Source organism: Lates calcarifer, linkage group LG10 (genome assembly GCF_001640805.2).
Source record: "Lates calcarifer isolate ASB-BC8 linkage group LG10, TLL_Latcal_v3, whole genome shotgun sequence".
NCBI classification, from domain to species: Eukaryota; Metazoa; Chordata; class Actinopteri; family Centropomidae; genus Lates; species Lates calcarifer.
This window is the reverse complement of record NC_066842.1, coordinates 27,645,403-27,933,760: the sequence shown is the minus strand read 5'-3', so window position 1 is coordinate 27,933,760 and position 288,358 is coordinate 27,645,403. Positions and strand designations below refer to the sequence as shown.

Below are 288,358 nucleotides of genomic sequence, written 5' to 3'. Positions count from 1 at the left end.
GCACTGTATGCAATCTGTGTGTGTGAATAAGCGCTTTTCCCAGCGTTTTGAGGCTTATTCAGCTCAGAATGGCTTAATACTGCACTATCTGACCAGGACAAGACAAACTAAGAACTCAGCCACACGGACATGAAAGTATCTTAATTGACAATATTAGTAAACAAGCATTATGGTTGAAACCCATAATTTGCTGTCTTGAGAGCCTTTCCCCTCTTTTGTGCACTGTATGCAATCTGTGTGTGTGAATAAGCGCTTTTCCCAGCGTTTTGAGGCTTATTCAGCTCAGAATGGCTTAATACTGCACTATCTGACCAGGACAAGACAAACTAAGAACTCAGCCACACGGACATGAAAGTATCTTAATTGACAATATTAGTAAACAAGCATTATGGTTGAAACCCATAATTTGCTGTCGGGAGAGCCTTTCCCTCTTTTCCTCTTTTGTGCACTGTATGCAATCTGTGTGTGTGAATAAAGCGCTTTTCCCAGCGTTTTGAGGCTTATTCAGCTCAGAATGGCTTAATACTGCACTATCTGACCAGGACAAGACAAACTAAGAACTCAGCCACACGGACATGAAAGTATCTTAATTGACAATATTAGTAAACAAGCATTATGGTTGAAACCCATAATTTGCTGTCGGGAGAGCCTTTCCCTCTTTTCCTCTTTTGTGCACTGTATGCAATCTGTGTGTGTGAATAAAGCGCTTTTCCCAGCGTTTTGAGGCTTATTCAGCTCAGAATGGCTTAATACTGCACTATCTGACCAGGACAAGACAAACTAAGAACTCAGCCACACGGACATGAAAGTATCTTAATTGACAATATTAGTAAACAAGCATTATGGTTGAAACCCATAATTTGCTGTCGGGAGAGCCTTTCCCTCTTTTCCTCTTTTGTGCACTGTATGCAATCTGTGTGTGTGAATAAGCGCTTTTCCCAGCGTTTTGAGGCTTATTCAGCTCAGAATGGCTTAATACTGCACTATCTGACCAGGACAAGACAAACTAAGAACTCAGCCACACGGACATGAAAGTATCTTAATTGACAATATTAGTAAACAAGCATTATGGTTGAAACCCATAATTTGCTGTCGGGAGAGCCTTTCCCTCTTTCCTCTTTTGTGCACTGTATGCAATCTGTGTGTGTGAATAAGCGCTTTTCCCAGCGTTTTGAGGCTTATTCAGCTCAGAATGGCTTAATACTGCACTATCTGACCAGGACAAGACAAAACTAAGAACTCAGCCACACGGACATGAAAGTATCTTAATTGACAATATTAGTAAACAAGCATTATGGTTGAAACCCATAATTTGCTGTCGGGAGAGCCTTTCCTCTTTTCCTCTTTTGTGCACTGTATGCAATCTGTGTGTGTGAATAAGCGCTTTTCCCAGCGTTTTGAGGCTTATTCAGCTCAGAATGGCTTAATACTGCACTATCTGACCAGGACAAGACAAACTAAGAACTCAGCCACACGGACATGAAAGTATCTTAATTGACAATATTAGTAAACAAGCATTATGGTTGAAACCCATAATTTGCTGTCTGGAGAGCCTTTCCCTCTTTTTGTGCACTGTATGCAATCTGTGTGTGTGAATAAGCGCTTTTCCCAGCGTTTTGAGGCTTATTCAGCTCAGAATGGCTTAATACTGCACTATCTGACCAGGACAAGACAAACTAAGAACTCAGCCACACGGACATGAAAGTATCTTAATTGACAATATTAGTAAACAAGCATTATGGTTGAAACCCATAATTTGCTGTCGGGAGAGCCTTTCCTCTTTTCTCTTTTGTGCACTGTATGCAATCTGTGTGTGTGAATAAGCGCTTTTCCCAGCGTTTTGAGGCTTATTCAGCTCAGAATGGCTTAATACTGCACTATCTGACCAGGACAAGACAAACTAAGAACTCAGCCACACGGACATGAAAGTATCTTAATTGACAATATTAGTAAACAAGCATTATGGTTGAAACCCATAATTTGCTGTCTGGAGAGCCTTTCCCTCTTTTCCTCTTTTGTGCACTGTATGCAATCTGTGTGTGTGAATAAGCGCTTTTCCCAGCGTTTTGAGGCTTATTCAGCTCAGAATGGCTTAATACTGCACTATCTGACCAGGACAAGACAAACTAAGAACTCAGCCACACGGACATGAAAGTATCTTAATTGACAATATTAGTAAACAAGCATTATGGTTGAAACCCATAATTTGCTGTCGGAGAGCCTTTTCCCTCTTTTGTGCACTGTATGCAATCTGTGTGTGTGAATAAGCGCTTTTCCCAGCGTTTTGAGGCTTATTCAGCTCAGAATGGCTTAATACTGCACTATCTGACCAGGACAAGACAAACTAAGAACTCAGCCACACGGACATGAAAGTATCTTAATTGACAATATTAGTAAACAAGCATTATGGTTGAAACCCATAATTTGCTGTCTGGAGAGCCTTTCCTCTTTCTTTTGTGCACTGTATGCAATCTGTGTGTGTGAATAAGCGCTTTTCCCAGCGTTTTGAGGCTTATTCAGCTCAGAATGGCTTAATACTGCACTATCTGACCAGGACAAGACAAACTAAGAACTCAGCCACACGGACATGAAAGTATCTTAATTGACAATATTAGTAAACAAGCATTATGGTTGAAACCCATAATTTGCTGTCTTGGAGAGCCTTTCCCTCTTTTCCTCTTTTGTGCACTGTATGCAATCTGTGTGTGTGAATAAGCGCTTTTCCCAGCGTTTTGAGGCTTATTCAGCTCAGAATGGCTTAATACTGCACTATCTGACCAGGACAAGACAAACTAAGAACTCAGCCACACGGACATGAAAGTATCTTAATTGACAATATTAGTAAACAAGCATTATGGTTGAAACCCATAATTTGCTGTCTGGAGAGCCTTTCCCTCTTTTCCTCTTTTGTGCACTGTATGCAATCTGTGTGTGTGAATAAGCGCTTTTCCCAGCGTTTTGAGGCTTATTCAGCTCAGAATGGCTTAATACTGCACTATCTGACCAGGACAAGACAAACTAAGAACTCAGCCACACGGACATGAAAGTATCTTAATTGACAATATTAGTAAACAAGCATTATGGTTGAAACCCATAATTTGCTGTCTTGGAGAGCCTTTCCCTCTTTTCCTCTTTTGTGCACTGTATGCAATCTGTGTGTGTGAATAAGCGCTTTTCCCAGCGTTTTGAGGCTTATTCAGCTCAGAATGGCTTAATACTGCACTATCTGACCAGGACAAGACAAACTAAGAACTCAGCCACACGGACATGAAAGTATCTTAATTGACAATATTAGTAAACAAGCATTATGGTTGAAACCCATAATTTGCTGTCTGGAGAGCCTTTCCTCTTTTCCTCTTTTGTGCACTGTATGCAATCTGTGTGTGTGAATAAGCGCTTTTCCCAGCGTTTTGAGGCTTATTCAGCTCAGAATGGCTTAATACTGCACTATCTGACCAGGACAAGACAAACTAAGAACTCAGCCACACGGACATGAAAGTATCTTAATTTACAATATTAGTAAACAAGCATTATGGTTGAAACCCATAATTTGCTGTCTTGGAGAGCCTTTCCCTCTTTTCCTCTTTTGTGCACTGTATGCAATCTGTGTGTGTGAATAAACGCTTTTCCCAGCGTTTTGAGGCTTATTCAGCTCAGAATGGCTTAATACTGCACTATCTGACCAGGACAAGACAAACTAAGAACTCAGCCACACGGACATGAAAGTATCTTAATTGACAATATTAGTAAACAAGCATTATGGTTGAAACCCATAATTTGCTGTCTGGAGAGCCTTTCCCTCTTTCCTCTTTTGTGCACTGTATGCAATCTGTGTGTGTGAATAAGCGCTTTTCCCAGCGTTTTGAGGCTTATTCAGCTCAGAATGGCTTAATACTGCACTATCTGACCAGGACAAGACAAACTAAGAACTCAGCCACACGGACATGAAAGTATCTTAATTGACAATATTAGTAAACAAGCATTATGGTTGAAACCCATAATTTGCTGTCTGGAGAGCCTTTCCCTCTTTTCTTTTGTGCACTGTATGCAATCTGTGTGTGTGAATAAGCGCTTTTCCCAGCGTTTTGAGGCTTATTCAGCTCAGAATGGCTTAATACTGCACTATCTGACCAGGACAAGACAAACTAAGAACTCAGCCACACGGACATGAAAGTATCTTAATTGACAATATTAGTAAACAAGCATTATGGTTGAAACCCATAATTTGCTGTCTGGAGAGCCTTTCCTCTTTTCCTCTTTTGTGCACTGTATGCAATCTGTGTGTGTGAATAAACGCGTTTTCCCAGCGTTTTGAGGCTTATTCAGCTCAGAATGGCTTAATACTGCACTATCTGACCAGGACAAGACAAACTAAGAACTCAGCCACACGGACATGAAAGTATCTTAATTTACAATATTAGTAAACAAGCATTATGGTTGAAACCCATAATTTGCTGTCTTGGAGAGCCTTTCCTCTTTTCCTCTTTTGTGCACTGTATGCAATCTGTGTGTGTGAATAAGCGCTTTTCCCAGCGTTTTGAGGCTTATTCAGCTCAGAATGGCTTAATACTGCACTATCTGACCAGGACAAGACAAACTAAGAACTCAGCCACACGGACATGAAAGTATCTTAATTGACAATATTAGTAAACAAGCATTATGGTTGAAACCCATAATTTGCTGTCTTGAGAGCCTTTCCCTCTTTTCCTCTTTTGTGCACTGTATGCAATCTGTGTGTGTGAATAAGCGCTTTTCCCAGCGTTTTGAGGCTTATTCAGCTCAGAATGGCTTAATACTGCACTATCTGACCAGGACAAGACAAACTAAGAACTCAGCCACACGGACATGAAAGTATCTTAATTGACAATATTAGTAAACAAGCATTATGGTTGAAACCCATAATTTGCTGTCTGGAGAGCCTTTCCTCTTTCCTCTTTTGTGCACTGTATGCAATCTGTGTGTGTGAATAAGCGCTTTTCCCAGCGTTTTGAGGCTTATTCAGCTCAGAATGGCTTAATACTGCACTATCTGACCAGGACAAGACAAACTAAGAACTCAGCCACACGGACATGAAAGTATCTTAATTGACAATATTAGTAAACAAGCATTATGGTTGAAACCCATAATTTGCTGTCTGGAGAGCCTTTCCCTCTTTTGTGCACTGTATGCAATCTGTGTGTGTGAATAAGCGCTTTTCCCAGCGTTTTGAGGCTTATTCAGCTCAGAATGGCTTAATACTGCACTATCTGACCAGGACAAGACAAACTAAGAACTCAGCCACACGGACATGAAAGTATCTTAATTTACAATATTAGTAAACAAGCATTATGGTTGAAACCCATAATTTGCTGTCGGAGAGCCTTTCCCTCTTTTCCTCTTTTGTGCACTGTATGCAATCTGTGTGTGTGAATAAAGCGCTTTTCCCAGCGTTTTGAGGCTTATTCAGCTCAGAATGGCTTAATACTGCACTATCTGACCAGGACAAGACAAACTAAGAACTCAGCCACACGGACATGAAAGTATCTTAATTTACAATATTAGTAAACAAGCATTATGGTTGAAACCCATAATTTGCTGTCGGAGAGCCTTTCCCTCTCTTTTGTGCACTGTATGCAATCTGTGTGTGTGAATAAGCGGTTTTCCCAGCGTTTTGAGGCTTATTCAGCTCAGAATGGCTTAATACTGCACTATCTGACCAGGACAAGACAAACTAAGAACTCAGCCACACGGACATGAAAGTATCTTAATTGACAATATTAGTAAACAAGCATTATGGTTGAAACCCATAATTTGCTGTCTGGAGAGCCTTTCCCTCTTTTCCTCTTTTGTGCACTGTATGCAATCTGTGTGTGTGAATAAGCGCTTTTCCCAGCGTTTTGAGGCTTATTCAGCTCAGAATGGCTTAATACTGCACTATCTGACCAGGACAAGACAAACTAAGAACTCAGCCACACGGACATGAAAGTATCTTAATTTGACAATATTAGTAAACAAGCATTATGGTTGAAACCCATAATTTGCTGTCTGGAGAGCCTTTCCCTCTTTTCCTCTTTGTGCACTGTATGCAATCTGTGTGTGTGAATAAGCGCTTTTCCCAGCGTTTTGAGGCTTATTCAGCTCAGAATGGCTTAATACTGCACTATCTGACCAGGACAAGACAAACTAAGAACTCAGCCACACGGACATGAAAGTATCTTAATTTACAATATTAGTAAACAAGCATTATGGTTGAAACCCATAATTTGCTGTCTTGAGAGCCTTTCCCTCTTTTCCTCTTTTGTGCACTGTATGCAATCTGTGTGTGTGAATAAACGGTTTTCCCAGCGTTTTGAGGCTTATTCAGCTCAGAATGGCTTAATACTGCACTATCTGACCAGGACAAGACAAACTAAGAACTCAGCCACACGGACATGAAAGTATCTTAATTGACAATATTAGTAAACAAGCATTATGGTTGAAACCCATAATTTGCTGTCAGGAGAGCCTTTCCCTCCTCTTTTGTGCACTGTATGCAATCTGTGTGTGTGAATAAGCGCTTTTCCCAGCATTTTGAGGCTTATTCAGCTCAGAATGGCTTAATACTGCACTATCTGACCAGGACAAGACAAACTAAGAACTCAGCCACACGGACATGAAAGTATCTTAATTGACAATATTAGTAAACAAGCATTATGGTTGAAACCCATAATTTGCTGTCGGGAGAGCCTTTCCCTCTTTTCCTCTTTTGTGCACTGTATGCAATCTGTGTGTGTGAATAAGCGCTTTTCCCAGCGTTTTGAGGCTTATTCAGCTCAGAATGGCTTAATACTGCACTATCTGACCAGGACAAGACAAACTAAGAACTCAGCCACACGGACATGAAAGTATCTTAATTGACAATATTAGTAAACAAGCATTATGGTTGAAACCCATAATTTGCTGTCGGGAGAGCCTTTCCTCTTTTGTGCACTGTATGCAATCTGTGTGTGTGAATAAGCGCTTTTCCCAGCGTTTTGAGGCTTATTCAGCTCAGAATGGCTTAATACTGCACTATCTGACCAGGACAAGACAAACTAAGAACTCAGCCACACGGACATGAAAGTATCTTAATTGACAATATTAGTAAACAAGCATTATGGTTGAAACCCATAATTTGCTGTCAGGAGAGCCTTTCCCTCTTTTGTGCACTGTATGCAATCTGTGTGTGTGAATAAGCGGTTTTCCCAGCGTTTTGAGGCTTATTCAGCTCAGAATGGCTTTATACTGCACTATCTGACCAGGACAAGACAAACTAAGAACTCAGCCACACGGACATGAAAGTATCTTAATTGACAATATTAGTAAACAAGCATTATGGTTGAAACCCATAATTTGCTGTCTTGAGAGCCTTTCCCTCTTTTCCTCTTTTGTGCACTGTATGCAATCTGTGTGTGTGAATAAGCGCTTTTCCCAGCGTTTTGAGGCTTATTCAGCTCAGAATGGCTTAATACTGCACTATCTGACCAGGACAAGACAAACTAAGAACTCAGCCACACGGACATGAAAGTATCTTAATTGACAATATTAGTAAACAAGCATTATGGTTGAAACCCATAATTTGCTGTCAGGAGAGCCTTTCCCTCTTTTGTGCACTGTATGCAATCTGTGTGTGTGAATAAGCGCTTTTCCCAGCATTTTGAGGCTTATTCAGCTCGGAATGGCCAAATAAATACTGCATTCTCTGACCATGAGATGACAAACTAAGAACTCAGCCACATGGACATGAAAGTTTCCACATACTCTGCTCATATATAATATTGACATATTCAACACTGCTGGTGCCTTTCACTTTGGCTTCTTTAGATTTTATACTCTTAACTTTACTTTATTTATTGTGTTCTTTTAGTTATCCTCTTCTTAACTTAATGTCTTACTCCTCCTGAATATATGCAAATAGTCTGTGAACTGATCTGTTTAGTATATTATCTGTTGTATGTGTGCACATACTGAGGTAATAAGGTAATTCTGATTCTGATATTGTCAGAATCATAGCTACAGGCAGCCTCAATCAAGGCAGCAGCCAGTTATAATCTATCAACACAGTGTTGAGAGCCAGTTAAAGAACCCCAAAAATTGCATTTGTGCAGTAAAACTGTGAAAACAGACAAAATGAAAAAACACAATACTGTAATCACTATTGGGAAAATTTTACATGTCACAGCAACAATAATATATGATAATTATATAATGACAATAAGTATAAACAATGTTTATCAATCTTTTCTGATAAAATAATTCATAGTGTATGTTGAGGGTGTCATGTTATCAAATACAGCAATAGTACAATATAATTATATGATTTTGTCAGTCACAAAAATTCTACAATTTTATAGAAATAACCTTCAGAGAACGCTCCTCGATGCTTTTCTAAAGATTTCACAAAAATAACCTTAGTTCTATGAAGGTTACCTGTTTGCTGTGTACCTTTTCACCTTTTTACCTCTTACTTAAAAGTTACACAGGTCTGAAAATAACCCAGCAATCCATGCGAAACTTAACACTACATGGTGGAAAATATGGAGTAAACATTTTACATTTGGTTTTTATACACTAGGGGGCGATCTTGACTTATGTTTTGAAGAGAAAATAAAGGATAAAAAGGAAATACAGGCGTTGACTGACTTTTTTTTTTCACCAACAAAAGAATGATTTATACGTAAGTAACGTAAGTAAGGCAGACTCTTTGCCTCTCACATTTTATTTGAAGATTAGATAGTCTGATGCTCTGATCGTTTTATTATCATTATTATTATTATGTAAAGTTTGTATCGGTTATCGTTGGCGTTTATTTCAGCTAAGTCACAAGACTCTGTCAGTGAAATACTACTACTACTACTACTACTACTACTAATAATAATAATAATAATAATAATAATAACAACAACAACAACAAATGCCAACGTGCTATTGTTTTGCTACCGCTGTTAATGCCAACACCCCTCTATAGCTGATTGGTTAATACAAGAGTCAAATTTGCGTTTACGTGTTTCATTGGTCCCGGCTGTACTTTTGCTATAAAATGATACACGATGATTGGTAAAGGAAATGTCAGTCGCGTTTGGCAAAACGGTTGCAATCCCGCATACTCTCACTTCTATTGGCTGAGAGGCCGATCCGCCTCAGGCCGCCACTGGGGATTGGTAAAGTAGACATCAGTCACAATTAAATCAAACGTCATTGGCTGTCGCTACCTGTGCCGTTTCCAGGGGTTGTCTTCCAAAAAGCAGTGAGGCGGACAGGAACGGTCAGGCGGACTGAAACTATTGTTAGAGGAATATGACGTTTTTACCCACGGAACCGAGGTTACGGGTTCTTTGGATGTAATTCCACACGTGGGCGCGTTGCAGTGTGAGTAAAACATCTTTTTTTTTATGTTGGTATGTGTCTAGCGGATGGTCGGACGCATCTCAAAACACACATGTGTACACATACACAGACAGGCAGACAGACAGACAGACAGACACACACACACACACACAATATGTATACTGCTGTTGTCAGAGGAATAGTTTATGGACTCAGCACAACATTACGAACTCTGTTTTACTCGTTCATTAACAAATCTGTGTCTGTATGGTGGATATGGAACAGTGTGTGAGGTTTACAGACGGTAAGGACAAGTCAGTTGATGTGGTTCAGTGTGGTTGTCCGCAACAGTGAAGTTGGTGCATAGCAGAGCTAGCACAGCCCCGTTCCCGGTGTGTGGTTAGGTCTCAAATTGTTTAAAATACGAGCACATCTATTGGAATACACACACCGCGAGGGCTCGTTTACCGACAGTTTAGTCAGTCACACACACTCTCTAACCAGAAACAGACGCTGGTGCTGCTGGGTTAAGGCAGTCACATCAACTTATTCAGTGATTAGCCGGAGAGCTAACTGCTGCTAGCTCATTTCCACTGGCCAGGGTGGTGGGTGGTTCGGGGGTGAATAGTCTGCAGCGACATGTCCAATTAAAACCTGCCCACAGACTCTTAAGTGGAAGGTGTGACTTTGATTTTCACCCATTTCAGTCATGGTATGCTGTCAGTCAGAGCTGGTCAGCGCTGGTTTTACCCTATTCGCCACATTTTCGTGTTTTTGTAACGTTGCTCCCTCATTATTCAACCCATTATCTCATTATGGTGCATTATTAACATCGGATATTTAAATAATAAATTAGTTAATCGACAGATCAACTGTTTCGAAAACCGAATAATTGTTCAAGTATTTTTCAAGAAAATATTCAAATTCCAGGCTCTCAGACGTGTTTTTTTTAAATTTCTTTTTTATGTTATTGTTTTTTGTTCTTACATTACTATAAATGTAATATTCTGGGGATTTGGACCAACTGATTAATTAGTTAATTGTGCCGATTACACGATTTAAAAAATTATTAATTTGTGAAAAAGCCTGTTGCGGCCCTGTTGGATTTACATGTATGCAAATGATTGAAGCACACTATACATAGCTGCACACTTAAAGTGTGTCAGCTGTTGGGTTTTTGAGGCACAAACACAAACCTAAACACACACACACACACACACTCACACACACACAGAGAGAGAGAGAGAGAGAGAGAGAGAGAGAGAGAGAGGACTATATTTGATTTTGCTTGAAATGTTAAGAGCCATAATGAAGCCTATAATAACGCTTCCTTTCATCCTTTAAGGTTGATGACAGAAAATGCTGGCATTAATAATGTGAATGAACAAATTTCATTTGGTGTTTGATTTCACATGTAATGTTTGATGTGCTCTGTCTGGGTGCATCTTCATTTTACTCGTATGAGTTGCTTTGATGAACAGTGTTATTGTTGTTTTACAGAGTGTTTACAGAGCTCACAATGTCAGCTCATTGACATTTCACAGATAAGTTGTCAGTGAGCTGAACAAACCGTACAGTACAGGAAACAATTGGCAGCAGGGGTTGCCATTATCTTGCTGTAAAATTAACTGTTTTTGCTGTCACTAAAATGTACAGTTTTGTACTGGTAATATTATACAGTATGAACTTGTTTTATAATTTTAGTATGCCTCTTAAACCTAAATTAATACTTAATTAGCGCAGCACAGAACACAAATCATAACAAAATGAGCGTGAGTGAAAAACAGAGCTATATCACAGATTTTTCAATCATGTAATTAAAATGTGAGAAAGAATCCATAGCTGCTTACCACAATTTTTTTTCATATAAAGTTGGAAACTGCACACAGAGAAATTGCATGTTAAACTAGTGCTAAAAAATCTGAGAGAACCTTCTCTCTCAAAATGCCTTTGGCTTTTAGCTGAAAATAGTGCAAGGCTCAGAAAATATTGACATGATGAAATATATCCCCTTTTGTTGACTTGCAATGTAAAAATGGAAAAATATGAAACGGTGTTTAGAAAACTACACCAGGTAACCAGACCATATCAATTCACTTGAAGAAATGGCATAATTTGCTGTTTTGCAGCTTTTTACCAGGGGACTGTGTCACAAAGCAGAATTATTTAGCCAGATAAATGTGAAAAGTTAACATTGCTGTGATAGTGTTTTGAACGTGTAACACAACAGCAATTAGCTGAATATGATTTAGTTACTATTCACAATTCATCTCATGATAACAAATGTACCCAGTTACACACAGGATAGCTACATCATAAAATAACAACAAAACTCTCAAAAGTGAATACATTGCCCAGCCTTAACGCATATCAGTTGTGCAAATAAAAAATGAGCATTCAATTAAATCTGTTTAGTCAGCATAATGCTGTTTGTCAAAAACATTAAAATTTTAAGTTAAAATATAATGAACACCACATGTTAGATCAAATATAAACTGCCTGTTCAGGCTCTAATAAGGCATGTGAATAAGTGCAGAAGTCCAAGTAGTGGGCAATGGCCAGTTCCAAAATAACTTTAATTGCAACTTCTCACATACAAAAATAGTGTGTACCCCACATTTCCTCTCATCATAATGTGGACTTTAAGAAAAAATACCCCAAACCCTGATCTAACCCCTCAGCCAGCCAAAACATCCCAGCCCAGAACATTCAAACAGTTGAATGTGTAGTTTCAGAAACACAACAGGTATAACACAGAATGAATGGGAGGAAGAACACAAGGTGTGAGAATAAGAGCTGTCATGAGTAAAAGAATGGGTGAGAGAATAAAAAATAATAGAATGAGAGATTAGAAAACTTTTTACTCTGTAAGTCCCACTCAAAGTCAACGTGTCTCCTCAGCAGAGTGATTGACTGTTGTTGTCATTTTGTTGGTGACTTTGCAGTTTTCTTCAGTAAGACATTGCCCTATTCAGCCTTGGTCCCTCTCTCAAAAGCAACTCCTTTTGCTGCTCAAACTTAAATTAGCTTTTGAGTTAATGTTCCTGCCACAACAGAAAGCGACTACGCTGCTAGACACTGACCAGGACTCGTGGTCTACTACCAAGGTCACTCAAATCAGTTTCATATCTTTAAGCAATTTTGAGAAGCCGACCTTTGGTGCACTGGTCTAAAGACCTCTCACATGGAGCAGCAACAAAGTCTTCTATACCATAATTGGCTAGGTTTTAAGACCCAGCAAAGAAAAAAGAAAAAGCCAAAAACAGAACCAACAACCAGTGCTGCCCAGGTCAACTAGTGCACTACAGAGATACTGATAGTGTTCCCTAACTTGATGTGGAAGTCCCCCTTCTACCTAACCTAAAAGCTAGTCTCTCTCACTTATGCCTAGTCTTCATGCATATTAGTGGTGGGCTATTTAAACACTCAAACCAGTAACCAGGTTAAGCCCCCAGCAAGCTGGTTACCCAATCATAAGCTCTGGATGTGTCCCAGAGACAACTGCTCTGACTGCACACCACACACACACACACACACAAAACCAAACCAAAAAAACAAACCTACAGGCCCAACTGGACCACCTTTCTAAACTCCACAAAAACCACAGCTTAGCACACTAGCGCCCCATGCAGTCACTGCACCAGCTCACCCCTGACCTACCTGCTGAACCAAACACTCCACTTAATTGAAAAAAAACAAAAAAACAATCAAAATAAACATCCCTAGCCAAACTGCATCTCCCACACACACAGGGTGCAGGGAATGGGCATGACCATATGCCTAAGCCAAAACCCATGCACCTGCAATTCAAACTCTGTATTAGACAGGACAAAGAACAGCCACAAACACACTCAGATTAAGAACACAATAAAAGGCAGCAAATGTATAGATAGCATAGTGTTGAAAAGAAAAATAAAGGTTTTACTTAAAGTATCTCAGTGAGTGTAGAAATTATAAAATGATGCAACAAACCCTGTTAAGAAGGTGGGGTGGATCTGCTCACATATGATGTGGCCCTTGTGGCTGATCATCAGGCACTGAATACAACTTCCTGCTGTCTCACCTGAAACAAAATAAGTTTCCTCTGTTAAATTTTTTAGTTTTTAGTCCATTTTTGAAATTATTTTTGTTCAGTGGTGAAAAGGAATTTTGCTATGTACAGTGCTAGACTTGAGCATTCAGCAGTAAGTTACAATGTCTGTATGACATCACTGAGCCTGCAGACACAGATGAATTATCAGAAGGGTAAAGCATCAAGTCCTGTTTTTAACCTCATTTGGCTGCACTACTTTAAAACTATTGTAAATTATAATTAGATTAGGAGTGGATGGATAGGAGTGATGTGTATCCACTTTTCTATCCATTTGACTTTTGTCAACTTATCAGCAACTGTTTGAGTATTGGTGAACAATGTTTTAGCAAACTGTTACGCACTGTGAACGTGTTAGATTTGCCTCATAATTCCTCATCTGATCTGCTACTACTCTCAACATCTGTAAGTAAGTAAGTAAGCAATAATACTCATTTGGATACATTCATAAGGTTTTGCTGTTGAATAACTGGTATAGTAAAACTGAAATGTTCTGTTTCACATACTTGAGGTCCTCTGTTGAATCTAAAGGAGAGCTCAATATCTTGTCCATCACAAGCTGCAGAACAGCTTTAGAAGTAAGTAGTAAGTGAAATAGTAGTAAGTGAAATAGTGATGCAGTAACAGTAAGCAATAATACTCATTTGGATACATTCATAAGGTTTTGCTGTTGAATAACTGGTATAGTAAAACTGAAATGTTCTGTTTCACATACTTGAGGTCCTCTGTTGAGTCTAAAGGAGAGCTCAATATCTTGTCCATCACAAGCTGCAGAACAGCTTTAGAAGTAAGTAGTAAGTGAAATAGTAGTAAGTGAAATAGTGATGCAGTAACAGTAAGCAATAATACTCATTTGGATACATTCATAAGGTTTTGCTGTTGAATAACTGGTATAGTAAAACTGAAATGTTCTGTTTCACATACTTGAGGTCCTCTGTTGAGTCTAAAGGAGAGCTCAATATCTTGTCCATCACAAGCTGAAGAACAGCTTTAGAAGTAAGTAGCAAGGCTCTAGTGATAATTTACTACCACAGCAAATAATCAGACCCTTAGTAACAGCAACAGAAATGATTTTCCAATGGCAGATGAGTGAACTCTGAGCTGACGTTAATGCTTTATTGAGATCTCAGACTTTACCAAACTAAACCAATAGCCTACTGCACAAATAAATGCTTACTTTTATCAACCACGTTATAACAAAGATGCTGCATTTTTTACTCACACAGATGTAGCTTCTGCAACCGCAAACTTTGCGTGAACTTTAAGTTATAGCACCGTGTCACCGACACAGCTGATGGAGAAAGCCAAACATTTAGATTAATCCAGATTATTAAAAAGCCCAAAAGTTGCAAAAGAGGGAGAGAGAGAGGAGAGAGAGAGAGAGAGAGAGATAGAGAGAGAGAGAGAAATAGAGATAATCACTTCTGTTTTATCTAACAAAATATGCAGCTTCAGACCATATTTTTAAAAATATTTTCACCGGGATCTGGTTTGTTTTATATGTGTTTGTTTTTTTGTTTTTTTTGTTTTTTTCATGATTATTTGTGAGGTGGTTTACTCCTGACAGCCAGATTTTATTACTTTTAGGGATGCAACGATACCACTTTTTTTCAAACCGATATGATACTGAGTACTTGCCGATACCGAGTACCGATAAGAGTACTTATTAATGCCATTACACTTCGTACATTTACTTGAAAACATGTTTTATTTTCATCAGATATTGTTTCATTCTCTGGCTGTAAGAAATTGCTGTGACTGACATTTGAACATTCCATTATATATGACATTGCCACACATATTACTCAAATACAAGTACTGTTAAAGTACTGTTATTGACATTTTAGCTTCAACTGCATCTTTTTTTAACAGAATATCTTCGGGCTCGGGAGTCCAGTGTCACTCATGGCTTTGATCATGTTTTCGCATTATCACGTAGCACAATATGAACAGAACAGGGACCCCCCATGTCTGAAGCATGTCATCAAACACACCTGCGGTGGCTTGGCTGGTGTGCGAACCCCTAAATTGTTTTGCATGCAGGACGACTCTTCGCGGAGTAAAATCCTCATCAATCTGCTGTGCAGTTAAACTGATGAGGGACACCAGGCTAACGCTGCTCGTCCAAATATCAGTGGTGAAGCTGAGGGCCGAAATGTCTTGCAACAGGCTGCGGATGTGCCTCTTCACAAAGTCGTTGATAAAATGGCTGATGCCTGCCCTCAACCCGGCATAGCTGCTGATGAAGTAGTGCTGACCTTGGCTGTTTCATGCTGACCTGATCCTGTTTAGCTCTTCTTTTGTCACAGTTACAAAATCCACATCTTGCTTAGTAGCCCAGTAGCTGACAGCCCAAGACATTGATTGGGACGTACTCTGTTCATTCCTCGACAATTCAAGTTGATTGAGCTCTTCATTTGACATTGGCAAATCTCTCTTTTTTTTTTTTTTTGTTTCGTTCCTTTCATCATCCTCCAACCATTCATCAAATAAATTCAAAATTAACTATAAACCGATCCATTTTGTTCCCCTTTTCCTGCTCCAGCTCTGGCATGGAGATGGATACAATTTTGCAACAGATAGAGTAATATTTTTTAGCATATGGCGGAGTAAAATATTACTTCGCCATATACATTTTACTTTGTTGGTAATAGTTGTGTGATCGCAAGATTACACTTGAGGGTGTCCTTTAACATCATTTGAGCAAAGTGCCTCAGCTTTCTCCATCAGCTGTGCCGGTGACATGGTGCTATAACTTAAAATTCATGTAAAATTTTGCGGTTGCAGAAGCTACATCTGTGTGACCCCATGTATTTCCATGGAAATGGGAAAAACACTCGCCATAACCATTTAATTTTGAGAGCAAATTGCTCCTCAACATGAACAGATTTTGATTATACATTTTACTTTGTTGGTAATAGTTGTGTGATCGCAAGATTACACTCGAGGGTGTCCTTTAATGTCATTTGAGCAAAGCGCCTCGGCTTTCTCCATCAGCTGTGCCAGCGACACGGCGCTATAACTTAAAATTCATGTAAAAATTTGAGGTTGCAGAAGCTACATCTGTGTGAGTAAATAAATGCAGTGTCTTTGTTATTACGTGGTTGATAAAAGTAAGCATTCATTTGTGCAGTAGGCTGTTGGTTTAGTTTGGTAATGTCCGAGATCTCAATAAAGCATTAACGTCAGCTCAGAGTTCACTCATCTGGGACTAGAAAATCATTTCTGTTGCTAGGTCGTTACTAAGGGTCTGATTATTTGCCGTAATGATAAACTCAGTTCCATTACACGTAGGAGTCCACTGACGTGACTGATTGCGTTCCAGTTAATAGTCAGACCCCATGTATTTCTATGGAAACGGGAAAAACACTCACTAAAACCTTTTAATTTTGAGAGCAAATTGCTCCTCAATGTGAACAGATTTTGATTATACATTTTGCTTTGTTGGTAATAATTGTATAATCGCAATATTAACCAAGCGCCTCGGTCCTGACCGCATCACTGTTGTGCTCAAATAACGTTAAAGCACACCCTCTCGGTTAATATTGCTTAAATAGTACACTAGGTCATTCTGTTTATCACAACAGTAGCATGTCTGAATTGGTGTGAAGTAGGGATTAGCTTTTTCAAAAAATCTAAATCGAACAAATTCAAAATAACACGCAATTTATTCAGATTAATTTGAAAGTTGTTGCCTTCTACAGAGTTGACAAATAGCCTTATTTTTATTCATAACTTAGCTTCATAGCTTGATACCAGTTCCCTGATGCTGTCATTGTAGTCCCCAAGAAAAAACTCAGCTGCCATTCCCACAAGTGTGCTTGTGTAAGTGTGCCATAGTGGATTATGAGCTCTGGATAGTGGACTGACATAATGATGCTTTGGCTTTAGTTGTTGATCAGGCAAAGCTTCCTTTCTGAAATACAAATATTCATCAGTATGCACTCTCAAATATACCAGTTGAATTTGGCCAGTTGAAATGGCTTGGTCACAAGTAAGAGAAATCATTTCTCTTAATTGTAAAAACAGCCACCAAGGTTGATTTTCACCTCGAGTTTCAGTTTTCTCTCCAATCAACACTGGTAGTAACCTCAGCAAGCACCAGTATTGGACAACATTCTGGTCAGCTTATCACTTCTTAAACAATATTTAAACTGGCTTATCCTTTGGTTCAGTCCAAGATAGATAAACTGTTTCTCTACCTTAAGCAGATACTGGATGCACTCTGCAAGATCATGGGTTACGGTGCCTTCAAATGAGTTGTGGCTAATACATGGAGCCAGTCCAGGCTGAAATACACAGAAGATGACAGCTTATTGAACAAGGAGTCGAAATTGATACTTTCACTATGAGCTGAACCCCTTCAATTCTCTTAAGATGTTCTCAGTTTGATTGCACTGTGCAGGTATTTGCTCTGCAGGGAGGATCTGCCTGAAATGGGTTTCTGTCTATCTGCAGAAATAAGCACTTCACAACATATTTTTGGGCATTTAAAAATCAATAAGACATCATCTTGCATATGATGCAAGATTTGAATTGTGGCTTATCTGAATTGCCAGCATACAGACTAATGTTGGGCTGCAATATGGATCAATCAGAATAAAGAGACAGACGGCACAAATATATTTCTCTTTAAATTAAGCTCTTATGGGCTTCTTTAAGTCTCACTTCAGACAAACAGCCTGTTAATCAACAAATGAAACCGTTTAAAATAAATTCACGGCATTGTCCGCTATGAAAACTGACATCTCTCCTCCAACAGGATACGTCTACTAATGAATAAATCTCAACAGTATTAAATAAACAAATGGAGTTACTTAAGACTGGGATTATTTTTTGATTAGAATAAAAACTGGATGCCTGAAAGTTTAAGATAATATCATTGTCTGCTTTGAAATAATAATTCATCATCTTCAACAGGACAGGCTTATTAGGCTACATGTCGTAAACAAATAAATCTTAAGTAAGTAAACAAATAAATGAATAAATTAAACATTTGAGATTTGAAATCTTGTCTCAGTCTGTTTCTCCTGCACAACAAGCTTAGCTTATAGGCCTATAATGAATGATTGGATCTGTATTAATCACAAGGCAGATGAGTGGCCTTACTTTCTCCTACGTTATACAGTGTTCTTATTCAGCCTTGGCATGTTGTTGGAGTGGAAAACTAGTTTGTCTACATTGCTTGGGAGAAGCTTCAGATCTTATTAACAATGAAGCTGGCCTTTGACAATAAACACTCCGATGGTGTGGACAAGCAGGGGATGCAAAGTGCACAATTTGCATGCTTAGTACAGTTTTGAATTGTGGTCCTCATTTGGGCCCTGCACACTGTTTTCTGACAAACTCATAAACTTTGCCATGTTGAACATCCTCTAAGAACGTCCCACCTCCTGTCAAGTGCATTAGTGGCTGCACTGTCATCCTGGTGCGTTTGCAGGTTTTTTTTGTGTTCGTATTGATGATCATGGGCAGCGTGGCAGATAGTGAAACATTTATGTCCTGTGACAGTAACTCTGTCAGAGTGACTATGGGCCTCAGCAGCTCCTCTGCAGTTCTCCACTTGGTCATTGTTAAGTCTAAATCTCAGTTGGCCCTCTTGTTGGTACCATCTCTATTCCACAACATGTTCAAGCATGTACAATGTTGACGTCTAGTGAGTTGGCAAATCTTGGGTCAGTTTGTATTTAGTCATTTTCTGTAGGAGTTACTTTTGTGCTGCTTTGGCTTTACCACATTTTTTGAAGAGACCAACCAGATGCCTCGCAGGTGCCTCGCAGGTGCTGTGGTGTGGCAGACCTGGGCCTCTTTTAGGGCTTCGTTAACGCATAGTTGCAATGTGTGCCCCACACAACGAATCCCTTGTGAAGCTTTGCTCCATAACCACCTCTCCTCCACCACTCCTTGGCCATGTTTCGATGTTGTTGAATGATAAGCAAATTCTTGCATACAGAGTTTGAATTTAATTTTGTCAGGGTTGTCCTTCAAATGATCAAAATGAAGCCATATTTTGGACTTTTTTCGAGACATAGCTAACCTAGTTAACATAACGTGCTCACCTCCAGTCAGTTTCTCCCATCATCATTTGTGAGCTTGTCTTTTTTTTTAGTACTGTGCAAACTAAAAAAAGTAAAACAAAAAAACAAAACAAAACAAAACAAAAAAAACACTGCTGCTCGATTTGAAATATCTCACTCAAATCAGTTGTCTCTGACAAATGGTTAGACTAGTCGACCTTCAGGGGGCAGCCATAAAATCTGCTAATTTTGTCTGGTGAACCATCTGGAGATAACACTTCTAATCTACACATGCACTTAACTGAAAAACGCCCCTATAAGAAGGAGACAGGGCATATCTCTCTTCCCAATATATATAAACACACCCCAACCTGAGGGACAGTCAAAAACCTAAACATACATATACTGTATAATATACTATATGTAAGTAACAAAATATACATATATATAAATTCACTACAGATTTTTTTGTTATTGTGTTTTTGGGTAAATTGTAGGGGTATAAAGATCCATCAGTCTGCATCGATCCAAAATGAAAATGTCAGACATCAGACATATTGGAACATCACTTCTAAGCAAGCATGGAAATGTCAACTTGACAGACAGACGTCTAAGCTAGCAACATGTTCAATAATCCTGCAATAACAGTACTTCAATTTAACACTCTGAACATCGTTTCTTCACTAACCAATACTAACATACGTATAACGTCACAGTCCGTCACAATCTAATCATTTGTAAGACGCTTTATTTTGAAAATCCTTTTCTCCACTGAGCGTGCACACTGCTCAACAAAAGTGGTGATCTGATGAGGAAAAATGTTTTTGATTTTAAATAGGAGTCATGTTTATGCAATAATCTGGTTTTGTAGCAATTAAATGTTTTCAGTTTTATTTTATAGAGAAAAATGTAAAGCTCAAAATATCAGAATGTGATACTTTATAATGAACAGATCTATTTTATTAAAAGAGAGGATTGTTTTTCATTTAAATGTCTGGTTGAGCTCAGGAATAAAAATGTTAAATGATATTTTAGTTTCTTTCTGTGATTTGATGTGAATGGAAGTGATTGTGTTAAATCAGCACGATATCATCCCGATCACTGGCTCCTGAATTTAATTGAATCAAAATCATATTGTAGCAGACTGTGTGATATAAGCCCCTTTAAACTGAACAGAGATAAAACTGCTGCCTGTGTATGTAGATGTGATCCCTGTGAGCAAAAAGTACTGGTTTGTTTATGGTGCTCCGGAATCAGAGGAAGCTTCCAGAAGCTTCTGGAAGCTCACCAATCAGTACAGAGTGGGATCATTGGGAACTTAAACGGCCAAGACAGAGCTGAACTGAAAGGCTGCATAAAGCGTCCAAGGATTTTTTTTTTTTTTTTTTACTGATTCATGCAAAGTTCCATAGTGCTGGAAAATTAGCATAATAAGTAAAAAGTAATTCAGTGTTTCCCCTTGGTTGAGTTGGTTGTAAAGTTTAGAGCCTGCCCGCTGTTGCTCCTGTGTTGCTGTGTGTGAATGATGAGGTAACTAAAAAAAGGAGTCACTGACTGACATTTTCTGAGTTGAATTGGGGTCTTCCCAACAGATGCATCATATCATTGACTTTTAACGGGCTGCCCTAGCAGCTACTTGTCCAGATCTGAAAATGGAATATAGTAGAACTCTAACAAACTAGAGCTTAAAGACCTCTTGGCTTCAAACTGTCTATTCAGTCACGCGCACACACACACACACACACACACACACACACACACACATACACACACACACACACACACACAAACAACTACCCTGCATTGCAATAGCTGCCCAGTAGAATATCAACAGAGCAACTGAATAGACTGAAGCCTTGTAAAGAAGTGGGTAGTCAGTAGGCTTGAGCTTGTTTACCCACAGCTAGCATAGCTACACCACTGGACCTGTTGCCCAGGGTCACTTGGGGTGTGTGTGTGTGTGTGTGTGTGTGTGTGTTTGAATGTGCGTGTCTGGGGATAGGTGTCAGGCTGACTGGTCTAACTGAGCCTCTCTCAGACAGAGGCTGAACTGGGAGGCTGCATAAAAGACAAGTATAAGATTTTTGGGTCCCATTTAAACTTTCTATTAAACAAAATTAGAGGAGAAAAACATTTTCCACATTGTTTGTCAATGTTATACTGTATGTTCTGTATTTGTCTGTTTCAAGGCTTCATTCCATATGCAGCTCTTAAGCCCCTGTGCAGTGGCTCCCTATAGCTTTGCCAAAAAAATAACATGGAACTAAATAACATTATTTTTTTAGCATTTATTTAATAGCGATTTATTTTTGCACAGTGAAGAAAGAGAAGAGCACTTATTTTGGAGTACAGAGCGGGGCAGGGCAGAGTGACACGTTTCTGTTGTCTGCTGTGATACTTTCAATAAAAAAAATGTGTTGCCACTGCAGTGTTATGAAGTGGAGCAGTGATACCCAGTTAAGAGAGAGGGAAGGAGAGAGAGAAAGAAGAGAAAGATAGAGTTAATAAACTAAGGATATGTTAGAACTCTCCTGGCACAAATCCAAAATCAAGTTGTTATTGGCTGTGTCTGTCTCTACCGGGCTTTCTCGCAATGGTGCACACTTTGGAGCCGAGATACATTGTCCTATTTCGAAGATATTTGACACAGCGGTCCCAACACTCTAACGAGACCAAAATCGAGGTCATGGAATCACTGAAGAAAGCATATTAACATTATTATGGATCTTTACCTTTACTTTGAAAGTACCAAGTAGTCACACAGTGAGTGTCTGAATTGTGATCAGGTCTGCTACAGTGGTGGAAAAAAGTTTTCGGACACCCTTAAAATGTTACACAATCTCAAATATTATCATAAAATATTTTGGGAAAAATCTTTTTTTGTGTTTCAAAAGGTGTGGCTGCATTAGACAGACACAAACAATTACAAATGATATTTTTTTGTTCATTGTTTACAAGAAAAACTAACAAAACTAAATTCTTGACAGTTTCAATATGTCAGTTCTCAACATTGTCATCAAACAAAGTCCATAAATGACAGAGAATGTGTTCAAAACTGAACAAAAAATAAATAAACCATCACATCATCAAATTAATATTCAGTCATTTCTTGCTGAAGAAACCCTTGGACACCCAGACCTTGGTTTGCCTTCCAAGCTGTTGGTTCATCTGTATTCAGGTGTTTTTCCTGCGTTAGGTTCCTTGTTTTAGTCATTTTTCTCTTTCAGATGTGCTGGCTTTATATAGACCCGAAGCACGGCAACAAAAAGTGTGTCTTTTAATAAAAAGTACGACCTTCATTAGTGGTACCAAAATGACCCAATACTCAAAATTTCTTATGTATTTTTATGGAACCAATCAATTTTGAGTTTGCTCCGTATTTTGGCTGTCACTGTACTAAAAGAAATTGCACTTGAGGACCTAAGAGTGATTCTTAATGCAATATTTCACAAATGCATGGGGTGTCCAAAAACTTTTTTCCCACCACTGTATGTACTGAAACTGTTGTATTCATGTCAAGATATAGCAATCAGAGCTTACGTTAGCTAGGTTTTAGCTGGTATGTGTGAAAATTATGAAAATGTTAACTGCCAAAATGTCTGGTGGAAAATATGCCAAATAAATAGTCTAATATTATGTGACCTGTAAAACATGTTGCCAGGATAACTGAGAAAGAGAGCTCTGGTATTTTTAATAACAATCTGAGCCTGCCAGTGGCAAAAACAAGCACTGTAATGGATGGACTTGGGATGTACTTTGGATGTACAGCTGCTTGTGGTGGTCTGGAATATTGTTTTTGCTCAATACTTCACCAATTCCAGCAATTATTGTCCTCATCAATCATTTACACCCAAAACCATGGGGAAATAAGTTTAAATATATAACACAGAAGTTTGGTTTTTCCTCTGATGTTTCCTCTGATGAGTGTTTGGTCATGTGACAAGGCTTAACTTTGAATATTAACATTTAGCATGCCAGGGCAGACATCCCTCAAGAAGTCCAGTTTTGCTCAACACTTCAATTAAATGCTTTTGTTGGATCATAACATTTCTGTTTTCCTGTTGTAAAAATGTTGGCTATTACATGGCTATATGTCTAGTAGTTGTTTTATATAGTCAGAATATTAATGGCTGCAAAAGAAATAGTCTAGCCTAAAGAAATGCACATCACTGTCCTCACCGTCTCCTGACCAAGTATCATACCCTTAATGTGTTTATGTTCATAAGTTCTGTGTAGCAGTGCAGGGATGCAGAGCCCCCCTCACCTCCTGACAGTCAGTGCCTGTGCCTGGGTCAGCAGTCTCTGTCACCGTAAGTTAGCTTGCACGTGGAATGAGGCCTTGACACCTTTTTAATGTTCTTTTTGCTTTGTTTTTGGTTTTGTTTTGCCTGACATCTCTGCCTGCTAGTCATCCCTGCCTGCCCCCCATTTATGCATTGGTCTATTTGTGAAGCAAAGACAACATATACATATATACACACATAATGCCCCCAAAAGTCAGTGATTCAATGCATCTGTCAGAGAGACCCTGATTCGACTCACAAACTCTCTGTTGATGTAGCTGCCCCACCATTCACACAGACCACTGCAGGAGCAACAGTGTGTGAGGCTGTTCACTTTACAACCAAGTCTCATCTTAAAATATCAGAACTACAAACTTGGTTGCTGCAATACTCTCAGTTCCAGTGTTATAATTATATAATTCAGCAAGGGCTTGGAATTTAATAACATAACATAATGGTTACAGACAGAGGTGACACCTGGTTGAGGTGAGAGGGAGAGAGAGAAGCAAAAAAGAAAGAGAGGAGATCAGTGTTTCCCTTGCGATGACTGTATTGGGGGGGGCGGTTTACAGAGACTTATAATGCTTGTGGGAGCTTTTACTGTCCATAACATAAGGAGTTGTCAACTTGTCTCCTCTGCACCTCTGCACTTTCTGTGCGTGTAGATATGCCTGCCAAGACAATGGTAGGATAAAGCAGCTAACACTATATTAACATTATGTTAGATTTTTAGTTATTAATCATATTTACTCAATTTTTCTTTAATGGCCGCATCTATGTCTTTACCAGCTCTCCCTGTGTGCCATATTGTGCATTCTGCTCACCACAGTTGTAATGAATGGTTATCTGTCAGTTTGGAACCAGTCTGGCCATTTTTCTCTGACCTTTCTCATCAACAGTCCCTAGAACTGCCGCCCACTGCTTGTCTTTTTGATTTTTGGCACCATTCTGAGTAAATTCTAGAGACTGTTGTGTGTGAAAATCCCAGGAGATCAGCAGTTTCAGAAATACTCAGACCAGGCCATTTGGCACCAACAATCATGCCATGGTCAAAGTCACTGAGAACGTATTTCTTCACTATTCAGATTTTTTTATATGAACATTTACTCAAGCGCCTGACCTCTGTCTACAGAATTTTGTACACTGCAGTGCTGCCACATGATGATTCGATAATTACAAGAATAAAGAACTGTTGTTTTTGTTATGACTACTTTCACACACAATGCAAATATTGCATGGGGAGAAAGAGATGTCAATTTTTTTTGAAAGGAGGTAGATTTTTCTGAGCTTTGACACAAATAAAGGCATCACAATCACACAGACTGTCAGAGGCTGCTCTGGGTCAAAGGATCCCAGTAGTCCTCTGCTTCCTCAAATGCGGTGGTCGCATCCCACCAGTTTGAGGTCCTGCTCAAACTGTCCCACTGACATCCTTGAAATACAGCAGTGGTGGGGCTACAGCTGCTGTATATTTGTGGGTGTGATCTTCACACGTTCGTATTCTCTAATTGTGTTGCGCTGTATGTGAAAAGGCCTTAAGCAGGTGTATGGATCTTCCTTTGCTTGAATAGTGTACATAAGGTATGTGTTAGAAAACTCAATTTTAACACCCACAGAGTGCTGACTGTCAAGTTCATCCAACAAATCCCTGTTCTGATTGGACTGCTGCCATCACTTTCTCAAGATATTTGTTTCCCTCTGTGTCAGAATCATAATGTGTGTTCTCACATCAGACAGAATCCAGTAAAGTGGTTGCAGCAGAGTCTCAAGTTCGTTCACAGTTTGTTTATGTAATATTTAGGTCCCAAAGCTAAGGCCTGACAACATATTTTTGTTTAGTTCTAATGTTTGACCTTATCTGATTTGACATGGAAAGACCCATGCTACTATCCTCTGACACCAGTGATAACATGAGGGAAAACTACAAAACTGAAGAAATTACTGCTAAGTCTGTGCTATTACAGAAGAAAAAGTAAATGGCTTGAAATATATTTGCACTCCTCACGAAGATGGGACAAATGTGTCTGCATATGCACTCACACACACACACACACACACACACTCACACATGCATGTGCTCATGCTTCACATCTTTTGCTGCTCATTCGCAACACAGTCCAGCCAAATAACCTGTGACTGATCTGTTGTGGCTCTGGTCTAAAAGTGCATGTCAGCAAGTGTGTGTGCATGTGTGTGTGTGTGCATACATCACACATGGACACACAGACAACACAAAAGCAATGTTGCTGCTGAAACTGCATGTCCTCTTCTCTGTGGTGTGTTCTTAGTCTGTATCCGTTCATTTTCCTGTTAATGTGTCTTAACATGTCACTGTAACAATGCCATTGCAGGGCTCCAGATTGCAAATATTTAGTCACATTTTGAAACCAGTTTTTGGACACAGTTTAAAAACATTGCTAATAAAATATAGCCCCATCTGGCTCCCTCAACATTACCAGAATCATCAAAAGTGAAGAAACTGGTCTCCAAACTCCAACAAAGTAAAGTTTTTGAATTGTAGGAGAGGTGCACCGATGTGCTGTACCACAGACCTAATTGATACGTTGGTTACTGTGTCAAATGAATAGTATTATCCAAAACAAAAGGAACTATCGCAGTGACATGCTGCCTCAGGAGTTGAAAAAAATTACTCTGTATACATTTATCATGTAACTGCTGGGCATCAGTCCAGACTTTGGATGTTAGAGTGGTCAGTTTTTTGTTTTGGTCTAGAACAGTAACCTATAACAAAAAATTACCTTTCAATTACCGGTTGTAATGCTTATAAGCAGTGGCATCTGATGAAACATTTTGTAGGTGGGACTTTGTAACATCCCATACAGATGGTTTACTATATATATTATTATTATCTTGAATCTGTGTGTAGCACTCTTTCTCTTTGCTTTTGGCCTGACCCTGGCTGTGAGCCATCTAAGAAAGTAAATTATACATTATTAATAATGTAGGAAACTAGCACTCAGCCAGATGAGTTGTTTTGAGGAGTGTTCACAGGAACATCCTGTCTTGCTGTAGAACAGTGTCCAGACAAGAACAAAAATTAAATTACCATTTCTTATTTAAGTTTTTTATTTCGTAGTAATATAGGAAGTTCACATCAATGTCTGTGTCCATCACATCACCCAGCGCATGTTGTGTCTGTTTACAAGAAAGAAGAGGTGTATTATGGCCACCAAGTGGACTGGAGTTGCTGCCTCTCAGTCATGGCTCTCTCAGTTTTATTATTTTGCTGTTCTCCAATCTGCTCTCCCAGACTCTCCTTTAAAAAGCAGGGAGTAAATGTTACTTTAACATAGTTCAGTTACATGCATCAGCACTCCAGTGCAGCAATAGTAATCACCAAGTCCAGATTAGCAAGTCAGTACACTTGGCCTTAATTTTTAACTATAGAGAGAGCTGATTGATTAAATGACCTAGCCTTGCCAACTCAGAATCACTGCTGCCCATTCTCTAAAACCCTTTTCTCAGGAAAGACAGCAACAGATATTTTTGCATCCCAGTCAAAAAACATAAGCCTGGACTCGTGGTTTCAAATAAAATACCAATATAGGAGTGAAAAATATGACAAATATATTACGAACGCACACTGTACCAATTTGACCCACATTGCAATCAAGCATCCTACAACAGAATTGCACCTATTGAGCTTCAGTCAGTCCTGTGCTCTTTGTCATTGTGTGGCATAGGGCTGTCACTTTTCCAAAAAATATCAAGATTGAACAAATTCAAAATGACCCACAATTTGTTTGAATTACGATGAATGTGCCCCGATACCCCACACACTCACACTCGCTCCCCCAAAACAGCACAACACATTATTATTGTTGTTATTCTGTTAACTTTACAGCCTGACATTATGGTAAGATAGAAGAAGATAAAAGATAGAGTCCTCAGATTTGTTGTTGTTGAAGAGTAAGGCAGCTGCCTTTTACAAAGCCGTCAAATAGCCTTATCTTTATTTGTGACTTTGCCATCCGCATTGTAGAACCCTAAGTACCTCCACACGCTGCTTCTCAGATACTTTGGTGACGTGTTTGTTCACTCAGGACGGCTCTGCTCACTGTTGTCCTCCATTCTTTTAACAAAACACTTACCATTATTATAGTTTACTGATATGTCAATAGGTTATGCAAAAGGTCAAGCTGATGCGTTACTGGATCACAAGGCAAACTCCCCCGGATTGTCTGATTGGCTTATAGAGACTCTATTTCAGACAGGTCATTACAGTTCAAATATGAACTTTTCACCTCACAATCAAACAACTGTGAACAATTTTGAATAACAATTGACAACCCTAGTGGATCTCTCGGATTAGAGGAGTTAAAAAGGTGGAAAGAAAAGACAAGAAATGTCATAATTCTAGATGAAAATACTGTATGTGGGTAAAAAGACAATCTGAAAAGCAATGGTATAGAAAAAAGCAGAGGACAGACAGAGAGCTGCAACTTTTTATCTTCTTGTCTGTGATCCATCACTCCACTGTGTTTTAGACTCCAGGGTGAATCTTACAGAAGAGTACAAGATGGCCTTTGGTCTCACTTTCTTTGCTGTTTATGTTTTGCAGCATAGTCGGATTATGCGCTCTTATACCAGGTTTACTTATGCAAGTTAGTCTGGTGTGCTTGTTGACCTCATCTAAAGTGATACATAAATACATGTATAACAGCTGCTGATGCAGTAAAATGACTTTTTCCATCCTTGTTGTTGAACAGGAAAAGAGATTATTCAGAGTGACTCCCTGGTGGTACCAAACGAAGGCGCTATGTCGGTGACCGTTCATGAGCATCGTAAATCCCGCACCAGCACGGGCTCCATGAACATCTCACTGTTCCACAAGCCTTCACATCCTGACAGTGTCCTGACTCATCTGAACACCATGAGGAAACAATGCATGTTCACTGATGTCACTCTGTGGGCCGGGGATCGATCCTTCCCATGCCACAGGTAAAGTTATGCTGTCAATATTTGCGCATTTTACTGGTAACATTGAACAGATGCTACCATCAAACCACCACAACACACACTAACAACAGCTAACTTTAGTAGAGAGCGTTTTCTTTTTTGTTGTTTTTGTGCCTGTGTGCCAGCTGTGGCCAAAGGCATTATGTTTTCAGTTTGTCCATCTGTCTGTATGTTTGACATTTTTTGATTAAACACACAAAATGTTGTGTTTGTGTCTTGCAGGGCAGTCTTGGCAGCATGCAGCCGTTATTTTGAAGCCATGTTCAGCGGAGGGCTAAGAGAAAGTCTGGACAGTGATGTCAATTTCAGAGACAGTATACACCCTGAGGTAATGTCGCTGCTACTGAGGACAGGTCACTTTGGATAAATGCAAGAGTTGTGTTTCCAGCCATTTTTCTAAAGTCAACCTGGAGCCTGTGTCCTCTTTCCCCAGCAGCTGGTGGAAATCTGTCAGATTTGGTCAACAAAGTCTGTCCTGTTTATGTCGGTCCACCCACACTCTCCACTGTGTCAACAATCACTTGTCTGCTAGTAGTAATGGGGTCCAGTGCTGTTGGATTTTCTTTATGGCTTTATTAGGCAGTTGACAAGGAATGAGGGGAGGAGAGAGCGACGTAAGGAAAGACAAATACAAAGAAAGGTCCTCAGTTGGATGTGAATTGGGGATGTTATGGTTAATCCCTTCATATCAGGGCCAACAGGTTGCCACTCCATGCTGGATTTTTGAGGCTGGTATTGATATCTAAAAATGTTTCATAATGATGTAGAGACTTTTTTCCATTACAGTGTTTAATGGTTTATTGTTTTTAAAATTAATAAATATCTGTCCCTTATTCTAATATTAATACTTGTGATATGAGCAAGGATTGTTTTTACACTTGGAGGTAAACTAAATCTTACAGGAGGTAAATTCAGTCCCAGGTTCCCCTGATTTAAACACAGCTTAGGTTCAGATGAAAGGAGAAACCAACATAAAGAGTGTTATTGAAGTGTTGTTCCACCATGAGCCTCCAGAACAGCTACAGTCACTCTGAAGTCTCCCGCAGGTGCTCAAGCCAGCCTGCTCAACATTTTTGTACATGTCACAGAACAGGATAATATAACATAACATGCATAATTTTATCATACAGTACACCTGTTTGGAAATTCATTGTGTTTCTCTACTCATTTATTCATGTTTTTCATTGAATTAGTCACTCATCTCTACCTATGATAATCTAAAATCAGCTGATAGTTGCCATGCTGAAATATTAATTGAGCTCTTGTAAGCAGCACTATGTGTTGATTGTACATCATGAGAAAAGATGACAACTGTTACACCCCACTCATACCTTTTTTTTTTTTTTTTTGAATGTATGAGGTAACTCAGCCAGGTGACGAGGTCAGATAATTCCTCATATGTACTAAGTTGTTTGAGGCATACAGAAGAATTAGACATTGTGTCACACAGCTGTACATACTATTATGTTGGTGGTTAATGCTCTTATTTCTCTACCCTTCCAGGTCTTGGAGCTTCTGCTGGACTTTGCCTATTCCTCTCGACTCATCATAAATGAGGAGAACGCTGAGTCGTTGTTAGAAGCAGGCGACATGTTGCAGTTTCATGACATCCGGGATGCAGCTGCTGAGTTTTTAGAAAAAAACCTGCACTCCTCCAACTGCCTCGGGATGATGCTGTTGTCAGATGCCCATCAGTGTAAAAGACTGTACGAGCTGTCGTGGAGGATGTGTCTGTTACACTATGAGACAGTAAAGACGACCTCTATTCTTCTCTCACTTTGTGGTATCCATCAGTGTACACCTGCTTCATTCTGAAGTTCTTGCAGTTGTGACATGGGGGGGGACTGTACAGACATACAAGTATTGTTGCTTTTGTAATAACCATGGATTAATTTGCAGTTTCTATGTGCCAGCATATTCCTACAAAACTTAACAAAAAAACATAACAACTATTGGTTTGGATGAACCATTTGATGTTGAAAAAAACAGACTTCAGGGACAAAATAATCACCTGTTAATTTACAGGAACTGAAGCTCTACCACAGCAGGTTCCAGACATATTAGGGATGTCGGTGGGACAGTTTGAGGTCCTGCTGGGGAAGGTGGTGTCATGTCTGAGGAGGCAGAGGACCAACTTCTGGGATCCATTGACCCACAGCAGCAGTCTGCGTGATTGGTTGATGCCTTATTTGTGTTGTGAAAGCTCAGAAAAAACATGTGAACTAATCACAGACACTTGGCTGTCCTGCTGTTAGTATTAATATTACAAGTTGACAATGAAAGTGAAACAAACTTAGTGTGTGTATGGATCTGAAGCATGAGAGGGGTTACTTTGTTCCTATCTTTTTCTAGTCTGATTTAATTGATTTGGCTGATTGTGCTTTTCCTGTGAGTAAAACTGAGTGACATGCTGTTTTTAATTAATTGTATCTGTAATATACAGTATGTCGTTTCAAAGATGACATCATACAGCGCAAGCAAAAAGGCTGAATAGGCAGTTTATTTTGTGCTGAGGAGCTGCCCCGTCACAGAGGCCACTAATTTACTAATTGGTTTTGTTGGATGCAGCAGCTCTAAACTTCAACTGTTTTATTTATTTTTTTTTTTTTGTTTGTTTTTTGACAATATGTAGACCTCTTTATCCCGTCAGTGAAGTTTATAGGTGGTACTCCTGTCACCTTCATCAGCTGAAGTATAGATATACTGCAGATGCAGTACTACACATTCCATGTTTAGCAGAAACTATGCAGCCTTACTCTACAATATCTGCAATCTAAGTGTTTGTCTGTCTCATAGGTTAGAGAATCAGAGGATTTCTACAGTCTGTCTAAAGATAAACTGTTGGAGCTGATTCTCAGTGATGAGCTGGAGATAGAGGATGAACAAGTGAGTAATCCTCTCCTTTATTACCACATTCTTTCCATTTTCACGCTGTCTTTAAGTTGTATTCCTATTTAAGTTGCTTATGCTAAGGCCTCTTGTTGACCATCTCTAATAATCAAATTATTGACCACTAAAATCTAGTAATGGTTTCAATAATCAATTTTAGTTTTTCCAAATGGATCTTAGTTCTTACCATAATAAAACAGCAGGGAGATTTAAGAAAAAAACAACAGAGTACCAGGCCAGCTAAATGTTTCTTTATGAATATTTGATGTTTGATTGTAAATGCATCTTTTGGCAGATTGTGTTTAATTCTGTGATGCGGTGGGTTCGATACGACTTGGAAGGTCGACGTCATCATTTACCAGAGCTGCTGAGGGGCATCAGGTTGGCTCTGCTGCCATCTGAATGTCTACTGGAGGCTGTAGCCTGTGAAGAGTTGGTTATGGCTGACAAGAGGAGCAGGTAAGCTGTGTCCAGGATCTAACGAATCAATATAACACTGGCTTGTCTTTATGCCACTTTGTTTGTGTTGTCAAAGATTAGATAGTACAATGCAACAACACTGCAATTGCAATGCTTAATGTGACTGTATCTAGATACTTGGGAATCCACACAAATATAACAAATCTCAGTGTAGTTAGAGTGTGTGTGTGTAAATATATATAGAATTAAAGCTGCGAGCAGCGTCGAACGGGCCCTTGCACCTGGCATCCGTGGAGTTAACGCAGATCGTACAGCATACGTAGGCGTAACAATGCACCGCGGCATGATGCATTGCCATACATCAGTATGCATTGTGAAGCTAAAAAATGCAAGAAACATGCATTTAGGCGGGCTTAAAGAATACATCTTAGTAAAGGATAAATAAACAGAGAGATGCACGCTAACTTTTCACTGTGTGATGTCACTTACAATATAACCAACCCGGGAGGTGGCTCACCCTGGTAAGATAAACACATAAATGGAACAGATGGAGCAAATAATTAAAGGCACATCAATGGCACGGAATACTGTTAAAACTAAATTAACTGGTGACTTTGGGGCCTTTTCTACAGACACTGCCCACCAATACAGCATGCATTTTTGCTCTGTAGTGTGCAGAATAAGAGAATATCTGCAAAAGAAGATTTTATTGATACATACATACATGCGGGGAAGTGGAGTGGAATTTAGCTTTCAATAAGGAAAACACTGTAAGAAACTGGAATTCGCGGCAACAAGAGATTTAAAATAAGAGCTTTTATGCTCTTGCATAATTATTTTCTATGACACAATATTTTTCAGAGCTCATCATCTGTGACAGCTGTAAGTCTTGGCTCAAAACATGTTACAACAGCTTCACAAACTCCTACAGGTTAACCAGTAGTTTTAAGGCTGATCAACTCAGAAAAATTCACTCTATGCCGGCCATAAACATTTGCTAGCTTTGTAACATAATATGGCTACAACAGCCCACAACACAACACCCTGAGTTAGACAGTAGTCTGTGCACTTATAATCCCCCCCACTCCCCCACTAAATACAAACACATACACACACAAACAAATACAAATGCCTCCCCTCCCAAAAACCCCACCAGAGAGAAATGGCTCCATCTGCTGGATAAAGTAGCAAACTACTTGAAATGATGATTCAATTCATAAGACTGCCAGTCATTGAACTTTGACGGGCCAGAACAGGCACACACTTCCAACAAAAACTCACAATTTTCGCAGTAAGTCATCATGAAGGCCTTAAGGCTGTCCTGACAACATTTAAATTGTCACCCTGCTAGTAACAGCATGTCACACTACGAAATAAGTCATTTCCTGTTCTCAATAGGTGGCGCTACAACATTTGTATGAATATTGACGTATGGATGTATGCAGTTAGGGACCATTAACAATACTGTAAAGTTTGATGCAGTTTGGACAAAGTATGGCTGAATTACAGCAAGTTTAATGCAACTTCCTGTTTCATGGCAAGTCATCGAACTTTGAGGGGCCAGGATGGGCATGCCCTTCAATGAAAACTCAAAAGTGTCAAGAAGGGTTGTAAAAATTCCAAACCCCTGGAAATGGCCAATTTTCAATCTTCCAATCAAAATAACAGACTTCCTGTTGGGTTTAGAATATGGCTCCAAGAGACATTTTTGTGCATCTTGGGATGTTACATATGTGTGCAAATTTTCAAATTTTTAGTGCAACAGGCTTCAGGGGCCTTTTTTTTGACCCACTGGAGGCGTCTGGAAATTTTCATGAGTTTTGGGGCATGAAGCCGACTAATGACACGGAAAAAGAAGAAGAAAAAATAAATAAATAAACTGACCGAAAACAATGGGGTCCTTGCAAGTTCGTTGCTCGGACCCTAATAACCAACATAAAGTATCTTAGTAAAGTTGTGTCCTGTTGGGACACTACCTGCCACCAGAACAGCTTCAGTGTGCCTTGACATTGATTCTACAAGTCTCTTGAACTCTACTCGAGTCATGGAACACCATTCTTTCCAAAAGATATTCCCTCATTTTGTGTTTTCATGATGATGGTAGAGACAGCTGTCTGACACATCAGTCCAGAGTCTCCTTTAGGTGTTCAAGAGATCTGATAACTGCAAAGGCCAAAGCATATGATTCACATCATATTCATACTCATCAAACCATTCAGTGACCCCTCTTGCCCTATGAATGAGGGTAATGTCATCCTGGAAGAGCCCACTCCCATTCGGATAGAAAGTTTCATCAGGGTCACGCCTACACTCTTTGGCAATGTTAAAAAGAGTCAGATTGGACTGAGCTTTTTTGTTCCAGGACTCTTGCTTAAGGGAGACTGGCTGTCCCTGTACAAGCCAATCCTTCAGTGGGTGACCTCCATTGGATAAATTTGCATGAGGCAATAACTACAAACAGACCTAGAGCACTCCAGGATCCAAGCAGTTGTCCCTTTTGTTCACAGGCTGGGACCCTGGTTTATTTATATGTTTGAGGAGATACTAAAGGAGATGTTCAGAGTGCTGTAGGGCTACTGCTCTGTACACTTTTGGCCCCAAGATAAATGTCAGGGGAAAAGAAAATCTGTTCATGTTTTAATCAGAATCAGAGTCAGACTTTATTGCCAAGTAAGTTTGCACATACAAGGAATTGTCTTGGTATATTGGTGCTAAAGGACAGTTATAGTAAAAGAAAAGAGCAAAGAGCAAGAATATATTTACAAGGAACATCAATATACATAATTAAAAAGTAAAGTGTAATAAAAAAAAAGCTGTGTTCTTCTGAAGTCTACAACTATCTCCACTGTCTCACAGCCTTGAGCTCCAGGTTGTTTCACTGCACCACGTAACCAGCAGGTCAATCTCCTCCTGTAGCAGACTCACCCCACCAGAGATGAGCCAACGAGGGTGGTGTCGTCAGCAACTCAGGAGTTGACAGATTGGTTACTGGAGGTGCAACTGTTGTGTACAGGGAGAGAGTAGAGGGGAGAGAACAGCTGAGGGAGCAGTGCTGATGGTCGAGAGGTGGAGATGTTTCCAGCTCACATGCTGCTCCTGTCTGACAGGAAGTCTGTGATCACTGCAGATGGAGTCAGGCACGTCGGGGAAAGCTTGTCCTGTAGCAGTGCTGGAATCATGGTGTTAGAGGCGGAGCTGAAGTCCATAAACAGGATCCTGGTGTAGGTTCCTGGGGAGTCCAGGTGCTGCAGGATGAAGTGGAGGGCCATGTTGACTGCATCGTCTACAGACCTGTTGGCTCTGTAGGTGAACTGCAGGGGATCCAGGAGTGGGTCGGTGATGGATTTGAGGTGGGACAGCACAAGGCGCTCAAATGACTTCATTACCACAGACGTCAGGGCGATGGTCTATAGTCATTAAGTCCTGTGATCCTTGACTTTTTGGGGACAGGGATGATGGTGGAGGCCTTGAAGCAGGCTGGCATATGGCATGTCTCCAGTGAGGTGTTAAAGATGTCCGTGAACACTGGAGATAGCTGATCGCTTCAGAGTGGATGGAGAAACAGAGTCTGGCCCAGCTGCCTTGCAGGGTTTCTGTCTCTTAAAGAGTCTGTTGACGTCTCTCTCCAGGATGGAGAGAGTCGTCGTAGTGGTGGGGTAGGAGGGGGCCTCTAAGGTGTGCAGCTTTGGAGAGGTCCTGACCCCTGCTGTGCTGGGGGAGGGTGAGAGGCTGGTGTGGTGGGGCTGGGAGATGGTGTCACGGGGGATGGTGTCAGGACTGTCAAACTGTCTTTCTTGCAGTTAGTGATCTGCCTGAGCCAGACAGAAGCAGAGTCACCTACTGAGAACTGGTGTTGTAGTTTCTCAGAGTACAGGCGTTTGGCTTCTTTCACTGCCTTGCTGAACCTATACTGACTCCCTCAACCTGTCTCTGTCCCCACTCCTGAACGCCTCCTCCTTCTCCAGCCTCAGCTGTCTGAGTTTGGCTGTGAACCAGGGTTTGTCATTGTTGTAACTCACCCTGGTGTGTGTTGGTATACAACATACAACAGAGGCTGATGTATGAGGTCACAGCCTCTGTATACTCATCCAGACTGTTGGGGGCAGTCCTGAATACATCCCAGTCTGTACGGTTCAAGCACGCCTGGAGATCCTCCACAGCCCCACTGGTCCACTTCTTTGATGTCCTCACAACAGGTTTAGAGAGTTTTAATTTCTGCCTGTATGCAGGAATCAGGTGGACCATGGCATGGTCAGAGTGACCCAGTGCAGCTTGGGGGATGGCGTGATAAGCATTGCTTACTGTGGTGTAACAGTGATCCAGAATGTTCTCCTCTCTGGTCGGGCATTTAATTAACTGTCTGTATTTGGGGAGTTCGTGGGTGAGGTTGCCTTTGTTAAAGTCACCAAGGACAATAACTAAGGAGTCCGGGTTTGTCCGCTCCACACATAGAATCTGGTCGCCTCCTGCACGTTGGCCTGTGGTGGGATGTAAACACCGACCAGTATGAATGAAGCAAACTCATGGGGGCAGTAGAAGGGCTTACAGTTGATGAAAAAAGACTCCAGATCAGTAGAACAGTGTTGTTGAATCCATATCACATCAGTACACCAGCCACTGTTAGTGTAAAAACCTCCGCCTTTCGTCTTGCCTGAAAGTTCTGCGTCGTGATCCACTCCGAAGAGTTGAAAGCCTGCTAGCTGCAGTGCAGAGTCCGGTATCACTCCACACAGCCAAGTTTCAGTGAAGCACAAAATGGAAGATGAAGAAAAGTCTATGGGAGTTCATCCACTTTATTGCTGAGTGACCGCATGTTGGAGAGAAATATTCCAGGTAACGGTGTGCGATGTCCGTGTTGGCGGAGCCGCACAAGCATACCGGAGCGTTTCCCTCTCCTCCGGCGGTTCACTGTGTGTGCAAAAGTGAGAGCACCTTTGACCAGAATGTCCAGTAATTCCACAGATGTAGCAATGAAAGTGGGTATTAATTCCACAGGGGTAGTGGCCCTGATGTCCATGAGCTCTTCTCACTGAATTAACAAACAAAATAACAAAACACACCGCGCACCAACACACCGAGGCAGCCATCCGCAGCGCCATCTTGGAATTTGATTTTGTTAGCAACCACAAAACTTGCCATTTGGATAACCAGGAAAATCCTTATATTGAGGCAGGGGAGGATGGATTTATTAAGCATGAATGGGCTGATGACTGCTCAGCTCAGAGTAGAACATGCTGATTGTAAACTGAATGGTAAGCTAAGTTTAGCACTGAGTGGATAATTGCAGTACTGATTGGCATATTTATTGTTTGTTACATTTTTTGTTTTTAATATTGTGTTCTGTCTCTCTCTCTCAAAATTCTTTTTCAAATTAAGTCATTTATAAATTGAAATTCTCTCTTCCCCTCTCCTTTTCTCCCTTGCCCTCCCCTCCCTTCCTCTCAGTTTGATCTGAGGAGATGTTCCATCTGGACAGCTGGTCCTCTTGATGAGCATCCAAATCCTTTTTAAATTGAACTAGCCTTTAAAGGAGACTTGTGGGAATGAAGACTTGTTAGGACTCTTGCCTGCTGATAGAGAATTAGGCCAAACCTTTAGTAAGGACATTAAAAAAACGTGTCTTCATCTCTCATTATATGTTTTAACTCTCCTCCGCAGATCAATAGTTGAAGAAGCCATGCAGTGTAAGAAGAAAATCCTTCAGAATGACGGAGTAGTGACTAGTCCCTGTGCTCGACCTCGTAAGGCAGGACACACTTTGCTTATTCTGGGAGGCCAGACCTTCATGTGTGACAAGATATACCAGGTAAAAGACCCAGTCCTTTGTACTTAATAGACCTGTTTTCATGTATGACAACACCTCATGTACTGTGTGAAGTATAAGGTATCCTGTTGATCATAAAATGCACTGTGTATTGAAAATACCATAATGGGTCCTTCATACACCATAGCAGGCTGTCCAAATGGGAAATATCAAAATTGTATCAGGACAGCCTACATCGTGCATTGTGGTTCACTGTGGATAGTTCAATCGATCTGGCTGATGTTGTTTTGTATTTGCTTTGCTTGAAGCAACAGGAAACTACACTTAAAGAAAATAAAATCTGAGGTCAGACCAGTGCAGCTCCAGGAAAGACTGTTGGTTTACTGGAATTAAACGGTGTTCCACTGACAAATTAATTTATCACTATGCTTGATCCGTTTTTAGGTTGACCATAAAGCCAAGGAGATTATACCTAAGGCAGACCTCCCGAGCCCCAGGAAGGAGTTCAGTGCGTGTGCCATTGGCTGTAAGGTTTACGTGACAGGAGGAAGAGGATCAGAGAATGGAGTGTCTAAGGATGTCTGGATCTATGACACTGTCCATGAAGAGTGGTCTAAAGGAGCGCCTATGCTAATAGCCAGGTGAGCCATATGTTACATTATAGTGAACAGACAGTCATTTAGAATAGTACACATTTCATGTAGAGTGAACATTCATGCAGAAGTTAAAGTCTGTTCATGGACATTTTTGTTTTTTAGTTATTCCATGGCCATTTGCTTTTGCTAATTTTTTTCTATTTGGTTAAAATTTGTGTGTTTGGATGGACAGCCTGGCTCAGGTTGACCACCGACTTTGAGTGTTGAGGAAGCATAAGTACCATCCTTCTTAGACAGTGCTGACTTATAATTTTCAATTACCCAGAACAGAAATAATCACTCTATGAGTTAAACTGCGTGTGCCTCTAACAAGAGCTGTTTAATTTGTCTCCCTCTACCTTAGGCCACATTCACATTCATATTTTCATTAATAATTTAATTAATTAATTATTTTCCCTATTATTGATGAATAATTTAGTCTGTAAAATGTCTAATGAAAATGCAGGCAGATGAAATAATGTAGGAGCACCCACAGTGCACCCACAGCTTTTTCCAATTCCCAAAAGTCTTTCATATTAGAGTGATTAGAATTTAAAAAACATAAGTGAATTTTAGAAACTGAGAAGCAAATATTTTGTTTTTTACTTATACATATAATACAGGATTAAGCGATCTAGTTGATTAATTTTCTGTAGAGTTATTGATCAGTCACCTCCTTCATTTCAGCCATAGTATTAAGTGAACTTGGATTATAATAGATTTTTGTGAGTGCTGCTCTGGTATTGCATTGTTTCCCTTTGGTGAATGTATATGGAATACGCGCAGCATGATCATGTTATATTAAAATACTGATTCTTGAATGATGATTCTACATCACAAATAGTATAGATGAGTCATTCCAGCCCTTCCTGCAAACATTATTAAAAAAAAAAAAAAAAAAAAAAATATATATATATATATATATATATATATATATATATATATATATATAAGCAGCAGCAGCTATGTCACTATATGTTCAGACTCCATTGTATTTTAATTTTATCTCATCTCTATTTTTTATTTATTTATTTTTGACTATTTTTTTTATTTTATCTGTGTAGTCATTCCAAGAGCTGCTAAATGGTGTTTCATTGTTTTGGAAACAGTGACAGTAAAGATCTATTCTAGACTGTAAGATTAAGAAGCAACCAAAGCAGCTGGCAGTGACTCATTTTCACTGAGAGGAGAATATGAGCAGCAGATCTGACAGTGACCATCAACACTGATTGTATCCTAAGTTGCTACTGTGCAGTAACATTTTGCTGTGTACCTGACCATAATGCAGTTGTCACATACTGACCAGCGACACAAAACTAGTTGTTCCTGTCTTTTGTTTCTCAAAGTTCCTTAATGAACTGTTGTGTGTGTGTGTTGTGTGATCACACATGCCACAGTGCATGGGTGGCCTGCTAAGGATTACTGCTGTAAAATGAAATGAAACTGGGTACAACCAAACCAGAGTGATACCTCAGTCATATCAGAGGTAGACCACATTATATCATGTTTTATGATAAGCCTATTTTCTAACACACATACATTATGTGGTTCTTCTCTCCTCCAGGTTTGGCCATGGTTCAGCTGAGTTGGAGAATAGTCTTTATGTTGTTGGAGGTCACACAGCCATAGCTGGAGTTTTTCCTGCCTCTCCATCTGTCTCCCTGAAACAGGTCAGAGGTGCATCTACTTCTCTATGAGAATAAATACATTTGCAGTTTCTATCCCTGTTCACAAACATAATACTTGTACAACAGTACATACAGCATGTAATCAGATTTTTAGTATGTGAAATCTCTTCCACTGGTCTGACTGTGACTAAGCTTGGACAAATTTTGCATCTTTGTACTCTTTCATGGTTTAAGATTAGCACTGACTTTAAATCTCAACTGCTAAGCCACATGTGTTAAAGTGCTACGGTGTAACATGTTCCCAGGTCGAGCGGTATGACCCTCTCAGTAATAAATGGACCATGATGGCTCCTTTAAGAGATGGAGTCAGTAATGCAGCTGTGGTCAGTGCCAAACTCAAGCTCTTTGTTTTTGGAGGAACCACCATACACAGAGACAAGGCCTCCAAGGTTGGTGGATTTGTATATTTACCTTTCTTACAATTCTGGCATTCTACTGCATAGTTGTCTCACATCTTCCTGCCACAATAAACCAACACTGCCATCAGGTGCACAGCCTAACACTGCCCTGTGCCCTCTGCATTTAGGTCCAGTGCTACGACCCTGTGGGTAACCGCTGGAATATTGCAGCTGAATGCCCCCAGCCATGGCGATATACAGCAGCTGCTGTCTTAGGGAGCCAGATCTTCATCATGGGTGGTGACACTGAATTCACTGCTGCCTCTGCTTATCGCTTTGACTGTGAAAACAATCAGTGGACCCGAGTGGGTGACATGACGTCCAAACGGATGAGCTGTCACGCTGTGGCCTCAGGAAATAAGCTGTATGTGGTTGGAGGGTATTTTGGGACGCAGCGGTGTAAAACACTGGACTGTTACGACCCCACATCAGACAGTTGGAATTCCATCACCACTGTGCCTTATTCACTGATTCCCACTGCCTTTGTCAGCACCTGGAAACACCTACCTGCCTAACGGGAGACACCACAACTCAGTAATTACAGGTACATTATGAGTCTCTTTGAAAGTGTGTCCATGACCACAATGCAATTTTTAAAAATTTTATTTTTTGGCCTTGCATTATTTGAGATGAATTCCCGTTTTTGCAGTCAGTGTCCATTGGCCTCATATAGTCAATGTACACACCATGCTGCCCTCTGCAGGCAGAGTGCAGCTATTATAGAGGAAGTAAAGTACTGTAATTTCCAGACTATAAGCCGCTACTTTTTTCTCATGCTTTGAAACTTGCAGCTTAAACAATGATGCGGCTAATTTATAGATTTTTACGGGCTAACAAGCTTCATGCCACAAAAACATTTAGACACATGCGGCTTATAGACAAGTGCGGCCTGTATATGTACTTTTTTTTTCTTTTTAAATTTAGTGGGTGCGGCTTATAGTCAGGTGCGCTCAATAGTCCGGAAATTACGGTAGTAGGCAGGATGGCAAACTGAAAAAGGTTGTTTTCATTTTATGTCTTTTTAGGCTGATTATTTTAGCCAACAGTCGCTGCTGCATAACTCACATGGTACCTAGAAAACTGTAGCTACTCGTCCTGCCTCTGTATAATCCTATGAAGTTTTTTACCAGAAAACTGTTCCCTCAGGTGCTGAGCCATTTTAACTTTAGTTTGTTTAAGGAAATGAAAGAAATCAGACAAATCCAGTTTTTCTGTGTCTGACTGAGCTTATCTGCATTAAAGCCAGCTTTACCACCAAAATATGTCAGATTCAGTTGCGTCAAAAAATGAGATAGCATTTACTGAAATTAAGTTAAGCAGCTGTTAAATAGGGCTGAACAATTAGTTGAAATATTATTGAAATGGCAATATGGCCAAGTGCAATATCCAAATTGTACAAGCTGCAGCATTATACTGCCCAGTGTCAATAAAACCAAGGAGCTGATTGTTGATTTTATAAAAAGGGAGATGTACACCCCTGCCTACATCAGTCATGAACCTGTCATGGTCATCTCCACCTTGGTAAAGAAAACTCCTGAAAACTAAATCTCAAATGAATGTATAAAAGCATGAACGATTGTGTGAATGGGTGAATGTTGCATGTAGTGTAACATGCTCTGAGTGGTCATTAGGACAAGAGAAAGCTCCATATAAGTGCAGTATATTTGCTATTCCTTGGGTTATGGTGTGTTCGTTCTCTCTAAGTGCAGAGCTAACCTGTGCAGTGGGACAGCAGACATTCACCCCGTGTGACTACTTATTGTCTACCTGTATGTATGTAATATGTTTTGTCCCTTGTTTTGTTTTAGCTATGGCCTAATGCATGATGCTGGATCATACTTTAGACTAGTACCTCTTCCAGCCCTCAGAGCAGCAGAAACAGCCACCTCTCCTGTGGTTTCCACTGAAATGGGCTAATTGAGAATTGACTGCTCAGTGTAAGCAGTGTTTGTTTGGAGAATAAGTGTGTCATGTGACTATCTAGATTGTGGAGCAATGTTTTTGAGACTAGAATTCTGAACTGCTCTTGATAACACATATTTATCTCAATAAAGACATGATAGGCATCAAGATATAGCCACAACCCTCCTGTTTCTCATAATGCAAGCATCTAACTCCACTGAGGTTTCATATGTGAGGTGCTTTATTTTAAAAGGAGTATAGTATTACATAAGTTAAAGTGCCACACTTTAAACAAACACAAACCATGGTTGACCAGCAACTCTCCCATCTTCTGCGACTTAAAATTCCTGTTTTCTCCAATGAGTCTGGTAGCAATATATAGCTACATCTAATGAAAAAGTCTGTCTTTGAGAAATCCTATCCACAGTGTTGTCAGACACAATTTGAGCCTCTCTGTGGCAAAAATGAGCCCTTTAGTGGACACACTTAGTGCTGTCAGTAGCCCCATACAATTACATTGCAGCAGTTGTTCGTGGGCGCTGGTTACGATGTCCTTGCTTAATACTGCACCAAGATTTTTGTCTCAATCAGTTGTTTAGATAGATAGATATTATGATTCACAGTTTACACCTAAACACATGAGTAAGTAAAAGGAATTATCACCTTGTCACCTTTTCAGCAAAGACTTTTTGGAAGCAAGTCACATACAGGTCATTATAACAATATTGTTAAATATTCTACTGCATGTGGTAATCATACTTTGTTACTCTGACATTTTGTCAAAAAAGGAGTTCATAGTGTTATTAATCCCCCTATTTCTGTATATTTAGTGCTAGCTTACATCACTGAAGAGAGTAAACATTGTATTGTAAAATCATAAGTAAGCATAACTAGACTCTTTACAGATGGTGTACAACACCAGATTGTTACATTCAATTCAATTCAATTTATATAGCGCCATATCACAACAAAAGTCATCTCAAGGCACTTTTCATATAGAGCAGGTCTAGACCATACTCTTTAAAATGGGTATTTACAGAGAGACCCAACAAATCCCACCATGAGCAAACACTAGGCATAAAATCAGTTTCTGTAATAACTCACATCTGCTCTCACATGTAGAGAAAAACACACACAGTAGCCATGTTGAATGTGAAACAGTAGTATTAATCTGTTACTTTCATTTCATTGTGCATTTATTGCTCTGGTTCATAGAAAACAAACTGAGCTGGTAAAAATGATTTAATATTGGCCTCACTGTGTTAATTTGAACCTTATATGATGTGGACAGGCAAAAGGGAACTTTCCAAGATTCTGAAGTGACCAATGATTGAGCTCTCATTGTCATGTAGTGTCTCTTTCATAGACACGTCTAGACACAACTCACAGACAGTTTTTGCCTCTGAATCTAGAAAGGATAGCTGTAGATAATGTAACTGTGGACATTAAAATACTTGAAGGAAATAAATAAGATTAGGAAGCAGATTTCTGAACACTGTAGATGGAGATATTTCAGGTAGTCAGTCCACCATATTTTTCCAGTCTGAAGTGTCTCAACAACTATCGAATGGACTGTGATGAACTTTTATTCAGATGTACATGTTGGCCTCAGGATGACCTTAATAGCCTTGGCAATCCTGTTGTCTGATACAGTCATCAGGGGCACATTTGAACATTTCCAGCAGTTTGGTTTCTGATCAGACACACTCCCATCAGCCTCAGTTGGACACTGTGTAACTGCTAAGTAGCTAATGTTAGCATGCTAACACACTAAACTAAGACGCTGAACATGTTTAACACTACACCTGCTAAATATCAGTGTTAGCACTGTTACTACGAGTGTGCTCAAAACCCTGCTGTGCCTCATTACAGCCTCACAGTGCTGCTAACAACTAGCTATTCTCTGTTGTAGACCTGTCACCATATAATATCTAACAAACACAACACAGAGAGTTGTAGCACACACCTGCAAGTTTGCTCATTTTTGCTGATGCGGTTTCTTTGTGACGAGCATCTGTTGCAAACAAGGCTTAGATCTGATTTCAGTATGAAGTTGTAAATATATGCAATAAATGTGGAAATATTTACTAAGCCTGTCACAAATGACCCGATGCTTCTGTCTGTGTTTATTGTTTGCCAGAGCTCAGTGCTGGTCATTGCATTCATGTATGATCAGACAGTACATGGAACATGTTTCTGTGCCCATCTGCATGACTGCAAGGCATCATAGATGTCAGTGGGACTGGCTTTTCACTCTTGCAGGTGGGACTCCTGCAAGAGTGAAAAGCTGGTCCACTGTTCTGCGGCCAGGACAAAATCTGCATTGTTCCTCCGGAATCCGAGGTTCGACAATCAGTCTGAGCCTCCTTTCCAGCACCCTGGAGTAAACTTTCCCAGGGAGGCTGAGTAGTGTGATAATTGGAGCACACCCTCCGGTCCCCCTTTTTAAAAATGGGGACCACCACCCAGGTCTGCCACTCCCCAGGTACTGTCCCCGACCTCCATGCGACACTGAAAAGGCGTGTCAGCCATGACAGCCCCACAATGTCCAGAACCCTTAGCATCTCAGGGTGAATCTCGTCCACACTTGGAGCCTTGCTGCTGGGCAGCCTCTTAACTACCTCAGTGACCTCTGCCATATGACAGAGGCTTCCCCTGATTCTTCAGGCTCTGCCTCCTCCACAGAAGACATATTGGTCGGGTTCAGGAGTTCCTCAAAGTGCTCTTTCCACTGCTCAACGACATCCCATCAACAGTCCCCCCCCCCTGGCTGAACACAGCCTGAGGCAGGCCCTGCTTTCCCTTCCTGAGCCGCAACCGCTGAAGTTGCAGCCCTTCTAGCCTCCCCATACCTGCCTGCTGCTTCAGAAGACCCCTGGGCCAACCAAGCCCAATAGGCCTGCTTTTTCAGCCTGACGGCTTCCCTCAGCAGGTTCTTGGGTTGCTGCCCCAACAGGTGCTGACCACCTTCTGACCGGAGAAGGAGAGAGTCCAGCCCCTTCAGGATTTTGGTTCCAGAGCCCATGCTGTGTGTAGAGGTGAGCCCAACTATATCTAGTTGGTACCGCTCCACCTCCTGCACCTGCCCAGGCTCCTTCCCCGCCAGAGAGGTGACATTCCATGTCCCTGGAGCTAGTCTGCGCCACCAGGCGTTAGCACGCCTGGGGCCCTGCCTTTGCCTGCCACCCTGGTCAACTTTAAATTATGTTCATCATTTTCTCATAATTAACAAATTAGGCCTTATTAATATGCAGTGACAAGTCAGTGTGATCAACACTCTGGATGTTGGTGTTAGTGGATAAACTGAGTAATCCTGCTTCTAGAAATAACCCACTGACACATCACCATCGACAGTGCGTGTGTGCGTGGGGGGGATTAAGATATTTCCTTGTGAAGAGAAAAGAATCGTCAGTAGGAAATGTCTCTGTAACATCATGTATGAGATGACTGTACAGTATTAAAAGGACCAACGCTCCGTCACACACACAGGCTCCGTCAGATCTTGTAGACTGCTGTTTCCTGTGGTAACTGTTGTGAAACTGATTTCTTATGAACGTATTTTAGATCATATATCTGCACAGATCAACCATGATGTCTGCTCATTTCCAGTGTGTGAACAGCCTCTGATGTTTTCTTTGAACGTGGTGTCCTGTACCTGAATTCCCCCACCTGGCCTCGTATGCCCAGCTGTAGTTTGTAAGACAGGAGTCACCACATCCATCTGCTGCAGCAGACACAGGAACAAAGGACAGATTGCCTGAAATACATTCAAGTGCTAATCATAGTGGTTCAACTTCACATTTCATGCACTAGTCAGATAAATTCCCTATCGATCAGAGTGTTTTTTTTTTTTAGTGTATAAGGCAGAGACTGACCAGAGCATCAGCATGGCTGATATTATTGGCTGACTTTTATCTTATCTCAGAAATGTTAGTGTCAGCATATCTGACAGTTAATAAGTAACAATACATGTTTGAGGTTATTGATTGTAGAGTTTCTCTACCAGAGACACTAACACACTACAGGGTATTCTTTAAGAGCCATGTTTTGTTTGTTATGGATTTATTGAAAAAAAAATGAAATAATATAATTGGCCTAAGAAATCCAGCATCATTGGAGCTCTAGTGTGAAGCTGAAGATATTAAATGGTTTAATGTGAGCACAACATTTCACCTGCAGCTCTTATCTCCTCTTTATATCTTTCACCTCTCCTCTGAAGTCTATTTGGAGAGAAATCAGGAGAGAAAGCTGATGGATTTTGTGGAGTGAACAGCTGCTGTGGCAGCTCCAGCATTGATTTAGGATAAACACACTCACAGATATGACAACCAGAGGAGTGACTAAGATATGCTAACCTTTGTCTCATCTTCCTCCTGTCCTGTCTTTTTCAGGAGGTGGTGCCCACTGAGAGAGGAAGTCCTGACTGGAGAAGAATCTCTGAGGCTGCACCCTGCAGCTGCACATAGGACCAATCCTTACAAGAACAAGCTGCACCTCATTGACTCTGAATTAGTCCTGAGTGGTGAAGCGAACAAGCCAACAGCACACCACCCAGGTCTTAACACACAGAGAGGATTTGTCTAAATATCATGCTTCCTAAATAATGTGATACTACTCAAACTGACACGTTGATGAACTGGACTGACAGCTGGATGGAGTGCTCATACAAACCAATGAGTGGCTTGTTTGTTTGTGTGTGTGTGTGTGTTTTCTGAGGCCATGTTTCTTTAATGTCTTATTAGTCCTGAAATTCTCTACTAAACCATTCCAGTGTAAAGACAGAAGCTGCCAGATGACAACTTTTACTTCAGTGACTTCCCTCAGAATACGAGACAACAGAATGAAAGCAGGACCTCGGTTTTCTCTTCAGGTGCACTGCACACACTGACTATATTTACTGGTACTACTATTTACACCATGGAAACGAAGGGAGTGAGACTGAGAATTGAAACTGCTGTAGATTTTCAGGAAGTGGAGCATTTGAGTGCATCAGGTAACCATCAGTGTACACCAAGAGAATATGTGACTCATCAGCATTTTATAAGAAACATTGGTTTTTAATGTGGGACTTAACACTCTGCTCTTAGTGCTGCTTGGGGTTTTCAGTTGTATGAATCATTATTTGTCTGATGTTTGTTTTATCAGGCTCCTCACGTGGATCGACATGGTATAGAAAATTTTTGACAAAAAAAGATCAGTTACTGTATAGTCATTACTCCGCTAAACCTGAACTGTATTTCCCTCTGTTCGTTTCTGAAGGTCAGAACAGTCCTTAAATTTCATTGCTGTTTTTTTCAGAGTGATTGAACATGACCAGCAGGTCATGCATTTCCACTGGTTTTAATCACTCTCATTCAGCATTCAGGGCGGCATGGTGGTGCAGTGGTTAGCACTGTTGCCTCACAAGAAGGTTCCAGGTTCGAGCCCAGGGCTTTTCTGTGTGGAGTTTGCATGTTCTCCCTGTGCCTGCTCTCCAGGTACTCCAGCTTCCTCCCACAGTTCAAAGACATGCAGCTTAGGTGATGAACTGGTGATCTTTACAAGGATAAGCGGTACAGATAATGAATGGATGGATGGATTAAACATTCAGACAACACACTGTATAGTAGTACTGTTAACATCACTGTGTCTACTATACTTAATGAACTGTTCAGTGATCCAGAGCCAGCCGTACTGTTTTTTTAAACATTTCACAGACACCACACAGCTCAAAACTTTTCAAACATACAGTACTGTGCAAACGTTTTAGACACTTCAGATGTTTTTACTCTTATCCTTCACCAGTACCATCAGGGAGGTGTCTGATCAGTCCCAGATTTTATCTGCAGCAGGACAATGAGTCCAATCACACAGTTGGCATCTTAAAGAACAAGGAATCCTGCAGTAGATGGTCTGACCCCCACAGAGCCTGATCTCAACATCACAGAGTCAGTCTGAGATTACATGAAGAGACAGAAGACACTGAGACAGCCTGAATCCACAAAGGAACTGAGGTAACTTCTCCAACGTGCTGGAAGAAACTACCTAAGTACAGGTGTACTGGGGAGAACTGGAACTGTTTTAAAGGCAAATGGAGGAGGGGGGAACGGTATAATAGGAAATACTGATCTGATTTAGGTTGCTGCACTGTGCATGAGGTTAATTGATGAATAAAAGAAAATCATTGGATTATTTTTGATAGCACTTCACTTCATCATCACTTTACCTTTAGTGCCTAAAACTTTTGCACAGTACTGTAGGTAAAATAATGATTGTTCCTCAGCACTGATCAAAGTCATTAATGGTTAAACTGATCCAATCCACAGTTTGACTTGTCAGACCACCAACAACTAAAAACACTGGAGGTTTGAATGAAGGTCAGTTCTTTATTATAAATTCAGCCATGACCATAAGATGACGTGCTGATTGGTTCCACTGACTTCACTGTCAACTGAAAGTATTGGATATTGATTGTGACATACTCAAACTACAGTGTCACCACAGTGTTTGAACTTAATGTCCCTTTGCTGATGAGGGTGGATCCAGTGTTGTAACACAATAACAGATCGCTGCTGGAGCATCAGATGACTTCTGCCCACAAACAGCTGAAATTACAGTATTTATCTACTTTTTACTTTTGCCTTTCTTGAGTGCCAAAGTGTTGCGAGACCTTTGCCAAGCTGTAAAACATTTTTTTACATAAGTTACAGTGTGAAAGCATGAGAAAACACATTCAGGAGCACAATCTGTGGATGCTCTTGTGCCAGTTGAACACCTCGAGCTGTACATGCACTCCTTTGTGTTTCCAGTGGCATGTTTAAGTTTTGAAGGTAGGGTGCAGCTGAAACAGTAAGACCAGAGTCCCGGCTGATGATGTCACGTCAGTTGTAGACAGTTATTTATTTCAGACAACATGCTTACTGTCAGGTTTTTATAGGACATGTATGAGAAGCACAGAACAGCCCTGTAGACAGTGTCCTGTAGAAACCATCACTGCCAAAGTGCTGCTAAACAACAAGCTGAATTCTTGTTGCTTTTTTAACTCTCTAACACCCATGCACTATTGATCATATGCATTCATTATGGTGTGTCTCTGTCCAACAGGTGTAGAATATTTTCTCCATACTGGAGATGACACCAGCTGTCACATTATCACAAAGTAGCACAGAGCAGATGAAGAAGGTTTCTGCAGGACACAGGCGCATCACCGCTGATACATTGTATTGTCTCTGTGGTAATGTACAGTATTTGCTAATGTTTTAATCCTTTACACTTGTCCCCTGTCCAGCTGTTCACAGCTGCCGTGAGGTGGAGTGTAAACATATGAGTTGATTCACTGTGTGGTTGGATTTTAGCTACTGCACAGAAGAGAAGTAGTGAGGTGTTTTGAAATGACTACAGAAACTACAGGAATTTCTTTAAAGGGAAAAAAATGTTAGATACAGAATGTTTGTACTGGTGAAAATAAACAGAACATTCACTTTTTACACTGCGTAGCTCTTGTATGTGAAGAAGAGGACGGAGATATCCAACTCCTGTTGCATGTGCACTTCCTGCTGTAGTGATCATAAGCATCCACCAGTGCTGACTTGCTGTTAAAGAGTTTCACAGTAATCTAATTTGTTTGCCACCTGCATGTGACCATGCAAAATGTAAGGGGACCGGACAGGGCATGATCAGGGATAAGAGCTGGTTTGGAATTGGGTGTGGGAGTACTGGGCTCAGGTGCTCCCAGTCAGCCCATCAAGAAAGCCCCATCCACCTTTTACCTGTACCTCCATAAAAAGAAGAAACAGGACACGGGCAAATGGGCCAGAGGGCATCGCAGAAAAAAATAAAGCTGCAGAATGATCAAAATAGGGAGTTTCATTCAACATGAATGTGCTCAGTAAAAAACAAGTCTAATGTTTCTTGTATATAAGTTTGGCCACATCAGCAGAAGATAAGCTACAAGGTCAGTTATCAGGATTCATCCACTGAGAAGTTGTATTATTCAAACCGCATCAATGACTGACAGTCAGCACTGACATTTGCAACAGTATGTTGATGCTCGTAGTGATGAAACAGTTAAATCCTTATGCGTGATCTGTTGGATGTACAGGTTCGGCTGGTGGTGCAGACTCCTCAGAGATAGCACAACAGAACCCAGCAGTCAGAAACAATTAACATATCAATACAGATGGTGCACAGGGCGAGAAATACTGTCACAAGAGCATGATTCATTCACCACTACACTACGAGTCCAACACAAACACAGAAACCAGACATTTATGTGTCAGGACACCAGAGGATATCTACTCTGTGGTGCAGAGCAGATGAAATGATGTGTTCACAGTTGACATGTCAGAGTATCAGCCTGACTCAGCTCAGGAAGTCTGGTCCGGTTACAAATACTCTTGTGGTGTGATTCATCAGTTTCATAACTCTGACATTTGATCTGGAACCTGCTGCGGGGATTTGCTCCCATCCAAGTGACGAGCATCAGTGAGGTCCAACACTGACGGTGGGTGGTGAGGTCTGGCTCACAGTCAGAGTTCCAGTCCATATCAGAGCTGTTGGATAGGGCTGAGGGCAGGGCTCTGTGCAGGCTGCCACACCAAAATGATTTCTTTATGGAACTGGTTTTGACATGTTGCAATGGGAAAGGGATAAACTCAGACTGTTACCACAAAGTTGGAAGAACATTATTGTGAAGAACAAATAACTAGCAGCTCAAGCTCAACTCAAACAGATCACAACTGTGTTCTATATGTAAAACTGCTTTCTTGGTTTTTGTTGCTGCAGTGTGTGTGTGACGGGATAATGGCTGTGCCTGTTCTCTCCCTGGCAAGTGTAGCATTGTTTGCTTCTCTTTCTCTCTCTCTCTCTCACACACACACATAAACACCTCATGCATTTTTAAAGTTGTACATTATGATGTCCTTGGGTAAAAAGGATTGTTTACATGTGTCTATCTGAAAGAGAGAGACAGTGTGTGTGTGTGTGTGTGTGTGTGTGTCTTCACCTCTCACAGGGAAGCCAGATGTTAATATGCACCATTATGGAATGATATGTCTTTTCCAGTCACAGACCTCATCTATCGCCATGACATCCAGGTCTTCACCCACAGAGGTAGCTTCAGGGTGACCATAACACCACATTTAAAGACACAGTGGAAGCCAAACTGAGGATATGTTATTGTTCACTCTGTAAGCCAGACTCATTTAAACTACTCTTTGGTTTGCTCAAATTCTTACTGAAAAATGTAGCTGAATAGCCAGAGGCAGGGACATCTGTCATGACTTTGACTTTCTTCAGTCAAAATCTCAGTTTGGAAGGGAGGCAACACAGAAGGTGCAAAAATGGGTGTACCAAAATAAATGAAATGAAAGAAGAAGAAAGAGAATGAGAGGAGGGTGGAGGAATGGCCATTTGTAGGTTGATCTGGTGCACCTCTGATTGACAGGCACAAGTCACTGGTCTTAACAAATACCCCATTTACACCTGGTATTAAAATGTGATCTGTATCTCGATCAGGGAAAAACACAAGTGTAAATGCAGAACATTTTCCCTGCAAATTTGTACTTACATGTAGAACAAGTGCTGTATGAATGTGTGTGAGTGTGTGTATGAGTGGTTGAATGTTAAGCGCTTTGAGTGGTTGATATGACTAGAAGAGTACTATATAAATGCAGTCCATTTACGATAAACCATCTGGGCATGAGTACTGATGTCATAATAAAGTAATAACTTATGACTTGGAATGTTACCATGAAAATAACCACATAACATGCATTACATGACAAACAGCATAGTTATTAGTTATTTATTGAGGAGAGAAAATTACTGTACAGGTTGAGGACAGATAAATAAAGCTTTATTATTTATTAAAAAAACAAATCAATCATCCAACTAAATAAAATCCACAGTCATCAATACTTTGGAAGTTCAAATTTGTACATACAACATATTTACAACATTTGTTGCTTTGCCCTTTTTTTTCTTTGTACATATAATGAGAAAAATAAACTTTGTAACTTTGTACCTTCTGTTTTTAGTACAAATACATTTCAGAAAGCTCTGACATACAGTGCAAAACTGTAAGGTCTAATGTGACTTTGTAAAATTCCTTATGAATGGTTTTAATAAAACTCTAGTGCACACTGAATGAAACAACAGGGGAGAAGAAAAGAGATGGGCCTTCCAGCATGCTGAGCAAAAGTCAAGATTTCAGGTTTTACTTCCTCTTCAGATAATTTGCTTCCGTGATTTAGCTTATTTTGTTTCATGGATCCAAATGCTGCAGACTGTGCGCTAAACTGCATAACTGTAAAGGGAAAAAATATGGCGAAACCACCCTGCATATAAAGTCTCTAACTGGACTCATTTCCACTGATTCAAAGACACACTGAAACCCACAGAAACCCAATGACCGCCTGTTCAAGAGACAGCTGCTGTTTTTTCCTCTCCATTGCCTCCAAGTGCTTGCTCATGATGGGAACTGTTAGGTGTCTCTGTATGGTAATGTAAGGTCTTCACCTTACTCTGTAAAGTGCCTTAAGACAAGAAGAGATGTAACTGAACTGAACTGAACTGAAGCCCACTGACAGACATGAAAACCCACATTTCTCTTGGGTTCTTCATCCACTGCTCATAGATTGAAAATCTATTAAAAATCTATATTTCAGCCCCACTGAGATCACGGTTAGGGTTTTTTTTTTGCATATTATGTGATTTTTACATTGAATTGCTAATGACACTGAAATTTAAACATTAACAAATATCTGACAGAAATGTTCCTTTAGCCTCCTAATGACAGTGTCCTGTGAACCGGAGACTGATGCTGCTATATGTAGTTTAAGAGCTGAGGACAGCTAGTGTTGCGTTGAAGGATAAGAACTACATGAATTAACAATCATCAACAATCATCAGTTCTGCCCTTTCTGATGTTTTTCTTTAATTCAAAAGAAAGCACAGGTGTTTTATTTACAGAACAGACTTTAAGGCACAGTGAAGGTATATGGTAATAACTAATGTCTCTCATTTCAGTCCTGTTAAGACTGTGCGATACTGAACTACTGCTGTTGCAGAAAGTGGCTATGAATGTTCTTAAATGTGAGTGAGTGTCCAGAGGAAGCAGCTTCTGTGTGTTTGCTTCTGAATCCTGGAGGACTGAGGAGGACTAAACATCCCTGGTGATCACAGACTACAGTCAAGAGTGAGAGCAGGGGAAGAAGGCGCCTTAGCGAATTAGAGATGAGCTCCTGTGCTTAGACTTTCAGCACAAATCTGCTCCTCTCAGCAGAAAAGAGGGAAATGACACAGTGGGCTGAAATATTATTCCTCGGATTACAGCTTCTGATGAATGACTCCTCTGCAGGGAACAGGAGGAGAAAATCAATGTGGTGCAAATCTGAAGCTATGACTTATTACTGTGGCTGGATGAGAGGGGAGGAATATGAGCCTTGGGGCACCCACTGTGTGTTGGTGTGTTATGAGTAGCAGCAGGGCTGCAGAGGAGACAAGGACAAGAGAACACACAATATTTGGTTTGGTATTTGGTATTACTGTACAGTCTCCACTTCAGTTGTCCTTCCAAAGCACGACAGGTCTGACTCTAGATGAAACCTGGCTGTGGTACATACTGTAAAATCTTCTAAAAAACAGCTGGGTGTGAAATAATAGCCAGGGGAGACATGGGATAAAAAAAACTATAACTGTAATTGTGCTATACTGACAAACATAGTAAATTCAATACAATGTGTATTTCTTCAGTACTCCGTGGTTATCTTTTTAACAGTGATACTCTTTTCTCTTAGATAGATTCTAATTTGTTTAAAAATAAAAATCCCTCAGGAGAAGGGAGGAGGATTTTGCTCACTGGACTGCTGAAGGATTTTCATATGAAAGAGATGGAGGAAGTGTTGAGTAACAGAAAAGTAACAGGACAACTGGAAATGGATCAGAGAACAAGAGGATGTTTTACTTAAGTACTATAATCAAATATACTCATGAGAATAAGGGCAAATTCTGCTTGTCTCTTTCACTGAGATAAGGCACCAGGCACCATCTGACAACTGACAGTATTACAAACTGTCACTGAATGTCTTCCTGTCTATAATGAATGAATTCATCACAATATTAATAAAAACACTTTTTTCCAACATCAACATTTATCTGAATGAGGCAACTGCAGGTAAAATTACAGTAAAACTAGGTGCTTGGGATCATAGCACGTCCAAACATCTACAGTTCCACGGTGACTGAGTAAACTCAATCTGCTGATGAGAACTGTATGGTGTGGTTGAAAGCTCCAGAATGGACCTGGAAATTTGATTGTTGTAGCTGATGTTTCTAAGGCCGAGACGAGAACTGCTGAGCTCAGTCAGACTGATGCACAGAGCAGTGAAGAGAAAGGCTCTCAGCTGCATAAAACAAAAATAAATACAAACATATTTTGTACAACAACATGATACGATCATATCATCTCAATATAAACCCAGTAAAAGTCTATATTCAGTAATATTGAATTCTGACGAAGCCCTACTAACACAATGCTTTATTTTACACTTCTGTGATTTCAAGTCATTTACTGGGACTTTTCCTCTAAATAACTACATCATCTGATACTAATTATAGGAAAACAGTTGCTGCTGTGTTCAATTTGATAGACATGCAAAAATCATGAAAATAGTTCAACCGTAGCTACAAGCAAACATATAGCATATGTATAGACCCCACAAAGTCCTGACAGATGAATACATATTTGAGCACAAGATAAAAAATATGACCTTTCAGGACACAGGGGCTCTATACATACAGATGCTTCAATGAGAATAAAGTTTGCAGGATTAAATGAATATTCACTTGGGTTTAAAAAGAGCTTATCTTTCAGGACATTCATATTTTCTCTATAATTAGTACCAAATTACTGAAGAGAAGAAAGAAATTATTATTAAATTCTCAGGAAATGACAGAGCTTTAAAATAAAGCATCACTTTCTCATGTCTATAAAGTGCATGTTAAAACCTTTGCCTTCCTGATCCTGTTGTGCTGCAGTACAGTTGCACTGTGATGATTGTCACACTGAATGATGATTTATCTTGTTTTACATACTGACTGGTACATTTCATGATTGAAGGAGATGACCACAAAGTTTCTATGGACTAGATGATTATCTTAACTATAGCCAGTATTAAAACATCTGTTTTGAGCACACGCTGTCATTACATTCACCAGACAGGAACTATATAAGATACTTAAGGCACGATTAAGGTATTAGGTGAACATTCCCACTCTTGTCTGGTGTCCTGAGCACTCAGTGGACCATGATGACAAGTCTGTCTCTGTGGACTCATCCATCTCTCTCTGGTGAATGATGTGTCATTGACTGATTGTGTTTCTGTGGCCTTGTTGCACACACTGACCACACACACTGACCTCAGGGCAGTGTGGACAGAAAGAAATAGTGGGGGTGTCTAACTGTAAGAACCACTGGGCCCAGGGGCTTTTTTCCTCCATCCTGTGTCTTGTTTGTCAGGTTGATTGATAAAGCTAGAGTTAAAGTGGATGAAGGGACACAAAACACTCACTAGATTAACGGTTCCTCCAGATGAACAGCCTGTGGCTGTGGAAGCGAAAGGAGTCACCAGCACCTCAACAACTTCTTGCTGATTCATTAACATGAATAGCTAAAGCTAAAGTTTACAACAGGTTAAAGGCTAGAGAAGATTTGACTTGAAGCACCATGTGACGTGGTCTAACACATGATCTCTGACTGACAGCTGGGAAAAAAGTTTGCAGTAATGAGGAAATCACACTGCTCTTCTTTGATCCTCCTTGGCTTCCCATCACATCTCCAGCTGATGGAAAGTGGTGTGTGTGAGTGGGGCAAGTATTCTTTGCTCGCTCACCATGACCTCACCTGGTGCCTCTGGGAGGAGATCATCATTTGTTTTCCTGGGATATATGCAGGTCAGTGAGTCTGTCATCCTGAGAATCTGGCTGGCTCCTACTATGATGGTCCAGCCATGGTCCGGTCTGTCTGACAGACTGGGTCAGACTGGGACGATGTCAGTGTTTTCTGCACTGGCCAGTAGTGTGGTTCCTCAGGGAGGTCAGAAGTTCACATGTGCCTCATTCAGATTCTCAGCACAAGAAGATGTCGCCATCGTTTTGAGGATCTGACATCACTGTAACTTTGGAGACAGAAAGACGCATGTAACAATCTGACCCACACTCTGCTACATAACTTCCTGTAAAACAGCAGAACGTCATTTTTAACCTTCAGTTTTTGTACCAACTTAACAAACCAGATCTAACAGAGGTGCTGAAGGGGTGGATTTAAAGCGAGCGAGTAGAGATAAGAGATGACTCAAACATTTTCTGCTATTTTTAAGGGAAACTGTCACATACAACAAATTTTGCATTCAACCTGTTCATCACATGTTGATTATACCTGTCTGCGTCTGCTCCCCTCCTTTCCCCTTCTTCTTCTTGTCTTTCTTCTCCTTAGGTTTGGCCAGCTGCAGCAGTCTGGTGGGGAGCTGGGACTCCTGCTGGCTTCTCTGCTCCCTGAGGCTTAGAGGATGAGGAGAAAGGGTTGAAGTTTTTGCCCATCCTCTTGGATCCGATGCGGAGGAATGGTTCTTTGGTTGGTGCTGAGGATGAGAGCTCCACCTGTAGAACAGATAGGAGACTTTTGTAGTTGTTGTCAGACTCATTAGAAGCCCACCAAAATGCAGCTGTAAAAACACACCACCTCCCTGTTCTCCTTCTGCGCTTGTCATTTTTACCTCTTTTGGCTGTTCTGCTGCTTCTTTTGAATCCAGATCCAGAGACCCAGAGCTGTGGAACCTTACAGAGTCATCAGAGGTGGTGGAGGGAGTTCGGTTGTACCTCTCAAGATGCTCCAACTGAAAAAAATGAGATATGACGGACATTAAGTCACAGCATAATCGATCAATCAGTCAATCACCTGGAGGTTTGTTTCCAGCCTGTCTGTCTTATGTTGTGTCAGTGTGTTGCCACATCTCAGAGATGAACTTGGTGATTACAATGTCAGTATTACAAAATAATTTCTCCATTAACTGGATTGTGGAGTCACCATCTTAAGGTAATTATCTCTATCCCACATGGTTTGATTTATTGCTCTACATAAACACATTTGGTGTATTTTTTCAGCATCAGTTTATCTTGTGTTTATGCAAAGTTCACTTGTACACCCTCATGGCTGTTTTTGGCTGCTTAGACATCTTCTCATACCAGTGTGGGTGAGCACACACTGACTCCTGCTAGCTGTTTCTGTGACACAGATTACAGCTGAGACTCTTTGTACTACACAGTGTTTGCAGAGCTCAGCCAGACCTGAGCAAAACTCCACACAGTGTCAGCCAGAAAGCGGGGGGGTGGGGTGGTGAGAGGAGCTGCATCTCTGCTCTCACTGCTGCTAAATAATATAGTGAACAGCATTGGACTAACGTTCCCCCATGTTTTGAGCCTGGTTTAAAAGTGTTTGGGTTTTAAAAGTTTCATCAGACTGTTTGCATGTGGACTCCGCATGAGGAGGAAATCCCCCCACAACCTGACCTCATCTCTCCTCGTGGCCTCCAGTCTCTCAGTGTCTCTCCTCAGGGCCTCCTTGTCTCTTTCCAGCCTCCTCTGTGCTTCCCTCAGCCTCTCAAGCTCTCTCTGGTAATCCTCTTTCTTCCTCTGCAGCATCTCTCTCTCTTCCAGCAGCTCCTGCTGCCTCCTCCTGGTCTCTTCCTCCGCCTGCCTCAGCCTTTCCTCTCGCTCTGCCAGACCTTTCTCCTTCAGCTCCCATTCCTTCTCTCTCCTCCTCTTTTCTTCTTGGTGTGCAGCCTGCTGTTTCTGAGAACAATCACAGAGGTGTGTAGATATTACACTGTGTAAGATATATTTTGTATTTGTATAACACAAATGTAATGAACGAGGCTCTGTGCAGCCATGAATGATAGCGTGAAAAGAAGGCAGAGAGAGTGTACCTGCAGGCTGGCTGCCTCCTGTCGCTGTCTCTCCAAACTCCTGTGTTTCTCCTGCTCAATGAGGGAGGAGGGGCGGGAGGAGGACGAGGATGAGAGTGAGGAAGAGGATGAGTGTCTGGAGGAGTTGGCTGTGAGCCGGTCGTTCAGGGCCTGCCGCTGGTCCTCGACGAATGAGTCCTGCTGGACCACCACAGCCTGAAGGCAAGGAAAAGATGGTTTGAGCTGAGCTGTAATAAAGGAAAAGTGGAAACATAACATCTGCTGAACTGTACATGTATTTCTGGTACCTGCAGTGAAATCAGCAGGTCGTGAAGATGTGTCACACTGTGCTGGACCTGCTGGAGAAACACAGCATTAAATGACACTGAGCTTTCAGTAGAGACTCCACAACTACCCAGCAGCCAAGTTTAACCTCACTGTGGATGAATATATTTCATGACAACATTATGTCACAGACTGATCTCTTGGTAAAAACAAAGATGTTTCTGCCCTAATTTCTATAAATAAAGAAAAAAGAAAGAAGCAGCTCACACACTAACCTCATTGTTCCTCTTCAGCAACATCTGCAGGCTGGCAGTGGCTCCCTGAGGCACAAACACACACACACAATGTGTATCAACATTTCAAGCCCATTTGACATCCAGCTGTTATAATGTAATGTAATTCTGGCAAAGAGTGTGTTCATGGTTAAAGCTGATGTGTGAAGAGCTGCGTGAAAAACTTGATTTTCCTATATTGAATTTTCTGATGAACCAGAAACCAAATTTCAAAATGCTGCAAAAGATTAGTTCTTTCAAAACTACAGTGGACACCCTTCAAATATTATCATGAAATATTTGGAAAAATCTTTTTTGTTTTTCAAAAGGTGTGGCTACATTAGACAGACAAACAAATACAAATTATATTTTTTTTGTTTATTATTTACAAGAAAAACTAACTAACTAACTAAACTTCTTGACAGTTTCAATATGTCAGTTCTCAACACTGTCGGTATCAAATTCAACAAATAACAGAGAATGTGTTCAAAACTCCAAACAAAAAATAAATAAACCATCACATCATCAAATTAATATGTAGTAGTCCTGCCATTAGCACACAGGATTAGAGCTCTATCTAATCCTGGCTGGCATGTTCCCCACAAGCCTTTCACACTGTTGAGGGGTAAACTTGTCCATTCTTCTTGAATTACTGCTTTTAATTCTTCAAAATTCTTTGGTTTACGCTTTGAAACAGACATTTTGATAATCCACCACAGATTTTCAATGGGACTCATGTCCGGGGATTGAGCTGGCCACTCTAAGACCTGGATACAGTGCTCCTGCAGCCAAGTTCTACTGGCCCTGGATGTGTGGCAAGAGGCATTATCTTGTTGAAACATCCAGTTTTGACCTCAACAGAACAGTGCACATGCAGAAGGGAGCATATGGGTTTCGAGAATGGCACAATACTTGGCAGAATTCAGTGTGCCATCACAGACAGTGAGATGACCAACACAAGCAGTACTCATGCATCCCCAAACCATGATACTGCCTCAACCATGCTTGACAGTAGGTACTGTGCATGCTGGAGATAATGCTTCGCCTGGCCTTCTGTGTACCCTCACATTATCAGGAGGAGGATAAAGCTGGTAACTGGACTCATCTGACCACAGAATCTTCTTCCAATTCCTGGCTGTCCAGTTCTTGTGTGCTTGGGCCCAATACCCTTCCTGGCTGAGAATCTGTATCTTCAGGTGTGTTTCCTGCATTAGGTTCTTGTTTTAGCCATTTTTGTCTCTGAAGAACTTTCAAATGGGCTGGCTTTATATACACACAAAGCACAACAACAAAAAATGTGTCTTTTAATAAAAAGCATGACCTTCATTAGTGGATCACTGGTACCAAAATGACCCAATACTGAAAATTTCTTATGTATTTTTTATGGGACCAATCAATTTTAAGTTTTTAATGGCTTTTTTAGGATTTGTTTAGTATTTTGGCTGTGACTGTACTAAAAGAAATTGCACTTGAAGACCTTAGGGTGATTCTTAATGCAATATTTCACAAATGCATGGGGTGTCCAAAAACTTTTTTCCACCACTGTAGTCTTATCACTGGATATGTATTTCATCTGTCTACATTGTAGAAATCCACGCCACATCTTCCAGATAACAATACTGGTAACATGAGTCATTTTGGTCATATTATATAAAGGGGATGTTAGTTTGAGTTGTCACAGTTAACCAGATATTACACAGGTGTGACATTCAAGGCCTAACCACGGACTCTGAGACATTTCTGCTTTTGTCAGCAGCTGCACTCAGTGCCACTGAGATTCATAAAGAGATATGGGAACAAAATGTTTTCATAAATAATGCATTGTGGAGACTGTACATAAACACACAGACCTTCTTCAACACGCTGTCTGACTCAGTCCTGCGGAGGTCCAGTGATTCATCCCCCTCTTCCTTCTCTCCATCTGAGGACACAGACGAAGAGGAAGGAGTGAAGGAGTCAAGAGTCAGGTGATTATCAGCCAACATGTGGGATAAACCTACTATCATGCTGTAAAAGGAAACCAAACAGCAGCGATGACTCTGTTTTACTCCTGCTGTCAGATGGAGCCACAGAATAAAATAATACTTATGTAACTGCTGACCAAAACACACTGCAGTCTTTTATATTTACTTTAATAACCTACGTGTGTGCGTGTGTCTTACTCTTGCTGCTGTTCATCTGATGACTGTCGAAGCCTCCGAATGTCTCAGCTCTCCGGGGCAGACAGACTGGTCCCACACTGCCCCCTGCCAGGCCAGCTGGAACACTGCAGCCTGCTCCACCAACACCACTGCTCACTAAAGCATGCAGGCTCTCCACTGAAGACAGACATTATACACAGTATTAACATTTCATATCTTACACTCACACACGTGCTATATGGTACAATTCCTACTAACCTTCCCTCAGGGCATCCTTTATGATTGGCTCCCCCTTTGTGACATCATCAGGTGTGGCCCTGAATAACATCCGCTCCCTGACTGGTGGGTTTGTATCCTCGGGGGCAGGGTTACAGTCGCTCAGCTCTCTGAAGATGTGGACCTTTTCCTCCAATAAAGAGATGATCTGTTCATCTTTCCTCCGTAGGAGCTCTGGAATAAAACACAAATGGATTCATGACCTGTCCAATACAACAGAACTGAATACAACAAGATACAACAGAATACGATGTGTGGGTGGTCACCTCGGATCTCCTTTGCTCTGTTCTCCTGCTGCCTCCTGTCCTCTTCAGTCTCACTGGGAACTCCCTCGTCCTCATCTTTCTCCCTGTCAACACACAAACACACCCCCAGTGTGATGTTCAAACATCATCCCACAAGTCTTCAGCTCCATCCAAAGACCTCTTTGAAAAACAGCCCTTCAACTGCAATATTCAGACAACTTTTATATTGAATCATGTCAGAGCTGTAAATCTGTTGGGACAATCTGTCTTTAAATATGAAAATAACATGTTAAAAGTTTGAATTGCTCCTTTAAAAGCCCAATAAGTAATTTCTTTTCACAATTGCATACACCAACCATCCATTAACATTAAAACCAATGACAGCTGAAATGAATAACATTCATCATCTTGTTATAACACAATGTTCTGCTGAGGAACCATGGGTCCTTCATTCATCTGGATGTTACTTTGACACGTACCACCCACCTAAACATTGTTTTAGACCAAGCGCACACCCCCAATGGCAACAGCATTCCCCAATGTCAGGGGACTCCTTGTTGTGTTCCTCGAGACATTTCTGAGCAGTTTTTGTGGTGTGGTGGGAGCATTATCCTGCTGGGGGAGGCCCCTGTCACTGGGGAGTGTTGTTGCCATTGGAAGGGTGTGTGCTTGGTTTGTGACAATATTTAAGTGGGTGGTATGTAACATCCAAATAAATGTCAGGACCAAAGGTTCCTCAGCAGAACATTGTGTTATAACGAGATGACTGATGTTATTCACTTCATCCACCAGTGGTCATAATGTTATGGCTGATCGGTGTATATTCACATAGAATACATACCTTTGAGAGAGTCTGAGTTATAAATGAACAGATCATAAAGCTTTAACAGCATCAATAGGAACTTGGATTTCCACACTTTCAGTGTTTGTCTACACAGAGAAACAAGTACTATATACAACTCAAGTAGTGTGTGGTTCTTCTACGATGAGAACTCTGATGTAATTTGTGTGTGTGTGTCCTCACATGCAGTGCATAGCATCCTGTATGATGGCCCTCCATGTGTTGCGCTCCTCCTTGCTGCTGGCCAACACCTCCACCATCTCTGGTCTCTCTGTACCAGCTGTGATCAGAAAGAGACCTGACAAGAAACAAAACCTAAATCAGTGTCTCAAGCCAACACAGTCTTCATTCATCCAGTTCACTGATTCACGTCAGTACCATCGCACTCAGAGTGTACATATCGTACCGGCCGGAAATTTAGCCTGGACAACAAAGCTGCTTCAAGCTTATGACATGGATATTGATGAATGCCGTGTGTGGAAAAAGGATGAAATCACAAAACAGCAACAAAAGAGATTAAACAAAATGGCTGACCTCGCTCCTCATTAGCCACTTCTCTAACAATCAGGTTCTGTAAAGAGATGACTGTAGAGCGCTGGTCCTGAGGACAAAGAGATCCAAATCAAACTCTATGCTCATGAGAATATGCAGTATGTGGATGGACTGTACATAAAGTGTATATTTAAATGATTTTACAATGTGCTGTTTACCAAAGACGCAAAGACATATTTCTGGTCCTTTTCCTGAAGAAAGACCAACACGTCAGACAGAAGCATGGCATGGACATCTACAACAAGGAGAAACAAAGATCATAGCAACACCCTGTCTGCTGTCTGTGTGAAGTATAAATACAGTGCAACACATCGTTTACACAACCTGTTCATTTTCTGCGCTAAACAAAACAATGACTGTCTGTGTGTAGACTGGAAAGACTGTGAACCTTTGAGTCGTCCAGCAGCATTTTTCAGCTGCAGCGCTCCATCATGTAGCAGCTTCCTCCCTCTGATCAGGTCTTCTTTAGCGAACATCTGACCACTCTTCATCCTCATGATGGACTTACTGTCAGTGCGACTGGAGATCAGAGAAAAGTTGGGATTACATTTAAGTATAGAGAAGAACACTTTGGACTGTGAATGAGGTATCCCCTGAACTGCTGTACCTGCTGTATATGCTGTAGAGTATATCTTCACAACTACAAGGGCTGTATGTATAATCTTGGTCTCAAAAGAAAGCTAAGATGTGAGATTAATACAGAAGTTAGAATCAAGATGTGTTACTGGGTCAGAGTGAATTCACCTGGATCCAGAAGGAAGTAAAGCCAAAGATAGTATATGGTAGGAAGAGTGCATACTACACTCTAAAAACCCCTTTGTATTTATGTAAACAACCAGGACCTTCGTGGTTCATTTCATACTAACACAGAGTCATAGGAGTAGACATTAGCAGCGTTTTTTCAAGCTGGAATATAACTTTTCACCACAAAACAGCAAAGGTAAGACATACTTTATGATTTTGTGAAGTTTTTTTTGCTACTCTTTGGCTGCTAGCTTGCCTAGTTTTCATCGCAGAGTGATGTAACAGACTTCTTTGTAATCAGCAGAGTCTCTGCTTTCACGTGATACCTGTTTGTGTGGTTTGATTGAAGTGGTGAAATTAGCTGAAGCACTAAAGTGGACATGTGCTGTTTTTGTGTTTTTGTTACATGGCCATATAATTGCTTGGGGTTTGAATTGTGTTTTGTTTGCGTGCCAATGCTTGGTAGAGGTTTTTAGCTGAGTTTCTCCCCATCATTTTGGTATGCTACATGCTAGGATTGGTGCTTCCTAGCGTGCGCAGAGATTGTCTGTACTGCACGCATCTCATGCAGGCTCATGTGTGACAGCTATTATCACGTATTCATTATCTTATTTTTAATTTGAGCTAAACTGAAGCATCTTGTCCCATATGGACATGACTCCGCAGGTATTTTACGAAACAATGATGAATAATGAAACAATGTCTATGTGATTTCTCTAACATACAACACTGATCTGTAAAGACTTAATCCTGATTTACTGTAGGAGTCGATACATTAGTCTAGATTACAGTTATGATTGAGGTTCACTTGGGCCCAGCACAGTTAACACACAGTGTGTAGTTGTGTATACCTGTGGACTTCTCTTAGTCTGCGTTTCTTCTCCTGCTCGTTGACTTTACTGTCCACTGCCGCAATCAGCTCCTTCACACAGCGCAGAGATTCACAGACGCTGCTATGGTCTTCATCTGACTCTGTTGGAGCGCAGAGGTTCCCCATAAAACATATCCAACAGCATTATGCCTTTATTCCTTTCATTATATACTGAATCATTAAGCTGGTAGTTAGAACAACATTTAACAGTTACAGTGACCTTGAATTGTACCTTTTCATAATCTAACTCTGTAACATTAATTTAATCACACATACTGTCACTGCACACTTTTTACATGGATTCCAAACTAACTAATCAAAGATTGATTCTTTCTGTGCAGTACTGAGCCTTTCAGGGAAATGTTACAGGATGCATCTTTGACCCCACCTTTGGTGTGCTGGAGTATCCTCTGGATCAGAACGGGATATTTGGTGATCCTCTGAGTGACCAACAAAATGCACTCTGGAATACTGAGCCTCCGCACAATGCTGCTGCTCATTGTCCTCTGCACAGACACAAAGACACCCAAAGGTAATCTCAGATTAAAATGACAGATGATCTGAATGGCAGATGATCAGTAGCAGAGATCCCACATGTATAAATATAAAGAGAGGAGCTGGTGTGAGATGAGAGCTGACCTTAATGAAAGCCTGGAAGCGTTTGTCTTTGGCATGCAGATCTTTGTAGAGATTAACGGCCTCATTGTGGCGACTGCAGAACTTCCCATAAACTTTCTTCATACGATCAGCGCTGCAGTCTGAAAACTGAAAGTAAAACAAACATTCAAACAAGGGGAAGAAAAAAAACATTTAAGTTGTTGGATCTCAGTTGAATATAGTTCACCTTTCCTCTGTGCCACCAAACTCAAACAAACATGGCCATGACATTTACAGAGCACAGTCCTGCTCCACAGAGGAGGGACTCTCCTCACTTCTGTGTTAGTGTCAGGTTTAGTTTTTTCAGTTGCCTTTAACCTTTTACCACCATCTGACCACATCAGAACTTTCACAGACTGTACTATGAAATATAAACATGAAAAGCTTTGTATGTAGTTTTGAAAAGAACATCCAGAAAAATAATAAAGCAGGTACAGATGACACCAGAGACAGCTGATCTAGTCAGATCAGTCTAGTCAACCTGTGTGTCTAAATATCGAACACTGTCACTGGGCACCTGGTGTTTTCAGCCCTGCAACCACTTTTCTTCTTCTTGCTCACCTGGTTGACCAGAACATCCCCAATGCAGCAGATGAGGAAGCTGTTGTTGTTTTGTCCTTGAGCTGATGAAGCTCTCTTTGTCTCCAGGAGCTGGGTGAGGAACTCTGTGTGTGTGTGCAACAAGTCGTCTAAAACAGGAAAAATCTACAGAAAATGATCCAGAGACAAGACTTTAATGTGTGTACTTTGATGATCATTTTTTTTTTTATAATGTTGCCCATGAACACCGATCAGCCACGACATTAAAACCACTGACAGTTGAAGTGAATAATATTAGTCATCTCTTTACAATACAAAGTTCTGGTGGGAAACCTTGGGGCCTGATATTCATCTAGATGTTACTTTGATACATGCCACCCAATTTAACACTGTTGTAGACCAAATACACCTCCCAAAGGCAAACACACTCCCCAATGGCAGGGGCCTCCCCCAGCAGGATGGCACCCCCACCACACCACAAAAACTGCTCAGAAATGGCTCAAGTAACACGACAAAGAGCCCAAGGTGTTGACCTGGCCTCCAAACTCCCCAGATCCACATCTGATTGAACATCTGTGGGATGCACCAGAACAAGCCAGATGTTTTGTAGGCCCCACTCTGCAACCCACAGGACCAAAAGGATCCGCTGCCAACATCCCAGTGCCAGACACCACAGAGGTCCTGTTTCCATGCCCTGATAGGTCAGAGCTGTTTTAGCAGCACAAGGGGGACCTGCGCAATATTATGCAAGTGGTTTTAATGTTGTGGCTGTGCTCCTCAGCTCATTGGTCACCTTATCCAGGGTGTCGGTCTCAAGTTGAACCTCCCTCTGCAAGCCTTTGTAGTACACTTCAGACATGATTTTCAGTGTCCTCACATGGTGGAACTCTGTCTGGTACAACTCTGTAGAGAGAAAAGACTCTTATCTCCACATGCGAGGATGTGACGGGAGCTTTTACACCTACAGCTGGTCTGCCTCCCAAAATGAATCACAACAGATTTATACCATAGATGACATCTTGTCTCTTGATTTCATCTTTCTTCAGAGTTTTCAAGAACTTCTTATCCACTGTGCTGCTCCAAGAATCAGCCTCCAGATCTTTAATGTCACACTCAAACTCTCCCATCAGCTGACTGTCCATCATCTCAGTGCCTTCACACACACACACACACACACACATACAAAGGACACACACAGGCACACTTATGAATGCTTAGAGCAGCACATTAAACATCAGCTTGGTCAGCTTGGTCAAACAAATTCACTCTCCCAAGGTAAGAGTTTTATAAAGATAAGTTTGTGTGTGTGTGTGTATATGTGTTGATGCTACCTTCATCAGTGAGTGACTCAGTCGAGGCATTGACTTTGCTCCCCTGATGGAGAGAGTCGGTGGACTGAGACAGAAACTTCAGGCCTTTCAGTGGAACGTCATCTAACCTACAAGGAACAACAACATCATCAGTGTGTTCAAAGGAAACAAAAAGAAATATAAAGCAGAACACTGGTACAGATGGTACAAGTTAATTCTACACTTACTGCAGAAATGTCAGAGTATAAAAATGAACTGTAGTTGTGATTTCAATGAAGTCACTGACACAGACTGAATTTCTGAATGTTTTACAGCAAATATAAACACACTCAGATAATCTGTTCTTTTCATTTCAATAGCAGTCTAGAGCGTAGAGCTTGACTAATACTGGATGTTTGAGGCTGACACCAAATTAGTTTCACAGACTTCTTAAAAAAGAGCTTTTTTTTTTTTTTTTTTTTTTTTTTTTAGAGTTGTGGCCAGTACTGAACAGTACTGAACCAGTACGGAGAGCTCTGGGGAACAAAGCTGAAAAATATCTTTGAGTTGCCTCTATTTGCGAGGAGCTGATAACACCAGCCAAGCTGATGTTAGGCCACTCTGCTTAAGTATTCATTAATATTTAAACTTGCATGAATCAATATCTTGTTATAAACCCAGATATCTGCCCTTTAATTTTCTCATCAACTGTTCATCAGATTAACTTCAAACTTGGTCTATTGCTAAGGACCCAATGAATTCGCCTGAGGAAATACTGATGTCAGATAGCAGTTATATGTATTGTTAGAGGCATATTTACACCATTCAGCTGATGTCAAGAGTGAAGTGAATCAGTATGATGCTCAAATATACCTGAACACAGGTGGACACTGAGGGTCTCTAACACTCAGCCACAGATCACACAGTTGTTAACTGGACTTGAAACTACAGCACTGAGTGCACAGTTGTCTGTGCTGCTGCTGGTGTGTGTGTGTGTTCTCTCCTCACCCTGCTATGTTGCTGGTAGAGATGCTTTTGGCCAGGTTACTGTGTGTGTTGAAGATGCTGGGGTGTCTTCTTGGAAACAACACGGGAAGCTGGTCGTCAGGGGTGGTCACTGTGGACCAGCGTTCCCGTGACGATGAGGAGGATGTGGATGATACAGAGGATGCTGAAGATGTAGCTAGACATAAACATCAAAGAGCACATTTAGTACTTCCTGTAGCAGCAGGAATGATGCCTAATTGAGGCGTGTAGATCTTGGACAGATCAAACTAGTACTGTGGCCAATTCTTTATTCTTATCCTCCCTCCTAAAGTAATGAGATATCACAGATGTCTTCTAATGCAGAAACACAAAAAACTAAAATTCAACAACAAATATAAATGTTATGTTATTACAAACTTCTAAAATGTGTAAAATACCATTACTTCAAAATAACTGAGGATATACCACATTATTACTGATGAACAGGTATACAGTCTGACACACACTCTTGCTAATGTTGGGACCTGGTAACAACATAACAGTCCATTCCACCTCCTGACTGTTAATAGAGAATATAAAAATATAAATGTCACCACAGTTCTGTGTCCAGCACAAACACATTTAACACATCTCATTACATGGGCTGGTATAAAAAGCTTTAATAGGTCACTGGACTATTTTTGGTTGGCCACATGATGGAGTACTGTTATATTTTAATGGGCCTGACTCTCACAGTGACACACTAAAAATAGTTAGGCTTAAACATGACACTGTTCATTTATCTCTACGGCTTATTTACTGTTTGATCTGCTGTTTGGCAACACACATGTGGCCAGCTTGCCATCGTTGAGGGTAAGATGAATTCCCAAGTGTATCAAAAAATTCTTCAGGATAAGTGAGAATGTCTGTACGTCAGCTGAAACTCTGTAGAAGTTGGGTGATGCAACAGGACAATGATCCAAAACACTGGAGCAAGTCCACAACAGAATGGCTTCAGAAAAACAAACTCTGCCTTTTGGAGTGGCCAAGTCAGAGCCCAGACCTCAATCCAATAGAGATGCTATGGAATGACTTGAAGAGAGCCATAAACATAAGACGTCCAAAGAATATGACAGAGCTAAGGCAGTTCTGCCAGGAAGAATGGGCTAAAATTCCTCCTGAACGATGTGCAGATCTGATCCACAGCTATAGGAAGTGCCTGGTTGAGGTTATTGCTGCTGGGGGGGGGGGGGGTCAACCAGCTATTAATTCCAAGGGTTCACTTTTTTACTTTACTTTACTTTTACTTTACTTTACTTTTTCCACTACCATTTTGAATGTTGAATGAATGTGTTCAATAAAGACATAAAATATAAAAAAAAAAATGTGTTTTTATCTTAGGCATATATTTGTCAATACCCTTGACTTAGATGAAGATCAGATCACATTTTATGACAAATGCAGAAAACCATGAAATTCCAAAAGGTTCACATACTTTTTCTTGCCACTGTATATAGCTCTTTTCTATTCTCAATGACCCCTCAAAGCACTTGACACTACAAATCACATTCACCCATTCATGTAGAGTGCTTCCATATACTGACAGGTGGCACATTAAGGGAAAAACCTTTGGGGAATAAAGGTATATAGGCTCTATAGTCTGTGTGACAGAAAAAAACAGAAACAAGCAAAATTCTGATGATAATGCTAGAGCTAGGGCTGATGTCTTTCAACCATCTAATCTATAACTGATCAGCAATAATATGTCTGGTCAGAGGTTCCCAGCTGCTCAGTCAGTTCAGCTCCTGCTTGGTGTCTGTTAGTTTGTATGTGTTCTTACATTTACTCCTCATGTTAAGAGCTGATCCAGGAGTTGCTTCTATCATCAGTGACTGCTGCTGAAGACAAACACAGGACATCATTAATCTCATTAAGCACCTAAACAGAGCAGGTTGTAGATTAAAGTAGAGGAAAAGGTTAGCAATATGACATATTATTACATCAAGTTTAGGTTGACTGATATCATTAATGTTGCTTATTGTCCCAGAGCAGATAACCAGACACTGATGTTTCTTTCCATGGATCTGTCTGTTCTCTGCAGGTGTAGAGGTGAATCTTTCAGTGAACTCAAATACAATTAAATCAGGTGATACATAGCTGTACTTCCACTTCCACTGAAAGCGGCTTAACTGGACTGTCTGGCCTGCAGATGTTTTTTTTTTAAACCTTTAAAACCTTTTATTTCACTGTCAAGTGACTGAAAAGTGATAAAAGCAAAGAAATGTTTGGGGAAACAGTGAGCTGTCATTGTGCCTGTGACCTACCTTTGTTTTGCTCTTTGTACAGACAGACACGCTTTCCCTGCAGCTCTTATGGACATGAACTCCACAGTCTGCAAACAGCACATGATGATCGTCATTACAAACAAGCACTTTCATGTGCTCGTCTCAAGTGCACACTGACCTCTCAGTGCTGGAGCATTCTCAAGTAATATGAATTAGAAAAGCAACACATAAACCTACTGTGACAGATCACCTGTGCAGAAAAGCTACAGCTACACACACACACACACACACACACACAAAATGATCTCATCCTCCATTTCCTGCACACACATACTGCACCGCACAATAACACTGATCTAGTTGCTAAGACATTGAAAACACACACACACACACACACACAGAGAGAGAGAGAGGGAGAGAGAGATGCAGTAGTGCAACAGGCTGTAAGCATCAGCAAAAAAAAAAAAAAAAAAAAAAACTGCCATCATCTATACAGGGGTGGTGACAGAATATATGTCTTTCTGCCTCTTGAAACCTACAACTTCCTGTTGGTTTGACTCCTCTCTTCTACATTCTCACAGTGTGTCCAAACATACAGGAACTTAATGGCTGTTCTCATACTAGTATAGAAATATGAGTTACACTCTGCATTCACATTTTCTACATCAGTGACACAGGATAAATCTTGAAGTGATGCAGAATGACACACTGAGCTCAGAGGGTCGGTGGTCTGATGTTCGGCTCCACCAGTCTGCATGATGAAGTGTACTTGGGCAAAATGCTGAACCCCATATTGCCCCCCCGTGTTAAAGAGGAACAGTATAGAAGTGCTGTATGAATGTGTGTGTGGACAGATAAATGTGACTCACTACATGAATGAGGTACATTTTCCATTTAGCTCTGCTCTGTAACTCACACATCTAATCAGTCTTCAATTATTATCATTAAATTATGATTAGTAAAAATGAATAGCTGCTTGAAGATTAGAAAATTGTCTCTAAACCTCATTGTGACTGGATGATGTTTGTAGCATGACATCTTACTATTTCAGGAAGTGTAAAAGACACAAAGCATATAAAAACTGACTTGTCCTCCCGTACTATTATACTGAGGAATATGAGGATGGACAGATGACAGGGCTTCAGTAACTGCTGCTGTATAAACATTTTGCTTCACGAGGATTCGTCACCAGGTTCTGCTTTTATTTCTACTGCTTGAAATGATAGAAAAAGATCTCTACACATTTAAATCCATGCAGTGTTTTCACTACTGACCCTGTGAACTCATTGATAAAACACTTAGCATCATTATTAAATCCATTGTCTGTCTGTGTGTGACAAATGGAGGGAAATAAGACAGATACATCAAAGTGATACAACTAAAGGAAAGGAGAAAGAAGCGGCCGCAGAGGAGGAGCAGGAATAAAAAGAGGAAGAAAGGAAAGAGAGATGGGGGAAGTTAGGATGAGACAAATGAAAACTTATCTCTCAGAAAATAGATAATGGAGGGACAAATAAAAGGAAGGACATAGTGTGGGAGGAACAAAAAGGAGTGAGAGAGTCTTACTGTTGCAGAGGAAATTGTCCTTATTGTGCAGAGGTTTGTTGCAGTGCTGACAGGCTGTGGAGGGAGATGGGCTGACTGGGATGAAGAGATGACTATTTGAACTCTTCTTTTCTCTCTCTCGTTCCTTCTCTCCTCTTTTATCCTTCTCTTTCTCCTGGAAGCCAGCAAAGGGAGACACAGATAATCAACATCATCAAAAAAGTTCAGGAAATTCTGTTGTTTATAGATGAAATAACCTGTAGTGAATATCCATACAGAAATCCTGTAAACTGTCAGAAAGCAGATTTATTGTCTGGATAGTGCGGAGCAGCACGACCTGAGCACACAGTGACACAAATCTGCAGCCAGGGGCTTTTAGATCACTACAGTGACGTTAGAAATAAATAGAAATGTTGACATAGGTCAGAGGTTACCAGTGCTGATGCGAGTGGCAGCCATTTCAGCAGCACTGTGTGTGCCTTGCTCTTGTTTCGCTGTTTTATCTATCTAATCATCTAATCTAATCAAAGCCTTTTGTGAAGGTATCAATCTTGAAATGTGACAAAGCAGCATTTGCACCGTAACGCATTTCAAGTGGAAAACATGAAATGCTACTTTTACCAAAAATGGAGTAGAAACAGAATAATGGACTAGTCTAATGTGTGTAGTATTGTATAGGGTCACTTTGTAGCAGCCTGTGTTGTGTGAACCATGAAGGTAAACACACTGGAGGTTTGTGGATAATGGTACTGTGCTGTGACATGACACTTCTCCAATCAGAGGGCACAAATTTCTCAACGTGTGTCCTGCTGCCTTCAGATGGCTGCAGACTTAATGAGCTGAGTTTAAAGCAGCTGTGGACAACAGACACTGCAGGAATCAGGCAGATTTATTTATAGATCACTGCAGACTGATTTTATATACATTCCTGCATTAATATAAACGTATACATTTATTTTTTAGATGCAGAAATGCCTCTACTGAAGAAAAGTTGATGACTTAATGATTCCTGTTATAACAATGCAGTGAATTACTTTAATCATATGGGTATTTTGACTTCATGAGATAATTTTATTTAAAAATTACTAAATTTAATTATGACCTGCTACACAACAGCATTAGCATCACAACAGTTTGACCTCCAGGGATGTTTTACATACAATAGATACAACAGAAAACAGACAGTATATCTTTCCATTAGTCACACTACTGTATCATTCTGTTCTGCTCATTTGGTCTGATTTGGTGTAAACCTGAGTATGATGGTTTGGTTGCTCAGATGTAGTCAGAGCATCAACATATAGCGAAACTCTCCATCTTTATCTCTCTGTCTGATCTCTGATCAGTTTTGTTGTGTACACATTGTAATCAGCAGTAAAGATAACAGTGATGTGAAAAAAGACTCACAGACTCACACTCACACACCACACTTTGACTCATAGCTCTCTGCAGCCCACACTGTCGGGGCTGTGCTGACATCAGCACAGTGATGCTAATTCAATGTAACCTTAAGAATGCCTTCAATAATTTAATGTCTCAAATTGACATCAGCTGTTGTGAGAGTCTTTGTGCTTCCAAGCAAAACTTGCCATCTTCACCTGCAGAAAACTAGTGTGTCAGGAGCTTGATGTGTTTGCACTCACATACTGCGTGATCATGTATGTTCCAGACATGAATACTGGTGTCTGCTCAGGACAGGCTGTTCAGGCCTGTCTGCTCTACAGAGTAGCTGCTTCCAGAGGTATCTTTCCACACTCAAAAGACTGTAATAGAAAGTTATCTTTGAAAGATCTCCTCAATATCCCTCAACACAGAAAGACCTGACTTATTATTTTATATTTGAGTTTTCGACTTTCAATTGAACAAAAAACATTTGATGGCCTGTCACAACTTGGTTCTTTTGACATGTCAGAGACTTAAAGATTAATAAAATAATTATAAGTGTTATCTGCAGCTCTACCAGAATGATGTAACCACTACAAACAGACTCACACGCTGGATACAGTTATTTGCTGTTTTCACAAAAGTGAATGTGAACACTGTTTACAGGCAGATCATCTCTTGTTTTCACACTGTCACTCAGAGACTGCAGATTATTGTATTCCTCCAGGGCTAATCATCACTACAGTGTTTGTAGTGTAGTAGTGTAGTGGAGCTGATATCATCAGTCCCTAAAACACTTGTTTATGATGTTGAGTCATGTTTTCTCTCTGGTTACCAACAAACAAACCACCTCTGCATGCTTCATTAAAAACACTGTATCCTAACACATGATGGGAACACCTTCACCACCATCACAGTATCATCCTCATCATCATCATCATCATCACACACACACATCATCCTCTTCTTACCTCATCCGATTCCAGTTTCTCCTCTCCACCTCATAGACCGACTGAACCTCTTACTCAGCATGGCTGTAACAGTGCTCCTGTCTCCCTCTCTACAACTACGTCTGTCTCCACACACTCTGTCTCACACCATCACTAGTCCTCAGTGTGAATCCTGTCTGGCTGCATTTGTTTCTCTGTCTGATCACTCTGCTGTCGCCTTCTTGATTTTGTCATTGTGTTCACGCTGCGGCTGCTCCCTCGTCTGATTTCAAATCAGGAAGTGAGCTAGCAAACATCTGCACAAACAAACACACACATGCGCGCGCGCGCGCACACACACACACACACACACACACACACACACACACACACACACACACGCAGTTCCTCTTTCACTGTGTCTGTCTACAGTGTTTTGCAGAGTTCTGGTTATCTTCACAAAGCCACCATTTCAGCGTAATGCAGTTATGAAAATTTCCCCACTGTGGGACTAATAAAGGATTATCTTACCTTATCTTATAACCCCCAAACTGCATGTTGGTATTAGATGACAAAAAAATAACATTTCAAATATTTCATAATGTACTGTTTGTTTGTTTGCCTTACATTTGATTTGTTATTTTGATCTTTTATTTGATATATTTTATTGGTTTTAATTAATTTTAGTTCTGTTAGTTTTAAAGTGTTTTATCTAAATACATATTCTCATCTATTTCACTCCTTTAAGTCATTTATTTGAATAGTTGCTTTCATTCCAGTTTTATTTAGTTTCACTTGTATTTTTAGCTTGCTGCACAGTCTTCTAAGTTGTAATGATGAACAACCTGGTCTCAGTTGTATTTGGGATGCATTCATGAAAGCATCAGCTCAAGTGAAACTCTCTAATTAATAAGTTATAACTAATAAACTCTGAATGATCCCAATGGACCCTTCATTCCCCGTGACTACAATACACAATGACGTGTACTATGAGAACATGCTGTTTGACAGGACAGCACCCACAGTGGAATTCATGTCAGAAAATACCAATAAATATTCTGCAGAATTCTTTCTTTTGTACTTTGACATTTTGCTTAGCACAAAATTTGTCGCATGCAGCTCTCTTTACATCTGGAGTTCAGAAATTACAGAAAATTACAGAAAATAATCAAACACTGTTACTCTTAAGTCTGTTGGCGACTTTTTGAAAACAAAGAAGTGCACACAAAAAAGTCACACGGACTAAGAGGTAATTGGTATTGGTAATGGTATTGTGTATGTGACTAATCAGTCACACTGATTGTGACTAATGTGTCCACACAGCTTCAGCTCATCATACTCGTTCTTGCTGAGTTGTTCTTGCTGTTGGGTATTATACACTACTGCACTAATTTGGTTACTGACCAAAGAGTAGCTGCTGATTCAGACCGAGTCTTCTGAAAATGCTGTTTTTCCCTGAGGCAGAAGGCTTTTAAGGTACAGAATTGAAATACATGTTTCTAGGAGTGTTCACTTCATGCTCTGCATTAAAATAATAATACAGTAAAATATAGTAACAAAAGAAAAAATGTTAGGACTAAGAAATGCAGAGAGCGACACCATGGTATACTAACTACAAAAACAACATCGATAGAAGTCCCATGGACTGAGTGGTTGACTGTGGTGAAATAATCTGGAAGGAGAGAATGAAACTACAGAGGCGTTTAAACTTCCTATTGTGTGAGAGTATTTCAAGAGAGACTGTATCAATGACGACGCTAAGGACCCTGCTGTGAGGATTATGTGGCTCAGTGATCCTCCTATTATGACACTAATACTAATAATTATGATGCGCTACCTTCACTGCACAGTTATATTCATTCATGGGTCCACAGCACAGCCTTACAAATCCAGGTGATGATCTGATGTAGTGTTTCCCCTTCCTGCCCTGCCAACGTGACCCCCCGTCCTCCCAAGAAAAGCAAAGAAAAAAACATAAAAATCAAAAGATCATGTTTGTGTTCTCTCCCCACCTCCTGTTTCAAGTGTGTCTCTGAACGACAGAGGAGACAGGCTGACAACTCGCCACATTAGGGGAAAGAAAAGCTCTGACATGCATTGCAAGTCTCTACTCGAGTCCCTAGTCCCCAACTAGCTACAGCTTCCTAGTTTCCTAGTTACCTTGTTCAACAATGACAACAGTTACAGGAAGGGTTAGGAACAATCTAATGCACTTCTATTCAAATTCAGGGTAATTAGCTGCCCCTTGCAGCTAACTGCCCCTTGCTGAAAAAATCTGGTGTTTCTACACAGCCCTGGCTCTAGAGTTGGGATATAAATGAAATGGATTGGTGCATTCAATGCCATGAGAAAATAACAACCACAGCTCTTGCTTTAGTCAAACACCTGTGGTTTGTAGATAAAAATGGTTTGAGATGTCAACAATGCCGCTAAAAACACCAGTGTCATGTCAGAGAGAATACCCAACATTTCCTAGCACATCAGTTCTTCTATAGTGGGCTATAGTGAAATGAGTCCACATAACATGAAGGCTTATTTGAGTTGTTTTAGTAATCTGCATGACTTCTGGGATGTGCTGCAGGAGGTATACACTTTTTACAGATCACTGTAACTTTAGCTGTGTACTGTTGCACTTTTGCATGTACACTGAACTAACTTGTTACAGGAGTTCGATTCAATTCAAATTTATTTATATAGCGGCAAATCACAACAAAAGTTATCTCAAGGCACTTTTCATATAGAGCAGGTCTAGACCATACTCTTTAAATAGGTATTTACAGAGAGAAACCCAACAGATCCCACCATGAGCAGCACTAGGCGACAGTGGCAAAACTTCCTTTTAAGAGGCAGAAACCTCGAGCAGAACCAGACTCAGGGTGGGCAGCCATCTGCCTCGACCGCTTGGGTTGAGAAAGAATTCTCACCTTGCCTTTCTTGCTCATCTTACTGCGGAGGTAGCTGAACGTCCGGCTAATTTTAGGTCCTCCTTTCACCTCGGTGTCGCTCCGCAGAGGGCCCGGCTCCTCCTCTGAAATACTGACAAACATACAGAGCCATTATGAAACCAGCCTGCTGATTTTAATCTAACTAGATGCTTTTTGCCAGAGGGTGAGATCAACAACAGAGTGGCAGTGTTACACCATACATTTTGATTTAAAATCATTGTGTCAAAAATAAAATCTCAGCAGAATTATAGCACCATGCATTGGATTAAAGCTTGTGTCAACATGTATTCTGGAAAGTTACTTTGTTTGAAGATTGAAACACCATCCACAAATGGACCGGGAAATCAATCCTTTGTCTAACACCACAGTAAAATAACATTATATTGATCAGTTTTCCCTTACCTGTACTCCAGTGAGCCGGAGTTACCGGAGAACGAGCTGACCCCTGTGGAAAACAGAGAGGACAACCATCATCTAATCAAAGCACCCTGTTGTTACACTGCATAACCACAGTCTTTTTATGATTTAGCAGCTGAAATCTGCTCAAGCTAAATGTTGAGTTGACGAGACAAGGGCTCGAATTCAGGAGTAAAGAGGTTAACACCAAACAAAGAGGGGAAAACCTGTGAGTTCACGGTCATTGCCAGCTATCACAAAAATACAGCAGACATCTTGTACAAGAGTACGGCACCTTTCAATGTAGCAAGTAGAAAAAAATAAACATCAAACTGGTTTTGGTCCTGTACAGCTACATTCAATAGACAGAGAAAAGCAGAAGTTCCTCCAACAATTAACAGCAATGTCATGTAGACAATGCTCACAGAAATGTAATGGTCCGTATACTCTTCATATAACGTATGCATTTCCAATTTATTGCCTACACTACACAAGTGACATCTGTCCTATTCTGTATACTGAATCTTAGACTGTTTTAGACCAATTTTTTATGCCACTGAGGTTTGTGTGCAGCTCTGGGAGGTTTTCACAGAGATAATGATTTTAATATTATTATTATCACAGCAATCATAATATAACATAAGAGTAGAAATACTGCTGTTATGTTACGAAATAATCACCAGCAATGTGAGCTTGTTTGTACGACATCTTGCTAAATGACCTAACACGTGACTGCAAATACACCCCTGGTTTTCTCTTATCTCCTAATCTCTAGGTAATGAAAGGTTTGAGTGCGGTTAATGTACTAAAGAAGCAACTTGATTTCAGTAAAAGAACCAACATAAAGCACTGTTGCAACAGGCTGGGCAGAGGTCAGTTAGCTGGTATAGCTGCTTATGACAGGGGAGATTAAACGGACAGAGGAGACACTCCTGTCAAATCAATAACCCACTGGACTCCTCCTCTGTGCTGTAATTAGCTGATGGCATCAGAGGACGAATAAATGGACTGTACTTATATAGCGCTTTTCTAGTCGTATCGACCACTTAAAGCACTTTACACTACGTGTCACATTCACCTTGCACTACTATAAAGTGCTCTAGCACATTCACACATCGATGTTACAAACATCGGGCGCAACGTGGGGTTCAGTATCTTGGATACCAAGGATACTTCGGCATGGACTGGAGGAGCCGGGAATCGAAACGCTGACCTTCCGATTAGTAGTGGGCAACCCGCTCTACCTCCTGAGCCACAGCCACCCCGGAATAAAGCAGGGTGTGTCTTTTCTCTCGGTCGGATTCTGCATCTCCAGGAGGAGGTGAGCACATTTTGTTAGGACTTGTTGTTTTGTTGGGCAGCGTTACAGTATGCCACACTGGACAGGGGGAAACACTCACCATACTTACTCTCTCCCTCCTCCTCATCACTGGAGGAAGAGCCAATAGAAAAGAAGCGTCTATTTTTGGGGAGGAGCAGGGAGATACTGGGGGAGAAGCTGATTCGTCGCTTTGACCAAGGAAATCCTCTAGCTAAAAGGTATGGATGGGGCGCAACAAGATGAACAGATGAAGAAGCAAAAGTAAGTTCAACAATACATCTAACTTCAAAAGTACAGGAGGAGGACAGGAGAGGAGGATGAAGAGGAACAAAACAACGAGGGACTATCATTCAAAAAAGGACTAACTCACCATCTATATCGCGTTGACTGATGGTAACCATGGACATGGATTTTGTGAGGGTTTGGTGATGGAACATGGCAGGACAGCTTGTTGTCATTGACAGTACATGATGTGATGTCTAGAAACACCCAAGAACACATAAATAATGAAACACACACCGATTCAATTGTTCAGTTGGTTGTTCACAACTGCTGTTTGTGGCGTGATACACTGTAGATATGGTTTTTACCATAAATAAATGCTGATGTTTAACAGAACAAGAAAGAGCTGTTCCTACGATCATTTGATTTCTTTCAGAATAAAATCTCTGAACATTTAATTAAACATTAGATCAGCAGATCAATCACAGCTGAATGTCTATATACTGATGACTTCTGGATCCTTTGTATTCAGAGCTTTCTTCTTAATCTACAAGTGGTCATGATACTCCTCTCACCTTTTAGGTGAGGTAAGGAAAGCTCAGTACCTTCACCAAGAGGGTAGAAGCTGCAGCTCTCTGCATAGGCCCACAGACCCTCAGTCTTGGTAAAAGATATGGTCTTTGTTGTATGTTGGAGCACAGCATGTCAACATAAGCTGCCAGCTGAGCATGTTATCTAAATACAGTATATACAAACACACACACCTGGCTGTCGATGCTGCTACCATCTCCTTCCTGCTCTTCCTCAGTGAGGGAGACCAGTGAGCCTCTCTCCTGGCTGTCCAGGCGTAGACTCCTGCCTGCGGTCCTCTCCTCCTGATCAATCAGTCTGGGACACTGAGTCTGGACCCCTCCCCTCTGCACCTCCAGACCCTCCAGACTGTAACTGTGTGCAAAAATACAACACAAAGATAGAATTCACTGTCTCTAATCACACTGTGGCGCTGTGCAGCGGGACTACTGCACATGTCTGAACATGCTTATATTACATTACAGTTAAAGGTGACGCTGTGTGGCCCTGAATGGAAACATTCCAGCTAGAATCAGAACCAGTTCATTGTCATTGACCTACACTCTTTACCTTCTGTTGTCTATTTGCTCCTGATCAGGACGATGCAGGTTGGATGGACACCAGCTCATACTAGAGACAGAGTACAGACAGAGGGGTGAAGGATGGATGATGGACAGAGAGAGATGATTAGATGCTTGACAGAGGAGATGGATTAATAATGATGATGATATCACAATGACAGAGACGCGTATTATATTTACAGTGGCAAGAAAAAGTATGTGAACCTTTTGGAATTTCATGGTTTTCTGCATTAATTTGTCATAAAATGTGATCTGATCTTTATCTAAGTCAAGGGAACAGACAAATATAAAATAATAACACAAAACAAATTCTGACCTTTTATGTTTTTATTGAGAGCAACCATAAAAACCTCATAGTGCTAGTAGAAAAAGTATGTGAACCCTTGAATTAATGACCTCAAAAAAGCTAATTGGAGTCAGGTGTTAGCATACCTGGAGTCTTGTTAAGTTTGGAGGTGTGGACTAGAGCTACCTTGCCAAAAAGAGCTTTCAGAGGATCTACGATCAAGAATTGTTGATTTACATAAAGCTGGAAAGGGTTATAAAGTAATTTCAAAGACTTTAGAAATTCACCAGTCTACAGTTAGGTTAACAATCTACAAATGGAGACACTTTGGGACTGTGGCTACTCTACCAGGAAGTGGGCACACAGTCAAAATGACCCCAATTGACAGCCAAAGATTTGAAGGCGTCATTGGAACTGGCTAACATCTGTGTTCATGAGTCTACAGTACATAAAACATTGAACAAGCAGGGTGTCTATGGCAGGACACCACGAAGGAAGCCGCTGCTTGCTAAAAAAAACATTGCTGCATGCCTGAAGTTTGCGAAAGGGCACAGTGACACTCCACAGTAGTATTGGCAAAATGTTTTGTGGACTGATGAAACTAAAATTGAACTATTTGGAAAGAACACGCAACACTACATCTGGTGTAAAAAGGGCACTGCATATCATCATGAAAACACCATCCCAACCGTAAAGTATGGTGGAGGAAACATCATGATTTGGGCCTGCTTTGCTGCATCAGGGCCTGGTCAGCTTGCAATCATTAAGCGTAAGATGAATTCCCAAGTGTATCAAAAAATTCTTCAGGATAATGTGAGAATGTCTGTACGTCAGCTGAAACTCTGTAGAAGTTGGGTGATGCAACAGGACAATGACCCAAAACACCAGAGCCAGTCAACAAACAGAATGGCTTCAGAAAAACAAAATGAGCCTTTTGGAGTGGCCAAGTCAGAGCCCAGACCTCAATCTAATAGAGATGCTATGGAATGACTTGAAGAGAGCCATACACATAAGACGTCCAAAGAATATGACAGAGTTAAAGCAGTTCTGCCAGGAAGGATGGGCTGAAATTCCTCCTGAACGATGTGCAGCTATTAAAACCAGCTATTAAAAGGGTTCACTTACTTTTTCCACTACCATTTTGAATGTTGAATGAATGTGTTCAATAAAGACACGAAAGATCCAAAAAAAATTGTGTTATTATTTTAGGCACATTATATTTGTCAATACCCTTGACTTAGATGAAGATCAGATCACATTTTATGAAAAATTAATCCAGAAAACCATGAAATTCCAAAAGGTTCACATACTTTTTCTTGCCACTGTAGTGAGGCCTTGTATCTGTTGAAATGATGGGTGGACAGCACAGATGGCAGAGTGGTATTGTGGAGGGTTGTGTCTAAGCTTGTTGAGGTTTTTATTTCATCTGACATCACAGAACCTGGAAAATTAGTCTGTAATTGCTGTGATGCTAAATGCTAGAACTCTGCTCAGCTGTATCAGCACACATTGGTGGTGACTCCAGTGTCTCTGAGATGATGATGGATGCCACAGTCTGCCTCCTCACTTCTCTGGGTTAACCACATCTCTCACTCTAACAAACACACACAACACGCTTTCTGTGTCTGTTGCTATAAACCGAAGCTAAAGATCTACCCACAAGCTGTTTGAAGCTCTCAACCACATTTCAGTTTTTCAATGAATTTAGCTTGTTTAGTCGTCGTTATGTGATGCTGTAGTGTGGACATATCAGATGTGAACGTCTTCTTGGTGTTGCTGGGTAAAATGAGAGGGGGGAGCAGCATGTTCAGGGTGCACTGGCAGGCAGAGGGAGTGGAGGATGAGAAAGATAAATGACATTCATGTCACTAGACCTGAGATGGGGTGTTGATGTAAACTTCATCTGTGGGACACCACACATGTACAGTATGCTGACAGGACACGCTGCAGTTTTCTTTTTCTTTTTGGCAACTGAGAATCTACCAGACTATGTGGAGCCACTTCTTTCATCAAATTAATGACTTTTCCATTGGATACCAAGCACTGGGGGTACATGTGTGTCAGTGTGTGTGCGTGTCTAGACTATCATGTGAGCAGACTGAGGCTGGAAAGATGACGGCATCACTGCACTCCAGTAAGAAAACACAAGAATGACAAACTATACCCTAATGATGTGACTGCTATGAAGGAGAGGGCCATTCTGTGTGGACGGGCCTGAACACTGACTCACTGACAGATCAATTACAAACTTTTTAACTGCTAAAACAGACAATCCACAACTCTAAAAAGAAGAACATGGATGTGTGGGTGAAGCAGGTGTACCTTCTTCTGTGTAGGGGGGGCCTGGCTCTCTTCACCTCTCCTGTCAGGCTCTTCAATGAGCTGGAAGAAGGGACATATGGACTGTTAGTGGGAAGAAAGGAGGGACGGATGTGAGAAGTGAGGTGGATTTGTCTTTTTAAGTCAGTGTCAGTGACAATCGGCTAAGCCTGCCCTCTTCCACCGCCCCAGTACATTCATGGATGTGATGATGTGATGGTTAATATAGGCATGGAGGTGACAGGATGCACAGTGAAGCTTACACTCTTTACAATAAGCACAAAAATGTCAAGAAGAAAAACCCTCCTGAATCATCTGCGGTACTTGTATGAATTGAGGACACCTGCTGGTCTACAGCCGCCTACAGTCCTGATCTCGTACTCTTGGGTCACTATGTGTAGAATGTCTACAGAGGTAAATTGGCCGTTTCATGTGACTGATACCAAGAAGAAAAAGCGGCTAAGGTGAGACAGAAACAGAATGCCATTCATAAACTGCCAGCCTACACCATAATGTTACTCTGGCAGGCAGAGAAACATTACAACTGAAAACTAATGCTGTCCTGCTCACACATCTGTTACTGCACGAAGTGTTTGCCTCTGACTTATCCTGACTGGTGAAGAATGTTCTGCTGCTCTCCCATGATGATCAGTCTGATCAGAACTGAGCTGATTCTGCTGACAGCATCTCATCTTTTACGGTCACTTAAACAACTAGGTGTCTCATTAATCTGCTCTGTGAACAACTGTCTTAGGAATTAATGACTCCTAAAGTTATCCTGCTTGTGGAGGCAGTCATCATTTTTACAATTAAGAGTTGTGAGGAAACCTCTGTGAATGTCCTGTTCACAAACACATAACCTTTACTCCCCATACCCTCTGTGATTGGTCTTGAAAATATTCAAATATTCTGCCGGTTTATGATCACACAGTTTCTGTTTTACTGCACTTACTGATTTCTGTGCTGTAGAAAGTATATATGCTCTACAACCTTAGTATAGTGTATATACTTGGAATATATATGGCTGTATAAATATATAAAGTTGTGCAGGAAGAAAAAAAAATCCCTTACGAAGTATGTGAACATCAACCAGACTTAACATATTTCCTCCTTCAAAAGCAGATGCATAAGGCAGAGAGGTACAGACATATGGGAGGCGGAAAGGGTCACCAAGGATAAGATGCATGAAAACATGTCACGCATGTAACTTTTTAAATACAAGTCCCACATGATTGTATGTATGTGTGTCAGTGTGTGATTAGTACAACTCAGCCATGAAGATACACCTCTGTCTACACGCATGACTCCAAACAGACAGGTGTGTGTATGTAGGTATATCTGTGTGTGAATCCTGCAACTGTGCACAGAGGGGTAGTTTATCAGGAGCCTGTGTTTCAAACTAAATACTTGCTGCAGAAGTGCTGCAACAAGGATTACACACACAGCCCAGCTCAGATGTCTGGTTATCTGGTCTGATAACTGACACCCTCAGGCTTCAGGACATAATATTGAAGAAGATAACCCATTTGAAGTGTGATGTGGACTAGATATTTTACAATCCTAACTCAGAAAGCCTTTCATCATGCTGAGAGCCAAGTTTTTTGTTTGTTTTTTAGGAACCCAGTACCTGCGGTGTGTGATGTCAATATCTGCAGCTGTGTTGCTCCTGCCTGGCTCCCAGCTGTGACGACGAAATGGAGACAAGGATCGGATGGAGGCTCGCAAGATGGCAGAGGAGACAGGGTTTTCTAGAAGCTGGTCTTTTTTTTCTTCTTCTTCTCCTCCTCCTTCTGTCTCTCCTCCTCCTAACATTTAGAATAGAAAATGACAATCTTGTGACTTTTTCATAACATCATGTTTCATTCACAACATCAGCAACTCGCTTTTTCAGAAGTAGCGAAAGGGGAATGAATTGTGTGGATATGTACTGATTTTATCATTCTAATGTCTAGTCTAATTTTGTTTTCTGTTGTCAGATCCCCTAGTGGCAGGGAAAACTTAATGTAATTTCACAGACATAAAGAGGAGAGGATTATTGTAGAGTGCTGTAACTTGTATCAGAAACAGACAGCAATCAAACTAGATATTGACCAACCCACAACATAGTGTGATAAGTGTGATAAATTGTGTGCTTTACCTCTGTCCTCGGTTTCTGACTTCCAGGACAGTCTGGAACTCTGAGAGACTGCATCGTCAGGTGAGCCCACTGACCAAGCCCTCTCACTGGGGCTGTGGGCTCCCTGCAGCAATGATTCATCTGTGGACAAGAGGGAAACACGAACCCCTCTGTCCCTGTGTCCAACACTGGGGGGAGGATCAGGCTAGAGAGGAAAAGAAAATAAGAGAAAAAGTTCTAATTAATCTAATTAAAAACTAAATTTCTCTTATAAAAGCTTGAACAAACATTTTGTGAGTCTGAAGACAAACACCCTGACGTCATCATAAAAACTCCTGCTCATATTACTGAGGACTTCCTAGCTACTCAAAGTCCTCATCCTAGACTGGATGAGAGAGATCTTTTCACTAACCCTGTGGGGACCATGTGGTTTTCGTAAAAATGAAATACTCCACAGTAAAACTTGTACACACACTGCCACTGTCGTCCAAACCCCATTTGCAGTCCATGTTTCAAAAGTTGAGTATTGGAGTCAGACTGGAAAGTGATTTAAAAGGATCCCGGAAGACAAGGTTCTGGGGAAACTGCAGCCAAATGTAGCCCAGCCACATGTTATCTCTGGAGTTGCAGGATTATGAGGAAACCCAGTGGAAACGACCTCGTCCAGAACAAGTGAGTCACACTGAGCTGCGCTGAACACACTTGAGCAAACACAGCAACTGTTTCTCTGTACAACAGGAGGAACCGTTATGTTTCTGTAAAATGTTCTCTGTTTGAAAACACTTTAAAGACACTTTGTGGCACCATGAAGAATCATTCACAAAGGTAAAAATTTTCCATATTAATACTAATCCTTTCTACGGACTACGTGGTCCACAGCTACACTCTATGGTTCCACATATCCTCCTTGTTATTCAGAGTTTATGACCCTGTGTACATGCACAGTGTGGAACAGCCGGTTAGTTGGTTTTCCTCTGGTCCCTGCCAAGCTGTAAAGGGGAGAGTGTTTCCCAGTCTGTTACTTAACACTCGTTTCAGCAGATGTTTTCCCATTCTGGTTAATTTTAGAAAAGTGCAGAGGTAGACACCTGCAGCAGCACATAAAACCATCTGACACCAGTGTTCATTTATGTATGTCATATCATTGTATATGTGTATACTGTGTGTGTGTGTGTGTGTTTCAGGGGGTTTCATACCTTTTTAAAGACACTGTCATCCAGCTCAGCACTGACATTCAGACTGTCACTGTCTCTGCGCAACACACACACAGAAACACACTCCTCTTTATCTGGATGCACATCTGGAAGAAAATGAGGAAGAGAGCAGAGAGGGGAAGAGGACACACTTAGGTCAGTGATCAAGGTAAGAAAGTGAATGATTATTTCAAGGGAAAGGTGCAACATCTTGTTCTTGCCATGTCTGAGCTTTTGGCATAATGCAGCACTGGTTGCAATCCACCAAGACAGGAAGCTGACCTCATATCAACCAAACCACAGAGAACCAGCCTGTATCTGTCTGTGTGTGTGCGTGTACGTATGTGTGAAACAGTCAGCGGCCCTGCTGAACATAATGTCATCCATTACTCACTACTGTAAGCTGAACCGACGTGAATATTTAACGACATTACATAAAACCACAGAAGCTTAAAAAACATTTTTGTTTCAGGAGTTCAGACTGTAGAAGGTGGCTGATCTGTATGTCTGAGGCTATGTAGGTTAGGTTTATTGATAACTGGTGCCTGAAATTGACTTTCTATCATTTCATTAATTGCAAATGTCCCCTTTTTGTTGCAACAAAGACAAACAGAAAAATATTCACCATTTCACAAAAAAACACAGAGGGTGTTCAAACATAACCTCTGTCAACATTTTAATATGGTTCTAAATCAGTGATGAAGATTCAGACAAAGCTGTGATTTTCCCTGTGACATGGCAAAAATATAATAATAACTCCCCTGCATCCTCTCCATTATTCTCTTAAATTGGGACACCTCTATCCTACATTGATGCTAACAATTCATATCAACCACGTTGTCCAATTATTTAAAGAACTTAATGTATACCAGAATATCTCCCACTGCATCTAATGGCCTGACTGAAGAAGCAGCTAGAGGAGCTATGTCAGCTGTCTGACTTTCAGGGACTTTGACTGTTCCATATGATGTGTGTCACAGAGCAAGCAGTGGAGCATGAGGGGGTAATTCAGTGACACACTGTAAGTTTAGCATACAGACTGACTATATTTTGTGCTGTCTGTCACCTCCCTGCGGGGCTGGTGGACAGTTCTGTGAAGTGGTGAGGAGAGAACCACCTGTAGTGGCCAAGTGCTGGTGAGGAGGCATCACAGCAAAGAATGCCAACAGACTGAATAAAGTCATAAAGAAAGCTAAGTCTGCCACTGGATCCAAGTTGGTCAAACTGGACAAGGTGTTTGAGGACTGGATGCTGGCAAAACTGCTGGCAACCCTGGGCCAGGCCTCCTACCATCTACACAACAAGTTAGCCATACTGAAGAGCACTTTTAGGAATAGACTAACCATGGTGCGTAAAGGAGCTATCCAGGAGGTCATTCCTTTCAGCTGCTATCAGACTGTGAGGCATGTTGACACTGAACTGCTTATTTACTCTCAACACCCAGCTCATTGCATATCTCTAGCACCCTCTGTTAAAAAAAGAGTGCAGAGGGGACAAAGACAAATGCACATTCCTTCATGTCACATGCAGTGACATGAAGGAATTAATTCATTATTTTTTGGTAACTCTGTCCCCAAACCAATCATATAATACCACCAACAGTCTCTCACTGATAGAAGCAGACAAAGCAACCTGTTACTTCAGTTTCTACTGTGTCAATTGACTGTGTCAATAAGGATTTCCAACATTTGAAGGAGGTGTCTGAAGAGGTCAGAACTGCAGCAACACCTGTAGTAAAATATAACTAGAAAATGCATTAGCTGTGGAAAATGCGTGTGAATGCTGAGAGCTGAATGAATTGCTGAAACAATGCTGGAAATGGCTGAAATCATTGTTGAAATGAAGAAGAAAAACACAGAAGTTGGAAGTCAGTTGGAAATCAAAAGTAATTTCTGGAGCAATGATTAAAGTGGTGGAAATTAGCAGAGAGAGGGGGTAGATGCAGAAGCTGAAAGTTAAAACCAACAACTGAACTATTCAGTTGAATAGCAAAATTGCAATAGCAAAATTGAACAGTTTAAAAAGTGTAAAGAGTTGAAGAAAGTTGAATAAGCACAAATGTAAAAAGGGTAATAGTTTAAGCCTCTTGATAATTGAATGGTTTCTATAGCAGAAAGTATGCAGGATGTGTGTGTGCGCGAGTGAGAGTGAGAGAGACAGAGAGAGAAAGAGCAAGAGAGAGAGAAAGAGCAAGAGGAGGTGAGGGACAAACAGTTAAAAGGAGAGGTGTGAGTTAGGGTAAATCACCAATCAAAATGACTAATGTGTTAATGTGCAGATGTCAGTTGTGTGTACATGTGTGTAGGTGTATATGTGTGTGTTAAAACAGGTTAAAGTTGATATGTGTGTGGGGGAAGTCCACCAATGAGAATGACCCATGTGTAAATGTGCAGGTCTCAGTTGTGTGTGTGTGTGTGTGTGTGTGTGTGTGTGTGTGTGTGTGTAAACAGCACAGAGAGCAGAGGAGGTCTTAATGACCAAATGTCCATCACCTGCTGGCCCTCATTCACAGTCACACAGTACTGAGAGGTGGCTCAACCTCTGGAATTTGTGTTATTGATTAAAAAAACATAGCTGCTATCAATGAAATGAGGTGACTACCAGCACCAGGAGACTTTACTGAACACAGACGTGTCATTTGTCTAGATAAAGTAAAAAATGACCACAGGATGGCAGTTTAAAAACTGGCCTGGTTTGACTGTTTTATGAACAGAGAGAGAGAGCCAGATAATATGGAGATGAATGGAGCAGTTGAGGGCTCCTCTTGGTGATCAGAGGCTGCTACCTCAAAAACCGTGAATCCTATGGCTTAGGGAATCACACTGTGTGACAGAGCACAAAAATATCTACAATCTGAGGAGAAGAGGTGAAGCACAGAAATTTCAGAAAAAGTTGAAGGACTGAATGGCTAGAGTGGGTGATGTCACCCACTCCCCACTCCCACCCACTCTAGCCAGCGCAATACACACCCATTATGAACTCAGAAATTGCCAGAAATGAGCATGAAATATAAACTATTCACTCACAACTAGTCATTCAAAAGCTGTACAAGATATCAACAGGTTGAATGGAGGCTTAAGAACTGAACTTCTTGAGTCCAGTTTAAAGTTTAAATGAAGTTTCTAGGTAAAAGTATGCTGAAGTAGTAAAGGTTTAAAGAGACATTCATTTGAATAAGAAGAATTTTGCAGAAAAAGCTAAATGTTACAAAAATATAAATAGTACAAAAAAGTTGTATACAAGCAGGAATGTCCCGAATGAGCTGAACATTTGATACCTGAATGGTTTTAATAGCACAAAGTATGCGGGACTAGTTAGATGCCAAAAAACATATGGAAAAATAACAATAAAGGATTTGAAGAACAATAGTGTGAATGCTCTCAGCAACATGTGACACCAACACGTTTCTGATCACACTGCAACTGTGGACATTCTGAATGAAGCACCTGGATTCAACAGTCCTTATTTTTGATTTTAGACAGATACAGGAACATACTTTGGAATGAACCCATTTGCCTGTTCAACAATGTTCATGTCACCAATATCTTTAACGCTGTGATGTGTAATTCTTGTAATTCTCATGCATGATTCACTCAGCTGAGTCATTTGTATGTAACTCCTGTTCTTGGCTCAGATTTATTCAAAAACTAACTGTGGTGCCTACTTTAGTTTCAATGAGAACACTGATAGAATTTGTGGTGTTCATTCCCAGACTAATCATGTTGTCCTTATCTGAGCAAATATTTAACTATGTTCATGTTCTTTGCTTGTTTACGCTGACAAAGCCGGTGCAATGGTCGGCTGCTGTCTGTTTCCACTGCGCCAGCTCCTCCTTTTACACAGACATCAATTCAGCTCTGTAACTACCTCCACTGTCGACTTTAAAGGTGGGATAACAATTCCCCCCCTTTGCGCCTCCATAGCTTCTATACATGACGGTGAGGTGGAATAACAGCATGATATTCCCATCTTGGACAGGCTACATAAAAGGGGCTCCAGTAAGTACGTATCCTCTGTAGTACTCAAACCCTCTTGAATAAAGCTCCCACATCAGCCCCACAATACTTACTGCAGGTATCTAAACCCACAAAGATGGCTCATTCCAAGAATGCCAAAATGCAACAGGTTCAGCTGAGACTAATTTAAACATGCAAAATATAATTATTTTCAGTCTGCCAGCTGAGACGACTGACATCAGCATGAGATGTAAAGATCACTTAGCTTCATATCAACAATTTCCCTCACACACTCAGACATCAATCACCTTACTGATTCAACTTTGTTGTCTGTGTTTCAAAGTAAATAACTTCTCCTCTTGTTTTCTTCTCACCCTGGTGGATTAATCATTTAACAGACTTACCTGCACATGAAGTTACTGTGCTGGACTGAGGGCAGTGCTGGATGGGGTAGAAAACATCCCTCTCTCTCTGGATCTAAGAGAGGAAGAAAAAAGAACTGTTTGATGAGCATTATCAAAATGGTCATCTCACTGTTTGGAGGACTTGACATGTTTTTAAAGGAATCTTTGTAGTACCATTAGGTTCTTTATAGAGCAAGTTTTCTGCTGTGGTATGAACTTCTATGCAGAACTCGTGTGTATGTGAATGTTCTCATATATCATATTAAAACATGATGTCGTCAAACAGTGCCACACACTGGATCCACATGTGACTGCTGAAAATACACCCACCCACATGAGCACTGTATGTGTGTCTCTCTGTGTGTGTCTCACATGTTCGGAGCTATAGTGTGAGCATATCAGTATTATCAGCATGTACCAGAGGAACCACACACACACTGATACACACACCCATACATACTCACAAGTCACAAACATATGATTGTTCCACCCCTGCAACCGGACACAGCTAGTCCAGTGTGAAGCGCTAGATGTAGGAGATCCCTACAAGGCTATGAGTCTCTCGCAGACACACACCCAGGCTTTCTTCTCTAGTTTTATCCAGCCACAATATTCTGCTCTATTCCAGCACTGAGGGCCATATCTATATCTATACCTCTATACCCATACCTATCTATCATATAGTATACTTCACAGAGTTTATTATACACTTTCATGGTCTGTGGCACTACTATGGAGGAGGGTCTGGTTATTCCACAGTGCCCTGGGTTTAGTTTACTGTCTGATTTCTCAAATCTACCTGGACTGAATCAAATACAGGTATATAATATCATGTTTGGGTTTTGTGTCAGTGATTAGTCCTTTGAGCATAAATGTGTCATCAGTTAAACACTGGCTGGATTCATTACTGTATCATCATATGTTACTGCTCTAACCTGTTAACATGGGCACAAAATATAAATCAAGACATTCCAACTGTCACACACACACGATGCAGGCAGTGACTCTCCGGCAAGGCAGCTGGACCAAAAGAACACTATTTATGCTGCTTAGATATATAGGAATATTGGCCAGCAGTTACAAGTCAAAATCTCTAATATCTTAAGTCCAGTATTTTGGGACACTTCCCATAACATCATGCAAAGAGCTTGAGAAAAAAAGCGAGGGAACATAAAATTGATGTGATCTGCTGTTGTACAGCAAAAGAAGATGTAAAGAACAACATGTCATTCCACTCTCTTCTTCTTCTGCTGGTCTTTATAAGTAGCCTCTTTGCTACTGCTGGCCTCTGCTCCTACGTACAAGTCACTAATTACATCCTGCTCCATGTGGAGTTACTGTCACACTTGTTCAATGTTTTACGTGCTGTAGACTCATGAACACAGATGTTAGCCAGCTCCAATGACACCTTCAAATCTTTGGCTGTCACTCAGAGTTTTTTCTTTACCTCATTGATGCGTCTTGATTGTGCTCTTGGGGTCATTTTGACTGGGTTTTTATGGTTGCTCTCAATAAAAACATGAAAGGTCAGAAATTTTTTTGTGTTATTATTTTAGGCACATTATATTTGTCAATACCCTTGACTTAGATGAAGATCAGATCACATTTTATGACAAGTTAATGCAGAAAACCATGAAATTCCAAAAGGTTCCCATACTTTTTCTTGCCACTGTATGCAAGTGTTGGTTATTAACAACCTGACACATGTCTAAAGCAACCAGTTTTAAAGTCACCCCACTGGTCTGTTGTGTAACTCCTGTAGGCCGAGCAATCAGAGTGACCTCATATTTAGTAGTGTGACTGTTAATCAGTGAAGCCAATGGCCCCTTTGTCCCCTCATCCACTTGTCTCAATGGATCTGTTGTCCTGGCTCCATGTTGTCCTGCTCTGTCTATTATCAACATCCTGCAGACAAGAGATCTGCTCAAACGAGCGACTCTCTAACAAACAGGAGACAACAGGCAGCATTTATCAGCCTGCAGCTGACCTGCACATGCTGGATATCTGTGTGAACACTCGGCCAGCTCTCATTTTAATCCTTCATATGAACATGAATGGAAATGTTTCTGTTCTTTCCTGTCTCTCGTGCAAACATAAAAACAATAGAACATGTTATATTTATCTTGCATCAAGACGCTCTTAAAAGATTTTCAGTGGAGTGTTTAGAGTTGACAATGTTTGATTTTTGATTGAGTGCTAAGTGGATCTTTGGTGTCTTTTAGCTTCAGATCCAGTCAGAACTAAACACATGTACACAAGGACAGTGTTGAATTAGGGGGGAGAGACAGAGACATACCCACAACATCATATCAGCTTTCTTATGGTCTCACTCACAGATGTGTGTGTGAAAAGATGAAAGGCCCACAGACAGTAACCAGGTAAAGACAGATATATCTTCAGCAGCTAACACTGGCTGGGAGCAGCCAGTGAGACAGACAGCTCAAATATTTCATCTGATGTACACTGGAACATATATGTCATCATTAGCTCAGCATCAAAGGGCATCTTCCAGCATGGCTAACTGAGAGGATTCCAGGATTATTATGTAATCATTTACTAACTCATTATAGTCATGTTTGCTGGTCTAAACCAACTTCAGGCACTGTATTTACATTAATGTTCTTCAACACTGCTTAAACATGCCTGGACTGGTATTCAGCTGTGAACAGAACAGACTGAATGTGCAGAATGAGCAAGAGAAAAGAAAAGTATCTACTCTTAATTACTCTTAATTCTTCTTCTTGTCAAAGCCCAAACTAACACCTGTGTCCAGTGTTTCTCTAACAAGCCTATTGTGTGTATCCAAAGCTTTGATATATTTAACTCTTCTGTGCCATAGATTTCCATTATTGTAGTTAAAAAAAAATCCCCCATCATTCTACACTCAATTCCATATAATCACAAAGTTCTAGATTTTATTTATTTATTTTATTTTACAAATTTACTTAGAAGGAAAACTGAAATATTACACTGACATAAGTATTCAGACCCTTTGCTATAACATTTGAAATTTAGCTCAAGTGCCTCCCATTTCTCTTCTTCTTCTCCATCTGTGTTAAATTGACTTGATTGGACATGACCTGTAAAGGCAAGGTCTACATAAGGTCTCACAGCTGACAATGCATATCAGAGCAAACACCATTAGGTCAAAGGGACTATCTGCAGAGCTCAGACACAGAACTTGAGTTGAGACAGATCTGAGGAAAGCTACAAAACTTTTTCGGATGCACTGAAGGTTCCTAAGAGTACAGTGGCCTCCATAATCCTTCAATGGAAGAAGCATGGAATAAGCAGGACTGTATGTATCTGTCTGTATATCTGTCTGCATATATTGGTCTGTATGTATGTGTCTCTATATACAGTACATGTGTCTGTATTTCTCTGTCTGTGTATCTATATATTCAGTACTTCTCTACTATCCCATGAGCTAGAATGCTGTGACATGACTTTTTCCAGAAAAGAGATCTCCTATGAATCAAGTGAGGAAGAGGATGTCTGTTGAGTGAATATATGTCCTCCGTTCTCACCTCCCCTCCTCATATCTCTCTCTCATCCCTGCTGGGAGGAGCTGATAGTGGGAGTTGGTGAGGGACGCAAGGAGCAAAATGGAAAGCTCCCACTGTCTCCATGGCAACACTGTACTTCCTATTGCATCACACAAAGCATGATGGAAACCCACAATAGAAAAAGAGCGACAACAAACCCAAACTTCCATTAGATTTCATAAAACTTTTTTCCCCACAAAACTCTTCAGTAAATTCTACAGCTCCACAAGTACCACTGACATACTGATTACACCTCTGAAAATATAATATATGACATGGACTCTCTCTGCTGAAAGCCTACATATAAAAGGAATGGAAAAAGTTCCAAAGGGCTAATGGATGCCTCCTCATGTTAGGGAAAGCACTGATTTAAAATGACCAATCTGCTATCAAATCTGACCTGTGAGGCTGCAGATAAAATGAAGGTTTTCATGACTTTTTAAATCTTTGGTTTTCAAAATCCAAAAGCAGCAGATCAAATGGGTTCACCACAGCAAAGTTGCAAACATGTCAAATGTTTTTTTTATCTGATAGACTCAGATCAGCAATATTTTCAAAGTGACACAGGCAGCACTGATTTGTAGACATGTATTCAAATCAATATTGTTTTTATAGTTTTTTCTCTCACTGTGCGCGCATGTGCGCACACACACACACACACACACACACACACACACACACACACACACACACAGTTATGTCTCCATGACTTCTGGAGACATTACACTGATTTACATTTATTTCCCGGAGACTTACCTAACCTAACCCAAACCTAACTGTACCCTGACTTGCTTTTTGTCCCCATGAGGAAGTCAAGTCCCCATATGCGACTGTGTAGCACACGCACATGTGCGCACACGCACGCACACACACCCACACACCACACACACCACACACCACACACACACACACACACACACACACACACACAACACAGACACACAGACACACACCCACACACACACAAACACACCCTCCTACCTTAATCAACACCACATCCACAGTGGTCTCCCCTTTGGCACAGAAGCTGTACCTCCGCCTGTGTCTCTCATACATGCTGCATCGATGTGCTAACAAACATACTCCATATGAAGCCGCCAAGTTAAAACCTCCACTTTTACAACTCTCTCTACTGTCCTTTCTCTCTTCACTCTGTCAGAAAAACAAATAATGTGAACGGCTCAGGGTGGAGTACCCAGAAGAAGAAGAAAAAAAGAGGTCCAGCTGGCAGTTTGCAGAGCTGCAGGCTGCTGATTTTCCTGTGACCAAAGGAGAAAAAAAATGCACAAATGCAATCCACACATCAGATGAACCTCAACATTTTTGTACCACAAACAGGAGGAGAAGGGAGAAACGTGCCGAAACAACACTTAATTTGACTTTGGTCCAAACTAAAGCATGCTGAAAAACTCAATGGTTGATTCTACCATTAAAGCAAAAACAAGTCCCACAAGTCCACATTCTGATGTGTAATCCAGTAAATTATATGGATCTGCTGCTCCTTCTCAGTGCAGTTTGGGCTGGAAAATGAGCCTCACTACTCACATCTGTTCAGCAAAGCAGCCCCTCCCTCTATCCCTCCTTCCCACTCTCTCCTCCTTTTTCCTTCAGGCCTTCCATTCTTCTCTCTCTCTCTCTCTCTCTCTCTCTCTCCCTCTCCCTCTCCCTCTCCCTCTCCCTCTCAGACTCACACACACTCCACCCATCACATCTGTCCCTCACTTTGAAACAAACTCCCTCTCATCCATTTGCTCCCTCACAGCTCAGGAACAATGGAGCTCTATCTGATAAATACTTCTGCACTCTGACAGACAGAAGACCTTCTATCTGCTGGAGAAGAAAAAAGATGCTGCTACAGCCACGTTTCTACATGGAGGTCTTTATGATGTTTCTCTAATGGTGGTATGGTAATTATATATGTTTCATTTCTAATCTACTGTTACACCCACTTGCACGATCAAAGCAAACTCAACCCTCTGATTCATCTGTGCTAGATTCTGTTTACTGTTCTGTTCACATTACTAGAGCAAGTAGAAAATGTGAAGTAAACTATAATTTCAGGATGAGTTACTGTCCCCTCTGACATGGGAATGGTAATGAATGGTACTGCACTGTTTATGACAGGGAGAAAACAGTTGATTAATTTTGAAAGATTGTGGTCTGTCAGAATGCATTTAGTATTAAAACAATGAAAAGTGGTCCACAGTTTAGTCCCCCTGACTGCTGCTGTGCTGTGTAAGGAGATGCGAAAAGTGAACTCAGTATAAAAAAAAAACTGTAACAGTTTGTTTTAATTGTCGTTAAGTCTTAGTTGTATTCTATGTAAATTATGAATGGTGCTGTACAAATAATCAGTTAAGTCTATGGTAACTAGTAAACCTGTACTATATTCAGCACAGTACACTCTGTGTGTGTAGGTGTTGTCAATCAGCTCCATCTGTAACTAATCAGCAGCTCACAAACACTGCAATAACCATGGCAACAGCAGTACATCAGCCAGCTGTGACACACAGAAAGGAGAGAGAGAGAGAGAGAGAGAGAGAGAGGAGAGAGAGAGAGAGAGAGAGAGGAAAACATCTGGAAGTAGTTACAGCTGTTCTAACCACAAGGGGGCAGAAAAGGACACACTGACATATCACAACAGTGCTGCTTGTTATGCACTTTATCACTCCATTCACATACACACTGTTCAGAGTTGATTTTCATGTTTTAATGGCCACCAATGTAACCACGTAACTAGGCTTTGTTAGTGTTCTGCCAAACCTGAATCTGTTTGAATCCCTTATCAAATCTGATCAGGTTTATCAATATTTACTAGTAACAAAAGTTAAATATGACTAGAACCAAAAAAGTCAATAACTGATGAATGTTCACAACCTGAAAATGTCTTTCTTTAACTAGATAGCATATTAACCAGATTATAGACAAGTTACTGAAAACGTTAGTTCAGTAGTTCACTACAGCTAATATCTCTACTGTCTATCATTTCAACCAATGAAAGGCTCTCTTTTCTTGCTCACTGCCTTTACACTACATGTTTTACACACATACACACAATGACAAACAGTCTTTACACAGTGTAAATTACTTCACACTTCATCTGATATATCTATTCTGACATTTACTGATCAAGCCTCATTTACACTGACATCCAAATGGGTGACAAATTAAAGGAAAAAACTATATAAAGTGTCATTAGTAAAGTGATGGGCCACCACAAGCTGCAAGAACAGCTTCAGTGTGCCTTGGCATTGATTTACAAGTCTCTTGAACTCTACTGGAGGGATGAAACACAATTTTTCCATGGCGATGGTGAGCATCAACACGTTGATGATCCCATAGGTGATCAGTGGGGTTGAGATTTAGTGACTGCGGAGTCGCATTATTTTCATATTCATTAAACTATTCAGTGACCTAACTCCTCATGCCCAGCGAATGGGGGCAATGTCAACCTGTTTCTCTTTCTTATTCCTTTAATTTGTTACCCATCTGTATCTGCAATATGATGATATCTGCCAGGCTGATTTATTGGTCTTTCTTTATCCTCTATATTTCTTTACTAATAAGAAGAGAGAGGCAAGGTTCATAAGAAGATTGATAGAGTAAGAAAATGTGTTCATTTTGACCCTGATACTGTGAAAATATCATACTATTTCTTAATTTCTTAATTGGTAATGCCATTTTGGAATACTGTGGTAAACAGTTCAGTGACATTTAATTGAAGTCGTATTACAAATAAAAGTCTTTGTATGAAAGATAATTAGAGAATAAAACAATCTTTTACTTTGCTTCTGTCATCTCTACTGCAGTTTCCTTCTTCCTTCCTCTGTCTGCTGTCTGACATCACATCTCACAACTCAACCACAACAAGAAACACACACAGTAAGGTCCAGGGCTGAAGGTTCCCATATCTCCTTTTGTGACCTGCTGTTCCAGGAGACCAACTACTGCGTCATTTGGAGACACTGGACAAGGATTTATATGGTTTCATAGGGGACCTTGGCCTGGTCTGATCTGGTCTGGTCTAACTTCAAAAGACTTAGAAAGTAGGGATGTGCGTACAGCTAACTCATGTCCGTATGATCAGTAGGAAGGAGTAAGCAGGCAGAACCATGGGACCTATGAACTCCTACTTGGAGTCTTATCTTCAGGCCAGTTTCCACAGCTTGCATTTGGTTTGTTTGCACTGAAGCCTGGTTTGTTAGCCACCCTCTCTGCTCTGTGAGAAATATTTTAATATTTTCCAAACACAGATGATGGGGAAAACCAGTAAATTCTGTGAGAGAGTGAGTTAATGCCTTAGTGTGCTTCAAAGGAAGCCCTTGTCAGATCATTTTACAGTGTTTAGCCACTTTTCAAACTTCACATTCACACCTGACCGGCTGCTTCATACAGTGATTGGTTAGCTATGTGTAGGTGAGAAAGTAGACAGGGCTTCAACTTCACTCTCAGGTCTCTCTTGTCATTCTGAATAGCTCCGAGGTGTGTTTCCTCATCCTTCCCTTCCCTACAGTGAGTATTTATGTTGTACTGTGTCAGTATAGGGCCTGACACATTGAGTGTATAAACTCACCTGCAGAGTGTGTGTGTGGTCTGGGTCTCTCCTGGTCTGTTCAGACTCTTCTTGTGCTGCTGGGAACAGTTCTGTTTCTGTAGAGAAAAGAAAACATGATTTCATCATTACAGTACTTATGACAATTGATTTGTGATTTACTTTATTATCCATGAAGTATACAAATCATTGGTAAGAGGAAATATTCTACAGTGCAACCAGAAAGTATTCAGACCCTCAGACCTTCACTTTTTCATTTTGTTGTGTTGCAGCATTATGCTAAAATCATTTCCATTCATTTCTCCCTCAGCAATCCACACTGAATACCCCATAATGGCAATTTACACAATTTTGAATTTTTTGCAAATTCATTAAAAAACAAAAAACTCCATATCAATCACATCGACATAAGTATTCAGACCCTTTGCTGTGACACTTGAAATTTCCCATTTCTCTTTATCATTTTTGAGATGTTTGTATGCCTCAATTGGACTACACTGCAGTAGGTAAACTCCCCAACCCTACTAGAAGACCAGTTCAATTCAATTTTGTTTATATAGCACTGAATCACAACAAAAGTCATCACAAGGCACTTTTCATATAGAGCAGATCTAGACCATACTCTTTAAAATAGGTATTTACAGAGAGAGACCCAACAGTTCCCACTATGAGCAGCACTAGGCGACAGTGGCAAGGAAAAACTTCCTTTTAAGAGGCAGAAACCTGGAGCAGAACCAGACTCAGGTGGGCGGCCATCTGCCTCGACCAGTTGGGTTGAGAAAGAGAGAGAGAAGAGGGAAGGGGTAGAGGGAGGGAAGTAGTCAAAATGTAAAGTGATACCAGTAATACAGTAGTAATGATAGTAGCGATAGTTAAAGTAGTAATTGCAAAAGTAGCAATAAAACTAGTAGCAGTACTAGTAATCTCTAATAATAACAGCAGGTGTGAGTGGGGTTGTAGGAGTGGGGTTTTTACTTCTCCTATTCCTAACATAAAAGTCAATCCTTTAAAATAATCTTGGTGATTACAAGCAGCACCTGAATGTGTGTGTTTTATGGAAGCAGGAGATATAAGAGTCAGACTGATAACTTGCTTATTAGAAGTCCGGTGACACTGGGCGTCTGCTCTGTGCTGCTTTGGAGCTTCAGGTGCTATCTGCAACAGTTATACCATACTATATGTGCTGTTAGCTGTGTTTTTCTTGATAACACAGTAGTTATTGTTACACTGTTGATTGTGTTTTCTGTGTGTGAGTGCTGTCAAAACACTTCCATGTGTACAGCAGTGCTGTGGATGGCAGATGTAGTGCAGATACTACAGTATAGTATCTGTTGTTGGCCTGCTGAGTCCACCATGCCGCCACTGTAGACCAAACCTAAGAGCTGATGACTTTCCTCCTCTCATGCTGAGCCAGGAGGAAAGCTTGTCCCTAAACCAGTCATCCAGCCTGGAATACATTCAAACATTACATACACATACATACAGAGCTGCCATGCTGGCTGACTGCTGTAGGTCATTTATGGTAAACGGAACCTATTTTTAGCCTGAAGCTTTGTCTGTTCTCTGCCCACTGCTTTGGCATTCATTACAAGGAGCATCTGATTCATTCTGGTGATTTTGGCTTGTCTGTTAAAAAGCTTTGTCATTTTTACAGTACTCCCTCCAGTTCTTTTGCTCTATCTCCATCAGCAGTCACACAAATAAGTTTTTCCTTGCCACTCTCGCCTAGTGCTGCTCATGGTGGGAATTGTTGAGTCTGTTTCTGCAAATATAATAAAAAGAGTACATTCTAGACCTGCTCTATATGTACAGTGCCTTGAGATAATACCTGTTATGATTTGGTGCTATACAAATACAAATTGACTTGACTTAAATTGACTTGAGAATGTTAAAGCTTTGCTGTAAGAGCACACATGTCTGGACAGCAGAAGAGTTTGGTATGATGGACAGGTTGGATGGCCTAGAGATTCTGTTACATCAATGTTTGTCTGTGACTGAAACATGTCACATTTTTCTTAAGTCATTTGAAAAACCAACCTAAAACAAATCTTCCTTGAAGACCTTTCAAAGAAATTCCCACCAACCTCATCTAAATGAATATCAACACTGAGTGTCTTTGGATGGGTCCAGCCTTTCCTCCTTCACTCCAGTTCACTGGGACATCAGCATCTTAGTGGAACTGAAGAATGAAAATGTGGATCTCTGATCTCTTCTAAGAAGGCAGTGGTTCAGTTCGATGGCGTCCAAGTAAATTCCCCACTAACTACACACACCACTGCTCTGGCATTCCTGAGCTTAAAGGAAAGTTTTGGTTTATTTTGATGGACCTTCTCCCAGGCTTGTCATAGTGGGAAAATAATATTAATGATGACTGTTCAGGTGCTCCGGTGAAACATAACACTGTGATGCAGCATGGACATCGCCTGAAGCAATCATTAATTAATTAATTATCATTAATCATTAATTATTTACACACATTAATATGTCTGCAGGGAAAAGGGAAAATCACTTCTATCAGTTGTAGTTACATTACTCGCTAAATTAACTGCAGAGACCTGGGAACACGGTGGCATCGCCACAGTGAAGTCTCACAGGTCAAGACTCACGAGCAGTGAGTTTATCCAGATTTTCTAAACCACTTTATCCACAGGTCAAACCTGAAAAGTAGGTAATAATCCCTTAGTGCATCAAATAAGATCTATCTGTTCACTCATTGATGTCTATAATTAAACTGTTTACTTTTGTTTTCTCTTCCAGATGCATTGTCCTAGCCTGGTTTGTTAACTTGGTTTCTTCTCAACCTGACTGCTCATGTAAGTTTTAGTGATGTCACTGTGCTCCCACATCTCAACAAGTAACTTGGTGAGTACAGAGTTATTAATATAAGACTAAGATACACATATGATATGTGTGAATATGAATGGGCCTATTCTTTCAGCCTAGTAAGACCAAATGATGCTGCATTTTTGAGGTTCCTCTTTGAGGTCTGGGAATTGCAGTTTGTCTAAGGTAGTGATGGGATGACAGTGCTGTATAACTATAAATGTTACAGTTGCAATGAACACAGGCCACACAGGTTAGACTGAACCACAGGCCATTGCAGTGTCAACCACTACAGCCTCCCTACACACTGCTTCAAACACACACTGCAGATCAGTCACTCAGTCACAGCTGTTACAAGATGATGTGGCACTGCATCACTGTGCATGGACACACACAAACACACACACATATCCCTATACCCCTGTTCCTTTCATTTTCTTTCACTTCTTAGTTCTATTGACACACACTCTCTACAGACACATGGGCTGAGTCACAAAACACACATACTCACACATACTTGTAGACTGCACATGCTCATACACAACAGCCCGCTCACACCCTGGCATACACACACACACACATGCACGCACGCACACATGCCACAACCATTTCTCAGCCCACTATTTCACTGTCCACTGTTAAAGTCTTGATGACATCATCAAGTTGCCTGGATACAATGCTCCATACAAACAGTAAAGTCGGATCAACAACTGTCTTACTCACATTCACACTCACACTCACACTCACACACACATACACACACCACAAAGTCCCTGCCCTGTTACTGACATTATTCCTCTGTGTCTCTTGGCTTCCCTCTATTCACTCTGAAGACAAAGCAACTAAAATATCCAGCACTGTTAAAAAATGGAAGGTGAAAAAAAGGCTAAGTAACTCACACACATATGGACAAAGGTTTTACCGTGCTACTTCTCCACGAGACTTCTGAACAATTTATTGTTTCTATATCAGTCACTGTTTGAATCAATGTCATATTCTGTATCTGAAAGCCTAAGTCACTGACCTCTGATAGGACAACTGCCGCTGCTCTGATGAGCCAAAGATGTTTTTTTTTTTTTTTCGGGCTTTTTGCCTTTATCACTGTACTTTATTTTAGTACAGTGAGAGAGAGATAGGAAACAGGGAGAGGATGACTGCAGTAAAGGTCTGGCTGGATTGGGAGTTGAACCAGGGTCCGCCTGCTCAGACCACTAGGGCCCACATGATACGCACCCTAACCATTCGGCTATGAGGGCGCCCCCAAGCCAAAGATGGTTTTAATGTGTGGAAAGACCACACTGACTGTGTTTGTTGTTCATGACAAGCCACTGAGTGATGAGATAAGATATGTAGCTGATGATGTCACATCATTTACAGACAGACAGCTTGTTGAGTGAATGACAAGACACCTCTTAGATAGTGAACTATAGTCAGAAGCTTCATGTGGTTTTAAACGTATCACCTTAAAATTTGAGGCTGTGAAGTAATCCATCCTGTCAGTCCTCCATATATCAGTACAGTGTCACCATAAGAGAACAATTATGCAGCTTTTATTGCTAACTATAACATCACTTAGAAGTCCTAATGAATGGAAGAAATGAATGTTTGATAAGTTAGTTTACAATTTGGTAAATTTACTTGTGAGTTTATCACATCAAGTGTCTGCTTTTAGTGAAGCATCCTGGCAGGACCTCAACAACCAGCAACTGCATTTCCTTCATGTAGAAACACATATGTGATCATGCTTGGTAAAAACGTATCTAGCGTCATGATACGTAAACCAGCAATACAGGCTTTGTGTCTATATAACCCCAAATTATCACATTTGTCAAGAAACTGTAATTAGACATGACTTGTACTTGAATGGATGGGAGGAAGATGGATGGTGATGAATAGGAAAGTTACATAAACAGGCCAGGAAATACTGCTGTGCTGTACTGAAGGGAGTTGCACTGTGATGTGTTTGAAGACAGACAGACAAACAAACAGATGTACTGTAGGCTGCTGTGCAGTTCTTTACCTGTGTGGGATGTGTCCTCCACTGTGACCACCTTTTTCCTCGCCTCCTCCTCTCTTTCCATGTTAGCCCTTTCTCTCTGCTTCCATCCATCCACAGAGCCTGAGCCTTTGTCAGACGCACAATCTTCATCAGCCACAGCCACAGCCACAGCCACAGACTCAGACTCAGACTCATCTTTGCTGTGGAGCATGGCAGCAACAAGCTCCATGCCCGGAAGTGACTGGGAGGACCGGATTTCGCCTGTTCCCGCATTTACGGGGGCAGTCAGTGCATCTGGACTAGGATCAGCCACAGGAGTTGAGTCACAGGGGGTAAAAGGAAGTGTTGAAGTGAGACTCTCCCCTTCACATGGTGTTTTAAGCAGCTGTGGATGCCCTTCAGTTTGACAGTCTGAGCCTAACACATTTGTGACACCTTCATGGCTGCTCTCACTTTCCTCTTTCTTACTGTCTGACTTTTCTGGACTGCCCTGCTCATGTGCTTGCCCTTTTCCTGTGCCCTCTGCAGTTGGAGATTCTACACAGAGGCTTCCATCTCTATCCTGCATCTCTTTGTTTTGAAACTGTGAACCTAACAACTGTCCAGAAATCTCTTTCTGACAGACGTCTAGGGGAGTGTTCTCAGACTCTGAATCATAGCACAACATATCAGGAGTCTCTAGATCTTGTCCTGTGTCCCTAACAGGACAGGACAGTTGGCTTTCTGTCTGCATGTCACTTTGGCTGTCTACCTCATCAGTAGTGGTTTCATTTGCCTCTGGCAAAGGTGTCATATAAACTTGCAGTAGGCTGCCTTCTTTAGGCAGTGGACATGTTAAGAATTTGTTTTGTGTGTTTGCTGTTTGAATTTCCTCTTTGTGGAGTTGAGGTAGACTGGGAGTGTCTGCAAATGCTGACAGGTGGAGGTTATCCTGATTTCTGGGACCTAGCTGTGCTGCTAGCACCTTTTCTGTCTCAGTTTCACACTCTAACTCTACAAAACAGGACTCCTCTGACATTTGAACATTCTCCATCATCTGTTCAGAGGAGAACGGATCAGTAGGCTCAGTGTGTGGATGTTGTATGGGCTTGTTTTCAGCCTCTAATGTGTCAGTGGGAACATTAGCACATTGTGCTAATGGCAGATTTTTGCTAGCAGACTGCTGACTCTCTGACTGACTGCCTGCTGGCCGCTGGCTCAGCTCTATGCTTGCCATGGCTGATGCTATTGCTACAGTTACAACTGCTACTGCTGTGACAACCAGGTCTTCACCAAAGCTCTGCTCTTTTTCTTTGTCTAAGGAAGGAAAGTCCTCGTCCTGCACTTTCTCCCCTTTAGCTATCAAAGGCGACTCCTTGCCATGCACCATCCCAACATCCTTTTCTTCACTCCTCCTCTCCCAACTTATCTCCTCACCCTCTTCACCCACCCAGAGCTCATGTCTCTTTTCCTCCTTGTGCTGTTGATCTCCCAGCATCTTAGAAGCCAAACAATGCTCTACATGTTCCTTCGTAGTTGTCTCAATGCTCCCTTCCTGTATCTGAAGTGGCAAAATATCCGCTGTACCCTCATATGGCAGACCCACAGCTTCTGTCGGATGCACAAATTCCAGAAATGGTTGTACTGGTTTGTTTGAGTCCACAGATTGTGCATGTTGTGTATCCTCTTCAGGAAATACCACAAGAAACGAGTCCTCTGTGAGTTCCATGGGAGCTGAATGTCTGACAGGAACTTCCTTTGGACACGTAGATTCCACCAAACCTGTCTGGTCCACAGATGCTAGAGCTTCACCAGCAACTGTCAGAAGCTCATTTTCTGACAAAGCCATGGAGTCCACATTATCCACTGTTGTTGACTAGACTGGAAGCTTCTTTGCTTCCAGCTCCATGAGGTCAGGTACTTCCTTTCTTGCTGGTTGCAGAGTTATAATTTCCTCTCCATCAGCCTTTCTGATATCCATTTCACTGAGGTTTGAAGGAGTGACGACAGAATCAGGGTTAGAGTCATCAGGTCCAGGAAGGCTCTCTTTCACATCCTCTGATGATTCCTTTGTTTCTAGTGCCTGTGAAGCTGTGGCCTCGGTTGGATCTGTTCTCCCATCATCTGTGGGAGTAGTATAGCTAGACTCTGAGGCTGTAACATCACAGTCGGGTCGGTGAGCGTCCCTGGTCTGGCTCTCTGTCTGGCTGGGTAGATGCATGGCGTCCTTGTCCGTTTCCTCTTCCCAGGCTGGCTCAGAAGCAGTGGGAGACTGGACATGTGCCCTTCCTGTTTTATGTTTAGCTTCTGACTCGGTCTCTGACTGAGGGCTCAGGCTTGTCACTTGTTCTCTCTGTGTCTGTGTCTCACTCTGACTCTGAGACTCAATACTGGAGCTGGAGCTAAGCTTGGCTTCACTGCCTCCTCTCCTCCCTCTCTTCCTCCTCTTTTTCCTGCCCTTTGCTCCTTTCTCTTCGCTCCCTGGTTTTTCTTCTCCTTTCTCTTCGATGTCTGCTGTCTCACAGCTCTTTCTGCTGTAAGTGGTCTCTGTGTTACTGACCTCCTCTCTGCCTCCCTCCACTCCTCCCTCCCTCCAATCTGGCCCCACTTCCTCCTCTCGCTGCGCTCCGCGTACTTCCCGTCTTTGTGTAGCAAGCCCATGTGATGGTGCTGGCTGTGCTCCAGCAGCATGTGGCTGACTCAGAGCTGCACACATTTGATGAGAACTAAAACCCTGTTCTAACAGCTGCGGAGGACTAAGACCAGAAGCTTGGGGTGTGCTTAGATCATGCTCTGCCTGCTCCAGCTGTTTGTCACTGTCGTACCAAACTGACTGGGAGCTCACCTTCTTCCTGTTGGAATCTTCGCTGTCACCTTGATCTAGGTTTTCACCCTGATACCAGACAGTTTTTGCTAATCTTTCTGGTCCATGAGGGGGTGATCCCATTCTTGTTCCAATCCATCCTCCATCCCACCACAGTTGACGCCTGGGTTTTTGTTCTGTATCTGGGGACATGGGGTCACTCCTGTTGCTAGACTGAGGGCTCTTGTTCATGGACTCGGGTTGGCTTGGCTCCTCTGGATCTGACTGGCTTTCCTGGGGATCCTGGGATTGTTCCTGACCCATGGTTACTGAAAGCAGACAGGATTAGATTAAGGCCCAAAAAGGAAACCCTTATTTTCATGGTACTGATTATCATTTCTACCAGTTATTCACCAAGTTCATTACTCAAGACTGCTACAAGAAAGCAGCCTGTAAACAAATGAACACTACATTAACAATCCCTCACTGGACAGGAGAACTACGTGAACAGTAACATAAGTCATAGCTGACACTTCATACTGTGACAGTGTCTAACAAACCCTAAACTTTTTTTTTCTCTTCTAAATTAGTTTGTCTAACATGGAGAGTTGTTTCTAACCCATCTATTGTCTGACTGTTCATGTTTCTCCTGTTTTTTTCCCCAGATTATTAATTTTTTGGCATTTTTGCCTTCATTGGACAGAGACAGTGTGACCACTAGAGTCAGATTTCTGTTTAGAAGTTGATGTTGCAGTATTTCCAGACTTCAATAAGTAACTCAGTGAGTACTTTATTATTACAGTTAGGACCTATATATAAAAATACATTTTAGTTAACCATATAATGCTGCACTAATCAATATTTTCATATTAGCAATTGGTCAAAGAACAATGTGTAATAGGAAAGGAGTTGCTCATTGTGATGAACCCACAGAGAGGTGTTTGGGTTCCCCTCTGCTCAGAGTGTTTTAGCATCTTTCAACTGTCCTGGTTCTCTCTCACCACTCTCATAGCGGCATCTTTGGCAACAGCAGCTGTTTTCAGAGAAAAGGTACTAAAAAGGCACTGTGCTCTAACTTGCTCAGCAGCAAACAGCAGACACAATTAGAGACTAGCTGGTGAACATAGTGGAGCATTTAGCAGCAAAGAGCCAGCTATTTTGCTCAGGAGTTGACCAAAAACAGAGCCAAAAGAGAGACAATACTGGACTCATTAGGTGGGCGCAAACACCACTCCAAATGATCATGCTTCTCTGAAGCAGGCGTATGTGTAAATAAACAAGTGTTACTGCTTATTATAGCAAATCTAAAAGATGACACACTGTCAGCTATCTCCACTGCCCCCAACTGGCCCAACACTATCCATTAAAAAAGCTTTAAGTTTGAATTTGGTTTGGTATAAATAACTAACCTGCTACTGTTTCCATATGTTAGTCTGACGCTCATTCTAAAATATCTCTAACTATAGATAAACATCATGTCTGTGTATCAAAATGACACAGTAGAACAGCTATAATTGTGAGTAAGTGTTAAATTGTATTAAAACCATGACACAGTCAACAAAACCTCTGATATGCTTGTAATTTGTGTTGGGTTGTCCCCACACTACAAACCATTCAGTTAATCAACAACCAACAGAGACAACCAGAAGCTTTGTCTTCTGTCTGCCCAGCCAGACAGAGTGCCTGAATGATATAGGTTAAAAGGGCGCCACCTCTGTTTGAAAGTATCATGTGACAGAATTTAAAAAAAACAAAAGAATCTTGTCATTTGATAAAAAATGTTGTGACCACTGTGAATTTTTGAGCAGTCTGAGAAACTCACCTGTCTTGTGTGTAGCTGTTTCCAAAGCTGAGGTAAACAATTCTTGTCTTGCTGGGGGACTCACTGGCACTGTCTCTGTCTCTGTCGGCTGCTCACACATCAGCATGTCCACTTCCCACTCCTCTGCTTCCTGTTTTTCTATGATGGTGGTGGTAGGCAAGGCAACTGCCTTCCTGCCACCACACGTCCCATCACCACCTGTCTTTATGGGTAATGCAGTCTCCTCTGTTCCAGGACTACACCAAGTTCTTGTGGCTCCTCCATCACTGACCACAGATGCTACCGCGGGTTCTGACACAGTTCCTTCTGTCTTAGGTCCACTTCCTGTTGTCTTGGTGGGCCTCTGTGCAGTTCCTCTACTGGCCTCTGGGGTGCTTTGATTTCCTGCAGATTCTGTTACGCGTCTTGTGGTTTTTCTAGTTCTCTTTTTGTTTTTCCTGTTCCGGCCAGCAGGAGGGTTGGCAGCTGGTGTAGACCTCTGTTCACCAGGTTCCTGGCTCTGAGAAAAACGTCCACTGGTACAGGATGTGTGAGTGACAACAGCAGGATACTCCCCTTGTGTTCTCTCCTCCAATGACAGAAGATTTCCCCGTCCCTCTGTTGTTGTGCTACAGTTCTCTGTGGTTACCACAGACAGGCCTGTATCCTGCCTGCTCTCTTGTTGTCCATTTGAGGAGAGCTGCAGCCCATAGGCAGGGCTGACAGGTGTCGCTGTGATGGTACCAGAAAAATAAGATCCTCCCTGCAACAAGGAAGACAAATCTGAAGTAAGTGTTGATGGAAAAGTGTCACTACACAATCGGCCTAACTAGCACTTCAATAATCGTGTATACACATGCATATCTCAGTTTGTGTGAAAGCTGTCACCAAACCCTAGCACAGACCAAACAACCAGACTGCGACCACCTGAAAAGGTGGTTCAGGAAAACCACAGATGCAACCACAGACAGAGAGACAGCTGATACGTCACTTCAACATGAACTGAAAAGCTTAACGATTCGGTAAATTCACCTCAAACAGAAGTGTGTTGTGCATTTCAGCAGTTCCTCATTAAAAAGTAAATAAATTACCAAACAGTAACTATAACACTGTAATATTACAGTATTACCACATCAAGTATAAATCTGGCATATTAATGCATAATAACACAACTGTGCACACACAAAACTCAGGTTGATACATATACATATGAAGGATTAAAAAATAACTTCACTATTCCCTTGATTTCACTTCTACATACGTGCTTTATATTATGTGGGTTAACAGAGGACTTCACTGTGCATGTGAGCAATGCAGCATGAGTGAACTGCTCTAACTAGACAAAACCAAAACTGTACCAACTGGAACCACAACTTTATATGCACACCTGAATCTGTGTTTTCTAATGTGGTTTGTTCAAATATAAATAATATTTATTTAAGTGCATGATGTAATCCACAGGCCTGACAGCAGCAAAAAAAAAAAAAAAAAAACCCTGCAGGATGTGTCTGTCTCTCAGTTACTTGGTAAGCATTCAGAGCAACTCTCTCTCTGTGAGTGTGCTGAGTGGTGTGAGCATCGCAACACCAAGCTTGAAAACTCATCACATTCAGAAGCTGCCAGCTCACCTTTGTGTCTCGGTGAAGCTGAATCAGTTTCCTCAGCTCCTTCACCTCCTCCTGTGAGCAGCAGCTTCCTCCGCTGTCCGTCTCTGCCCCGCACTCCCTCTGCTGCTGGCTGAAGAACGTTAGGGTATAGGTACCAAGATTCGCATGGTGCTGAAACACTTGGCCTTCTGGGTAAAAGTGCAGCTGTTCCTTTGGTTCCACCTGGATATCTGAGAATGCCTCATACCTGCAATGACACCAGAGTATACATCTATCTGAAAAACACACGGACGTCCATGTAATTCACTCTCCTGTCCCTCCACTCATGTAGAGAAAAGACTCAGTCACCAGTGACTGTCAAGAAATACATCTCTGGGATTCTCACCCGTCCAGTCTGTGAGTCAATTACCATTGGCTGTGAGTTTGACAAAGATGCAGTACTGTGTACTGTGGGGCAGGCACGCGGGCAGGCACATGCGCGCGCGCACACATACACACACACACACACACACACACACAGAGTGAGTATTGTGTGTAGTAATGTAGTATTGTCTCTTCATAGTGACAATATTAATGCTGCAAGTTTCAGTCAGTCACCTCAGCCCTTAATTGATTACAACATAGAGATCATTTGTCACCAGAGGCTTTTCACATGGCAGCTCTTCAGCATACACTCTGACAGCTGTTTTTGTTTTTTATTTTATATTATATATGCAACCATTTCCTTCACCAGAAGAAACCACACAAAACTCCCATGTTTCAAATATTATTGCTGCAATAACCTGGTTGTTTGTTTTATATTATTTTTATTAATGTATATATAACTGTGAGGCTGACAAGAACTGCAGAGAGAAATATGAGACTAAGCTCCTGGACTGTCTAATCCCCCGGCCCACCGTGACATCGCACTGATAAAAATGGTTACATTAACAATGGATCAGATGTTTATGTGTAATGTGAAGGCAGTCACTTGTACTGACCTACACACAAAGAAATGTCACTTCCTCAGCAGTTCCCCTCAGCTCTGTGGAACTCCATAGCCTCTTTAGCTTGCTGTTTTATGGTTCAGTTTTCAGCAGCAGCAGCAGTGCACACAACACACAGGAGTGGTGTTTCAGCTCTAAATTGACTCTCTTACAGCTCTGTTATGAAGCTGTAAGCCCCAAGGGGCTGCAGTGTCTGGTCTGATCTGAAGTTTGATACACTGTAGAGCCTCTTTAATCCATCTGCTGTGACTGGGATTATTGCTGTTATAAAGCAGTTACTAGATATACTTGGTTTCACAAAACGAACACACAGCAACAACAACAAAAAAACAAACACAATATTGTCTTGATAACATACTGTCATTCTTCTGCTAAGTCCCTCAGCGACATTTAGCAACAAGCAGCACACAGACATAGTGGAAAGCATGCTTAAAGACTGCAGTGATTACTAACTTTTATCTGGGTATCAGCATTAATTGTGCATTTGTTGAAGTAGGGTTCAATTATGCTAGCGCAGTGTGATTCGACACTATACATTTTGAAATTATTTATTTGGTGCAGTAATACTGACGTAATGTGGTTTGTGGAGTATTTCATAACTTCAAAGGTGTCTCAGCCAATCATAATCAAGCACTTGAGCTATATGTTTTCTAAATAATGTTTTACAGTTATGGCCAAAACTAATGAGTCAATACATGGGAAAAATACAAAACCTGGTGTGCAGCCTGCACTCAGAGGTAAGACTTTTAGTTTTTGCATGTAAATTTCAGGTTTGCAATGCTTGTGTGAAAGCAGCTAATGAAAAGCTGGATCACAGCTATTCACAGCTAATGGGCAAAATGCAGGAAAAACAGAATAATATTCATCAGTTTTCCTTATTTCTCTTCAGAAGCAGTGTTCTGTTGGTTCAGGCCTCTGACTCTGCAGTCCACATAACAGTCATCTCTTCACTCTATTCATCTGCCCTTACACTCCTCCACCCTTTTTTCTCTTTTCCTTCCTCGGCGAGGGGACTGACTCAATTACTGTGATGTCATTAGCATGAGACCTTCCCAGTGCAGGGAAGGATGAGGAGGGAGAGGCCTCCAACACACAGAGTGTATGAATGCATGTTGTACAGATCATTCTGTGAGGAGAATCTAAACAAATATATAGTGCAGTTTATGGTGTGGTGGATTTTTAATCAAACAATGACTGTGAGTTTGACTTTTAGGTTTGTGCCAATACTGGGTCACAAAGTACAGTCCTTTTTATCCTCAGGGGGGTGGGGATGTAGAAAAAGTACTGGATTACAGGTGATAGTGTGCCAGCTGAGAGATATGTTGTAATAGAGTCTGGCATAGAGTACAGTTGTTTTTGTCCTGACAGTTGAGTCAGAGCAAAGTCTGCGCACAGTGAACTTTCTGGTCCAACTCAGTCTGACTCAGTAATTTTCATGGTGATCTGTCTGAGACAGCCTTTATTTTACCACTCTCACATCAGTTCTGTTGTTAGGTCTGGTATTTCATTTCATAAAATTGACTCTAAAAGTTGCACCATGCTTTGTTACTGGACTAAAGGAACAAAGACCAGAAACATAACTGTAAATGTCTACCTACAACACGTTAGTCTCAAGTATTATCGTAGAAAAACAGGAGTTGAACACTTAAAGTCTCCCTGTGGGGTTAACGTTCAGTATTTTTCAGTGTATCATTTAGCTCTAAAGCCTCATTATACTATCTGCGGCCACCACACACACATAGTTGTGTGTTAATCAACATGTCAGTGAACTGAGCTTGTTGCTCATTAGTTCATATAACTGTGTCCATACATCTGTAAATATTAGGTTATAATGATCATTTTCTAAAATTGTTCTTTTATAAATGGTTAAAATGTGAGCATGTCTGCCTCTGATGTGATGAAGCATCCTTCATCTGAACAGCTAAAATATGTTTTTCATTGTCATTTCATTATGTTTTTAATGCCCAGCAGTTTATTTCAGCTGGATTTTCTGTAGTTGGAGTGATAAACAAAGCTGAATCTGAACTCATAATAGCACCGGTTCACTACAGCTTTAACACAAACTTTCTCAGTGATCCTATGTGTCTACAGAAGTGATGGTCCAGTGATTTTGCAAATGTTAATTCACAGCCTCTTTCACAGCTAAACTAATAACACTCTGAAAATACAGTCAGATTTTCTTCTAGAAACTAAAGAAAAAGCATTAAAATACAGCGACAATCCCTGAGCAGCACATCTTGATGAAGATACAGTATGAGGTACTCACTGTGTGAACAGCTCTACCAGCTGCTGATGTCCTCTGCGCTCTGCCACATGTGCTGCAGTTTGTCCCTGAGCGTCAGTTCTCCTCAGAGCCTCCCTGACTCCTGGCTGCTGCAGGAGGAACGATGCAACCGTCCTCAGACCATGACTAGCAGCCAAGTGCAGCAGAGTGGAGAGCTGCTGGCACTGAGACACAGCTGAAGGGGTAGAAAAAAAGAGAACATGAGGGGGGTGGACTCAGCTGATAAGACTCTCCTGGTGGAGAGAGAGACGTCAGAAAACTCAGTGTGATAACGCCACCCTCTCAGTTTCCCGGTACTGCGTTTAAAACTGATAGTAGGCTTTGTTTAACCCTGGGTGTCAGTCATGGAACTTGGTTTCATTCAATTATCTTTTCTTATTTGCTCATCCAATTATTTATCTTTAGTTCCACAAATTACTTTGTATTCAAAGCCCATGTTGTCCTGTTATCACATTAACTTCTATTGTTTGTTTCTTCCCACCGCACCATATATGATTTGCTTTCATGTAAAATATGAGCCCATAGGTCATCTGTGCAGCAGCTTCTTGGCTAATGACATAGCGTTATGGTTTTTTGTTTTGTATTATGTATTAATTATAAGTCTTACATGGACTCAATTCTAATAATATAATAAAATCCATGTAAGGCGAGGTCGGAGTGGATGGATGGGTCGACAAAACACATGATCTTCACCCTGGGGACCACTGTTTCCTGTATGAGACTGATACCCAGTGTTGTTTCATGACCATTGCACAACCTTAACTATGTGTGTATTACCGTTACCATGACAACTAAATTGCTGTATGGGACAAACAACCTATATTAAGGTTAGAGGACTGTTGTTTGGATTGGATATCACCCAACTAGACCTCCAAAACAGTTTGGATACATTTCTGGGTGAATGTTTGATCTTAATCAGTTCAGAGTGAAATAATGTATGCAGTCATCTCAGAATCAAAGGTTTCAAATGATCAAATGCAGACATTTGATGTATTGATGACTCACTGCTGCAGCTGTCCAGTTGGGTGGACATGTCCATCCAGATGTCCTTGTGTGTCTCTGTGTTGTGTCCGTCTGAGTCACTGTGCGTACGTATGTCTGTCGCTGTGTTGGTGTGTGTTTGGTGATCCATCTGTCTGTCCACATCAGTCTGTGTGCATGAGTGTGCACTCCAGTGGTGTGGCAGACTTAGGTGTTTCAGGGCCAGAGCGAGGCTCTGATCCAACTTCTCACACTCTTTTAGAGGAATCTGACACACACACACACACACACACACAGAAAATGACATAGGTCAAAAGTGAAACTTGGGCCTCACCTATAAAAATAACATTTTATTCAATGAAAGTGAGTCTTTTTCACACCCAACATTTGTGACCTCTCTCACTTACCTGCTCATCATCCAATAGTAATGCCTCCCGAGGAGCTGTGTTGTCAAGCAAGAAGTGGGCCATGTCGAGGGCCAAGTCCTACATACAACACACATTGATTCTCTCATCATTATTCAAAAAAACTCAGAAAAGCCCTTTCAGGGGCAACCCAAAAGCCGAATGGTTGGGGCGTGTACTACATGGGCCTTAGTGCCCTGCACACTTGGTCCCTGGTTCGACTCCCGATCCGGCCGGACCTTTACTACATGTCATTCCCCTACTCTCTCTCCTGTCTTCTCTTTACTGTCCTTTCAATAAAGGCATAAAAGCCCTTTCAAATGTCAAGCCAAGTCAAGTGGTGACTTCAGTGCAGAATATTTTAATGGCATTTTCATATTCATATTCATGACTTTACATGTGTGCACAGATCAGAGTTTGGACTAACACTGATTTTTTTTTTAAATGTCACACAGCATAAATGTTGTAGTAAAAAATTGTTGAATATTTTTTTTCTATCAAATGCTATGTCACTTTCTAAATGACCTCAAACACATAATCAGAAGAAACTAAATGGTACAGAGACTACACACTCAAAACATGATCAAGGATTAGCCATGGCATACAGTGTGCAGTAAAAACAAAAGCAGAACTAATAAAAATAAGTATAAGATGTATTGGATACAAAAAGAGGCTCTGAGGCCTGTAGCACATGCTTTGTACAAAGTCAACGCAAGAACATTTGTGATAAGCTGAAATTAGCTGATATATCCACCTGTCAATGACTTCAGTATGCCAGGCTTCTTTGAAATAGAAGTGGTTATGGTTTTGAAGGGGATGAGTTAAACAGCTTTCGTTACATGCACATGCAGTTCAACTCTGAGTGATTATGCAGAAAGTTTGACGTTCATAACTTTTGTGGTATTTCTGTTTCAGGTAATTGAAAACTGCAAGTCAGCCCTCTCTGGTTCACATCTGTGATGATGTCATCATCACTGACAAAATGGCACCCACTGAGCCTCTTCTCATTTGGGGTAAGAGGTAGTAGTCTGAGGGCCCAAATCAGGTGATCAGGTGAACAAGTTCAAAACCAAATTTCGGTGGATGACTGAACGAAGGCCGATGTTGTTGATGCTGATGTTGACAGTGCTGACTTGCAAGTTTCAATTAGACTCAAAATGTTGAACTGCATGTGCGTGTAACAAGAGCTTTTTATCACATATTCTTCACTCCTCATATGAAGACATGCATGTTCTAAATCAGGCTGTTTTCATCCACTGAGGACAACGTCAAGTAGGATCCATAATGCAATAAAAACTCATAACCATCTATTTCTCTGGTTGACTCGGTCTGAGAACAACTTGTGGTGCAAACAAGACAGACCTGCAACAGAGAGTATCCACTTTAAAGCAATGAAAGGACAGTGCTGTTACCTGAACAAAGCTGAAGGTCTCCTGTGAGTGTGTGTCCACTGGTCCACCAGGCCGAGCCCAACATAATGTAACCAAGACCTGCTCACACACATTATGGGCTGCACACACACACACACACACACACACACACACACACCACACATATCTGCAAAACATAATACAAAAAAAACACACTCACACACTAAGCAATAATAAAAAAAAAACAACGAACAGAATAATAATAATCAACAGGCAAAACACCACCATACATAAGTTTATATCATGCCTTGGAAAAAACCAACAGAGAAGTAACATGCTGTTAGGGCCTGTCCCCGATGAATCAGCTCATGCTTTTCATCATTAGTGGATGTGTAGCTGTGATGTCAGTTGTGTGTGTGTGTGTGTGGTGTGTGTGTGTGTGTATGTGATACCTGGACACACAGCCTGCAGAGTGACATGGCTGACTCGCAGGGTGCTGCTCACATGTCTCTGGGTGGACCCTGAGAATAGAAGATAAAATTCCACCTCGTCCTCTTCCTCCTCTTCTCCCTCAGTGAGATACACATCATCATTGTTGTCGAGCTGAACAGTCAACACACACCCTCCCTGTGAGGAGACACAGATTTACATAAGAACATACACACATGTACAAAAAAAACATCCATTCACTAATGAAGCCTGAAGAGCTTCATGGACAGACAGATGTGAGTCAGGACTAGACCATGAACCTCGATCCAGCAGCGCACAGCCACCAGCAAGACCACCAGTAAATGTTTTCTGCTGCTCTGTACAAACAGGAAATCAGCTGCAGCTGATTATAGATGCTTTTCTACTACACCTGTTGTGTAATTAATCTATTTTATTACATATACTAATAATTTCTATTTCTGTGTGCATTAGTCACCGGTTGTTTCACTCTGTCTTATTATCAGCTGGTCAGTCACCTGTGAAGCACTGTGAAGCACACTAACTTGCATGAAAGGTACTAAAATATGAATACAGCAGCTCAGATAAACCGATAGGAGCAGATTATGTCTCTGATTAAGATGAATTCTGAGCATTTTGCCAATCCTACAGTCATCATGTTTTCACTGTGTAATAGTGCCCGATTTTATTTGTCATACAGTGATCCCTCCAATAAACTTCTGCAGTTAACTATCACCACATGTTGGCATCACAGAATCAGCAGTGTGGCGTGTAACACAGCAGCCTCAGGGTCGGGTGGTGTCTGTTCCATCATGCCAGCTTCCACCATTACACAGGTGCCAATTCGGCTTAATGACAACAATGACCCCACCCCCCAGTTCCATCTATGTACCTTTTATACAGAATGAAGGGGGAATAATATCCCAATGTGTAAAAGGGGCTTTAGAAACTAGTATTCCTCAACATGTGTCTGAAATAACATGAAATAACTGTGAAAGTATTCTGTAACCCAGTTAATGTTACTAAGCATATTTTATGAGTCTCATTCCCATGTTTGTGTCAGTTTCTATGTTTCCATACTTAATAGCTGGATGTATGACATGACTGAATGATAAACAGAACAGCCAGTGAGCCTAAAGAGTGTGTGTCAGTCAGATGCTGCTGTCGACCACAGGACATTCTACACGTTCTCTGCTGGAGGCAGACACAAAGAATACGATCCAGCCTCAGCAGACATGAACAGAGCCTTCAGAGTGTATACTGTGTATGCTCTAATTAATGCCCGTCCCCTCTGTGAAACATGACACAACACACACACACACTTTTTGTTGCTGAACATGCAGTTTAAAACCTGTTAACGACCACACCCACTCAGACCCAGGCTAACAATAGCACACAGGAATGTATCAGATCACTCTCCCTCACACACACACACACACACACACATTACTGCTGTCTCAGTCAGGCACAGTGATGCAGATGGGACAGATAGAGGTACAGTTCCAGATGGTTTAGCTGTATAAATATGTGAATATGTTACCCAGCCGGGAGGGGGAGGTTGGGGTTTAAGACACTTTACTCGTGCACATAGAGTACCATGATAAAGAGAGATAGGCCTGAGCATCCTGAAATGCAACCTTTTCCAAACCCTATTTACACAGAGTCACTTCATGTGTCTTGTGTGGATGAGGTATCTACATTTATGATCTGTAACTAGCTCAGTATAAATGCATCAAGAAGCATGACAGACAGACTGATATCTGATTGTTTAAACCACTGGAGGTGGTTTAAACCACTGGAGGTGGTTTAAACAATCAGATAGGTGTAAATGCATCCATCTCTCCAACACACAAACAAAATCTTTCATCTTCCCATGGTATAACTGTGTGAGTAAGCAGTGCATGGAAATATCCACTCCCTGTCAGATTTTCTTCATGGTCTGTCTCCTCTGTCCTTGTGATAATGGCGGCTAATGTTACACTGAAAAGACACTGAAATGAGCCGTTGTTTCGGTCTCATTAAATCAAGAAGAAGAAACGGCTCCAGACATTTCTCCCCACACCATCAAATACAGGGACAGTTTATCTGATCCCTGATCAGTTCCACTGAATGACCTGTGTGGGTGACAGAGTCATGTAAGTAAAAGCCGTGATGCCAATCAAACCTCAGTCTTGCATCAGCCTCAGTTTATAAATAGGATTCATTCATGTGTTTGTGTTAGCTTAGCTGTCAGCTGAGGCCAGTTGAACTGTTACTGCTGTAACCATGACACACAGAGAAGTCAATAAGTTATTTAAGGTCCAATTTATACTTATCACCTGAATAAAATCCACATGTTCATTTACTCTCTGAATACATCGATGGTTGTCACTGAACTGCTAAAGCAGATGTTCTTCCTCTGGTGTTTTTATCAGTTAGCAAGCAGCTTCAAGTGTATTACTGCTGCCTCCTGGACTGGAGGAGGAGGACTGACCCTGACTTACATGTAGTGGTTTTTAGCCAGTATCATGTGCTGTTGTACAGTAGATTAAAATATCAGTGGAAAATATACCAAGTCAATTGTCTTCTGTGACGTACAAAATATGTTGACAACAGAAAGGATAACTCTGGTATTTTTGAAGGTAGACAGTATTTTCCCATGTTTCTAGGTGTAAATAATTTACATATAGCGATTAATGTTCTTCAGTCTGATTTTTGTTTTGAGCACGTTTGCCAGTGTGACACAGAGGGATGGACATCTAAAGTGGACATTAACTTGTATTTAATCTGTTGTTTGGAGTTAAGTGAATCATTTATTATGTGTTATTATGTTGGAGTTGGACCAGCCATCACTGAGGTACACAGAGTTAGAGAGGTAAAAAAGTTGATTTTTTGTGTCTCTCTGTGTTTGTGAGTGTGACAGAGAAACTAGATAAATGTGGTGGATTCATGTTCCACTGATTTTAGTGTAAGGGATAAATAGGCATTATAGCTGATGTTACTGTCATCAACTGTTGTTGACCGTGAGGATGGTATTGTTGTTGTTGTCATTTGACAGTTTACTTTGTGGATTACTGCCTTACATGGCTTATGGTTATTTAGTGATAAACTGCTAGTAAAGACCAGTAACGAGGGCTGTACATGGTGATCCTAATATGGTTGAATTCACAGGTGAATTCAGGTTCACCTGTGAATGAAATAGCTCTTTCCCACTATCTGGAGACTGGCCTGGACACACAGACTGAGAATCCCTATATAATTTTACACAGATATTATAGGAGAAAAACACCAGAAAATTGTTATTGAGTACGTACGTCATTATATGATATAATAATATTAAGATAACTAATACACAGAAGAGAATCATAAAGAACAATATTCATATCTTAAAGAGATATTAAAAATTACAGACCTGTGTTATTGCAAGTAGTACAGTAAGTCCTGCCAGAGATATTATACTGTAATATTACAGAGCTTATAAATAATAAACTGCGAGCTACACAGCAAGTATACTTTTGGCAATTTCTATACTGTATTTATGGACCATAATAGTGACCATATTACGATGGGGGAAGAGGGTCTCCATGCCTCTGACATGATTCAGCATGCAGAGTTGGCCAAAATATGAGATCTAATGGTGGAGACAAACCAGCCTGTAGTTCCTAATCTGCTGAGCTCACAGACTTCATCTGTGGGTTCATATTATTCTTATGACGCCACAACTCAATCATTCTGCGTGTAGGCTTCATTTACATGATGGCAGAGCAGAATACCATCTTTGCTCATTATCATGGTATTTCAGAGTACAGAGCAGTGAATATATATTTTTTTAAAAACAGTGATAACGCTTTCTCAGGTTCCATGTTTGAGCTGTGTCTGTGTGGTAAACAGTCCACCAAGGCGCTCCTGTGACCAAAACATATCTTTTAATGAACGGGTGAACACAACCACAAATATGTTGTTGTCTCCTTCTCAACCAAGAGCGCGCACACACACACACACACACACACACACACACACACACACACACACACACACACACACACAGAGTGTACTGGTAGATAGAGAAACATCTCATATCTGAGGTCCTGCACTGACAAAAAACTAAACAGAGTAAACATGTAGTACTTGTGATATTTTACAGCACATATACAGTGTATGTGTACAGGTTATTAAATATCACCAGCTACAACTGCACTGGGGTAACATACATGATGCAGTATTTGACTATGAGACTGTGATAATGATGGGTACTTACATAGAGAGGAGCCTGTTGGGGATTCAGTTTCATGGTGCTGGACTCTAGAAGGAAACACACAGGGGGACAGAGATGTGAGCCTTAATTCTACAGTACTCATTTTTACATTAAGTACATTAAGCAGTGTTGACCGGTAGAGACTGAATGTTTCCAATGCTGGAACAGAAGAAAGGCAATACTAAACAGGACCCCAATACAATACAATGAATTAAATAACCCAGTCAATTCCATTAATATCTACACTTTCAAAAACTTACACAAAAAAGTGCACAAAATGTCAGTTTGGGAAATAGGACCAACAGACAGTTTACATCTGCAGCAGCAACATTTGTCAGGTGCTGTAACAAAAGGAGTCTGTCCAAACCACAGTTACTACTACTGACACTCCTCTTTCTACAGAAACACTGAACATGGGAAACCATAGGAGCCTGAATTACAGGTTAGTCCTAATAGACCTAATGAAGGGCCATTCAACTGTCAAATATATCTACTTGTTTAACTGGTGTCAGAGTAGCCAAAGCTTTTAAGCTAGGTGTGTGCTGTGCTCTCATACTCAGACTGCATGCCCAAAGCACGCAGTCTAATTCTGAAAACGTGTGACATCCAGGTTTCCAGACCATTTTCAAGTCTCAGTCTCACTTTAATCTGTTCTCCTTTGCCCTCTTTTCGGTCAGCAAACAACCAAACTATATCACAGCCAACATGCAGTGAGGAGTGGGACAGACAGTGTGTCTGTCCTGTATTTAGTCTCCTCTGTGCTTCAATGCAGCTGATCACTATCAACAACTAAGCAAGAATGAAACATCCCAGCTCATAAATACTACGTTAACCAATAATCATTACCAAGCTGCTGCTACAAAAGTTGTCCCTGTCCCTGACTGGACAGGTTACGTCATTGTTACTGTCTTAAGGTGAAAAAAGTTTCACTTTGTATGGACTGAATCTGAAAGAAAAACTGAGCACCTCATCTGGACATGTTCTCAATATTAGTAAAGAGATCTGGAGAACAACAACTGCACAAAATACTGATTTGAAGTCCCTACACACCCACACAGGTGTTTCATGTCTTCTCTGCACAGGGTGAAGTATAGGCTGACATGCAGGGATAGGTGATGTCAAAGTCTGTGTGCTGAGAAGAATGATAAAGATAGGAGTTCTCCACAGACTCTCTGACCCCACAGGAAAGTGAGAAAGAAGTCTGTCTGTAGACGGCCACGCAGTCCTGAGCAGTCTAAACATTAAATCACCTGTGTGGGAGAACCATGGGTGTGCAGACGCTTTATCATCCTGACTAAACGTAAGTAAATGGAACAAGGGTCTGTCATGAAGGTGAAGACTGGAACCACTGTAACAGCTGTAACTACCATCCATGACAGTCGGTGTCTGTGGGAAGGCTGTCAACTCATGGTCCAGCTGTGAGGATGGGAGATGACTAGGACCTAAAGGAGAACTGACTGAGGGTCAGATTTACTTCAACTTTGCTGTTAGATGAAGATGTGATACAGGCTGCAGTGTGTGAGTGTGTCAGTTGTGTGAGTGTTGTGTGAGGATCACACAACAGGAAGGCGACATGTTAAAGGGGACCCATTATGTTCATTTCCAGATCTATATTTTTATTCTGGCACTTCATGGGAGTAGCTCTGCATGATTCAATAACATGTTCTAGCCCAAACCCAATCTGGAATATTAGAGTGGACAGCACACAGGTTTTAAGAGAAACAAATATACTATGATATATATACCGTCACTGTCCACGCCTCAAATTACACTGTGATATAAAGTTTAGGCTATACTGCTCAGTGGTGTGTTCAGGTGTCAGTAGTATGTTCATTCAGCTGTTTGTGTTCAGGACGCTGCAGTCCAAGCAGGATGAGCCACAGCATCTCGTGTACATGCAGACAGCAGAGAGCTGACTGGCTCTCCTTTCTAATTACAGACATGTCATAAAGACACAGAGCCAGGGTCAGAAGCAGCTCGTCTGCATGCACTGATGTGGTTGGTCCATTCATGGCCAGGAAACAGGAAGTCAGAGGAAAACAGAGGAGCCTTACAAGTCGTCCTCACACAGTCACAGGAGAAAACAAGCCTTCCTCACAGCACAAACACACACACAGACACATACATTTTTTTCCACTATTCCCAGGACACTTGTTCACAACGCATTGCCTAGCCCCTAGGTCTAGTCTTAACCATCACAACTAAATGAATAATCTTTACTTTTACCCTTACCCTAACCATGCATTCAGGCTAAAATCTGAGTGGGGAAAATGAATGTCACAAACAAAATCATAACAATCCATCCAATAGTAGTTAAAATATTTCATTTAAAACCATATGTCAACCTCACGATGGTGCTAAAGGAAGAGTCAGGCAGCTTGACAATATGGCGCAGGTAAACAGGTGGTCATCAGGCCATTAAGCACTTTAAGATGACTTAAGTTTACAGCATCAGATCCTCTTATCCTTCTGTCTGTGTGGCTGTAGGGATGAGCCCCACCCCCTCCCCCATGTATGTATGTGGGTGTGTATTTAGCCCACCCACTCTCTCATTCAACAGCAGGGGTTCATTTGAGATCAGTCTGGTTTCAAAGGCCACTGACTGACCCCATCAAATATCATGAAATTAATTACTGTGTCATCAAAAAACCAGACGGAGATAGAAACAACTGACATACCAAAGATAAGAGCAGAATAAAAGAGTGTATAAACCTACTGTCTCCAGAGACTTCCACACAGCTCATAGTGCTCCCTGAAAGCTCTGATGAGGGCGAACATGATGTGAATCAGATGTTGAGGCCTTCACAGTCAGATACTGTAGACAGCATAAATAACTTTATCACTTCTGCCTCTATATCCAGAGCTGGCAGTAAAGAGACCCTTCTGAACTTTGTGCTCAAGTCAGAAATATTTCATCATGGCTTTTTATAAATCAGGCTTCAGCTGGGCTAAATATAGGCTGGAGAGGTTCAAACCAGAACAATCAGGGGAGAGGTGGAAACTACAGCTGTCAAATATTTACAAGAGAAATGTATCAGTCCAGACATACAGACGCAACTCACTTTAAACTTTTCCATAGATGCTGGCATCTGCTTTCTGTTCTGAAAAATGCCAGGGATCCTGTACTCTGCCAAAACACCTTCATAATTACTTTCCTGACTTTCCAGCCTCTTGGAATTTGGATTTTTCCAAAAAATGCACACACACACTTAGAATAAGAAAAGTCAGAGAAAGAAAGGAAATGGGACAAAGAGGAATCGGTTTTAGAGTCAAACAGAAGGTAGTGTAAAGCCACATACGATGAGGAAAAGGACTGAGATGATGTAAATAAGATCAAAAGTAAGAGAAAAGAAATGAATGGAGATCATTTCTGTTTAGCTTCTCTTTGGCTGTCATCTAGACTTTTCTTTGCAACCTTTGTTACTGTTTTTTCACCAGCATACAATGGATTCTGTTCCAGCTTGTGCACCTTATTTTGAACCATTCAGAGCATTTTGGCCCAAAGTAAATTGGTTTGGAACCAGAGAAGTTGGTTCCCAGCTGGAGCCAAAAAAATTGCAGGTTTTCAAGTGTGAACTACAACAACATCAGTAGGCATGTTACATTCTGCAGGTCTGAAAGAGTTCAGCTGCGGACTGTGCAATGCCCTCTGTTGATGATGCATCCTTGATTACAATGGTTCTGCTCAAAACTTGTGGAAACGTGTTCTTGTTCACTAGATAGCACCACGGTTCCAAGAATCCTGAGTGGAGCCAGTTCAAGAACCGGAGCTCATTTGCTAGAAAATAGCTATTTGGGGGTTGTAGCTTTTCTTTCAAAATAGAAACCAAGTGATTCAGCAGCTTGTCACTAATCAGCCAGCAGGTGACCACAGATAATCTCACAGATAATCAGCACATATGCTGGCAGATATACAGAAAGATATAGCAGTGATTAATGTTTAATTAGTTGTAATTTCTGTGTATTTGACTTCTATTTTCCTCAATTCAAGTTTAACAGAGCAGTATGATGATATTCTTTTTTTATCATCAAATCCCATATGCAGACCCAAACCAACACTGACTGTCTGCTACTAACAAGTATTATGATATATCTTACTCCTCTGTGCCATAAAGCTCCATTAAAAACATATCAATGAGCCATACTGTTGATGTCCATTACCATGAACACACACTGTAGGTTATTTTGCCTGTTTGTACAGAGACATTCTACATACAAGCATTAAACTGGGTCTGGATGTTACAAATAGGTCTCAACTGTTCCATTATGAAAGGCAGGACTTCAACTTAAACCAACTAAACTCTGCCCTGTTACAAGAAGCTGCTGCAAGAATTACCACACATGGACACAGAGCACAGGGCTTTCTGAGCTGAGAGTATGTGGGTGTGTGTGTATGTGTGTGTGCGCCACTGCTACTGTGTGTGCTGGCATCTGCAATGGGAGGCTGAGCAGACTGTAGGGCACTGTAGAGTGTCTTGATAACAGGCTGACCACTTAAGATGGCAGCATCAATCACAGGAGCTCAAGATAGTCTGAAGAGACCTGACCTGAGGAAGAGAGAGAGAGGTGGAGTGGGATGAGGAGGAGGCAGGGGAGAAGGAGGGGGATGAGTGGGAGGAGAAGGAAGAGTAGGGGCCTTTCTCAAAAGTCTTGTAAGAGATGATGCTTCTGACCAAAACATTTTCTTCACTCTAACCGATCTCAAAGAAATGGGAGAACATCAAAAAGAAATATAAGATAAAACTGGTGCCACAGAATGAACATACTACTGTCTTAGAGGCTGCGGTCAAAGTTCTGCCACGTCACTGTTTGTTCAAGGAACTAGGAGGGCAAAACAACAAAACTTCTTTTGTAGTGATTTGGGTTACACAGAAGTAGTAAGTTGACCTATGGTGATTACACTTTTGTTATGGAGTGAAGTACCCCTCCTGACATGCATGTTACACAGGATATTGTGACTTCATGGTCTGACATTTAGAGGAAAAACCATATTGTAGGAAAACAGATTTGCGGCGACAAAAAGAGAAAAAACACAGGTTTATAAGGCCAGTTTGTGCGCTTTTTGGGGGGCAATTGGGGAAATGAACAAAATCAGGACCGCTTCACCTTTCAGTGAAATGATAAATTGCACAACTGAAAGACAAACAGCGTAAATGTGCACAAAATTCAGAAATAATCATGCTCAAATTCTGTGGAAAATGGACAGGCGCAGAGAGGTAGACAGCAATTCGCTCCCTTATGTGATGTCCAGGACTTTCCTGTTCACTTGCACCAATCAGGGGAACATTCTGGGGATCTTCATTAGGGAGGAGATTGTGTCCTCCAGATCATCATTCATACTGAGACAATTATTGTGTAGGAATGTGCAGTAAGCAATGATGTCTGATGTGAAACTTGAATGGACCTCCAGGCCCTTTGATAGTGTGTCTCAACAGCATGTTTCCATCACTCTGAAAGCTCATTCAAAAACACGAGCCATGGGGTAACACAAGTAAGGTGGTCCTTGGACAGGCATCGTCCCCAAGGAGGTAACAGCCAGCTGGAGGGTATAGGGCCTGGCAGAAGATGGGACTGTTTCACAGAGTCCTGACATCATGCACTGCACCTGAACAGCCCACAAACACATCTAGAAATCACGGATGGCCTGCTTGGAGAGCTTGGCCTTTATCTCCTTGCTAACCTTGTGCATCATTCTGAGAATCTAAAGAAAGATTAGATATAAATATTCAACAAAAACAGGCAGCCATACCTTTCACAGGTGCATCAACACCAAAAATCCTGGTGGATTGTAGCAACAACCAGCACTACTAAAACTGAACTGTTGATATGAAACCACTTTCAAAGTGATGTTTTTCATTTGGAAACATATTTTTTGAATGAGTGAAGCACTACATTCATTAGTAGCCGCAGAGTCCCGTCTGTGGTTAGGTTTAGGCATCAAAAGTGTGTAGTCACTACAAGTAGACATTTTACCATCACAAAAAATTCATATCTATGTACATCCATCCATTATCTATACTGCTTATCCAGTAAGGGTCACAGGTATCTATGTGCATGAATAAATAAATTACATTTTGTGACTATTTCATGAAGGTTGTGGCTCAATTTGAAACATTTTCAACTTGCACTGATGCATTGCACAGTGTGCATTTGTGGTTGCCTGCATCTCTGCATCAGCCTGTGCTGTGAAAAAAATTCACTTTGCGTTTGTTCTGAACACACTGCAATGAGTGGCAGAGGATTCGGGGGGTGGGGGGTTGTGGGGGTGGTGACTACAGACATTTCTAAATGTGATGAGTGAGATTTATAAAACAGACCCCTGTGTACACACAGCTTCATATCATATCATGTATTAATCTGCCAAAAAGAATGCAAATGCTTATTGTGCATCTTGGCTTTACTCTTCAAGAATAAATTTTAATACTTTCTAATAAGTGTTTGTACCGAAGTATCTGTTTGTAGATGTGGTGTGAGATACTGTACATGTACTGCTGCCCAACTGAGACAGAACATACACCACCACTCTGAGTCAGACATACACAAAAGCTTTGTTCAAACTGCAGGCAAAAGTGATTTGTTTCTCAAATCACATTTTATGGACACACTGTCTACACTGTTATTTGGAAGTGGTCTGATTGGATTTGCATATCCATACATCACTAACTTATTTGCATGGGTTGCTGTGGTAACAACGTAGGCATAGCGATGCTAGTGCTCACTCTGTCACTCTGGATTTGACGTCTTCATTGTGTGTCGTGTTGCAAATGACGCAAAAGACACTTTGAAATCTGACAGGGTGTCTGAACTGAGACGAATCTGTAAAAATCTGATCAGAATCAAATTTCAAACCACCTCCAAATGTGGTTTGGATCTGATCACATTTCATGTGTTTTTTGTTTTTTTTTTGCTATTTTTCTAAAGTCAATCAGGAGATGATCTAGATATGCCAAAACATAGATTTGGGCTGGAGCTCTGGACAAAGCCAAAGACTGTTGAGCTACATTTGTGCATGCAAAAATGCACATACACACATGCACACATACACGGTTGTGGTAAGAGGAGCAGAGAGGGGACTGTGCTTCCACAACTTGTTGTAATTATGTGTTATACAACCAAATGCTGACTGACTGGCTGTTCTTTTACAGAGAAGTACAACGAGAAGCTGGAGACTAACTCAGCTGGCCAGAAGTTATGTCTGGTATGGAAGGAATGAGCCGGAGAAGGGGAAGGAGACAGAAAGAGAAAGAGAGAAAGAAAAGGAGAAGAGGGAACAGTAGGGAGACAGACAGGCGGAGCAGCTGCTAATCCTGCTTTCAGCTGCGCTGCACAGCAGCCGTTGTACTCTGCTGCACACAGAGCTGCAGTGTCACTCACTTCCACCGGCTGCACACATGAAGTGGCAGGAGGCTCTGGTTTTATCACAACAAGTCTCTGCAGCTCCAGCTGCTGCTGCTGCTCTACAGAGCTGCTCACAGTGAAGAGCAGCACTGAACCTGCATTCGCAAAAAAGTTAATCCTAACTCTTAAAACTGACTTCATTACAATAACCTATTTATGCTGTTTTCATGTGTAATCTTTGTTCTAATTGTGTAGAAAGAAGTCTGAAAATAGACAAAGTAACATCCTACAGACCCATTTCCTGTGCAACAAAATAGTTCAACAAAACAAAAACATCTCAGCTATGCTAATGAAAATATCAAGGGAGAAACATCACGTTTGGCAGCTCAGGATTACACACAGTGGGATTCATCATGTCTCAAATCACCAACAGTATCATTAAAAGATCAGTAACAAGAATAAAACCTGCCATCCAGACACAGCTTTACGGCAACCACAGTGTCATTAATTCATAACACATGTACCTGTAAACCATCATCACCTCTGATGTTCTGTATTATTAATGCAGGAGTACCGAAAGGGCTAAAGAGTCAGTTGGCCAATGTAGAGCAGGTTAAAGATCATCAAACAGGTGATCCACAATGAACAGGACTCACATCAAATCGTAATTTACAAAATGCAACACAGAAAAAGAATGATGAAATAAGGAAGACTACAAGACTCTTTCAAGTCTTTCATCATACAACATATCTGTATCCAGAAGGACATTTCAGTCACGTTTCAGTCAGTCATGTTTCGGCAATCTTTCAACACACAGCACCTTTATTTCTCAGTCTTAAACAACAACCACCATTTCATCTGCACAATCAGAAAGTCAATAAACCTTGCTTCAGAGACATAAAAGAGACATTTAAGAGTTCAAGTGGGGTATATTCAGTTTGTTTATGGACGCAAAGGATCTACCTCTTCTCTTTCTTACACTACATTTAATTACCTGCCAGTGACTAGGTAGAAGCCAAGATGTGAGTTTTAATCATTAAATTTCATTCATAGTCATACAACACATAGCCTAAACTCATTCTCTTCCACCATCACTTAGTTTTATCAGTTGGATTACTAAGATCCAGACTAATCTTTGATCTGACTTCTTTTGTAAAAGTTGCAATCTCATCTTTATGATTACACCAGACTTAAAAGTTGTCCTATAATAATCTGCCACCAGCAGCCAGACGTGAACACTGTCAGGACAGACAAGCTTTTCTTAGAACGTCTCAGAGGAACTGAGTGCAAAATTTAACTTGATGATTTAATGACTGATTACAGCTGTGTCTCATGTACCGTAGGTGTAATGCAGCATTAAAAAGAGTCCAAACACTCCCTGCCAATGTGAAACAGCGGCTGCCTTTGTGATTTCAGAGCTGTCAGAATGGGTTTGTTACCAGACAAAGGAGACATAATCTCTCTCACTCACTTTCACTGGACCCACATGGTTTTTGTCCAACACAGTATTAAGAACAGTCACATTGGGGTGGAACTGATCACACTGCTAATTACTGCATTGCATCACAACAGCAGCAGAATAGAGCCATCATTAATGCCATTAGGTTCACCTGCTGTGAAAAATCAAAAATCTGCTGTGAAAAAAGTCTGTTACTGGAACAAAACAAGCCTTGTGAGGTAAAGTTAACAGCACAGTGGTCACAGACATTGGTACCTTTATCTTGTCTGAATTACTTTCAATTTTACTAACAAAAGCAGGGCTGAAATCACTGATGAGCCTAATGTAAGACTGTGTTCATGCCCCGTTTTACACACATTTCCCACATGCCTCATGCTCAGGTAAACTCTGTCCCACCAATCCATCCTCAGGTCATTATCATCATTATAATCATTATCATCATCTGATAAACCATGATAACTGCTCAAAAGATAAGTCTGTTACTAATTCACAAAAAACAAAAATTTACTTACAATATTTCAGCAAATTAGTAAAAATATCCATCCATTCATTGATTTTCTTCCGCTTATTCAGAGCTGGGTTGTGGTGGCAGCAGGTAGATTTAAGATGTTCCTCACCTATCAATGCTTCAAGGCATTCCCAGACCAGATGGAATATATAATCCCTCCAGAAAGTTCTGGGTCTACCTCAGGGTCTCCTCCCAGTTGGACATGCCCAGCTTTCTCCTGTTTAGCTCCCTCTTCACCACAATGGTCCAGTACAATGCCTGCATTACTGTTAATGCTGCACCAATCTGCTTGTCAATCTCCCACTCTATCCTACCTCATTTGTGAGCAAGACCCCAAGATACTACACTTGAGGCAGCAACTCTCCCCAAACCCAGAGAAGACAAGTCACCATTTTCCTGGCCTCAAACTTGGAGGTGCTCACTCTTAGCCCAACTGCTTTACACTCGGCTGCAAACTGCCCCAGTGTGCGCTGGATGTCTTGCTCTGATAAAGCCAACAGAAACACATCATCTGCAAAGAGCAGCGACACAATTCTGACGTTCCCAAACTGGACACTCTCCCAGTCTCCATATTGGAACTAAACTACTACTACATCATCAGAAACGTGCAGGCAGGCCCAGAGTGGGGCCCTCAGTCAAAGCTGGCCTTTGATTTGTTAGAAACAAAAATGTAATCAACACTGATAGGATGCAAAATAATACATCATCAGTTCAAATAAAATTTAATACAGCTGAACCCTAAACATGACATGGGTCTGGACATTCACAGTGCCTCCAGATTTGTTGTCATGGTTACGATACTGTATGGCAGCTGTATTTTTAATAGGCAGCAAATAGTCTTTATCAACGACTTTTCTGTTAGTGGTGTCAAAGCCAAAATGGTTCCACACATTCCTTCTCACATAGTTTGGTGCTATGATTATTTACAGTGACCCTGGAAGACATGAGGGCTCCTCTGGTGTAGTGTGCTAGACAGGATTTGAAGTCTGACATTTTGTAATATCAGTACATTAAGATTAAATAATCAATTCATGATAATGTGTAAAGTGAAGCCAAAAATCCCAACTACTGCATCCCTGATTGAAGGCGATGGTAGTGGTGGTGGTTACACTAGTTTAAATGTGTGGATCTGCATGACTGCTTGTCACCTAATGAAGACCATTGATGAGGAAAGGCCTTTATCATGTATGGGAAACTGATTATGAGTGGTGCTGCCTCATTCTGACATGCTCTTTATACAGCTGACACTGGACTCAAGCTTTATCAGCACTTTTCGACAAGGTGGATGGAATAAGATTAGTACCAATAACACCTTTACAATGGACCATATGACTGTCTGACTGACTGAGACTGATGGAGCTCAGCCTCAGACCTTCTCTCACAGGCACTGCACAATGGATTACTGCATCACTGATTTAAGTGCTATGTCCACTTACATTTATCTTTCCAACAGTTATGCTCAAGCCCCAGAGGGTCACAACTGGTCTCACATCTGGCATGTTGCTGTAGGGATCTGTAGCTGCATTGTGCCATCACAACCTTAACCTGAATTCATGCTGGTCAGAGAGGAGGCTTCTCTGTGTTGTAAAGAGCAACAGCCATAGCCACACTTTTTGCTAGAAAATCATCACACTCAGCAGGGCTGTGGCTCTGTCTGCAGCCAGTAGAGCTGGTCTCTGATGACTGATGACTTATGTTGGATATACAGCACATCAGTGTGATGACTTTCACAGATACGCAGGCAGACCTGAACTTACCTGCCCTGTCCTAAGGGAATGCCACTGCAGTATGTTATGTATATGAACATGGACTATAGCTCCACACTCAGCTAGAAATATGAGCCTAATGTCACATTTTAGATTTTCAGTGAAATTAACTCCAAACCACAAAATTGCAAATTTTATATTCATCAATTTGCATTAGTACTGAAATGGTTATTTGATTACTCAATTTAGTTTAAACACATAAAACTAACCACTATTAAGATAATTAAGTCATCATTGTAGCAATGTTTGAAGAAAAATGGTTCCAGCTACTCAAATGTCAGAATATCCTGCTTTTCTCTGTTATATAATGAAAGTGGATTTAGCAAAAAAGGGCTAATTTAAAGATGTTTCCTTGCATTTATCAAATATTTTCAGACATTTAATATATGAAAAAATATATTTACTGGTAATAAATATAACAGTTTGTAATATGCATTTTTATTTGTAAGCTACATTGGTCTACTTCTGTGGGAGTTTTCAATGACTCCAGACGTCAGACTGAGTAAATAATTACTCTACACTCTATTTGAGTGTACTGCTCCTTTAAGCTCTGAAGTATGTGATTTTTAAAGGCCAATATAATGACAATATTTTGGACCAGGAAGACGTGGCCTGTATTTGGGGAAAATGCAAAAACATTATATAATTCAGCAAACACAACTCAAGCAGCACTACCAAGAAACTACCATAGTCTTATTTAAAAATTTAATTATCCCAATATCACTAACATTAGTCAGAGTTTGAGTTATCATGCATGACATGCTTCTCTTCTAAAGCAGCCTGCCCGGGTACTTTTTCATACGCCATTTTTAATCAACCATTTTTTTGTCACTCTGAATTCATTCATTACCAAGCGAAAATCCTGAATTGCGATTTAATGGATTACACTGATGCTAACAGAACATCCTGAGGTGCGATTGGGTGGATTACATTGTTGCAACACTTATAATGGGCAGTGCACTGTTCTGCACCGGCCAGGATTATGCATGCTGCATGTCCCATTACATTGTTAAACGCCACTCTGACAAATATTTATTATATATAAAGTGTGCAATTTAATTTCATCAATGGATAGTTGGGTGGCTGGAATATTTGGAAGCGAGAATGCCAAACTGGTGAGTAAAGAAACAGTTGAATAGTTTCTTTTCTTCCCCATCTGCATGTATTGTGAGCTGACAATGTTGAGCTATGTATTCAAGAGATAACTTTTGTAGGGAGAAGAAATGACATGAATCCTGAAGGTTTTATCATGGAGTGGAGAATTGCTCTCTGAAAAAAATTATCTCTGGTGTAGTCTGAAAAATGTAATTTAAAGTCTGTTGTGCATTATGGCAGCACACTGACTGAGTGCCTACTTCCACTACCACCACCTCCTTCCACCAGTCTCAAAAAGCACAATTTCTTAGTGCCATTTTATGGGGTCTTTAACAGTTGTCTAAATTATTGTCAGGAGTTAATCACATGCACACTGATATTTTGAGCCAAAGTGGTCCTCAAATGATCAGATATGGTCATTGGCCCTTAGTTCTGTCTTTCTCTGATGGCTAACCAACCATGCTTGCTAGCAAAACAGCGAGAGTATGCTTTTGGTGGAGCAGCAGTAATCTTCAGTGTAATACCTTTATAATGTGATATTACAGCCAATAACCTTGTCATGCTCATAATTTCTGAATAAAACTTATATGAAGTTAACTTCCATTTAAATAAAAATTATCTCAGGTACACAATGACATTACCTTGACATTATGAACCGAGTCTCCATGCAAAACAGTGATCAAGCCCCGGGTGACTGGTGGCCATCGACCAAAGTTCCGCTCATTAATCAGCCAAACCAATTAATTGGTCAACCTCTTGTTACCTTTCATAAACTGGATTGCCAGGGGTGTGTATTTTCAGGGATTATTCGGGATGAACGCATGGGAGCCACAGCTGGTGGACAAAGTCACGCTGGGCTGACACATAAACCCCACTGTCAGTCTGTCACTGCCACTCAGCCAGAGCTGCCTTTATACTGACAGAAAGACTGTTGAGAGCAGATACACTGATATGCCAAACAATTACTGCTGTACACACAATTACACACACACACAAAATTCCACAGGGATGTGATTGGTGGCGTCCCTCTGGAAATGACACATACGATCTCCCAGCAGCCCTGAGGGGCCATGTAATTATCAGTGTGATTAAAGATAGTTGCTGATGGTGCCAACTCTCCTCACAGAGAAAACTTTTAACAGTCAGACACTAGGAAAAAAGATCTTTTATTTACCTACTTACGCACTCTGCTAACGTCATGGAGCCGAAGCTTGTCAAACAAAGTCCCTTTTCTCAGCAGAATGAATGAAACATGAGCAGAGAGCTGGGATTAACTTTTACCATCTAATAATTATCATTCCACTCCCTTTGCACTGTGGATTTTTGCATGACGTGTTCATCCTCGGTGGATTTTCTCTCTCTCTCTCTCTCTCTCTCTCTCTCCTCTCTCTCCTCTCTCTCTCTCTCTCTCTCTCTCTCTGTGAGTGGAGTCTATGGGTCAGTTTAAGGATTCTCAGAACTAGTTCTTAAGATGACCACACTGGGAATCAAGAGTGTTTATAGCTGCTGTGAACAAAAGCCAGTCATCCCATAGAAAAAAACAGGATACCAGTTCACATTTTCAGATAGGGAAGATATTCATACTGTTGCATTCAGTTGTTCACATTGTTCAAATGTGTAACAAATGAACACAGAGAACTGAGTGTGAAGTACAATGCCTGGCTCCTCTCTCACCTGCACATAGCTGACCAATCACTGAGTGAGATGTCCCCATCCTGCATCAGAGAGGTGTGGGGGCAGGGAGTTTCTGAAGCTCTCCCACTCACTGAAAACACAATCCCACTCACAACGACAAGGAGAAAATGCTTGTAGGTTACCAGATAATACAAACTTTAGTCTTTATAATATCAGTTAAATATCCCTTACAATGAGCTATAATAACCTGCCCTCACATTGACTCACAGTATATTTCTCACTGCTCCTCTCCACACCTCATATAAAGATTCACTGGCTTTCTCTGGGTGGAAATACATTATTGACTCAATTTACTTTACTTGATTCACATTACAAACTTAGAATGTTCATGGGTTCTGTAACAAAAACAGTTTGTCAGTTGCACTGAACAATATTTTACAATATTTTTTTATTACCTGGACAAGTTGACATCTCTGTGCTGGGTGCTGAGGCATGTTGTGAAAGAAGTTTGAACACTGCTCAGTGAGTTACAGTTAAAGGGGCAATGACACATGTATGCAGCATTTTAAGCCCAAGTCTTCACTGCAGAAACAAGAATAGGAACTGATAAGGACAGCTACAATTTTTTAAGGTAGATATTAATACAGATGTTTTTGGCCTGAAGCTGCTCAGTATTTTTTGCCAAATAACATGTTTTAACCTTGCAAGACACACAGCTGTAAAATTACACACATCAGTTTTAGCTGTCTTCTGAAAATGTTTTTCTTTTAAAGACCACATTTACATAGTCAGTGGGTCCTATTGTTTAACTTTAAAATGCTATTGGATAGTAAATGTGTATCCACTCAACCTGGCTATAAACTTTGCTTCAAGCTCATATCTTTATTTTATATATCTCAAGACTGAAATAGTCAAAATAGTCCTGTGCACCTTACACATGGCATGGGGACCATGCACCTCTCTGATACTGACACATGGAAAAAAATAGTAATAGAAATATAATGTCTTTGATGATTCACTACAATAAGTTATAAATGTGTTTTCTTTGTTAAAGTTTTTAGTTTAGACCAGAATTGAATTTGCAACTCATTCAGTATGTTGTCAGTTTAAAAAAATACATGTAATTGATCTGTTTGTTTTTGTTTTTTTGTTTTTTTTTTTTATCAAACAGCTGCATTGGGCAGAGACAGGTTCTAAATGCTCTGGAATGTTTTGGGGGGTGTCAATTACTTTGTAACAATAATGCAGTATTGTTAACCTTATGATCGTCATGAGCAAAAACTTTCTGCTGGTAAATCATGTCTATTACAAACCTCTGTGCGGTGTTTTGGCATCTAATAAGCCTTTACTCACATTAATTAGTCACTCCAACTGGACTTCCTGGATCAGACTTCTGAAACACCCTGCTATTCAAAAGTCACAGTGGGTGATGTCCCATGTAACACTTAACGTATGGTTACATTTGCTGCCTCAAATCACAAAATGAAGGGATTTCTTGCAAAAGCATTGCACAATGAAAACGTGGCTATAGCACATCCTGTTTACTGTACCTAAAGTACAAGCCTGACAAATCACACATCTCAGTTGTAGCTGTCTGCCTCTTGGAAATGACTTAATTAATTAGGATCAGTAGAACGCTTTTCTACCCCAGTCTCATCCAACTGTCTGTTCCAGATGTCTGTCTACATCTGTAGACACCTGCAGAACATACGGTTACACCTGCTATCACTGCAGCACTAGTTCAATCTCTGTGTTGGACTACACACTTGTTCCATTGAAGTGACTGTGTTGACATTTTTGACTTTGGAGAGGAGAAAGAATGAAAATGTATCTAATGTTACTGAACAGAGGATACTGAGCCATTCTTCAACCTGCCACGTCACTGTGAGACACAACTGGAACAGAACACGAGGGACAAAGCACAAGCACACACTAATCTCTGTACCTGTGGTTTTCACGTAGACCCCATATCCATCAAGAGCATGTCAGCTCCATCAGGGTTGTCTAACATGTTTTACCCCAGCAGCAGTTGATGGGGCTGGTTTGAATGGGACCAGAAGTAAGACTGATTTTGCACAAAAAGCTATCGCTGTAGAAATCTCCTTCTCTTTATCTCCTTACCATTATGCTCCCACTTAAACAGGAGCAAGTGGAGTAAATGTTCCAGTCTATATCTCTTATCTTACAGAGACCTGGATCTGATTATTCATGCTTTCATCTCCTCATGACCTCTGTAATTCGTTCTATTCCTGCTGCAGCCACAAACCAACGTCCAAGCTCCATGAGACGTTCTTACATAACACTGCTGCTATTGTTGCTAGGCTCTTGACAGGAACATGTGCGATCACATTACTGTTTTATCTTATTTACATTAGCTTCCACTGAGCTGTAGTATGCATTTCAGCTTTTTCTGACCACTTTTAAGATACAGTGTGGCTCCTGATTGTTTCATATCTCACATGGCCCTCTAAGCTGAAAGGCCTGTCTGAGACCCCAAGCTAACAACCACCTGACTGAAGAATAAAGGAAACTGGGCCCCCACCAATATTGCCCTTTGACTTTGGAATGGTCTATTCATAAAGATTAGACAAGAAAAGTCAGTTATTTCCTTCGAATACCCTTTACACTACTAATCAGGAGATTTACTGCATATTAGCAGTCTTTTAGCTGCTTTGGTACTTAAGGTATATTATCTCAGTTAGTGGTTTTCATACCTTCATTTGTATTCCTTGTTTTTACAAGTAAATCAATTAATTCTCATTTTACATATGAGGTGGATAATTACAAGACACAGCAGCAAATATTCAGACTAAATAATCCAGTTCCTTTTTATAACTGGTAGAAGTGACAGTACTGTAATGTGACCACCCAGAACTGCTCCTTAGCGTCTCTCTTTGCAGAGCACTTGGCAAGCAGTACAACCTAACAACAGAGCACAACAGTGTAACACAGTGTCAAGACTCAAATGAATCACATCTGCATGAAAGTCTGCACAGGTCTGTATGCTCTTTGAGTTTCAATGACACCAGAACATCCAGCAGTTCCAGAGGGAAGAAAACAGATTCACACACTGACATCTGTCAAAACACTAATTATTGAAAACTTGGTTATGGAACTCAGCCTTGATGAACAGTTGAATGTGCAGTTCGCTACATTTGACTGGACACTGATGTTAAACAGAAAATATCTCAGATTAAAAGTCACCATCTTAGCAACAGCAGACATTTGTAACTTTTATAAAAGGAATATTTCAACATTTTGAGAAATCTCATGTCAATCTCATGTCTGTGTGTTAGGTGCAGAGTGTTAGTCAGGATGTGGTTAGCCTAGCTTAGCATAAAAAATGAAAGGACACAGCTGTTGTGGGAGGAAAAAACCTACCAACACCTCGAGAGTTCACCAGTTAACATCCTGTATCTTGCTTGTTTCATCTGTACACAAACTGCAATGTAAAAATGACAATCTGTCATTTAAGGGGAAGTTACACACTAAAACTGTGATGGTGAGTGCAGCTTCTTGTCGTCACAGTCAGGTTGTTTTGTAATGTCATGCCTGTGCAGAGACCAAAATCAAAACCTGGACTCAGCAACTGGATCTGGCAACTGTACTATAGTCCAACCCTGCACGCAAGTTCTGCCTGTAGGTCTGGGCCATGGGGCCAAAAACTAGCATCTCCACTTTTATCGGGGTTGGGGATAATTCACTACTTTTTATTTTTGCTTTAAAATGTTACAAGACTAAAACATGATTGAAAATGTGATTTTGCTGAAAGACAGTTGAGCACTACAACATTACAACAGGTTATTCCATAGTACTAGTCAGCTGGGCCAATGGGATTACTAGAAGAGGTGAAGTCATGAAACAATTCCAGCGGGTAATGTCCCCAAAAACCACAAACACCATGGATGTACTATACCAGCCAATCCCATAGACTTAACACTGGCAGTAATTTTTTATGATGTTTTAAAGTGGCCCTACAGAAATCAATTATAATGACAAGTGTGTTTGTCAAGCTTCCATAGCTCTGAGGCCAGTTATGATATTGCACACATTATACACATGTGGAAACTAAACTTGCGCATTAGAAAATAACTACTTCTTTTCTTCCTAAGCATTAAGAGGTAGCAGTAGCAAATGAGCAAACAAATTACACTGTGATTTATCATCTCTGTGCAAGATCTGCAGTAAGTTTGAGAGGACTGAGACAGCATATTGTTACACAAAAAGCACAGTTCAGTTCAGGAATAGTTTAGCACATAGGTTGTGTGTGTAGTGGGCTAGAGAGAGAGAGTAGTGAAGCCCAGGTTAGTTATAAGTTAGCAGTACAGCTGTGAGCACAGCAGTGCAATGTATGTGCAGTTTAGACTATTTGTCAGTTAATAAATGCTACAACTTCTCAAGACCCAAGCCACGCTTCCGCATTTCCCATGTACTTCCCAATTAAGGTCCAGACAATGAGTTTAAACTGGGGGTCAGGGATGAATGTGCTGGCACATACCGGCAGACACACTTAGATAGTGATGTAAGCAAAATCCTGCTGTGCATCACAGCTTTAATCCCCAATCATCAAGACGTTACAAGGAAATACAGAGAGCTGAAGACCTGGCAGCAGAGTGAGAGATGGAGCATGACTCAACAGTAAAGCATCCAACACTGGTTAGCCCCCGCATACCACAGCTTACTGCTCACACAGCAGTGACAGAGAGAAAGACACACTGAGACACAGATGGGAGAAATCAGGCTGTGTGTACTCTTAGTGCTGTGTGTATTTTTGCCTTTTAAAGAGTCTGAGAGATGTGTGATAACAGAGAGCTATAAATAAAGGCGTACTTGACAGCCAACTTTTTCTCAGTGTTTTATCCCTTGTCCTAGAAAAAGGAAAAATATCTTCTCCGTCTAAATGTTTGGCACTCCTTATGTTATTGTTCAGAGTATTCTGTACAGGAAATGTCTTCTGTCTTCACCACATCTCTCTCTCTCTCTCTACACTGTAGGTCTTCTCACATTCCCAGATTTCCACACTTCTATAATAAAATCCAAAAAACTATAAAATCCAGCTTCTGAGAAACTGTGTGTGTCAGCAGAGTTAAATCTGAACAATGTAGAAGCCTAGGAAACATTCACTGTTCCTTCTCTTCTCTCAGTGGAAACTCTGAATTCCATAATGATATTGAAAAATGCATTTCGTGCTGATTCATGTCACATTGTTGCCAATGCCTCATCCACTTGATGAGGTCACAATTGACGCTGATATTGATGTTATGTTAAAAGTTATTACAAAAACTTTTTTTCATGTCTGTATAAAACAGTACGTAGGTGGCAACATTTTGACTTACATCAGCAACTACTGGGTAAATAAATATGTAAACAAGACTAATAACCAGGCATTCAGTGCTATTTTTTGGTAATGTGAGGTGAGGATCACCTCTGCACTAACCCCTCTTAATTACAAAAACTACAACACATTTCTTTGCCTTCCAAAGATCAATAATAATGTCTGCAAGTATCTACATGACATATTTCATTCAGTTCATTTCACTTTAAATATAACATTCAGTGTTTTTTCAGGCACTCCTGCCTTTATTAAATACTATGCAGTACAGCACAGACAGGAAATGAAGGGGGAGAGAGAAGAGGGGGATGACATGCCACAAAGGTCTCCATCACAAGTCCGTGTCTAACAGCCCTGGCACACCAGCACACCCCCATCCATCCAAGTGAAGATGAGTTACACTGTGTGTGTGTGTGTATGTGTGTGTGTGTGTGTGTGTGTGTGTGTGTGTGTGTGTGTGTGTGTCTGTGCCTCAGTCTGTCTGTCTGTCTCAGACTCACAGACACATAAATTTATCTCTCACATAAATCTGACATGACTGTAAGTCAATGTAATGTCCTCTGAAGTGATGGAAACATGACTGGGTGTGTGTATGTATCTCGAGGACATGTCTGCTGGTTGTTTTGTGTGAATAGAAACTATCTTCATTCCTTCCTGAGTCTTTTTGTACAGGAAAAGCTCATATGAATGGAACTGTGAACATGCTGACCAAGCAGCTAAACTGTACAGAGAGAAAAGGAAACAGCTGGAGAGAGAATGAAGAGATCAGCAGCCTCTCTCTCATCAGGACTTTCACCGTCTGTGTACAGCCTAAAATAACATATGCTCCAGACCATAGGTATTTGGATATCAGACATTTATTGTTCTTCAGGCTCTGTGCTTCAGCACATTCACTCTGGAATAAAATAATGGATACTACATTAACATGCTCATGTCTTAGCTTTATATTGAACAATATGAGAGATATGGCCCTTTGAACACCCAGCACCCAAATTGCAAGGGTTCAGAAGTAACTGGACACTTGGCTACTAACTGTTTCTTGAGCAGCTGTGAGTCGTTTCAATGTTAGTCATGCACAAAAGAGCTCACTCGTGGCTCAGAGTTAACCAAGAGTCGAGAGGTTCCACTTAGATTGAGGTTGAGTTGACTGTCAGTATAAGGAGTAAAGGGGTGACCATGCAAGTAAAGATAATGAGACTTTTTCTTTTTTTTTTTAAAAAAAAAAAATCAAATTAAGTCAATTAATCAAGTGTAGACAGTTTGCCAAAATCAACATCTGGTGTACATATTCAGTAAGATGCAAACCCTTGTTAAGCCTCAAAAACAGAAAGACTACACTGCAGTTCACTAAAACATACAAAAGGAAACTGGTTAAATTCTGGAAGATGGTTACAATTGTCTGATGAAACAAAAATCTCTACCAATATGATAGAGAAAAGAAAGTGTGGAGAGAAAAAGGAACAGCTCATGACCCAAAGCCACCACCTCATATTTTCTAAACAGGAGCATTCTGTGTGCTCATATTCAATCAAATGCATCAAAACTGATTGGACAACTTCACCATTCAGCAGGACAACAGTCCTAAAAAGCCAAAGTGGTGAAATATCCTTTACTAGTTGGATCACCTAATCTTAACCCTCGTGTTGTCCCCTGGGTTAAAGTGACCCGGTGGCCGACAATGTGCCTTCGCGTGTGTGTGTGTAGTAGGATTTGTTGTTGTGCATGACAGTTGTGATTCTGAAGCAGTTATTTTTTGTTTTTGAATAATAGTAAGAAGAAAAAAGTATACAGAATGCGAAGGGCAATACAAAGGGCAATGGGAGGGTTAATCCCAAGGACCAGACTAAAGGCAGAGAGACTCCAGAACAAGCAAGACCATAAGATGGCTGCATTAGATGGGAGAGCATCACCAGGGAAGGTACCCAGTGTCTGCTGTCGTCTATGGTTAAAGCACATTAATGTACAGTATCCACCTTCTGTAGATACTGGTTAGGTGCATCATAAAGAGCAGATCACCATAATCCAAGGTAAAGGTAAAAAAGTTACCGAATTCAAGTGTACTTGGAGAGATAAACAGAAGTTATTCCTAAAAAAAAAGAAAAAGAAATAAGAAATTCAATTTGATATCACAAGTAACATGAAACTTGCTGGTGGTACTGCCACCAAGCAAGTTCATTTCACTCTGTCCCATCTGAAAATATAGTGCCATAAAGATAAAGTGAGTCAAAAATAAATTCTTATGAAAGATTCTACCTCAGTGTACAGTACCTAACCTTTTTCTTACTGTAGGGGACATGCTGATATACTGAGTCAACCTGTATATTTGATTTTGACACAATCAGTCTGATTTGCATCTGTTGTTATGGACAGAATTTCAGTCCTGTTAAACTTTACTGGAGGGCTCTGGGTGACTGGGACACTCCAAAAGGTGGATTTTCTTTGTTTAATGTCATTCCCTGATACATTTTTTAAGGGTCACTGTCTTGTTGCATCACCCAGCTTCTACTGAGCTTCAACTGGCGACAGCCATCTTGACAATATCCTGTAAGATACCAAGAGTATAATTTAATTTGTAATTTTAGAGAACCTTCCCAACTCCCAACTCACATTTTTTGGCTTGCAAAATTCCATAAGTCATTACTTTTAAACTATTCATGCAACATGCTTTAAGTTTTCAGGGATTGTGCTACACTATTGAATGGTTGGCAAACAGCTGCATATTTGCCCATTTATGATCTGCTGATAGCTGTTCTTAAAAACGTTATTTCATGCTTTAGAACCCACAATATCTTGACAATGAATCACAACAGATACACATTTTTTAAAATATAATACTCATGTTACAGTACTTTCTTAGCAACTAAGTGCATATCTGAAAGAAGTCAAAATCTGTGATTTATCAGGCATTAAAAAATGATTTCAAACCTATATTCAAGTGCACATTGCCCGTGTGTGACAAATCCTATCCTAAAAACAATCGCACTACTGGAAAAAGCACGTTTTAAGTAGGAATGGGGTGGACAACCCCTGGCACCACGGGATAGTGCCCTGCCATATATATTAGTTCATGTCGCTAAAATAACAGCTGTATGCAACCACAAACACACACCAACTCCCTATGGGAAACTATGTGGGAAAGACAAAATAGTTATAAAACTACCTTAACTAGAGCTAGTAACTTTTCCAGGATATATCATACGGACTGCATCGAACGATAACTTACACCAAAACAAGAGTAAAAACAGCTTCCTCTGACCAGAGGTTCGTTGTTTGAAGCTGCAGCGTTGCAAACGCAGCTGCACAAAGTTGCATAAACCAGTAGTAGGAAAAAACAGAGATGGGTTCGGTGTTTATACTTGGTAGTTGGACAAAATTCCCAAACAGATACAAAGTTTACATCAGACAGGGGTGGAGAGTTTGTTCCAGCTTTTGGCCAGGCTATCTTCTTACCTCGTTGCAGTGTTGACCTGAGGCGCTGAGATCACTCCCTTCTCTTCTCTTTCACACCTGTTGCGCCTGAATATCTCACGGAGAATCTTTAAAGCATCTCGGCCCTTTCTCAGAATGATAAGATGATGAATGATACCATTTCTTCTACGTACAAATCCTTTTACCAGTTGGACGTTGGAGGGGAAGGTACTCGATCCATGCTGAGAGTCAGCTCGCGACGTCAAGCTCGACAACAGGGAAACTTGACATTTCTCGTGATACTTTTCAAAACAAATGTCAGCTCGGTGTCAGACTTGTTGGCATACTGACAAGGACCAAATTAAAACCACTGTGGATTTGCTTCCATTTAAGAACATTAAATAACAGTATTTAAGGAGTCACGATGCCTTACGTTTTCAAGTTAAGCCACAAGTTTACGGCTTTATTTTGAAGGTGAAAGAAGCTCGCTTCTGGTGTTATCCTGTGTAACTTTCTCACAGCACACTGCGAGTTATTTTTCTCATGACTTGTGAGAGGTCTGAATTGTTCTCGAACACAGACCATTCAAGTGACATATTGTAAAGTGGTTTTACATTAGGTGAGTTTAGTTTCAGTTATTATCTCAACCCTATGGGTATGTTTAAGATACAATCTTTGAAAAAAAAAATACTCAACCATATGGTACAAAGAAGTCACTGAAGTACGTGGATTTTCTGATCACACTCTTTCATTTGATCATATGTTCCAGCAAGCTATCACAATGTTCTGTTCTCTCCAACTGGATTTAGTGCTTACTGTAGGAAAGGATGACCTCTCCTGGTGCAAGAGGAAAAGTACATCTTAAGGCAGTTTGTGTTCAAATCCATACAGAGAAAACAGTGATGCACATGCTTCCTCCTTTTTTACATTCTCTGCCAGTTTTAGGACAAGGCAGGTCCATGACAAACTTGAAGATACAGCAGATGCACCTAGTGAGTTTTGTTATAAATTAGGGTTGGGCTTTTAATGTTGTGTTAACTGAACTCTATGGGATGCTCTATGTCTCATAAACGCCCTTGTATTCATCATGACCTGTTTTTTTAAGTCAACTTTTTGTGGCATTGCTTTAGACTTAGACAGACTTTATTGATCCCTTTGGGATGACTCCCTCGGGGAAATTACGTTTTGACTGATCCATTGTCTTTATTTTTCTACAAGACTGACTCAGCAAAAGTTGTAACTATACATAATCCACTGAAGTCCTTGACTACATATGCACTCTTTATTTAACCGATGTGACTTCTAAAATGAACTGGCTGCACCAGTAATGATTTAGGTGTGTTCTGTTAAAATAGGTGAACACTATGCAAATTTCTAATACATACAGGAATAACCTAAACAGAACCTTAAAGTAATCTAGTCTATTAACCTAACCTAAAACAATAACATAACTACATTCAGTGACAGCTGATTAGTAACAAGAAATGTATGAAAACAGAAATGCCAGATTCAGTTGTATGAAAACTTTTTTCAACACTGTGCAAATGACATATTTTGTTGATTTCTGAAATGAAAAGAAGTAAATACAACCCCTGCAGCAAACAGACATTAAAAATGACTCTCTCTTCAAATGTTAATGCACTGTTTCTTTTTATTTCATTAACTTAAAAAATTGAAGAAAAAAATGTAATTATGGTATGGAAAAAAGTTTGGGCACCTTAGTACTTATAAAACACTCAGAACTTCATGACCTTAAATGACTTGTTAGTCATCAGAAATTCTGACCTTGTGGTAAAAACTCAACAACCATGAAAATGTTCCCCAAGGTATTTATCATTTATTTTTTGTACTTATTTTATTTTGTTTGGATTAAAAATGCTGAATTTTTGTTTATCACTTTAACCAAACAATCAACCTAATTATAATTATTTACACCACAAAATACATACATACATACAGAAATGTTTACAGTTGCCAGTATATGTGCAAATGTGCACATGCATGGGGGAAATGAAAGAATATCCCTCAATAAATCAGTTACATTAGGTTATAGGTTATAGTTTTAATGGACTCACAGAGGCATTAGGCTCTGTGCAAGCATAATATGTCTGACTGAGTCTTGTTCATTCATAACAGTATATAGCGGGTGACGCCTCCTCCTCGTAGCTCCCGCAGGCGCTGGCAGTGTCGAAGCATGTTCAAAATCCCCTGAAATCGTTTGTCCACCTTCATCTGAGTAAATTCCCGAATGTCATCCTCCACCACAAAATACTGACCTGCAATACATTTCAACACAACAGTGAGATTGGTGTTGTAGCAGTTTGTATGTACCTATGATGTCTGTCACCAAAGGTCTTTTCCATGAGACTGATATACGGATATCGGGTCCTTCTACACCACTTTATACTCCATGTTCCAGATTTAAAGGTGTCCCCTGAAAACTTGTGTTGCAGCTCAGTTTTGCTTTGTTGTGTACCACTAGTAGAGTTTCTGTATTTGCCTGTGTCTTCCTTATTTTATACCATTTTCTTGTGTTTTCTTGTGTTGCAGAATGGAGCTGTGTCTGCTGCTGAAAATAATGAATGAATGAATAATGAATGTTTACACTAAAGAACATTAAATTCACCATTCCTAATATAATAAAAAATGGTAATAACTAAGCACACTAGTATATTAATGTATGGCATGATATCTCATAAGAATTCATTCAGGTCAGAACTTGAGTTCAAGCAATGATCAGACAATATACAGTAGCCTATATGGAGTGTTTCATTTAATTGTACTACCAAATGAGATGCAAAATCCATCAGTCACAAACAGTGACAGCCTCTGTCAATGTACCTTTTGTATCTTTCGTCTCCTGGTCCTTAAAGCGCTGGTGCAGCTTGCGTGCATGATTGTTCTGAGTTTTCACTGACTGATGGAGGATCTTGTACTTGGCTGTTACTGCCGCGTTAATGCTCTGTACAGCAGCATTAAGTTGATCATATGATACACGTCCTTTCATGTACCTGAGTGGGACACAGTGGTCACACACACACACACACACACAAGTTAATCTAAGTCTAGAGAGAGAGTAGAGCAGAGATGAATCTAAAGAGTCCACAGTACAGAAGATAACAGACCATCTGAATCAACCGAACAACAGGGCCTTTCCTCTGGCGGCAAGCTCAAGACAAACTGCAGGGATCCATGGAAGTTTGGATATGAGTGCTTTAAAGCTCACAGCAGAAGTGTTTGAAACACCATTGATTCAAGTGTTTTGGAATGATAATGAGTTTCTATTGCCCTAGTTTCTCTCTCTAGACAGATCTCAAAACAGTTTTGTAGACATTGTATATGTAAGCTTTGACAGTTCCACAATGACTTCATAAAAACAAATTACTCCAGGCATCCCACATAATGATTTGGGCCCGTATTGATCAACCTTGTAAGAATGACACTACAGAAGTCTCTGCAGACACATTTATTTAACAAGTGACTCACTGCCTCCTAGGGCAATAAATTGTCTTTACACAACTATCAAGCAATATTAAGCCTACAATGCTCATAGTTCATGCTATCTGGCTCCAGTGTTAGGTCAGCTAATTTGACTGCTGTGCAGGCTGACCTGATTTTAAGTAGTCCTTAATGAGATCATATTTCTCTCTGTTTTGTCCTCCAATGTTCAAAGTATCAAATGTACCCAGGGACAGGTTGTAGTTAGAGCTAGATGCTACTGGTTGATGGGGAAGAGCAAGGAGCCCCACACACTTGCCTGCTGCAGTTTCATTTTTTGCTGTGGTTAAAGCACTTTGGAAATGTTCTATTTCTTCACTTAAGTTTAACATCCTCGGTTAAGTACAATGATGAAAAAAATACAATCAGAATAACTTAGGCCTGAGCACCAAGTGGTGCAAAGGCCCTCCTGCTCTGTTTGTTATTCTTATCCAGAATGAACTGCATTTTTAATGAAACCTTGCACATGCGTCAGACCTGATGAAAATGGACGTTTTACTGGTTTTACTGGTCTTGCACGTGTACGTAGCAAAATGGGCCCAAAGGGGCGGTCTTGTTTCACCCACGTGAATCAAATTTAGTGGGCACATACCAACATCCCAAGACTTACAAAATAGCCTTCTTGAAATCATACCCTGATTCTAACAGGAAGTTAACCATTTTTGAATTTACTGTGCAATTTTTTCCAAATGATGTACTTGAAAATACTCCTCCTGGAAACGGTACCAAATTGACTTCAGATTTGGTTGATACGATCTCAAAATATAGATGAAGCAAAATTGCAAAGCCTTTGTCAATCCCCTTTTTGTCAAACGGGATGTCCAGGACGACACAGCTAACTGACACAGGTGGACTGAAACGAGGCCAGCAAAAGGCCCCCCACAGCATCTCCTCACTCACCTCACTTCTCCTGTCCCTACTCTCTACCCCCTGTCTCACCCCCTTTCGCCCTCTCTCTGTGTGCCTGTCAATCCTCAGTCATTCCCCCTCAGTGTATCAGCATTTGAAAAATCACCACAGGTAGCAGTATGACCAATGTAAAGTTATTTTTGTCTGCCTCACAAATAGTTGAGTCACAGTACACAACAGGAGTTCAGTTGACTGACAACATTCTTAGTCAGGTACAGCCCTAAATATCATGTTGGATGTCAGTGAGGGATACTTACTGAGGGATGTTCTCAAATTCTGGCAAAGTGATGGACTCCATCTCTCTGATGCAGCTCTTGTTGGTCTTTTTGACATTTTCTGGCTGGGCAAGTTGAACATCTGCTGCTTCATTCTTGTTCATTACAGTTTCATTTCCACTGAGAGATGAGAGGAACATCACACAGCAGTCATTTAGGGCAGACGTTTGTTTTCTATAAGCACCATAATGCATGCTCAGATACCAGGATATTCCAAGAAGAAAGTAAATAGAAGAATAAAGTGGCTGGGGAGGAAGACAGCTTGTTCTCTGTTTTAGGAATAAGCTTTACAAGCTTTACAAGAAAACCTCTCGCTGATTAGGTCCTAGTTTATGTCTTTAAGTGCTGACAGACAGATGCACTGGCTACTTCTCTTGTAAATAAACTGTGCATGAATCTGCAAAGGTCAGCTCTCTGTGTGTGATGTTGACTTTTAAACTTCAATATTGTTTCAAATGGCATGATGGTGAGTGCACAGGTTAAAATTCATTTGGGTGAATTATTTCTTCAATTTAATCCAAAATGTTTTCTCACTAAACTATTATTTTATCTGTTCATGTTCTGATGAACTATTCTAGGATGTTTTCATCCTGGAAATTGCTTGGTATCTTATTTTTGATCCACTATCTTTACTGTTAAAACCTTAAAACTAACTCATTACACATATTTTCTTCATAATTATACTGTATGTCAATTACTTAAGCCTGACACTCTATCTCTCTATACTGTGGTTTCAGTGGTCCTCTGTGCATACAATATCTCTTCTGTCATTCTTCATGGGGTTTAATAGTTTTTGTGTTTTTTTCTTATTTGAATTAAGGGTATAAACATAGAACACCCTCTTCTTGTTCAGATTGCAAAAATAACAAAGGGATTTTGTGATTTTTGGGCTGCATAAATCAAACTGTCTTTGTTTTGTTAACCTATTCTAGAAGCATCCTGGCAAATATAGAAACCAGGTTATACTGTATCTCTATAGCATATGATATACTGTCAGTTTTTTTTATTTCAGTCTTTAGCATGGTTGCAACTCATTATTGTTTTCATTATCAATTAATCAAATTGTTTCAGAAAAAAATAAACATATGGTGTCCTCACTTTACTGGGACTTTCTTCCTAGGCATGTGCACAGGTATGTTGTCCTTCATGTGATGGACATCCTCCACATTCTTCTGGAATAACTCCTCGAGTTCCTGAAACACAAACATTTTGTGCTTGATTGTGCTTCTTTATTAAGTATAGTCCAGACCATAAGCGCACAGTTTCACATTTCACATTCACATTTTTGATCATTAGGCTCTGTTTGTTGGCACATTCAATTTGAAAATATCAACAGCAACAAATCAAGCAGCAACAAACAGGTTTCAGGCAAGGAATGAGAACAGTCACAAACTTTTCATTATCACAGCGTATGGGGAAAAAAAAATCTAAATTCAGCAAGGTGTCTACGCACAGTGCATTCAGATCCCTTCATTTTTTTCAGATTTTCTTATGTTGAAGCCTTATGCAAGACTAAGATTAAAATATTTTATCAGTCTACACTCACTACTCCATAACGCCAAAGTGAAAACTGACCCATCTCTACTCAGGATCTCTGGAGCTCAGCCAGAGTGACATTTGGGTTCTTGGTCACCTGTTATCAAGGCCCACCCTTAAGGGTTGTGAAGGGCTGGAGCCAATCCCAGCCAACACCAGGCTAGAGGCAGGGTACACCCTGGACAGATCATTAGCCCATCACAGGGCATGTGATATTTTCCTCTTTAATAAATTTGCATGTGATATTGAGTGTGGACTGATGAGGGATTTTTTTTTTTATTTTAGCAAGAGACTGCAACATAACAAAACATGTAAAAAGTGAAGGGGTCTGAATACACTGATTTTACACTAACACTGGCTGAATAAACTGCAGGCCTCTGGTTTACCTTCAGATGTTTTAGTTGCTCCCTCTGTTGGCCAACACATTTTTCAAACTCCTCCAATAGCCTCTCCAGTGCAAAGAGTTCTTGTCCCAAGTTTCTTAATCTTATTTTGAGGCAATTCTAAATGTATATAGAGAAAAAAGACTACAGTGACCCATTTTATGAAAGACCACTTTAGGTTTACATGGTAATGAAACTAAAGAAAACCCTAAGTCTTGTCTCATATAAAGACTGTGTCATACCAACAACTGAGAGATCCAACATGCGTTGTAATGATGTTATCCTGCCATGGATGTGGTGGCTGATATCCTCCAGCTCACTCATTCTCCTGAAAAAGGGATACAGTACAGTACTTGATAATATGTTAATATTATCAACTGATAGATAGATAGATAGATAGATAGATAGATAGATAGATAGATAGATAGATAGATAGATAGATTTGGGTCTACTTGGGCCTACTGGTGGAGTTGCTCTACAACAGCTAACGTTAGCTAATATTATCAGCTCGTAACAGACAGCATTAAGGGTCCTAGCTTTATCGGACATAACAATAAAACAGACCTGCATTGTGTGCGTCCATAAACCTAAAACTTTTGACAGAAAATTTCATTAACAAACCACATACTGTATAAACTTACAGACGTTACTTTCCCGGTTCAATCTGAATTCGAAACGTCACTCGTCACGGCGCATGCTCTGTCTCACTGTTCCCTTCACAGACTGTAGGAAATACTAGCATTATATATATATTTTTTAACATAGACCAAGAGAAGAAAGCCTGGTGATGAAAAGCAGACAATTTTACAGGGATTTTATCAATATCATAGTTACACACAAGAAAAAAGTTTAACCCACCGATCCTAGACAATATATGGAGAGGTATTATATGGAGGTGGGATTTATGACAAATTGCTTTAGCCAATTTATCTTAAATGTGTTATTTAATGAATGAAAATCGCATAATTAAGCCCACTATTTTCAAAACAATTCAAAAGAATTGTTTTTTTTAAGTGTCCTATTTTTCCATGTGAAATTGAAGAGCATTTTGTCTATCTTTAGTGGTTTATTATCAAGATGCAGAGCCAGAATTGCAAAAGTCAGGCCTCAGTTATTAATATTCTGCCTCTTAGCAAGATATCCCTTAGGAGCCAATGGTGCAAGGCCCTGTAAAAACTGTCATGTTTATTATTATTATTTTCCACAAAAATTAATTGCGTTTTTGAGGGCTTTAACATGTTTGAAAATTGATGAAAATTTGCACATGCGTCAAACCTGGTGAAAAGGTATGTTTTATTGGTCTTGTGCACAGTTGCAGCCAAACGGCCCCATATGGCCCCTGGAAAAATAAAGGGGCCCGAAGTAAACTGCATGTACAAAATTCATTAGGCATATGTAACATCCCCAAGACTTACAAAAAAAGCCATTTGAACCCTAAACCCAACAGAAAGTGAACCATTTTGAATTTCCTGATAATGTTTAATAATATTTCAAAGCGTTTGGGTTTTCGTTGAAGCGTCCATGGTGGCATGGTGAATTTTGTGGTCACTTAATGTAAATTTAAATGAGGCTCTTTAGTGTGGCTGATTGATCAGTAATGGGCTGATGACAGATGAAGTGTTATGGTCTATTCATAAACAGCTGATGGATACAGTGGATTAAAAGAAAGGTTATGCCGTCTATTTTGGCTTACATGCGTAAAAGAATACACACACACACACACAGACACACACACTCACAACATTGCATGAACTAAACTTTCCATGCCTTTCTCAAACCTCAGAGACACAGTAGCCAGCAGCTCACTTCCATGAATCATCCTCTAAATCCTGTGGCCGACTTTGTATCAACCCACCTGTCTCAGTCTGTTGATCCACTGAGACCTGCACCTTTAATGCCAGAGACCTATGAAACACATGTTTAGGGCGTCTTAGCTGTGTTATATCTAAAGTGAGACACATTCAAAGATAGAAGTCGCCTAATGCATACCATGTCCAACAGCAAACACTGGTATGCATGTGTTAGAGAGCACTAAAGCAACCTGTCACTAGTATTTCCCCTCTGAAGTTGTTTCCTCGTGCTGCATGGTGATACTGTTAAAGACGTAAGATTAGCCTGGTGTGCAGTGGGTGCCCTCACATTTTTGCTACTGCCTGCTCCATAGATGAGGCACTATTTGAAGCTTCAGCATCTACATGCACCCTGTGAGTATGTGAACCCAGAGGGTGCTGGTGAACTGCAAATGGCTTGTTATCTGAGCAGGCAACTTTCTCCTCTCTTTCATTCAACCTAAAATGCATCATTCACTCTAGGTCATGCAGGCCACATGAGGTATGCATTCATCCAACATGGGCCCTCTATTTCTTTCCAGGATAACCCTCCATTGGTGGTGAGAATGGCTGCAGTGGAGGGTAAAAGCATGTCAACCCCATTTACCCACCTGACAAGTAAATAGTGGTTTGGTTTACACACATAGTGAGTGATTACAAGGGCTCTGACTGTGAAATCCCTATCAAGGAAATAATGACATTTCCATGTAGTAGTAAACCTTAACCTTAACTAAAGGTTAAATTAACGTCTTACTTATCTTAAAGAACAATGTGTGTTTCAGTGTTTTCTGATGTGAAATATGGAGAATCTCAGGGCTCTGTTCTTGGCCCTCTGCTTTTCTTTCATATATTTAATCTCTTGGCTAAATGATACACAGATATGGAATTAATTTCTACTGCCCTGCTGATATATACTGTCCAGCCACAACATGATTATAACTGTAGAACTACTCTGTTGTTCTATTCTCAACACAACATCTAATGTATGTCTGTCCATCCTGGAGGAGGGATCCCTCTGGAGTTTCTTTCACTTTTTTCTTTAAAAGTTCCTTTTTGTCCATAATGCAGTACAGAAGATGCCACTAGAGCCAAATTTGTGATTTGTGGGTATATATATAAAATCTGACTTGACTTGAATTTGATAGACATCTGTCTTCTAACATGACACATTTTCCAGCGAGACGTGGCAGCAAGTAAATGAGGATATACACAAAGTTAGCTCCACTGAATATATGCTAAATGTGCTACATTAAAGCAAAGGCTCATATTAGAAATAATTGCAGTGTAGACAGGCTGTGCTTCACTCTTGACAAACTGTGTCAATAGCAGGTTTAATCAGTATTGTTGATCAGCCACAAAGGATCATGAAGAGAGACTCTCTATACCTGTGTAGCAGCAGTTTATACCTGCAGGTTCAGTTTAAAACATCCTCAGCTTCATAAAATCCAGAGTTCTGACCAGGTCATTAGAGCTAACAACAAATTTCTGGTCCATTGTCTGTCACAGAAAGCCATGCTGTTTACCAGAGAATGGCTGATAGTTTGCTAGTGTGTGTATTGGAGATGGGCAGTATGTCTGGAGAGCAGCTTCGGTTTCAGGCCCTTTGGAAAATGCTATTTCAGCCATGTACGGCATGACAAGTGCAGAGACTATCAATGCAAGCTCACGTTACACACTCAGTGTTGATGGATAGTGGCATACGTCAGAAGACCTGCTCTCCAGCCAACATGGATCGGGACTCACTTTCAGCCTGGGAGTTAAGTTGTTTTTAAGTTTTAACAACTTGTGGAGCAGTGAGAGTGCAGTTAAAACAAGGGGAATGGCAAAGTCTCTTCTATTGGGCAACAAAAGGGCTGAGGCTGGCCCTGACTAATGGAAATAGTCAGTAACCATATATTTGATACATCTCCAAACCAATACACTGAAACATGCCTCTGAAAAAGTAACTTTGTCATTAAATTGTGATTTGTACTAGGGAAAAAGATCTAACCATGGAATTGTGTACACAGCACTCTTATACCTGTTGTGCTGCAATGACCTCATAGAGATGATTATTATTATTATTAACATTACTAGTCTCTTACTGCTACTGTCAATATGTATATATTACTGTGTATATAATTTAGGGATGGCACAACCTCATTCTTGCCTCCCTTAAACCAAAAAGTTAGGCAGCTTAGGTTTTTGGAGTCAGGTTTGGATGATTGGTTTGAATGATTGTTTTGTTATATTATGTATTTTACTGTTTTGCATCTAAAACTTAAGTTTGTAGCTTAGCACTTGGCTTTGCATTCATTAAATCAAAAGCAGCACCCAGTTGTATAATGTGTGTATTACAACAGCATCACAGTACAGTCTCTGAGTGTTACAACACACAAGGTCATGGTCAGCGCCATGAAAAAAATGTCATTTTTACTATTTGACATCAGGTTGTGCCATTTTCTCATGTTTAGCCTGAGGAGCATATATGCTATCTTTCATGTTTTGATCTCTGCTGTATAATGGAGCACTGTAGGCTAATGGAATAAATGTATGCAACTAAAATGGTGTGATGTGTATGTGTGTATTGAGAAATTATGGTGTGTGTGTGTGTGTGTGTGTGTGTGTGTGTATGCGTGTATATAAACGTGTGTGTATATGTACAGTTAGAGAAATTATATTGTACTGAGGATTGCAATTTGTATATGAGTTATACAAATACTCAGTTCACACAGGGCTTTTCTGTGTGGAGTTTGCATGTTGTCCCTGTGGGTTCTCTCTGGGAACTTCAGCTTCCTCCCACAGTCCAAAGACAAGCACATTAGGTTAACTGGTGACTCTAAATTGCCCATAGGTGTGAATTTGTTTGTCAATATATGTCAGCCCTGTGCTGGACTGGCGATCTGTTCAGGGTGTACCCTGCCTCTCGCCCAATGTTGGCTAAAACTGACTCCAGCACATACTTGGTAGTTATGATTAGGGCTAATATTGGTTAAAAAATCTAACTGAAAAATTATATTAATATATAACATTTTTATATAATATTTTATTACAGTTTGTTCAAGGGTACCAAGCATGATTTTTGTTCTAAAATCTGACACAACATAGAAAATAACAGTCTAAATGCATGTTGTTGTTTATCATTGACATATCCTAGACTATAGTTATCAAGAAAATCAATCAATAAAAAAAAATTCTCTTTCATTATAAGGAAAATAATTATTTTTTGTGTGTTTTTTCATAAAAAACAACAATGGCATCACATAAACAAACTGGTATTTAATGGGGTAAAATCATGAAAAGAAATGAATATGTTGTATTTATGATTTCAGTTAAAGTGGAAAATAATAATATTAATATCATAAAATTATTATTAATAATATTAATATATAATATTTTATGGCAGGTTTGGATGCATTTTTGTCCTCATGACAACATCAAGTATACACAAGGATAAGGGGAAAGGGTAAGGTCAGTCCTAATACCAGGCTAAAAGGTTCAGTATGCGTGAAACAACCTAGTTCATATAACATTTTGTCCAAACATGTCCAAAGGCAGAAGTGTTCATACATGCTGCCAATGGCAACACTTGACAGCATCACGTCTGTATCAGTCCCCCCTAACCAACCTCTCTAGAGTTAGTTATGTAAAGAATAAAAAAAAACAGGCTTAGATAAAACTTAAAACCCTGCCTTTCTGTTTTCTACATCTCTACTCACCTGACCATTCACTGTGCACGTTGTTTTAAGCATTTAAAGCCCTTAATCTAAATAAGGCCCAACTTCAACCAGTGCAACTGCAAAGCAACTCTTTACTGGATTTATCATTTCAACTTTATCACCACAGTATATTGCAAGTGAATCAGGAGTCAAAAAAATATTACTCTATATTATTCTAACTGACACACAAACACACACACACACACACACACACCACCACGCACCACGCACACACACACACACACCACACACACACACACACCACACACACACACACATATCATGTCTATCCTTTTCCATGGAAAAAAGGACTCAAAGCCAGAACAGATAGCAACAACAGGGAGACATGAAAAGTGTATGCACATGACAGCTGCAGCTGTGAGGAGAGTGGTCCATGTTTGTTTGGAAGAAAATAATCTCTTTGGAAGTTCACTGTTCCCAGTACTTGGGCCTAAAACATGACGTAAGATTTAGAGTTTTAGAGCTGATACTTAATTATCAAATATGTCTGATGCTATTATATCATTACCACTGATGGCTATATCTCAGCAGCATGTCATTTTTAGAACAAAAAAAAAAATCAGTTCTCAGCAAATGTTTGTAATGAATGCTTTTACAAGCTGCTACTAGCAGCTTACTAAACTGTGCGTGAGACCTGTCCATGCTCATTAGCTGTCTATAAAAGTCACAGATTATCTGAGGACCATTACATTAAGGATTAAACTGTACATTTAAATCTAAGTTATCTAAATATCCCCCAACAGTCATGTTTATACTGCTGCCTACACTCTGCCATGCATGTGCCAGCTATAGATACACACCAACACGACAGAGTTGGTGGACACACCATTTTATCTGATCCACTTGAAAAGGATCCAATTCAAGTGATGAAGCAAGGGTATTTTCACTCTGACTGAGTTACACCAAAGGCTATTTCAGGCAGTATCAACGGTGTCCTCCTGGCAATGGACTGTGCAAAAGAAAGAGGGAAATGAGAACACTGAAGTTTAATGAGTGAGTAACTTTCCAGTCCTCTGCTCAGTTTATTAGTTTATCATCTCACCTGCACATCTTATATTCTAATTGTTCACAGACACTCTTATTTAGTAAGCATCTTATATAATGAAGAGAAGTGATCTTACATAAATAAAGCATTAAATGAGAAGATCTCCAGCATCATAAAAACCTACTGTCTACTGAGTGAGAAGCACTGTTGCTCAGCAAAGATGTTGACCTGAACTGGGTTCAGTGGAAGAAATTATTTTTACTGCTGGTAACTATAGCCTACTCAGAGGTGTCCAAGAAGAACTGTAAACAAGGAAGACTCAAGACGTTTTACTTTAAAATTATTCTAAAAAATGCCTGTGACTTCTAGTATCATGTCCTACTATAAAATAAACTTAACTGTATAAGACAAATATCATTCTGATATTGTTGCATGACCAGAAAGATATTTAATTGTTAATGATTTTGGCAATATCCTGAGAAATCTGTTTAGCTCTGTTGTTACCAGTGGATACCAGAAATGTTATAAGGCCTAAAGGGATTTATACTTTGTGCTAACAGTCCTTTTAACTCTGCATTAATAACCACTATTAATCTTAATTTCAGACTGAAACTTCAGCTCCAGACCTGTACCTGTTGAGTCAAACTGTGAGTTGAGGGCAACATGAGACAGTACCAGGGCATGGTTCACATGCCAAGATGATGTTCTGTTAAGCCTCGGAGATGACAAGTATGTCTCAGTAAGATTCCCTCTACCTCTGGAGTTTGGACAACTGAAACTCCATACACCACCACATACAGATATGGTAAAGGTAGATACAAACTCAACAAACTCAGCAAACCATGGCACCAAAAGCTTTCTTTTTTCCCTTTGATTCAGGGCACCACAAAAACTGAAATCATCCAAACCATCCTCCTCATCCAGGTAGCAAAACCATTTGGACTAATAACCACCCAACCATTTGGGTTTTGCTACCTGGAAACATGTGTTTAGCAGTGAAACATGTGTTTTTGAATAACAGGTGCAGAAGATGAGATTGAATTTCTGATATAGACGAAGTAAGGTGGAGGAAGACCAGACTAAAGCTAAGCCAGAGATTCAGCCCCAAGATGAAAATGCTTTGGACAACTGTATCAGATACTGTACTGCGAGGACCTCACAGTCCCCTGTATCAGCTATCATTAGCCCCCTTGCTATCATTCTGATATTGATAGCTGCTTATGCAATGCTTCTTAGGCTCCAGGAATCCAGGGGAGGAGAAAACATATCTCAGGGAAACTCTCCCTGTAGTTCTCCAGTGTCCATATGTCAGTGGAGGGCAGGAAATAAACTTGGATGCTGCATCTGGTTGCACTGACACAGGGAACACTGGCACAGGAAACACATCAAGATTAAAGTATTTAGATCCTTTACTTATACAAACCGCCAACTGGCTGCCAACTACACATCAATGATTCATCAGCTGATAAGCCCCTGAGTCCGTTGCATTTTGTCAGTTGAATTACTGCACTTATTTTAGCTGTGTAATTCTACATAGAGTAATGGACAGCAACAGCATGTCAGGATGTAAACTTTACAAACCAAAAGAGTCTTGTCTCAAATTGACCAAACAAAACTGTGGAAACAGTGTCTGTTCTCTACACCTTTGCTTTCAGTTCTGCTGCTGAATGTTTGTGAGCTCTCCTAACTGGTATGACCTCCTCTACAGCTATCCTGCTGACAGAGTCATCAGAAACCAATCAGGAGAGATGATTTTATAACTGAGCTACCTATGAGCAGGACACACACTTATACTTTCTCTGACTGGAAATCTGATGTATTCATGTCATAGATGATGAATGAAGACGTTAAAACCAGAGTCTCACAGGTAAAACACTAGACTAGCTGTTAGAGGAGAATACTTATGTAGAAGCAGTGAATAACATATTCCTCATAGTCATAGGTGAGAAGTATTAAAGAAAAAAACATCACATGCTGAGAAAAATATATATACTCAAGAAAAAGCAGAAACCACAAGCATATGCCAAATTGAAATCCTGTAAACAATTAAACTATATGATGAGATGATAATAAGTTTTGTGCATAAGATCTGCAGAAGAACTAGCAACTATGGTTGTCATACAAATGTAGTTAGTGTGGTAAATGTAGTAAGTACATGTGCCTGAAAACTATGGTTAAGTGCTGTACCTGAGTTACTGTATTTAATTAACTTATCAGTTTCTCAGTTGTTATATTTTCCATTAATTAGCCTGTCACACTGTAGTCATATCTGTGATTTTCTGTCAACAGTAGACTCAGCAGCCTCAGTTTTGGTTGGTAATCCTTGAAAAGCACACAAAAAAGGGTTCTTATCATTGTAGTGCTATGCTTTCTGTTTTCTCACACATACAGTACATACATGTTTTGCACACTGATAAGAGCAGCAAGCCAGTCATCAGATAAATTAATGAAGAGGTCGAAAGGAAGAGCAGGTAAGGTCATGGTTTTGTAAATAGAAATCAGAATACATTGCCTTGGCTTTATTTGACCACCATCCCACCCCTAGTTGGCCATCATGATCCCTGTCTCCAACAACCAACCATCAAAATCAACTTAACAATTACCAACTGGCTGCACTCACAGTCCACAGAAGACACCATGGCTATAGCTCATCAAGGACTTCCTCACTAAGCATGTATAGACTATTAAACTGAATGCACTCACTACTCTGTATCTCAGTGTGGTACACTAGTTGCTCATCAGCAGACAGGATAGATCATCAGCACTGCACAGAAAACCACTGGCTCCCCTCTGCCCTCCTTGGAAGACATCTCTAGCTCTTGCTGCTTCTGCAGAGCCAAAAACATTCTATAAGACTCTTCACACTGTGGATAGGTTTGTGAAGTTTGTTACTGATTTACACAACATTTCTGTTGCACTCCAGCCTGTAGCCATCTCACAATGCATTTGTTCAAACAGCAATTTCATTCTTGAAGTTCCCTGTAGTTTGTGTTTTTTTTTAGTCTCAGCGTGATGACATGATTTAATTCATCATATCTATCATCTATATCATCTATCATCTATATTATACTCCAGTATGTTCTCCTCATATTCATTCGTATTATATTTAACAGCAGTCATTTGCTATGTCAGCATCATTGTGAGGAGATGGAGTAGTGCTGAACCTTGGCTGATCTGCAGACATGTCAGTGCCACAGCATTGTCTGGATGTGTCTTCTCACAATGACTTGAGTTCTTTACATTGTTACTGTGATGTGTGGCAGCCCAGGACTCACTGGCACATGTGTGTGTAAAAGAAAGAGAGAGTGTGTGTGTACATTACAAATACATTGCTGCTTGTCTGCTCAGACAGAAAGGCAGCAGACACAAACAGTTCACTGGGAGATTCCTGTTAATACTATTATCAGTTGGGTCAATAGTGAAATGTAACAGTTAAAACTGAGTCAGAGTGGCAGCAGACCGTGTCTTATAATGGACAAGGGCCACTCCTCCTGGGAAGCACTTTTCAGCACTTTATTGCAAGGCACTATACATGGCAACAACATGATATCCCTGCAACTGTAGAGAAACAAAGCAACCAATAACTGAAAAAATGTTCCACCTACAAAATCCTCTTCACTGTGCAGTTGTTAATGTAGTTGGTCACTGATGCAGTGAATTCCACCAAGCTGTTGGAGGTGCCGTCACTCACAGCCACCCTGAACATGTGCCAGTTAGTGTGCTCAAAACAGTACTGAGGAGAAGAGATGATTCAGGTTTTCACCTGCTTCAGAACCAGTTTGGAGTGCCTGAGGAGCGGTCTGTATGCTGGAATTAGCATCATTAAGATGTGGTCTGAGTAGCCAAGGGGGGCAGAGTTTTTGTAAACAATATCCAGTGTGTTTTTCCCTCTTGTTGCCCACATACTGTCCACATGCTGATAAAATTCAGGGAGCCTTGACTTGGGACTTTGAAATCTCTGGCAACTGTAAACAGTTCATTGGGGTGTATGTTCTGCCACTTACAAATTGCAGATTGCAAATTACAGTCCACAGAGTCCTCTTTAGCATTAGCTCTAGGGGACATGTACACTCCAATTATAGTGGTGAATTACAGTGGATAAATAAAATGATCTGCATTTGACAGCCACAAACTTCACCAGCAACAAACAATTGCTAGCACTGAGTTCTTGCACCATTCTGTGTTGATGTATACACATAAGCCATCACTGCAAGCCTTGCCATGCTGCATATCCATCAGCATGAAATGAGACGAATCTGTCTAGCTAAATGGTGACACCCTGAACTCACTGAGCCCTGACTCTGCAAAACCAAAAACAGAGCAGTCTCTGAACTCAAGTTATGTGGTTTGTTGGAGGCGGATGTAGTAATATATTATACAAGTGGCATACACTGACAGCCATGCTTCCACTTCCTTGCACACCACTTTTGACATCCCTTCCTCCAGCCACCATATATATATATTTATGTATATATATATATATATATATATATATATATATATATATATATATATATATATATATATAGGTGTTGGTAGACACACTGAAACACTGATTGCTCAGATATACATGTGCCTGGCATACAAACAAAAAAGGGGGTACCATTTGTATCTGCTTATCTAAATAGATGAAACAATATTATTCGAACCTTGGCAACACACAACAACACCACTGATGAGTTTTTTCCCTCCCGGCTGATCAGGGGATGGCAGTTGTTTCAGTTTAGATCCCCATGCCTTCATGAGGTATTGTGTGCTTCAAGGCAACAGTGTGTAGATATCAGTGGAAACTGTTCATGAATGCAGGCTTTTCTCAAAAATAGCATTAGTTGCTTATTTTATTGTTATGTATGTTGTTCTGGGTGGGGCTGGGGGTGGGGAGTAACACTAGACCCCTAGAATCCCCTCAAAGACAAATGAACACTACAAATGCAATCCCTTTACTCTCTCCTGTGACCTCTCTCTGCTATCCTCTCTCTCTGACCCCCCACCCCCCACAGGAGGAAACTGTGGAACCTCTGACTCAAACTGTTGACAGGGGTGATTTACATGCACACACCGTGTTCACCTAATACCACTCAGACACACACACAGACACACACTCACACAGGACCTATATGTTCATCCCATCTACCCCCCTGCACACACGCACACACACACACCACACACACACACACACACACACACACACACAGCAGTTCTGTCTGACATTTGGGCCTCTGACCAATGGGCAGGCAAAAGGCACAAGAGCATTTTTAAAGCTCAGCCAGGTGCTTAAAAGTGCTGCTCGCACACTCTCCCCACAGTCATACACACTAGGCTGGGGTTCCCTTACATTTGCTCCCAGTGAGAGGAGAAGAGACAGAAGGCAGAGAAGGAATCTGTCTATCCATTCAATCCTAAACCACACAGATCAGACAGATAAATAAGGTGATAGACACATCTGCAGAGAAACAAGTGGAAACAGTTATAATGTTTGGTTACGGCTGTAATAATTTTACCTGGAATGGAACTCTAAGGGAGCTGGGGAGCAGCTACCCAGCCTTTTGCACAGGTAGGCACAGACTGAGAGTATGTATGTGTTCATGTGTGCTTGTTATATGTATTTGTATTTAGTGAATGAGAGAGAGCTGCAGAATTGATCTGGCAGCCTGTGTGAAGTTGTCATGCATCACTGGGTGCTTCCACACATCAGAGCAGAGCAGAGCAGAGCAGAGCTTTGACTCGGCCAGAGCCTCTTCAACATGAGCATTTACATGCAGTTATGGGATCAAATTATGTATTACCCGATATTTGAGAAAAAGTTAGACCTTTAATTGTGTTTTTGTAATATAAATCTTCCCTGTTTGGAGTCATACACCTTTGAAGATGATAGTGGTAATCCCAAAGCCATCTTCATCAGAGTCATTATCTTCACTGAAATAAGTAGCCAAGCTGACAAATAGTTGCTGTGAGTGACAAGATGCAAAGAATGACAAACAGTTATGGAAAGCAGCTTTTGTCTGCTTTGTCATAGACGTGCTGCCTACACACCAGAGCTCATGTCGCCAGTGTCGGTCAAACTGCACTGCTATCTGTGCTATGTGGCTCTGTTATGTCTTGAATGTGAATGTGCATTCTGGGTCTCGGCTCTCTAGAGTTGGATGGAATGTCAGATCAGAGGCATAGCAGAGAGGAGCGAAGTAGCATCAAATTGTCTCACCAAGAGGCTTGATTATGCTAAAGGGAAATTAGGGTTTTACAATTAACAGTGAATCAAACTCAACAAAACAACAACTTGATAGCCAACTTGATAGAGATGAAAGTTTGAGCTTTAGTAACAGTCTAAGACTGTGTGTGAAATCATTCAGTCTTTACTATCTATTACACTTCATTTATTGTCCACCATTTTATTTGAGTAACTAAGTGTGAAATTCAAGCTCTATGTATCCTCAAAAATGATGTCCAAGATATGTACACTACTTTATGCTAACAATGCCATGCACAACATTTTATGGATTAAATTACAGACAGTAATGATGCAGAAATGAGGGTGATGAGTGAATCATGGGGCTTTCACATCAGCAACCCGGCAAGGGTCTGAGGGCACTTGACCCCAAAGTCCAGTTCATTTGATTTGTGTGAACACTGTGTACCATACCCAGGCACAGAACAACAAACCTTCAAAAGGTCATGGTTTTGTACTTGTGCGCAGTTCGTATCAGGTGAGAAAACAACTGTGCCAAAACATGGATGCAGACTGCAGTTGAACATGTACAGAACATGTAGTGTTGCGTACTTGTCTTCTTCTTTGTGTTTATTGCCAGATTCCAAACCAGCTGGGTGCATACTGCCTCCTATTTTATGGGAATGTGTAGATGCATTAAGTGGCTACAGAAGAATCACTAGTGTGAAAACTAGTCGGTGGCAGAGTGGAGGAGAAGGCCAGTTGTATTGAGACACAGTATGAAACAACTGTACCTAATATGAAAAAACCCTCAGGGAGTGATGTGAGACATAGCCTAGCACCTGTGGAACTGTGATAACTGTTGTGGGCACACAGCTGTAGCCAGTTTGTTATGTAACAGTAACATTTGTTTGGACATTAAATGTCGAACTGAATTTTTAATGTTTCTGACTAACCTGCCTTAAACATTAAATGTAATGAAGGAAGAAAGCTGACAGGTGGCAGTTAAGAGTCACCATCCTCAGCAGTTGATATAAAGACATAGGAATGAGAGGAGAAGCTTTGTCTTTGTGTTCCAGGGTGTAGCCATTTGTATGATTAGTGTGGCATTATAAGTAAAAGTGTAATATGAGATTTTATCATTGATTCTAACATAACCTCATTCATGATGGTGTATGCATGTAAAAAATGAAGAAAAAAAAAGAAGAACGACAGAAAATTCACAGGGGCAAAATGTCACTATTCGTTTTAAGCTACATGCCCCCTGTGCTGCTTTGTCAGGCCTGTGCACAGTATTAATAGTGTTAGTGTTATTTAAGTAATACTATTAGACATGCACAGACAAGTGTCACCATTGGTGCCATCTCAAATACTCTAGCAATGCAATGTTTCCTTGCTCTACTTTCATCAGCTCTTTCTTGTATTTAGAGTGCTACAGACACAGGATAGTATGAGCAGCACTTATGATATTTAACGGTAACATTTGTCTTGAACAATGAAGTGACTGCTTTTATTAACACATCCATTATTCACTCCATCCAGTATTTTCTATCACAATTGGACATTTGAACTGAGAATATTTACTGAACTGGAGCTAGTTAGATGTTTATGAGTGTGAGAATTTATTGTCTTGTGCACTTGTGAGCATATGAGTAAGTATATACTGTAGGTGTGCACAAATCCATGCATCATATACAGTCCAATGTGTGTGTGTGTGTGCTGGGAGGGGGCAGGCTGGGATCATTGCTTAACTGCTATATCATGTTAAGTTGCTATAAGCAGTCCTCTGAGAAGTTAAAGCTCAGATACTGTTTCCTGCTTTATTTCCACTTCAGCCCTCACATACACATTTCAAAAACTAGATGCAGTTATACTATACACCCACGACTTGTTTTTTCCCCTTTTTTGTCATATTCTCTGTTAATCAGCCTGTTGTAGCATTTTATTCAAAGTTTATTTAAACAAGCACTCATAACAGGGTGCCAGCTCTAAAGTGGAAAAAAATAACAATGTAGTGAATGCAGTCAACCAGTCTCATACCAGAGGCTGTGACTTCCTAACTGCCCAAATATATGGCAAAATAACTATTATCTACTAACACAGGTCAAATGCAATAACGGATAATCAGGCTGAAATGAAACAGTGGAGCAAATGAACAATGTTAACCATAATTGAAGAAACTGGAAATTTGGTGAAGTGGGCAATGGTGGGAGGGAATATGTTTAGGTTATGTATTGCATGGCTATTCTACTAGTGGATACTGAGATGTCTGAACCTCAAGCAAAATATATTATTTCAGCATCAACCCAGTCATGAGTAGAAAATAAGATGATCTGCAATCTATCAATAAACGAATGGGAATGCATGACGGATAAATATTGATAAAGCAAAATTATGAATGTTTGATACCTAGTAGAGGCAGCATGGTGGTGCAGAGTCAGCACTGTCACCTCACAGCCAGAAGGTTCTGGGTTTGAGCCCCAGTTTGAGCGTGGGGCTTTTCTCTGTGGACTCTCCCTGTGCATACGTGGGTCCTTTCCGGGTACTCCGGCTTCCTCCCACTGTCAAGACATGCCAAGACATGCGCGTTAGGTTAATTGGTAACTTGGTGAATGTGAGTGTGAGTGATCGTTTGTCTGTATATGTTGGCCTTGCGATGGACTGGCGATCCGTACAGGGTGCACCCTGCCTCTCGCACAATGACAGCTGGGATAGGCTCCAGCCCCCCCGCGACCCTTAACGGATAAGTGGTATAGATAATGGATGGATGGATGGATGATACCTACAATGTTAGTTTCCATTATAGATACATGGTAGATATTGAATTAAACCTAACATTTTGTAGTTTCACTATGTTAAAGGATACATGGGACATGGGAATTTTCACTGTACATCAGTCAGTGGGAGTCTGCACCATCAAAAAGATACATTTCAGTCATATGTTTCTTGTCCTCTTGATAGTTTACTGTGGAAGAGCAGGAGGGGAGACCTTTTAGGTCTGTAGATGACCTGAGTGCCCTTACTTTGAACTCTTTAATAGTTTGTGGCTGATGCCAGGCCAGAGGTGGGAGGTGGCAGTAGCAGGGTCTGAAATGACAGGAGTAAATTAACGATGATAAAGCGGCAGAGAATGACTAAAATAATAAATGAAGCTGATAAAAACCAGTACTTGCACAGATATTTAGTATGTTACTTTTAGGCATAGACAGGAGCAGGGGTAAACTAAGTGTTTACTGAAAGCGTCACAGTTACTCATGATTAAAATATCCAATTTAAGACCCTGTCAACTCACACTGGTGTTTTCACTCATTCACAAAAAGAGGAAAATATTTTCCAATAACTTTTTCTCTGGAGCTGCTGCTTCCAACTGCTTTCTATTCCAGAAGTTCAATACAACATAAACTGAGATATTCTCACAGGTTATACTTTTAATTCTCTTTAATGACTACTTACAGGCCACTGACTCAGTAACAGAACCTCATCACTCTAAAAAGGTTTTGGTCAGCCTTGCACAGCATCCACCTGACCTATGCATTTACAATATGAACTAATACTGAATAATCACCTTATTCACATCTGGTTTATGTCTATGAATAAACCCTTACAGTCTGATAATGTTAGAGGGTGATGGAACAGTTGTACAATCAAAGTTACTGTGGCTATATGAGATGGTAATTTTCTCCACCTCAGTAAGAGATGGTTTAAAGACAAGCTTCTATGTTTGGGATAGAGCTGTTTATGTTCACAGCCACTGGATCAGTGGTACATGATCACAGGAATAGTCAAAGGGGAGGTGTGTTACAGGGATTTTTTGCTGTTCAAGCATTCCTATGCCACAGGAATGAAAAGTGGTTTGACCCTAACTTTAGCAGTTACTACCATGACACTGCTGATCACACATGTGCACTCCTCGAACACCACACTACAGCAATGTCACAGAGGAGTTACACAAGAGCTTGTGAGAGAGGCACTGAGTGAAAAAGGGAGTTTGAGGGCAAGGACGCACAATTATCATGGTTGTGTGAGTGTGTGTGTGTATGTGTGTATGTGTATGTGTGTGTGAAAAAGAGAAAGAGAGACACAGGTAAATCAGCTGATCTGTTACCTTCTGATTGCACACAGTAACCTGCTACCTTCCCTGACTGACTGGCTGCTTGAGGGCACTGAGCTCTCATAAAATCTCCCCTTTGTATTAATAGTACCCAAAAGGCTTTGAAGGTCAGTTCAGATTTGAACGTCCTGTCAGCTACTATTTAAATTTAACAGTGAAATTCCGATTACTCATTATAATGCTCCAAGCTACTTGAATCAATCTAGGAATGCGACTAATCATCGTCTAATCATCCTATGTACTTAAAAATGTGAAATGCTGCATTAATTATTCCTGCATCTGGTGTACTGAAAATGACATACAGCATTGCTTTCCAGAAGTAACACTAAAGATAGATAACTTTGTATTTGAAACTTTAATTAAAACACACATAGCATATAAAGAGGTAAATCACAGGCTATGATATATTCTTTTCTTTTACCATGGCCCAGGTTACTATCTTGGCTTCTATTTGTGTTCAGATTGAGTACTTTTATAGGAACATACTGTGATTACTCACCATCACCTGTAAATCTGAATATACAAGAAATTATATTTTTAATGTGCAGAGGAGAGAGAGTTCTTTTTCTGTCATAAGAAAATGCACTTTTCTGGAAAATCTGTACAATAGTTGGTGATACATATATGTAAATTTGTTTGTGATCAGCACAATTCTGAATTGTAATTACTTTGCATACCTGTTTTGAAGTTTTCAGGTATGTGTCAAACTACAGGAACTAATGGAAAGAAAATGCTTTAGTCCCAGTTAAACTGGCAATACACCAGCATTTGCACCTCAAATGACCTCACACCAGCACCAAAACAGATTTCTGGATTTGGAAGTCTTGCCATAGAGCACTGAAGGAAAGATAATGGCCACTCACATGAAGGCAGGCAGTGTGATGGTCTGTATCAGCACTCACACTCACTCTATCAGAGGCTTTGAAACCAACGAGCCAGATCCTCCTTTGGTGTAATGGGATCCAAATTATACACACTGAGTAAGATGACCAAGAAAGAGGAGGAATGTTTCTGAGAAAATTTAATTTGTCAATTCCTCCACACGGTTCAGTACAACATTGTGCTAAAGCTGAGAGGTCTCAGATTTTCTGGAAGTAGCTTCCAAATCTGTGTGGCTAAGAAGCTAAAAGCAGCCTTATCATGTTTGGACTGAATTCTGAGAGTAATAAGCAGAGCAGTGCTGACCTAAGTAGGTCCAGTGGGTTGATATTGTAGAAGAAGATCACAGATGTAATATAGTCCGAAACTATTTAGTGGTTTATAAATTAGAAGCAATCATTTATAAACTGGCTTTGGGTCAAATCAGTTGACCCAGAGCCAGTGCAACGATGTGAGAACTGGAGTGACATATTCAGTGTTGTGGTCTTTGTTAGGACTCACTCAGCAGCTCTCTGAATGAGCTGCAGTTTTCTAAATCGTGTTTAAACATGATTTTCATATCCTTGTGATGTCTCTGAGGTGGTAATAAGTTGACTTTTTTAGGTCTGGCAAATAGAACTGGAGGCTAACAGACTGCTTGCACCACACTTGCTGCCTTTCTCTGCATAACATCAGTTCTGCATCTTGCATTTTTGTAATCATACAATACTACTGTGGTAAATTACATGTATAACAATAATAATTGAGTGATACTTGCACTTACACTGGCAAGGGGCAACATGATAATGTATGTGTGTTAAAGAAAAATACAACTTAAACTACCACATTACTGCTGAGAGTGCACCTTCAACTGGAATACAGAGTTGTTTGAGTGATAGGGTTATACAGTGTGTGGTGTATCAGCCCCCCAGAGAGAACAGAGCAACTGGCTTGATAATGATGCACTCAATAGCTCTATATTTATCATAGGATGAGCAATGTTGAATGAAGTCCTCATACTGACAGAGTAAAATGAATGAGTTGTGACTTCATTCCAGAATTACCCCTTTTTATGTTTTCTTATCTACTTTCATATGCTTGAGGTCTGATTAAATCAAGCTCTGATACAGGATCCTCACCCTGTGTATCATGGTCATCAGCTGCTACACAGTGAAGCATCACTGCCTACTGTGGCCATTTATGAGCTCTGAGCACTGTAAGTGAATGCTTCATTTGAGTGGCCATCCAGAACCATGATACAGAATGATAGTGGTGTTATGTTTAGACAGTTACAGCTAAGACTGTGGTCTGTCTTTTGTTTACACTGTATAGGAACAACATCTCATTACTTCTTAAGTCTAGACTGAACAAATCATAGGTTAGGTTTGTTGCTGATTAAACAAAGGTTTAATGCTGCTTTTTTGTGGAGAGGACAGTCTTCATTTACCAAACGAATATTCCCATGGCAGCAACTCTGTCTCCAAGAAATTACATTAATAAACCAACTAATGTGCAACAGCAAACATGCTCTGAATGAGATGTAATGCTCAGCAGATAATGTTTTCCACTAAAATAATGAGGAAATGTTGTTAATTAACATATCTGAAATGCTCACTGATTTATTTAAATTCAAATTTATCATTTGATTCCCCTCATAATATCCTTCCACTGACTCATCTATAAACTCTCATAATTTCACTATAAGCCCCCTTTGCTGTTTGCTGTTAAGTTTTATTCCTTGGGCTGAGAGCACATGATGAATCAGTTTGATTGAATTCATTACATTGTTTGGAGAATAAATGAAGAATAGGTTTTAAAGGCAACACTTAAATTTGTGGTCTGCTGGTGACCTAGTCATAGTTTAATGGAGGAAAACCCAGTCTTGCTGTGTGAGATAGGGATTATCTCAGTAATGACGATGATGAAATGTATCCAACACTAATAAATTACAGATTATTATGCTGTATTAGAAATTCAGAGCCTTTAATAAGGCTGATATATAATTAATTTATTAACCTAAATGTTGCGAGGAAGTGTATCTGTCTGTCGGTGTCTGTCAGTTTGGATCATTTGGCCTGTATGACAGAGGGTGGTGTCTTTCATCACCTGATTTTCTCTGTTTATTCACTTCATCTGATTTATGGGTACATTTTATCGTATCGTATTGTACATAAAGTTTCAATTGCAGCATGATTTATATGTGAGGTGGCATCACTTTTAAAGCAGAAATGGTTCAGGATCACTGCCATGGAGCCGCTGCACCATAAATAAACAAGAAAGGCCTTAAGCCCCTCTGTCAGCCTCTAAAGGCTGAAATTTTTATAGACAACAATATGTATGAACTGGACAGAGGAAACAACCTACAGGTCATCTTTCTATTATTAGAGTACTTTCCCATATGAGGGCTACAAATGTAACATTTGTCCTTCAGGTTACACTAGAGGAAAGGTCATGGAAGCATTAAAACCAAAAGGACTGGGGGAATAAGAATTGGATCCACTCAAGATATGAGTGGTTGTGAGATGATTAAATAACTCATCTTAATTAAATGATGCTACAGACACATGAAGTTATGTTTATTTTTCTCTTTTCCTGTTCTTGTGAATTATTGAATACCTTTGCTTCTTCTTTGTTAACTTTAGGTCCAGTTAACAAAAGAATTGTCTTTTCATGATTTATCAGTTCCATTTTTAACCTGTATCTTGACATACAGTTGTATGATTGGTTGATCATGTGAGGATTAAAAAAACGGTATATTGATCAAGAATCAGCAGCAGATGCTCAATCGGACTGGGATTTGGGGACTTTGGAAGCCAGGTCAACACCTTGGTCTCTTTGTTGTGTTCCTTGAACCATTTCTGAGCAGTCTTTAAAATATGACAGGCAAAACTGTAATGAACTGATCAATGTTATTCACTTCATGTCTCTGTGATTTTAATGTTGTGGCTGATCAGTGTAGAGCGTTGCTACCTGGACTTTATTTAGTAGACTGTAGCTTGTCAAGTAAAAATGTTTTAATTGTGTACCAGTGCCATTTCCATGTTTATATTATTTTGATTTTAAAGCATTAAGTGTTTTTTTCTTAAATTTCCAGAAAAAAAAAAAAAATATATATATATCAGCTGTGATCAAGTCGTGATCCAGCTGTGTGACTATCAACTGATGTTGTTTCAGATGACTTTTGATGACTTGACTTTGGACTATGTCTTTTCCCACACTCATCATTTTCAGCAAAAGCATCATTATTAACTAACAAAATTACAAGAATGTAAAGAATAAAATTAAATAAAATGCTTTCTACTCACTGAAACTGCTGATTATTTGTAGACAAATTAAAAAAAACTGGGACTGGGCAGACTCGACTTTCAGCATTAGCCTCCATGGTGATAGAAAAGGACTTATTGTTGGAACTGAGACTCACAGATAACCTCTACAACAGAGTCACTGAACTCTTCCTCCTCCTTCAGCCATTGTGGGTTGAAAAAACAGCTATCAAATCTGTACTAACATGTTTTAGCTTGTGCTAGTAGCTATAGATGTGGTTTGCTAGCCCTGACCCGCTCTCTGACCATCCAATCAAATGACATCAAAATGCTTACATTACCATAGGCCTGCTAGATGACCCCTGGTCTTGCCAACTTGAAATCTGGTTAAAGTAACCGGCAATAGTTTCAGTGCCTTTCATTTTAAATTAAAGGGGTCCTGCATGGTTGATTGTGAAGGCCATAAGACAGATTTCTTTTGACTTGGCAACACAGGGCTGAAATCTGATTGGATAAAAGCTCTAACTTAAACAGTCTGTATTGGAAGCAGCACTATCAAGAGGAATGCTACGAGATGAAGAGAATAGACTATTGAGAACAATTTAATACATATAGTGTTAATGGAAAAAACATATATAAAAATTTGTCAGTGTCAGTGATTGTGATTTAGGTTTAAGGCCAGCAGAGAAGGCCCACCACTGTTATATACATATCAGAATTATTCTACATATAATATTATAACAGTAAAAAATAAAAAAAATAAATCTAATGGGTAAAATAATATTATATTAAATGATTAAAAATTATGTAAAATTATTTAAATCTAAAAATAAACACACACACACACACACACACACACACATTATTTGAATATATATATATGTATATATATATATATATATATATATGTATATATAGTATTCAAATGCTAAAGTGTATATTATGACAATATAAACAATACAGCTCCCTGACAGAAGAAGCTTACAACATCAATTATTTATAAAATAAGCAAATGGTGGCTGGTGAGCCAGCTGCTAAGTTTATGCTGCTCTGCTCACAGAGTAATGTGAGCAGAGTTATAGATGGAAAGCCCAGAGATGCATATCACTGTGACAGCTTGTTGTGTGTAGGCATGAGTGAAATAGATTAACTAGACAGCTGAAGCAACACACAGCAACACACAGGGTCTTCCCTTATTATAGAGGAAATGTATGTGTGCGTATATATATATGTGTGCATGTGGGTTTGTCTGAGTGTGTGTAAAGCTGGGGGAATCCTGTGTGGTGCACAAGTGTGTGTATGATTTCACCTGGGGCCATTCTGTCCCTGATGGGAATGATGAGGTCTATTTGAGAGTTTCCATGTGTCTGAAAGTGTGCGTGTTTGATGCCATGTTGGGATTACCCATGTGTATGTGTGTGTGTGTGAGTCTGCATGCTCTAGAGTTCATGTGGGCTAGAAGCTGGCTGTGAGCTCAGTGGCTGAAAGTTAGGATTAAGGATGGGTATTCACAGTCAATGTGTCCTTCAGCTTGACTTCAGCTTGTCTGTCTCTATTATTCACACACAGACACACACACACACACACACACACACACACACACACACACACACACACACACACACAAAGGCATTCCCTCTTGTTTCACAAATGAGGAAAGAGAGCAGGAGTAAAAATAGATATATAGATACACATATTAAAATAAATGAAAGCTTATATCAAAATCTGAAAACAAGTTGTCAAAAATGTGAGAAAACATATGTCTTAAAAAGAGATAATTATTTAAATTATTTCAGTCACAGTCTTCGTGTTGCCCTCTGGCGGCCAATTGTTGGGACTGCAGTATAATACAGTCCATCCAACATTACAGTATAGCCCCAATAATTAACAGTGATTAAAAGTGAATTAACACATCTCAGTCTCAGTTCAGATCTCAGAGGTCCCAAACTGCGCATAGTGTGGGGAAAAAGGGTCTAAAATGCAACAAAAAGTTTGTTGAGGAGCAACACATGCAAGTATCATTCAAGAACAAATGTACAAGCACAACATTTATGCACACAACACTCTCATAAATCCCACTTTTTAGGTTGCTAACTGGGTGTGGGAGTTGTATGCAGAAGGAACAAACCATTGCTCTGACCTCTGGTTTACTGGTTAAAGTATGTATCCTGATGTTGTTAGTTTCATTTAGGTTGGCTGTTGTTTTAAACTGAAACAGGTGTAGGGAAAGCTTTGGATGCTGCTGCAAAGGAGAGGCAGAGTGAGGACCTCAAAATGTGGAGGCTGGACATGATGAACCATTATGAACTGTGATCCAGATGTGCTGGTGGGCAATCATGTTCAGGACATTCATGGACACAGTGCTCCAACATACCTTGAACAGTATGTGGCTGAAAATATGAAAATATTAGTGGTCCAGTCTTTAGTGTGTTGGTTGGTGCTTGGTGTATTTTAGTTGCAACCCTTTATTTCAGCCCTAATGGCAGTGGGTTGTGTGCACCAATGATGTTGGGGTATGTTATGTGGTTTGTGACCTGAGGTTCTGTAAAGGTGGCTGTGTAGTCTTCCCTGTCAAGCAGATGCTATCATATGATTAGCAGTTTCAGTAGTGATGTGAAATTATACCATATTATCTATACTATCACTGAATTCAATCCTAAAATGTTTTGTACTTCCCCAGCATTATGCACTGACTCTCATGAGTCTGTGAGAGAGGGCTACTCTTGTCACCAAAGGCTTTATGTTTGAGTGGTGCTGTCTCATTCTCCTCTGCTCCCTCTTCACCAGTGCCTGGTGATCACCAAGGATGAGGCCATTGGCTTTTATCTTGCATGGCATCCCAGTTTAATACAGGACACCAGCTCAGGTTTTAAATGGGTGGAGTGTTTTTTTTAATTTATTTTTTATTTTGACCACAAACATTTAGTACATCCACATACATACTCATCTCAGTCTTGTGTTTTTAGTTTTGATGGTTGTGCTAACTCTTTACATCTGTATTGCGGAATGTGCCTTATTGTCTTATTTGTCGTATATTTGTAATTAGTCTATTATTATGATGTTATCAGAGGCTGCTGCTTCACACAGGGCCAACCATTAATGCAATGTCTGTTTGATATTATGTTTGATCTTCACTGCATAAATGTATTTATACATATACATATTTCTATACATATATTGTGTATGTGATTTATTGTACTGATTGTCTATTGATTGATTAGGACCTTTCTGAACCTTTGTGAACTCTGTGAACTCCTGGAAGGCAGACACAATAAATGGTAAGGGCTTCCTATTCTGTGTAGTGCTGTTGCCTCAGGATAGGAACACAACATCAAAGTTAAACTTGAAATGTGATGTGGTTATATAAGCATAGGTAATTTGTGTGTAACAGAAAATGACTCAGTCCCTTTTAATATCACCTCAAATTTACAGTTTTATCTACATATAAAGACTATGAATGAATCAAGTTCAAACTATTAAACTTGATTTGTCATACTAGTCATCATCCAGGTAACTGGGTGCCACATGTAACTAAAGCCTAATGAACATTTCTTACGTTTCTTAAGATGTTATAAAAGTTTATTCAGTGCTTTCAGAAGCCGTGGCTTTCTTTGTTTTAACAGAAATGACTGGAGTCGTTTTACTGCGTTAGGGTTCGGTGACTGCCATTAAAATGGGCTAATTCCAAAGTTAATTTCATACGAGCCATCAAAACCCCTTCATCGTTGAGGTTTACCTCTGACTATATTGTGTATCCTGCAGCTGCCCAGCTGGTTTTGTCGAAGCCTTTTTATAGTGGCAGCCTTCTCAACACCAGCGCGCAAATGTTTTCTGGAGCGCTTTATCCCGGAGGGGTAGGGTTACACATGCACAGGCACGTGCATGCGCTTGAACACATCAACACACACATTAAACCACTTTTATTTATGTTCATGTATCTGATAGTGTTCTTCATCATCGACACAGACCCGTGCTTGTGTGCTTCAAAAGAAAACACATAAACAATAGAATTTTCTGTCATATTTGTAGTGTAACGTGGTAGGACACACACACACACACACACACACACATTCACGCGAGTGAGTATTCCCAGTCAATTTAAGCCAGGAGGGTCTGTGCCGCTTCTCTCTCCCTGGACACAGCAGCCGTGCTGCATGTGGACGTCTGTGTTGCTGTCAGAGAGAAAACGAGAGAGACAGATGCTTTAAGTCTCGTGTGTGTGTGTGACGTATACACGGGACGCACTTCGGGTTTCTTCTGCCTGTCTTCCTTTGATTGACGATCTCCGTCTGCCCGAGTGCTTCTCTGCTGTCTTCTTTCCATCCGCCTGTTTTTCTTTCCGCCAATTTAACAGTGTGTTTACCTTTTAATTTTTCTTTCATTTGTCTGTCTGTCTGTCTGTCTGTCTCTCTGATCGACTGACTGATCGGCACAGAGCAAAGGCGACTAAGAATGACAGCCACCCCGAGCTCCTCCAGCGGCTTAGAGGTCCTCCTTACCGCTTTGCAGGTAGGGATCTACAGAGACAGTGTGTATTTTTTTGCTCCTGAGTATTGTTCATCCTATTTTACACAATACAATGTTGAAAGATTAACCACGTGGCTGAGCTGTTACATTTGGAAGTTTTTACTTCTGAGGCAATAGTTAGCATCTTGTTGAACAGATTAGTATAGTTTTACATTAAATCTATATAACTGTTGCAGTTTTTAACAAAAAGTTTCATCTTAAACATTAATGTCATAAAACGTCTTTGTTGTATTAGACTTAACTAAATGCACAGTATGAGAGACTGTCATACGAGCCACTGAGGGCATTAAGTGATGAGACCATAGACACCAGAATTAGTCATGTATCCCCTGTAGATTTGAGGATCTGTTGGTCTATGCTGACGTTTCAAAGTACAGAATGCTCACTGATACTTGACCTTTAGCATTATCAAAAGCAGGAACCTTCTCAAGTGGAGGTTAAAGTACTGAAGCAGGACTATTATGAATAACAGTACTTCCATACAGTTACTGTGAAAGACACAATGTGGCATCCTGACTGCAGCTATTTCACTGTGAACATCTCCAACCAACCATGTCAGGGATGCTCTTCAAAGTGGAGTCCCTTTTTTCTTTTCTTTTTTAAAGCAAATGTTTCTCACAGACTGACCTATGATGGAGAACAGGCTCAATCTGACATATAATGACACACAATGCAGCCGTAATACTTGCCGTTTGAAATGAAATGTAGTGCTGTGCAGGTTTTGAGATAGCTGAAGTCTGTCTGAAGTACTGTAAAACCAAAACTACCAAAACTGAGTTACACACCTCTTTAGTAGTGAACATACTGATATCAGCTTTAAATCTTCCAGTTTGGCCTGATAAACAATGTTAGCTGCTAACCTTTTCCCTTTTTTAAGCTATAACCTGCTCAATTTAACTACATGATGAGTAGGTGGATAGTAGCAAACCGTAGCCTCTGTTACAGTGTTTCAATGTCCAACACAAAGAGGCTGACCAGAATCTGATAATAATACTGCTTCTTGCGTATGAAGTTTAACTCAGCACTAATCCCAGCTAAAGGCAGAGGCAAATGACATAAACACCCGCTTCCAGATTGTCTTTAATGTAAACCAAGACTGACAGAAAAGAGAGAGAGAGAGAAAAAAATAAAGGAAAAAGAAGAAAAGGAAAGAAAAGGAAGAAAATGAAGTAAATTGAAGGACACCTCTAAAATTACCCTAAAATTATTAAATAATTGTATGTGAAAAACTGGCCCTGTCCATAATCTGCAAGAGACAACACTGTCTAAGGGAAGTGTCTGTTACTCTTTGAAGTGACATGTTCTTTTAGATTGCAGGTCTGCTTTGGGTTATTGCTGTATCAAACATATCAAATGTGCATCAAACCTGATCCACATTGCGTACGTTGTATATCAGGTTCTCATAATTTGGTTTGTGGTTGACACTGGAGCCTTGGGAAGTGGGGTGACATAAAAATAATGATAACACTGTACATATTCTCTGGTCTCTCATCAACGTTAAATGGACCAGAAGGAAGCTTTAAGCTTTAAATGCAGGAAATGTGACCAAGGGCCTGGGCACATGCCTTAAACATGGATGGATGGTAGTATGGCTCTGGTCATACCTGGCATGAATATGCATCTTGGATGATCTAATCACATGTGGACAGCCCTAAGTACAGGTATGAGTGTACCCAAGACACACTGAGAACGCATTATGATCTGTTGGCTCAGACCACATTCAGTGGGGTGGGCTTGCATGCACAGTTGGTATGTAGACAAAACAATAAATTGGTGGGTATGCAGATGTCACAGAGGCTTGTGTCCACCAATGATATTATTTATGTTTATGTCATGCAGACCCAGAGTATAACTCTGCTTAAGTGGAAGTATGTGCTGATTCATATTAATTAAGTTGATTTTCAATTTGCATAAGCTGTCTTTGTCCATTGCATCTGAACATTTCAAAAAGCCCATAGAGATATTTTATAAGTGTGTCAAACACAGTCTGCCAGAGTAGGCATGGGAAGTGCATTGTAGAGCAGGGAAATGAGATCACAAGTGTTCATGTATGTAGAAAAGGCCTTTTAAGGCCTTCTCACACTGAGGGTGTTGTTTTCATGCAATTAATTAGTGTCAATTTATTTGTTTGAGCTGTTTAAAACGTGTTGAAAAAGTGAGATTTTTTTCAGAATGAGGTTGATTTTTCTGAGCTTTTGCACCGTGAATAAAGGCATCACAATCACACTTGACTGTCAGAGGCTGCTCTGGTCAAGGATCCAATAGTTGGCCCTCTTCCTCCTCAAATATGATGGTTGCATCACTAGCAGGACCTCAAACTGTCCCACAAACATCCTAAAAATATGACATGGTTTCTTGTAACCATGACCATGATTGTTCCATACCGGGTGGTTATTGTAGTGACCATAAGAAGAAAGATCTCATAACCTGAACACCTAAACCCCCATAATTCTCAGACAAGCTACACAAGGTTCCTAGAGCTTTCCAAAAAATCATGATTTTTACATAGCTCTATGTCTTTGATAGCTCTATGTCTTTGATAGCTCTATGTATAGACAGACAGCTCATGAATGGAGACGGAGACATGATTGAAAGCATATCACTGTATGTCATCATATTGTATTACACTGATAAGCATTTAGCTGTTACTGTGGGTACACTACCACCAAGTGGGCAACTGACACAGGAAAGATAGACACGGCACATACTGTACATACAGTAAGCCTTTGTGACACTAAATGACACTATGAACGAAGGTGTGGTGTAGTGGATTATCTCCATGTGTGAACATAATTTTTAAAATGTAAAGAGAACCAGCAATTGAGAGAGAATAAGAAAGGAAGGGAGATGAGCATCTTTTGCAATGAATAAAAATCAGTTTTGCTAACTGTAATCACCCGTTTATTTCAGCTGGTTACCTCTTTTACTGCATCTTGGCTCTCAGATCGCACCTGGTGGGGCACTGTGGTATTTTCTCAAGCAGCAAGCTTTGTCAGTGCATCTAAGTCTAATGTTTCCTTCAGGTCAAGATCAGGTCAAGTTTATAACTTCATCTATACATTTCCTGACTCTGCTTCATTTGGAGCATTATTGTTGTGTTGATGAGATCAGATTAGGAACTGATGCCCACCCTCTGAGTACTGCATCATATTCTAATTTAATGATGCATTTGTCTTATTTAGCCCCACACTGTCAAAGGGGGGGTCTTTATTTTGGCTGTTGTCACTAGTTTGATGGCAAATAAACTGGTACAGTCTCTCAATCACACAGCAGGTTTATGCTTTCAGTCAGGCGATGACACATTCTCCTATTGGCACCAGTGTTAATATTAGCACCAGATTTTGTTTTTGGTAAGTCTAAACTATGACAGCAAATATGTTTTGTAAGAAACATAATTGCTGGCTGGATTACGTTCAGACATTATATTTTTAAAATGGATTGTGCCACATTTATTAACAGTACTAGAGTCACCAAGAGGTGGCTGGGTGGTTGGTATGAAGCTGAAGTTTATCTGCCATAGACTAGACTGTAATTTTCCCTAAGTGGATATTGTGCTGCAAGATCAGACATTTTGGTGAAAAAGATCAACATGAACACCACTGAAAGTGAATGACCACTTCATTACAATACATTAATCTGGACATTACTTGCACATTGAACCCAGGCCTTTTGTTGTTGTAAACACCAGGGATTCTTTAGCTAAATCATCTTAAAATTACTTCAGTTGATTTCCTATGGTGGATCGACAAACAACACCAGCTAGCTTTTCACAGTGTTGTGGACATTAACAACTGGTGCATAATTTCTTATGGACTTTCATTTATTTACAGTTACAGCATTAATGCAGGTTTGATTAACTTTTTTTGTTTTCATGGTGTGCATAAATTAGCTTTAGATCCTTACATGTCATTGAGTCAACAATAATTCAAATGTACAGCAATAAAGAATGTGTATGGAGAAATACGAAAAACACTTGTTATTACTACACCTGTGGCATTAGGTGAACCGCAGCCTGCATCCTGTTGCTTGTGAGGGCACACATACTCACACTCTGCGAGTAGGCAAAGTTCTTACCCACCGTGTCAGTCTCACCACCAGCCCTCACTGTGTGCTTGCTGGAGGTGCACAACTCCCTCTCTGACAATGGTGGTAACATTACCGATCAAACAAGCAAGGATTAGTCTGGTAGCTGTAACTTAGCTACACTGCAGGGATCTAGTTGGTAATTATCAAACGGTGCAGATCTACCAGCCAGATCAGCACCGGGAGTTTGGATAAATTAGCAAATATCCTCCACTCAACACATCAGTTTTCTACCTCTTTGTCTATGTTAGGCAAGCGAACATCAAATAGTATTAGCCAACTAAAGCTACAGTATCACAATAAATTTCACAGGCCTTGCAGTAATGTTAGCTCACCTGTCCAATAGGAGAGCCGGCTCAGGGTTGGTTTTGATCCCTAAAGCCTAGTGAAGATTCCACCATGAATCACATGCCCTGCTGATGTTGACCCTAGTTTTCCCTCATTACTCATTCACATTTGACCAAGCGCACCTCATGAGATAAGTCTTTCTGCTTTAAGTTCTTGAGTGGAGTTTGTGTTGGAATATTTAATGTGTGTAAACTAACAATAATACACATCCAGTGCTGGTAGTGTGCAGAAGAGAGACTTCTATTGTGCAAAGGCCTGAAAGGCCAACCTGAGTTCTTTACATAGAAATCAGTCTACATGGTGTTGTAGGCAATGGAGGAAGTTGGGTAATGGTTAATGTTTTATGTCACGTTACAATCTTTTCACATATGGGCAATAACAAAGCAATTATTACTTACTAAATTACTAAATTTCTTCAAATCCTTTTATACAGTACCTTTATGTATGTTTAAAAATAAATTAGTATTTAATACATTACCTATACTAGTTTACTGCTGAGTTATACTCATGAGACGATTTCTGAAGCACTGCAAGAATTACAATGATTGAACATCTGAACGATGTAAAGTTGACATGAACACGTTTGAAGCATTTCTTCAGTTGTTTCACATTCAGTGTTCAATATCAGGGCAAACAACTATGAAAGGGTACAGTCAAGTCAAGTCAATTTTATTTAGGGAACTTTTCACATAGAGCAGGTCTAGACTTTACTCTTTATAATATTATTTACAGAGACCCAACAATTCCCACGAGAACAAGCACTACTAGACAGTGACATGGAAAAACTTTTAAGAGGTAGATATCTTGACCAGAACTGGTCTCAGGGTGGGGCCATTTGCCTCAACTGGCTGGGTTGAGAGAGAGAGAGAGAGAAGGAGAGAGTCACAAAAATAATTTGTGCCCATCAAATTTACTTGGCCGTGTTACCAGCTATAAAACACATTATCATCTCATAAGGAAGTTTACAATACAGCTACAGTAACTTAGACGACCACTCTTGACAACTATGTTAAAAGATAAAAAAAAAAAAAACACCTTCTGCATAACACATTGAATCTTGAGTTAGTTGGGTTGCAACAGCAGAAGGCTACATTGGGTCCCTCTTCTGTCAGCTGAGACCAGATATCTTAAGGATGCAGTGGGCAAAAGCTCACCAAAACTGGACAGTTGAAGACCAAAAAAGTGTAGCCCGGTCAGCATTAATCCATGGACCCAACCTGCCTTGTGTCAACAATCCAGGTTGCAGGTGGTATATAATGATGTGGGGAATGTTTTCTTGGCACACTTTGGGGCCCTTAATACCCATAACTCATTTGAATGCTGTGTAATGCTGACCAGGGCTTCTTCCAACATGATAATGTAGACCAGGGGTGTCAAACTCAATTTGATCCCAGAACACATCAGCGTTGTGGTTGACCTCTCTGTCTCTCTCTCGCTCTCTCATCACAAAAAGAAGGCTCTACCCAGTATACTGTTCCTAATAAAGTGCTTGGTCAGAGTCTTTTCTGGGTAGTGCAGATAGTTTGCCATTTGGCCCAGCATTTGAAAAAGAGCACACTGAGTATTGCTTATCTAAGGTGTGTGTCATTTTCTTGAATGTGTTGGCTTCAATCTACAGTTTTGGAGGTGATATGTGTAAGCCTCTAAATCTTCTAGTATGGATTTATGAATATTAGGGTATTCAGACTACACAGAGTTTCTGATTAAGTCTATTTGGCTTTGATAGTTTTGTATTTGTATTCTGCTGTGACATTTCAGGTTTTTGTACAGAGCCATGGTGTTACTCTGCCATTTATGGCAATATGTCAATATATGGCTTGCACATTATGTGGTTTTGAATCAGAAACTTAATTAACCAAGATCACTCATTCAAACAGTTAGTGCAGGTTACAGATTTTCAAGTTACTAATATAATTATAATATAATACTAATATGATACATATGTACAGTTTACTTAAAATATATTTGGTCACTGTAATTGTTCCTTCTGTTCATTACTGGCTGTGAAGAGATTCCCTCCTCCAACTGTTTTAAAGTATGAGGTGGGGGTTAAAATCCACAGTCCTCACTTTGTGTAAAAATGAAGTGATATGAATATATCATAAAATTCTGTACTAAAAAGATTTGCAAGGTTTGTCCGACTCACTTTGTTCTTGTCTCTGACAAGACCTTTTCTTTCACTATGTTAATGGCAGCGTTCAGACAGAAAGTAGCCCTGCTCAGGTATATTAATGTTAACTGCAACTCCTTATGACATCATCTTTAATGTTACTCCATTCTATATTTTTTGTAGTTTTCACAAGCATATGTAGACCATGTATGTTTTTCAGACTCAGCTGAGTACAAATTGTCCTCTCTCTGAGCACAGAGTTCTGTCCTCCTCCAGCTCTGCTGCAGCTGCTGGTTTGTTTCTTTTGTTCCATTCTCACACACATTATTGGGAACCTTTAAAAAAAAAATCAGTTACAGATTTAAGAACTAAAGTATAATGTATGAGATTAAAAATACTTAAGTAAAATAAAAGTAAAAATAAAGTACAAAAACCAGCTTTGTTTTAGTAATGAGAATGTATGTATTTTGTTACTTCTACCCCTGCTCACCAGAACCTTAACCTTCCACACCACCACCTCTACTTACTGTTTTAACATTAATTGATGCATTTGACATAACTTCCCATAACTGTCCCATAATCAGAGATGGTGTTACCTCTGTGTTTAGCAACAGTCTCTCATTACAGTAGCTCAACACAACTCTGCACTGTTTGTCTCTATTTAAACAGGCAGATTGTTGGCCACCTAAACAGGCCATCTGCATGCAACACATTATGCTATTTATATCGGGCAGATAGTTGGGCACTGCAGGACGTCTCTTCATACAACCCGCGTTTTAATGAGGGAGATGTTTGGCTACACCAAAACATTTCTGTTGAAACTGCAGAATTTAATCAGCTATATAGTGTTGTTGTCTCTACCAAGAAACCTTCAACCACGCTGGGACTATTTTGAACACTAGGGATGAGAGATTCTTCTGGGAAGATTGGTATTACATCAATATTTAGAGAAAATGAAACATCAGATAGGCCTCTGTAAACCTATATCTCTCCACGTTCTAATAAATACAGTACATTTGCTGTGGGGAATGGCTGAGCAGCTAATTTTTTCTCTCTCACACTCATACTGGCCCTAGGGGCCGGTAGGCCCCACCATGGTAGGTTGCTGCTGGTGGCCCCATTTATTTCTTAAATATGTGCTAAGTACAAACAAAATAGAACCAAAAAAAGTTGTTTTATCACATGTAATAACAATCAAAGGGAGTGGTAATAGTTCAGTACATTAATGTGGGTTATACCATGACCACAGAGAATGCAAATTCTGGCTGACTGATGACTATTTTCAGACAAGATAACCCTTTGCATTTATAGCATATCTTCTGTCTTTCTTTGTTTTTTCTTTTATCTCTGCAGAATGAAGGGGATGTGGAGAGCACCTTAAATATCCTCAATGTCCTGGATGAACTTCTGTCAGCAGGTAAGCTAATATCAACTCTTGTATTGATTTGACAATATCAAGTAGAAGACCAACTATTTTATCAAGGAATAAACAGACACAGAGTAAATGTAGTGCAGAAGAGCCCAACAAGCCAGTAGTGACATAAAGAAGAGAAGAGAGGAGCCGCATAATGCAAGAAAAGAAGAAATCTGTTAAATATGTGGACAAATGCAGACATCAACAAAACACATTAACAGACTTGAAATATCAGCCATCTTGGTTGCAATGAGTTTTAAACTGATCATGCATCAGAAAGCTCCCACCCAAAATAATAATTGAAAATATTGTTATAGAAAAAGTCTATGAGCAAAATAAATGTTTACCTTGTTTGCAAATTGCCATTTCCCCAAATACAATATTTATCTATAACTACCACAAAACCCCACTTTTAAAATTTCTCTGTTTTACATCCTGGTAACCTGGTGTGTGAGAGTGATCAGTGTCATCCATTCCTGTTGTGTAAATCAGTTGATGAGGTAAACAGCTTGTTGAGCTAATTGTCCAGTTGGTGCCATTAAACCACTGCGTAAGAGGACACGATGAGACGAGGTCATTACAAGAGCCCCACTTAGTGTGACATTTTTGTTTGTTTCATGTATTAATCTGAGGAAGGTTCCAGTCTCCTTCCAGTTTTATACACATATATATATATATATATATATATATATATATATATATATTTCGCTTTGACCATTCCAGGGCTCCTTATAATAAACCATGAGGTTGAAGGAACATCTAGGACTGGTCTTAGAGCTGGTGACCTGGCCAGACTGAGCAATCGGAGGAGAAGGGCCTTGACCAAGAACCTGATGATCACTCTGGCTGAGCTCCAGAGATCCTGTGTGGTTGGAGAACTTTCCAGAGGGGAAACCTATTCTAAGCGTCATCTCTGGTTTCCTCCAGACATGATTCTTAGAATTGAAGCCAAACGGTTAAATCTTGGTTTTGTCAGACCAGAGAAACTTGTTTCTCACAGTCTGAGGAGTCCTTAGTTTCTTTAGTTCTTTAGGTATTTGTCTGCAAACTCCAAGTGGGCTTTCATGTGTTTTTCACTGAGGAGAGGCTTCTGTCTGGTCACTCTGCCATTAAGCCCAGATCGGTGGAGTGTTGCAGTGATTGTTGTCCTTGTGGAGGTTTCTCACATCTCCATAGGATCTCTGGAGCTCAGCCAGAGAGACTATTGGGTTCTGGGTTACTTCTGTTACCAAGGCTGTCTCCCCTGATTGCTCAGTTTGGCTGTGCGGCCAGCTCTAGGGAAAGTCCTGGTTGCTACACACTTCCTCCTTGTAAGAATTATAGAGGCCACTGTGCTCTTACGAATCTTTAATGCAGCAAGTTTTTTCTTGCGTTACCCAGATCTGGCACAGATCATGGTTTTTGGTTTTTGCTCTGATATACATTATCAGCTGTGAAACCTTATGTAGACAGGTGTGTGCCTTTCCAAATCATTTCCAATCAATTGAATTTAGCACAGGTGGATTCCAGTCAAGGTGTAGAAACATCTCAAAGACGATGAAGAGAAATGGGAGGGACCTTCAAGTATTATAGTAAAGGTTCTGAATACTTATGTCAATGTGATATTTCAGTTTTTCCCTTTTTAATAAATTTACAGAATATTCTAAAATTCTGTTCCTGTTCTGTTCATTATGGAGTATTGAGTGCAGACTGATGAGGGGGAAAAAATATTTTAACATGATGCTGCAACATAATAAAATGTGAAAAGTTAAGGGGCCTGAATACTTTCTGAATGCACTGTATAACCGCGACTTGTCTCTGTTCAGGTACAGATCGTCGTATCCACCATATGATCAGTAAAGGTGGCAGCGAGGCCTTGCTGACTGCACTGGTCAACGCTGGCCGCAGTTTTTGTCCCAATTACACTATCCTGCTGCCACTGCTGCACCTGCTGGCTAAGGTTGGACACAGAGGTGAGAATTATGATTGATAAAGTAACTATATGATGGTGATGGGTAAAAAAGCCCAAATCTTTGACTTTTGAACACAACCTTCAGGTACATCTATACTCACTGAGCACTTCTTTAGGAACACCACACTCTTAATGGCATGCATTCCTCAAGATTTTGGAAACACTGGTTCTAGTCCCCGTTGACATGATTGCATTACATTATTTCCGCAGATCATGAAAGTTCTCTGGTTCATGAAACCAGTTTGCAATGACTTTTGAATGACTTCTGAATTTATCATTCATATTTGAATTGCTTAACTTGAATAATTGCATTAAACCTGAATTTGAATCACATTACTTTAATTTGTATGGTTTAACTTAAATAATTGTGTTGAAAAAGGAAATGAATTCTGGAACTGTTTTCCATGCATAATTGAATGTCTTTTTATCTAGTGGCTATTGCCAAAGCATTGCATATAAGTTCTTCCTGTGTAGAATAGACGAAGAGTGTTAGAAAGGAAGTCCCATTTCCATAACAGAGCAAAAGCAGAGAAGATAATCTTTAGATAAATAATTAATAGATTATAAACAATTTCCGATACATTTTCTGTCAATCAGTTAATTGCTTACTCGTTGCAACTACATGACTATAACAGTAATGGATGTCAAAAACAAGCTAGTGTCCAATACAAGCTATGATGAGGGTCTTCAGGTAGCTGTGTTCTGCGTGGGACCTGGGTTTCGGAGGAGATGGTAAAGTTCTGCATTGGCAAACACTGTTTTACTAACTGGAAGAAAGTGCCTCAGATGAACTGATGGCTTTATATTAAATGACATGGTCCCTTATCCATTGTAACATAAACTCTGTTTTCTATACTGTGTATCCCTGTGCACACGTATGTGTGTGTGGTGGATCTGTTTTCAGAAACATGATGAAAAAACAGAACTAAATCTTAAACACAGAGGAGGCAGAGCAGAAATATGGGCCATTTTGGAAGCCAGCAATAGACAGCTTACATTCTTGTTTTTAGGATTGTGTTTGCAGTTATCATTCAAGTATTGCAGAGGGGATGTTACCATCTTCATCTTGGCCTTGCTCTGTCTATACATTCATGAACGTGTGTGTATCTGTGTTTGTGCAGACCGTCGTATTGGTATGAAGGCAGAAGAGGCTGGAGCTGTGCTGCTCATTCTGAATCTTCTCAAACACAATGTCAAATATCCCAAGAGGGCTGCAGCCTGCCTCTGGGTCATCCAAGTCTTCGCTTCATCAGGTACCAACACACACACTGACTTGCTTTAGTGCAGTTTCATCACTTCCAGCTTCACACAGTTTTGGAATTTTCCTTGTTATTGTCCTGTTATTCTCATTGCTGATATGATACAGGGAAAATCATGAAAAAAATACTTGTGCTGATGCATCAGCAGCTCATCACTGTGTGCAGTAAGCTTCCAAAGACATTAGTCTGAGCAGTGCTCATCCACTAGATGTCTCTGGTGTGACAATAGTGCAGATTGTAAATGTAGTGCTTCACTCTTTCCAAACATAATGTTTGAATGAATAATTGAACATAATTTCTAAGAGACAAGGTTGCACCTGGAATGATTATGTCATTTACCAAACAGAATCAGCAGCTGTGAAGCACAGTTTGCTTCAGACAGGGCAGGTTTAGGTTATTCTAGGATAAGAGAGCAACAATGTCAAGGAGCAATGTCACTGAAACACCCACAGTAATGATATTGCAGCCTGTATTGCTGCACTGGATTTTGAAGGTACACTGTAAGAGCAGAGACTTACTATGTATGAAAACCAAAAACACAAAAAGGAAAAATATTCAAATCTGTTTTTTTTAAGCAAAAGTGGACAAGAGCAGTACAGCACCAAACCGTTATGATATATGAAGTCAGTGTGATTTTAATCTGTCACATATGAGGTAATTAAAGTGCTTATTGCCACTACAATGTGTGTAATGTTACATATTAAGTAGTGAGAGTGACAGAGGGGCTGGGCGTGTCTTCTGGGCCTGACTGCAGGCACTTTAATGGTTGATGTTTATATGAGGCTATAAAAGCTGTCCTGCTGGCCCACATATATGAATAGAGAGGACACTAGAGGACACTCTAAAACACATGCCAGCTTCATGTCAACCTTCTGCAGAAGTAGCATAAACTATATTCTTGATAACTGAGATTCAAAACCAATTTCAATTTAATTAAAATAATAAAATATACTTTTATATTGCACTTCACTTTTGACCTTTAAGTTATAACAATGAACAAGAACAAAACCTCAATGTCAGACTAAGAAATGACTGAGACATAGTGAAAGAGGTGATTAAACATAGATTAAACATGATTGAATCCATTGGTGAAATAAAAGAAAGGAACAGCAGATGTTAACAAAAGATGATTTGGAAAAATTGGGTTACGGCGAAATTCAAAAACAAAAACTGGCAGAAGAGAGATGATTTTCTGGAGGACAAAATATCCATCACCCCTTTGTTTCCAACTAAAAGGTTTCGCTGGCAAAAACTGAAGAAGCCTGTTGAGGCAGTATAGGATCACTGATGTGAGCTAGAGCCAGTAAAGCCCTGGATGTGATTAATTAATATTTTAAAACAATCTGGCAACCAGTGCAAAGGAGGTAAAACAGGCATGAGAGGAGAAAGAGAGTAAGTCTTCCCCCAAATGACTTCCACCTTCACTTAAAATGAAGTATTTTGTAGCTAAAGCTACAGAGGAGTCATCCCTATGTTCCCAAGGTTCTATGTTCCACAGTTCTGCATTTGTGCTCTCCTAGGGTCCTATGTTCCCATTGCCCTATGTTCCCCAGATATATAGCACATAATGGGAACCTGCTCCAAAGCTCTGTATTTGCTTAATATAACATGGACTATTGTGGGAACTTGTCAAAGTTTTGTGGCACTGCTGTACGGCTGTCACTATAAAAGGCCTACAATTGGGGGAAATTATCAAATGGATTAGGATTAGGGGTTGTTGTGTTTGTCACTTGGGTTTAGGTCAGGTGATTGTGGAGGCCAGGTCATCTGATGCCTCACTTTCCTTCTTGGTCAAATAGCCCTTAAATAGCTTGGAGGTGTGTTGTTTGGGGTCATTGTCCTTTTGAAAAACAAATGATGGTCTCACTAAGCGCAAACCAGATGGGATGTCACTGCAGAATGCTGTGGTAGCCATGCTGGTTAAGTGTGCCTTGAATTTTGAATAAATCACCAACAGTGTCACCAGCACCCCAGCACCAGTACCCCACTCCATCACACCTCCTCCTCCATGCTTCATGGTGGGAACCACAAATGTAGAAACCATCTGCTGACCTTTTCTATGTCTCACAAAGACATGGCGGGTGGAACGAAAATCTCACATTTGGACTCATCAGACCTAAGTAAAGATTTCTACTGGTATAATCTTCATTCCTTGTGTTTCTTAGCCCAAGCAATTGTTGTTCTTCCTCAGTGGTGGTTTCTTTGCAGCAAATCGACCATGAAGGCCTGATTCACATAGTCTACTCTGAACAGCTGATGTAGAGATGTGCCTGCTACTTGAACTCTGTGAAGCATTTATTTTGGCTCTAATCTGAGGTGCTGTTAATTTGCTGTTTCTGAGCCTGGTAACTCTAATGAACTTGTCCTCTGCAGCAGAGGTAACTCTTGGCCTTGTGAGAGCCAGTTTGATGGTTTTCGTGACTGCACTTGAGGACACATTCAAAGTTCTTGAAATTTTACAGGCTGACTCACCTTCGTGTCTTAAAATAATGATGGACTGACTGTTCTCTTTACTTAGTTGAGTGGTTCTTGTCATAATATGGATTGGAACACTGTGTACCAATCCTACCTCTGTACAATACAAATGATGATCTCAAACACATTAGAAGCCAAGAAATTCTACAAATTAACTCCTGACAACTCTTTACTTTGACCCAAACACATTAGGAGGGTTAAAGTGTGTTAAAAGAAAAATGAACTGGGTAATGTTGGATCCTGGGAACATAGATATGCTCCCTTTTCAGATCTCTCTACTTGCCCATGCCAGAGAACTTGTTTTTAAACTCATTTGTAGGTTAATAACATTTCTTTGTCATAGAATTCATGTTTACAGTTCATTGTGTGTTCTGCTTACAGTTTCCACAGCAAACCTAATAGGAGAAAACCATGGACTGGATGTCATCTTCCATCTCATCCCTCAGTATGCCACAAAACATCTACACACCATCAAGTATGTATACCCAGGATTTCTGCAGGTTACACTGACCACTTACATCCTCAGATTTGGAGAAAAGTATCAGTGGTCATGAACTGCCAACCTTAAGAACAGTGTAGTCCAAGATTACCTCTCAGTCAACACCTCCAAGCTAGCCTCCTAGCTTTAGCCAGCAAGTGTCAGCTAATGTGCAAATAAATGATAGGTGATGGAGCTTATGGCCCCTGGCTGACCCACGCCATGAAATTAAATCCTTTTCTCAGAACCCAGGACCAGACCACAAAGATGGGTCACTGACTTCAATGACTTGTTTATTTATACTTTGGCAGTTTGTGGAGATAGAATTACCTTCAGTTGGCTAGGCAAGGCCTCCTTCACTTTTTTATTTTGAAATGGAGTTTGTGATGGTTTCAGATGCAAATGACTGTCCTGGCTTGTTGCAGGTGGGGTGTGGAAGGTTTAGTTCACTTAAGAGTGTAACCTACACGGACTGCAGCACTGGCTCATTGGGTTCATCATGTATCTACGTGACCATAAAGGTTGTCATTCTCATAAAACTCCACAACACAAAGTATATTTTGAGGAATGTATAATTTTTTCCCTTGAAATACCAACAAAAAATAAGTCCATGAGCACAGCAGGATTTTGTATGTATTATCGGGTGGATTTATCCTGTAATGACCAATTAGAGGAAAAGGATTAGACTCCTGTTGGAGCAGCACCCAATGGGATAATTGCATTTGTGCCACAAAAACACACAAACAAAAAACAAAAAACAAATACACTGTTCTTCCCACATTGCATTATTTTGTCAGGAGGGGATTTTGAAATTAAAATATTTAATATGATATTCCATTTATAATACCAAGTATAATATCATAGATAGATGATACAGACCTCATGGTCCCCAGAGGAAGTGTCCTAATGATTTTGCAGCATTTTCCCATAGAGGGCATCTCAAAAGCCTATGTGGTTAATTTCTCTGATATTTGCTGACTACATTTGTGGTACCCAGAGTGCAAACATCAAAATATGTAAAAATCTGTTGGGGTCAAGAGAAATTTTCTGGTTCATTTTTATCAATTGCACCATCCAGAGGACAAACATTACATTTTTAGCTTCACTACAGGTAAGGCTCAAAGATAAAACTCATCTGCTATTTTCATGTGTGTGTGACTATCATGGAGGGGCTGCACCATCTCCATGCACAAACATATTATATTGACATATTTTCGGTCTCAACACATCTAGAGTCTAGCTCTTGCGTAAACCACCATCCTCCTCCTCTTGGATTGTATGTCCTCTTCCTATCGGTCTCTGTCAGACCCGATGGCATTTGTCTCAAATAGCCAGCATCCTCCAGTATACCCAGTGTAGCACGCCAAGAGCACCAGGAGTGCTGGCCTCTTTGCCTGGCGCCATGCCAGGCATACCAGCCCCTGATCAGCCACTAGTGAACATGAAACTCCCCGGTGGTGTGAAGGAATCAGATGCTGTGACATCACAAATTTATAGCCTTTGGGTGAGTCTTCTGGATCATTTTCATGCAGACGCTAGTGGTTAATTGTTATAACACAAGTAGACGACTCTGGGATTCCAGATTTCAAAGACAGCTGCTCCTTTGGAGAATTTGTTAGAATTGGCAGCTGTGAAATTTTATGATTTAATGAGAGCAACAAGGCAGGACATACACTATTTCCCTTAAGTGTGAGAGGCAGTTAGACATGTCTGTCACACTGATTTATCCAATTATAGCTGTGATATGGTGACCGTTAGATATGCGGGTTGGCTGCTGTCCACATTTTTAAAGCAGTAAAGTCAGTCTGACTGTCTAAAAGCTGCACAACTAAATCTATCCATCTATTCTCAACTGTCAGTATCACTTAATCCCTCACTCTCGTCTGTTAGAATGCTAGGCACTGCTGTACTTCTTATTATCCTCTTTAGATTGCTGCAGGTGTGAGCTGCTGTAGAATGCAAAAGGGATGTTTTACTTTGATTGACATTCCTGACAGGGTTTGAGATTTCAACTATAGCTTATTATGCAAGTATAGTCAAACTCCTAATTTTTCTTGTACTGACATGTAATAAACCACCAGTTATGCAATCTAGATGCAAATGTTCCTACCAAAAAGTGATTTTAAGTAATTAAAGTATTAAAGTGATTTTAATTTACCCTGTAGTTCCCCAGTTACCCTTCCATTTGCTGATGGTATTATCATTTACAGCTCAGGACAAAAAGCTGCTGAGCATGTTCACACTCACTTTCACAAATTGTCATCTTTAAATATTGTCTTCCTTAATCAAGTATGTTATGCTGTTGATCCTAGGGAGTAGAGGCCAGTCAGTCTGACCTGGGAGGGACAATGACCTCTGTGAGGGGACTCAGCCACTGAAACATAGTCCTTCAGCCACGTGGCTGTCTGCCAACCACAATCCAACACCATGTTCAGATGTCGCTGCATCCGACAGTAATCTTTTCTTTTACAGCATGTCTCGTCATGTATCCCACATCTCCAGTTTTGTGATATGCTGGAATGTTTCGCCTGTTTACCTAAAAAGCACCACAGGAGCCACATTTTTTAAAACAAACTAGTTGATTAGTTACTACTGGTGTGGAAGACAATTGCTGTTGTAACTATTGTTTTAATCTACTACCTGGTCGTGGCAAGCGGTGACTTTGGTGCTGAAAATATCATGTGACACCCTGACCTGTTCTGACATCAACACAGAGCTTCCCTCCACAAATTAAGAGTGAAATAGCATTAGTGTTTGGCTGCATTTTTCTCAAATGGTTAAAAATTGAATAGCTGGATAGCCTAATGATGAGATGTCAGTTATTGGGGTATGTGCCGTCCTGTCAGTCTAGACATTAGAAGGCCCAGGATGGAGCCTTGAGTAGCTTTTGCTGTCAGGCTGCGTGACTTGATGTGTTGCAGGAAATATTCTAACCACTTATAGTGACAAATATGTTAAACTTGTTCTGAGTACACACTTGTGCACATCATCCCAGTAGCTGTCAATGGAACCAAAGAGTATTTAATGTGGAGGTTAGAATTTCCACACGGTTACCTGAGGTACTGCTCTGTAGAAAAGGTAAATAGTCCATACAATACTTTTATTGTTGTTTTGGCTGAACCCAGGAGTCTTTATACTCAATATATGACTTGCACTTTGAAAAACCTCCTCTTTAGTACTTGTTTACACCAAAGAAATTATTTTGTGAATTAATTGAACTTATTTCCATATTTACAATTCCTTGAGAACGAAAACTATATCTTTTGGTATGTGTATGGTATGCGTTATATTGCTTGAAAATTCGACAGCACAATTTATTTTTGTAGTTATCTCTTCCACAATTGTGAAATGCACACAAATGATGGAAGTAACACAGCTTTGTTTTGTCCCTTTGAAGATGTGTGAAGATATGTATAAAAATGAAACATCCTTTTAAAGGGTGTCATATGTCCCATCCTTAGTAAACACAGCATGAATTCTCTTGGCTGCTAATGGCCACTGAAGTCATGACCTCTTGTCACCCTGTTAGTGACACTCCGATTTACTTGCTGCTTGTAATGCTACACTGTTACATTCTCCATCTTACTACCCTGTGGGACCGACTGACTGGAAGGGTCTCGGTGGGATCCACCTGTCCACCCTGAGTGGTCTAGAGACATAATTTTAACTTCTAAATTCCTAATAAATTTTTGCTAAAACGAAAATCACATGAAACATCAAATACTCAAACCTAAATTGTAAACCTGAATTTTAGACCAACCCCCCCCCCCCGTTCCAATTTCTGAATTGAATTTTAGCTTTTTCTTTTGCTGCTTCTTTTGCTTTATGTTCTACTTGTTGCTACTCTTTTAGTTCATGACTGTATGCATGTTGTAAATGAAATCATTAAAAATTAGACACTGGTTAGCCAATTGATATCCTGGAAAATACAAAAAAATATGAACTGCTTTAAAGAGGAGCATCAGACTGTGTTGTTGCTGTGACAGTTGTTGGGGGAACCCAGATCAACTGTTTAAAAAATATAGACAGGTTAAACTTATGTATTTCAAAATATCAGTTGCATTTATTTAATATATAAAACTACTGCAATTACTGGATTCACAGTTGGCCCATTCATGTGTTCCCTCCGCAGTACAGTGCATTAGTGAGTTGACTCACAAACTGGTTTTCTGGTGGTGACACAACCAACAAGGTAACACTGGACCAAACATTACACAGAGGAGCGTCCCAGAGGTTGACAGAAGCAGGAAAAACGTTTTTCTCTAAACAAAACTGACAAAACTTCAAAGAACAGCGTCTCTCATGCATCCCAAGTTCTATCTTAGTATATGTTACTTGACAATACAAGTATTACTTTATGAACATCCACCATACTATTCATGAGTAACTCATGAGTAACCATAGCAGTCACTTCACAATGAGAGCTCCCACTTGCTCATACATGACAGGTATGCTCTTGTACAGGTGTCTTTAAGGTATACAGAACTTAAAATATCAACACATGTATCCTCAACACATGCACAATAAGTACAAGAAGTGCAAATGGAAAGAACAGGTGCAGTGTTCTTTAGTAAATTCTTCTTGCACTTTAAGTTTGTGTTTTTCAGTGCTTCAGGTGAGGCCTTAACGCAGGCAGCACACTCAGGTTTGCCAGGTACTTTACCAGGTTCAGTGACAGCTTTCAGGGTCTTTTCTATAGCATGAACTTCCCCACCTGACCAGCTCCTCCTCTTTGAGGTCTCTAAAAGACAAGGGGAAAAAAGAAAATCAGGGGTGGAGACCAGCAATTCAATTACCTATAATTAACTGTGCAGTAATGAGACTTACTTATTCACAATGTTGGTCAGTCTGTTCATAAACTCTGGCAGAAAATGACTCTTGTGACAGCATTTATAAATATGGAAACATCGCATTGACTTGACTTGACTTATTACCATCTATGGTAAGTGAGAAAGGGAGCGACGTCAGATGTTTTTAACAGCTTCAAGTAAGATCAGGCTTTTGGAGTTTCAGTGAAAGATAACACCTCTCATTGATTAATGTAGCCAATGGTCAAGGCCAATTTAATACCAATAAAGCCAGAACCATAACAATGTATGACAATAACGCAATCTTTTTTAGATTAAATTAACTATTAGTAATAGCAATGGATGTAGTGTTTGAAATATCTGTTATATGGTCAGTAGGTCAGTGCCTTCTTACATCTTGAAGATCCTGTTAAAATAATGAATGATAATGATTAATAATTATTATTATTTCCATACAAGAAAATGACTGCTGCCTGGTAGTCTATTTCCATCATTACTATGTCCATCATATTTGTGTCATATAGTAACAATGAGTAACAAAAAGATGTTCAAAACAAATTCAGGTAATTGTAAACTGATGAAGAGTTATGCTAACAGTAAGACACGTGACATTATCAAGCAGTGACTCTCATAACTTGTTCCTGAAAGGTAATACCTGAAATGATGCATGTAATAACCATTAATATGAATTCTATCAACTATGAACTTCTTTGTAACCATTATTTGCATATTTATTAGTTAAAGTCCAAAGACTGGTGGTGTATTTATTGTCACTGAGAATGATAGTCACCCAAAACACATATTTATGAAGTTACAGTGAACTATTGACATATTTCAACACTGACACCATTATCACAAAAGCAAGTTAAACTAATGTGCACATATTCCAGTGCGTGTAGTCTACTACAGCTAACTGATGACACACATTCACTGTCTGAATGTAAGCCATCTAGATAGACTTCCGTACATTATCTAATGTTCTAAACAGTGCACTGCATTACAGTTTGTTTCACTGGTGGTACTGAGAGAGAAAACATTTAATTGCTTAGTTTCGAAGTTTGTCTTAACATTGCTAAAATGTGAGCTGAGCACGAAAATTCTGCACTGTATTATCTTTTAATTCCACTTTTGTTTTTATAAAGACACTTAAGACATCTAGTATCTTTTGTGTGTGAACTACCTGTTTTAAGATGATCACTGTAAGACTCAACAGGTTGCAGCATTTCCTTTGATCTTGAGGATCTTGTTCAAATAAGGAATTATGAGTATATTAATAGAAGATAATGTCAGTTGGTAGGCAACACAGCACACTATCCGCCTCATAATTAATAGTGCAGATAAAGAAAGCACTGTGTACAATGTTTTTCTTAAACTAGCTAAAGAGTGATCATAAAATTCTGTACTTTGTCTTGGCCACAAACAGAGAGAGTATCTTTCTCAGCTGTTACAGTAATACTTACAATTTATGTCTACCACATCATTTTTATTCTGTCTTCACAAGAGCTTCTTCTTTTCCAAAGGTGTGTTTGCGCCATATAATCCAGTGTGAATCAGCAAGCAAATTAAATATTTCATCTGTTGTAAAGCCCTGTTTAAAATAGTCTTCAGTGCGCTCACAATCCATTTCGTTGTCAAGTTGAATAGGAGAACTCATGCCAAAGAACTGCTACTTTGCTAATTTCAACATTATCTCATAATTATGGCTGTTTATCTCATAATTTCAATTTATAATGTCATAATTTTGATTTATCTCATAATTATGATTTATCTCATAATTCCGTCGTATTATCTCGTAATTTTGACATTATCTCATAATTTTTACATCATGTCATTTTTTTTTTTAAATCTCACAATTTCGACATTATCTCATAATTTCTATTTATTCTCGTAATTTTGACATTATCTCATACTTTCAACTTACTATCTTGTGATTTCAATTCATCTCAGAACTTTAATTATGACTTTTTATCTCATAATTTCGACATTATCTCATAAATTTGACATCATGTCATATTTTTTTTTTAAATCTCACAATTTCGACATTATCTCATAATTTCTATTTATTCTCGTAATTTTGACATTATCTCATACTTTCAACTTACTATCTTGTGATTTCAATTCATCTCAGAACTTTAATTATGACTTTTTATCTCATAATTTCGACATTATCTCATAATTCTGACTTATTATCTCACAATTTATGACTTTTATCTCATGATTTTGATTTAACATAGACAGGTTTTTTTCTTATACTGGCAGAAATGGGCTTCCATATCAGCCTGAGGTGCTCGGCTGTGGTGAGAAAGCTGCCAGTCAGCCTGTTGTCTTTTGGTGTTCTGCGTAGAAAAGGTAATAGAAAGGTTTGTGTCATCAGAGTTTTTACCGTCCTGTCGTCCTCCTCTGAAGAAACTCTGGGCCATGTCCCTTCTTCGACAGCGGATCAGTTATCAAGATCAATATTGCAAAAGGCCATTGTACAGCCAGTATTAGCTGTTTGATGAAGAGATGCAGGACACAGACTCACACTGTGATCTCTGACAAACCCAGTCTCATGTCAACTCGTGAAATAGTCAGGTAATGTAATTATTGATTCGTGCCCACCACATATTTTTTCTGTCACTCGGGACTCCACAGCACAGAAACTGTTTTGTTTTTTTCTCATATCTCATTTACGTTTTCTAATGTATGTTTACATTTGTAGATTCTATTACCGTTCCCTATCTTACATTTCTGTGATTTATATCAGTTTTGTTTTAGGCTCAACAATACCCTTAATCCTCAACTAATTTGCTTTGGAGAAGAAGCTCGTCCATTTCGATGATTTTATATTAATTAGGCCTATGCTACAAAACTGCTAAATTTCCATCAGCCACTTCACATGTTGCAGTCACAGCCTATAAAATGGCCGGACTACGGCAGACAGGGGCAATTTGAAATGGAATGTAGCCCATCTACGGTGGATAACCCAAAGCGATATGGAACGCACCACGTCTACCTACAACACAATGGCCGTTCTACCTACCTGCTTTTATGCTAATTTACAGCAAATCTAGTAACATCAGATGAGATGGCGCCGGTCACGTCGGCTGCTAGTTACAGTAGCTCATGTGCTTCACTGAATCGTGGCTGAATGAACTCGCTCCAGATTTGCACGTTTCACTGGACAGGTTTCAGCTCGTGAGAGCAGACAGGAAAGCCAAGGAGAGCTGTAAGAAGAGAGGAGGGAGCATTGTGATGTTTGTTAACGACAGATGGAGCAACCCAGGTCACATCAGAGTAAAGGAGCAGTTCTGCAACAGGGACATTGAACTGTTAGCAGTTAGCATGCAGCCATACTACATCCTGAGGGAGTCACATGTTATAGCTATAACTGCGTACGTCCCCCCCTTAGCCGATGCCACTACGGCCTGCGAACTCCTGCACACTGTTGTATCACAACTCCAGACATTACACCCCCAGGCCCTGCTACTGATCTCTGGTGACTTCAACCATGCTTCCCTGTCCTCCACTCTCCCCACTTTCACTCAGTATGTGAAATGCAACACCAGGGACAACAGGACATTGGACTTGCTGTATGCAAACATCAAAGATGCATACAGCTCTTCATCCCTCCCCCCAATGGACTGATCTAACCACAACCTGAATCTGGTCCCTGCCTACATACCCTTGGTAAATAAACAACCACCTACCAAAAGGTATGTGAGGAGATGGACTGAGGAGGCCAGTATGGCTCTGAGGGACTGCTTTGACACCACGGATTGGGAGGTGATGAGTGGTCCACATGGGGTCCGCACTGACAGTTTGACAACCTGCATAACGGACTACATAAACTTCTGCGTGGAGAACACTGTGCCTACAAAGAAGATGCAGTGTTTCTCCAACAACAAACCCTGGGTGACCCCAGAATTAAAAACCCTGTTGAATGAGAGGAAGTGGATTTTAAAACTGGGAATAAGGAGGAGATGAAGAGGGTGCAGAAGGAGCTGAGGAGGAAGATAAGAAGGGACAAGGACAGCTACAGGAGGAAGCTGGAGGAGCGCCTTCAAGGGAACAACACTAGAGAGGTCTGGAGAGGCCTAAAAACCATCTCTGGACACAGCAAGGACAGTTGACGAACTGAACCTGTTTTTCAACAGATTCAACTGTCCCTGTCCCTGTCCCCTCCCCCACCCACACGATCCCAGACCTTATGGCACCTCAAATTCATACCCCCCTGTCACCTGCAACACCCCACTCCACCCCCCCTTCATACTTCGCCAGGGTGATCCACACACCACTCACAGCAGGGGTCACTCCCCCTCCCTGCCTCTCCATCACATCTGACCAGGCATCAGTACCAGACTGTTCAAGGACTGTTCAGATCAGCTCTGTGGGGTTTTTCTGCACATCTTTAACTTGAGCCTCCGTCTGGAGAGAGTTCAGTTCCTGTGAAAAACATCCTGCGTGGTCCCTGTTCCAAAGACTGCACATCCCAGTGAGCCAAAACACTTCAGGCCAGTAATCCTAACCTCACCTGATGAAGACAATTGAGAAGATCGTCCTGAGCCACCTCCGTCACCTAGTGAGTGATGTGATGGATCCCCTGCAGTTTGCCTGCAGACCTGGCATTGGTGTGGAAGACACTGACATCTACCCGCTGCACAGATGCCTTTCACACCTGGAGAACAGTGTGGTGAGGGTCTGTGAGGGTCACCTTCTTCGACTTCTCCAATGTTTTCAACACCATCCAACCATCTCTGCTCAGGGGGAAGCTGGAGGGAGCTGGAGTGGACTGTAACCTGGCTGCTTGGACCACCGATTACCTCACCAACAGACCGCAGTATGTGAGGCTTCGTGACTGTGTGTCTGATGTGGTGGTCTGCAGCACGGGGGCCCCGCAGGGTACAGTACTGTCCCCCTTCCTCTTCACCCTGTACATATCGGACTTCTTCTCCAGAAGTTCTCAGATGACACAGCCATTGTTGGGTGTGTCTCTCAGGCGAATGATCTTGATTACAGGGAGGTCATCACTAACTTTGTCGACTGGTGTGGCAAGAACAATCTGCACATCAACCCCAGCAAGACGAAGGAGGTGGTGATCGACTTCAGTAGGAAGTCATTTCCCACTGCACCGGTGAACATCCAGGGTTTGGACATTGAGATCGTGGAGGAGTACAAATACCTGGGTGTTTACCTCAACAATAAACTGGACTGGTCACCAATGCCCTGTACAAGAAGGGCCAGAGTCGTCTCCACCTGCTGAGAAGACTGAGCTCCTTCTGCTAAAGACCTTTTATGACTCTGTGGTGGCCTCTGCCATCTTTTATGCAGTGCTCTGCTGGAACTGGATCCTCAGAGAGAGACAGGAAGAGACTGAATAAGCTGGTCAGACAGGCCGGACTCTGTTCTGGACTGCTCTCTGGACTCCATTGAGGAGGTGGGTGAGAGGAGGATGTTGGCCAAGTTGACGTCTAGAATGGACAACCTCCCATCCCCTGCATGAGACTTTGGGAGACCTGAGCAGCTCCTTAAGCATTGCTGCATCTGCGGTGCAAGAAGGAGCGCTACTGCAATTCATTCATTCAAACAGCCATCAGGCTGTACAACACCAGACTGACCCAACAATAAACCTGAAACTTTGGACTCCACTTTTCTGGTCACTTTATTTTGCAGATAATTTCATCTACCTCAATGATTATCACCATTTCTCCTATATTACGACTGCACATTTCACAACTGCACATTTCTATTATTACAGAGACTTTTTCTAATGCTGATTCCTGCACTTTAACTTTGTTACTTCTGTGCCTTTCTTATATTTTTTATTTTTATTTTTCTATTTTGGTCACCCTTGTTTCTTCCAGCTGTAACGTGAATTTCCCACAAGTGGGATAAATAAAGTCTATCTTATCTTATCTAACATGGCCGCATGAACTGCACAAATACAGAATGACACTAGTCATGTCCCTCATTTAATCCCTGCAGCCATCACTTTTATTTAGGTTATTTCATAAAAATGAACTTTTCAATGCTACACTACATTTGACCTGATTATTTATTTATTTGTTCATTCATTCATGCATTCATTCATTCAGTCTATGCCCTCTGCCCAGGACTTCTCCATCCTCATTGATGATCATACTGTCACTCCCTCCCCCTCAATGTGTAACTCCTTCAAATCCCACATCAGCAACATCATCAGGACATCATCCTTCAACCTCTGGAATATTCACGCATTCACGCCTTCATAACCACCAGAGTCGACTACTGCAATAGCCTGGTTACTCACCTGCACTTGCTCCCAAGACCACATTTCCCCTGTCCTTCAACAGCTCCACTGGCTCCCTGTACAATGCCACATCCAGTACAAACTAATCCTCATCACCTGCAAAGCCCTCAATAACCTTCCCCCCTCTTATCTCTCTGACCTCCCGATCTGTTGATTCAAACCTCCTGACCCCCATCACCAGAACCAAGCACCGGACCTCGGGGGACCGAGCCTTCACTGCCGCTGCCCCTACCCTCTGAAATTCCCTTCCACTACACATCAGGAACTTGGACTTTTTACAGACCTTCAAATCACTAATCAAGACCCACCTGTTCAACCTGGCATTTACATAACTACAACTTTATTTAATTTATTCATTTCTTTTTACTGTTTCTCTTTTCTTTTGTTATATTGTTAAGCATCTTTGAGTGTTGAAAAGCGCTATAGAAATTTTATGTATTATTATTGTTAATATTATTATTATCAATAATAATAATGATACAATTATTATTATTATTATTACTACATGATTATTTTTTCTGAGATGAGAAGTGATTTTGAGCAGTTGGTGACAGGCCTATGTGTTTCCGTCCCCATCTCCTCCATTTCACTGATAACTAAAAATAATAAAATATAGGCTGATGACAAGTGGAGCCAGTTATGCAAATAGGCAGGGAGAAATGTCTTTACACATCTGATGGGTAGCAAGAGCAAGGCGAGTCAAGGAAGGAATATGACCAGGGAACAGTGATCTGAGGCTGGAGACAGGGGCTCAAGGAAACAGGGTCAGATTGTGACTGTATCCCACCCTTGAGGGATGGATTCCAGACATCCCTATGCAAGAAAGAAGCAAGTCCAGCAGGAGGGGGTCTGGAGATTAAAAGAGCAGGGGCCCTCTGGTGTATAATATGAGGGCAGGATAAAGACAGTAGGGTGGACATTTCTGATGGACAGCTAAGAGACTGGATAGACAGGTGAAGCTGGTTGGGAGAACAGCCTGGAGGCCAGAAAGCCACAGAAAATGTCATCACTTCATCATTTTATCCTATTAGACATTTGTGTAACATTTTGTCAAAATTACTAATATTAGTATTGAGTTATGGCCAAAAACGTGTTTTGTGAGGTCACATTGATCTTGACCTTTGACCATCAAAATCTAACCAGGTCACCTTTGGAGATTTCCTTTAAGACAGATCACGTTCACATGAATGGGACTAACCTTTGACCTTTTCACTTAATAATTTCATCCTGTTAGACTTTTGTGTCTAACAGATGAGTTATAACACAAATGTGAAGAATTTTCCCCGACAATGTTCCTGAGATAAAATACAATATAAAATAGACATTTTTAGAAAAAATGTTAATGATTGATTGTATTTACAGACATTAATGCATATTTTTATATACTTATGGCAATCAAAATTTTTATCATTCGTTTTCAAAGAATAACACTGCTTTGAAAGGAGGTTACAGTGATTAAATTGATTCCCCTGATGTTTTCAGGTCAAATTATTCAATAAAATTAAAGTCTGATCACATAAAAGTGTACCAATCTATATAAAATATGAAGCATACTGATATATGCAGTTACACACCGGGGAAATTCACACACCATACAATACAATCAATTCAATTCAATTCAATTCAATTTTATTTATATAGCACCATATCACAACAAAAGTCATCTCAAGGCACTTTTCATATAGAGCAGGTCTAGACCTTTAAAATAGGTATTTACAGAGAGAGACCCAACAAATCCCACCATGAGCAAGCACTAGGCGACAGTGGCAAGGAAAAACTTCCTTTTAAGAGGCAAAAACCTCGAGCAGAACTGGACTCAGGGTGGGCAGCCATCTGCCTCTACCTGTTGGGTTAAGAAGGGGGTGGTGGGGTGGTGGAGGGGCAGTAGTAATGATAGTAGTGATAATTAAAGTATTAACTGCTAACATAGCAATACAACTAATAGCAGTATAAATAATTTCTAATTCTAGCAGCAGGTGTTGAGTGAAGTTGTAGGAGCAGCAGGAGACTTGACCACTTGAATCAGTGACCACTAGTGGCGCAGTCCTAAACACACCATGTCATGAAACCCTACTTGGTGGGGACCATTTTTTTTTTTTTTTTCAAGAAAACCGCACTAGGCATATCAGCAAGCTGTTCCATTGGTTGCAATGCTCGTGCCTGTGGGGACCAAGATTTGGACCCCATAGTTTCCCTATGGGGTGAGTGGTATCTCAGGTTAAGGTCCCCACCAGAATAGAAAAACAAATACACACACACACACACACACACACACACACACACATATGATCTGCTGTCAGACAGAGTCAATCTATATTCTCTCTCTGATCAGTACCAAGGGTAAGACTAGTACAGCTCCTCTATCTCCCAAAGTGCTACCACAGAATAAGTAAGTATGCAAGGCAAACATTTACAACAGGCCAACAATGACTTGTTCCACATCTCCACCCATGTGAAGATGAATGAAGGTGTGGAATCACGGGAGGAGATACATATTGGAGGGAAGAAAGAAATGAATATGGGATAGGAGAAGGAGAAGACTGAATACCAGGCAGAAAATAAAATGAAGGAAAGAAGGACAAAAGAAGGGAATGTTGAAAGAATCACTTCTTTCAATAAATACACGATCACCTCAACTTAAATTTTAGCTGCTCTATATACTAAATGGCCAAACGAAAATGGAGTGGCCAGTTTATGGTGTTATTACAGACAGTACAGTTTAATTCATTCAGTCACTGACTGTTTAAGGTAGGTACTTAAATTAACAGAGTCAAGATTTTGACCTATTGGAGACTGACACACAGTGATCATGGTGGAGTATACCAGCTAAGAGCCCTAGGACAAAAAGAGCTTCTTGGCCCCCTTTAACCTCCCACTCCTTCCACTCTGCACATTGTGTGTGGCTCTTGGTCTGTGTTGCATGGTATTTAATTTAGGAATACTGTATATAATATGTAAACACAATATCGGATGAAATAATCAAGGCCTGAAAATATGATTTTGACACAGGGGCCTTTAACAAGACAGTGTGTCTATTATTGAACAAAGCAGGGCCCATATAAAGAACCTCATCATACCACATTATACAGTAAATCATATTACCACAAACTTAAAAACTGTATCAGTTTCACTAACAGCATCCAAGTTTAAAGAACTTCACTGCCGATTAATGGTGACACTGTAAGTAAGATAGAAAAAGAATAGTACAGCATAATACACAACATCATCATTAAGGCACTGGCTGCTTTTCCACTATACACTAAATACTCCTCAAAAATATCTATGAAAGGAAATACTCATATGGAACAAACTTTACAGATTATGCCCTGCACAACTGAAGCTTCAAACAAAAGCTCCTCCACATTATGAGGCTCATACGCCACTAAGAGACATTGTTCAGTGAATTAACCACTAGGGCCTGAATAGGGCCACTGGGTGTTGTGAAGATCTGACATGTTGGCTAGGATGAATTCCTTATGAAATAGATGACCATCTTTGATTTTTATGGCATTTAATTTCTCTTTATGACATTTAGCTTAGGGGCTCTCAGGAGGAGAGAGGGACTAACTTTGGTTCTGATTTATAAACTTTGATTTCTGGACTGCAGTAAATAAATGAGGCTGTCATTTTTAAAATCCAGCATTAAAGCACATTGATAATCACACCAAGTACCGTGTTTCTGAACTATGTCAAATAATGTTTGATTTTTGTCATTTAAAACTTGGAAAAGAGCAGTGTTGTCCTTCAGTTTTAATAACTTTATTGTATGTCATCATATCAGAACACTCAGAGACATACACACACATTCATTTGTGTGTACAGTCACACTAATGTATCATGTGCATTGTTTGCAAGTGTGTTTATTAGTATGTCTGAGCCACTAACTGCTCCCTGTATTTCCTTTCCAGGGCAGCCATTAATGCCTTTGGGGCTCTGCTATGCACAAGTAAGTTTTTCTTGTCCTTCTTCATTCACCAGTTTATGGTTTCCAACGTAGTTGATGCACAGTACATCATCATCATTACCATCAGCATCACTATATATAACAGTATTTAAAACTTCTGTCCACTGGCAATGCTTGTGTCTCTAGGGCCATTTTCGAATTTAATTGTGTATTTCTCTTAGTTCATGGATAATTGGTCATGCTGTGATAGTGTGACATCTCAGTGTGTTACAGTATACTGTATCCAGTGTAGCTAGAATGACTCTGAATGGAAGAAACATTTTCCTCTATGTTTAACAAGCAAACAAGCATTTTTGGGACTCAGCAGGTACGTTGTCTTTGTAAATATACAACATATACATGCTGGGAAATATACACTCACCTGCCACTTCATTAGGTATACCTGTTCAACTGCTTATTAACACAAATATCTAATCAGTCAATTACATGGCAGCAACTCAATGCATTAGGTATGTAGACATGGTCAAGACAATCTGCTTAAGTTTAAACTGAGTAAAATAGTTTTAGAACTTAGTAATAACAACCAAGGTACTACAGTCCTAATGTATGCGCTCAGGTGGAGAAAGACATACCAGGAAATTTCAAAATAAATGTGCGTCTTACAAATGATTATATTGTGATGAACTATGATGTTATACATTATGTTAATATTGGGTTAGCAAAGAAACACTGTTCAGACTGTTAAACTGATGTCCTGTTATTCCAGGGTTAATGAACATGTTGCTAGCTTAGATGCAGTGAAGTCTGTCTGTCATGTCAGCTGCCTGTGATTGGCGCTGGGCGCTGGGTATGGAGACTATCTTTCCACAGAAAAAGGAGCTGAAAGTGAGTCAATGTTGATCGTGGCTAACACAAAGAAAATGTTTGGGGTTTTTGTTATTTTTGTCAGTGTTGGCAATGGCCTGCAGCAGGCTGTTTTATTGTGCTTAATCAGAGTTGTTATGAAACCAGCTGACGTTTCTGCGCTTGTCTGATATCTGATCGATGTTTTCATTTTGGATTGATGGTATGGGCTCATCGAATCGATGTAGATTGATGGATCTTTACACCCCTCACTGTAACCATGATGAGGATGGTCCTGTAGCCTTAAGGAAGTACTTTTTGAACTCAAACTAAATCTTTTCCAAACCTAATCAAGTAGGTTTTGTACCTAAAGGTACAGGGTTTTTTTTTGTCATGGATACTTTTATACATAAGGTGAATTTTTTTCCAAAGGAGGTGGATTTTTCTGAGCTGTTCTTTTTTTTAAATATATTTATTTAGTTTTAAACCACAAATACAGGCATGTTAGAGGCTGTTCTGGGTCAAAGTATCCTGGTAGTTGGCCCTCTGTCTCCTCAGATGTGGTGTTAGCATCCACAGCAGGACCTCAAACAAACACAAACATCCTAAAATATGTTATTCTTTGATCATTGCTAGATTAGGTTACCATCAGTGAAACTTGTCCTGCTTTTACACTTTAGTCCACCAAGAGCCCACAAGAATTGGAGTCCAAAGGGAGGGTGGCAGTGAGGTTGTAAGTAACATTTAATGTGAAATGAGTTTACATGACCTGGGGAACAGGGACAATGACAGAATTATTGAGAAGGATTCCATTGATTTTCAGTTGAAGTTCAGAGTGTGGGACAGACAGGATTGTCTAATGTGCAGAGGCATTTTCAGGTTGTTCAGAACATTCTGTATAATGCAGGTTTGAGAGCAACATCTTTCCCACTGCAATAACACTTCACCAGAGCAGAGATATCTTCATTTGTGTGTCTGTGTTCTATAAGCAGAAGATGATGGTAGGATTGTAAATGTAGGATGGTAAATTGGAGCATTTTCTGATAACACTGTCTCTCATTCAGCTTCAGAGAACATTCTGTAAATAATCTGAACCTGTCTCTCTACCCTAAAGGGTAAAATAACAGTATAATCACAGAAAGAACCACAAATACAGTATATGAAGATTTCTATGTTCATGAATAAATAAATGCAGGTTAGCTTATTTGAAAATAATATAGATGACTCTAATACAGTAAATGATAGTGATTGTTGATCTTCATTAGGAGTTCAGTTGTTTTTATCATTAACACACATTTGATCATCATCAAAAGACTGAGTTGTGGATTGAAGTGAGTCAAAATCATGAAAAGTTCTATCAATTACAATTTCAGGATTGTTAAGCTGACAATAAGTGTTTTTGTTTTTGTTTGTTTTGTTTTGCTAAATTTGGAGGGACATTACAATGTCTGTACAGCATACTGTTGCCCATACTGTAGGAGGAACTGTAGAGTAAGAGGGTTCAGCTGATGACAGATTTTTAAACTAGATGTAATGTTACATGTAAATACTGTAATCCTTCAAATACATGTTTTTATGTTAAAACAGAAGAAAAAAAACAGTGTTGTATTGAACAGCTGTCACCATCTAGTGGAAGCTAGATAGGCTTGGTACATATTGCTTTGCAATCAATACAAAACTTGAGTGGGTGGTTTGCCATATCACACTGATGTTATGTACAAAATTTGTTCATGTTGACCACAAAACTGAAAAATTTGTGAGGCCAACCTTTCAAACATTTCAACCTTGGTGGAAAGTTTTCCGGTGTCTATGTTGCTCTAAACCTGAGACTTGCACCATGCCCGTAGACCTGCAGGTTCCATTCTATACCTCCACTTCAATTTTCAATTTTCAGTGGAGGTATAGAATGGTGCACACATCATAAACAATAAAATGATGCATGTCTACCAGCGGGTAGCACTATAACCAAGGTAAGGGTGTGATCTGATCTGCCAAAACTTGGCACAAGGTATGTATGGAGTCTCATGATCAAAATTTATCAACAGAATTTGGATAATCCAAAAAATGCTCAAGTTACAAAGGAACAATGTCTTGTAGGTTCCAGTTAAACAGGCACAGGAATAATCACTCCCACTGAAACAAAACTTGTTCCAATAGAGGCTCTGTGCAAAATTTGGTGCCAGTCAGCCACTAGGTAGTACTTTTGGTGCAAAATACTGAAATATGCTGAAATTATTTTTCCAAACTAGGCTTTTATCAATTTATTAATAGAGTTTTGATAATACAAAAATGCAAAGGTAATAAAGGAAAAACAGAAAGTGATGTTAAATCTTTACAAATCGTTACTTTCCGATCAACACAAAACTTGAGAGAGTGGTTTGGTGCAAAATGGCGCTTTTACACAAAGTTGAAAAACATGGGAAACCTACCTTTTCGGACGGAAAGATTACAACCTTGGTGGATTGTTGACCTGCTGGTCTGACTTGCCTCACCTCAACAGATTGCCACATGCAAATTACACAGGAGGCTTGGACTCTGTTAATACTTGCCTGGAGGGGGGTTTGTGTGTGTGTGTTTGTGTGTCTTTGAGCCCCTGGTACTGGGAAGAGCTCTTGGCTGTCAAAAAGAGTTTCCTTTCAAGGTGAGGCAGATTGATATTTATTAGCAAGACTAACAGCTCAAAGTCTGTTAGTGAGCCTCAGAGGCTGCAGTGTTAATTACACCACGCAGCATGTAGGTGTTGGACAGGAAAAGAAACATACCAACAAATCAGATGTTTTATATCTCTCTCAGTGGAGCAGACAATTTTATCCCAATGGTGGAGGAGTGGAGTTTCTAAAATAAAAATGGTTAATTATCTGGTGAGCATGAAAATAAATTTCACTCATTCTCCCATTTAGATTCTGAAATTTGTCAGCATGGATGGTGTTGAACTCATTGAAAAATTTCTGATTTGAAATTATGTTTTCAGTCACTTTAAAATGAGGCTGTTGCTCAGGAGCACCTTGTGCCCACTACGCATGTTTGGCATAATGGTACTAGAGGAAATGAAGGAAGTCACACAAAGCATTTGGAGTTACTGGGGATCCTGAGTATTTACCAGCTTCAACAGTGGGGCTCGTATTGTTTTCACCTGTGTTTGTGTGTGTGTGTACGTGCGCGTGTGTCATCATGGCAAAATATGGTCCCACAGACACCCACTGTAGTGGGAACTACTACAGAGGTAGTTTTGAGTACTTAGGCGCTTATATATCCATGGAGAGATATTGTCACAGTGAGAGCATCACAATACAGTACTCAAAGGTTAGAATGTCAACATGATGATGGGCCTCGCTGCTGGTGTGATCCCTTCAAAAGATGGTCTCTATTGGTCTTGATTATTGACACAGCAGGGTGTCATTTTACTGCATTCAGCACAAGCTGTTAAGATCTAGAGGCAAGAAAAGGTAGAAAAAGGTCTATTACTGTGGGCCAGACTGTTCACTGGGTGACAGGCAATATAAACAGATACACTGAATAACACTGTCCTGGAGCTAGCAGGACTAAAATTGTAATTTTTAAAATAATTTTATCTGTTTGCTGTGACAACTTATATAGCTCATGCATGAAAGAGCTAATCAGGATCACCTGCTGTCTATAGGAAACACTGATCCTGACATCCTGATAGTTTCAACAGAGTTATTGTATGTGGACACTGCAGACGTGTTCTTATTCTGCTATTATTGTATATTATTCTGTTGTTGACAACAAATCAAGACTCAAAACAATGTGTTACTTTGTGTAGGGACTCAATAAAATCAGCACACAGAGGTGCTCCCCTCCTCTCTCCCTCTGTCTCGACCTTTTCCTTTTGTTGTGCACAGTTTATCCCTCTAATACTCTTGTCAAACTCATGGACACATTTTGTGGTGATAGAGTTGCTACTCCAGAGTCAGGCAGAGATTTGGAGGGCTCTGAGCTTTTTCATGATTTATGCAATGTTGTGCTGCACTGCATGTCAAAGTGCCAATTTGCACGGAACATCAAGGGGACTACATTCACTCAAAAAGTAGAACATCGAGATGAGCTTGCTCTCAGTGTTTCACTTTGATCTATAATGCAATGTTTGGAGTGAACATAAAGGCAGCAATTATACTAATATCAAGTCATATTTGTAGATTTGAAGTATTTCACTTCCTGGCGACCAATATTATGAATAGTGTTTCCCTCCTGATCCTAAACTGTTCTTGGAGCATATTTAATCGAACAACACTTTGTGTGATTGGCTTCTCATAAACTACACTGCAGTGTTTGTCTCTCAAATGTAGACATCTACATTACAACAGCTGAATACATACATTTTTAAAAACATTAAAAGATGTAAGAAGCAGTATTTTTTTACTCTATTCTTAATAGTGTGAACACTGTAAATACTATGTAATTGGCACTATTTAAATTTAGAATTATTTTAACATAATCACCATTTCAGCACATAAACCCCCATCCACCCCTACTTTCCAAGCATCCAGTAATAAGAAACAGATATAGAGGAGCCTCTCTCTCTAACTCCAAATCAGCCATTAACACACAGAAGGAGATGTCTGAGAAACAAAAAAAGAACAAATGGCCAGTTCAGAAGATCAACTCTAATGGACACAAGGTCATATTATCTGTAGGACTGAGTTCATTCTATCCAACAAGACTTAATCTCTATGTTGGACATTTGACTGTTACTTTTATCAAGAGAAGTAATATAAAAAGAACTACGCTCACTGGACTCTTTAGAAACCTCAAGACCGTAACTAGGGTTCTTCCATGTTTATCTTAACTGAGATATGCGATTAATTATCTGAGGATTCATTCTAAATATCTGTTATGGAAGCACACGGCCATCTCGCAAACTCAGAGCATCACCCATGCACCTGACTTATTCATTAGTCACAGTACTATTCTATATCACCACTCATTTATTAATGGTACTAGAAACAAGTCTCTGACAAGGGGCCTGGCTTGTTTAAAGAATAAAATCATTTTTGCCTTGCCTTCTGTGGCTCAGAAGGTCAGTGGTCCGATCCCCCGCTCCTCCAGTGCCGAAGTATCTTTGGGCAAGATACTGTATTCCATATTACCCCAGATGTGCCATCGGCATATGAATGTGTATGTATGTATTAGAGAACACCTTATATGTGTAGAGCAAGTGCTATGTCAATATGTGTGTGAATGGGTGAATGTGACCTGTAGTGTGAAGCGCTTTGAGTGGTTTATATGACTAGAAAAGTGCTATGTAATGCAGTCCTCTTACACAAATACAGCAATATTCACAAAACCACTTGGCAATGAGCTTAACAAAATCTTAGAATCACAAAATAAGTTCAGAGGCTGAGGACTTAGTATACTTTATGAGACTGATTTAGTGAATAGGCTATCTGCTCCTGTTTTCCAGGATGGTACCACTGTGGTGGATTTAATGTAAATTAAGTACTATTATTTTATGCAATATTAATTACATGATATGAATATTCTCATTTTTTATATAAATTTCTGATATCTACCAATGAATAAACTACATCTAGAAATTATATTAGATTATTTTAGACTTTATCTGTGCTAAGTAATTCAGATCAAAGAGAATTCAGATTCTAAGTAAAGGGCAGATAGGGTAGATGATAAGTAGTACAACTGTTTTTTGCATTTTCCAGCTTGGGTGTGAAAGACTAACAGTTTCAAATGAGTTACAACTAACTTTAAGTCTAAGGTTGATAAATAGGCTGGGGAGAAAAAACGCTGCAAACCCTACTCCTCGGCCTGTGCTTCAAGGAATGTGAAAATTTATGTAAGGGTGTTGACCTATCACAGGCTACACTCACACAAGGCAGCAGAGATTCTGTATGTGTAACTGCATGTGTCATGATCCCACCACACTTAGAGTGCCACCTGGATTCCGTGTGGGGCTACATAGGGCTATTTGTTAAACATCATGTCATTAGAGGTAGGTTAGCAATTAGGCCACTTTTATTCAAATTCAGTGAATATCTCCTCATAGCCCTCTGCTTGTGTGCTGAAAAAATCCAGTGTTTCTACAGAGCCCCGCCTCTAGAATTGAGATATAAATAAAGTGGAGCAGCTTAATCCATTCCTGCCAATCATGGTGCTCGCATTTGTGCACAGGAGGTAAGAGTGTATAAAGGGGGCAGTAGGCACGAGAGAGACGGGAATTCCAGTGCATGCTGACGCTACAGAGCAGTGTCAGGGTAATGGCAGACAAACAGCCTAAGAGGAAATGGACATAGAGATATAAATTTAAAAGGAAAGGCTAAAATCAAGCCAGAGGGAAGATCAATATTAGCATGGGTTTCCAGTGGTGGAGTGACCAGTTGGGGATGAGAGACCTGAAAAGAGACTCTGTCGTTGCTCTGTTTCTGCTTGACAGGTTAGTAACATTAGTTTTGCTGTGTTTCACAGAGCCAATAGGGCAGTATTGTTTGTCCTTTTTGTTCTTGGTGTAATTATTTAGACTAGGGGAGAGTTGTGAATATTGCTGTCTGCAGAAACTGTCTTGTCGGCTCTGCATGTTAGCTTCACTGCAGCTAATGTAACACAACGTATGTTCTCTGTTGCTCACTCTGTATTATGATATTTGTCCTTATAACATTTGCAAAGGCTTTTACAAACAAAAAGACCTGAAAACAAACGTTTGCAAGCACAGTGGGGTTGATGTATAATTTGGAATGCTACGCCAAGTGAAGTTACCTTCCTTGGTAGCTAAGCTACAAATCTATAGGCCACTTCTCAGTTGTATTGTGGATGCTGTGTGTCTTTCCCTTTACATTTCCTCCATGGTCAGTTATCAGTGCGGGTTTCTTTGGTTATGCGTGTCCGCAAGTTTGGGAGGTACAGTTTCTGAACGAGCACTGAAGGGGAGGATGTGTTTGTTTTGCTGCTGAGTTTGAATATCAGCAATCCTTCTCCAGGATGCCTTACTCTGCCCTCAACCTAAACAAGGAATGCAGTGGTATATTGTCTGGTTTGGTTGTTTACCACCTTGGCTGCCTTTGTGCCTCCAAATTGTGGCTGCTAAGAGATGAGATAAAAGATATCTAAGACACAGCAGCAAAAGACTTAAGGGATATGTTACAATTCTTACTAAGCTGGAAGCTGTTTTTTCTCTTTTTTTGTAAGGTGTGTTTGTGTGTGTGTTGATTCAGCCCCTTTGGGTGGAATAGAGTGGATGCAGAGCAGCTGATAGACACCATGTGGCCAGACATAGTTTCACATCTTTCTTTAGTCTTGAGTACATAGATTGCTGGATTTTGTGTGGATTTGCTCAATCCTCATTGTGGCCAACCATGACTGCAGCAGATGTCAACAGCAGGTGAACAGGTACATACATACTGATGTCCTCTCCCTCTCTTTGTTTGTCTGTGTGTCTCCCTCACAGAAGCTAACGTTTACTCAGTGGTATCTAAGGGTTACATCTCAGGCCTCTTGCGGCTTTATGAGGACTGGCACATCAAGGATACCCAACATAATGCCATAGCAATCCGCCACTCGTTGCTGTGCTGCCTCCATAAGGTCACCCACTGTACTGCAGGCAGAAAGGCTTTGATATCGCAGGGAGGCATCAGCCTTCTGTATCAGACTACACAGGTACAGTCCAAATCATCATCCCTTTCAGTTTGTTTTTTCTCCTCCTTTTTGTTGGGGTAGACTAAGTTGTAAATTAATCATATTTCTCTTTCATGTATCCTATCTCTTGTCTTAACCTTTCACTCTCTATCTTCCTTTTTTTTCTTGGATGTTTCTTTGTAGAAAGCACTGCACTTTATTTACTGCAGTTATTACCACTCAGGCAACAAGGTCTACTATTTCCACTATCCTTGCCCTCTCCTCACTACACTCTGATCCATTCACGGAGCCTTCTTTGGGTTCTCTTTGATTCAGTTCGTAGAGAAAAGTGCTTGTCCAGTGAGTTGACATTTATGACGCATTGGAGAGGAAAATAGACTTTTAACTGCATCAGCCCTACAGTTTCTTTAAATGTGTAGGACTCGAAAGTCCCTTTGTTTAGCACCATCTGACTGTAGTATCAGCATGACAGGCAGATTATTATTATTATGTCATAAGAGTCATTTGACAAACACTATAATCACATGAAAAATTCTACACATAGTAACTTTAACTGGTGTGTGTATTATACCCAGTTTGGTCCAGTTAGTTTAATGAGCCTGAAATAAATCTCAATACTTTTCCACATGTCAGTGATTTTGTTCTTACAGACCTGAGGCCAGATGGATAAACTATAGATTCACAACTATAACAGCGAATGTTCTATCTTCTACATTTCTGTCAGTACAACACAGCACAGCCCATTAATTAGATAGATAGGTCTATTAACATATTACTTCCATGTTCTTTATGTTCGTTTCTTCGCAGATATGTTTGTTGAGTAAAGGTCTGGTGTCTCTGGTGGAGGCCTCTGTGCAGCTGATGAGAAAGTGTCTTCCCAAAACTCCTCTACCACTGACATCAGATCAGTCTGTTTACAGTTTCCCCCTACCTGGGATGTCCCATGATGTCTGTTATGCAAATGTAGCGCCAGGTACAGTGTTCATTTTCACTTTGTGTCAAGACTGAGAAGAAGTGCCTTTGATTGTGTGGATTTGTGAATTATGAAAAATGAACTTTTAATGAAATAATTTGTAATACAAGGCACTTGTTACTGGAATATTGGAGGGTAAAAAGACCAAACAAAGCATTGTGCACTTTACACTACAAGACACATTCACCTATTCACACAGTGCTTCTATATGTCCTGCACTTCTCTAATTCACACATACATGTACACACACCTGTGTGTACATGTATGGGGGCAATTTGGGGTTCAGTATCTTGTCCAAGGTTACTTCGACGTGTGTGTTGATTAGTGGAAAAAACATTCTACCTCCTGAGCCACAGCCGCCTGGTTGTGTATTAATATTTCTTATTATACTGTTAAATGTATGTGAGTGTAGTGTATCCTTGTATTTTTCTAAAAGTTGTCTTTCCATTGCTCAGGTTAGAGTCCATAGTACCAGTGCATATCTCGTATCACAAAAATAAATGAACCTGCATTTTCAAGACATCCTTAGTCTTCAGTGGGCCCAGTTTGGACTAATTTCCTTTCTCTGCCCCAGGGTTCTTCCTGTTAGTTTGAAATCACCTTTTATTAGTTGGTCCTGTTGTTTTTAACAGTGTAGAGTATGACCATTTTGATATTTGTATATTTCCCCCCAGTGAGAGCAGAAACAAATTTCATGCACAGGTCAAAGGGATTTACAGTTCTGCCGTGTCAGCTTTACTGAAAGTCATGATGGACTTAGCAGACTCACATACAGAACACTGACATTTTCACGTGTGTTTCCTTGGTTGTGTCCAGATGAGAACAGTGATGAGAGTGATGATGAAGAAGCTGAAGAGAATGAAGAGGCAGAGAGCAGAGACTATGTAAGTGTGTACGTGGCTGTAATGTTTATGATAATGTTTATGTGTCATTTCAGTTGTCTTATCATATGACGTCCAGTGTTGATCTAGTTAGTGGATAAAAAAACATGTTAATGTTCTTCATTGCTTTTTTAAATGAATTACTTTTAAATAGTTCAGGTTCGTCTTTCTAGTGACTTATATTACCACTCATTGCATATGTTTTGCATCACAAAGGTTGCTCTCTGAATCAATATATATTGTTGAAAAATTTCTAGGAGAAATATTCTAAATTACAAATATAAAACTTAATAAAAATATAAAACCACTACTACTCAGTTTTATATCTAAACGAATATGCATTTTTGTTTCCCCCAAAAACGACCAGTACATTTTTCTCTGAAGGATCAACTCAGTTTAAAATAACCCTCACTCAGATTTTATGACTTCACATATGTGAAATGTGTTTGGTTAACTCCTGCAAGAAATTATACCTCTGCATTTAACAGTAACAAAACCATCAAAGACCAGTCTCTGCCTCCTGTTAACATGCTAATGAGGTGAGGGAAAATACGAGTTGGAAAGGTTATAGTTACACAGCTACCAGAGCTATAACACCTCCACCATGAGAACATATCTTTACCATATCACAGTTTCCACTGCATTAACCAAACAGCGACAGACAGGATGGAAAGTCCCTCAAAGATAGCCTACTTATTTAAGAGGTTTTATCTAAAGTTCAGAGCCTAAGCTGTGGGTTAGAGTCATAATAATAATAAAGTTATAAATAAAGTTTTAACACATAACTAGTTTTTTTTTTTTTTTTTGTCCAGAGAAACAATGAAATAGACACAACTCCCTTCATTTTCCTCTGGGTATGATGTGAGTCTAAGTCTGCATTTTAAATGGTTCAGTCTAGGTGTGAGGTCTTCTGCCACAGGTGCAGACAACCCGCAAGCAATAATATATGGCACCATAATTTCAATTAGTTTGGAAGAATGTAATTAATATGCTTAACATTTCACTTATTGGGTTGCTCTGCTTTCAGGCATTTAGACAAAATTTCAAACAGTGCTGTGTACAGATTGGTGGAGGCATCTATCAGCCAGTCTCTCCTATAGATGTTGCAGCCACCTGTGCTGCTGTCATATTTTGTACATAATATCCAAGCACATGCAGGTCAGCTTGAAATAAAGTGAGCACTTGACATTCCCAGAAGACGTGAATATGACTGGATGAATGGATTTATCTGTCTACATCTGTACGTAAACCAGCATCACTGGCATCTCACTTATATGTCTGAGCCTGTTTCATGGAAATGACATTTATAAATTAGTACTTTACATAAGCAGTTATTGTATGTTTGACAGAAACGTAAGAAAAAGTTGCTTAGAGCAGAGACTAAGCTAAGCTAATCATTTAGGCTCTCAGAGTCAGTGGAGGATTGGGGACTTGTTCTCCCAGGAGAACAGAAATTCCTTCATTCATTGTTTCTGATATGTGTCTTTGATAAATGTTCACCAGAATAGATACACAACATTATTGTTTGTGTTGACTGAAACAAGACAGTTTTTGACATAACTAAGTGAAACCATGACCAAAACCTGTTCCTAGACTTGCCAAAAGAATTTACTCTAACTCCAATGATTTTTTCTGTGTTTACCCATAAAAAACAAAAACCTAATATGGGTCACAGTAATGTTGTAGCCATTGATCACAATGTGTTAAATACTATTGGAAATAACAGTGCTGTCACCTCTCTTTGGATATAATTAGTACAATTTATACTGTTAAGTGGACACCATTCCAGTTGCCAAAATGCATTGATTTGAGGAGAGGAGGCTGAAGAGAACCAGGGAGGAGAGGATACAGATAATATTTTGGAGGTGATGGGGGAAAGGCAGAAAGGGGGGAGGTAGAAAAAGATTAAAAACAAGACTGGATAACAGAGGCTAATGAAAGGGAAAATACAGCGTAGGCGGTCCCAGTATGGAGAGAGTGTCTTGGGAGGAATGAAGGGAGAGAAGCTGTGTGGGCAGTGGATGAAAGACAAGGTGCGGAAGATGAAAAAGCTGAGAGAACAGAAGAGGATTTACAATGAGAAAGCTGAATCTGAAGAGGCTTAGGAGGGAGCAACAGACACTATAAAAGCTGAGATAGAGAGATGAGGAGAGGACAAATGGAAGCTGGAATGATGGGAACAGTGGAGCCACAAGAGAGATGGAGAGAACAAAGGAGGAGAGGAAAGTGAAGAAAAATCAGAGGAGGTACAGGAGGACTACAATCTTACATGTTGGGAAAATGAAAGGGAGGAAGAAATATTCCACATTGTTCCTCCACATAATTATTTCCTTTTCAGGATCCTGTCCTCATACCTCATGTTCTCCTGGATTTGAAGGGCCTGCCTGTCATAATGTCAGCAAAAATCCTCTACTATAGTTTTCTTCTGTGTAAGCAGACAAGACAAATCCAAACGGACTAGCAAGCTTGTTACTCTCTGTGAAATTTACTGTTTTATGTGAAAAATATGGATGAGGTTGTCTGATTGCATGAATGTGCCAGATGAGCCTTAGTTATGTTTTACGATAAAATACGTTACAGCAAAACAACAGAGGTGATGGGTTTTTCCTTTTCTCATTCAAGTTTATTTGTATAGCACAATATCATACAAAGTGCTTTGCATATATAAATAAATGTAAATAAAAAATATATATAATAAAGATAGACAAAATGCATGTATGAACACCCACACACACAAAAACCCATGCACACAAAAGCAAAATGAAAACTAATTAAAAGCTATTCAATTAAATAATATGTGTGTGAACCCCAAAGCAAGTGATGTATACAATTATCTGTACGGCTCCTGAAGGTGTCACCAAAGTCATCATGTCATACAGTTTGAATGTGAGTAGCATCAGGCAAATAATGTATTATAAACTTTGGAATATTAGTGCAACTTGTTTTATATTAAATTGTAAGGTCAAACTACAACAGTAATTCTCATGATAGACATTGTGATTTGCAATGCACTAGTTTGGTACAGATTTTCAGGAGTAGTGAGGGCCAACCCTGTCACAGAGGGCTGATGAGGCTGATATTATTTCACTTGAGTCTGTGACACAAATGTGCTGCAAATTAAACAAAAAGATATAAGCTGTTTAAGCAGAAAATAATTGTCATTTGTTCTTTATCATGAAACAATAGAAGGCTCCAAACCAGAACAGGCTTCCCAGTGCACCTATTTAATTCAAGATTGACTGAATAAAACTAAATGAGGCTTAATATGAATGAAAACAAGATAAATTCACTCCATAAACTTGCTGTAGAGAGGTAAAAGTGATCAGGTGATCAGGAGGCTAAAATTCATGGGCATGAAGAGAGGAGAAAAGAAGAGGAGATGGAAGAAGTGAACAGAGGAGAAAAAGGTGCAGGGGAATGGGTGTCATGAAAAGAGTGACTGACAGAGAAAATATAACTTGACTGAGGCCAGTCTCTTGCCGATAGCTTAAAGGAACAATCTGTAAAATCTGACTGAATTGCCTTCACACGTCAGAAGTCTGTTGTTGCCCCTTTCAACAGCTTTGTACATTCTTTGGTCCTTGTCTAAACTATGTGAGTATATTCCCCTCCATCTGTTCTGATTCCCTGACCACCCCATTGAAAGTTCCAGCAATAAAAAACTTGTTGTAATGAGAGCTGATGTGAAAATATTGATCCGATAATGGCTGGTGTGAAGAGATTTTCTCACATGCACATCTGTATCCAGTTTTTCCTGGAACTAGTTTGTCATTAATCTACTTTGTATGTGTGTGTGTGTGTGTGTGTGTGTGTTTGTGTGTGTGTGTGTGTGTGTGTGTGCACATGTTCCTCTGTCCAGGATGATGACCTAGAGACTGACCTGAACAAACTTCGTCTTCGTCCGGACCCAGACAGACCTAGAGAGCTGCTACTACAGTACAGTCGCCTCTGTCCTGAACTCTACCATGACTTCGAGGTACACCCACATTTGTGTGTGTGTGTGTGTGTGTGTGTGTGTGCGTGTGAGTATGTGAACTTTGGAACCTTGTCTCTGAGCATAATCCAACCAGTGATTACATTTCCTACAAAGCATATTTGCTATTGCCGTTTACTTGTACAGAAACATAATGTTCAGGAGACAGGGTTAGTTTGACTCTTTTTTTTTTTTTAACAAAAACTATTTGATCACATGATCATTGATCGTGGATGTGATGAGTGTCATTTCTTGGTTTCTTCATTTCATGGTGACATGTATTGTTACTTTAACAGATGTTAAGTCTCTTTACTAGATCAATGTAAGGGAGATAGTGATTGAAGATACTGGAAAACATCAGCTCATCTGATTTTGGCAAAGACCAAATGAAGATTTACTATTATTATGTATATTTTGACTTTTGAATTATTATAAGTACTACTGGCTCACACAAACACACACACACACACACACACACACACACACACACACATACATATATATACATATACATATACATTTACCGTATCAGTAACTTTCAGAATATTTACATTGACTTGCATCAATTTCCTGGGAACTTATCCTAACCATAATCAGTACTTGCCTGACCCTAACACTTACACTAACTAACTTACACTTAACCAAAGTCATAATGTGTACTGTAGCTGCAGTATTATTATAGTTTATATATTCTCATTTCTAACTTCTGTTCAGCATACAGGTGACACAGCTATATGATGTGTCAACTGTATGTTTCCTGAGTGCCCTCTTGTGGTTGTGAAAGTAATTACTGTCCTCTGGGAGGAAAAATACTATAAAAATACCAGCACAGGAATAATGACTCAACAATATGTCTCAGTATGCCGATTACCATCACAACTTACATGGTTGTTACTGTGGGAGGACATGATTGGGGGGGGTCAGAAAATGACACAATGTGTGTATGTGTGTGTGTGTGTGTGCGGGGGGGGCTTTTAGTCCAATGTGGACGTTAACCTGATTGTTGTGACTTTCTTACTAGTTTATTTGAAGGCTTCTCTCCAAATCCAGTGCAAAAACTAAACACAGTATCGAAATACAGAGACAAAAAACATTTGAGTAAAATACAGACAAACAAAATAAAATACTAATAGTACTGATAATACTGGAATAGTATTATTACTTAAAATAATAAATACAGGGGCGCCCTCGTAGCCGAATACTAGTACTATGTGGGCCATAGTGGTCTGAGCAGGCGGATGCTGGCTCGACTCCCGATCCGGCCGGATCTTTACTGTATGTCATTCCCCCACTCTCTCCCTGTTTTCTGTCTCTCTCTCACTATCCTACAAAATAAAGGCAAAAAAGCCCCCAAAAATACTACTACTACTAATAATAATAATAAAATAACAAATACAACATTAAAACTTAAATAAATTATCAATTATGAAATTGGTATAAGAAAAAGTAAACTAATCATATAAATTATGTAAACAGTATAATGACAACAGTTACAGGCTGAGTTTTCTGTTCAGGTTCAGTGGGTATTGGAACAAGTTGAGAAAGAGACAGAAATAGATTTTGTCACAGACAGATGGGGGATAATGGAGTGTCTCAGTCCATGATAATGTCTCATGACATAAAACTCAGGATACCACCTGACTTGACTCATGATAGATTAGCTAATATCTGACTAATAGGAAGCACATTCATGATAATATGTCAGAATATATTATGGGAATTAAAGCAGGCAAGATAAAAGCTTTTAATGTTGAAATTTTTGAGAGACTTTTCTGCATTATAAAGCATACTGATTTTGAGCAAGACACAAGTTCTCATAATGGGACAACATGATCCCTGCAGTAAATAAAAAACAACTTATCTGGTTTGTTCAAATAAATGTGATTGGTCAGATTCAGTAAATTCCCCTTAACTGTACAAACCTGTGATAATAAAATGAAGGCATTAAGGTTGTTATTGAGGGTTCTTTTCATGAATAGAAAAATTGACTTTGAGACATGCTGCTGTCTCCTTTGCACCCACTTGATCTCAGATTCCAATCATCACACATTTTCAATTTTTACAGTATCTGCATGTGGAGAGGCAGACTGACTGTACATGACTCATGCAGCTAGCCTGGATCACATGAGAGTTTGATTTATACCTCAGAGATTTTAATGAATTAGTGGAGTTCTTTGGTGGCGCCTCCGATACAAGTGGTTATCAGAAATCACTCATATATAAATTGCTATCAGTGTTAGACAGCTTGCAGAACCAACTGCCCACCTCACCCTTCTCTCTGAGGGCACAAAGGACTTCCAACCTGGGAGTATTCACTCTGTCTCCATTCACTTCAACTGGAGCCCACACAGTGGATGAATGCATGTGTCTCCTAATGTGGTGTGATATTTCAGCATAGCAAGTTCACCTTTGGTCAACTATGACTTGTGATGCATGTGTTTGGAAAAGGAGACGTCATAATGCTAGTGATGTGCTGTTATTAATCCACTGTTTACAGTTTATGATCACTCTGCCCAGTGTTTATTTATTACCCAAATCAGAAACATGATATCATTTTGTTCCTAATGCATGTCAACATGTTTTGAGAAAGTCATGTGACTTAACAACACCTCATCCACCACAGATATCAGATGAAAAAAGACCATCTTTGGAGCAAGATACGTTCAGCGTTATCTCAGTTTACAACTATTTTACCCCACTATGTAATATACATTTTATTGATTATATGATGTGGCAGGTTACACAATAATAATCCCATGTAACACGGGAATTAACTAAAACTAGATAGGCTCCACTGTAACTGTATTTTGGATTAAAGAATATTGTATTAACACATTTTGAAAGACCACTCTGACAACTTGGTATTTTGATATAACCATATAATAAAACAAAAATCCACAAATTCTGACCAGTCACCATGACCTTTGCTTGTTTTTTATTATTTAGATAAAAACCATGGTATGTTGGTATGTTTTCACAATGTTTTTAGTTCGCAAGTTGGTTCCCAACAGAATTCCCACAAACGTATAAATACAAATAATACAAATAACATATATAACAAACTCAATTCTTGTAACTTACTCTAACTTATGTCACTTAGTGCCTTGTAGTGTGTGTGTGTGTGTGTGTGTGTGTGTGTGTGTAGGGTGGAGTGGGGTGGGGGGGCTTCATGCAACCCTTTTACATATGATGAAACATCTGTTGTGATTGTTCACATGTTTACAATAAACTAACTGAAGCATGAAACTGCTGTTTTGGCAGGCAATGAAGACATGTTGGCTTCTGAGCAAATCACACTCTAAACTAGAATGTGTGTCTCCTAGGAACTGGATCTCATTTCAGAGCCAGAGGAGAGTTCATCATCATCATCAGATGAGGAAGATATGCTACTCAACAGTTTTGCTCCTCGCTACTCCAGGAGGGACAGAAGGAGTAAAGAATCATCCACCCCCTCTTCAGAATCTCGCCTTAGAGAAAGAAACATCCACAGAGAGACACACACCAAGTCAGAGCCAAATTAAATGTAAATGGTACACACAACATCTAACAGCCATTCTAACACTGAGACCCAAACAGGATAGCTTACTGTGGTGTCAAAAGAAAGAAATCTCCTCACAAAGGATGGATTGGAAAGCTCTCTCCATCAATATCACATCTTGAAGAGCAAAACAAATCCTATATTCAGCTTCTCCATTCCACATGTAAACACATTCAGTCTTAACTTTGGATTAAAGCATGTTTTATTACTGCTCTGTATTTAAAGATGCATTCAGAGATATTTTGGGGGACATCCAAACAATCTGGAGACACAATATCTGAACATATTGTCACCTTATGAAGTGCTTCACATTTGTCAAGCATGGATCAACACGATCAGTCATTTGGAGTGGCTGTCTACCTAATGCATTGAAGCCTAGTATTCACTCTCTTCTTTTAGCTTTGTTTTTGGTCTCCACCAACTCCTTAGATAATCTTTAAGTGCGCCACTATGTTCACCAGTTCGTCTCTTACAATGTGTGTCCGCTGTTTGCTGCATTTTACAAATGTGATGTCTGCTCTCATCAATGTCAATGAATTCTGATATTCCAGACAAAAATGATATCAAAATGTCATATAGTCACAGTTTTATATACAGCTCTGGAAAAAATTAAGAGACCACTTCACATTTTTCTGAAATCAGCATCTCTACATGTTTGACAGCCATTCCATTCTAGTGTCTGTTGAATTCCAACACAAGCACACCTCATTCTACTTAATGAGGTATTGATTAAATGATCACCTGGACCAAATCTTGTTTAACAAGGAAAAGTATAAAGACCACTGCTGTGGTCATCACTATCCTCTTACAATAGGACCAGCTGGATGGCAAAAACAGTGCTAGTAGTACCTCAAAAGTAATTGAAATAAAAAAAATAACTACTGACCATGCCAAAAGAGTTGAAAAGAAAAGTTTTGAGTGAGGAAAAGAAGGGTTCAATTCTGGCTTTACTGACAGAGGGATACAGTGAGCGTCAGGTTGCTCCGTAAAATTTGTAAGATGGCGGTTCATAAGAACAAGCAGCAGCAGACTTTGGGGACAACAAAGCTACAAGCTGGCAGAAGGCGAAAACGACTCTCCACTGACCGGGATGACCATCAACTCATTCGAATGTCACTCAGCAACAGCAGGATGACATCAAGTGACCTACAAAAAGAATGGCAAATGGCAGCTGGGGTGAAGTGAATGGCGAGAACGGTTTGAAACAGGCTCCTAAGGGCAGGGCTCAAGTTGTGTAAAGCTAGAAAAAAGCCCTTCATCAATGAGAAGCAAAGAAGAGCCAGGCTGAGGTTTGCAAAAGATCATAAGGATTGGACCATAGAGGACTGGAATAAGGTCATCTTCTCTGATGAGTCCAATTTTCAGCTTTGCCCAACACCTGGTCGTCTAATGGTTAGACGGAGACCTGGAGAGGCCTACAAGCCACAGTGTCTCGCACCCACTGTGAAATTTGGTGGAGGATCGGTGATGATCTGGGGGTGTTTCAGCAAGGCTGGAATCGGGCAGATTCGTCTTTGGGAAGGACACATGAATCAAGCCACGTGCAAGTTTATCCTTGAAGAAAACTTTGTTCCCTCTGCTCTGACAATGTTCCCCAATTCTGAGGACTGGTTTTTCCAGCAGGACAATGCTCCATGCCACACAGCTAGGTCAGTCAAGGTGTGGATGAAGGACCACCAGATCAAGACTCTGTCATGGCCAGCCCAATCTCCAGACCTGAACCCCATTGAAAACCTCTGGAATGTGATCAAGAGGAAGATGGATGGTCAAAAGCCATCAAACATAGCTGAGCTGCTTAAATTTTTTGCGCCAGGAGTGGCATAAGGTCACCCAACAGCAATGTGAAAGACTGGTGGAGAGCATGCCAAGATGCATGAAAGCTGTGATTAAAAATCAGGGTTATTCCACCAAATATTGATTTCCGAACTCTTCCTAAGTTAAAACATTAGTATTGTGATGTCTCAAAATAAATATGAACTTGTTTTCTTTGCGTTATTTGAGGTCTGAAAACACTGCATCTTTTTTGTTATTTTGACCATTTGTCATTTTCTGCAAATAAATGCTATAAATGACAATATTTTTATTTGGAATTTGGGAGAAATGTTGTCATTAGTTTAAAGAATGAAACAAAAATGTTTATTTTACTCAAACACATACCTATAAATAGTAAAATCAAAAAAACTGATAATTTTGCAGTGGTCTCTTAATTTTTTCCAGAGCTGTATATTCTATATGTTCATTTATTCATTCAACATAATTCACAGAACACTGACAGTCATAAACCTGCTTCATACCATTTATGAAACCACAGATATTTATTACAAATTTAAAGGCTATGTGTTTGTGGTATATATGTGGTAGATTATGTTAAAGATATTGCAAGTACATTGGCAGTCACAGCACACACTGTCAAATACACAGTGGGTGAGCAACTGTCATTCAGTATGAGATGAGTGGAAAACTGTTCATCATCATATAATTTTACTTGAAAGAATATTCTGTTGTTCTTGTGTGAAGGTAATTCATTTTTTACTATTTTTTTTCACATGTCCACTGCATATTAAAAAATTACATGGTCCTGTTTTTTTATCAGGACTAGTCAATTTCAAATCTTTTAAAATCACAGCATTATTATTTTGCTTTTATTGTGTGGAGATTCAAATGAACTATTTGCTCTATCTTTTTCTACAGTTAATGCCCAGTTAAAGGCATATGATTTCCACAGCCACAGCAGCATCCTCAGCACCAGCTCCAACTCTCAGCCTATGGTTAGAGAGGCAAGGTACGCTTAAAGTCTTCGTTTTCCATGCATATGTGTTTGGAGAAAGCTTTACAGTATGCTATTTTAGTAATTCTTATATACAAGTCACCAAATATAGAAATACAGAGAAAAAAGAATATTGTATGTACACCTCCTTGTGTGGTGTGTCCTTTATTCTGGGGTCACATGACAGTCAGTCTATTGTTAAAGAGTGTTTATCTCACATAACAAACACTGCTGCCTGTCTTTCTCTCTGTCTTTTAGCTCTCCATTCTAGCAGTGGTGTTGCACTATTTCCACCAATCTGACTCTGGCTTGTTTTCTGATACAAGGTGTCCGACCCTATTATTGTTTTTTGTTCATAGGGGACACCCCCCCTCAGGTCTGAGAGGGGATGAGGAGGTTAATGAGGAAGAGGAAGAATCCCACCATCATACCATGATAGACAGGTTATTGGAGAAACATGGAGCCTGTATACCCCACCACGATCCCAAACTGTACCACTCTGCAGCTGCCAAAACCAAGTCTATCCCAGGGTTCAGCATCCTGGCTTTCCCTGATTTCTGGGGTCACCTCCCTCCACCAGGACATGAGCCCATGGTCGCTCGCAAACCCAACATACAGAGGTACTCTCTGCTCATTACAATACTTAACTGTAAATTGTACAGAAGATATGGGAATCTGTATGGAGTCTGACAGTGAAAGCATATTGACTGGTTGGCTGCTAAGTTCATGTCACTTGTGCCTCTAGCTTAATTGCTATCTGCAATTGCATAGAGGGACATTGTAGCTGGATTGCAGTGTATAAACTGCTGACTACAAAGATCAATGCACATTTGAGAGTTCACTGGTGCAAAAACCATAAGCATTGGTCTACAGAGGTGTGGAATAAAGTTACATCCTTCATCATAATCTCAACAAGTGGGTGAGTGCATGTGTAGACCAGGAGAACGGCACAGGACTGAATGTTTGACCCCTATAGCAAGGGGATCTGTTACAATTGTGGGAGGCATTTTTCTGGCATGGTTTGGGTCAACTTGTCACTGCAAATAACTACAAAGATGTTCTGAGTGATCAGCTTTATCCTGTGGTGAAACATTTCTGTCCTGATTGGATGACAGTGCCCTCATCTATAGGGAACAGGGGGTCACTGAATGGTTTGATGAGTATGAAAACGATGTGAATCATATGCTATGGCCTTCACAGTAACCAAATCTCAACCCAGTCGAACACCTATAGGAGACTGATAAGATAGACAACGCTTTCCACAACAACAAATGAGGGAGTATCTTTTGAAAAAATTGTGTTCTATTCCTCCAGTAGAGTTGATGAGACTTGTAGAATCACTGCTAAGGCACACTGAAGCTGTTGTGGAGACCCAACACTTTTGTTGGTGGCACGGTATAATTTTTTATAGCAGTTTTGACTTAATATGAAATTGTACCTGAATCAAATTGTAACAAATTTGGTGAGCTGCACTGTATCTCATTGTTACAAATCTCTATCGTCTTTGTGGACCATGTTTCTGGATGCTGATGTATTTGTCTGAGGGGAATAGGTCCCCCCTAGTCATGGGGGTGACTCCCTGAGGTGATCAAAAGCAGGGACTGCAGTCAGGACCGATCATACAAAATATGGAGAAACAAATTATATGCCACTTCTGAAAATCTTTTCTGAAAGGCACCCTCTCAGATAAAACACTTGTGGAACAGTCAACAGCTTTATATCTTAATAAATATATCTCACATGTTTTTTTGGGAACTTTAGGCAAGATGTTGTTTTATTTTGCTGTTACAAAAATGCGTTTTTTTGTCTAACATATGTTCCTACTGAAATGTCCATTTTTGATGTCAAACTAAATAACAAAGTCTATGCTTTACACCAGATGGAGAAGTTAGATTAGGAAGTAAAACCATTTAGTCACAATCACATAAAATGGTGTGAACTGAATACAGCCACTGAGCATGAATTGTTAATGTAAAAATTGCATATAAAATGAAGAAAGTAATTAGACCGTAAAGTAATTGAAGTGTGGCCAGAAAAATGTGTCCCCTTATATAAATATGTATGTGTGTACCTGAACAGTTACTGTTACTCAGTGAAGAGCGATTTGTCATTTTTTGTGGCCTGAGCTGGTTTGGATTCTTGGTGACTCACCGTACCCTACAGTGGCAGCAGAAGCTCAGCAGGGACATTGTTACTGCCAATCCAGTGGCAATCTTCCTCTCCTGAGCCTGTACGAAGACTGAAGTTGAGGATCAGTCACCCTGTCATCCTCACATTTGATCTCTCCCTCCACACACTTGTTTCTTTAGCTCCCCTGCTCTGTTTCTTATCTAACCACCCACCTTTTTGTTAGATTTTCCTCTCTCTCATTACTGTCTTCCCACACTCCTGCAGTCTTTCTCAGTCTCCCTGTCACATTCCATTATTTCCCCATCTGTTCTTTTATTATACCATCTTCCCCCTCTTCAACAGATGTGACAGCCATGATAGCCTTATTCTGTAACTGAGGCTTGGGTCAAATTGGTTTCTGTGAGTTTATTTCTCTCTTTATTTCTTCCCACCTTCCTTTTCTGTGTCCTCTCTCTTTTGTCCATTACACCCCTTCTTCAAGCCCCCCGTCTCTCTTTAGTGTTTAGTTATCTGCCTTCATGTAACCATACATGGCAGCACTGAGAGCGGTAGAGCTTTCTGACAGTAATGAGAAAAGAAAGATAAATCAGATGAATAAATGCTGTTGTTCTGATACATGTTTAAGTGTCACTGTTTATTTGGACTGTGAGTTCACACATATCATGTATACAACATCCAGTTACTGTATGTGATGCATATAAGGAGAATTTGTCCTTTGTGTAGGTGTATAAACAAACTGAATGAGCTGATGATGGCACAGACGAGAAGCTACAGACAGAGCTATGAGCAGAGACTAATGTTTGGTTGAAACTCTCCACTCTGTGCCTTGCATTTCAATGTGGTACTCTTCATTTCTATGCTGATTACTGCTGATAGCGCCCGCATTTCTTTTTTTTTTTTTAGCATCAGACTCAACTTCAAATTGTGCATTTCACTCTGAGCGTACCAGCAGGTCCTTGTAAACAAGAGCAGGTTATTCAGAGTTATTCATCAACATAACATCAGTTCTCTAAGAGTACACTTAACCTGGTTTTATTAGATTTGCACAGAATTGGCATTTTGATATGATTGTACATACACATGTAAACACAATTTAACTGAGATGTTGCTTCAGAGGATTAAATTTACCTCGCTGTTGGTAGGCATAGTTAGCTACAACAAACATCAAGTATGGGAGCATTTGCTGAAACAGCTTATGCTGTCTTTGTTCTTGGGAGGACAGTATCCACATTGTTATGCCTTCTGTTTTGGATATTACTAGATGTCAATTTCTCATAATACAGATGAGCCCCTGACCTCTCCTCTATAGCATGACAGTTACGTCACATTTACCATGGAACAAATATTGAAAAGGAAATGGCTGAATTTTCCATGAATTTTGCTGTGAATATATATGGCTTCATTATTACAGCTGAGAAAATCAATTCCAGTGCTAACATTTCAAAATTTTGGTGGTAGTTAAGATGCATACAACAGCAACATTCACAATTCAGTTCCAGCTGAGGACCTGTCATTTTTCAGTGTAAGAAAACAAGAAGATGATTTTTCCTGACAGTCCAGTCTAGCACATCATTATCAAAGTAGCAATTACATTTACAATTACATATGATTATTTGTTGTGTTATAGTGTGACATATAATTTATTTAACCCTGATCTGCCTTTCATAAATGCAGAAAGGCTTTTTATTCAATCATTGGTGTTTTCTCTTCACAGAGAAGCCTTCCGTCTGACTGCAGCTACACATTATATTTTTCCTCTAATATTCCCAAGTTACTCACCAGGGTATAAAGTTATTTAAACTAGGTCCACCTCCACTTGCTGCATCTTTAAAGTGATGGCAATGAACACATCAATGAATCAGTAGTCTAATTATCATTATGAAAAGTAAAAATGTTTATTCAGCAGCATTTCAGAATAACAAATATGATATCACAGTGATATCATATTCGTTATTCTGAAATGCTGCTGAATAAACATTTTTACTTTTCATAATACTATACTGAGTGTCAGGTCATGTCACCTCACAGCAAGAAGGTTGTGGGTTTGAAGCTGTTTGCTTGATTTGTATGTTCCGTTCCTTTGTGGTCTCTAGGTGTGACTGTGAGTGTGAATGGTTATTTGTCTATATATGTTGGCCCACTGGTGATCTGAGGATGGTGTGTGTGGAACTGAGTCATAATAAAGTACAGTGTAACTCACGTTAATAAGAGAACCTCTCAAAAAATGGAGCTCTATGGCATAGAGGAGAAAGATATGTCAGGCTTTACACAATTACTCATCAGTAAGAAACATTAATAGTAACATTAATAATAAATAGTTAGTTTTGGTCTGTAAATGAGATTTATTATAGGATATCACCACACCTTTAATTGAACAGTAGCTGTTCACCCCACTCCTTAAAGGATACTCCTCTGACAGTAATGTGGGGTTCACTCAGTCACTCCACCCTGCTGTCTGGTTTTAGAGTGTGTTGTTCAATGTATAAATAATATTGAAAATCAGGGCAGGTTATTGCCCATCTTCACCTTTTATTTATTTTGTGTATTTTTTTCTTGCATCAGGACATATTTATATTATCATATGCATGTATAATGTGAATCTGCATTTTGATCATTACAGTAATATGTTTATATATATCTAGAGGTGTGTGTGTGTGTGTGTGCACTTTCAAGAGGCCAACAGACACTGACATTTAAAAATGTTAAAGATGCAATTTCACTCTGAACTTAATCTAATAATGTTGCCAGTCTGTTGGTGCTCATCTGAAAACGGAACATTTTTTGAGTCTGCAGTCCCTTAACAGAACTAATGTTAATGACGTTTTTGTTGGGCTGCTTTATGAGTAAATTGTCTTGGGTGTAGAATAAGATTAGGCCTAATGCAAGGGACCTTTAAAGCCCTGTCTCATTTCAAACCCAAATGTTCTCATCCAGTCCACTCTGCCTCTGTCTGGGACTACTTTTGGTTTCATAAAATTCTTTTACAAAGTATTTAAAGAACAGAACAGGCTGCTCATCATGGAGTGCATTTGTTCATATGTTTTGCTCTGGGTAGATAAAACAGAATCCCCCGAGGACAGATGAGAGCTATCACAGCTCCCTGTTAAGCAAGTTGTCAGTTTCAAAAATCAAATAAACAGCTGAGTCATGCCTTGTTTTGTCCACAGCATATTCATGAGGCCAGTAGTCTTGTGCCTAAACCCACCGAAACCTTTGCCATAGAGGTGGCAGATCAGAGAATGGTCATATAATTAATTTAATTTAACAGCCATATGCATTTTGAAAAGACTGACAAATTATGTATTTTATCATTTACACTTTGGAGGCCTTGTTTTGGGATATTTTCTCACTGTCCAAGCAGCCACCTAGTTAACATTCCTTTTATCATTTTTAAAAGATCAGCTTTCTGGTTGAGGGGTTAAACTCTTGCCTAATGTCATCCCCTTTTTCTTTACTCGCTTCCTGTCATTTCTATCTGATGATTGCTGGCAGGAACAGTGGTGATATTATGAGCAGAGTGATTATGGTTAGAAAGAGCCTGCTCTACTGAAGAGCAGTTAAAGTGTTTAACGAGTGCTTCCTGCCTTCCTCATTTAAACTTCTGCAGCTCCCTGTGCTTCAGTCAGAACTCATTCTGACAGCTGGTTTCAATGTTACCTGTTTTTAAAAAGCTTTTTAGGAACACACTTTACTCATGGTGTTAATATTTGTCTTCCTGCATATGTCTCTATCAGGCAGAAAGTGTTTGAAGATGTCCAACGTTTCTTGAATACTGATGACATCATCAACCAGGTAGTCTTTGACCTGGAAGACAGCAGGTAGGTAAACAACACATTTACACACTAACACAGCACAGCCATGTATTAAACTTTTTTACGAGATGAGATTTAAATTCAAGTTAGTTTTCTGTGAATATCATTGTTCAAATGTAATTTTAATATACAACTGGGTGTTAAATAATCTGCCCAAAGATTCATGTGGTCGGTCTCTCTGTTTCTTTCTCCGACAGTCTTCAGTGTCCATCTGATTCCTTGAGGTTTTTCTCCAGCTTTGAATGTGGAAACCTGAGGAAGGCTGTTCAGATCCGCAGGTATGGACACGTGAACATACAAAAACACACACTATGAACCCAAGATCAGAGTCAATGAGAAGCAAACGTGAAATTATTACTTCAACACAGTCCTGATCAGGCCCACCATGTGCCATGCTCATCCCCGGGACAACATGTATATTTTATATACAAATAATGCACCAACAGGTCTGCTTAATAGCTCCAATAACCTGGTGCCAAGTTCTTTACAACAGAGTCAATAGAAATGATTCAGCTCCTCAAACTAAATAATTCCAGTGCAAATCACTCCCATACACCAATATTTAATATGCATAAACACACATGAAATGTGCCCAAGCACACTATATTATCAACAGATTCAGCAACTTAAACAATGACTAGAGAGCAAATAAAGCTTAACTTACCATTCACAAGTGTGCACAGCAGGGAGGGAGGCGGCCGTAGGTGCAGCGTGATTGACATTTCTCAGCAAGTCATAATTTGTTTGAATTATAGGCCCACAGTTGGTCCACATTTTGCCATCCTTGCCAAAGTATATCGATGCTACAGTGTTGTCTGAACATATTCTGTGTCAGATTGGGTTGGAACAGAGGAGGACTGAGGAGTCAGAGCTCGTAATCAAGGAACGGAGCTACAGAGTTAACAACAATGGACGGAGCTAACAACAAAACGAGGGAAGCAAACAACTGCACTTAGCAACACAACCGCACCTAGCCATCCACCACCTGTTGAACAAAAAATGCCACCAAAGAAGCAACAGGGGAAATGATGAGGAAAGGGAGGAGATCAAACAGTCTCTAAACGTCATGTCGGGGGAAATTGCTAATGTGGCAAAACAACAGACACAGCTGCTTGGATTAATGGAGGAAGTGCGTGAAATAAAGAAAATGGTCCTGGAAAAAGACAAAAAAATCAGTCTTCTAGAAAGAAGAGTTGACCGAAGTGGAGCAGTACATGAGAATGGAAGATGTGATTGTGAGCGGAATAAACACCAGACACCGTACATACGCGAGGGCTACTGCCGGAGCCGGTGTCAGGGGTGGCGACGAAGACACGCCAGAAGAGAAGCACTCATTGGAGCAACAGCTACTCCAGTTTTTTGATTCAAAAGGCATTGACATCAATAGCAATCTCAACCTGCCATGCACTCCCAAGGAAGGACAGCAAGGCAAAACCGGCCATTATTATCCGGTTAAAAAATAGGAAAGTCTTGCTGCGACAAGCTAAAAAGCTGAGAGGAACGGATGCATATATTAACCAACATTTAACTAAGAAGAATGCCGCCATTACCAGGCAAGCCATGGTTCTCAGGAAACAAAACAAAATACAAGCAACCTGGACGAGAAACTGTAAAGTGTGGATTAAACTAAATGGAACACAGGAGAAAGCTTAAGAGCTTGTGGAGTTGGGCGTATTTAAGTGATAATGATGGAGACACTTTACAGGTCGGCACCGGAGGTAAATAGTGACTATTACTCTTGGATGGAGGTTCACTCACAGTCACTTTACAGGTCGACACCGGAAGTACATAGTGACTTTTACGCTTGGATGGGAACGCATAACAAAGATTTTACCATATTACCCAAATGACGGGAACTGAATCCATCCAACTAGTCACATCTGAGGATAACCTCTTTCTAAAATTGTTTGACTATACAGAATATGGGGTTCACAATAATGAACATGATATTGATCCAGAAAATAATTTTATCATAATATGAATCGGCGGTGTATACTTACTGAGAGCAATTCAGAAATAGTGTTAATACTGATGGGACATTATCAATGATACATTTTAACAGTAGGATCCTCTGTATGAATAGCACAAAAATTCAGAACTGACAGATGTTATCGAGGGAGAGATAACTGGGGGTTTAATCATAAACGATATTAGTGATCATTTCCCTGTTTTTGTAACCTTTGAATCCATAGATAAAAGTGATGAGGTAGAAAACAGTAGATTCATAAGATGAGTAACAGAAAATGCTATTGACCATTTTAAGGCGGACCTAACTAACCAGGATTGGAGTGAAATTTATGTTGAAGATGTGGATGAGTCTTATGAAACATTTATTTTCATCATATCAAAATTATATGATAAACACTGTCCTCTTGTGGTTAAAGTGGTTAAAAACAAACGAACAGACAAGCCATGGATAACAAAGGGATTACAAAACGCCTGTAAAAAGAAAAATCTATTATATAAGGAATTTCTGAAATTTAGAAGAAAAGAAGCCGAAAACAAATACAAGACTTACAAAAATAAACCAACTAGTATTTTGAGATATAACAAAAAATGTATTGTAGTAAACAAGAAATCTTGGGGAGTTTTAAAAGAAATTATAAAAAAGAAAAAACAAACAGAAATTACCCATGCTACTTCTATTTCAACAGTGACATGGCAATCAGGGAAAATGAACTGATAGCAGACAAATTTAATGAATACTTTGTCAACGTAGGAAAACTCCATTCCATTCAACCTCCAAGTAGTACAGATGGATACAGTAGAGAAGGAACTACAAAAAATTTAAAAAAAATGGTTTGACACCAAACGCACATAGGAAGATTAAAATAGATGAAGTTGAAATTGACACAGTGCTTGAAACAAAATTTTTAGGAGTAATAATCGACAGTAAATTGAGTTGGAAATGACACATAAATCATGTCAAAGCAAAAATGTCAAAATCTGTTGCAACACTGTATAAAGCACAAGATCTCGTAAGTAAAATATCATTATACACACTATACTATTCACTCATAGTCCCATACATGACTTATTGTGTAGAGGTATGGGAGAATACATATAAAACCAATACAGATGGTATTTTTCTACTGCAAAAAAAGCCATACAAATTGTAAGCAAAAAACCCCTATCAAGAACCAACAAATCCACTTTTTATTTAACTAAACATACTGAAATTTAGGGATTTAGTAGATTACAACACAGTGCAAATCATGTACAAAGCTAAAAATGGACAGTTACCACAAAGTATCCAGAAGTTGTTTAAAATGAGAAATGGCATGTATAATCTGAGAGGAACATTCATATTTGAAAAACCTGGACTGGAACAACTGTACAAAATCATTGTCTGTCTGTCAGGGAATGTGAAACTATGGGATGATTGAAATTAAAACATGTAGTGCTCCCAATAGATTCAAAAAACTTTATAAGAATAGTTTAATCACGAAATATATTATGTAAATATAGACAGTACTAATGATGATATTAAAAACTTGTGTCCTGTGGATGTCTTTAACCTGATTAGTGACTTATCTAACTGTAAGGGAAGAGGGGTAGGTGTTTAGAAAAAAAGCTTTAGCTTCAGCCTACACCCTTTCAGTTTTGTTTTGGAAATGGAAATGGAAATTATGTTTTCTTTTTTATTGTTTCTTTCTGTTTAAAAGGGAAATGGAACTGAATAAATATGAATAAAAATGATAATAATAAGATAAACCTTACTTTAACATGACAATATATATATATATATATATATATATTTTCTTTTTTTTTTGGAAGGAAAAGTAAAATTGTTTTTGACCACTATGTTAAGGAAAATTAGGAAGATAGCTTTTATGCGACTCTCAAATTAAATATAAAATTTTCACAAAGATGTTTTTTGGACAAATTATTCAAGCACATCATTTAAAGGTTAAGGTCCCTTGACAGCTGTTCCAGTGTTCCCGTGATGTTGGTGGACCTGGTCCTGACTGAGAAACCAGTAAAATATAATGCAACACTGAAAACCTGCCATGTCTTTTTCTCTTCTCTTGTGTAGATATGAATATGACCTCATATTGAATGCAGATGCTAACTCTTCCCTGCACACCCAGTGGTTTTACTTTGAAGTCAGTAACATGGTGGCAGACACCCCCTATCGTTTCAATGTCATCAACTGTGAGAAGAGAAACAGCCAGTTCAACTATGGTGAGAAGTGCTGTGAGTGTGTGTGTGTGTGTGTGGTGTGTGTGTATGTGTATTGTAGTGTTAATTGCATTAATAGCATTAGTTAGAAAATGTTGTCCACCTCATTCAGTGTAATGTTTGCTCATTAGTTAACTGAGGCATTATACAGATTCACTGATGTCACCAAGGGTTGTTTTTCTACAACTGCTAATACATATTTAATTTCAAATATGACAATCTACACATAATTAAATATTCACCGATAATGGAAACATAGTGAACATTAGCGTTCAATCTGGCAAGCTCAGAATTAAGTATGGTCTGCCAGAGCTTTATGGAATAAGTATTATGGCTATGGAGTACGGGAGTAGTCATAGAGAGAAAAAAAAATATCGAGACCACCTTTTACTACACTGAGCGTACAAAATTGCATTTTGGTTAATTCATGTGCATGAGATAAATGTAGAGATCTCTTTGCACTTATCTCAGCACAACAGACAGCCTTTATCCCCGAAGCATAAACTATACTGCATCTGCTTCAAGTATCAGGGTAAAGTTGATCATTAGCTAGCAATGCAACTTAAGTCCCTGCATAAATTAAACAGGAAATACATTAATTAGTCATTAATCATGAGAATGTAAATCATCCTGGAAAGAGATAACCAGCTATGCAAACTGGGCCACACTGCTTTACCTGTACCTCTACCTCGCTGAACAGTTGTAGCCCACACACAGACTTTTTTACATTATAAACTATGAAGTGTCACAACCATATCCTGGCTCTCCTTTACTACACCTGAGACACAATGCCTGCATGTCTGCTTTAGGGGCTGCTGCTGCTGCTAGGCCTACTGCTAGGCCTACTGCTATGATTCAGTCTTTCTCTGGGGTCTGTAGGTGTGGTTTGGGTTAAGTGTCACTCATCACCCCAAACTGCAGCAGGTGAGAGAGAAAGGGTGTTTTGAAAGATGCCATCTGGAGAAGCAGACGCCGGGGCATTTACACTCAAATTAAACTGAACGACTCGAACCAGCACGGATGTCGAAAGGTTCTCAAGGGTCGCGAACCGCCATACTGGATGAGTCCTAACACAACCCCCTCCAGTTAGGTAATACACTCACCAGGTAAGAACAGGCCAATATGTTCACATTACCTGCAACACGTCGGTACTGGCAGGCTTTTGTTAGGTGTTAGGCTAGCCTTAGCAGGAGGGATTCATCATTTCATTGAGCCTAGGTTAGCTTAGCACCATAACACCTACCTTTCTCCTTTTTACATTGAGTTTCCCTTGATAAGAGAGACAGTACACCATCAACAAGGCCCAGGTGCACACTGGGCCTTAAGCTGAAGAGAGCTGGGCATTCTCCTGAGTTTGGTGCGCTTGTGACACTTCATAGTTTGCAATACACACTCCTAACAGTTTAAAACTTACTCAATCCAATTAACTCCACATGTACTCCTTGCCTGTACATCTACCTTGCTGAACTGCTGCAGCTGACATGCATGTGTGGGTCCAAACCACAAACATTGCTGCTGCTGTGCTGCTACTTCCAGCCCTATCTTTGATACTGGTCATGATCAGTAGAAAGTTTAGTTTCATTTGATTATACCTCTTCTGAGGAGAACGAGAGCGAGTAAAGAGCATCAAACAAAGAGAGAGAGAGAGAGAGAGCACATGGGAAATACTGCTTCACCTAATTTCTGTTAACTTATTTATAATATAATCACAGGCCGTACTCTCCTTCATCGTACGCTGAGAGGCCGGGTGCCAGGACACACCAAAGAGCAACAGCTCAGCGTACACTTCGGTGTACGACCCAAGTGGTGTGGTTCAGTTTGCGTAGCCAGTTATCCTTTCCAGGATGATTTACATTCTCACGATTAATGATTAATTAATGTATTATGTATTTACTTACTGTAATTACGCCAACTAATTCATGACTAATGTTGCCTTGCTAGCTTATAATCACCTTTACACTGATACTTGAAGCAGGTGCAGTGTACTTCATGCTGGCTGTTGTGCTGGCTGGCTGTATGCACACTTATCTTCCACTTATTGTCCAATATCAGCTGTGATTGGCTCCACCCCTGCCTGCCAGTCCACGAGTCTTGTCAATGATATCTAGTCAACATTAAAAATGTGTGCCAATCAATACAACCCAAGAATTTCCAGAACCATCAGCATCTCAGGTTTATCTCTAGATGCCTTGCCACTGTGGAGCTTCCTAAAAACCTAAGTGGCCTCTGTTCCTTAAAGTGCTCCTTTCTCAGTCTGATTTTATCTCAGAAATTCTCCTTCCTGCTCAAACCAGCCTGGAAACACCCCGTGTTTGCTTTCTGAGTAGTCTGACAGTTTGCCACAAACTCTCAGAGGCTAACTGAAAGTCCTTGTTCATGCCCAGGGGATCAGTCTGCCAAGTCCTGTGTATATTTCCTGGTTCCTGACTCTGAATGCATCCATGTAGTTGCAAAGGTCTGCATTTGAATTGTATCTGTGAGTGCTTGGAGTGTACATGCTACAAGCTTGTCAACTACACATGCAGTAGAAAGGCTAAATGGACTGCAGCCATATTGATTTCCAGAGGGTGTGTTTGGAATGTTTTCATGCATCCATGCACCCAATGTGGTGGGCCCTTACAACTGTGTGTGCGTGGTTGGCCCACACAGTAGTGTTTACATGCAAGCTACCCGCCCAGGCCTGTTTTCACAGGTTGTTTACTTGCAAGGACCGTTTTTCGGTTTTTGAAGTTGATTCAAGTGTTCTTGAACATAGTATGAACTGAATTTAGAGAACAGCATCTGTGTACACTTCAAGGAGATCAGGAGAATATGAATATGCACACTCAGGAAAGTATTAACATCACGGAAGGAGGTGGAGGAGGTCAAATTTTTGTAGCCTTTCATAATCATAACTCAGTGAAGTCACACACAGATGTAGAACATGTATTGATATCATTTGTGTTACTTATTGAGGATACCATTATCTTATTATTTCTGTAAGCCTTTATGATATAGCCTATGATTTACAAGGTCATTTCATTGTATGAATCAGGTGCCAATAAAATATTTGTTCCCATTGGTACTTAAATGCAGGTTCAGTTTTAGGGGAAAGGAGAATTTTTTTTTATTTTTGTAAAGGTTGTGTCACTGGCTTCACCAGGCTGCACTCAGTCTGTGTTTGCAGTTTTATTGCCAGCAGCAAATAATGATCACCTCCTTCAAGAGGGATTTTCTTATTTATATGGCCTTTTGCACCCTGACCCTCTATCAGAGCTCAGTCTCTGTCTCACACACACACAATCTGTGGGGTTGATGGAGCAGACCTCTTGTGGTGTTTTCTTGCTGTTATTCTCTCCTATCCCAAAGACAGCTCTACAGTCTCAGCAGTGGGTCTTACTATAATACACCATCCATTACAGCTAAATACACACACAGACAAAAGGATTGCAAAACACACTCAGTTTCTTCAGTAGCAATCTCAGTTCTTTTATTCACACATACTACACACTGATTCATACAATGCCCCTTGTACCGGAAAATAGCTCTTTTTAATGTCCCTCAGGAAATCGGTTTCATCTCAAGAAGAAGTGAATGAATAGAAGAAAGGGTTGCTCTTCCAAAATAGTCTATATTTCCCATTGTTCAGAAAATGACTTTTCTTTTGAAAGGTTGTCAAGTATTGACAGGCTAGAAAGTCATCCAGTTATCTGTTTTAACCTCTGGAGATTTGATGCTGCTTCATACAACAAGGCCTTAATACAGCATAGAAATATACTGTGGTTACAGAGATAGAGAGTTTGGGTCATAGCTACAAAGTCAGCATTTTTTGTGACATTATTGGATAGCTGCGAGTAACAGGAAACATGGGTAGGTCAGATGTGACTTATGCCCACAATGAAATTGGAGGCCTTTAACTTATTCATAGCAGAAAAATGTTAACAATCTCTAGTGAGTCTAGGTCAGTGAGTATAAGTTTGTTGCTTCAACCTTGCTCACCACTGTAAAACATAATATGAAATACATTAAGCTTTCTGTAATCAAGCCCATCATGACAACATACATGGCATTCAGAAATTATTTATACCCCTTCACTTTTTCACATTTTGCTGTGTTGTATGAATTTTGAACATAACAACCGGGTGAGTTAACAACTCTCAGGACCATCTCCAAGAGGTTTAATACCTGGGACTCCCCAACCAGTTTTTAGAACTGAGGAAGCCTTTCAGATAAGAGGTGAAAAGTATTCAAGAAACCTACAAAGAATTTCAGTTTCCTCCAACTTTAGCCCAGAACCTACACGGATATTTTGCTATGTTGCAGGCATGGACTAAAATTGTTTTAATTCATCAGTCTACACTCCATATCACTCTATACTTCACAATGACAAAGCAAAAACAGAATTTTAGGAAATTTTTTACACACCTGGATTTGGGGATTTTCTGCCACTCTTCTCTGCAGATCTTCTCAAGGTCTGTCAGGTTGGATGGGGACCAATGGTGGACAGTCATTCTCATGTGTATTCACAAATGTTAATGAACATTCACAGAGTTGTCCCTAAGCCATTCCTGTGTTGTCTTTGCTGTGTGCTCAGGGTCATTGTCCTGTTGAAGTCTGCATTCTGTCAGCTTTCTTTCGGGCAGGTGATGAGTGGTGTGTGGTTTCCTCCATACATGGTGCTTAGAATTGAGGCCAAACAGTTTAGTCTTGGTTTCATCAGACCTGCAAATCTTCAGTTTGTCTGGAAGGCCAGTGTCATGGCAAAGATGCCTGAATACTTATGTCAATGTGATATTTCTGTTTTTCTTTTTTAATACATTTGCACAAATATCCAAAATTCAGTTTTTGCTTTGTCACTGTGGGGTACTGAGATTGTAGATTGATAGGGGTCTAAATACTTCATGACTGCACTGTATGATCATATATATATATATATATATATATATATATATATATATATGTGTGTGTGTGTGTGTGTGTGTGTGTGTGTGTGTGTGTGTATGTATATATAGGAATCTGATCACACTGCCATGTAATTAAAAGTAAGTAATTAAATATGTTCAGTTTTGATTACATCATTTAAATTGCTAATATTAAACTCATCCACATAGTAAATGCCTAAACAAGCAGATCCAGTAAGGCACCCTTCAGGAAATCCTTATTTGGACAGATGACTTTTTCTGTTCAGGGATCTGGTACTTGTCACTAAGATTTGGTAATGTTATTGTTGTGTTTTGTGCTGTTTTGTGTGTATATTTGTTGAGTTTAATATATTTGTAGATATAGATGTCCATAATTGCAGAAAATTGTAGGAACAGGCATTGCAAACTAGCTGTGCACTGTGGTATTTGCCATTTGTCCATGCTATGTACTTGTTCCCATAAAGTAAACATAAATAAATACATTCCCTTATGTAAATTCTTACATCATAAAGATGGTCACACCCAACACAGAACTAGCACAGACCAGAGTGATTAGACACCACTGCACTGTTATTAGACATTTCCACAAGTTTACAGCCTTAACACCATGTCTGTTCCATGTGGCTGACTATCTGTGCATGTGTCTGTGAATGTGTTTATGTGTGTGTTTGTGTGTGTGTGTATACTGCAGGAATGCAGCCGGTGCTGTATTCAGTAAGGGAAGCTCTGGAAGGTAGACCACACTGGGTCAGGACCGGAACTGAAATTTGTTATTTCAGGTATGAATGAAATGCACAGATTCAGCAAAAAATTAGATCTGTTTTTTGGGTTTTTTTTAAATTGACAGACCAAGTACCATTACTTTAAAAAAGATGGCAATCTGATCATTCCATTAGACTGCTTAGGGGGACTCAGACCTTGCAAATATATGATTTGTAAAAACGTCAGCATGGCGACTCCCCTCAGTATTTTTTATTGTGCCAGTGTGTTTCTGAAAACTGTCTGTAAATGTATTCATCACACTCAAAGCATGAATGACTTATGAATTAGTAATGACTGAATGATATAACATATGATACAGCACAATTTTGATTTGCCCACAGAAGCTCAAACTTCAACAAAAGAAAGTTCAGTGATAAGGATCTCACAAAGGCTTTTGCACTGTTTGAATGACTAGTGATGTCTGAGAGCAAAATACTCCAGAGTGCTCAGTGCTAAAGATAGAGACCTTATGGTATGGATCTTTTATCTACACGTAACATAACATATTGCTTCTTATTTCCTCTATTCTCTCCTCCAGAAACCACTTTTGTCCAACTCAAGGCAGGAGAACAACCTTTTATACTCTGACTTTTACCATCACCTTCAAACACAATGAGGACGTCTGTTACCTGGCCTACCATTATCCCTACACATACTCTGCTCTTAAGGTACTCACCTTCCATCCATCCATCCATCCATCCATCCATCACACTCTATCTGCCATGCCAAATACAAAGCCCTCTAGTTTTACAGTAATTGTTTGTGCTTGTTAGTGAAGCATTCACTAATACAAACCTCCTTGTTTTTATGCATTGTTAACTTGAGCCTAAATTACATAACCTGAATTATATAAATTGCTGCTAAGACTGGAGAAAAAAGAGCATTGTTAGCTTTGGTTTTCTCCTGTATACTTCTGACACAATGCATGTATACTGTATGTAGTGTAGCATACTATAAATTCCTGTTCTTCATTTTAGGGAAAAAATAATTTGCTCCACCACAATTACCTGACAGCTTGAGTTATTAATCGTCCTCCCACATAGTTTCATTAAAATATCTTAATTAATGATACTTTGCACAAAGCAAAGACTAGGGAAAAGTCAGAACTTTGCCTTTCCTTTTTTCCTCTCCCATGAATCATATGATGACCACCTGATTTATCTGGAGACCTTTTGCAGAGGCTCAACTCCTAGGTTGGACTACTACTACTGTCTAACCGTATAAAGTAGAGAAAACCAGCTCCTCGAACAGCTACAACACTAAAATGCTGCTGAACCATTGATGACCTAGGATTACCAACCTAATAATGTCAGACAGAATCAGTTCAATCACAGGAGACAGTTATTGCACAACCAGTTGTTTTTGCTGCTGATACTCCATGAAAGCTGATAAGACCTCTGGACTTTTAATTCAGTTGGATTTTTCCACCATTGCCTACATGTTACTAAATAGTCACTTCTAGTGTGTAGATTCTGTAAATTGACAGACATGAAACATCCTCCTCACTTTTGAACATCGTGATACTTAAATTCTTTCACTTGGGGCAGTTTTGATCTGATCCTCTAAAGTTAACCTGCTCTCAATCAGATTAGTGGCATAGCTTACCATGGTGATCCATGGTAGCTGGAAAACCCACTAACCTGACTTGGTTAGGCCTAGACATCAGCCTTTATTTTATTTTGCTCTGCAAGTTTAAAGTTTAATTAACAGATGTCTCTGCATAGATAAAGCTTCCTTTAAAAATCTGAGGTTTAATTGTTTAAATAGGCTGATTCCTGTGTATATATCTTCCCAAGCTAAGTTTCAGGCAGTATGTTGGTATGCAAATGTAATTAGGAAATCAGTGTAGTGGTTGTGGGACACTGATTATAATGCTAATTTCCTGAAGCCAGCATGGTAATTCTGATTATTGGGATTCCTTTTCAGCCTTACATTGTAATTTTGCTGCCACAGATGAATGCAACAATAAACATCACAAAGTGACCACAAAGTAAGCAAGTCCTCCCTGTATGAGACCAGAAGAATGAATATGTTGAACAACAGCATAATTGGACTGTGTACACTATATGGATCAGAAGCCAAAGAGCTGAGCCTTCTACTCCCCAGTGCTCTTATAGATTGTTCTTTTTTCTTTCATGTGTCTGTCAGTTTCCCTATCTTCGTATAAGTTCAGTAAACTGTGCCTGGAATCCACACAGTTTCCTTCATTATCATGCCTTGCTCTATTTGTAGTATTAATTATCTTCAGTTCAAATTTAGATTCCTTTGTGCTTTATTCACATTAATCGGTAATAGCCGTTGTTGGCAAAGAATGTATATGACACTTAAAAAAAAAACAACACAAAACAAAACCATGCTGACTGCTGGTCTACTTCATTGTTAGATGAATACTGATAAGCATTAGTAGTAGCAGTAGTACATAATAATGACTACGAGACAGAAGGTAACTGGACTTTTCAATCTTAACCTCTTAACCTCTTCTTAAACCTCACTGTTATGGCTTTTCTTTAACTCATGGTACTTGTTTTTATTTAAATTATTTCATTTTATATTATTGTTTATTTTTACTGTAAACCACTGTAACTTTGATTTATGATTATTATCAGCAGCAGCAGACTTTTGGTATCGTCCTTGTAGATGGAAGGGAGGCGACTGAGACTGGATATGTTCCACGTCTCACTTGCAAGATCTAGACTACAAAAATACTGAAGATTAGGGAAGAATGGTGGTTGTGGTTGTAAGCAGAGAAAAACATCCTAGAGAAATGCTGTTGATATTTAAACTCGGCAGCAAAACAAACACTACCCCCCCTTCAGTGTTCCTTCAAAAGCTCGGCTCCCCATTCTCACAGACACGCATCTCATCAAGGAAACCCACAGTAATCAAGAGGGAAAATGGCGGAATTGAGCAATTGAAGCAAAACAAACGTAGTGTAAAACATCATTGAAGGAATGACATGCGCACAAACACAGTATCAGTAGCAATGTAAGGAAGTAGAAACTACAAGAGTTAGTGGTTTAGTATGATTTTACAGAGCTGCATTGACAAAACACGACATGAGCCGCATTATGCTTCCTTCTACACGTATTTGATACAGTGAATAGTGATAGTACAGGGATAGTTTTATGTGAATATAATCTTAAGAAGACAGGGATTACACTGCTCATCTCATAAGATGTGAATAAACTCAAGCAGCCTCAAAGTTGAAAGTTAATGCCACTGTCCCTGTTCTAATGCAGTGCATTGAAGTAAAGAAGGAAGGAAGAAGGAAGACATGTCACTGTTTTTATACTTTCTTACTGCACTGTATAGTGAATGTATGTACACATGTATGCATCAGAACCTACATGTCTACAACTTATTGTGTCTGCCAGGCTCATCTGAAGATGCTACAGCAATCAGTGGATCCTGCCAAGTTGTTTTTCCGGCAGCAGATTCTTTGTGGCAGTCTGGCTGGAAACCCATGTCTAGTGGTTACCATCACAGCCTGTCCTGCCAGCAGGGCCTGGAAAGACATGCAGCAGCTACGTGAGTACTGCTGTGTGTGTGTATTTGTATTACATATGTTGTAGGGGTATAAATCTGTCAAAATATAATAACATAAATCATTTAATCTTAGGGTGAAGACTAGGTTTAAGGTTAGGTATGTTTAGGTTAAGTTTAGGCAAGTAGTGATTATGGTTAGGGTTATGGTAAGTCTCTAGGAAATGTAATGTAAGTCAATGTATTGTCCTCTGAAGTGAGTGTGTGTGTGAGAGAGAGACAGACAGAGAGAGAGGAATATTATTACACTGTGTGTATATGTGCAGAGTGTACAGGTATGTGTGTGTGTGTGTGTGTGTGTGTGTGTGTGTGTGTGAGAGAGAGAGAGAGCAGATAAAAGGAGACAAACAGCAGCCATCCATCCTGACAGAGACAGATATCACATGCTTTGTTTATTTTACAGTACTTAATTGAAAGCCAGTGATCCTTAGCAGTTGGAAATATGAAGAAATAATTTGTTTAGGAGAAAACCATATGAGATTCATCATAGCATATCCACATTAGCATAATATTATTCCCTACTACTGTAGTGCTATTACATACCAGGCATTTGTGCATTGCAATTATGGCATTTCATCTTGTCATTTTCCTGCAGATGCTCCAACAAAGTCAGCATTTCAGGAAAGGACCTTTGATGCTCATGCATTTTAATATGAAACAATCTAATTGGAATGGTTTAATATGAGCCTGTGGTCATGAGTCTTCTCAGAGGAAGTGGATATTATGTTGACACGAACAGGTGTTTTTCCTCAGATTAATCAGTTTTCATGAGTCTTTGATTTGCTCTGAGGGATTCTGTCTGTTTATGTGCTTAGTTAATAGAATATTCTCTTTGACTGAGCACAGTAGCTAACAATTATCCCAGCTGCAGTTTTGACTTGCACAAAAATTCAAAGGGGATAATTCTAAGTGAGGAAATATTCCCATTGTTTTTGGGATGTCTCGAAAAAGATCCATCTTCTGGTCTATTAAAATCTCTTGGAGAGTAAATAGTCAAAATTTGTTGTATGTTAGACAACGTGTGACAGTTGATTCAGATTAAATTTGGTTAGGGAAGTTTAGGGAAATATGGTGGTTTGGTTAAATAGAAATAAACACCTTGTGTCTGAAGTCACTGTGAACAAGTCCTCCAACCTAAACAACCATATAGGTTGCTTCTTGCTTGACTTTGTTGCTCTTTGTACTATGTCACCTGACTTCCTCCTTTGCTCCAGTCATAATTACTCTGGCCACTAGAACATCTAACAATAAACATGCTGTAAGAAGCTGCCAGCCCAGACAAACAGTGAGTTTGTTGAACAAGTCGCCCAATCTGTCACAATGTGGGTGCGAGGACACAAGGATGAGGACTCAAATACGGACAGTATAGGGGATTTATTAAAACAAAGACCAAACCAAAAGTACAACAAAAACTCACTGGGTGGTCAGGCACAGGAAAAGTTCCTAAAACACAAGAAGTCCATAAAAGCCCAAAAACAAAGAAATCTAAAAACACAGGGGAGCACAGGTGAACACTGGAGAGCACTGGGGAAAACAGGAACACACAGGTATGCAGAAAACCTAACAAGACTCAATCCACTGACAACTAAACAGGGGAGACACAGAACTATATGCAGTGGTGGAAAAAAGTTTTCTGAGACCCCATGCATTTGTGAAATAATACATTCAAAATCATTCTTAGGTCTTCAAGTGCAATTTCTTTTTGTACAGTCACAGCCAAAATTCTTAACAAATCCTAAAAAAGCCATTAAAAACTTAAAATTGATTGGTTTCATAAAAATACATAAGACATTTTGAGTATTGGGTCATTTTGGTACCAGTGATCCACTAATGAAGGCTGTGCTTTTTATTAAAAAACAGAATTTTTGTTGCCGTGCTTTGTGTCTATATAAAGCCAGCAAATTTGAAAGTTCTTCAGAGACAAAAATGGCTAAAACAAGGAACCTAACGCAGGAAACACGCCTGGAGATACAGATTCTCAGCCAGGAAGGGTACAGCTGCCACCAGATAGCCAGGAAGTGCAGATGCAGTCCTTCAGCAGTTGGATAAACTCTGCAGAAATACAGATGAACTAACAGCTTGGAAGACACACCAATATCTGGGCGTCCAAGGGCTTCAGCAAGAAATGACCGCATCTTGATCTGCATGTGCAGGGAAAACCGTTGAATGACATCACAGGAGCTTCAGCAGCAGTGGTCAAACCAAACTAGTGTCCAGTGCTCCACCCACACTGTACGTGGCCGACTTTTTGATCATGGCTTAAGGTCCTACAGGCTGTCGAGAAGCCCCTGATCAATGAGAGACAGAGGTTAGCCCAGCATCATTGGGCCCAAGCACACAATAATAATAATATTTGAGATTGTGTAAAATTTTAAGGGTATCCAAAAACACTTTTCCACCATTGTATGCACAGGAGGATGATTACTCATGGGACACAGGTGAGATCAGAAAAACGGAGGGAAACACAGGACAAAGACAGAATGTAAAAGCAACACTGATGAGACAGGATAAGACTTCAAAATAAAACAGGAAGAGGACACAAGGAACACAAAGGAAAGGGATAACAAAATAAAACCAGAAACACATGAGAAATTAGAATTACCAAAATAACACAGGAACCTATACCAGAAGCACAAGAGAAAATACAAAATAACAGAAACTAAGAAAACAAAAGTCACGCAGTCTTAACGGAGTGTAGTTGGTATGGTAACAATAATAAACATGCAGCTAACACTGTGGAATGGTCTCAGTTCGGTTAGGTTTAGAGAAAGATTGTGGTTTGGTTTAAAATTGGTTGTGGAATGGTTGACAACAATGATAACTGGCCTCAAATGGGAACTAAACAGCAGTCTTCTGTGCGAAAGTCTTAATGAAAGTTTTAATGACTCATCCATCCACCCTACCCATGAACTTTCTCCCTCTTAATACTACATCATCTACTTTGTTCCTGTCATAATTACTACATCTGCTAAATATCACTTAACAACATGATGTAACTGTGGGCCATAGTAAAATGCTGCAGAGATGACCAAGGGTCTTGACTGTCCTCTCTAGTTTTCTTTATCAACAATGTGATGAATCCTCTAAGCCCACAGTTTGTTTGGCTGTTCTACAAACAGATACACTAGATGTCTTTGCCTTTTCTGTCTTGAGTAACTCATCAAGGCTCCTGGGACCTCTATCATTAAAATGTACTTACAGTTACCATCACTAACCAGGGGTGTCACCAACAATGAGATACAACTGTGAATCACCAAAAAACAACAAAGATAAAGTGTAGTGACAATGGAGTAAGGCTGGGGTTCATCTCTAGGGCTTATCCAGTGACCCAGCTGGGTATTTCTGTCATTAGCAATTAACTTACATCCCCTCAGTGTTTGTCTTACTCAGAACCCAATCTGAACTCCACATTGATTTTGTTCAGATCAATCCCATCCCTGTTCAAGGTGTTACTGTTGAGCTCTAGTACGTGTAAAAGTTTGCCAGTCACCATTAGGTGCAGCAAAGAAAAGATCTCTCCATGTGAGGGCAACTGATGTTCACCTCAACAAGGCAATTAAACTTACAACCTTTAAACTGTGCAGAGAGGCTCAGTTTACAGGCTCAGATTTTTTTCTTAGATTTGGGTGAGCATTTTTATCCTGTGTGTGTGTGTGTGTGTGTGTGTGTTTATTGAACAAACAAGCCAAACTTCAGTACAAACAAAGCCTGGAGCACTAGCAGCCAATCAGTTCCAGTTTTCTTCCTGTTTATGCAAATGAGTATGCTAATCAGGTCTAATTACATCCAGCCATGTCAGTGGGGAGGGCACTGTGACTAGTACATCTTATTGGATGAAATGCTTGTAACTCCCTTTATTTAAGTGAAACCACACATGATCTTGAATTTAATTTAAGTTCATCAGTCATAATGACATATGGAAATTCATGCATTCCTACTCTGTGTTAAAACACTTTGTTATGATGCATAAATGATGATGAGCGTTCTCCTCTTTATCTTTGCTGCTCTTCTTAGACACACAAGCTTTTCTTCATTGGGATGGATTAGACAAAGCAGCCTGCTTCCTGCTTCACTCCTCTTGTCTCTAATTAAAAAAGGCTTCCAGTGCAATCACAGCTCATCTCTGAAAGCCGTTAATTATCAGACATAATCTCATTTAGCAGGACAGGCATGGACTCCAGGTAGCTGAAGCTGGACTAAGATGGTTTCTCTGTCACAGTCTATGACAGAGTCAGAGACAGACTCTCTCTTTCTCTCTCTCTCTCTGTAGCTTTCTCTTTTTCTGGAACATTTTTTTACTTTGTTTTTCTCACTTATTCATTCACCCTCTGTCTCATTTTTCAAGTGTGTCAAAAATAAACTGAAAGAAGCTTTGCCAACAAGGACTGGGTCTATTTTCCAGTGTTTCTGTAGTTTTAGATCTTCATACAGGAATCCTCTGTCTGTATGAAAAACTGAAAAAGTGACCCTCTCTTCTCTGTATGGGTCCCCAGATCACCCTGAGTATCTCATGCTTACCAAGCCATCATCTTTTAAATATCTTTTCAAACTCAACTCAATTACGTACGAACACAAACAATGATACACTAGCAGGCCCAGGTTTGGACATTAAAGAGCAACTTAACACCCTGTTTTAGCTTGAACATACAGCTTTCACAAATAGATGTTCACACACACTCGCTCACAGTATCAAAGCACTGACATAAGTTTTTGTGGACCAGCCAGATTCGATTCATACTGCTGCTGCAGTGCAAAAACTTTTACTGAAAATGTCAATGCCGTGATCCTGTTCAGCACTAGATGTTGTTTGATTCCTATGCCTCACTCTCTATCAGTAGCTCAAACCATTAGCAACAAAACTGAAAGGTGGGAAGATTTGTTGATTGTCTGATGTTGGCAATACTTTCCACTTAGAAGTAGGTAACCTGGATAGGACAACCTGGGTCCTATTTTCATTGCTTTTTTCCATCATTCCTATCATTATGCCATCAGTGTAATCATCAAGTTAAGTTGAGATTTGAGAATGCCACATAGTCACCTAAAGAAATAAGACAGGTCAAAAAACACAAGCAGTCGATGACCAGACAGGTTGGAAACAAACTAACAGGCCACAGATTTTTTATAACATCTCAGGTGCATCACTTTCAGTTTGACCTACAAATAAAGTAGTTTAGATATACACTCTTGGTTTGTGTACAACCTGGTTGTATTTCTTTACTCAGTCTTAAAGTAAGTAGACAAAGTTATGTTACCATGTTCCCAGATCTCAGCAATTAACCTTGTGAGATTAGTGTTATTATAATTGATAGAGATGATTAACAAAGGACAAGACCAAGTAGTAATAAACTGTAATGAAGTAAATCCAGACTGTAGTTTAAGCCAAATCACTGGAGGGATTAGCTGTGGAGAAATTGTGTCCCAGTTCCATGTGCACAAATTGCTCTGTAAACTCTGGGAAATTAGCCCAATAAAGAGCAGTGAAAACATTCACTATAGTAAAGAAAAAATAATAAATAAATTGTGTTATTGATGGAAACTGCTCTCTCAATGCAATACACAGATGGTGGACCTGTCCATAGTTGGAATAAATAAAACCAATTGTAGATGGCAGTGGAACTGCTCCAAGAGCAAGAGAGAAAACAATAAAATACATTATATTTCATAATATATATCATATTTCTATAATAAGTTTACTTGACAGTGACATTCTAAATGACTGATATCCATCAATCCACACATTGTATAATTTCATATATATATAGATAACAAGGCCACAATACGATGGTTCTTGTGATATTTTTAAATAAGGCAACTTGGAAAAAAAAATCTGTTTATTGAACAATGAACAAGGCATTAATTTTTATTTGTCAGTTGGATAATAAAGTGCAAAAAACAGTCGTCAGTTGTATTCCCGGACGTGTGTATAACCAGTATGACGGTGTCTGCATATTGTTTTTTGTTTATCTGTCACCTTTTCCTATCTCTCATTTTATGACGTGGGGAAACTGTTTCCATACGTCAGACCTAAAAGATCCTGCAACATCCACAATTTCATTGGCTTTGTCTCTCTTTCCCCTGCTCCGTTCTCCCTCGCCTTCACTGTTGATTTGAAGAGGGAGTGAGTGGAGCGCAAAGGATGATGGACATGCATGGGACGATGGTCTCTGTAGTTCTCATGTCCCTTTGCATTTCCCTTTGCTCTACTCCACCACGGCTGTAACAAAACTGTAACGATAGGTCTTTCAAGTTTTGCTTGTTACCGTCCAGGTCCACAACAGTACTGAGACACTTTAGTTATCGCAATATCATGAAATTGACAATACCATTACTGAAGTTGTTGCAACCCTTAAAATAATGCAGTGCAGAAACAGCCTAAAGACAGACTGATCTCAAATGGAGAAATGCCAGCTGTCAACTCACAGCACTTGTTTGACTTGCAAAGTGACAGTTTTCTAAAGTAAAAAAAAGGAAGCTGATATGATGTGGTCATCAAAAACCACACAACCACATTTTTTATCAATAAAAAGAGATTATTCTCCACCACCAGTTGATCAGACCAGTGAGTCAGCCGGCAGTGTCTGGCTGGTATTTCTATGTTGTATATGTGTGATATCACAGCCTTCGGTATCCCCTCAAAAATGTTTTCAGATATTTTATCAGTGTGTCCTTGTTTTGTTCTCAGAGTGTGGTGTTGTTTTGCCATATCACAAAGAAATTACTGTCAGTGAAATGTTTTATTACATTGCAAGGCTACAGTTTTGTTCCTATCTTTTCTGGTGTGAAATTGAGTCAAAGACACCTTCCTGGGAGGAAAAGGCCTGTGGGGATTTGCCCAAAGTGATACTGACAATAAAGTACACAGGAATACACACACAGCTGTGTGAGCTCAGAATGTGACCGACATCACCCACATCAAACGTGTCCTGTTAGATTCAGTGGCTCTCACAAACACGGGAGAATAGAGCCATCTTTAGTGAATACAAGCTGAGAAAAATATTCCATCAATAAAGAATTTAAACTTCATTGAGGGACCATATATTCTGGGTTGTACAGACATCACATTACAACCCAGACTGATCACACACTCTCCATCTGTTGACATGCTTTTTGTGCAACATTCACATTGTAATTACTGACACTCAGAAATGTTCATTATGACCCCTGCACAACATCACATTTACCACTCATGACCTCTGGTAACCGACCTAATTGCCCAGCTGCCACTATCGCTGACAGAGCTTAATAGATTGTTGTGATGGGTGTAGAGGACACACCAGCAGCACAGCTTTAATTAAAGACCCGATCAGGATAATTGAATGATGCCTGGTACTCAGAGAGCACAGGAAATGTAGGCAACTATCAGTTTACATACAGTGGCAGCTTTGTGGTCAGTGCTGATTGACAAGGTGCTGCTGAGTTTAGAAGCGCTCCTGTTACTTGGATTTCATAGGCAGGGTCCCTGAAAACAGTAACTAATGTTACTTGAGCAAGATTTTGAAAGTCCATGGACTCAATTAGCCACATTCCGTACATCATGTCAACAGAAAAATGGTAGACCTATGTTTGTCTCCCTGCAGGTAATCGTCCGTGCATTGTGCTGACAGGCCGTGTTCATCCCAGTGAGTCCAATGCCAGCTGGGTAATGAAGGGCACCCTGGAGTTTCTGTGCAGCAGTGACCTGGTGGCCCAGAGTCTGAGGGAAGCTTTTGTCTTCAAGATCATCCCCATGCTCAACCCAGACGGAGTCATCAATGGCACGTAAGTGGGAGGCATGAACACTGCTAAATGCAGGACTCTAATGTAGATAAATAATAGATAAAAATTAATATCAATAAATAAATGACCAGCCACTTCTCCTTTGCATAAAACCTCATAATAATTTTATCAGATGAGATTAAATGGGGGCGCCCCCATAGCCGAATGGTTGGAGTGCGTACCACATGGGTGCCCTGAGCAGCTGGTCCCCAGATCGACTCCCTGTTTCCTGTCTCATCTCCACTGTCCTATCCAATAAAGGCGAAAAAAAAAAGCCCAAAAAATAACTTAAAAAAAAAGATGAGATTAAATGATTGGATCACTTCCCAGGTGACCTGTCTTCATGTAGATAAGAGATTTTGAAAATGTGCCTCGTTCAGGTTTATACAGGCAGTGAACGTGGGTACAGGTCCACTAAGCTGTCTTTCTTTGAGGGAATCTCCTCCTTTAACAAGACTGTGTTGGATATGCCGTATGATGCAGTTAGGGCAGTGCATCATGTAAGTAGCATCCTCGTGTTGAACATTCAGATGTGATCACTGCAGAGTGTTGAACAAAGCATTTTAGTTGCTGTGGCCAGAAGAGAGAGACTAAGTAAGAGAGAATGAATGAAAGCGTTAAAACGCTACTCTTTAAGTTCACGTATGTGTCTGTGTCTGTCTATATTTCTCTGAGCAAAACTTCACTCCTGTGGCATTGTTTTTATTTTGTTACATTTAATAATTAGTCTCCACTGTGACTTTAGGAAACATGATGTTATTGCAGGGATTTGTGCTTTTAACAAGGGGAAAACTCTTGTATCAAAAAGTACATTTCAGCTTAGACAACTTAATATGAAAGCTGCAAGAACTGCACAACAGCAGTATATCTTCAGCTTGGTCTTGTCTTATTTACTCGGTGTCTTTTTGATTTTAGTGTTTTATACATGAATTACAACATTTGTTAGTGCATTTCAAAAGGAGTCGTATGCTGCTCCAGTGGGAAGATGACACTAGAGGTGTCACCTGTCACAGCCTGTCACTGCCTTTAATATGAAGGAAAATGATACTGCAGTTTTTTAAGACTGCTTAAGACTGCTGTTTGAATAATTATGACATGCTTTTACCTCTAAAGCAGCCTACCCAGCTACTTTTCATTCACAGTTTTTAATAAACCGCTTTTTTGTCACTCTGAATTTAATCATTAGTGAGCAAATATCCTGAAGTGTGATTTCATGGATTTTACATTTTTGGAATATGTTGTATTTACAATGGACAATGTGCTGGAGAAATAAACTGAAACAGCTCAGATATCAGCCATGCTGTAAAATCAGCTATTCTAGCATTTACCCTGGGACCACAAAGGTTTAGGCCGTATTTTCAAATCCTGTCACCTGAATAATGAGTTGAGGGTTTTTTCATGGAGTAGGGAATTGCTTTCTTAAAAAAAAATTCTCTGATAAAAATTGAAAAATGTATTTTGAAGTCATTTGCACATTTATTGCTGCCTAATGTCACCACTGCTTGATTGGTCAACCTAAACAAATACTAGTAGTTGTCCTATGCTTAGAAAATTTAAAGTATTTCACCCAGGTTAAAGACAGATGGCTCTATCACTTTTACATCCATGCTATCCACCCTGATCCCCTCTATCTGACTTTTCACAGTGGTATACAGTTAGAACATCACTCTGATGAATACTGAAGCAATGTTTTGGCAATGACAGTCCATTGAATTTTTTGAGACTTCCTCTTTAGTGTGAGCAGATAGGAGATGATAGGACACAGTCACCCTTGGAATCCAGAAGGTGGATGATGGGAACAATCTGAAGAACACAGTGGTGATGGAGAGGTGGTTGAATAACAGATTAAGCAATGAAATATTAATACTAGCATCTTCCAGTCACTTGCTTCATAAAACCCCAGGAGAGAGGTGACTGGTGGCTTTAAAATGGAAATGATGGAGATCCTGGAAATTTATGAATGAAAAATGACACCTGGGAGAATGAGGGAGAGGCAGAAACTCTCCAGCAGAATACAGACAAAGAAATGAAAACATTTAAGTGTTCTAAAAGGAGATTATGTGTGATCAATCAAGCAAACTGTGATTTTAGGTTCAGAATGATTGATAATCTGGTGTATGAAGAGAGCAGATGATGTGGAGGCAAATACTGGTACCAGCTGGGTCTGGCAGTTTGGGTCTGTATTTGTTTCCCACTTAGAATTTTGTGCAGATCTAGACACTGAGAGACAGACCTGGAAAGACACTGAGTGACAGAATTAGAGAGACACTGGGAGACAGAGCTGGAGAGATGCTGAGAAGATGTTGCTATGACAACCCTGCCAGCTCCAGGGATGTCATGAGTTGGCTGTCACGCAATCATTCAGACATGACTTTAGCTGTAATTGAACATTATACAGAAATGGGTTGTGTTTGGATGTGGACTTCCAATTCAACAATCTGTGTTGCTGCAGATGGACTGCCTGTGCTCTCTTGTAGCTCATGGTGAAGTCACTGTCACACTCTGGTTGCTTATCATTCAAACAGTGGACCACATTCTGTACCACAGTTGATGGCTACTGAGAAGCTCAAGCAAAACACTGCACACTCGCCCTACCTGCCCTGATGAAACTGTGGTGTCTGGACACAACACCAATGTGAAATCTGATTTGACGAAACAAAACTGTAGTGTCCTCCCACTGCAGTCACGAATCACTGGAAATCCATGCTTTACCTTCACACTGTGGATATTCAACTCAATGGTTCTCAACCTAGGGGTCCCATTGTCCAAATTAGTCATGAGATAATTTCTGGGGATTGCCAGATGGCTGTTGTGAAAAAAAACAAAAATGAAATGACTAGGGAATGGTTTTTATGTTACATTGCCTGCACCAATGATGAGTGTGTTTGTGAGAGTCAAAGTGTATGTGTGCATCAGTTTCTGATTGGACACACAAAAACATATTGGTGCTTTTGTGCCACAGCTATAGCCAGTTTTGCTAGCTATGACACTGAATGACTATGGAACGATGGCCTTTCAGCTCAGGACCCTGGCCAACAGGAGGTATTTCAAGGTGACCCACTTGAAAATCTGACAGCAACACCATCAACTGAGAAATCTAAGGTTGCCTGTGCCTGTTTCTCAGGGTTGACAACCACTGGTTCAGCATTAAAAAGTGAAAAAAAAAATCCACAGCAATATCTCCCTGCAGAAACAGTGTCCCTGATATTCCATCTACCTCACTGTCAGAAAGTAGCCTTAGTGAAAACTGTTCATTGTGTGTCCTAGTTCTGTCCAAAGCAAGTCACAGAAAACCAAAACTGTGTGAATAGTGCAAGATACTGTACCATGCAGCTGTAGTTTTTGACACTACAAAACAAGCCTAAAGGTACAGCAGCTTATTACAACCTGTAGTTATGTTTCATTGTTTTTTTGTGTGGCATGCTCATACAGTTCATCACATCAAAGGGTATCCCTACCTATAAGGTGGTTTAAGTTGGAGGACTCCTTTTTGTAATTTGGGCAAACCAACACTTTTATTTTTAATTTATTTTGAGTGGTCCCTCTTCATGTTGTAGACTTATTTCAGCAGGATATAAAAACAATAAGACCACATGACATGAACAATATACCAGCCATGTCCTGTCCTCATGACCTGAAGCAGCCTTTATCTCAGACAGTCTCTCCTTCTCACCATTCCTCTATTTTGCTTTCTGTCGCTCTGAAAGTAACACAACAGTTTCTCACCCTCCCTCCATCTCTCTCTCTCTCTCCCTCTGTATGTGTGCGTGTGTGCATATGTGTGTATGTGTACGTGTGTGTGTGATGTAAGTCTTGCAACACAACTCTGACATTTTACAGGAATTAAGCTGGACACCACAGGGATTTACTCATCTTTCTCACCATCTCTCTTTCCTCCTCTGACTTTCTTCTTTCTCAGGTCAATTTTCTGAGCTTGAAATTGGTGTGAAACTGGAACAATATTGCCAAAGCATCAACAGAGCTTTTTACATCAAATCCCATTCCCTATTGGTTTGTGTGTGTATTTTGGGTCCTCGAAGGCATATGATGTCTTTGGAAACCAGGAGGCAGGAGGTTCTCTCATCAGTTTTAGCTGAGTATACAGTATCATTCTTCTTCTTTGATTCATTTTCTTATGTTGTGTGCCAACTAAGTTTGGGTTATAATTAGAAAATACTTTGTTTTCTCTTTTAGGCTACCTGTGTATTCAGTTTCATAATGATACTAAAAAACTGAAATTAAACACAGAATAAAATAATGAATGATGAATAATGATAAATTAAAAAATACACAAAGTTCAGTAAAAGAACTCAATAATTAATAATAAATCTGTTTTTTAAATGCTCCTTTAATTGGCACATTATAAAACCTGGTCATATTTAGACTCTCACAGCTCTGACAGGTTAGAGAAAGAAGGTCTGGTTTGATACAGAAAAAGTATAAACCACAAGTAAACCACACACAGGACTCAGGATGGCAGCCCTGGTTTCAGGTATGTTGAACATCCACCCTTGCCATCTCCCCATTTCACATCTTACAGTGAAAAAAAATGACCAAACATGATTCTACTAGAACTTACGTTTTCTTCAAAACTTACTTGCCAATTTAAGAAATGTTATTTATTGAAGACAGGGTTGGTGTAGGTAACGATGTTTGCAGTATTTTTTTGTCTGACCTCTAAGGTGCTGTATGTAAAATATGTTTGTTTATTTCTCCACATGCAGATGACTGTGAGCACACTGTATACTATCTCTGGCTCAGTAACTAATGCTTCCTGTGGCTGTGATTCATTGACAACAATCAGTATAACAGTGAGAAGAGGGAGTGCACACTCACACAGTCACACACTCATTACAGTTTACAGTGATACATTTCTGAAACTCTGTAGAGCCAAGATATCCAACTCACATTCCACACACACTCCATCCAACTAACAGGAACACAGACTGCGCATTATGAAAATGATTTCTCCATAGTAGTTCAGTAGTGATATTTGCAATAGTTGAAATTTACTTTCACCTGCATTCAGATTCCTGTCTGAATTATTAAAACTTGAGTAAGAAAATAAACCCTGCCAACAGGCAAATGTAGCATCAGCTGACATAATAATAATATTAATTATAAAAAGAACATGCTGTACTTCCAAGGGCATCTGGTAGATGAGAAAGTCTCAGTTCATTTTAATACTGATAAACCCACACAGACAAACAAATAAAGGCTGGATAAACATGCAGTCAGTTTAAATGCTGTAGTTAAATGACAAATTAATGTGAGCTGTAGATTGTGTCAAAACCCACAGAATCAAATATTATCTGGCAACAAATTCCCATTGGCATTCATTGTTGATGTAGCCTTCACAAACAAATGCACACACTCAGTCACACACACGCACAGACAAAAACACACACATACACATGCCTGAGGGCAGGCAGCTGCAGTGCTGGGCAGAAGGGAGTAAATGTTGTGGAAAATAACAGTTTACACAGTTTTGACTGTGTTAGATCCCTGTGTTTCTCTGTATCTGCTGTCCTGGGACAGAGCTGAGGCTGGGAGGCTGTGACACAGGGCGAGAGTATTATATGGTAAGAAAGGGAGACAGAGAGAGATTGGAAACAGAGAGGGAAACATTGCAAAAAGAAAGATGAGGGAAGGGAGGCAGGGATCGCTCAGTGTGAGATAGAAACAGGGCAGATTGAATGAAAGAACTGCTCTGAACCTGGTGTCAGGAGAAATCAATAAAGACTTTAAGGAATACATCAAGTTTGTATGAAATTTCCCCATTGGACAACATAGCTACAAAATCAGTGGTTTAGCTTAAGTCCACATCAGGAAAGGAAAACAAAAATAAACTAGACCTGCAGGCAGGTATTAACGGGGTCCAAGCCCCCCGTGCATTTCGCACCTGGTGGCCTGTCGAGGTGAGGAAAGTCAGGCCTGCAGGTCCACAGGCAGTCTCAGGTTTAGAGCAGCACAGAGATTAGAAAAATTTCCACCAAGGTTGAAAGTGTTTTTATTTTATTTTTTTTCAAAAAGGTAGGTTAGGCTTTAAGAGCTTTAAACTTCAAGTAAAACCCATTATGCATCAAATTGAATGGAAGGTTTTTGAATGTACAATGTACAATGTGGGAGTTTGTGGCCAAAATGCCCTTACCTTGATTATAGTGGCACCTTCTGGTAGAATGTGACATTTTTTTGTTTATGATGTACACATCATTCTATACCTCCACTGAAAATTTACATGCTGCTTTGCATGCGTGGCCCCCAGCCCCCCATTCAGTCGTTTAATTGTTTTGATCCTGACATGTGTCCACCAGTCTATACCTTCATTTCATTTACATAACTTTTACAGTGTATGTTGCAGTAGCACTTTTACCAACACAAAACAAAACAAACACAGTGCAACAAAACAAGCAGACAAAAATTCAGACCGATCACAATAGTGTTCCCAGCACCGCTGGTACTATAGCCCACTTGGGCTTGGTCCCCTAACAAAGTGCAGTCTAGGCTTAAAATCCATCCATCTATCCATTATCTATACCACTTATCCTTAAGGGTCATGGGGAGGCTGGAGCCAATCCCAGATGACATTGGGTGAGAGGCGGGGTACTCCCTGAACAGATCTACTGAAAGGTTAACATAGAGAGACAAAAAGTCGTTTACACTCACATTCACACCTACGGCAATTTAGTTACCAATTAAACTAACCAGCATGTCTTTGGACTGTGGGAAGAAGCTGGGGTACATGGAGAAATGCTACGCAGGCACAGGGAGAATAATTCTAGATTTTGTATTATGTGCAAGAGGCCTAGCCTCTTTATATAGAGTTAATCACAGCCAGATGTATTTTTTAAGTCAGTATCTACAGGCCATGGACATTCTAAGATACATAACAGCCATGGTGGTGGCCTTTTGTTCAGTGTCCCTGCAGTCATCAAGTTTTGACTTTTTTTCCATGTGGCCACAAGAACTAAGTTGCAGATGTACCAGATCCAGACTTGGGATAATTCAATTCAATTCAATTCAATTCAGTTTTATTTATATAGCGCCATATCACAACAAAAGTCATCCCAAGGCACTTTTCATATACAGCAGATCTAGACCATACTCTTTAAAATAGGTATTTACAGAGACAGACCCAACAAATCCCACCATGAGCAGCACTAGGCGACAGTGGCAAGGAAAAACTTCCTTTTAAGAGGCAGAAACCTCAAGCAGAACCGGACTCAGCATAACACGGGTTCCATATAAAATGTAAGGTGATGCCAATAATACAGCAGTAGTAATGATAGTAGTGATAATTAAAGTATTAACTGCTAACATAGCAATACAACTAATAGCAGTATAAGTAATTTGTAATTATAGTAGCAGGTGTTGAGTGGAGTTGTAGGAGCAGCAGGAGACTTGTCATCGCAGATCAGACTCTACAGCTCCAGAGGCAGAAATACCTGCAGAAAGAGACAGAAGAGGAGAGGGAGACGGAAGAGCACAATACTATGGGAAAGGGAAGATATTGAGTTAGTAACATGTATTCATGGGTTATGAATCCATAGTGTGGAGAGAGAGAGTGAGAGAGAGAAGCTGAGTGCATCATGGGAGATCTCCCAACAGTCTAGGCCTATAGCAGCATGACTAAGGGATGGTTCAAGCCTGAGCCAACCCTAACTATAAGTTTTATCAAAGAGGAAAGTTTTAAGTCGACTCTTAAAGGTACAGAGGGTGTCTGCCTCCTGGACCGAAACTGGGAGAAGGTTCCATAGTAGAAGAGTCTAATAACTGAAGGCTCTGCCTCCCATTCGACTCTTGGAAACTCTGGCAACCACAAGTAAACCAGCATTCTGGGAGCGCAGAGTCCTAGTGGGATTATAGGCTATGACTATGAGACTATGAGATCTTTAAAGTAAACCACACATTGTCTATGGTGTGACAGTGAACCATCTGTTGTGTTACAACCACAGTTCCTCATCTCTTGGCAACAACACAGATTTGTAAAATGTCCCCTGCCAAAGGGCAAGGGCATGAATAAAATGAGGAATTATAAAACTGAATGTTTTTTTTCCTTTCAGGACTCTTTAGTATATTGGTTAATAGCCCCAGTATTCATCCTCTGTGTGTCACTGATTTAACTTCACACACTTCGTTTGAATAGTTTTATAGCTTATTTGCTTTGATTGATTATACCTAACTCAGCTCGGTCAAACTTACCATCCGACACACGCTCACTGACACACACTGCTGAGATAATACCATATCAAACAAAATAACTGGATTCAGGAGGAAAACAAATATACACACATATACAGTAGGAGTGTTAACTGTGTGTGGCTCTGGATGTGAGCCCTGAGAGCTGAGACTCTTGTCTTTAATGTCCCACGAACCTCCACCCTCAGAGAGAAGATAGATTTTACACATACACACATGTACACAGAAAAACTGAAATGCAAGCAGAATAGCGTTTAACATGAAAAGTCAGACTCTGTGAAGGATGATTGGGGATATTCTGTCATGCAATACGCGCACACACACACACAGGTGTCCACCCTTCTGAAATACATTTATCACTGTCACTTACTCTGTTGTACAGCATTAGGGGCCAGTTTGCATGGGGGCTCAAAACCTGGTCTCCCCACTGGTCTTGTGTAAAGCAGTCTTAGCCCTGTTTAGCCTCTAAAACAGGTGTCATGGTTAATATTTTACAAAGATCCATTTCTTTTATTCTGTTGCACATTAATGAGGACATATCTTTATTTGTTTTGAGCTGTGTGGAGATGGTCAATCTGCCTGCGCATCCAGCACAGAATTCCGATATCATATTATTACATACCGTATTTTTCTTTTATCAGAAAAAATGACCCCATGTCCATTACTTTGGTGAATGAGAATGTATCTAAAAATCTAATGGCTAGAATTCCATTATCTTCAGTTGAAGAAAGTTTTGTATTTGCATTGTGTATGAGATTTCGTCTAGCACCATCCTCAGTCTAAAATGCCAAATATCTAATAAACCAAAGGCAGATTGGAGTTTGCGTTGCACCTCCATTTTCTCAAGGGGATAATCTCCTTTCATTTCAGTGACTCCATCTCTCCTCAAGCTTCATCCTCCATCCAATGCTATAAAGGTTTTAAAATTAGCAAATTGGTCTGCATGCTGCAACATTCACGAATGTTTTATGTTAGTCTTAACTTTTAAAATAGCTGCATTGTATTAAAAAAGTCATTGGATGCTTAATAAATTAATATGGTTGGTATGGTGGATTTTATTTTTATTCCACGTCTCTACAGATGTCAAACTGAGACCTACCAATGTTATTAGGTGATATTAGGAACTATTCTGTGCAGTAATGCAAGATCCATGCAATGTAAGATCCATCCATTTTCTAGGGGAATTAATAGGATTCATTATATGGATGACTTTAGTGTTTAGTGTGAAACTTTAATACTGTACGTGCACCATGCTGCATGTTAAGCAATGATTGGTGATTGGTGTCACAGACCAGTGTATAGTGCATACATAAATACATCAATTATGAAGCAATACTAACATCAGATGTCAACCAAATACCAAATGCATTTTATTTTGTTTAAAATGTCTGCATTGTGGGCGGCATGGTGGTGCAGTGGTTAGTACTGTCGCCTCACAACAAGAAGGTTCTGGGTTCTGGTGTAGAGACATACAATTAATAGTAAGCTTCTTTTCTTACACTACAATTACAATATTTGTGGAAAATATTTGGTTAAATGGACATTTACAAACAACTGCTTCATTCTGGAGATGGAAGAATTTGACTTAATTTGCTTCTTCAGTTAACCTGCATTATATGTCCCATTTACATACACTAGATAATAAATAACCAACTCCATAATACTATTAGACTAAATAGGTTGAACAAAAGCACTCACAATAGAAATGCTGTCTTCTCTGTTGTGTGTCTCCTCAGGACTCGCTGCGATCTGAACAGTGAGGATCTGAATCGCCAGTGGTGTAAACCAGACCCCGCCCTTAGTCCAACCATCTACCACACCAAGGGCTTCCTCTACTACCTCAACAGTATAGGACGAACTCCGCTGGTGAGATACACCTGCTGTTCTGTTAACTTGTTTTCTGAATGTGCTAGTCATCTGATGTTGTTGTCTCTTGAGCACTACCTGATTTAGCTTTGGCTGAAAAACCCTCCAGCATGTTGCTCTGCCCCCTTTGAGGATTTATTTTACCAGCAGTGAGAACAGTTCTCAGTTATTCAGAGCATCCTCATTAAAGATTTTTGCTGATGTTTTGTGTGCAGATAAACAAACACGATAAAACATATTTTCTTTTTTCTGAAGTCTCCAAAGTTCCTTCTGTGGCTCAGTTGTATCATTGGTGTGTGAGTGTATGTATGTTGGTGCTGTATATACAGAGAACACTGTATCAATCAGTGTTAGAATGGGGGAACGTGGCTGTAGTGTAAATCGCTTTGAGTGGTCGTTAAGACAAGAAACATGTTATATAAATGTACAAATGCACTCCATTTACATTTACATTCTGTTATAAATGACATTACCCAAGCCGTTTAAGTTGCTTATACCTCAAACATATCGTGACCGTAGAAGTTGTAGATTAGAAAATGGTCAGCTCAAGTGAGTAAAAACAAGACTAAAAGCCAGACCCAGTCCTTTTCATCTGACTCTGATCCTATCCCAGCAATCAGTCTCATGTTGTTTCCTGATTGTTTTTCTAAAGCACAGAATGAATGAGATTCTAGGTGCAACGCTGAAAAATTAGAGTAGAATTTCAAATCAATGGGAACCTAATTAACAACTAAATTAATGCCTGATTTTTTCAGGTTTCTCTCACAATACTTGCAGTCCACTATTCAGACAAACACAAAGGTGAAAGGTGTGTAAATGTGTACCTGATGAGCATGTGTGTATGTTGTGAGCACCACTTGTAAGAGTGTGTTTGCGGATTTGCTGAAAGTGAAATGAGGCTTTAATGAGAAAGACTTATAATATATTGACCTTGATTGGCTTATTTAATTGTTCCAAAGTAGAGTAGTTAGGTTGTTTTTTCAGGCTAATTTACATAATTAACAGCCAGCTGTTGTTGTTGACTGACATAAAGTGAAAATCATGTGCACTTAAAAACTTAAAAAATTCAAAGAATAATGGCTGACTGCTTAAACTAAACTGGTGTTAACCCAACAAATAAAGAGAAAACCATAATTTTATCTAAATATAAAATATGGTCTTTAAATCTTTATCAGTTTAATTAGGTTGGAGTGCTTGTGTGAATGTTTACTGCAGCCATGCAAAACTCAATTTCTCTGCCTGTACAATACCTTCCAGGTTTTCTGTGACTACCACGGCCACTCTAGAAAGAAGAATGTGTTCCTTTATGGCTGCAGTGTGAAGGAGACTCTCTGGCAGTCTGGCTCTGCTGTTGACACTGTAGGATTGAAAGAAGATCCTGGATATAGGGTAAGAAACACACTGACACACAGACACATTCTCCCAGTCACTCACTCACACACACACACTCCCATGGAGGGTTCTTTTTAAAATGCTGTGTGGTCCTGTCTTCATGGTGGACACAAATGTGTCCACCAATGTCACAAATGTGTCCACCAATGTCTGCTAGTGTGTGGTGTAGGTTGTCAATCTCTCTCTCTTTCTCTCTCTCCTATATCTATCCATGTATCTCATTCTTTCTGTAGACCATTCCAAAGACCCTGGATCGTATCGCACCAGCCTTTTCTTTCAACAGCTGCAACTATTTGGTAATAATAACAATGGTTATAATAATAATGATAGGTTTCATAATCATTGTTGTACATTCATCTAAATTATTTGATTATCATAACCACTGTCACTGTTTTTTTGTATGAATTATCATTATTATGCTCCCCCTCAATACATCCAAACCATACTCATCATCACCTTATCTTCATCACCGTCATCATCATCATTGTAATACTTAGTGTTAACCATTGTTCTCTGATGTCTTAAGTATTAATTATATTATATGAGCTTTAATTTATTTTATATCTACCTGTATTTTTCTTTTGATTACAGCATAGTTACAAAACAAATAATGTGATCTTAAAACCACATCATACTGTAGTAGAGCTGCTTCCATCTTCATTTCTGTTTTTAATTTGTAGGTAGAGAAGTCTCGCTCCTGCTACAGCCAGGGTGGTTGTCTGGAGGGAAATGGGTGTGCTGAGAAGTTACACCATGGAGAGCACTTATAATGGTTGTGACCAGGGAATATACAAGGTGTGTGCATGTATGTCAGATTTGTGAAACAGGTTCAAAGACACTTTATGAAGTCTTACTTGGTGTGTAATGAATACTCTACCCACAGAGCAGTAGCACCTGCAACACACTTCTTCCTTCTTCTTTCCCATAGACAGGATGTACAGTCTGACAGTCTCTACATTATTATACCAACAGCATATGAGAAAATATCACCAAATCTAGCTAAAACAGATATATGATATGATAGTTCTCAGATATTTGGAATAAGAAAAAATAATACTGTAGACATGTGAATATTGCAAACATTTCACATATGAGGTATCATATTTGCATGGTAAAATATGACATGTGCTTTTTTTTTTTTTTTTTTTACTTTGTTTCCCACCTGTACACTGCTTGCATTTTTTGTGCTGTCCTGCCAAAATAGATTAGATAATAGATAATAGATCACTTTTATGACAGAGAGAGACATCAGGACAATCAGGATTTTATTTTATATTTAGTCTGTTTGTTATTTTCTATGAACACAGAAATGAAACTTAATGTATACAAATACATTTTTTGTAAGAAATGAAACGTAAATGTTCTTTATTCTCAGCTGATAGACTGCATGTTCCTGCTCAGGTATCAGCTGCTGAAGTAAGTTATGTGTTTGTCTGCAGGCCAGATCATTATCTTAAATGAACTCTACCTTTTCAGTCTCCATACATCAGCTTTGCTCACACAGTTGCTGGTTAGGGTCACACCAGCAGCCCACATTGCTGTCAAACTAAAGTCCTACTGGGGTATTTATACATTCAATCATTATCTATACTGCTTATCCTGAAGGGTCGCTTCCATTTCCATTACTCTCTAAAACACAGTGAATCCACAGTTTTACATTATGCATAGCTGTGTATGTACCCTGTTTGGTTATTGAATAGGCTTCATATCTGGACATATTCCACTTCCTCCTTTGGGAGGTAACCTTTGGATTCTACAGTAAAACACAAAGTAATCAATATATTTGAAAATGTCAGTAAATGTAAAAATGTAAACGTATTGTATTGGACTAGTTTTATTATCACTGAAGAATGCAGATCTCACCTTGATTTGTTGTTTTTTTGGTTGGAATATTTAGAAATGCAGAAATGAAGGAATTTTGTCATCATGCTGTTTTAAATGTGTTTTGGAAATGGTGTGTTACCATTTGAAAAATGTGCTGCAAAATGTTTTGCAGGTGGTGGGGTATGAATAAGAAAAGAGTGCATAGATTTTGGAAAAGGTGGTCACTGGATGCTTTTTGTGTGAAGAATGAAAAATGACTCACAGTTGGTCCACACAGACTTCTGTTTCACTGGCTGTGTGAGGAGTTTTGACAGTGTGACTTCAGTTTTAACCAATGCCTGTCATGCTATAGAAAAAAAACTGTGAATAGCCTGATATCCATAGCTTAACACAAAGACTAGTGACTGGAATGAGTCATGAACAGTTAGTATTAGAGGTGTATAATTTCTAAAACTTTTTAAACTTCTGTGACTAGATTAAAAAATAATACATCACACTATTTATCAGTATTAGTGGCTGCTTCCATCATAGAACACTGGACTGGTCCTGCTAATTAAAAGTAAGGAAAAACACATATTCAAGCAGGAGGGCACTGAAACGATAGGTCAAGTCACGTGTTAAAGCAAGGTGTTGACTCGCTGCTCAGATGAATGTCAGGCTCGGTTTCATGCTGCAGTGGTCAGTCTGCAGTGACAGGTGCAATAGCTGTTTTTAAGAATTCTCTCTCTCCATATTCGCCATAGAAATATTGTTGTGGTCCTTTTCCTAAATAGGGACAAGTATGAATTTACTGTTTAGCGCCTAAGAATGAGCTTCAAATCCCTGGAAAATATCCCCCTATGTCTATCTGTCTGTCAGCATTGAAAGTAATACTTGGACCAACAAAGTCTTTGGCAGCTGTCTGAAAGTCAGAGACAGACAGACAGACTGACAGAGTGTAAGTATCAGGCTCATCACTCAGTTCACCAGTTCTAACCTTTGTTTATAGAGCACATAAAATCAGCACTATAAAGGGTCTTCAGCACTTTATGGTGTGAGTGCAAAGGTGCAGAATCATTACATTCCACCTGAAAATACAAATAACATGATGATAGTTAGGAGTGAGGAGAGATAAAACAGATGAGGAAAATGCAGTAAGTCGGGTTTACAGTAAATAATACTTTTTAACATCTAGACAAACATAAGAATGAACAACATGTGAACCACACAACATACATGTACAGGTCCAGTTGGAGACAAAATCCTCAAGTACTAGTGGTAGTTGTAGTTTTATTTGGTATATAAACTTTATACAGGTGCACAGAGCAGGGAAATGCTTACTTGCAGGTAGCATAATCATCATCATCATCATCATCATAATAATAATTTATACATTATGCAACTAATTAATAATGTAGTAAGTTATGTATCCTCATGCATCAGAATGTATTTGCCATATAATATCAGTATGTTCTTATTGCCCATTATTGCTGAAACAACTATGCCTTCTATGGAAAGGCATAAGAGAGAAATATGGAGGTGAGAGAGGCAGTATTAAGATGAAGTGAGGATGAGGTGAAGTGACGATGTCATTCAGAGGGCTGGGTAAGAGTTGTTTGCTAAATATTTGAGGAGAATTTACTGAAATACACTTCATTGCTCTGCATGTATCATTAATAATCTCATGTAGTATTTGGGCCCCTACCGCTCTAACATCCACTGTCCATTTCTGATCAGTAGATAAAAATAGGAAATCATATCAAATCATTTTTAAATGCTCATGTTCAGATTTAAAACAGTTCCCAAAATATGGAAACATTTATTATTTTAACACCAGTTGGAGCCCAGAACTCATTGCTCTGATATGTAGCTGAGGATGGGTTTGATCAGACATTAATGCAATGGATTTCTTAGAGCTTTTTGATGGAGGAGGCTGTGCGTGACAAGAGCAGCTCAGATTAGACTCTAACTCAAAAAAGAGGACTCTTAAAAGATGAAAAGACTCACATGCTGGACAGACTCATCATATATTCATAGTCCCTGTAGCTAAGAGGCCACAAATGAATGTGATGTTGGACAATATACTGAATGTGAGCTGACCTTTCACCACATATTGTTTAGTGTATGTTTCTATCCCGTTTTTCTCTCATACATTTTGCATACTTTGCATCTCCAGTGGAAACACCAAAGTGTGAGCTGCCTGCTGAATGTCACTTTGAATGTGTGAAAATGAGGGCAAGAATGGCATAATTGCTTGACATTTCACTGTAAAGAAAAACTAATCATTTTCAGTGTTTTGGGTGGGTGAGAGGAGAGAGAAGGAGGGGTGAGGAGGCAGCGAGAAGGACATGAATGAGGAGAAGGAGATGGCAGGGCAGAACAGGGCAGGTGAAGGGAATAGAGCTGATATTAATGAGATGGTTACATCAGAGAAGCACAGGCATTAAAACCAAACAAGAAGCAGATCACTCAGTTTCTATTCTTTCCAAAAATAGTGATCACCTTATGTATTGTATTATAGATGTTCCCAGATAGCCAAATACAATATTCAGCAAAGCAGAGTGAAGTCTATGGTGGAGTCTATTGAAAATCACTTTGGTCTTGGCTGTGGCTTAGGAGGTAGAGCAGTCGTCCACCAATCAGAAGGTCGGTGGTTCGATTCCCCGCTCCTCCAGTCTGCATGCCGAAGTATCCTTGGGCAAGATACTGAACCCCAAATTGCCTCCGATGTGTGTGTTTCACATCGGTGTGTGAATGTGTTTAAAAAGCACATTAAATATATAGAATATGTGCTGTATGAATGTGTGTGAATGGGGTGAATGTGATCTGTAGTGTAAAGCGCTTTGAGTGGTCGAAAAGACTAGAAAAGCGCTATATAAGTACAGTCCATTATTACTCTAATTTCTTCTAGTTTTTGTTACATTTTGGAATATGTTTTTTCCAAGTAGGCAGCCATTGGCTTTCTTTTCCAATACACACTAACAATCAGTATGCCAAGAAAGCATACTCTAGGAATATTCTAGATATATTCCATCAAAAGAGCTTGTTGGATGATAGACAGTTTAAGAGACCCCCACCCCCACACCTCTCCAGCACTAAATTAGGGGAGTCTGTGTCTAGTCATTTCTCTATCTGAAGCCACTGATTCAACATTCACACCCACTTCACTCAGTGATTTGTCAGCTGAGTGGTTAGAAAGTAAACTATGAAAACATAGCTTCTCTGACAGCTATGTTTTCATTTGTTATATGACTGCTCCTGTCACTTTTCATGTGAACAACTGAGAGGTCTTCCTAGAGAGACTCTCTCCTGGAAGACCACTGTATGACGACTCCCTTTTCACTTCACCTCCCAGTGTGACTGTTCAGAACAGCTATACTGATAAACCACAACATTAAAACCAGGTACCAGTTTTAATGCCTGGACTTGGGCCTGATTTTCCCATGTTTTTAGGACAAAAATGGAATCTTTGGAATCGGTCAGCTGCAAACAGCTACAATGTAATGCAACTGGTCAATTGTCCACATTAAAGTATGTCCACTTAAGTGCTCATTTTTTTCACTGATCAGCTCAGATTGTTATTATAAATGTCTGTTTTGGTCTCCAGTAAGCTGTTGGACCCCACAAGTATAGCAGGCTCCTGATTATCGGACCCCACGAACATAGTAACACAAGCTCACATACACACACATACACAGCACAACACAACACAGACACTGATTTTGTTTCTAAGGCAAGCAAGTAGGATCTCATGCTGCACATGTAAACCTTTCCTTCTCTTTAAATTATTGAACAACCATTTTTCTCACTCACTCATATGCTTACTGTGTCTGCTGCCTTCCACCTCAAACTGTGTTTTAATCAATATATTAGAAATCTCATGGGTAATAGTACAGCTATGGAAACAGAACCACATATAGACAAACATAATCTCCTATAAATCTCACCTGCGCTAGTTCAACCATAACACTGTCAACAGGTCTTGCTACAAAAGCTTGCCCCATAATAACCCAGTGACCTAAAAAACAACAACAACAGAGAGAATTACATAAATCAGTATGTCAAGGTAGAATAACACTTTTTCACTTTAGTGACTGTACTAAAGTATGTGTAAAAAGAATGAAAAATATCCTTATATTTTCTATGCGTTTTACTATACAAATCTTTTTTAACAATTTGTGTGCATGTGTGTGTCTCTCTGTATGTGTTTGTGTGCCTGTGTGTGCAGGGCCTGCAGATGGGAACCAGGGAGCTGCAAGAGATGGGGATGAAGTTCTGCCACAGTCTGCTGTCTCTAACCAAAGACATGAAGGCTCTCTATAGCAGGAGACTCATCAACCACATTGACCTGGATCATAACATCCTGGACCACAAGTCTCACAAGTAAGACACCTTCCTGACTGTACTACACCAGTAAAAGGAATGACGATAACCCAAAATGAGGACCTGGTGCCACTAGTTATACTTCAACAGAGACAGAGTTGAAGGTTGGGAACTAACAGGGTCATGACTAGAATCACAATGAGATGAAGAGGGTGAGTTAGAGTTGGGGTTATACAATGCTTGCAGGTACCTGCAAATAGAAATGTCCATATGTAGCTTTGACAAATGTGAAATATTTTATGACTAGTGCATGTGCAAAAATCACAAATCTTCCTGACAGGAACATCTTGTGCTGTCTACAGGCAGATATTGGGGCAATGGTTTTGATTCTTGCAAGTCTGGATTACTGTGGTAGAATTTCAAATGGTATGAAATAGGGCTGCCCCCCAAAAGTCGAGAAGACCCTGCTATGTCTCTTGACACCAATTTTTATGCTTTTTTTTTCTTTTTGTTGACTCACGGCACACACATCAGCAACAGTGTGGTGGGCTGTAAACTTTATAACCGAGTATTGTCTTAAAATGACAGAACCACAAAACTAACTGTGACGAAAGTAGAGACGAGAAATGTAGGGCAGAGCTACACTGGACAGCACAAGGCAGGCAGAGCGGCTTCTTTCTTTTGACTGCTCAAAAACTCTCAGCTCTGAAATCAGGTAAATTCTGCCTACTGAGAGCTGAATGCCTGTTGCACAGTTAAGGGTGAAACCTCTGGTGTGATGTCAAGTTAAAACCTGCTGAAAACACTGTGAGCAGCCCAGCAGGAGAAACTGTGGCTTAATGTCTGCCGTCTTACTGTGACATATATTTTGGGGTTGCTGCCCGCCGTTGCCATGGCTGCAATGTCAGAAAGAGTCCTGTTGATGTTGTCATCATTTTGCACAGAAAACCATTTTTTTAGAAAATGCCAAAGGCCCTTTGGTAAATTTAATAAATAGCATGTTGAAACAGATATAGATGAGACAGGTTGAAGTTCCGCTACTCCACAAAAGTATTACAACATTTTGTCAGAACATTTCTGGAAAGCTTGAAAATCATAAATCAATGACGTGAGATTATTGCCCCAAAAACATCTCTGTTAGCTGACTGTTGATGGTTCAATACTCAGCTACTCACATGGCTAAAGACTGAGGGCTGCATTCAAATACAACACACAGCATATTTTTGTTCCTGTCCCCAAATTCAACTCAAATTGGCTGGATTTTATCATATATTACCAGTGTTCTTGCAGTCAGTGTTTATTCACCACAAACAGCATCCATCCCTGTGTGTGTGTGTGTGTCACCCAGCACTTTGCCTTATTTATTAGATTTAGCACTTAGTACTTACTTCAATGTCTCCTACTGCACAGAAACTTTTGTGTCATCCCTCACATGCAAGTCGCTGTGGATAAAAGCATCTGTCATAGAGATCAGATCTTCTGATGACCTTTACTTTTTTTGGTCATTCAGATGTTTTCATTCTGAACAGACAGAAGCACTTTATGTCCTTCACTGGGGGCTAGGGGACTGTACTGGTGACTTGACATGACAAAGTGATGTCAGTGCACACCCTCTACAACAAAATGCGGGTTGTAGTTTCAATAAGATTGTTTTATTATCTTATTATTTTTTAGCTCTTTTTGGCCTTTAGAGAGTATAGCATCTCACCAACAAAGGAAAAATGTATCATTTAAATTTGATGCATTATTCATTTTTCTTTTACTGTGTGTGTGTGTGAGAGAGAGAGAGAGAGAGTGGAGAGAGAGTACTACACAACATGAGCACTGGCATTTGACAACATACACACAGGCACACTTCTTGGTTCAGATATGCTGTGCTGTGGATCATGCACTGCAGTGATTGATGTGTGGATCTAAAGTGGAGCTGAATAGCTTCTATTGATTTTCACACACCTGTTCAATCTCACCAGTGAGCTCTGACAGCACGAGGTGTGGGGAGGTCTCCTCACCTGAATACACACTATCTATACTGAATTTATTGCTTAATTTCATCTGATTCTGTGAATAGTTTTCTTAGTCTTTCATCAATCTCTCTTTATCCCTTCACTAATGCCATTATCCTTTCTTTCATCCCATTCTTCCTCTCCCTTCTACATTCTACATTCTTTTGATGCACTTTTCCTTGTTTGTCTTCCATGAATCAATTTTTGCATTTTTCTAATATTATGTATATCCTTTATTAATTTTCTCCCCTCTGGTTTCTTCTCATTTTCTTTCCTTCTCTCTTCCCCACTCTCTCCCTTCTCTTTCAACACCTTACACCACATTATAAAAATGTTTTCAATTATATGGCTCTAAAAATGTTACTGAATGACGTAAAAAATGTTGATGCAATGATGTTTTGATACTACTGTAAAACACTTTGTGACTGCTCTTGTTTTAAGAAGTGTTATACAAATAAACTTTAAGTACTTACTTACGTATGTATCAATGCATTTCCAGCAAATATTGAAGTAATTAAGTGTCTTAATGAAAAACACACAGTGTCACATAGTGTAAATTGTCACATGACCAGAGTCTTCCTGGTTACACAATGACAACAGAATGGGTGCATCAGAACTTTCAAACAAATGGCTATAGTATATTAATTTGCTTATTTGAGGTTCAAATAACTCAATTCATTGTTCTTCATTTGTTGAATTAATACCAGTAATTTCTAACCAGGAGCAAGTGCACAGTTACTGTGTACATGTTTTGCATTTAACTTAGCTCTGCATCTGTAACCTAATGAAGAATGTGAAAAAAGAGAGTTTTTATGGACTGAATAACATTCATGCTGTTGTCTTATTTTCCTATAGAACAGAAAATGCCATAGAATGAGTTTAAGAGAAGTCATGGTCAAGGCAAGTTTATTCATATAACACCATTCAAAAACAGAGCAATTCAATAGGTAAATAAATAGTTCAATAAATAAATAAAGTTATGTAGGGCGGCACAGTGGTGCAATGGTTAGCACTGTCAACTCGCAGCAAGAAGGTTCGAGCCCTATTCAACTGGGGCTTTTCTGTGTGGAGCTGCTGTTCTCCTCGTGCCTCATGTTGCTTCCTCCCACAGCCCAAAAACATGCAGGTTAGGTTAAATGACTAGTGTAAACTGCCTGCAGGTGTGAATGTGAAAGTGCAGTGATGGCCTATATTAACAGCCAGAGCCAGAATCAATCCATTTTTATGCATGTCTGGCCATTACCAATAGTGTATTCAATTTGAGTGGGTCAGAGCAAGTGTGTTTAGTGAATATGTAACACAAATGTAGTAATTTGAGCCTGGTGATATTCTATATTTTTGTATTCTCAACAAAGGCCATGTACAGTTATGTGTGTGCATGTGAAGAAATGTTGTGGTTTGGAAACCACTGCTACAGACACTTAGTCCCTTGTTTGATCTGTGTCCTGACCCTCTAAACTAGTGGATGAATTTTCATGAAATTTCATGGTCCCTGGATGATGACTTCCAAATCAGTATTTTTGGTGACTGCTTGCCTTTTTCTAATTTTACCACCAAGATTTCTATTTGCACAGAAGAAAAAAAACTTGCTGAAGCACATTTCTATTCCCCAGGGGATAAAGCATCAGCATGTTGATGTTCTCTCAATTTCATACTGTGGGGTGTAATGAATGTTGCACCCCTTGAGATGTAGCACTTAGGGCCAGAGTATGCTAGAAAATAACCATTTTGTACAACGCATTGTCCGACCTCATCAGAAGGCAAACTTGTTGGTCGCTGTTCAGAATCCATGCTGAAAAGCAAGGTGGTGAAGACATGCAGGTGTTGACATGAAAAGGGAAATAGTTGTGTGAAGAATTAAAAAAAAACAAAAAAAACAAGAGCTGATAAAGACGTTCAAACGCTGACTCATTTCTCACCCCTACTCAGCTCACTAATCATGAGTGAAATGGGTGTGATCAGACACACATCCCCCCACGCCTTTATTCTTGAGTCTTGTTCCAGGTCCACTTTGAAAATTACTGTGAGGCCAAGGGTCCTCTACTGGTAAGACAGAGCATTCTGCAAACATTCAGTGCAACAACCTTAAAGCTTCAGCCCCTGCACATCTTCCAGAAGTATCAGGAAAATAATCTTGTTTATATATTTCAAGGGTCTCCAAAACATTTTTGAAATTTGGCCTTTAGCCCTATCAAACTGTCATCTGTTCAGCCTACAAGCCAAGGACAAAAGTTTATTCTTGATATTGGAGATATTAGTTGGACAAAACAATAAATAATAATTGTAAAAACAAACATATTCCTGTTTTGTGAAATCTGATGAGAGTCATATTCATGTGAAGATGTTCTCTCAGACAGTCAGTGCTATTTATCCTGTTCTATAATAAATATGTTATTACATACTGGAATAGATGTTTTTGTCAATAAGGTGCAATACATGCTCCATTCATTTGTTTCTATGGTTTTACTGCCAGTACATTCCCCTTGTTGAGTTGTGTTGCTGTTGGCTTGATGTGTTGTCTCCTCTGCCTGTGAGGTAATGATGTCATACCTGCTGATGTGGTCACAGTCAATTGGGCACCCTCTGACAACAAAGCTAACTGGAGTTTGGCCTACATGTCTTGTATTCATGTGTACTAATGTTTATTTCTGAGTCTGTCTTCATCAGAAAAATCACTGCCTTGTTCAGTTGTTCAAACACTTCAAATGACCTATGTTCATATTTTCCTGACATGTGACCTCTTGTGGTTGTGAGAGTAATTATGGTCATCACTAAATGGCAAAGGCAAATAGCTTTGCAGCATTGTAAAAAAAAATCTTATCTTACTGTATTTGACACTTACATTCTGTATCAGCTTTTGGTTCTATGCACCAAGCTCTGTAGGTTTGTAATGACTGACACACTAAGGTTTAAGGATTAAGTTGCCTAAACTAAACCAGACCATAGAAACCACAGAAAACACATAGTTGTTTTTGGAACAGTTGGTGAAAGATGGTGTCAAGCATCTTATTTTGAGCTTTTAGGTATGTGCTGTAGGAATTTGTTGTTACCTCCTCTCTCCAGTGTTATAGATGTGGGGACCACCCACATGTGGTGCAGCTGTGACTCAACAGGTAGAGCAGATCATCCTTTAAAGTCTGTGTAAAGCAGTAATAATTATGTGTTCTGAGTGAATCACACCACAGAAAAAAATGTTATTTGACTACCCAGCTATATTTGAATGGTTAAAAAAAACCAAAAACTATATAAAATTAGGTTTCAAAATCATCTCTCATCTGCTCTGAGACTCTTGGGGCGTGTCCGCTGAAGGCACTAAAACCATGCCCACTCACTTGAACGGTGCAGCACAGTGACAGTATAGCAGCCTGTTAACACCATGACCTGAAAAATGGATACTAGCAGCCTTGTAGTTGTACAGCCATTCATGTTTTAGCTACTAGAGCCAGAGTCAAGTTCAGAGCCTGAGGAGAATTTCTTTTTATTGATCAAATGGCATGTTTTTCAAAAAGTGGTAAGATTTAGGACTCAAGAAACAAATTGCACTTTTTCTACAGTCATATTAGTGATGTTTATTAATATAGGCAAGCAAAGTATAATGATGTCATACTATTAATGAACTAACTGTGGTAGTAATAACAAGAATGTTAAAGCCAAGTGAGTTACTGCCTTACTCTATCCAGTTTGATCCCTCATCTTCAAGAGGATACACACAGACAGACAGACAGATACTCATTTGACAATATTTAACAATGGCACAAAGAATCACATTCTCAAGCAGTCATTGTGAAAATGTAGCTGTATTGTTGTAGAAAGCTGCCTATGTTGCCACAATTATTTGAGGTAGGCTGATGAATCAGACTGTCACCCTCTTCAGTCCTGATCTGTAAAACATGGCCAAAATGAAGACCACTCAACTGACAGCTCACCCACACATCTACATATAACTGTTTGTCATAGCTTTATGCTCATAAAAGATTGCCCATGGATTAACAATGTGTTTTCTCATGGATTCCACTCAGGGGAGGGGGCTAATATACCATAACGTGCACTGACATATAGCTAACGTTACATAAAAGTGATGCTAGGCTACGTCACATAAAATCATGTTAGGGGGTTGAATCACATACAAAATTTGGATTTCCAGAGAACTAAATTACTGACTACAGTTGTAACATAAGCACACAAGGCAACTTACACTAACTGGCGGGCATGTACTGCCAACAAGGATAGAGATGTTGGCGGAACAGGATGGGAGGATGAAGGCTGGGGAGGGAGCTGGTCGATAGTTCCCATTTCCCACCTCTTCCTGTCCACACTGTGAAAGTGTCTTTGAGCAAGACAGTGCCATGCATGGTCGCTCATTGCCATCATGTGTATGGTATGTCCCGGCAGCTGATTAACCCCTGCCTCCAGTCTTAATGCCACATATTGACTTAAGTTCTGCAATAAGCACATACACAAGATTCATACCCATTTCTCATCTCATTATCCTCACTGTGGTGCTGGCTGTGGCTCAGGAGGTAGAGCAGGTCGCTCACTAATCGGATGGTCAGCAGTTCGATCCCTGGCTTCTCCAGTCCGTGCCGAAGTATCCGTGGGCAAAATACTGAACCCCACGTTGCCCCCCTGATGTGTGTATCATCGGTGTGTGAATAGGTGTGAATGTGTGAGAGCCCTTTGTGCATAGAGCAAGCACTGTATGAATGTGTGTGTGAATGGGTGAATGTGACGCATAATTTAAAGTGCTTTGAGTGGTTGATACGTCTAGAAAAACACTATATAAGTACAAGTCCATTACTGTTCTCAAAAATTATTCCTTTAATAGCAAATATTTCCATGCAACAAGATGCACAGAGGTCACATCATCCATTTTGCAGCACTCTGGTTTGTGCGTTGTCTTCTGAGTTTGGTTTCTCTAGACTAATACAACAGACAACTTTTTCCAGTCAGAGGAACTGTTGAGACTTGAACTCTTGGAAACTTCTGACAGAAGCAGACCTGGGGATATGAAAGAGATCTTTGTGAGAGGAATAGATATTTAGAGAGTCTTAGCTGAGACTGAGTGTGGCGTTATGACCGAGCCTCCAGTGCCTTCCTCTCTTATGCTCCCTCACTGGGCTACAGAAGACTCTGACTGCCTCTATTGTTTGCTTTCTCTGGGTTTTTTGTCTCTCTCATGCACACTCTGTCTCTGTATCTACATCACATACTGTCTGTCCACATCTTTTTTTTTGTCACTTGCTTCTCACCCCTCTGCTTTCTGTTTCCCTCTCTCATTGCACCCTCTGGGGCCTCTCAATATCTTTGAAAAAATACAGTGCTAACTCTCTGCTTAGCACTATGAGAGAGCTACTCTGGCAGCCGGCCAGGCCTGCAACCTGCTGTGCTCAATGGAATACATTTTGCTCTGTCTGATATTCTCTTCTAGTGGTATTATTATACTGTATTATGATTGTATTCAGCATTTGCTATAGCTGCCTATTTTAATCCTATCCTGCTGCTGTTTGTCACTGAGCAGGTCCATTGGAGTAATTGTGGTTAAGTGCCATTCTCCAGGGAAGATTTTTCAGACACTGAGGAAACAGCAAACTTTTACATTCATATTGAATTCTAAAACACTCTACAGCTGTCCTGGATTAAAATGTGACTCAATTAATAACTCCTAAGCCTTAAAATGAGATGATGTTCCTTGTTTATGTACAGGGCAATATTCATTTAACCCAAATGTCTCCAGTTAAACAAAAAGTATCTTACTCCTAAATAAAAAGGTTCATATCTGTAGGAATCCTATCAACACTATGGATAGGATTGCTAACAACCTGAGCCTGTCAGTGGCAAAAACGAGCACAAATGTAGTTGTTGCCAATAGGACACTGAAAGCAACAATAGAGTGAGAAAAACAATCAAATTACCGTTTGATCACTGTATTAAGTAAGTTTAAGACTGCTGGAGCTGTCAGAGGCACAGCTGGTTCTCTTTCACCTGAACCTGTAGGGTGACGGGGTGTAGGGTGTTTTCTCTCTCATCTGATGCAAACACTACTGTAGTTTCTTCTTAATCTGTGAAGTATTCTCCCTGTCCATCACTGTATTTACAGTCCGTAGGTCTGATTCATCCTCGCTGACCTCACTGTTTCACTGTAGCCTAAATCTTCCTGAGTCTGTGTATACTCTTACAGGGTAAAATGCCAGTGTCACTATATAACAAGAAAACTTAGTTTGCTGATAATACATTAATATTAAAATGATTAACAATCCATGCTTTGATGCACATTACAAACTCTTGTCACACACGCTGACTTTGACAAAACGCATGTTTCAGAGTGCAGTGCAACACAGCATAGCTCAAGCATTTTCAGTTTGAGTCAGAGTGAACAGTTTTTTAAATTTACCATTAAAAGAGCCACAGGTTACTTGTGTCTGTGTGGAATCTCCTGAGGACCTTGTCCTTCCATTCATTCAGGCACTTGTATGGACAGGTATAGCTTACACTGGACGGGATATGCTTTATTATATTGGCTAGTTCAGGGTGTTTTTTTTTTTTTTGGTTGTGTAATTTCAAAACAAGAGAAGAGCCCACTGTGTGCCTCTGTCATATCCTTTCCATCTTAGCTTGGAGGAGAAGAATTAAACTTTTTTCAAGCTACAGTGTCTGCTTTTCAGAGATGCAGTCAGGTGTTTGTTGTAGTACAGCTCTTTGTAATTGCTTAATTGCTCTCTTTGTATTTATGTTTCTCATACCTCAGTAGGCATGAGCCGGTTACTGGTTTCAAGGTGTACCGTGGTTTGAAAAAGTCAAGGTTTCAAAACCACTAATACTTTCCATCATACCGCTTTAACGGTACAAGCTGTCTCCCCCATCCCTCCATGTTGAATGACTCATCAAAGACAGAAAGTGCAGGAATCCATCAGCTCATGTGCAACATGGATTAACGGGACCCCTCCCCCTCTGGTTCATGCGAACACTCAGCTCTGTTTAGGCTACTTGTATTCATGATGGCAGGGGGAGGTAACCCCCACAAACTTGTCCCCCATCAAAAATGTCATCAACTTCAACTTCCTCATCTGCAATGTTTATTATCAGCTCTAAAACAAGCTTATAGCCACATTACAAAATACCAGATGAAGCAGTGAATACTGTGGTATTTTGGTATTTTAAATTTGATTTGCTATCAACATTCATGCTTTCTGTGAGACATAATGAGACCCCCAAACTTTCCTATAATGCACCATCAGACCCTATTTTTCCTTCAGTCAGTGCTTCATCGTGTTAATCTCCTAAACGTGATACACAACTGAAGACAGATAAACTGTAAATTAACAATTAAACCAGAGCCTGTGTCTGAAAGATGTTTGTCTTCTGAACAATTCAAACATTCAAGATCAAATTAGGACTACTTTATTGACACAGATGAAAATGTGGTTTTTGGAGCACTAATGCTCGGCTCAGTCCCAGTCTTTACACGCTGCTGGGTCTAATACCACAGTTGAGATACAACTTTCGCAATAAAAAGATATCAATCCAAACCAGAAAATCAGAGTTTAAGCAAAACTGCTGATGTTTCCGCAGTGGCTGCTGTACAGCAATTACACACTTAGCCTTCAGAGAATCAGCATTTGCAGTGCATTGACTGCACACTGTAGACAGGTTGCTCTGCTTCATTGCCATTCACAACACATAAACAACACAAACACACACACATGCAATGAGTTGCTGTCATCAGTATTCTAGACACATATTCTTCTTTCTGTTCTCCCAGTTCTATCCTCCCTCCCCTCCCTTTCCTTTTCCCTTTTCTCATCTCTCCCTTTTCTTTCCTCTCCTTCACCCTCCAACCCACACCCCCCTCTCTCTGCATCCTCCTCTCCTTCCACTGTGTTCTCCCTCTCTCTACCTCTGTCTCTTCCAGCCACAGTAAGATGAAGATCAGTGTGCGTGTCACATCCTCTCTGTCCCAGTGGAGTGCCAGTGTGTCTCTACATGCTCTCCCACACACTCACACACACACCCAGCACCCATCAAGGTGTGTGTATAATCAGATTACTGCTTACTGGGGCTTTCTGTCAACTGTCAATCACAGTGACTGTAGTTGAGCTCAAGGTCACACTGTGTGAGGAGGAGGACAAATCCTGTACATCAGATTTATTCAAAACCTATGCAACAGGTTGATAGATATATCTCAGGTGTGCATTGTGCAGACCGGCTTTGCTCACACCCATAGTGTCCAAAGATGCCAAAGACGGCAGGATGAATTCAGAGGAAATGCAAATAGAACAGAATAATATAACAGAATATTTCAATTTGATAGAATAGTGCAGCCACACAAACATACCCGCTTGGCTGTGAATATTCCTCTCAGTGTAAACAGCAGATAACATCAGACAACTAAAAGAAGTCCAGTTGCCTCCAACTGTAGCCCTTAAGTCTACCATGACTTGGATGACTGAGAACCTACACAGACATAACTCACTTGTTCTGTATCATGCAATTTGCCACTTAATATGACCTCCATTAACCCTGAGGCTGCCACTCCAACAACAATCCCAATCAGCCACATGGCAGCACTGTATTTAAGGCTCAAAGCTGCAATATTTGAAAGACCCCTCACACACAGTCCAGTTGACTTGAAACTTCACACAGATGTCCAACTCCATGTGCTCAAAAAAAAAAAAAAAAAAAAAAAACTCTTCCACTATAAAAGTCTGCCATGATATATCAATCAGAAAGCAGTTTGATGACAGGATACAGGTCATACAGGTCTGGCAGCAGAGAACCGTCAGTAGTTAATTGAGAACATTAATGTCCTGTCAGTTCATGTTTTCAGTGTTTCTGTAACAGAGACCTAAGGTGCAATCAGATTCACCACCTGTCCTAGAGTAAAGATCCTGGCATTACAAAACATTTTTGATACATTTTAGACACAGCCAGTCCAGTTAGGACTGTCCAAACATCCATCAAGCAATACAGGCTCTTTTAATATCCAGTACAGATCTGTTCCCGTCTCGTCCTCTTTAGCAGTGGCCACACTGTTAAAACACTCTGATAAAAAGCTATAATGAAAACAAAATTCCCAGAGCTGCTTGTTTTGTCCCAACAAGAGTCAAAACCTGCCCATGTTTGACAAACTCTTGCATGAAAATTGACTTAAATTGGGAATTTACATTGATTGACAAACTGATTAATCAAAAACCATTGTTTTCCAACTTGTCTTTTAGAGCTGTTCAGATAGCTGTGTGAATGTGAAGTATTCTGTTGCTGAATAAAGAAAGTGGAGCAACTTTGCTGCACTGACTGGATTGGTGTGCGCGTCATTGCTTATTTTCAATGGTGGTATGATGAAAACATATACTTAATTATCACAATATCCTTGCCCCTGTTATTTTCTTAGCCATTATCTCAACATCAAGGATATTTTCACATACACAAGTGTCAGCATAGTTTCTGTTTATGTCTTGCAAAAGTGGAAATTCATAAGGAAGACACTCTTTGGCCACAAACAATTAAGCCCTAATTTGCCCCCGAGAGGATATATTGTGTAAACACAATTACAAACTATTCAACCAAGTCCACAAAATCTGTGAACAGTAATACTAGCACCTAAGCCCTTGTCTAAGCAGACATGTCGGTCAAGGGTATGTACATCATTGACCTTAGATTTTAGCTGGCCAGAAAGAGCATTATGGAAGTGGAAAACAAAACAGCCAGATTTCAGCTGTTAGGGATCATCTCAGGCTTTAACCCAGGAGCATGAATCACACCAACAAAACTAAACCAACAATCCCACGTTCCTGTGTTTTCTGTCTTATTTCAGGATGGATGTCATAGCCAATATCCCAGCTATCTACACTCAAGACTAGGGCTGCATGATTAATTGTTCTGCTGCATTTTCATCAGGGACATTCACTGCATAAAAACAAACTCTCCTATCTTCTCCCTCAGCAAATGACAATGCACTGCTATCCAATGTGATTGAGAAATAAACCCAACGAGAGAGTGAGTGACACCCGCTAATGACAGCGTAAGCCAGAGTTCGCCAAAACAAAATGAAACTAGAAGAAAACCCAGCTAATGGTGGTAAGAACCACCCTACTGTGCCGAAAAAAATGCTAGTACTTTCTACCATTTTCTCTTTTTTCTCTTCTTTCTCTCTCTTGCGCTCTCAGCTTAAGTGGATATTTTGCAATTTTATAATATTGCAGCAGCGGCACAAATTTTCCCACAGTGGGCCACTGCAACAAAATGTATGTAGCGGAAACAATGCAGACATAAAATTGGCATCTAGGTTGTAACTCAGCTATCTCTCTTGCTGAGCTGTTGACATTGTCAGCCGGTTTTAACTCGTCATAACACTGGTAGTTTTCTTTCCTTGTGACTAGCATGCGTTCACTGACATTTGGTGAGCCAAATCAGGGTCTTCCCAACTGATGCATCTAACTGTTGACATTTAGGGGGCTGCCTTAGAATCTTACATAGTTTATCACCACACCCATCAAGTTCCCGTAAGCACAAAGACATTACAGACTCGATCACCTAACACACATGTGTCAAACTCAAGGCCCGCGGGCTACATCCGGCCCGGCGTGCAATTATATCCGGCCCGCGAGATCATTTTATATTATTGTCATTAATGGCCCGGCGATATGAAGCACTGATAACACAATAAACTACTGATCCCATAATGCAGCGCTTCAGTTGCCTTGCCGAACGCTTCCCGCGTCAATCAAGTGCGCAATCAAATGCGCACTTTGCTGATTAACTGAGCGCACTGCGCACTGAGTTCGCACAGCGCTTTGGTGACTTTGAAGCACAAAAAAAGAATTTCGAGTTGCTCCGCAACGCATTTGTCGTGGAAACTGCACCTGTGCAGATTCAGATGGAGCGGTTTGAGCTGCAGTGTAATGGGACACTAAAGGCAAAGTACGACACTGCAGGGCCCGCACAGTTTAATCACTCCATTCCCGCAGCAATGCCCCAGCTCCGTCTACATGCGGCTCGAACCTTGTGCGTTTGGTAGCACATATCTGTGTGAGAAGCTCTTCTCAGTGATGAAGACTAACAAAACAGCACGCACTGATAAGCACCTGCAGTCCATCCTGAGAATCTCCACAACACAGGACCTCACACCAAACATAAAAGAACTTGTTGCCAAAAAAAGATGCCAAGCATCCAGCTCTAATAAAATGACATAAAAGCAAAGAAATTCAAATGTTTTGATTTGTTATTTTAACGTTTACTTAAAGCACAAGCACTGTCACAATTTTTATCTATTTTTTCAGGTGTTTTTTGCAGCATGTTCATATTTCTAACTTGTATAATTTTGACAGGATATATTTTCATGGAAAGCAAAATATTTTAAGTTATTTAAAGTTTAAGTTTATTTATTCAGGAATAATATTCCTGTCTGTTTTTATTCATATTTATGTTCAAAAACATTTAGTTTTAGTGTGTTCAATAAATGTTTATCCTGTTCGGCCCGCGACCTAAACTCTGTTTTGAATTTTGGCCCCCTTTGCAATTGAGTTTGATACCCCTGACCTAACAACTCAGGCACCATTATATTTTCTATTCTGTTTCCTCTTTATCTGGTAAATCAGTGCAAAATACATATTGAAAAAAATTGTTAGAGAGAATTGTGATCTTAATTCTATCTATCGATTTTTCGATAGATAGATAAATAAAAGTAAAAAGACATGTTGTGTGTTGCATTATTGTAACATTGTCATGCATAATAGATAATAAATGGACTTACTGAGGACACATAATGGACTTTAGAAACGGTGATGTTGAACTGCATGATGCCAGTGAATCCAAATACACCAGTAAAACTATAGGCCAGGAGAGATCAGCTGCACCGTTAAATTAGCAGAAAATGGTTTGGACATGTCCTAAATGCCTGTACCATGCACTTCAGACCATGCGCTCAGAACTGCTAAAATAGAACTCTAAAAGTGAATTGTCATCTCTCCTTCAGTTATTTGTTTTCAAAGTGAAAGAAACAAAGAAGACAAACAGGAAAATGAAATCTACAGGGGAAGGTGTAAAACAGCACTCATTACCAAGAAACAAAAACCTGAGTCTAATGTTGAATGGCGAAAACAATAAAACGAAGAGCAAAAGTGTTATATGAGTCCCTTTGTTTAACATTGTTCCACTGATGGGCTGTTTGGGCTATGACACAGCAAGACAGAAAGAAGAAGACTGCTGATGTAACAACAGAATTAATAAATATTCACAACATCACTTTTGTAAATGTTTCCTCTAAGCCATGCAGTTAAAAGCTTGTAGTTGGATCTTGGGAAATGGAGGGCAAGTCTGGTGCCAGCAGCCGCGGTAATTCCAGCTCCAATAGCGTATCTATTAAGATGGCGGCGCGCACAGATGCAGTGGCTCACGGCTCTCCTTATATATATATTTATTCTGCATATTTTGTATGTTTGCACTGAAAAGGAGAAGCTCTCCAATCTCGTTGTAATTTTAGTATAATCACAATAAAGGGCATTCTGTTCTATTCTATTCTATTATACATTCACCATGTTTGTTAGACCTCAAAGATACAGTGTTTTTTGGTGAACAACCCTTTATCTAACTCTCTCTACACCTCTCTCATGTAGCTGCTTTGAAGATGATGAGCCTCCATGTGTCGAGGAGATTGAGTATTCCACCGACTGTCCTGCACTTAATGGAACTGATCTGGATTCAGATGTCAATAGCAACATGGCCAGTGATGATGAAGAAGAGGATGACGATGACGAAGAGCACAGAGGAGGCAGCATCAGCCAATCACAGCAGTCAAGCATGAAGAGCTGCTTATTCCCTCACCTGATCAGACAGGCATCCATTGAGGCACTCTGTGAAAAAAGAAACACGTGCAATGGTGTAAGCATCACCAATGGACAAATCAAAAGTTAAAGGAATATTTATACATTACAGATTTTGATTTGATATCAGTGAAAGAGATGAGACCCTCAGCTTTTCTCTAAAAGGTCTTCTAAACATTGTAAGCTTTTTGCCATGAAACATAGCAGCCCTGCTTTATCTGAAGGATTTCAAGTGCAATAATTACTCTCCAAGTTCAGTGGACAATCTTGCTTTACAATTTAAAGAGAAATTAATTATTTACAGCACAATACAGGAAGAGGAAAGTAATTTTCAAACAAAAGCAGATAAACAAAAGCATGAAACTTTGTAGAGAGTTAAAGACCAATGAGAAAATTCACCACAGATGTTGCTGAGATGTATGAATAAAAACAATTATAATTACAATTAATCAATCAGTAGATTGTTCAAGTTTAAGGCCCAGTCAGTGGAAGTGGCTCTTGTGTGTGAAATCCTTCTGTTCAGAGATGGTCTGCAGTGTTGGATGTGATTACACCTGAGCTAGTTCCATCTCCTGATGAAGAGTGACCTGAGGTTAAATGTTTAAAAAACTAACAAAAATAAATAAGTGAACCTAGAGTTAAGATTACACATTTATCTCAAGTCAAAAAATAAACTTTCTCTTTCATAGGAAGAGTAGTTTTGGAGAGCAACATATTTCAAGTCACTTGTTTGGTGATTCAACAGTATGACAGACTGTAACTTCCATCACACAAGTCCCAAAGTCTATAATGTGGATGGCTTTTTATAGACAAACACTGTACATCACAAATCTCTTACAGAAAGTTTCAGTCAGACCTGAGCTCACAGGGAGTGTGTAACTTATCATCCCTTTATTTATCTATTTATTTTTTTATAAAGTTTCAAAAAGTGAAGGGTAGAAAGCAGCTTCTGAATGATTGTTAGCAACTACTGCACTATTTTATGGGTGGTAAGGATAGTCTTAATAGTGTGGATTAGTGTGCAATCAACAGTCATGAATAGCATGAACTGTTCTTGTAAGCAACATACATAGTACATGCTGCATGGTACATGTTTCTGCCTGGCAGATGAAACTTTTCTCATCTTTCAAAACAAATTTGTCTGTTTTGTTTTTGTCAACGAAATTAATTGAATTCTGATGTCTTGTTTATTTCTGTCTGTATGCACACAGTATGGATTATTTAATCTTACAGGACATTTATACAAGCATAGTGTGGTACTGTTGACCACAATTGTTTTCTAACTTTGTTAGAAAAAGTGTTATAGTTGCCTAGATTAAACCAGACTAAGCCAAAGAGAAAGGAAATTCCCCTACTCTACCATTTAGGAATAAAGACTTGAGTGAAGAGTTCCATCAAGGCACAAGGCAGAGTATGACTTTATCACCATGATCCACACCCACTGGTTGTGATCCTCTATACACCAGTTTCACATACACATTAATATTCCCTCCATAGCCAAGTGTTCTCTTATGAGTTCGCACATAGAAAGTCAATATGTCCTTGAAATAACTTAGGTAGGGGTGTAAAATTAAATTGTATCTGGCCATCATTCAATACAAGGCTCTCAATTCAACAGTGAACTGAAAAATTCATTAGGTGTCCTGTTTCAACAGTGCAGTCCTGACCTCTTTTGTTGTTATCACCACACACAAGATGAAGTGGTGGGTCCTAAGGATGATGATGTTGGTTAGTCAGTGTGTATCTGTTGTTGCCTTCAGATTTGTTGCAGATATTCGTGATATTCAGATATTCAGATGATTCTTATTATGTTGACCCCCAGACCTTCCTTTTAGTGCTATCAGACAAAATGTTCCTTTGCCCAACACTTTGGTCAAAGAAACATTTTGGACATTCTTGGTTCCCAGAGGATTAATCCTAATGTTTTTGTTGACCCCCTTGACCAAAAAGTCTGTATGTATGCAAGAAAAGTGTATATATCTCAAGGGCAGATTTCCATTAAATGTACTGAACACACACTTTCCTCTGCCACCACCCTCAGAACAAAATTTTAGCTTTGCACACAATATGTCATGTACTGCACAGTGTAAGGCAAATTGTATAAAATGTGCTGTGCATGAGCATGCTCCCCAAAGAGTAAACCCAAGGGATATTTCAAACTTTTTTTTTTGACATTACTTCAGTAGCAGAGCAGTTGATCTGTATTTTTGTTACATTCTAAACCCATTTTTTGTTTCACATTAAATATGCTACAAAAAAAGGACTCAGCCCCTTGTTACATTCCCAGAATTAAGACAGGGTATTTTCAAAAAAGACATAACTAATCATAATTATAGTAATAAGTTCATGGGACTTCTTGTTTTTGTTATATAAAAAATGTTCAAAATAGTTACACACTAAATTAAAACTGTTTTAAAATCAAAAATCTGTTTTAGGCTCCTTCCTTGTTAACACCATTCCCTGAATAAGACAACAACAATAATAATGAATGTGTTGTGTCTGTAGACTGGAACCAAACTACTGTTACTGCTGTGGTGTCCAGTCAGGCTGCTGAAGTGAACCGAGGCACATATTCCACTTAGCCTATTTTCCAAGACAAGATGAAATGTAAAAATTTAAAAGTACATGACAGCAGTAGGAGAAAATAAGCAATCTCACCCTAATCCCTGAAAAGCTCACTCTCTCACTGTATGAGAATTTTGCCCAGCAGCAGAGAGAAAGGAGGGGGCTAAATGCTGGTGCCTGTTGAAAGATACAATGTACAGAAGTGTACAAATAGGTAGCTCTACTATATAACAGGTGAATTTGTGCATGAAATAAGTATATGATATAGTCTAGGGTGGTGCTGTAGTCTTGTTCAGTGTGAAAATCCAGTCTGAAAGGTTTGTCTAACATATGTGTGTTATAATCCAGAATTTATGAAATGTTTGTAATTTGCAGTGACACACATGTATAGAATAAATGTATTTGTATTCTGGGTTAGATAAGAAGTTTGTTTTCAGAATAGTAAAACTTTGAACAAAAGATTATGTCTTGATATGTTTATTTGTCACTGCTCAGAAACACCACTTTCACCATCCACAGTGTTCATTTTACCACCAAAACCCATTATTATTTGTGTATCATATGTATTTGTTTTTCAGTGACAAACACAAGATACTGACAAAACATACTAAAATGAAAACTGGTTAAAATTCAGTTCACATAAATCAACATCAACAAATAAAGAGGAGATCTCACCACATCATCAAAGAGAAAGAGAGAGAGAAACAGTATGCACTGCAAAACTACTGCCCTTCACCTTTAGTGACAGTTAAAGGTGTCAATTGTTGCTGGTCTGATGTCAATATGACTGTCAGCAGATCTTTTCCCTGACTATTTTTACTGGGAACCATGTGCATTACACAAGAAAAATGGGCAAGACACTGATAATCTAGATGTTTTTGAGTGAATGGAATAGTATTTAGTAACATCATGCTTTAACACACCAACAAAAACCTGTGCCACCTGTCAGAGCTGTCTCAGACCGCTGCTCTCACCCCTGCCTGACTCATTGTACTGCACAAGCCTCTTCCTCCCACCTCTTTCAAGATGGCCAATAGCAATTGATGTCAAGAGACCCTTTTTTGTAACTGTCACCTCAAACACATGATATTTTTGCTGTACATGCAACATAATGTTCTTTACTGTAATGCACATTGAAATTTTCAAAACACCAAAGTGCCTTCCATCACCTCAAAAATATCTCCTGACTCCATCCTTCACTCTCAGACTCTGTGCCTGAGACCCTCATCCATGCCTTCATCACCTCCCGGTTGGACTATTGTAATGGAGTCCTGTTCAGGGTCCCCAAGAAAGCCCTTGACAGGCTCTAGTATGTACAAAACTCAGCTGCCCGGGTTCTAACCCGCACTAAGTCTTGGCAGCACATCACCCCCACCCTCACTCACTTACACTGGCTTCCGGTTAAGTACCGCATCATCTACAAACTCCTCCTGCTTGTCTACAAATTGCTCCACAACCTTGCTCCACAATACCTTTTGGACCTCCTCCACCAGCATACCCCTTCACAGAACCTGTGGTCCTCTGACTCAGGCCTCCTTTCTATTCCCTGCACCAAAACGCGAACCTTTGGGGATAGAGCCTATGAACTATTTCAATTGTCTCCAGTTGTCTAATATATGCTTACAAAGAGGAAGTTGACCACTGACCACTCATTTTTGACCAGACAAATAGTCACTTTTTTTTTTTTTTTGAACAAAGAATAATTATTGTCTGCTCACCAGTCTTTAGCATTTGTGCAATATCTTTGGAC

The 288,358-nt window shown here is 40.0% G+C and overlaps 5 protein-coding genes across 11 annotated transcripts; 2 read left to right on the top strand and 3 right to left on the bottom strand.

The window, feature by feature from the left end:
- Positions 1 to 9,201: 9,201 nt before the first annotated feature.
- Positions 9,202 to 49,856, top strand: LOC108884582 (kelch-like protein 25). Of its 2 annotated transcripts, XM_018678558.2 has the most exons (13): positions 9,207 to 9,366; positions 23,658 to 23,741; positions 28,445 to 28,676; positions 28,917 to 29,022; positions 30,198 to 30,443; positions 31,491 to 31,580; positions 31,879 to 32,042; positions 37,662 to 37,809; positions 38,212 to 38,408; positions 39,967 to 40,072; positions 40,336 to 40,479; positions 40,617 to 41,032; positions 46,782 to 49,856. In XM_018678558.2, exons 2-12 carry the CDS (start codon positions 23,678 to 23,680, stop codon positions 41,001 to 41,003), a joined length of 1,884 nt encoding a protein of 627 aa, XP_018534074.1. In that variant the 5' UTR covers positions 9,207 to 9,366; positions 23,658 to 23,677; the 3' UTR covers positions 41,004 to 41,032; positions 46,782 to 49,856. The 2 variants fall into 2 exon arrangements, with proteins under 2 accessions (XP_018534075.1, XP_018534074.1); XM_018678559.2 differs by lacking the exon at positions 23,658 to 23,741 and having other exon boundaries at positions 9,202 to 9,366.
- A 2,304-nt stretch (positions 49,857 to 52,160) lies between these two features.
- Positions 52,161 to 105,208, bottom strand: akap13 (A-kinase anchoring protein 13). 6 transcript variants are annotated; one of them, XM_018678560.2, is made up of 38 exons: positions 103,402 to 105,208; positions 98,580 to 98,656; positions 90,462 to 90,534; positions 86,105 to 86,208; positions 84,930 to 85,113; positions 84,420 to 84,597; positions 82,796 to 82,855; positions 80,177 to 80,236; positions 79,801 to 79,981; positions 79,185 to 79,293; positions 77,500 to 77,542; positions 77,077 to 77,188; positions 71,862 to 72,015; positions 70,335 to 70,402; positions 69,851 to 69,908; positions 68,053 to 68,227; positions 67,087 to 67,193; positions 66,762 to 66,908; positions 66,549 to 66,658; positions 65,777 to 65,920; positions 65,198 to 65,323; positions 64,947 to 65,064; positions 64,539 to 64,659; positions 63,332 to 63,462; positions 63,102 to 63,178; positions 62,926 to 62,992; positions 62,575 to 62,689; positions 61,572 to 61,654; positions 61,288 to 61,479; positions 61,051 to 61,206; positions 60,739 to 60,809; positions 58,892 to 58,936; positions 58,640 to 58,690; positions 58,353 to 58,547; positions 57,937 to 58,218; positions 57,144 to 57,263; positions 56,807 to 57,027; positions 52,161 to 56,546 (listed from the first exon to the last, which is right to left on the bottom strand). In XM_018678560.2, the coding sequence occupies exons 1-37, from the start codon at positions 105,206 to 105,208 to the stop codon at positions 56,860 to 56,862; spliced, it is 6,069 nt and encodes a 2,022-aa protein (XP_018534076.2). In that variant the 3' UTR covers positions 52,161 to 56,546; positions 56,807 to 56,859. The 6 variants fall into 6 exon arrangements, with proteins under 6 accessions (XP_018534076.2, XP_018534079.2, XP_018534078.2 ...); XM_018678563.2 differs by having other exon boundaries at positions 58,640 to 58,687; XM_018678562.2 differs by having other exon boundaries at positions 69,851 to 69,905.
- A 27-nt stretch (positions 105,209 to 105,235) lies between these two features.
- Positions 105,236 to 143,101, bottom strand: LOC127142900 (A-kinase anchor protein 13). Its single transcript, XM_051073664.1, has 10 exons — positions 142,860 to 143,101; positions 120,280 to 120,323; positions 116,048 to 116,222; positions 115,638 to 115,735; positions 114,229 to 114,306; positions 113,846 to 114,089; positions 112,823 to 113,015; positions 109,592 to 109,817; positions 107,985 to 108,726; positions 105,236 to 106,491 (listed from the first exon to the last, which is right to left on the bottom strand). Exons 2-10 carry the CDS (start codon positions 120,310 to 120,312, stop codon positions 105,236 to 105,238), a joined length of 3,045 nt encoding a protein of 1,014 aa, XP_050929621.1. The 5' UTR covers positions 120,313 to 120,323; positions 142,860 to 143,101.
- Positions 143,102 to 144,442: 1,341 nt separating this feature from the next.
- On the bottom strand, positions 144,443 to 150,138 carry ska1 (spindle and kinetochore associated complex subunit 1). The gene is given in 8 exon segments (XM_018678566.1): positions 144,443 to 145,093; positions 145,659 to 145,828; positions 147,482 to 147,619; positions 148,598 to 148,692; positions 149,422 to 149,511; positions 149,513 to 149,538; positions 149,661 to 149,746; positions 150,060 to 150,138. Coding segments are annotated over 7 exon segments (750 nt in total). The 5' UTR covers positions 149,743 to 149,746; positions 150,060 to 150,138; the 3' UTR covers positions 144,443 to 144,944.
- Positions 150,139 to 161,270: 11,132 nt separating this feature from the next.
- Positions 161,271 to 285,832, top strand: LOC108884586 (cytosolic carboxypeptidase 4). The gene is given in 29 exon segments (XM_018678567.2): positions 161,271 to 161,505; positions 174,785 to 174,858; positions 182,771 to 182,834; positions 184,637 to 184,783; positions 185,904 to 186,035; positions 188,898 to 188,991; positions 203,979 to 204,016; positions 212,235 to 212,443; positions 213,230 to 213,395; positions 214,212 to 214,279; positions 218,136 to 218,252; positions 221,573 to 221,598; positions 221,600 to 221,772; positions 224,479 to 224,569; positions 224,914 to 225,174; positions 230,419 to 230,502; positions 230,694 to 230,774; positions 234,533 to 234,681; positions 240,271 to 240,358; positions 240,880 to 241,009; positions 243,716 to 243,869; positions 251,462 to 251,642; positions 261,575 to 261,704; positions 262,962 to 263,093; positions 263,330 to 263,392; positions 263,777 to 263,794; positions 263,796 to 263,891; positions 269,128 to 269,282; positions 283,837 to 285,832. Coding segments are annotated over 29 exon segments (3,501 nt in total). The 5' UTR covers positions 161,271 to 161,423; the 3' UTR covers positions 284,135 to 285,832.
- Positions 285,833 to 288,358: the final 2,526 nt, after the last annotated feature.

Coding starts and splice junctions, on each gene's coding strand:
- akap13 (XM_018678560.2), bottom strand. CDS start 105,208: ATGGCTTTGTCAGAAAATGAGCTTCTGACAGTTGCTGGTGAAGCTCTA. Junction 70,403..71,861: donor GGACAATTTCCTCTGCAACA/GTAAGACTCTCT, acceptor TGCTGTTTGCAG/ACTGTGGAGTTCATGTCCAT. Junction 60,810..61,050: donor TCAGATGAACAGCAGCAAGA/GTAAGACACACG, acceptor CTGTGTCCTCAG/ATGGAGAGAAGGAAGAGGGG.
- LOC127142900 (XM_051073664.1), bottom strand. CDS start 120,312: ATGAAACTGAATCCCCAACAGGCTCCTCTCTAT. Junction 115,736..116,047: donor TCTGCAGGCTGTGTGTCCAG/GTATCACATACA, acceptor GTGTGTGTGCAG/CCCATAATGTGTGTGAGCAG. Junction 114,307..115,637: donor AGACCTTCAGCTTTGTTCAG/GTAACAGCACTG, acceptor TGTTGTATGTAG/GACTTGGCCCTCGACATGGC.
- LOC108884582 (XM_018678558.2), top strand. CDS start 23,678: ATGCAGAGCCCCCCTCACCTCCTGACAGTCAGTGCCTGTGCCTGGGTC. Junction 29,023..30,197: donor GAGACAGTATACACCCTGAG/GTAATGTCGCTG, acceptor CTACCCTTCCAG/GTCTTGGAGCTTCTGCTGGA. Junction 31,581..31,878: donor TGGAGATAGAGGATGAACAA/GTGAGTAATCCT, acceptor ATCTTTTGGCAG/ATTGTGTTTAATTCTGTGAT.